General features: G+C 55.5%; 7 protein-coding genes and 1 pseudogene across 7 annotated transcripts; 5 read left to right on the top strand and 3 right to left on the bottom strand.

The window, feature by feature from the left end:
- The first annotated feature begins 57,981 nt into the window (after window positions 1-57,981).
- Window positions 57,982-236,219, top strand: LOC135892833 (single-pass membrane and coiled-coil domain-containing protein 3-like). The gene is made up of 2 exons (XM_065420628.1): window positions 57,982-58,091; window positions 235,582-236,219. Exon 2 carries the CDS (start codon window positions 235,593-235,595, stop codon window positions 236,217-236,219), a length of 627 nt encoding a protein of 208 aa, XP_065276700.1. The 5' UTR covers window positions 57,982-58,091; window positions 235,582-235,592.
- LOC135892622 (interferon-inducible GTPase 5-like) lies at window positions 60,495-64,575 on the top strand. Its single transcript, XM_065420420.1, has 2 exons — window positions 60,495-60,550; window positions 63,258-64,575. The coding sequence occupies exon 2, from the start codon at window positions 63,286-63,288 to the stop codon at window positions 64,573-64,575; it is 1,290 nt and encodes a 429-aa protein (XP_065276492.1). The 5' UTR covers window positions 60,495-60,550; window positions 63,258-63,285.
- On the bottom strand, window positions 82,849-84,033 carry LOC135892516 (interferon-inducible GTPase 5-like). Its single transcript, XM_065420309.1, has one exon. It carries the CDS (start codon window positions 84,031-84,033, stop codon window positions 82,849-82,851), a length of 1,185 nt encoding a protein of 394 aa, XP_065276381.1.
- Window positions 110,578-122,818, top strand: LOC135892212 (interferon-inducible GTPase 5-like; annotated as a pseudogene).
- On the bottom strand, window positions 137,766-139,936 carry LOC135892502 (single-pass membrane and coiled-coil domain-containing protein 3-like). The gene is made up of 2 exons (XM_065420293.1): window positions 139,808-139,936; window positions 137,766-138,593 (listed from the first exon to the last, which is right to left on the bottom strand). Exon 2 carries the CDS (start codon window positions 138,580-138,582, stop codon window positions 137,917-137,919), a length of 666 nt encoding a protein of 221 aa, XP_065276365.1. The 5' UTR covers window positions 138,583-138,593; window positions 139,808-139,936; the 3' UTR covers window positions 137,766-137,916.
- A 2,572-nt stretch (window positions 236,220-238,791) lies between the features above and the next one.
- On the top strand, window positions 238,792-245,112 carry LOC135892652 (serine protease 1-like). Its single transcript, XM_065420447.1, has 3 exons — window positions 238,792-238,873; window positions 243,330-243,466; window positions 244,960-245,112. The coding sequence occupies exons 1-3, from the start codon at window positions 238,834-238,836 to the stop codon at window positions 245,110-245,112; spliced, it is 330 nt and encodes a 109-aa protein (XP_065276519.1). The 5' UTR covers window positions 238,792-238,833.
- A 1,994-nt stretch (window positions 245,113-247,106) lies between these two features.
- Window positions 247,107-267,457, top strand: LOC135892301 (synaptophysin-like protein 1). The gene is made up of 6 exons (XM_065420016.1): window positions 247,107-247,159; window positions 247,485-247,556; window positions 254,793-254,911; window positions 256,191-256,395; window positions 260,568-260,756; window positions 264,512-267,457. The coding sequence occupies exons 1-6, from the start codon at window positions 247,142-247,144 to the stop codon at window positions 264,635-264,637; spliced, it is 729 nt and encodes a 242-aa protein (XP_065276088.1). The 5' UTR covers window positions 247,107-247,141; the 3' UTR covers window positions 264,638-267,457.
- A 487-nt stretch (window positions 267,458-267,944) lies between these two features.
- On the bottom strand, window positions 267,945-271,575 carry LOC135892823 (trypsin-like). The gene is made up of 5 exons (XM_065420619.1): window positions 271,536-271,575; window positions 269,881-270,043; window positions 269,172-269,425; window positions 268,858-268,994; window positions 267,945-268,097 (listed from the first exon to the last, which is right to left on the bottom strand). Exons 1-5 carry the CDS (start codon window positions 271,573-271,575, stop codon window positions 267,945-267,947), a joined length of 747 nt encoding a protein of 248 aa, XP_065276691.1.
- Between the last annotated feature and the right edge of the window lie 10,442 nt (window positions 271,576-282,017).

The following is a 282,017-nucleotide window of genomic DNA, read 5'->3' as shown; positions in this document are numbered from 1 at the left end:
GCGAGCTGGGGCAGCATTCAAATAGGGCAGAGTAAAGGTTGTGTTGCATGGGTGGTATGGCTCTTAGCTCTTTACTTCCTGGATTTCAGAGGTCAAAATTTAGCCGCTCTCTGCATTCTAGAAGGTCAGAAGGTAGCACTGGGGAACTTTAACTTGGTGCTAACAAAGATTTGGGGCCTTGTTGTTGTTTTTTTTAGTAATTTTTTTATGCATCCTCATGTTTCGCACCCCAGCTCTCCCCATCCACTGCCTCTGGCCCCTTGGCAATGACGCCTGGCCACAGAACACACTGACTTCACTGCCCCTGACGTAAGGGTCTTATAATGTAGTTTTTGATTCTTTAATGATCTGTTGAGATTTACAATCCTACACCACCTACAAACAAGCTTGAAATTTACACCCTGCTGATTCCTATGGAGAGTCGTTATCTTCATGCACAAAGAAGGCCCAGAGTTAAAGTAGATCCCCACATTGACTAGTGTGTCAAAGGGTAGGTTTAGATCAGAAGACGATTCAACCAGAAGTTCACAAAAAAATAAAATACGAATAAGTCTCTACAACAATTACTCTCCTGTTAGTCACATATTTGGTGCCACATTAAATATTATTTAACAAGATCCGTTACTAATGCTGTCTTGTAACACAGTGTAACAGGGGTCACGACTGGTGGTTACCATGTTGTATGCGGCATCAGGACTCCTGGGTTCTATTTGTGACTCTGCCCTGGCTCCCTGTGTGACCTGCACCTCAAAGGGCCTCTGCTCCTTTGCATACAAAACAAGGATGAACAGAAACAGATGAGTGTCCTGAGGCCTCCTCAGAAAGGAGGATTTCAAAGCACGTCACAAACACTCCTGGATGCGCTATACCTACAGAGTGCTGAATTATTTCACTATCAATCGGTTGTTACTGGAATTAGATGTCCCAGGGTTTTGTTAGTTTGTTTTTAATAGTTATTTTTCTAACAACATGTCAAAGTCTCTCATGTCCATCCCAATACCAATTCATAACGTTACCTCAGAATTTAGGGCTATTTGATTTACCTTTAAAAGTAGCTTTTAGTTTCATATTTTTACTAATTGTTTTTAAAAATGTGAGGGTTTGATCCTTAACTGGTGTAAGCGGGCATGGCTCCATGGACTGTCCTGATGTGCTGGGCCTTACATTTTTTTCTGAAAAATGCTCTTCTCCCTTCCCTGGTGAGAGGAAGCCCTGTTTGGTGTGTGGGCTACACTTTAAAATGATTCCAGTATGAGAGGAAACTTTTCTCCAAGGAAAAATTCTCTCAGCAGGACCTAAAATTGGTCAGATTCTGAACTAATCTAATCTCATCCCACAGCCGTCTCCCCCTTGGCCATCTCTCAAGTACTTCTGCCCCTTGTCAGCTGTGTTTTCTCACCACGCCATAGCTTATTTGGCTGCTTGTGGATGGAGCTGAGGCAGAACAGAATCAAGGGACTAACTCAAAGCCTTTATAGAAACCTGCCCTGCTTCCTTCCATCCACCGCTGGCCTTCATCTCCACGTAGGAGAAACCCTGCAATGGGCAGCGATCTGAGCTTCTGCCATGATGATCTCCCTGATCCCCGGTCCCAGTGCATTTGAGACATAACTGGAGTCTGGATGAGGCTTCAACTTCTAATCACCATAGGACGTTATTTGTAACTGGGCTGAGGGTCAGCACAAAGGCCGATGCTCCAGCTAAGTTGCACTTAAAGCCTACTTTGAAGGCTTAAATGGTGCACAGACCTTGCAATGTCCACTCTCTCTGCGGTGAATTTGAAGCCGTAGGGTCTGATAGAAAGCCCAGCCAATTCATTGGGATGACTCCCTTTGATTTCAATGGGGTTGGCTCAGGACCATTGGGGTGGAGGTGCTGAGTACACAGAATCAAGGCTGTCTCCTTCCTGGGAGTCACAAGGGAGAATTCCACCATTACAGCGCACTGAGGATATTGCAGCAGCAGTTGGTTTTTTGATGAAAAATAATAATTCATCAAAACCAAAACTTTTTAGAGAACTGGCGCGGTTTCAACATAGTCAGCCAGGGGTCTCAGCTCCACGATGGGGTTTCTGGTCACAGGGAAAGAGAAGGACAGAGAGAGACACCCCCTCCCCGCACAGTAGCCCCGTGCTTAGGGAACCCACCTGACATGTGGGAGTCACAGGTCCAAGATCCTGTTCTGCCTGACTCACGGCAGGGTATTGAACCTGGACCGCCCAGATCCCAGTGGAGCGGTGTAGTGATCCGGCTGTTGGCTGCTACGGGGACTCTGTGTGTTGCTCTCTGGGTTTTTGGGGGGGTTTTGTGTGTGAAAAAGATGAAGTATCAGTTTTGTCCTGATAAGAAATGAAACAAAATGCTGAACTCCTGAATTTTTTGGAAAATGAATTCTTGCATACCGGCCAGCCCCACTCATCTCCACTGAGGTCTGTGGAATGACACCAGGCCTGAATTTGGCCCATAATGTTTTTAAATGAAAGGACCCTGCAGGGTGTAACTTGCCTGTCATGTTAGGAGAGGCTGAGAAAAGACCCATATAAACAATGAGTAAAACAAGGACATCAGCTGGAGGAGTTACCTGTTAATAAACTGTGGTTGGTAACTAGTGTGGACATCATACACAAAGGTGCTTCCGACCCTCCATGTGGTGTAAGACACCATATAAAAGCATGAGCAGCTCAGGGCTTTTCTAACCACTTCCCTTCATGTCTTCTCCTGGGAGAACTGGGTAAGTCTGATTCGACTCCTTCACGTTACAACTATCAAAATGTGCTGTTTCATAGTTGTAACTTAGGGCTGAATCCCACAGAGACCTTTTCCAGTTCTTAGCAAACTCCGGGGGTTCTTTTCCTAAAAGAATTATTTTGTGGTTACCCAGTAGCAGGCATTGGTGAACACAGGCTTTGAAAGTGAAGAGTTTAATTTCAAAGGGATTTGGATGCCGTATGTACATTAATTTTGAGGGCACTGGGATATTCACATCTCTGCAATAGCTTTGAAAATCTCAGCCCCAAAGTATCTTGATTCTAGCCAAGACTGAACTGGGTATTTTAAAAAACTCAACAGCTGTTCATTTGGCTACAGTGGACACAGACGTATTTCCAGCGAATGAGGATTTAACTTCAACCATTTCATAAAACTAAAGAGCTCAGCTTTCATCTTCTCAGCCGGAGTGTAACAGTGTTGCTGTGTTCAGCTGAGGATGTCTGGCTATGATTTGCTAAGGAGTTGGGAGTTGCTGGGTTGCAGGCTCAGGAAGCAGCGTGCATGGAGACGAGAGGTGACGGGATGAGGATGATGCACAAGCTCCAAGCAGTGGGGATCCCTAGGAAAGGTCACCGAGGCAGATTTCACAGGTGAAATGCACTTCATGGGCACAGCCCAGCGGAACAGGGAGGTTGCTTGGTGGTTTCACGGAGGAAGACGAGAAGAGTTCCCAGGGGCTGGTTCGGAGGCAGGCAAAGGGTGAATGGAGCAAGAGGATTCAGAGGAGGAAATATGAGCAGAGAAGAAGCCAGGAACTAGATGACCGGGTCGTCATCGCTCTGCTCCCTCTCTCTGTGTGTCTTGGGGCCTACATGGGTCACATCACAATAATATTCCAGCTTTGAATCTCTTAATCCACTTTCCCTTGTGCCTTACAGGTACTCGACTCCCTACCCCCATGTGTTTCAGGTGTACCTCCATCGCAGAGAGATGTCCTGCTGCCCACCCTGTGGGGCAGGGAGTACCCACAGCCGTGTGTTAGCTGCATCGACACCTATTCTACAGGGTTTGGTGGTTCTAGAGCAGTGATCTATCCTGCTCCAGCGGCGGTGACATTTGGGGGGCAACTCTCACCTCTCACTCTGAGCACACCGTCGTGGGATCCTCAGGAGGACCTGGCATCGGGAGCTTGTCTGGTTATGGGGGTTACAGGTGGAGCCATGAGTAAAGCTGATGGAGCTGTGGGCCGTGTTAAACCCAGCAGGGTTTTGGGGGTGTGGTTTTTGTTTTTCCCTTGTTCAGTTGTAGAGGCTGGTACGGGGCAGTGTGCTGTGAGAGAAGCAGAGCCCTGATTAGGGGGCGGGCTGCCCTGATTAGGGGAATTATAAAGGCAGCCAAACCATCAGCCAGCAGCACAGGTGCGGCGCACAGAACTGTAAACAGGGGAGTTTGAATGGCAGTTCTGTCGGAGGAGAAGGGAGGAACAAGCCCCTGGTCTTTAGGGGCAGTGAGAATTTAGGCAGGAAGACTATGACAGGTACAGAGGCAGCAGCGGCAGTGACTGAAGCCATGGAAGAGACAATGAAGGTGACCGGATATGGGAGCTGTGGGATGTATATGATGCTAGAGCGAGTAGCTGAAAAGAATCAGAGGGGTGGCCGTGTTAGTCTGAATCTGTAAAAAGCAACAGAGGGTCCTGTGGCACCTTTAAGACTAACAGAAGTATTGGGAGCATAAGCTTTCGTGGGTGAATGCCCACTTCATCACTTGCGTCTGATGAAGTGGGCATTCACCCATGAAAGCTTATGCTCCAATACTTCTGTTAGTCTTAAAGGTGCCACAGGACCCTCTGTTGCTTTTAGCTGAAAAGAGCTTGTCTGTATAAAGTGCTGCTTGACAGATCTGATGGAAGAGAAGGTCCGAGGCTTGGAGATGCCGGTGGAAACTGTAACGGACAGTGTGACACCCTTGCCGTGTGACACCCTTCAGGGCACACTCTCGCTAGGACAAGCCTCCTTGGCTTCAGCATCTCCTGGGTCTGACTCGGAGCATTCAGCCCCCTGTTCTCACCGTGAGCTCCCTGCAGTGGATCTGCCTGAATGGGACACCTGGGGAAGCCTCCCATGCCCCACAGGGGCCGTGCACCCCAAACTCGCAGTCAGCAGTGACTCAGCCAGAAGGTAAAACAGGAGGTTTATTAGTCCTCGGGAACACAGCATAGAACAGATCTTCTTAGCACAGAAATTAGGAACATTCAGCAAAGTCCAGCTTGGGGGAGTCCAGAGCCCAGAGCCCTGGGCTCTTCCCCCGAGTCCCAAAACAGGAAACTGACTTGCTTCCTGCAGCCCAACCTGAGACACCTCTCTCTTTGTTCTCCAACCTGGCCATCAGTTCCTAGGATACAGAGTGTCGGCCACTGTCTGTGCCCAGGCAGCCAGACGGCAGTCACACCTGCCCTCTAGGGTCTTTGCAACAATCACACATCCTTCTCTTACTGTTACCCGGGGTTTCCCAGAACCCAAAGCAGTGGTAACTTAACTGTTTCTCTCCAGGAATAAATCAATGGGAACACAGCACTTCCATCTGATGAATGATTGATACAAATGCAGGCTTTCATCTAAAGCTACTATTTATTAGATTTTAAGCGTACACACACACACACACACACACACATATCCAGTTGGTTTAGGACATTTCAGACATACTTACCCACAGTCTGACATGGTTTCTAGTGGTCACCACCCTGGCTTCCAGGGGCCCCCTTTCCATCCAGCTCAAAGGGAGTTTAGATGTCAGCTCCTTGCCTGAAGAAAAGATCCCTTGGACTACTCTGAGGTGTTTACTTTTACCTAATCTTTTATAGCTAATTGTAACACAACAAAACCTATAGTGACACCTAGTGGGTCAGCATAATAACCTCTACTGGGTCACCAGTTCTCCTAATTTCAACAAACTACTCATTATCTCAAAACATTTCTAGTATTTCTAGCCATAAGAACATGTCAAGGGCACCTAAAACCAAGGTCATTATCCACTCACTCTCTTCCATAACTTGCTGTCCCATCCTATTCTGAATAATAAACTGCAAGTACGCAGCTGTCTGACTTGGCCTCACAAAGGCCTAAGATTTTCCTAGCTATGGGATGTTTGGTTTTCAGCTGGCAGTGGCTGAACATACAAAATTGATTACTGCAGTACTGTCAAGTTCTGGGGTACATGCAGGAATGTCAGATACTGGGGTAACACAACCACCTAGATACTTGAGTAACACATGGGGAGATTGAGGCTGTCATGGAGTCCCCGGGCGATGCTCTGGAAATGCTCCATACGAAGCCAGTCAGGACTCTGGGGGAGCCTCCTCTCTCTGAGCAGACTGTCTCCAGGGCAAGAAGCTTCCACAGCTTCGACCTTCCTGGGTCTGACCTCGGAGCATTCAGCATCCCCTTCGACACCGTGCACTTCCTGCACTGAGTCCACACAGGTGGGGCTCCTGGGGAAGCCAGTGGGCCCTGTACCCCAACTCCACAGTCAGAAGTGACTCTCAGCCAGCCAGTAAAACAGAAGGTTTATTAGATGACAGGAACACGGTCTAAAACAGAGCTTGTAGGTACAGAGAGCAGGACCCCTTATTCAGGTCCATCTTGGGGCCAGGGAGGCCAGAGCCCCGTCTGGCCCCCCTCCATTTCCCCAGCCAGCTCCAAACTAAAACTCTCCAGCCTCTCCTCTTGCCTTTGTCTCTTTCCCGGTCCAGGAGGCCACCTGATCTCTTTGTTCTCCAACACCTTCAGTTAGCATCTTTGCAGAGGAGGGGCCCAGGCCATCAGTTGCCAGGAGACAGGGTGTCGGCTATTCTCTGTGCAGACGGCATCACACCTGCCCTCTACGGTTCTGCAACAATCGCACACCGTTATCCCACTAGATATTTAAGAAATGCAAAGGCGAAACAGAGGCATCCACACAGTATTCAGACAAAACATTAAGAACATTCCCATTTCATCACAGAAACTATGGTTGAGTTTCAAAGTGGGTTCGAGCAGATCATAGAATCATAGATAATTAGAGTTGGAAGGGACCTCAGGAGGTCATCTAGTCCAACCCCCTGCTCAAAGCAGAGCCAACACCAACTAAATCATCCCAGCCAGGGCTTTGTCAAGCCGGGCCTTAAAAACCTCTAAGGATGGAGATTCCACCACCTCCCTTGGTAACCCATTCCAGAGCTTCACCACCCTCCTAATGAAATAGTGTTTCCTAATATCCAACCTAGACCTCCCCAACTGCAACTTGAGACCATTACTCCTTGTTCTGTCATCTGCCATCACTAAGAACAGCCGAGCTCCAGCCTCTTTGGAACCCCACTTCAGGTAGTTGAAGCCTGCTATCAAATCCCCCCTCACTCTTCTCCTCTGCAGACTAAATAACCTCAGTTCCCTCAGCCTCTCCTCGTAAGTGATGTGCCCCAGCCCCCTCATCATTTTTGTTGCTCTCTGCTGGACTCTCTCCAATTTGTCCACATCCTTTCTGTAGTGGGGGGCCCAAAACTGGATGCAATACTCCAGATGTGGCCTCACCAGTGCTGAATAGAGGGGAATAATCACTTCCCTCGATCGGCTGGCAATGCTCCTACTAATACAGCCAATATGCCATTGGCCTTCTTGGCAACAAGGGCACACTGCTGACTCATATCCAGCTTCTCGTCCACTGTAATCCCCAGGTCCTTTTCTGCAGATCTGCCGCTTAGCCAGTTGGTCCCCAGCCTGTAGACAGTGCATGGGATTCTTCCTTCCTAAGTGCAGGACTCTGCACTTGTCTTTGTTGAACCTCATCAAATTTCTTTTGGCCCAATCCTCCAATTTGTCTAGGTCACTCTTGACCTTATCCCTACCCTCCAGTGTATCTACTTCTTCCCACAGCTTAGTATCGTCTGTGAACTTGCTGAGGGTGCAATTAGTCCCATCATCCAGATAATTAATAAAGATATTGAACAAAACCAGCCCCAGGACTGACCCTTGGGGCACTCCGCTTGATACCGGCTGCCCAGGGCCGGCTCCAGGCACCAGCCCTCCAAGCATGTGCTTGGGGCGGTACCTGGAGGGGGGCGGCGCTCACCGGGGGAGAGCGGGGCCGTGGCCGGGCTCGGCGCCCTCCCCCCCATGCTCCCCGCCGGCGGTGGGGGGGGCGGGGGGCGGCAGGAGGCTTTTTTGCCTGGGGCGGCAAAAAAGCCAGAGACGGCCCTGCGGCTGCCACCTAGACATCGAGCCATTGATCACTACCCATTGAGCCTGACGATCTAGCCAGCTTTCTATCCACCTTATAGACCATTCATTAAATCCGTAATTTTTAACTTGCTGGCAAGATCGTATCAAAAGCTCAGCACCCTCATATGCATTAGATCCGTCCCCAGGGACTTGTGTGTGCCCAGCTTTTCTAAATCGTCCTTAACCTGTTCTTTCACCACCGAGGGCTGCTCACCTCCTCCCCATGCTGTGTTGCCCAGTGCAGCAGTCTGGGAGCTGACCTTGTCTGTGAAGACCGAAGCAAAAAAAGCATTGCGTACTTCAGCTTTTTCCACATCCTCTGTCACTAGGTTGTCTCCCTGATTAAGTAAGGGTCCCACACTTTTCCAGACCTTCATCTTGTTGCTAACATACCTCTAGAAACCCTTCTTGTTACCCTTCACATCCCTTGCCAGCTGCAACTCCAGTTGTGCTTTGGCCTTCCTGATTACACCCCTGCATGATCTGATGATCAGTTGGCAAGAGCAAATGGGACAAATGCACAATTTTGCCAAAACAGTCGGGACAGCTGGGACAGGGCTTAAAAAAGGGACTGTCCTGGCCGAAACGGGACGTATGGTCACCCTAATACAATTGGACAAAGAAGGCAACTTACTGAACTATAGAATGGGCCTGATTCTCCTCTCCACCACTCTGGCAGTGTAAAGTGACCATAAAGTGGGTATAAGTTACATTCACACCTGCAGTAATGCCTTTTTATACTGCTCTGGAAGAACAGAGAGCTAAGAGTGGGAAAACTTTAAACATTAGGACTTTGAAAAAGATTTATTTTCCTGGGCAGTGGGAGGAAGATGGGAAAGACTTATGATGGTAAACTGTTTTCAATATCTCCTGGCACAAAGTGCACCGCACAGAGCTAGCATTCGCATTTTATTTTACTAAGTAGTAACGCAAAGGACCCTACAAGCCTGTATCCTGTAAGACATTCACTGAAGCAATTAGCATAAGTCTTTGAGGACTGTGAACTCTGGCACAGATAAATGGCCCTACAGTTAGACAAATTGGAGGATTGGGCCAAAGGAAATCTGATGAGGTTCAACAAGGACAAGTGCAGAGTCCTGCACTTAGGACGGAAGAATCCCATGCACTGCTACAGGCTGGGGACCGACTGGCTAAGCAGCAGTTCTGCAGAAAAAGACCTGGGGATTACAGTGGATAAGAAGCTGGATATGAGTCAGCAGTGTGCCCTCGTTGCCAAGAAGGCCAACGGCATATTGGGCTGTATTAGTAGGAACATTGCCAGCAGATTGAGGGAAGTGATTATTCCCCTCTATTCGGCACTGGTGAGGCAACACCTGGAGCATTGCATCCAGATTTGGCCCCTCCACTTCAGAAAGGATGTGGACAAATTGGAGAGAGTCAATTGGAGGGCAACAAAAATGATTAGGGGGCTAGGGCACATGACTTACGAGGAGAGGCTGAGGGAACTGGGCTTATTTAGTCTGCAGAAGAGAAGAATGAGGGGGGATTTGATAGCAGCCTTCAGCTATCTGAAGGGGGGTTCCAAAGAGGATGGATCTAGACTGTTCTCAGTGGTGGCAGATGACAGAACAAGGAGCAATGGTCTCAAGTTGCCATGGGGGAGGTTTAGGTTGGATATTAGGAAACACTATTTCACTAGTAGGGTGGTGAAGCACTGGAATGGGTTACCTAGGGAGGTGGTGGAATCTCCATCCTTAGAGGTTTTTAAGGCTCAGCTTGACAAAGCCTTGGCTGGGATGATTTCGTTGGGGTTCATCCTGCTTTGAGCAGGGGGTTGGACTAGGTGACCTCCTGTGGTCTCTTCCAATCCTAATATTCTATGATTCTATGCTCAATGCCAAACGGTGAAGGCATAAGGCTGCAGGGTTAGGTACCACCGCATAATCCCAGGGTTTGTCTCCTTTGCTGTTTGTAGCCACTTCAGAGGTGTCTGGTCAGTTACTAGTATGAAGGGGCTGCCTATGAGATATCATAAAGCATCCACAGCCCACTTGATGGCCAGTGCTTCCTTCTCAACCATTGCATAATTTCATTCTCGGGGAACAGCTTACAACTGATATATAATCTAGGGTGTTCTTCCCCATTTATCTCCTGTGAAAAGACTGCCCCCAGGCCCACCTCTGACACATTGGTCTGTAGTAGGAAGTCCCTGTCAAAGTCAGGGCTGAAGAGCACCAGCTCTTCACACAGCCGGTCCTGGAGGGTTTGGAAGGCCTGTTGGCATTCGTTTGTCCACCGCACGCACTGAGGGCTGTCCTCAGGTCCGGTGCAAGGATATTTTGCACCCTAGGTGAAACTTCCACCTTGCGGCCTCCCCCCCCACACACACACACACATCGGTTCATTGAGGGGCAAATCCCAATGAGCCTTTATAGACCCCAGGGGCCAGCCATGCCCAGGGGCTGCTCTCCAGACCAGGTTCCCCCCTCCCTGCCCCTTGAACTCCCCTGGAGGGTGCACAGCCCCCCTGAGAGCCCTCCCCACCCCACCCCTGCAGCCCCCACTCCAAGTCCACTCACTGGCTTTGCCGGGCTTGGGCCACTGCAGCAGCTCATCAGGGAGGAGCCGCCTTCCAGAGGCACCAGTTGACGCAGTTGGTGCTTCGAGAGCCGGAGCTGCAGCTGGTCCTGTCGGCGTATGCTGATGACGTGCTCCTCGTGGTCCAGGACCCGGGCAACCTGGTGTGGGTGGAGGCCTGCCAGGCTGTTTACTCGGCAGCCTCCTCAGCTCAGGTCAACTGAGTCAAGAGCTCTGGCCTGGTGGTCGGCGACAGGTGGCAGGGGAGCTCCCTCCCACCCGCGCTTCAGGCCATCTGGTTCTCTATCTCAACGTTTACATTTCCGCCATGCATCCTTTTCCGCTGGAGAACTGGCGGGATTTGGAGGCCAGGGTGGGTGAGCGGCTGCGGAGATGGACAGGACGGCTCCGGTGTCTCTCCCTGTGAGGGAGGGCACTGGTGCTGAACCAGCTAGCCCTGTCCATGCTCTGGCACCGGCTCAACACCCTGAGCCCGGCCCCGGGAATCCTGGCTAGGCTCCAGAGGACAGCCCTGGAGTTTTTCTAGCCAGGACTGCACTGGGTCTCTGCAGGGGTTCTGAGTCTTCTCCTGGAGGAGGGAGGACAGGGCCTGGTCTGCCTTCGTAGCCAGCTCCATGTCTTCTGCCTCCAGGCCCCGCAGACATTCCTTTATGGGGCAGGCAGTCCAGTGTGGAGCACGCTGGCACACACCTTCCTCGCCACCTCCGAGGGCTCCAATATGACCGGCAGCTCCTTTTTCTCCTCCTGAGGGGCCCTCTGCGAGACCTCTCTGAGCTGCTGGCCTTCTACCAGGACCTCCGCCACACCTGGAAGCTGTTCTCGGTGAACAGGTCCGTTGTGGCCTCCGAGGGGGCGGACTTCCTTGCAGAGCCCCGCTACACAACCCCCAGCTTCATGTGCAGGTGGCAGAGTCCACCTTGGTGCACCGGAAGTTGGTCCTGGCAGAAACCACCAGGGTCGGGGAGGTCCAGGAGGACTGAGTGGATCCCCGTGCGCTCCGTCAGCACATAGGGCTCTCCACCCTTCCGACCCCCCTGCGCATACTCCAGGAGGTGGGGGTTTCCTTATCACCCATTCCTCTCCTTTTCCTGTGGGGGGCCCTGCAAGAGGGCACTCCCCGCCCACCCCTCACCCCAGGCCCTCCGGACCTTTTTATTGGACCCCTGTTCCGCGAGCCCCACCAGCCTCCCCACTCCCATACTTCGAGCCGGCTGCGCGCCCTGCAGCCAGTTCGCTTCCGAACCGCGCCCAGGGACCAACTGTCCACGCTCGTGCTCCACACGTTGCATTTCGTCACCCTCCCGTCCCGCCCTGACAGGGCCGGCTTTAGGCCGATTCGGCTGAATTGGGCCCCGCGCTGCAAGGGCCCCACGCTGCAGCTCTCCACCCCGCCCTCAGCTCACTTCCCCCTCCTCCTCTCCCCTGAATGCTCCGCCCCCTCTCCTGCTTCCCGCGAATCTCTGAAGTCTGAAAAGAAGCAGGGGCGGGCCGGCAGCACCAGGTAAGCTGGGGTGGTGGGGGCGCGAGAAGGGCTCCGGGGAGGCGCGGCCCGTTCCCGCCGAGCACGCAGGCCCCAGCGGCTCTGGCCCGGCTTGGCTCCAGCGCGGCCCCCGCGGTGCGGCCCGGCTCCGGCCCGGTCCCCGCGGCGTGTCTCCGGCCCAGTCCCCACGGCGCGGCCCGGCTCGGTTCCCGCGGCACGGCCTGGCTCCGGCCCAGCCCAGTCCCCGCGGCGCGGCCCGGCTCCGGCCCGGCCCGGTCCCCGCGGCGCGGCCCGGCTCCGGCTCGGCCCGGCCAGGCTCCAGCCAGGCTCCGGCCCGGCCCCCGCGGCGCGGCTCCAGGTCGGACTCAAGCCCGGCAACCCCGGCCGGAGCGCGGCTCGATTCCTGGGGGCGGGGCTTGCAGCAAGCCCCGCCCCCAGGAATCGGGCCCCGCTCTTGCTAAAGCCGGCCCTGGTCGGGGCCATAGCGGGGAGGGTGGCCTTCGCCACGGGAGGCTTTGCCTTCCGGTCGGGGCCTTTGCCCTTCTTGTTTCCCTGGCCCTTTTTGCCAGTGGAAGGGGGAGCTCCCCCTGAGCAGGAGGGGGCAGCGGCCATGTCAGCGACAGATTCGGGACCAGTGGTGGTCAAGAGGTCAGTCGCAGGGGCAGGCAGGGGTGGTGACGGAGGGGGGACCATGGGGTCAGCAGTTGCAGGAGCAGGAGTAGGGGCAGGGACCTCCTCCATTTCGGTGAGGGCCAGGAGGAGGTCTCAATATATGGGACTGGGATGAGGGGCAGCCGCTCCTCTCCTCTAAGCAACACGCAGGGGAGGAGGGTCCAGCGGGCGGGGCGAGGGATGGGGGCAAAGGGGCTAACCATTCCTGTAGGCAGTAGGCAGGGAAGGAGGGCGCCCCTGGGGTGGGGAGGGCAGGGGAAGGGGGAAAGGGGACAGGGCCAACCACTCCTCCCTGCTAGGCTGTATGCAGGGAAGGAGGGTACCAGTGTGTTTGTGTAGGGAACTGCAGGGGGCACTGGGGGAAGGGAAGAAGCAACCATTCCTCCCAGCTAGGCTGCAGGCAGGGGAGGAGGGCGCCAGTGGTGGGGGGACACAGGGGTGAAAAAGGGGGGCACAATCACAGGCACAGGGTGGGGTACCGGCTCCTCCGTCTGCACTCGGATGGGGAAGGGCTACAATGGCATCGGGGGGGTGCAGTGATCAGGGCAGGCAAAGTAACCAACTCAGGAACCTAGGGTGGGGTCAGGGCGGGGCAGGCAAACTAACAGCACAAAAAAACTTCCAAGGGGCCACGGTATGGGGGTGGGGGAAAACAAACTTAGCTGCAGGGAGCGGGCAGGGCAGGCCACAAAGGGTAAAAGGGCAAGCTGCTATGGGGGGGGGGGGGTAGTGGGGAGGCCCCCCCACCCGATGCAAATGGGGGAGAGATGGCCAAGTCCAAGGGAAGTGGGGGCAAGTGCGCCCACGGGTGCTTGTGAAGCTCAGTCACTAGCTTGCTGCTTCAAACAATCCAGGTGTCTGTGGGAGAGGAGCAAGTGGCCCCGCGGAGGGGCGAAGAGCAGGACCCGGTGGTAAGCTGGGTTGGGAGGGGATGGCAGTGGTGGGGGTGGAGGAAAGTGGGGGCAGCTGGACTGGGGGAGGGTTCCGCACCTCTCTCCCAACCCCCCACAGCTGCAGAAGCTACCACAGGCTCAGGAGCGGCAGCCAGCCAGGTGAGGCCCCAGGCAGGGAAGGTGGTAGTGGTGGTGGCAAAGGGCTCCTCGTTTCTCCCTCTGGAGGGGTGGGGAAGGGGGGTCAGGCCAGCAGGGCCCCCCCCTTCCTCACAGCAGCAGCAGCAGCAGGGAAGGGAGCTCCAACCAGCCAGCAACAGCAGCCCTCCAAAGAAGGGAGCTCCAGCCAGCAGCAGCCCAGGGGAGAGCTCCAGCCGGCAGGGCAGCCTTATTGGAAAAACCTGGGAGGTGGGTGGGCACAAGCCCACCCACGTCTAAATGCCCCTCCCCCAGCCTAGCGGCGGGGACCACTGGACCTGGGTTCCAACTGAATACTTGGGGCAACTAATGAGAAAACAGGGGTCGGAGTGATGGTCACAGGTTCAAAACAAGGGTACCAGGTGGGGACACCGAGGAGAGGACCCCAGACAGTGCCCACTGCTCCTCAAAGCTGTCAAGGGAGCCGGCGGACGCTGCCCAGTGGAACTCTGCCCAGAGGTGTGAGACAAGTGAAGACCGGAAATCCCCACAGTCGCAGAGCACCATCCTCCTCCTGGTGTTATAAATGGCGACCTTGGCTAGGGCCAGGAGGAGGTTGAGGAGGAGGTCTTGCGACTTTGTGGGGCCACAGATGATGTGCGAAAATGAACAAGGGCGGGGAAAAGTTCAGCCAGAACCTCAGCAAGAGGTTGTGGAGGAGCCAGAATGGGGGCTGCAACCAGGCGCATTCAAGGTAGGCGTGCGCCAGGTTCTCCCTCACACCGCAGAAGGGGCAGGCCTCAGGAATGGGGGTGAACCATGCCAGGTACACGCCCATGCTCACGGCTCCGTGAAGGAGCCACCAACTGATGTCCCCGGTGGGCCGTGGGACCAGGGTGGAATAGATACTGGCCCACCGGGGCGCGTCACCCTCCACAGGTGCTTAGTACTCCCGCCATTTGGTGTCAGGGCGCAGGGCCGGCTTTAGCAAGAGCGGGGCCCGATTCCTGGGTGCGGGGCTTGCAGCAAGCCCCGCCCCCAGGAATCGAGCCGCGCTCCGGGCGGGGTTGCCGGGCTTGAGTCCGACCCGGAGCCGGGCCGTGGGGGCCGGGCCGGGCCGGAGCCGGGCCGGGCCGAGCCAGAGCCGGGCCGCGCCGCGGGGAGCGGGCTGGGCCGGAGCCGGGCCGCGCCGCGGGGACCGGGCCGGAGCCGCGCCGCGGGGACCTGGCCAGAGCCGGGCCGCACCGCGGGGACCGGGCCGGAGCCGGGCCGCACCGCGGGGACCGGGCCGGAGCCAAGCCGGGCCAGAGCCGCTGGGGCCTGCGTGCTCGGCGGGAACGGGCCGCGCCTCCCCGGAGCCCTTCTCGCGCCCCCACCACCCCAGCTTACCTGGTGCTGCCGGCCCGCCCCTGCTTCTTTTCAGACTTCAGAGATTCGCGGGAAGCAGGAGAGGGGGCGGAGCGTTCAGGGGAGGGAAGGAGGGGGAAGTGAGCTGAGGGCGGGGTGGAGAGCTGCAGCGCGGGGCCCTCGCAGCGCGGGGCCTAAAGCCGGCCCTGGCCCCGACACCTGCCACGGCCCTTTCTTCCCCTGCCATTCCTTCCACCAGCTCTGGGGGTGTTTCATCTCTGGCGGGAGAAGTGGAGCGGCGACGGCGTGCTCAGGGAGGAGGCGGAGCAGAGGTGAGCTGGGGCGGGGAGCTGCCGCACGGCTCCCCGGGCTGGGGGGAGCTGCCGTGGGGGGGGCACCATGGGGAGGAGGGGGCGAGCTGCTGCAGGGGGGGGCGCCTCAGGGCGGGAGGGGGGGGAGCTGCCACGGGGGGGCGCCTTAGGGCTGAGTGGGGGGCGGAGAGCTGCCACAGGGCTTGGGGGGGGCACAAGGTGGAAGTTTCGCCTAGGGGGTGAAAAATCCTTGCACCCGCCAAGCCTGGGGGAGTTCCATCACAGCCTCTGGGCCATGAAGGCCCTTTTGGGGGAGGGCAGAGGGACCAGGAGGCAGGACATCACGGCCTACCAGTGGGCCCACAAGTTCCGCAACTCCCTGCTGACCTTCGGGGTCGAAACCAGGTTGTTGTGGGGCCCGCTGGGGGCCGTTGACTCCCCTGCCCGTGAGGATCCACCCCAGCCCTCTGTATGACAGTTACCATCTTTGCTACATTAAATACCCGGGGCTGTAGGGTGGGTCTCTGCAGGTGCCAGGTGCTCTCCTTCCTTCGGGAGGGGGATATTCAGTGATCTTCCTGCAGGAGACCCACACGGCCCCAGCTGTCGAGGCTAGCTGGCGGATGGAGTGGGGGGACAGAGTTTGTTTCAGCCACCTCAGCGCCCATTCGGCTGGAGTGGCCACCCTGTTCTCCCCCGAGCTACGGCCTGAGGTGCTGGGGGTCGCCGAGATCATGCTGGGTCATCTGCTGCACGTCCGGGCCTGTGCGGAGGGGCTGGCGTTGAGTCTGTGCCCAGAACACAGGCCCGGAACGGGTGCATTTTTATCAGTAGGCGTTGGCCTTCCTCGACACTCTGGATCCTCACAAGTGCCTGGTCCTGGGTGGGGACTTCAACACCACCCTTGAGGACCGGGACCGCTCAGGAGTCAAGAGCTGCCACGCTGCCGCGGGCGTCCTCAGGGAGATCGTGGACCACCCTTCCCTGGTGTGACCCCCACCCGGACGATGATAGCACCTTTACCTATGTCCGGGTGGAGGACAATCGGTCGCACCACTCCTGGTTGGACCGAATTTATTTACCATGCTTCCATCTGTCACGGGCCGACACCTCCAGCATTCGGCCGGGCCCATTCTCGGATCATCATTTGGTGACCATGACGGCCTCTCTCAGCTCGGAGAGGCTGGGGCCGGCCTATTGGCATTTTAATCATAGAAATATAGAATATTAGCATTGGAAGAGACCTCAGGAGGACATCTAGTCCAACCCCCTGCTCAAAGCAGGACCAATCCCCAACTAAATCATCCCAGCCAGGGCTTTGTCAAGCCTGACCTTAAAAACCTCTAAGGAAGGAGATTCCACCACCTCCCTAGGGAACCCATTCCAGTGCTTCACCACCCTCCTAGTGAAATAGTGTTTCCTAATATCCAACCTAGACCTGGGGATAGCTACCCACAGTGCACTGCTCTCACTGTTGATGCTAAAGCACCAAGTGTGGATGCACTCTGTCAGCACATGAAGCGTAGTGCGAACATGCACTACCGATGTTGTTATAATGCTTTTTGGTTGTCGATAATATTTTTGTCGACAAAATCCACTGTAGACAAGGCCTGCGTTTGCAAGGTGCAAGCAATGGAGAATCTTAAATCGCTCGGATTTACAGGGAGCTTGTGACAGTCCCAAGAGCCAGTTTGGAGCCCACGTTTTCATCTGACTCTGATGGAAACCAAAAGCAATAGGCTGAGCTGCCCCTTTCCCAGAAATGGGAGAAAGCCAGGAAGCGGGGCTGGCTCTCAGTCAGCAAACAAAACTCCAGCAGCCCTTCTCTTGCAAGGAAACACAGGCGAGGGAACATCGTGTGGAGCTGCTTACCGTTCTTCAAACAGCAGCTCCAAAGCTTGTCTCTCTCCCCAACAGAAGTTGGTCCAATGAAAGACATTACCTCACCCACCTTGGCTCGCTCATAAACTCTAGCATCATTTTCTTTTGTCACATTTTCCCAGCTGAAAAAACAAAAGCAAAATTAGGGAACCCCCATTTCTCACTATATTCTACCTCTGCCTGCCACCCCCATGTGTTGGATCACTCAGACAATTCATCAAAAGGGGTCTCCAGAAAAGCCTACCCCTAAAATCACGCAAGGTTTTTATTTAGTAATTTGGCTTCAATCTTTGAATGCATTTGTATAATCTGCAGTTGTTATGTGGGTTCATAACTGTCTATTTTATGCAATGAGAGAAAAAGGAGCAGCTAATAATAATAATATATGGAGATATACCTATCTCCTAGAATTGGAAGGGACCTTGAAAGGTCATTGAGTCCAGGCCCCTGCCTTCACTAGCAGGACCAAGTACTGATTTTTCCCCAGATCCCTAAGTGGCCCCCTCAAGGATTGAACCCTGGGTTTAGCAGGCCAATGCTCAAACCACTGAGCTAGCTACCCCTCCTGCCTCATAGGGTGGGGGCAGACGGGGGAGCCGTTAACACCTTCCAGTTACACAGATCGGTGCCCAAGTGCCGTGAGTGCCAATGTGTTAGCCGGGCACTGGGCAGGACTGGCAGTCTGGAGGCAGGTTAGATCCCAAACCATGGCCCTGAAGGTGTAACAAATAAAGTCATCCAGTCCCCAAATTCATCACTGGAATGTAGCCATTGCCAGATGGGGTCAGAGCTGAGGTCCGTCTACATCAGTATCCTGTCTCTGACAGAGGCCAGCACTGGAGATCCAGAGGAAGATGTAATAACCTCACAGTAGCAGATGTGGGAGAACCTCTCCCCATAGTATGCCTTGCCCCCCTCCCCCCCCACTATCATTAAGAGCAATTGAAGCCCTGCAGCTGAGGTTCAACGTCCCTTCCCACATTTTTGCAATGATTAATTATGACAACTCTGGATATTCCTGGTGTCCAGTTGAATATCTGCTCCCTTCCCAATGTAGAAATACTCAACCTGCTGGGGTGCAGCCGATGCCCCTTAATCTGTGTTTTTCGAAGATCAGATGCACAAAGTGCCAGGTCACATCAGTTTCTTAAAGTGTAAAAGTGTGTCTGCAAGAGTCAGAATAATAAACCACGGGAGTAGTATAAGGGCCCTATCATCAATCAAACCCTAACCCCGCCCCTTGATTCCTTAAGCCCCGCCCCTTGACCCCTTGGTCCCTCCCACCTGTCACCGGAAGTCCCACCCCATGGGGGTATTACTTCCGGGGTCAAGGTGCCACCTGACCGGAAGCAAGGTGTGTCATGTGACCCCTCTAAGAACTCCCCCCACCACCCTCTACCAATCAGGAGGGGTTTCGTCCCGATAGGACTGCCCCGAGAGGAGATTTTGACCAATCAGGGTGACTTCCGGGGCGGGGGTGACCCGTCCGGAAGTGGGTCGTGTGACCCCTCTAAGAACTCCCCCCACCACCCTCTACCAATCAGGAGGGGTTTCGTCCGGACAGGACCTCCCCGAGAGGAGATTTTGACCAACCAGGGTGACTTCTGGGTTGGGGTGACCCCTCCAGAAGGGAGTCGTGTGACCCCGCTAAGAACGCCTCCCAGAGTGCAGCACCATTACCCCATAAGTCCCAGCGCCAGACAGAGGAGGCGGCCATCTCTTACCAAGGACACGTGTTTTCGAAATCGCGGAAAGGCTGCTGAGAGGAAACATGGACTCCTTCACCACCCCCGTGAGAACTTCAGACTTTGTTTTAGCCCCGAGGGTCTTTGACCGTCCGCGGAGAAAGCGCTACATCAGCGACAGTTCCGAGGAGGAGGAGGGAGCGACCGAGGGGAGCCCTTTGGCCCAGCCATTGCTGGATACGCCGGAACCCGACCCCGAAACCCTCGTGAGACACCCCGATGAGCATGGCGGTCTCTCTTTGTCCACCCCCTCAGAGGTGGAAGGCGATTGCGGCTCGGGGGAGTCACCGGCGGACAAGGCGAACGGAAAAGACGACGCTCAGGTAAATGAATGCTTAAGAAGCGATGGTCGCGGAGGGGTTGGTAACTCTGAGGATGATGGCTATGAGGAGTTTAAGAGGCTTTGCATAGAAAGCGTGGAAAGGCTGCTGAGAGGAAACAGGACAAGGCGAACGGAAAAGACGGCGCTCAGGTAAATGAATGCTTAAGAAGCGGCGGTCGAGGAGGGGTGGGTAATGGGTTAGGAACCGGGGGTTGCGTAAATTAAAAAACAAGCAGTGAGGGGTGCTTACACGTTTTCTTTTCTGAAAATTTCTCAACAGCTCGACGATGCCTTTCTAGAGGACCCGGACAGCGATGCATCAAGCAGCGAAGATGAACTGGCCCCACTATGTTTTTGCTCAACGCCAATACGAGTTGTTGAAGAGGACTCTGAGGATGATGGCTATGAGGCGTTTAGGAGGCGGCTTGGCATAGAACTAACTGAGCCAGTGCCACATCGTGAGTGTAAAAAAGTCATGCGGACTATTGTACGCGTTGCTGTTTATGCTGTCCTTAAACACTGCCTTAGGGAAAAGCTTTTTGAAGATTGTGAGGGCTGTGTCATAGATGCGCCAGGCCAAAGGCACCATGATTGTGTGACTTGGACTTCAGTGGATATAAACCGCAAGCTCCGGGGCCTGTGTGCTGAGCTGTGTTTGGAAAGCTTATTAAACACTATTGTTGCCATAGGCTATGGTATGCAATGTCTGTGCCTAACCCAAGAACATTTAGCGCAAGGGGTGACCTTGATAAATGCTGTGCAATTCAGTGCAGACCCTGACTGTGTTCTAAGGAAAATGACCAAACCGGAAGATGCCTGCTTAGAGCATTATATTGACCGTCTAGTCCGCACAAAGAGTTACAGAACCCTGCTTAAGAAAAAAACTATTTGTAAGAAATCTAAAAGGATTAAGTTAGAGAATGGTGAGGGGACAAACATGCGATATAAAACTTGGTAGCTGTAAATTTTTTTAAAAGGGGGGGCTTGTGACTATCTGTGTTTTGTTAGAAGGCCTTTGGCCTTTAAGTGAGCTAAAAAGTTTTAATGAAGCATCTTGGTTTTGTTTTCAAGAAGCTGTATGTTTTTTAAATAAAAAAATAAATTGTTTGTGAGAATTAGCTCTTGTGTTTTTGTGTGTGTAGCAAAAAGCTGAAATGTATGTTGTGGTGGGGGAGGGGAAAAAATCCTAAAAATGTGCTTACAATAAAACAACCAAGGCTAGTTCAGACATGTTTCTGAGTACAATAGAGTTAATATGGAGATATACTTATCTCATAGAACTGCATTTACTAGTAGGGCCAAATATTGATTTTACCCCAGAGCCCTAAGTGGCCCTCTCAAGGCTTGAACTCACAACCCTCGGCTTAGCAGGCCAATGCTTAAACCACTGAACTATCCTTAGTCTGTTGAATTGAATGGGGTTTTAACCACACACACCCAGACAAAATGGTTTCACTATCCCAGATCACAAAAGGGAATGCTATGGGAGGGGTGATTAAATTAACCTTTTAGCAACTATGTTGAAGTTTTGTTTGAAACAATGGGCTAAGAGGGTATAAAACCCTCAGGTATGCAGCAGTTTGTTCTTTTTCAACAGAAAACTTTCTTGGATAGCTGCTGGACTGCAAAAAGAGGTAAGACTTGCTGTCTTTAACTCTGAAACTATATATTATATAAGGCCACTCTTTGCCCATGCTGTCTTAGTAAATAATGGTGCCTATGTTTATTGCAGTGTGATCTGTTTAGCATGGAACCAGTAACTTTAAACTGCATTTCACCACCAGGCCAAGGTAAAAACCATTTTAACTATAGTTGTGCTTAATACTGTTGAATTAAAAAAAAAAAAGTATTACACAGGCTGCATAGGGATTTGGTGGTAATACTAACTAACATTTTTGCTTGTTCTTGAACCTGAAGGCTCAAGCACACATGAGGGGGAACAGAACAATCATGTGCCTGCAACACTTTATCCCATAGTGAAAGGTCACTTTTTTTTTTTTTTTTTTTTTTACTGTGCATAATGTGATGGGTTTGAGGCACTTGTGGGGTGGGGGTGGATGCTACTAACTAAACCAAAGGCACATGGCTGGGAGTCAGAAAAACCATGTGGCTTTTAAATGCATGTGGGTTTTTGAAAAGTATATGGCTCCAAACTTGGTTTGGTGTGTTTTTATAAAGCTGCTGGTGTGTGTGTGGGGGGGGGGGGGCTGTGCAAGGCATAGGTTTTTTTTTTTGTTTTTTTTTAACTACTTGGCACAGGGGTTATTTTTTTTACTGTGATGGGTTTTTAAAATGGGGTGGATGCTACTAACTAAACCAAAGGCACATGGCTGGGAGTCAGAAAAACCATGTGGCTTTTAAATGCATGTGGGGTTTTTGAAAAGTATTTGGTTGCAAACTGTGGGTTTATATAATATATAGTGGGTTTTAAACTGGTGGTATGGGTATGGGTATTTTAAACTAACAAGGGTTTCTCTGCAAAATGGATTTTAAAAGCAGTTTTGGTTTTTATTCTGCAAAATGAGATGTATTTAAAAACCTGTTTGTTGTACAGCCTGAAATGGATTATTTTGTTGTAAAGCTATGACTTTTTAAATAGAAAAACACGCTAATGAAGTGTGTGTGTGTGTGTGTGTGTGTGTGTGTGTGATATGTATGTTTACAAGACGGTTTCATGTGTTTTATAATAATGTTGTTGTTTGCTCCACAGTACAGTCAAAACATGAGAGATCCTTAGACCAGAGGGAAAACAAGCTGAAAAGAAAAAGGAAAGAGACCGCTGAAAAGGAAAATTCACCAGCATCAGTGACTGATGGATGGATGAAGCCCTGTAAATATATTTAGCTTATTGGTTTGGTTGTTCTATGAGGTTTTGTATTTTAAGTAAATACATAGGTGTGGGTGAGAGAGGTGGTAAAGTTCAGTTTTTGTAAAATGTTGTTTTTTCCCTGTCATAGGCCTGGGCAACTTTTCTGACAATGCTGTAGTCAGAGCTACAAGGACATCTCCAGAACTGCCAACGAACCAGGAATCTGCTTTGAGACCTTTAACAACGCAAAACAGCACAAGAGTGCAGCTGAAACATCCGGGCGGTCCAAACCTCATGTACGTCAAACCCAAGGACAAAACAAAAGACTCTGGTAAAAAACAACCATGCCACCACAACTCCAGTTCCTCAGTGGCCACCACCACACCAAGCCCTGAGGAAACTGTGAGCGAAAACACCCACATTCACAAACCCAGAGCACGCACTCTAGGGGTTCTGAATGTGCGCAAACCCGGAGCATGTGCTCTAGGGGCTGCGTTTAAAAAACCAAGGACTAAAAGCTTCTGCGATGCTGAGGTATTGCAATCACACAACCAGCACTCTAGTTCCTCAGCGGCCACCACCACACCAAGCCTGAGGAAACTGTGAGCGAAAATGCCCACATTCACAAACCCGGAGCATGCGCTCTAGGGGTTGTGAATAAAAAACCAAGAACTGACAAACCATTCTCCCAAAACCATAAGCTTGTCCCAGCTCCCCCATATTCTAGTAGTTGGGAAGGGCTTGAGGCTTCCCTCAGAAAAGTGGTGGAGGATGTATCCTCGGGTAGTCTAAAAGAACGGGATTCTAGAAAGAAATGGGAAAAATATGATGCTTGGTTCAGAGCCATGCTGAAAAACATAAGGGCTGGAAAGGGTGGCTCTGAGCAGGCATGACTAGTCGTGAAAAGGGGCCTGGGTAAAAGGGGCACCCTCCAGGGTACACATCAGCTCATGTGTAAACAAAAGGGGGGACAGCGCTTGGGGGATAAACAGATGGCTGCCAAAAAGTTCCAGGCCCCGGTTGTTGTAAAAATGTTAAAAAGGGCTAAAGAGGTAATGAGGAAAAAACAAAACAAAAACACAAAGAGATGCCCCCTACTGGAGGCTCTCAAACTGGCTTGTCTGAAAATGGGGAGGCGGAATCAGACTCTGGTTTAGCAAATTCCCCAGAGGGCTCTCTAGACGGGTCCCGTTCTACTCCCAATGACCCTCATGGAGGCGCCTCAGAGTCTGACTCTCAAATAGCATCTGATGTAGAAGATGCCGCTAATGATCCCGTAGAGGAACTCCCAAGTAACCCCGAAAATGCCGAGGTGTATATGGAGAGAGTGAGAAGTTGGCAACGTGAATTATCCAGATTTGGGGGGTCGGTGTATTGTGAGGAATTTCGTTTTGTCAATCTTGAGCAAATAAATTCAGCTCAGCAGGTTGTTGAAGCCATACACCGGGGGATACAGCTAGTTCTCGATGACATTAATGGTAGGGTAGGCCCTGATGATTATGTTCAGTTACGTTTAGAGAGCCGTAATTTAACTTACTCTTTGTTTTCGGTCAAAAGAACTAGGGAAGAGCTGTCTGCTGAGGATTTCTTAAATCAGACCTCAAAACTGCTACAGAGCAATAGAGAGTTGCATCTCGATGGGACGTTGCGCCTTGTTGTGACAGTTGTAAAAAACAGGGGTGGGGGCGCTCGTAGAGTTTTAAATACTATCCTTAATAGTCAAATTATTCATAAAAAGAGACAGTGTTTAGTAGACCTGACTTACACCGGTACCAATTTGTGTTTTGCGGGTGGGCTCTTGGCCGTCATGTCCGATCGTAAACCTACGGACGCGGAATTGTTAGCGGAGGCGAGAAAGTTACATGAGAAACTGGGGTGGTCAGATCAAAAAAAAAGTTATGCTCAGTGACGTAGCAAAGTTTGAACAGCATTTAGGAGTTAACATACAGGTGGTGCTGTATACGGCAAAAGGCGGCTGGGGCTTTTTTAAAACGGGGGGCACAATGTACCCCAAGACTTATTTTATCCTGTTGCATGATGAGCATTACTATGGGGTTCTGGATGTAAAAAAGTTGTTCGGAGCGAAAAATTATTGTGAGTTTTGCCACATGGTGTACAGCCACGACCACTCTTGCAGGTATCATTGCCGCCTCTGCTTGAGCGTAACGTGCTCAGACAGCGTGGGCGTGCAGCAGCGGTGTCCTAGCTGTAGACTGTATTGTCGGTCCAAAGAGTGTTTAGACAGACATATCGACTGTGCATCAAAAAACCAAGTTGAATGCCTGTCTAAAACTTTGTGTGAGAAGTATCAGTCTTACGTGGACAAGCGGCATAGGTGTAAAGGGAGACGGTGTAAGCAGTGTCAGGGTTTGATCGTTAGTGATGTAGACGGTCACCTCTGTTTTATGGACAGCCTTAGAAAGCCCGAATCTTCAGAAAAGTATATTTTTTTTATGATTTCGAATGCACGCAGGAGACCGGGGTGCACACTCCCAATAACATTTTTGCTATGTCCCTGTAATAGTCCGGTGCGGGGGTCGTGGCCTCTTAGGGCCCGTCGGGCGCCAGGCCGCGTCACTACACGGCCACGTCAGACCTCGCGTTGGGGAGGTCTAGGGGTTCCGCCCCTTAGGCGGGGGCTAACCAAGCGGCTCCCTGCCGCTGCAAGGAGCCCCGGTCCTCAGTCTGGGCTGGGCAGTGAACTAGTCCCAGGCTCCGGTTCCTGTAGCCGGAGCTGGGGACTTGTTACGTCAATAAAGCCCGGATGCTAGCTCATGGCGGGGTAATCCCCGGGGTTCAAAGAGGCTCAGGTCCGTGCAGGAGGAGCTGAGCACGAACAAAGTCAGTACGCCCAGGCCCTCAGTCGGGGCGGGCAACAAACAATGGTCCAAAGGGCTCAGGTCCTTGCTACCGGAGCTGAGCACCACAAAGTCAATCAGACCAGTCCCTTAGCCAGGGAGTGGGCAGGCAATTAATGGCAACCCAGGCCCTAGGTCAGGGCGGGGCAGCAAACAATCAGCCCAGGCCCACAGTCCGGGCTGAGCAACAGAGTCAGTAATTCGGCCCAGGCCCTCAATCAGGGCGGGGCAGCAAACAATCAGCCCAGGCCCACAGTCCGGGCTGAGCAACAGAGTCAGTAATTCAGCCCAGGCCCTCAATCAGGGCGGGGCAGCCCAACAGCAGTTCTGGGCTCAGGCCTGCAGGTAGAGCTGAGCAAACACACACGCAGTTCCGGGCTCAGGCCCTCAGGCAGGGAGGGGCTGAGCAAACACACACGCAGTTCAGGGCTCAGGCCCTCAGGCAGGGAGGAGCTGAGCAAACACACACGCAGTTCAGGGCTCAGGCCCTCAGGCAGGGAGGAGGAGAGACTGCCACCCGGCGTGGGGGTGGCAGGGGGGAACACAGGCCCACCCACTCCACTATGTTCCAGCCCGGGGCCCTATCCGCAGCAGTCCGTCTGCCGCGGGGTCAGTGGGGATCCTGCCCGCAACACACTGACATAGGCTCGGGGTCTGCTATCCCCGGGCTACTTCCCATCTCCTCCTCCTCCATGGGTACCTGCTCCTCGCTGGGCTCGGCAGCGGGGTCCCACACCATGGGCTCCTCGGGTTGTTGGGTGTTGTCTAGGTCGGGCCGCTCCTCCGGTCTTGGGTCCGGCTCAGGTCCGGGTGGCTCCTCGGGGTACCGTGCTCGGGGTAGGCTCGGCCAGTCCACCTCGGGGTACCTTCCTTGGGGCAGTCTCGGTCGGTCCGCCTCGGGGTACCGCGCTCGGGGCAGGCTCGGCCAGTCCACCTCGGGGTACCTTCCTTGGGGCAGCCTCGGTCGGTCCGCCTCGGGGTACCGTGCTCGGGGCAGGCTCGGCCAGTCCACCTCGGGGTACCTGCCAAGCGGGAGGTTTGAGCGGCGCTGGGTGTTAGATTGCCTGGGTCTGGGGAGGCTCGGCCCGTGTGCGTCCAGGTACCGGGCTCGGGGTAGGCTCCGTCTCGCAGGAGCTCGGGCCGGAACGTCTGTCCTCTCCGGCCGCTCGGCTCCAACTGAGTGTTGGGGCCGGGCTTTTATACTTCCTGTCCCGCCCCTTGACTTCCGGGGGGCGGGAACAGGTGGTGGTAGCTCCGCCCACTTGAGTGGCGGCTCTGGCTCTTCCCCCTCTGGGGTTGGCTCCGCCCATCTGGGTGGCTGTTCTGGCTCCTCCGTCTCAGGGGCCGTCGGGAGCCAGGCCGCTTCACTACACGGCCCCCCCCTCAAGGCTGGTTCCCGTGCAGCGGGGCCAGCCCATTCCTCACCCCCCAGCCGAGAGAGGAAATCCGCGTTCGCGTGCTCCTTACCAGCTCTATGGCGGACCGTGAAGGCGAACGGCTGGAGGGCCAGATACCACCGTTGCACCCGCATGTTGTGGTCCTTCATGCGGGTCAACCATTGAAGGGCGGAATGGTCGGTGACCAAGGTGAAGGGAACTCCCAGGATGTAATACCGGAGCGCTTCACAAGCCCACTTCACGGCTAGGGCTTCCTTCTCGACCACCGCATAATTCTTTTCTCGTGGGAACAGTTTCCGGCTAATATAAAGGACCGGATGTTCCTCACCCCCTACGTCCTGGGACAAGACAGCCCCGAGTCCCACTTCCGAGGCGTCGGTCTGCAAGACAAACGGCAGGTTAAAGTCGGGGCTATACAAGACCGGCTCGTTGCAGAGGCACCTCTTAAGAGTCCGAAAGGCCTCGTCGCACTCAGTAGTCCAGTTCACTTGTCGTGGGCGGTCCTTTGTTAGGAGCCCTGTTAAGGGGGCTGCAATCGTGGCGAACCGGGGGATGAATCGCCGATAATATCCGGCCAAGCCTAGGAACTGCCGCACCTGGCGTTTTGTGGTCGGCGGGGGGCAGTTAGCGATGGCCTGGACCTTCCCGATCAGGGGTTTTACCTGTCCATGCCCGATAGCGTAGCCCAGGTACTTAGTCTCTTGCCAGCCGATGCGACATTTTTTTGGGTTTGCAGTCAACCCGGCCTCCCGCAGGGACCTCAGGACGGCTGCGACTCTCTCCAGGTGGTTCTCCCATCGCGGACTGTAGATCACCACGTCGTCTAGATAGGCGGCCGCGTAGTCCTGATGGGGCTGGAGGAGGCGGTCCATTAGGCGCTGAAAGGTGGCCGGGGCTCCGTGGAGGCCGAAGGGCATCCTCGTGAACTGATAGAGACCTGTGGGGGTGGCAAAGGCAGTTTTCTCACGGGAGGCGGGATCCAGGGGGATCTGCCAGTACCCCTTACTCAGGTCCAGGGTGGTGATATATTGGGCCTCCCCCAGGCGGGCCAACAGCTCATCTATCCGAGGCATGGGATAGGCGTCGAACTTGGAGATGGCGTTGACGCGTCGGAAGTCAATGCAGAACCGCTGGGATCCGTCGGGTTTTGGCACCAACACCACCGGGCTGCGCCACTCACTTTGGGACGGCTCCACCACGCCCAGATCCAACATTGCCCGTACCTCCTTTTCCACGATTTGTCTTCTATGATAGGGCAGGGGCCGGGTCGTCCCCCGGATCACTACCCCAGGTTCAGTTTGTATCCGGTGGTATACCAGGGAGGTGTATCCCGGCTGGTCCGTAAACGTGCGGGAGAAAGCTCGGAGGAGGCACCGAGTCTGTCGGAGCTGGTCCTCCGTTAAGGTCTCCCCGAGCTGGGGTTCCTCGGGGTCTCCGGGGTGGGGAACCTGGGGTCCCAGTTCTGGTTCTGGTGGGCAGGGGTTGATCAACAGCCCTTCTCGCTCCCTCCAAGGTTTAAGGAGGTTGACGTGATAGCGCTGGATCCTCTTCCTCCGGTCCGGCTGATTAATTTCATACGTGACCGGGCCCACTTTCCTGACCACCTCATAGGGTCCTTGCCATCGAGCCAGGATTTTCGATTCATTAGACGGCAGAAGGAGTAATACCCGGTCCCCGGGTTGGAACTCCCGAGTCTGGGCTCCCCGGTTATACGTCTCCGCCTGCGTCTCTTGGGCGGCTTTTAAGTTCTCCCGTGCCAGATCCCCCGCCTGCCTTAGGCGTTCCTGAAGTTGGAGCACATACTGTAGGAGACCCCGGGCCGGGGAGGGAGCCTGTTCCCAGGTCTCTCTCATAAGGTCCAGCAGGCCCCGGGGTCGCCGCCCATACAGCAATTCGAAGGGGGAGAACTTAGTCGATGCCTGGGGAACTTCCCGTATGGCCAACAGCAGAGGTGGGAGGAGCTGGTCCCACCGGCGAAGGTCCTCCGGGGAGAACCGACGCAACATCCCTTTCAGTGTCCGGTTAAATCTCTCCACTAAACCATCGGTCTGGGGATGATAGACGGAGGTGCGGAGTTGCTTGACCCCTAGGGTTTCACAGACTTGCTTGAGCAGCCGGGATGTAAAATTGGTCCCTTGATCCGTGAGGAGCTCTCGGGGCAGGCCTACACGGGCCAAGACCTTTACCAGCTCCATGGCGATGGTGCGGGCCGAGATGTTCCGAAGAGGAATGGCCTCCGGGAACCTGGTGGCATAGTCCATCATGACGAGGATGTACTGGAAGCCTGCGCTGCTCTTCGGGAGGGGCCCCACCAGGTCCACGGCCACACGCTCAAAGGGGGTTTCTATTAGAGGCATCGGTACTAAGTGGGCCTTCGGGTTCCCGGCGGGGGCGGCCAGCTGGCATTCGGGACACGAGTTGCAATAGTCCTTCACTTCTTGATAGACCCCGGGCCAAAAGAAACGCCCCAGGATCCGGGCCAGCGTTTTGTCGTGCCCGAGGTGCCCAGCCGCCGGGACGTCGTGGGCCAGTTTCATGACCGCCCGGCGGTGACATCTCGGCACAAGAAGCTGGGTCCGGACGTCCCCGGTACGGGGGTCCTTCTCTACGCGGTACAGGCGTTCTCGTCGTAATTCGAAATGGGGCCATTGCGCCGCTCGCTGGGAGTCGAGAATCGTCCCGTCCACGGAGGCTAGCTGTTCGTAGATTCGGCTGAGTGTGGGGTCGGCCCGTTGGTCCCGGCAGAAATCTGTGGGCGTCGGGGAATCCTCTCCCCCGCCCCGGGGCGGGTTTTCTCGCTCCTTTGGGGAACTGGTGGGGACGGGGGTTTCCGTCTCGTCTTCCTCAGTCTCCGGGGATTCCCCTCCCAAGGCCGGTGTGGCCTGCGGGCTACTCCCGAGATGGTGACGCAAGACGGTCGTAAAGTCGGGCCAGTCCCGCCCCAGGATCACTGGGTACGCCAGCCGGGGCGCCAGCCCCACCGTCATCTGCCGGGTGACCCCGTCAATGGTCAGTTGGGTCCGGGCACTGGGGTAGAGTCGTACATCTCCGTGGATGCATTGCAGGGGAATCTTCTCCAGATGGCCGTCGGCCGGTGGACCTAAGGCCTGGCAGACCAGCGTTTGGCCGCAGCCGGAGTCGAGGAGGGCTACCGCTTGGCGTCCCTCAATGGCCACGGGCACGGTGATCTTGGTCCCTTGTGAACGTCGAGCACAGCCTTCCCCGGAATATACTTGGCCAAATGCACACCCCTGTTCAGGGCAATCCCGCCGCAAATGGCCATACTTGCCGCAGGAGTAGCAGGGTCCCCGGGTGGCTTGCTCCGGCCGTGGCCGTGCCCCTGGGTCACCCCCGGGGAAGGCCCGGCTATATCCCCCGGCGGTGGCTACCGGGTTCCGTGGGAGCCTTCCGGAGGGCACGGTCACCCGGGCCCGGCCTTCCATGCTGCGGGAGGGAACACTCGTGGCTGTCCGGGAGGGCGGCCCCCTCTTTTCCGGGTTGGGGCGCTCCGTCCGGGCTGGGACCGCCCGGCCAGCGGATCCCGACGGGACCTCAGCCGCGAGAAAGTCTTCCATTAAGGTGACGGCGGCTGACACCGTCGTTGGCCGGTGGCGGAGGACCCAGGATCTTCCCCTCGTCGGGAGGACCTGGGTAAATTGTTCCAAGATCACTTGTTCCACTACCTCTTCTGCTGTCCGGCGTTCGGGTTGCAGCCACCTTCTGCAAGTCTCCCGTAGTTCCTGCGCCACCATCCGCGGTCGGGCCCCTGGGGGATAGACCAGGTCCCTGAAGCGTTGGCGGAAGGTCTCTGGACTCACATCCAGTGCGTCCAGAATAGCGGCCTTCACTACATTGTAGTCCTGGGCTGCTTCCGCCGACAGGCCCCGGTAGACCGTCTGGGCAGTCCCCGTTAAGTATGGGGCCAGGATGGTGGCCCACTGTTCCGGGACCCAGCCGGCGACAACAGCCACCCTCTCAAAAGTGACGAGGAAAGCCTCGGGATCATCCTCGGGTCCCATCTTCGTCAACCGAATTGGGGGGCTGGGCCGCGGGGTCCCCGGGACGACCCCAGGTAGGGGTTCCCCCGGTCGGGCTAGGGCCGCTGCAAGCTGCTGGAGGCATTTCTGCTGGAAGTCCTGCTGCTGGGCGACCAGGTCGACGATCAGTTGCCGTTGTTGGACCCCTAGCTGCTCTACCAGCTGCTGCTGCTGCTGCTGGGCGGCCTGGTGCTCCTGTTGGCCCCGCCCCAGGGCCGCCGGTTGCTGCTCCTGACTCTCGGTCATGCGGGTCAGGAGCTGGGATAGGTCTCCCTCTCTAGCGGGAGGCCTCTCTCCCTTCGCCCCCTTCTCACCGGCGTCTAGGGCTCGTGCCCACATGCTAGGCAACTAGCCCCACGTTGGGCGCCACGTGTAATAGTCCGGTGCGGGGGTCGTGGCCTCTTAGGGCCCGTCGGGCGCCAGGCCGCGTCACTACACGGCCACGTCAGACCTCGCGTTGGGGAGGTCTAGGGGTTCCGCCCCTTAGGCGGGGGCTAACCAAGCGGCTCCCTGCTGCTGCAAGGAGCCCCGGTCCTCAGTCTGGGCTGGGCAGTGAACTAGTCCCAGGCTCCGGTTCCTGTAGCCGGAGCTGGGGACTTGTTACGTCAATAAAGCCCGGATGCTAGCTCACGGCGGGGTAATCCCCGGGGTTCAAAGAGGTTCAGGTCCGTGCAGGAGGAGCTGAGCACGAACAAAGTCAGTACACCCAGGCCCTCAGTCGGGGCGGGCAACAAACAATGGTCCAAAGGGCTCAGGTCCTTGCTACCGGAGCTGAGCACCACAAAGTCAATCAGCCCAGTCCCTTAGCCAGGGAGTGGGCAGGCAAGTAATGGCAACCCAGGCCCTAGGTCAGGGCGGGGCAGCAAACAATCAGCCCAGGCCCACAGTCCGGGCTGAGCAACAGAGTCAGTAATTCGGCCCAGGCCCTCAATCAGGGCGGGGCAGCAAACAATCAGCCCAGGCCCACAGTCCGGGCTGAGCAACAGAGTCAGTAATTCGGCCCAGGCCCTCAATCAGGGCGGGGCAGCAAACAATCAGCCCAGGCCCACAGTCCGGGCTGAGCAACAGAGTCAGTAATTCAGCCCAGGCCCTCAATCAGGGCGGGGCAGCCCAACAGCAGTTCTGGGCTCAGGCCTGCAGGTAGAGCTGAGCAAACACACACGCAGTTCCGGGCTCAGGCCCTCAGGCAGGGAGGGGCTGAGCAAACACACACGCAGTTCAGGGCTCAGGCCCTCAGGCAGGGAGGAGCTGAGCAAACACACACGCAGTTCAGGGCTCAGGCCCTCAGGCAGGGAGGAGGAGAGACTGCCACCCGGCGTGGGGGTGGCAGGGGGGAACACAGGCCCACCCACTCCACTGTGTTCCAGCCCGGGGCCCTATCCGCAGCAGTCCGTCTGCCGCGGGGTCAGTGGGGATCCTGCCCGCAACACACTGACATAGGCTCGGGGTCTGCTATCCCCGGGCTACTTCCCATCTCCTCCTCCTCCATGAGTACCTGCTCCTCGCTGGGCTCGGCAGCGGGGTCCCACACCATGGGCTCCTCGGGTTGTTGGGTGTTGTCTAGGTCGGGCCGCTCCTCCGGTCTCGGGTCCGGCTCAGGTCCGGGTGGCTCCTCGGGGTACCGTGCTCGGGGTAGGCTCGGCCAGTCCACCTCGGGGTACCTTCCTTGGGGCAGTCTCGGTCGGTCCGCCTCGGGGTACCGCGCTCGGGGCAGGCTCGGCCAGTCCACCTCGGGGTACCTTCCTTGGGGCAGCCTCGGTCGGTCCGCCTCGGGGTACCGTGCTCGGGGCAGGCTCGGCCAGTCCACCTCGGGGTACCTGCCAAGCGGGAGGTTTGAGCGGCACTGGGTGTTAGATTGCCTGGGTCTGGGGAGGCTCGGCCCGTCTGCGTCCAGGTACCGGGCTCGGGGTAGGCTCCGTCTCGCAGGAGCTCGGGCCGGAACGTCTGTCCTCTCCGGCCGCTCGGCTCCAACTGAGTGTTGGGGCCGGGCTTTTATACTTCCTGTCCCGCCCCTTGACTTCCGGGGGGCGGGAACAGGTGGTGGTAGCTCCGCCCACTTGAGTGGCGGCTCTGGCTCTTCCCCCTCTGGGGTTGGCTCCGCCCACCTGGGTGGCTGTTCTGGCTCCTCCGTCTCAGGGGCCGTCGGGAGCCAGGCCGCTTCACTACAGTCCCTAAAGCCAGAAAAATCCTGGGAATTTAAGGGCGATGAGTGTCTTTCTGTGTTTGTGAAGACCTTTATTGGCAAAGAGTTTCGGGACTACACGTTCCTAGCACACAATTCTAAAGGTTATGATGCATACTTTATCGTTAGACAGTTACTCAAGGAAAAGATGGGCCTAGAACTGATCACTCAGGGTAGTAAACTAATGTGCGTGGAAGTTAAGGCCCTGGGCATTCGTTTTATAGACTCTTTAAACTTCTTGCCCATGAAGCTTAGCAAGCTACCGGAGGCGATGGGGTTTGAAGGGTGCAAAGGGTATTTTCCACACTTTTTTAACACGTTAGAAAATCAAAATTACGTGGGGCCTATGCCCGGTATGGAGCACTATGGTGTAGAAAGCATGATGCCCAGAGAAAAAGCAGAGTTTCTCGACTGGTATCGGGACCACAGCTCTGAGGCGTTTGACTTGCAGAAAGAGCTCGCGTATTACTGTCAGCAGGATGTAAAAATTTTGAGACAGGCCTGTATCCTATACAGAGAAGAGATTATGAAAATGACGGAGAAGGGAGATGTAGTAGAGAAAGAACCTGGTAAATTCACCGAGATAAAACTGTGTATAGATCCATTCCGGTACATAACACTGGCATCTGTCTGCATGGCTATGTACAGGTTATGTTTTTGGAGCCTAACACGGTAGCTCTTCTCCCTCCAGACAACTATCACAGGCAGAAAAAGAGATATTCGACCCCATCTATTCAGTGGCTGTTGTATATCTCTCACAAAGAAAATATACAAATACGGCACGCTTTACAGGGTGGGGAACTACAGGTAGGCCCCTACTTTTTAGACGGTTATGCCGATGTTGATGGGGTACGCACAGCCTTTGAGTTTAACGGGTGTTTTTTCCATGGCTGTGTCACCTGTTATTGTGAAAAAGCACAAAATCCTATGACGGGGACATCTTTTGGGTTTCTTTATTACAAGACGCAGCTCAAGACCGACTATCTGAAACGACTTGGTTTTGTAGTGAGGACTCTTTGGGAGCACGAGTGGGAGGTGATGAAAGAAACAGACAGGGAGCTTGCAGACTTTTTAAACCGAGCCCAGTTACCCCAGCCTCTCGTGCCTAGGGATGCTCTTTTTGGGGGGAGGACAAATGCTATCCGCCTATATTACAAGCCTAACCCCGGGGAAGAAATCCACTATTATGATTTTACCAGCCTGTACCCTTTCGTAAACAAAACCAAAGAATACCCTATCGGACACCCCGATATAGTCTATGACAAATTTGGGCCCCTTGCAAATTATTTTGGAATTGCAAAAGTTAAAGTGTACCCCCCACGAGGCCTCTTTTTCCCATTGTTACCTGTCAGAGTGGGTGGCAAGCTCATGTTCCCGCTATTCCGAACCTGTGCGGAAACCGAGCAGCAGGAGATGTGCACCCCCCATACTGACGAGGAGCGGGCCATCCTGGGGACTTGCGTTCAATTCCACTGTGCACCAGCCATAGTGAAGGGGTACGCGGTGGCTAAGATCTATGAAATCTGGCATTTTAATGAAAAATCTGATAAAACTCTTTTCAGAGTACATAAAATTACACCTCCGCCAGAAACAAGAGGCTTCAGGGTATCCCAGTTGGTGCACAGATGAGGAAAAACAAAATAAGTACGTTAGCGATTTCTACCAGAAAGAAGGCGTGCATTTACGCCAACACGAGATCAGATCAAACCCTGCTAAATGCCAAATCGCTAAACTGTTTTTAAATTCTCTGTGGGGTAAATTCGGCCAAAGATCCAACCTACCCAACACCAGCATCGTGAGAGACCCTGACGAACTCTTGCAGTACCTGTTCTCCCCCAATTGTGAGGTTTCATCCTGCGAGTTTATCGATGATGAAACAGCGTGCGTGTCGTGGAAGCACGCAAAAGAACGGTACTCTCTCTGGCAATACCAATGTTTTCATAGCCTGTTTCACCACTGCTTATGCCCGCTTAGAATTATACAGCCTCCTAGACGGTTTGCAAGAGCGGTGCCTGTACCACGACACTGACTCGGTGATCTTTGTGAAAAGGGAGGGTGACTGGAATCCCCCTCTGGGGGATTATTTAGGGGACCTCACGAGCGAGATCCCGCCAGATCAACACATCACCGAGTTTGTGTCGGCAGGCCCGAAAACCTATGGGTATAAGCTGTCGGGTGGAAAGGCCTGTATGAAAGTCAAAGGTATTACCCTAAACGTAGCAAACTGCGAAAAGATCAACTTCGACAGTTTGAAAGATCTAGTCTTGGACTATTGCACAGGTCTGCAAGAAAACACCTCAAAAAGGAGAGGTGCAGCAGCCCTCTATCGTAAGAAACAAAAACCAGTGGCAAATAGAGACAAAAACCCTTAAAAAGACACAAAAAGTGGTTTACAACAAGAGGGTCCTAGGAGAAGGTTTTAAAACCCTGCCCTACGGCTTTTGAAAAAAAAATGGATACAAGGTGGAAACACCCCTTTTCTGCAATTTCTCGCGGGGCCTAGCAACTGCGGGAAAAGTTACTTTATAAAAAACGTGTTGGATAATGCCAAACACACACTGTCTGTTATGCCTGAGAATATCGTGTGGTGTTACAGTTGTTGGCAACCTCTGTATAAAGAACTGCTTTGTAAATATCCCTTTATCAATTTTGTGGAGGGTCTGCCTGAGGCTTTTGACGATGACAGTTTGTTTCCTACTAATAAAGTAAATATGATTATCATAGACGATCTGATGAACTCGGCTTGTGAAAGCGATGAAATCGAGAAAGCCTTTACCAAGTACGTGCATCACAGAAACCTGAGCATTATGTATATAGTTCAAAACGTATTTTGTCAGGGGAAAAAAGAGTCGCACGATTAACCTAAACACAAAGTACATGGTTCTGTTCAAAAACCCCAGGGATAAATTACAAATTGCTACGCTCGCTCGGCAAATGTACCCCGGCAAAGCTCAATTCTTTCTGGAAGCTTTTGAGGATGCTACCAAAAGACCTTATGGCTACCTGGTGGTGGATTTAAATGCTTCCACACCAGAAGCTTATAGACTAAGAACTGGTCTTTTCCCTCCAGACTGGCCGGTGGTTTATACTTTGAAAAGAACAGCCGGGTATAAAAAGAGATGACTTATCGTCAGGCCCCTTTTTAACAGCCGGGGCTGCTGACTGAAAACATGTCTAGCTGCGTGAAGAGAAACCTGGGCCTTTTAAAATTACTTAGCAAATCGTCCCCACAGCAAAGGAGGGCTATACTGTGTTCGGCCTCTGACGATCTAGTAGCGGCCATCTCAGAAATAGGGCTCAATACCTTAAAAGGAAACGTACCTTTAACACAGAATCAAGTGCGTGTGCTGAAAAAGAAACGCACGCTTATAAAAACTTTGTGTAATAAAAGGGTTTCACTTAAAAGAAAAAAGCATCTGGTAAAGCAGTCTGGGGGGTTTATCGGACCTCTGTTAAGTTTTGCTATCCCTCTGATAACGGGGCTTTTAACTAATCGATAATGGAGTATGCAGAAAAAATGTTCCTGGTGCCCAGCCACCAGTTGGAGCAATTAAGGGCTCCCCCTCCGTCAGAGGAAAATATCAGAACAACCGCAACTCGCTTACTGGATGCTGAAATGAAGTCTGTTCTTCAAAGAACTGACTTGGCTGAATATGAAAAGGCTAAACTTTACAGCGCCGTGCTTCAAAGGTACCTAATGTACGTGAAGCAGAGCGATGCGGATAAAGGGAAAATAAGTCTGTTTCTACCGGAACAGGAACAAAGTGTAACTGCCAAACCCCCAGAAACACCAAAGAACTCAGACTCTGTTGCTCAGGAGGTGTTGGATAACGTAAATAAGCGTTATAAGAAAAATGCAATAGTATTGCTAAATAAGCTGGGCCAGGATAAAAATCTCTCTTCATGGAACGATAAAAGGTCTTTTGTGTACAAAGGCTCTGTGGTTAATGGTTCTAACTTGCTCGACTTAGTCAGGGCCGTCACCCAGACTCGCTCTGTTCCTAGCAGACATGTACCTAAAGGATGGGATGTGTTTATGAATGCCATGGTGGAACTGAACGTACCATCTTCTGTCATGGGCAATGCGGCTAACAGAAATCTTTTGGAATGTCTCAAGGCCTCGACTGCTGACACCGGGGTGGATCAAGAAACCGTGACCCTTTTTTGCCATCTAAAAAACGAAAATTGGCTAAAAGAGCCGAATGGCTCAGTGTGTAACATTTTTCACATTCTAAATTAAAAAAAAAAAAAACTGGTAATGTTTTGCTTTAAATAAAACATTTCTATAATTTAAAAAAAAAAATCTGTGTACTTTTTCCTCAATTGGTTTAAAAAAAAAAAAAAAAAAAAAAACACCAAACATCATTTGTCTTTAAACCCCTCACCTGGGGTGCTTTATTGGGTAACATGGCTATGAAAATCATTGCAAGATACATATGTCTGGGCTTGTTGAAACATGGTTTGAGCAAGGCTAGGCATGCCCAAGAATTTAAATTTACTATTTACAAAATTCATCACCATCCGGTCGTTTTGCACTAAGTCGTTAGAATACAAATTTAAAATCTGATCAAAAGATAAACCCTTGCTACGATGATGTAAGAAAAACATGCAGTGATAGCCGCAGGCGACGGAGCGGGGGTCTTGTAATTGTCTATTGTGAAACACCATGTCTGTGGCATTTTTGTTTAAAAATTTCATAATGCTTTTAGGAAACAACACACTGTTCGGGGGGTGCCCATATGAGTCAAAAAACTCTCCACGGTTACGCTCCGCCAGATACAAGGCGAGCCAGTGTTCACCTGGTTGGTTGTGTGGATGCGTGTTCACCACCAAGCCTAGGGGTCTCTGAGACAGCTTGTGTCCTGGGAGCCAATCGCAAGGGAACACATCTAAGAAATTCTTTTTCGTGTAAGGGTCCGTTGATAAGACACGTGAGAGCTGCACGGTGTCCATGTTCACATGTAGTCAAACAGAACGTTTCTCCTCTGATTTATTTCTATGACATTGTCAAAAACCCCATACACAATCATATTGACGGTAACTGTTAAAGCCTTCCCAAAACGTATTTTTGCTCTCAGGTTCCCGGTTTTAATCAGGGAATAGTGATCAGCGCATTCCTGGTCAGGAGACAGGTCAAAGGCAAACAAGGTGTAACCCTGTGCAAACTCCTCACGGTCGATTAACAGAGAACGATCTTTCATGTGTTTACCAGCTGTCTGTACCAAATTCATGTATTCTCTCACGCAGCGTCCTGCCTCGAAGTCCGGTTGCAGAGGCTTGGTCGGTATCTGTTCACCATCCACATACAAGGCCACAAAATTAATATCGTAATGTTTAAAATGAAAGGGATTTTTAGCGTAACTTCCGCTAAAGGCATCATTATCCACAAACCCTAGGACAAGCATTTTGGGTAACTGTCCCAAGAACAGGTTCTCCTGGTTACTGACCCTGCTGCCCGCGGGGATGCTAAACACTTTCATTCCCACACGGTCCACAGGGTATTTAGCATTAGCGGTAAGCAGGGCCTCCGCGTGCCCCAGACGGACTCCTGGGGCCACCCGTACTTTCTTCACAAAAAGGGACGCTGATACAATGCGCAGTTTAAAGCCTTCAGCCGCACTGCCCATTAAACAGAAAGCGTCTTTACTGCGCGTCAGTTTAATTTTCACATCCACTCCGTTTAACAAAAGTTTTTCTTGAAAAAACAGGTCGCTGTGTAAATGGCCCAGCAGCTCTACCGTTCTGCTCCCGGCCGTCAGCTTTGCACGCCTCACAAACCCTAGATTCCCTCCATCCAACTCTGTTTCTTCATGTTGTCCAGCAGTGTCTTTGTAAAACAGGCCAGCGGAAAATTGCGTGGCGAGGGTGTCGTCGCTGTAATTGAGCACCGATTCTATAAAGGCCCTGTAAGGGTAACAGTTGTTGCTTTGGCTTACGAGGCGGTCTCCCAGCGTGACATCCAACTGACTGAAAATAGAGGCCACGGGGTAATTCACCAGACCCACTTCGGCGTCCGCGGCGAGTTCAGTTCCGTCTCCTTTTACAATCTTGCAACACAGGTACAGCAACGTGTTGTTTAAATCCATATAATCTATGCCATTCCCTGCTATAGAAAAGTCAATGGGGGCAGACTCCGTAATGGCCGATGGAGGCGGCACCTCGATGTAGATGCTTTTCTCGATGCTGGTCTGCGTAGGGGCTATTTGAAACAAGTCTAGTTCGGATTTGGTGCACTCTTCAGACCCGCAGTGAACAAAAGCCATGTTGATTAAAATATGTCTCTTTTACCAGGCAGAGCGCGTCTCCTCTTTCGCCCAGGCTTCCTCTTGGACTTTCGCTTATGGCCGGCCCTGCGTGTCAAAGCCCTTCTTTTAAAGGGTTTCGGGGGACCTGTGCGTCGCGGGTATGACGTATTTCTCTTTCTCTTCCTCCTTTTAATGTACATCAGCCCCGATCCTTCCTGTGAAGCTGTATTCCCCACCTTCTCCAGAACAGCACGGGAGACATGACCTACCACATCTTTAGCTATGTTTTGAGCGGCGGTTTTTACGTGGGGTTTAATAATCTCTAGCCCCCTCCTCAAAAGCGGTACGGCTTTTCGAAAGAGGCTACGAAATATTCCACCCACACCTGCCCCGTACATCACGGGGGGCCCCATGATATCCAGGAAGGGCGTATCCAGCCTGGGCTTTGTAATAGTTCCTGTAGATGGTGGGGTCGCCATAATTTTTTGGGATCGCCATAATAGGGTTTTGCTTTTTTAGAAACCTCGCTCTCTCCGCCACCGCAGATGCAGCTTGATGATCACCTTGCCGAAGCGAAATGAGACATGTCTGTTCTGATCTGTCTTTATTTCAATGGTGCTGGTGTCGATGTGGTGTTTACTGACAGGGACGTAATGAGGTTTGTCGTAGGTGATGGTAACAAACTCGTTGTTCCTTCCTCGGACAGGGACGCAGCGTAACAGGGGAACAGAAAAGTCCCCCACAAACTGGTGTTCTACGATATCCGTGTATACATACAAGGAGTTAAAACCTCCTGTGATGTCTGCTGAGAAGGGGAATTTTTGGACGTTGCGTTTGTGGCCCAAACCCAGAATGTTAGCTAGCTCCCCGCCAGTAGAAAACACATACATAAAATCGGTAGATTTAAGTCTCACTTTTCTACCCACAGGGTCGTAGTTCATGACCACCTCAGGCGGTCCGGGATGACGAGCCACATTGCTGTTCATATGCTCCAGTAATTCGGGTATGGTCGAGTAATAACCTCGTCGTAGGATGAAATTCCACGTTGTAGCTCCAAAGGTGATTGCTAAAGGGGTGTCTTCGTTGATAGTATTCCAGCTGTGCGGGTATTGTATTTCCACTAACCCCACCTCCCAGGCACCCGGGAGATCCAAGGGCTTAATTAGCCGTATTGTAAAGTTCGAGATGGTGTTTTGGGGAAAAACTGCAGAGCTGGCATTGCTGGGCAAAGTAATGTAAAACCCGCCGTCACTCATTTTTCTCTCTCTCTCTGTCCTTGCAGAAGGAATCTTTTTTTGTTGTTTGTTTGTTTGTTTGTTCGTGTCTAGATGTCACAGAGTTGAGAAGCTTCCACCCAGCTGTTAAACTTATCAGGCCACCCCAACCATTTCACCAGTAGCTGTTTTTTTCTCCCTTTTCCTTTCTCTGCTAGAACTTTTTCAATCCTGTAGATCCTGTCTCGTTTGGGGTTTACTTTTTGTAATTCTTCAGGGTAAAAAGATCCAGTAACTGCCTCACCCTCTTAATCTTTTAAGCGGTATACAGGTCTCTGGCCCCTGGTTAAGGCTTCATCCACTATGAATAGCTCATCGGTAAACGTCTGTTCATAACCTTTTTCAAAAGCGCCTTTGGTTTTAGATAGTCTCACGTGGTCACCTTTTCTAAAAGGGGCAACAACCGGTTTTATTTTAAAATCATCTCTGTAAACCGTTTTCCATACCTTCAGAGAATTTGAAGGGTTAACATCAACGGGTCTGGTATGTATAGTTCTGTGAAAGCTCTGGTTGTAACTCTTTATAAAGTCTGGTAAGACGTCAATGTAGCGAAAGGTGTTATGGGCTGTAAAATATCTCCACATCCTAGTTTTTAAAGTTCTGTTAAATCGCTCCACAACCCCTGCTTTGACTTCATTATTGGTAACAAAATGGTGAACTCCATGCCGCTTTAACAATCCACTTAAAGGTTTGTTTAAAAATTCTTTCCCCCGATTGGTTTGTAATTTTTGAGGCACGCGACCTTCACTGAAAATAGCTTTAAAGGCCTTGGATACCTCACCACTCGTCTTGTCTTTTAGGCCTAAGGCCCAGGCATATTTGGATAGAATGTCTATCACTGTTAAGATGTACTTAAAACCGCTGTTGTGTTTGGAGAACTGGTGCATATCCACCAAATCTGCCTGCCACTGCGCATCCACCTCTGAAACAATGGTCTTGTTTCTTTTAAAACATATTCGAGCCGGTTTGTGTAAAGTGTAAGCATCCTGGTCTGAAAGCCATGCTGTTACCTGTCTTCTGTTTAAAGTTTTACTATGATTTCTGGCCGCTTGAAAAAGAGGGTTGACCCTGCCGAAGCTCCCAACTTCCCCGGGGGCGTAATATATTTTCTTTAACAGCGCCGTCTGTGTAGACATGACTGTTACTGTTACCATCTTTTACTACCACGAGTATGAAAGGGGACACATTCATATTGACACATTTAAATAAGTTTTATTAATCGCCTGGTTTAACACGACCTTTTACAGCCACCTATAAAATGGATGCCATGACCCCTACCATAAGGGAGTCTCAGATGGTTCATTCTTCCATTTTGTCCTTTTCGGCTTGAGATCTGTGTCTCAGACATGAGCAAAATCAGCTGACGCACGATATGTTTACTCCCACAGGGCTTCCAATGTGTAAGTTCTTAAAGGCCTCTAAAAAGGCATCGTCGACCTGTTGAGATTTTCAGAAAAGAAACCGTGTAAGCACCCCCCACTGCTTGTTTTTTTTTTAATTTATGCAACCCCCGGTTCCTACCCCATTACCCACCCCTCCTCGACCGCCGCTTCTTAAGCATTCATTTACCTGAGCGCCGTCTTTTCCGTTTGCTTTGTCCGCTGGTGCCTCCCCCGAGCCCCAATCGCCTTCCACCTCTGAGGGGGTGGACAAAGAGAGGCCGTCACGTTCATCGGGCTGTCTCACGAGGGTTTCGGGGTCGGGTTCCGACGTATCCATCAATGGCTGGGCCAAAGGGTCCTCCTTGGTACTGTCGCTGATGTAACGCCTGCTCCACACAAGGTCAAAGACCCTCGGGGCTAAAACAAAGTCGGAAGTTCTCATGGGGGTGGTGCAGGAGTCCATGTTTCCTCTCAGCAGCCTTTCCGCGATTTCAAAAACACGTGTCCTTGGTAAGAGATGGCCGCCTCCTCTGTCTGGCGCTGGGACTTATGGGGTAATGGTGCTGCACTCTGATTGGTGGAGGGCCTTGGGAGGCGTTCTTAGCGGGGTCACACGACTCCCTTCCGGAGGGGTCACCCCGACCCAGAAGTCACCCAGGTTGGTCAAAATCTCCTCTCGGGGAGGTCCTGTCGGGACGAAACCCCTCCTGATTGGTAGAGGGTGGTGGGGGGAGTTCTTAGAGGGGTCACACGACCCACTTCCGGACGGGTCACCCCCGCCCCGGAAGTCACCCTGATTGGTCAAAATCTCCTCTCGGGGCGGTCCTTTCGGCACAAAACCCCTCCTGATTGGTAGAGGGTAGTGGGGGGAGTTCTTAGAGGGGTCACACAACCCACTTCTGGACAGGTCACCCCCGCCCCGGAAGTCACCCTGATTGGTCAAAATCTCCTCTCAGGGCGGTCCTATCGGGACGAAAGCCCTCCTGATTGGTAGAGGGTGGTGGGGGGAGTTCTTAGAGGGGTCACATGACACACCTTGCTTCCGGTCAGGTGGCACCTTGACCCCGGAAGAAATACCCCCATGGGGTGGGACTTCCGGCGACAGGTGGGAGGGACCAAGGGGTCAAGGGGCGGGGCTTAAAGGGTCAAGGGGCGGGGTTAGGGTTTGATTGACGGTAGGGCCCTTATACTACTCACGGGCAATGAGTACATGGAGCAGTGAGACAGAACGCACGCTGGGTCCTGATTGCAGAATACAGAGCAAATCTGTTGCAACAAATTGGTTCATAGCATCATTTGAACCAAGCACTATCAGAGCCCTAAACAATCCAACTCCAGTCTGCACGCCCCAGGTTAGTCTAAGCTGTGTCCGTGATTGCTAGACACCTGGCCAACCCTCAGCTCAGCCTCAACAGCAAGTCAGTGTCTAAACTCAGCAGCAGGAGCTCAAGCTACAGCTCAGGAATAAAACAAAAATCTGACAGGAGCAATTTTAGAATTTAGTCTCTGTTTGGGATTTAACAGCCAGACGCTTCCAAACCCTCCCAGAGAACAACTTTACTATTATTTGCACCAGGGCAGCGCCGACTGAGATATGGGACCCAACCCCATTGTGCTAGTGTCACAGCGTCCCTGCAGGACCCCCCTTGGCTCCTGTCCCGCTGGGCTGAGAATGTCACACAGAGACCTTTAGGTGCAGTGCCCACCTGGTGCTTTTATTTACAGGCTGTGCTCCCACCAACTTTCCACCATACAAGTCGTCCCCTTCTTGCAGTCCACCAGCAGGAGAGAGGGGCCAAGCTCTGTCTCTCTGCTTCCCCTCACTGCCTTTCCTCTAGTGCAGCTTCCCTCTTTCCAGCTCCCCCCTGGCTCCCTTCCCCTGGGGCTCTTAGCCAGCCCCAGCCTGATGAGGCAGCAGCTGTTCAAGCTTCCCCAGTCAGGGCCAAGTGGTCTACCCAGCTCCAATTCACCTCCCTTCATTGGAGCTGGAGTGACAGAGGGTTGGCTAAGCAGTCTTTGCACAGACCTTGACTGAGATCAAGGTCCTTGCTGGGTGTTGCACAGACACACAGTGAGGTCCAAAGGGGATTTATGTTAATGACAAGTGTACCTCAAAGCAGTACCCTGGAATCCCCTTATTCACCACTGACATATCATTAGGATAGGTTTTGTACTCAGTCTGCCTTGTGAGGTATCATTTTTAAAACTCTTGCTCTGTTGAACATTAATATCCTGTTGGATGGTATGTGCTAGCATTGTATGGGAAGTTATGAAGTATTGCTGGATGTGTTACTGAAATATACTGTGAGGTTGGGAACCTTTCGGGTACAACAATGGAGTAGCTAGATAGCAGTTCATGGCTCATCAACACCCACCAAGGAAAGAATCCACTCTCCCAGAGACTGTATGCAGTGGAGACTTCTCAGAGAGATCACGTAAGCAATGGAGACTGCTTGACCAATGGGGACTGACTGACCCCCATGTGCAGCACAGATCTTTTCAGCAAGCTGGAAGAAACTATAAAGAGGGGAAGTGACATCATCACTTGGCCTCACTCCCCCCACTACTCAACACCTGGAAACACGTCTGGTGGACAAAGGTTTTGAACTGGGGGAGGTGGGCCCAAGCTGGAGGAGAGTCCCAGCCTACGTACTGAGGATCTGTGACCTGTTTGTACCATCTGTCAGGGTGAGACACTGCTCAATTCAAATCCTGTTTAGTTTGTTCAGTGTAAACTGTTTCTTAAGTAACCAGCTCTGATCTCTACACCTGCCAATTATAATCATTTAAAATCTATCTTTGTGTGGTAATAAATCTCTTCTATATTTTACCTAAACCAGTGTGTTTTGGTTGAAGTGCTTGGAAAATCTGCTCAGGTCACATAGGGTGGTGCACATCCACTTTCCTTTGTAGACGTGGTGAACTGGGTAATGAACTCACACTCGCCAGGCTTCTGACCAGGGCAAGACGCTACCGTTGTGAGGTGCAAGGCTGGGAAGCTGCAGGGGGTGGGTGGGAAGGGGGAGTTGCTGGAACCTCTCTATTGTTGGTTCATGAGTGGCTGGGAGAAGCATTCATGTAACCCAGTTGGGTATTTCCCTGCCTGTGGATGGCTGTGTAAGTGCAGGGCCTATCAGACGTGTGTAGCTTGACATCAGCAGCACAGTGTGAGAGGCAGCCCAGGCTGGTGGGAAATAGGGGCTCAGCCGCCCCACACTTCATGTTGCACCCCGGGGACCTCATCACAGTGAGGGAATATTTTGTATGGACCCATCTTCTGTTGTGGAGGGAGAGAAGCTTCCGCGTGGCTCTTGGATGGATGCCAGACTAAACAGCTCCAAATGCCAGTCCCTCAGCTGTGCTTCTGTGCAAGAATTAAGGTCTGCCAGGGTTTTGTTTACTGACTGAGAGCCAGGGTGGCTTCCTGGCTTTCTCCCATTTCGGGGAAAGGGGCAGCTCAGCCTGTTGCTTTCGGTTGCCAGCCAGAGTCGGCAAACTGGCTCCTGAGACAGTCACAAGCTCCCAGTCAATCAGACGGGACTGTCTGAGGGATGAAAGATTCTCCATTGCCTGCACATCGCAAAGTCATTCACACCAGTGCCAAGCGGGTGGACAACTCTACTGAACCAGAATAGCAGCATTCTAGACCCTTTCTGCACTGGTGTTAATGACGACACAACGTGGTTCTGTTCCCTGTGCTCAATATCTTCAACAATGGTTTCGATAACGGCATAGCGAGTACACTTATAAGGCTTGTGTGCTCTCTACGTGATACCCAGCTGGAAGGGGTTGCAAGTGCTTTGGAGGATAGGATTAAAATTCAAAATGATCTGGACAAACTGGAGAAATGGTCTGAAGTCAATAGGATGAAATTCAATATAGACCAATGCAAAGTAGTCCACTTAGGAAGGAACAATCAGTTGCACACAAAATGGGAAATGACAGCCTAGGAAGGAGTACTGCGGAAAGGGATCTGGGGGTCCTAGTGGATCACAAGTTAAAGATGAGTCAACAGTGTTGCAAAACAAGCAAACCTCATTCTGGGATGTGTTAGCAGGAGTGTTGTAAGCAAGGCACGAGAAGTAATTCTTCTGCTCTACTCCGCGCTGATTAGGCCTGAACTGGATATTTTGTCCAGTTCTGGGCCCCACATTTCAGGAAAGACGTGGAGAAACTGGAGCAAGTCCAGAGAAGAGCAAGAAAAATGATTAAAGGTCTAGAAAACATGATGTATGAGGGAAGATTGAAAACACTGGGAAGAGAAGATTGAGAGGGGATATGATAATAGTTTTCAAGTACATAAAAGGTTGTTACAAGGAGGAGGGAGAAAAATTGTTGTTCTTAACCTCTGAGGATAGGACAAGAAGCAATGGGCTTAAATTGCAGCAAAGACGGTTTAGAGTGAACCTTAGGAAAACCTTCCTGTCAGGGTGGTTAATCACTGGAATAAATTGCCCAGGAATGCTGTGGAATTTCCATTATTGGAGGTTTTCAAGGTTAAACAAACCCCTGCCAGGGATGGTCTATGTTGATGTCACCAGGCATCACCATCACCCCAGGTAACTCAGGAGGGTGGAAAATCACAAGTGTCAATGAAGCCTTCCTGCACTAGGCCTAAGTGAACCAAACTCTATCCTTCCATGTTTAAACTCTAATCAACCTCAAAAGCCAGGTGCAATTGGAATATGTAAGCAACCAGTTATCTGTGTGCAACCCCCTGCTCAAGCGGTAATAATGAGGCCTGCATACCTCTGGCCGAAGGAAAGATAATAAATCAAAGGAACGGGACAAGATAGTAGTTCAAGAAGTGTTACTAACGAGCTGAACTTATAGCTGCCAACATAAACTAACTGCTTAAATGTAATCGTTATTTGCTTAGTAATTGTTACCAGGGATGGGAGGGGTAGAGAGAGAGAGGAATGGGGGGAGGGAAGGGAGGGGTAGCGGGGGAAGGGGGGGGGTGAGGCTTGACTGTAAAGGTATAAAGGAAAAAAACCTGTTTCTGTTACTGTGCTTGATTTGAGACGTGCCAGTCTCCTTGCACCGCTTTGAGATCTCAAATAAACTTTGTTTGCTTCTCCACCTGGTGTGTTTATTGGCGCGAAGCACACCGGGCCACGAACCTTCGCTGTTGCTTTGCCTCAGGCACCCCTCTGCCAGCAACATCTAGATAATACTTAGTCCTGCCATGAGTGCAGGGCACTGGACTAGGTGACCTCTCAAGGTCCCTCCAGTCCTACGATTCTGTGATTCTATGGCTGAGAATCAGCCCAGTGCCTGATCTCCTCAGGTTTCCAAAGCGGGAGACAGATTGGAAGGGACCAATTTCCCATGTTTCTCTTTGTGCACCAGGCAGGGGGTGGGAGCAGAGAGTTCGGGGTTTTGGCACCAGACCATTTCCTTGCTTGGGGTTTCTCTTTGGTCCACTCCAACCACTTCAGCTGGGGTGGCTGGTAGCATGGCGCGGGGCATTCTGGGACGAGTAGTGCAGCTGGCAGCGCAGGTCCCCTCCCCCTTGGAGCTCCTGGCTCCCCCCACCCTGAGTCTCCCCCCTCTCCTGGGGGGGGGACCTGGGGGCAGCCCCCCAGCAACCGTGATGCCTGGGGGCTTCTGGGCACTGTCTTGACCCTACACTTCAGGGTGGGGTGTCGTTGTCTGGGGTCCTGGGGAGCAGAGGGAGCGGTGACAGTGGGGCTTGTCAGTGCTGGCTGCTGCGTCCCCTGCCGGTGGGAATGCCCAGAAACTGCCCCCCTGCACTCCGGGGAAGGGAGGGGGCGCAGCCCAGTTTTGGGGGAAAGGGGCAGTTGTGGGGCAGGTCGGGGTGAAATGGGGGAGCTGGCGGTGACTCCGTGTGCGGGTTGTAGGGGAAGCAGGGTGTGACAGGGGACAGAGGAAGGGAGGGAGGGGAGAGTCTGGGTTGAAGGTGGGGGTTGGCTCAGTGGGGGGGTTATAGAAGAGAGGGAGGTGACAGGTGTGGGGGGGCAGTAGCAGGGAGATTGAGGAGAGCCTTTGTTAGGGGGTTAGTTGCATGGGATGGGGACAACAGGAGGGACGGGGGAAAGGGGAGAGCCCAGGTGTGAAGATTGGGATAGGAGCTTGAGGCTGGATTGTGGTAGCCTTTGTGGTAAAGTGTGTGTTTCCTCTCAGTGGCTCTTTCTTCCTACAAAAGATGGGCACCAGCAATTTTCCTCCCCACGCTGCACCCCAAAGTTTTGTAAACATTATTGTACCAAAGTAGAAAATGCCACTATCAAAAAATGTGATGGGGAGATGCAAGTTCGACACCACTGACTGCTACATCCAGGCTTAATATGGCTCATAAGTGTGCTAATTAAGCACTTGTGTTCAGGGCCCCAAGCAGGCCCTGAGTGTTTAAAATGTAAGCAGAGTCAGAATGAGCTCTCCCCTGACATCTGGTGGTGAGCTGTGGAAAAGGACTTCAGGGGCTGATCTCGTTTGCATGGACACACCCACCCTGCCTAGCATGATGGGACTGCCTGCCAAATGGTCACTTTGGCTGCTGTGGGACACCCAGTCTCTTTGTTATGGGGGCAGGAGTAATAAAGTGTTGTTATCCTGGTTATGTGAATCAAGGACAGTAGACGTGTACTTGGCATTTTAGGATGGAGGGAATCGCCCTCACCTCAGCATCACTCACCAGGCAAGGGCTGGGGGTTCCAAAACCCAGGGAAGTGAGAGAAGAGGGGTGCAGATATGTATATCTGGCAATGAATATTTTAGCTGTTATTGTGATTTCTGTTTTTCACTCTGTAATGAGAGCTAAGTTTGATTCTATTAGTAGTCTTCTTATGTACTACAGGGCTGAAATCAGTGATACCTGGATGTAAGCCCTGCTTTGGGCTAGTAAGGCTCCTCTACTCCCAGCTAAACTTGATAAAGTGGAGAAGTTGCTGAGAGCTGCCATACTTGAGAGCTGTGTTAAGTGGGGGGAAGCCTGAAGACAAGTTGGTGGAGTGGGCAGCTGGTGGAGAGTGCAGCAGAACCCTATAGAGAGACAGTGGAGCATATAAGATGCCTCACATACCTCCCCCGTTTCCACCCAGGCTGTGAGGTAAATTCTGCAGAGGAACTTCTGAACTCTGAGGCTGCACTGACCAAGGACAGAAACTGTGGGAGGGGTGACTTTGGGTTGCTGGACTTAAGACCCTGAGGGGAAAAAGACACTGCCAAACTTACTTGGGGGGGTGGGTCTTTTGCTCATGGTTTGTGTTATGAATCCTGTTTGTGGTGTTTCCCCAATGTAATGCCGCATTGTTTCCCTCCTTTATTAAAAGGCTTTTGCTACACTCAGACCCCGTGCTTACGAGAGGGGAAGTATTGCCTCTTAGAGGCGCCCGGGGGGTGGTATGTAATTGTCCCAGGTCACTGGGTGGGGGCTTGAGCCGGGTTTGCATTGTGTTATTGAAACAGAACCCCTAGATACTGAACCCGGCCCTTGTTGCTGCCAACTCTGACAGGCAGAAGGGTTACAAAAGAAAAAAGACAAAACTAACAAACAACCCCCTCCCACACAAACCAAATTCAATGGTATTCTGGGTACATTGATGTTAGCTCAGTTTGTTCTCTCTGGGGTGTGTGGCGGTCTCAGTGTGGCTTCAAATATCTTATTTTGTTTTTGAATAAATGTTTTCATCCCCATCCCAGCAATATCACATTTTCTGTGGCATCAGTGGTGCCGTCACGCCGGGCCCACACTTGGAAGGGGCCCATCACAACCACAATATGTTTGGCACCGGGCCCACAAAAAGTCAATCCGGCCCTAGCTCTCTCAGCACACGCAGCGTAGTGTGAACATGCACTACCGAAGTTGTTATAATGCTTTTTGGTCGTGGATAATATTTTTGTCGACAAAACTCTCGTGTAGACAAGGCCTGCGTTTGCAAGGTGAAGGCAATGGAGAATCTTAAATCGCTCAGACAGCCCCGTCTGATTGACAGGGAGCTTGGGACAGTCCCAAGAGCCCGTTTGGAGCCTGCATTTCCATCTGACTCTGATGGAAACCGAAAGTAACAGGCTGAGCTGCCCCTTTCCCAGAAATGGGAGATAGTCAGGAAGCGGGCCTGGCTCTCAGTCAGCAAACCAAACCCTGGCAGACCTTAATGTGTGCATGGCAGCCAGGGCCGGTTCTAACTTTTTTGCCGCCCCAGGCAAAAAAGAAGAGTGCCGCCCCGCCGTAACACCCGCCCCCCCCCCCCCCGAGCGCTGCGCCGCCGACCCCCCCCCCAGCGCCTCACTGAGCCGGCCAAACCCCCCTACCCCCGAGCGCTGCGCCAGGCCGCCGAAACCTCTGGAGCGCCGCGCCGGGCCGCCCAAACCCCCGCCCCCCCCCGAGCGCCACGCCACCCCGGGCCGCCCAAACCTCCGGAGCGCCGCGCCACCCAACCCCCGGCCCCCCAGTGCTGCGCCGCCGAAGCCCCCGCCCCCAGTGCCGCGCCGCAGAAACGCCCCCCACGCTGCCCGGCCGAAACAAAAAACAAAAAAAACCCCTCGAGCGCCGCCCTGCCGAACAAAAAAACAAAAACACCGCGAGCGCCCCCCGCCACCCCAACTTTGGCCGCCCCTTCTAAGGTGCCGCCCCAAGCACGTGCTTGGTCGGCTGGTGCCTGGAGCCGGCCCTGATGGCAGCACAGGTGAGGAACCGGTATTTGGAGTTGTTTAGCCTGGTGTCCATCCAACAGCCGCGCGAAAGCTTCTCTCCCTCCGCAACAGAAGATGGGTCCATACAAAGTGGAGCTCTGCCGCGGGTCGCTGCTCTGCTGCCCTCCCTGTACCCAGCCCAGGGGGGAAACTGACCACCAGGGACAAAGGTCCTGGCGTCACCTCCCCACCCCACCCCCAACGTTCCTCTGGGGGGAGGAAGCAGGACCAACTGCCAGGGAGAAATCTAGGTGCCTCCCCACACGTCGCCTGTAGCTCGTATTCAGTTTGGGGGGCCGTGGCCCCCATGCTCTCCCCTAATCTCCGCCCACGTTAATGGCACATCCAGACCGATCCTTCCCCGCCTCGTCCTTCTCCCAACGTCCTCTGGCATTTAACCCATTCCCAGCCGGGGAGCAGGGTTTCTGGGCTACAGAAAGTGTCCTTCCTTTTCCGGCCTAACTACCTGCTATTGGTGGGTTGTCCTCATTTCGCCCGGCGACGTTCCCATCGCATGGGGGCCACGTCGGGTACAGGAGCAAGGCTTAGACGTGTCACTTGGCAGATCCCCAATGGTTGGTGCCAAATCAACTCTTCTTGGCACCCACGGTTGGTGAAAGGAGCGTCAGAGAGCGTCTCCCCCAACGGCCAAGCGCTCTACCCGACGGCAGAGCACTCTGAGAGTTGGTGTCTCCCAATGGTTGTGCAGTCTAAGGGGTGGCATCTCCCACTGGCCATAGCACTGCCCATGAACGTAAGTCATTAACATCCTTACTTGTGCTACAGACTCTTTGATAATGGCCAGCCTCCATTTGGAGATCTGGGTTCGAATCCACCACTGACTCCTCTTGTGACATGGGACAAATCACTAGATTTTCCAGGAGAATCAACCCACCGTGAGCGCCCAGTACACTGGCTAAGAGAGGGACACAATTCATGTGGGTAGGAGTTACATGGTGGGGGGCTGTACCCTGGAAAGCAGCGATGCGGGAAGGACCCAGAGATCCTGGTGGAACCCACTGGGCCAGAGCTCCCTGGGTGAGAGGAGGAGCACGGCCCTGGGCTGGAAAAGCAGGGGATTAGAGAGTAGGAGCTGGGAGGTAGGGTCCCCTCTGGATACAGCATGGGGGAGACCCTGACTGGAGACTGCGCCCAGCTCTGGGGAGGAGCCACACGTCAAACAGGACATTGGACAATTGGGGAGGGTTCTGAGAAGAACTACAGAAATGATTTACCCCCAGGTGAGGGAGAAGGGAATCGGTCCCCATGGCATTACTCCTGATTTACCCCAGGGTGACTCCAGCCAGTGTACCTGGGGCCAGGCTGGGGAAACCCAAGACTTCAAGCTGTGGGTCTAGCGCAGGGGAATGGCAGGGAACATGGGTGAGGGGCTGGGCCATGGCCCAGAGCCAACAAGCCAGAGGTGGACACATGGGCTTGGGTCCTAATCCTGGGCCTCAGATCTCCTCCCCTCTACTCTCCTCAACTGTCAGGTGCCCGGTGCCTCCTCATTGCCACCCAATAGGGCGAGTGGGCCGGGCAGGGACTGGAAGATGGGCCCGCAAACATGAAATGACCCTGGCAGAACTGCCAAAAACCCTCCAGCTGCAGTGAGTCCTGGAACACAGTCCCCTACTCTAACCACTAGACCCCATTCCCCTCCTAGAGCCGGGACAGAACCCAGGTGTCCTGGCTCCCAGCCCCACTGCTCTAACCATTAGACACCACTTCACCCAGCAGGCTGGGGCACATACCCCAGTCACATGAGGGAATCTCTGGGAGGAGGGGGGGTTGGGGGCTTATCTGATGCACATAGCAACCCCTTGGACATAGAGGTGCTGTGTGTGTGTGTGCATGTGTGTCTGCTGGAGGGGACGAGCCCTGTTCTGTGTGTGTGTGTGTGTGTGTGTTGCCCCAAACCCAAGATACATGGGGGCGGGGGAGTTACTCAGTCCCGTGGCTGTGTCCATGCCAGCTGGCAGTCGTGGGAGCTCTGCCCTGTGCGTTTCCTGTGAGTCTCAGGTTGCACCTGCACAGAGTAGCGCAGTGGGAAGTGTCTGCACTATTTTGTATGAAGACTGTCTGTGCCTCAGTTTCCCCTATGTGCCACGCTGGCCCCTAGGGGCTTGAAAAGGGCTGTTTTCTCTCGGGCAAGCTACCACCCAGGGGCGGCTGATCCTGGCTGTCTCAATTTGGGGCCCATGTCGCTGGCGAGTCCATGAAGACAGTGGCAAAGCCAATCTGCCGGGACATTGCCAACCTAGCAACTAACACCCAGGGTGACCCCCCCCCCCCCCCCGGTTTGCAGGAAGCCAGCTGGAAGAGCGGGAGCCAAGGGCGGACACACTTGGCTGGGGCCCGGAGCTGCCCATGGCCCAGGCTGTAGCTTCCGGCTCTCTGGTTGACTGAGGACTGGCCATGCTGGGTGCAGCCACCTAACAAACCTGCCTGCCCTTCCCCCGCTGGCTGGGAGCCGCAGCAGATGCTGGGGTCAGTGCCCCCTTTGGGGGTACACATCTCCCTTAGAAGTCCGTCTCAGGCGGAGTCACTGGAGGGAGGGGGCTGCAAGCGCCGAGGTTGGGTCCCAGGAGGTGGTGAAGCCAAGTGGCTTCCCCTGGCGACAGAGCAAGACACTAAGGGGGGCTGGCCCCTGTACAGCCCCCCAGCGACTGTCCCAGAGCACCAGACCTGTGGCTCCCTGACCCCAGCATGTGTTCCCTTCTGCTGCTTCCACTGCAGTGCGACTCCGGAGCCCCCTGCTGCACCCTGGGGCCCTGTGGGCGGGTGGGTTCTGGCCCAGCCCAGCACAAAGTGCCACGGGCCGGGTCAACGCCCAGACCTGACCACCCACCATCCCCAGGGGCTGGGAGCCCCCGCTGGGGAATGAGCTCTGACTCACACCCACCCCTGGCCACCCTGCGTCCTGCCCGGTCTGGGGGGTCCCAGACAAAGCCCCTGATATCGGGGGATCTGGGCTCCCTGTTTGCACATGAAACGAGGCAGTTTGCAAAACCTGGGAAAAACCCTGGAACTACAGCTGGGACCAACGTGTCAGTTTTGAAGTAACAAAGAAAAGTCAGGTTAAGGTTTTCAATTCTTTTTTGTTTTGTTTTTTAAAAAAGGAAGTTTTTAAAAAACCGAAACCACAAACTTTCAACCCAAACCACCACCTGGGTTTTTATCTTTACCAGAAAGGGGTTTTGAAAATGAATATTTTTATTATTTTGTTTTTTCAGCAAACGCCCCCACACAAAAAAAATTGCAGGAAAAATAACCGTAACCAGATCATTTGTGGTTCAGGTTATTGACCCTCCCCTCCCCCGAGTTACTCCTGATTTACACCAGAGTGAAAGGGAATTCGCCCTTTGACATCAATGGAGTTACTCCTTGTGACGTTATTGATATAATCTGGGACCATATAGATCATTGTTGCAACCAAGGTCCTGTAGTGGCACGCAAATCTTGTATAAAGGGGGTCAAATGGGGTGTCTAAGACAAGGTTATGGTTTACTGGTTATGATTATGCTGTCTATATGTGTGTATCAATTTTGTAGTTGAAGTTATGAATATTGGCTCTATACTGTCTGTATTTCAAACTTATGCTATGCTGCTGGGTGACATCCCAGACAAACTGGTGTTAGCTCTGCCTAGCCTGCTTGATGGCCCATTAAGGACCATCAGCTATACAATGGACCCATTGAGAGAAGGCAAATATGCCTTGAGACTCAGCAAAGTATACAGGAACTTGCCCATGTGACTCCAGACTCCATTTTGCTGTAATTTTCCACAGTAAGAACAAAGAGGTGTTCTTACACCTGGAAAAGACTATATAAGGCTGATGCCTCATCTCCATCTGGTATTCAATCCTGCTTCATACCTCTGGAGGAACTTTGCTACAAGCTGAAGCTTTGAACAAAGGACTGAGGACCCATCCCAGCGGGGGATGTATTCCAGAGACTTGATTTGAACCTGCAGTTTATTCTATCGCTGCTGCAAGCCTGAACCAAGAACTTTGCCATTACTGTATGTAATTGATTCCATTTAACCAATTCTAGCTCTCATCTCTATCTTTTTCCTTTTATGAATAAACCTTTAGATTTTAGATTCTAAAGGATTGGCAACAGCGTGATTTGTGGGTAAGATCTGATTTGTATATTGACCTGGGTCTGGGGCTTGGTCCTTTGGGATCAGGAGAACCTTTTTCTTTTACTGGGGTATTGGTTTACATAACCATTTGTCCCCATAACGAGTGGCACTGGTGGTAATACTGGGAAACTGGAGTGTCTAAGGAGATTGCTTGTGAGACTTGCGGTTAGCCAGTGGGGTGAGACCGAAGTCCTCCTAGTCTGGCTGGTTTGGTTTGCCTTAGAGGTGGAAAAACCCCCAGCCTTGGGCTGTAACTGCCCTGTTTGAGCAATTTGTCCTGAGTTGGCACTCTCAGTTGGGTTCTGCCAGAACCGCATTGTCACACTCCTGATTTACATCAGAGAGGGGAATTGGCCCCATTGGCCCCCCTCTCCCTGAGTTACTCCTGATTTACCCCAGGGGCCGGGAGGGGAGTCTGGTTCTAAGGCCACTGGACCAGCACACCAGCCGGGACAAACCAGTAAGACTCAGGCCTGCCATTTTGCTCAGTTCCCTTTATTAGCTGTGGTTCCCGGCTGCCAGCCCCACACGCTGGGCTCTGCCGGGCTCGTTAACCAGCGCAGAGCCCGGGGCAAAGCCTGCCCGTGCGTGAGCTGTGGCGAGGGGGCGCTGTCATGGCTCTGCCTGCGTGGGTCAATGGGCGACGCCGGCAGGATTCTGGCCCGGCCCCTCTCCCGTTCCCGGCTGCTGCTCTGTGATCAGGGCCATGTAGACCTCAGCCGCGGCACCTACCAACTGGAAAGACTTGCAGGCCGGTGCCAGTGCCCGAAGCGCCTCCTCCAGGTGCCCAGCGGCCGCTGCCAGGGCGTTCCTAGCACGACGCCCCGTGAGGACATCGGGCAGGTATTCGCCCAGACTCTGCACCACGCCGGTCCTGGACAAGGGGCCATTCTCGGGGGGCTCTGCAGCCGTTTCCAAAGTTGGGCCCCCAGGGGTGGCACAAGCGGACACAGCCCTGGCGATCTCCTCGCTGCTCTGGCGCAGGGCGTCCATCGGCAGGTGCAGGACCGGGGAGGCCTCCAACTCCAGCAGAGCCACCTCCAGCCGCTCCGGGAGGCCGGCGTTTTGCAGCAGCACGGCCACAATGGGGCCACCCACGCTGCCGAAGATCCCCATGGTGGCCTGGTGGAAGTCCCGCACGATGGCCCCCTTCTCCTGCAGCGAGGTGTGGGGCGAGGCCATGCGGGCGTAGAGGTCCCGGCTGGCGTTCTTCCTCACGTGTCTGTCCGTCTGCTCCGCCGCAGCGTGCATCTCCCACGCCGCCCGCAGCAGGCGCTCCAGGCTCTCCCCCATACCGACGCTGCCCCCCACCGGTTCCAGGGACACACTGGTGTCAAGATGCTGGTTGAGGATGCGGAGCAGAGCGTGGGTGGCCGAGATGCATCCTTCCAGGGAATCGAGCAGGGACTGGCTGGCACGCACGAGCCTCTCTCTGTGCCGGAAAAAACATCACGAGGCTGGGAAACAAAGCAGAGAGCGCAGATGAGGGGCTTAAAGAGTTTCCCCTCCAGGATCCCCAGCGCAAGGCCAAGGGGATGTGCGGTGGAACCGACAGGGAGCCCCTATGAAATGGAGTAGAGGGAATGCTATTTCACAACAACCCTGGGAGTTGCCTGTGGAACTCACTGCCTCATGATCTTGCTGATGCAGAGAGCCCAGCAAGACCCAGAAAGGGATCTGATGTTTATATGGCTAATGAGGAGAGCCAGAATGACATTAGAAAATCATTTCTTTTTTGTTAAGTTTGATAAGATTAAACACTCTCATGCTCCAGGGCATGACCCCCTCTCTAACTAATGGCTGTCAGGCAGGAACTGTCCCTGCGGTGGTGGTGAGGTACAGGGGCACTGCTGTGATGGGGTGTGCAAAGCATGTCAGTCCGTTACCCACTTCGCAGCTGCTGCGGGCCCTGAGAGAGCGACACTGTGAACCAGAGGCAGCGTGCCCTTGGGATAGAGCCAGGGGACAGGGTGTGTTGAAGTGACGGGGGAGTCTCTGGTACGTTGACACTGGACTAAAAGCTCCGTGGAACAGCGGCATCTGGTATGACTCAGGCTGGGGGGCTAAAGATTGCCATGTAGACATCTGGGTTCAGGCTGAAGCCCGGGCTCTGGGACCGTCCCCCCAGGCACAGTCCCACCACCTGGGCTCCAGTCCAAGCCTGCACGTCTACACTGCTAGTTTGCAGCCCGGCAGGCCAGCCACGGGTGTTTAATTGCAGTACAGACATAACCTCAAGGGCTGCATTGCACCCAGGGGGCCGGCGGCTGGCTGGGGGTTCCAGCTCTCGGCAGGGCTGCACCCGGAGAGGGTCCCCAGGGTCCCCAAGACTGGGGCAGCAGCTGGATGCGTGGGTGTGGATCAGTGATGACGCCGGGTGGAAGTGATCTGTGCCCACTGAAGAAGATCATTTCGGAAACTCCCAAGTCAGCGTTTCTGAAACTGGGGGGCCGGGCCCAGAAGGGGGTACGAGGCTATTGTAGGGGGATCACGAGCTCTAGGGGTACCATATTTCCAGGACTCTGCCGGGGAGGGGGTTTCAGCTCTCCAGCCGCCCAGCTCTGAGGGCAGTGCCGCCGCCAGCAGCAGCACAGGAGCGAGGGCAGCAGCGCCCCACACCTCGGGCAGGATGAGGTTTCATTGTATTACAACTCAGCAGCAACAAGTGCCAAGCAGGGACGTAGGAGGAGAGTTTGCACCCAGGCCAGAGAGACGAGGACAGAGCTGAAGCCAATGCAGGCTCTTACCAGCCCAGCTCAAGAGACCAGGCAGGCACCGGGGTGGAGGGCGCCAGCGATGCCCACTGGGGCTTCAGCGCCGCTGATGCAGGGATGGCGATTAGAGGCTTCACTCAGTTCTCCTCTATGACCAGTGATTTGCTAACACTTGTGGGGGATGTGGTGGGGTCGTCACAGCCTGAAATATTTTCAAAGGGGGCTCGGCCCAGCCATAAAAGTTTGCGTCCCCCCCGCTGGAAGCAGGTTCTTGTGGCTAAGGGTGCAATGCACTGGCTGCGCTCAGCTGGTCCGTATCCCGGGGGACGGGATTTAAAGGGCTGTTTGGTGGCGTATAAAGGCCGAAGCGAAAGGACTCAACCCCGAGCCGTGTCCCGCGTCGAAACCGATCGGGTCGAAATCGACACATTCCCGCAAAACACTTTGGTTCTGTCTGTATCTCCCAACCGGCCCGGCCTGGCTCTCCGCAGCCAGCTCAGACGGGGGGGGGGGGTCCCGGCCCGGCTCTCCGCAGCCAGCTCAGACTGGGGGGGGGGGGGGGGGGGGGTCCCAGCCCGGCTCTCCGCAGCCAGCTCAGACGGGGGGGGCGGGGTCTCGGCTGCTGCTCAGGTGCTGGAAATTCCCCCGGGCAGGGCCAGCAGCAGGCGCTCGCAGCGGGGGCCCAGCCGGGGCTCGCTGGCTCATGGATTGATTAGATCCTGGATCTTTCTGCCCCTCATGACTGAGAAGAAAACCGGGGCTTGAAAACCAGCCAGACTCGAGTTCCTGGAACCCACGCGGGGAACTGGAAGCCGCAGGCAGGAGGCAGCAGTTGAGTCCCAGTAGCACCGCGCTCCTGACCACAGCTGGGCTCCGGCTCTGCCAATGGGATCTCGGGGGCTGACTGGGAAAGTGAAAGCAAGGACCAGCCTCCTATAAAGGCGAGAGTCCCTGCTCCAGCGTGCGGAGAGCGTCACAGCGAAGGGATCCTCTCCGGAGAGCCCAGGCTGCTGCCCACGGAGCTGAGCTGACCTCTGCCCAGGCGAACGGCCCCTCAGCTTCCCACCCGCCCAACGAGCAGGTAACTCGCCCCATCGGAGGAGGCACAAATGGGAGCAGGGGTCGTGCAGTGAGAGCCCCCCGGATCGCTTGGCGAACTGGGCTCCTCCAACAACGGGGGTGCCATGTCTAGGGACAAAGAATATCAGTCACCCACAGGCTTGGGGGGGGGTCGCTGTGAGAGGGGGGAGCTGCCCTGTCTGTAACCGATGGGGGGGGGGAGTTCTGCTTTCCAAAGAGGGACCCTGGCGAGCTGCAGCTCTGGGAAGGACCCAGGTGTCCTGTGGAACCAGCTGCCCGTGAGCCCCCCAGGGGATGCTGTGGCTAAGCGGGTGAGCGCGACCCTGGGCTGGGGAAACGGGTGACTAGCGAGTAGGAGCCGGGAGGTGGGATCCCCTCCGGATAGCGGGGAGACCCTGACTGGAGACTGCGCCCAGCTCTGGGGAGGAGGCGAAAAATGAAACTATCCCCAGGTGCCCCTTGAAACCAGAACTAAGCTGCCCAGCTGCGACCAGCTCCAGGCCTGGCGTTTTGTGCAAATTACTTCATGGGCTAATCTGCAGACAGCCAGAAACGGCAGCTTCTGCCCCACAGCTGGGTCCCCCGGGCAGCAGAGGGGAGGGAGCAAGTCATGCAACTGCCGAGCACTGGGCAGCTCCGCGGCTGGGGCAGGAGGTGGCCGGGTAGATGGGGGATGCTGCCGCGCTCCTGGGGTGGATGGATTCGGGGGTGCTGGAAGGTGTTGGGGGTGCAGGGGGTGGGTGCTGGGACAGAGATCGGGGGAATGTGGGGAGGTAACGTGGGGGGAGAAGTGGGGGTGTCTGGGGCAGTAGCTGGGACACTGCTGGGGCGAGGGGGATCTCTGGCCATTTAGGGTTGTTGGGGAGTGGGGCTGAGAGTCCCGAGCTTGCTGGGCGGATTCTCCCTCTCCCAGCTGGAGGCTCTGGCTGGCTCCTCCCTGCACTCTCCTCCCGAGACCACGTGGTTTGGTGAGGTGTGATGCCTTCGGGGGTGCGGGACCCACTGGCCGAGTCCTTCCTCCCTAGAATCTCCAAGGTGTTTAGGCGCCGAACTCCCACGGATTGACGGGAATTAGGCACCTAAAGACCTTTCAGGATCAGGGCCCTGGAGACTTTTTTGTTTTAATGGCAGCTGAGACTCTGCACTGGCTAAGTCTGTGATTTGCGCGGGGGGTGGGGGGTGCAGTGGGGAGCGCTGGCTAACGCCTCCTTCCTCTCCCTCTCCTGGCAGCTCTCGCGAGAATGTCCTGGCGCTGGCCAGGGGAGGTGCACACATTTATCTCCGTTTGCTCCCAGGCAGTAATACCCTTGTTATCTAGGTAGGGCTACAGGTTCAACTCTATTAATAAGAGGTCAGATAACCAGGATCAATCAGGTTACTAATCAGAGATTATTGGTCGAAGATTAATCAGCACGATACAGGAGTGTAAATACATCACTGATCCGGGGAAGTGGTACTGCAGCCTGAACCATTCCAGCTACCTGTCAGAAAATCCCCCCTTTATAGACCAGGCTTGTGTATGATAAAGTTCCTGAAAATTCCTTTCTCCTGACTGATCGACCTGTGGAATTCCTTCCATGGCATCTGCATTGACATCACTGATACATTAAAGGCATGTCAACGAGTCGTCATTTCAGCAATCACAGACAACACCTGTAATAACAACCGTAACAGATACAGCAATATCCTGGACGAAGCTTATTGGGTTACGTTCATTGTCTTTGGAGTCTGTTGTATGAAATGCAATTGCTCATATATCCACGTGGGCCAGGGATTGGCTGTATCTGCACGAGGTGGGGTAACTACAGTGCCTGAGAACAGGGGATTTCAGTCAGGTTGTAAAGTGTCCAGAGAAGCACCGCCACCTGCAAATGGACACACCTTCTGGTCCAAGGGTTTCCCAATCCTTAGGGAAGGGCTGCAAGGACTGGGCCTGCTGAGGCCCATAAGACTCAGTGCTTATTCTGAGCAAAAGCTGTTATGAATTTGTGACCCCAGAGAAACCCGTGGGTGGGGTTTGAAGGGCTGCTCCCAGCCAGAGCTCAGCTCTTGTTGGAGTTGGGGGATCTCTGGTGAGCTTATTAGCATGTGAGTAGATTCTTTTATTGTTTTTAATAGATTTTCTCTATAATGTTTTTACTTTAAGAATAAATGTGCCTGTTCAGAAAGAGCGGTGTGGTAACGTAACTGCGGCAATTACACTGTTTACCGTCTCTGAAGAGGAAGCAAACAGGCCTGCTTAGGCAGTCTGTCTTGTGGGGGCGGGGGGAGCTTTGCAGGTGATCTGTGACTTGCTACCTTCACTTTCTATATTAATCAGATCAATGGCTCTGATCAGTATATAAGGAGGAGACGTGTGTGTGTGTGTGTGTGTGTCTGACCAGAGATCACAGCTGGAGACTGGCCCATCTGTTCTACTTCAATAAAGCTCAGAAGAACTGAAGTGTTTAAGGACTAACGGTGAGAGATTCTTTTCTGGGTTGCAGCTTGTTAAACCATAGGTGCAACCAGGAGGGGATGAAGGTGTAATGGGGGGTGACTTTCCTTCCACAGGTTAGTCGGGGGCACTGTGCTGCAAGGAGCAGGTCAGGGGCTATTGAGGTGGTGCTGTGTTTCTGGGAGTGGGGTAGGGTCTCAGTAGGGGGGGGCTGTGCTCCAAGGAGAGGTTGGTGATCTCACAGGAGGCGCAATGCCCCAGGGAAGGTGGCTGGATGCTCAGGTGGGAGCACTGGACTGCAGGGAGCCGGCTGGCATGTTAATTAGGGGGAGTGCTGCAGGGAGCAGGGTGGTGGGCATCAGTTACGGGCATCATGTTGCATGGAGTGGGGTGAGGGCTCAGTAGGGGGCGCTGTTCTGCAAGGAGCTGGGCTGGGGGGCTCAGTCTGGGGGGCCTGCTGTGGGGTGGGGAGCTCAGTACGGGTGCTGTGGTGCAGGGAGGCAGGGCTCGGAAGAAGTTTGGGAAGGTCAGGAGGGGGCGCTGTGGTGCAGGGGGTGGGCGGGGATAGATTAAGCAGCAAAACCTTCATTAACACAGAGAAAAGGTGCCCAGTGATACCTTGGGCCCTTCCAGAATGTCCAGTTCAGGAAAACTCAAATGTCTGAAGACCATGAAATGCAGCGTTAAGGTAAATGCTTTATCATAGCTCTGCCCCCACCCCCCGGCACTGCCAGTAGCCACTGGGACTTGTCTGTGTGAATCCAGCTGCAGTCACTGTGTGAGGTGCAGTTGTCCTGAATGGGGGAAGAATAAGCTGGAGCCGATTAGGAGAACTGTGATTGAGATCTGAGGAGATCTGGGTCTGATTCCCCCAGGTGTGTGATCAAAGGAGCGAGGTTCCAGTCTGCATCGATTCTATACAGAATTGAGCAGGTTGGGTCAGTAGCAGGGCACTGGGGTCTTCTGGCCACGGGGATTGTCAGCGGAGAGGTGGGAGATGAGCGCAAGCTTAGTGATGAGCAGGGGAAAGGACACGTCTAGGTGCTATCCTGGGTGCTAGGGTGCGGGGCTGGAAAAGGGGCTGACGTGGTTTGAATGTTACAGGTGTGGTGTTCTGGTGGGGCGCAGGCTCAGTGTCTGAGCATAGGACAAGTGCAGGTAGCGCCAGTGAATAACACTGACCAGGCAGAGTGGGCGTGGGCATGTTCTGAGCACAGGGGGCATCGCTCAAAGGGGGCAGAGCTAAGGTGATGTGGGCCTTTGCCCTAACTCTATTTCCAGCTTTTCAGAAGTTGGAGTTGTGCTGAACTCACTGCTCTGGAAGGGCAGGAGCTCTCACTGGGCAACCTGAACTCTGCCTCAATGACGTTTTTGCTATTTAACTTCCCAGTGTTTTAAACCAAAAGAGAAATGGTTGTCGGTGGGAGTTCGTGGCCATTTACACAGCTGTCGTCCCGGCCTAGGTTTGCAGTTGCCATGCTACTGTGCCTAGGTAATAATCAAAACACCCAAGTGTTCATTGGTGCTTTACATCAGGACATTTCAAACAGCTTTACATCATTATCCCCATTATACAGGTGGGAAACTGAGGCACGGGGAGGGGAAGTGACTTGCCCAAGGTCACCCAACAGATCAGTGGCAGAGCTAGGAATAGTCCTGGTCCAGGGGATCTCTCCACTAGGCCACGCGGTTGCCATGCGATTCCTCAGGGACCCTCCCCTCTCCTGTACAGTGTGTTACAGTGCGGTGGGGATAATTTGTCACGGTTAATTTTAGTAAAAGTCAGGGACAGATCGGGGGCAATAACCAAAAATAATGGGGGGAGGGGTGACTGGGGGATGACAGAAGCTGGAGCCCCACGGTGGGGGGGAAAGAGAGCCCGAGCCTCGCTGTGGGCAGGGGGAGAGGGGTGGTCCAGCACCTGCACATGGCGGCTGACGGCTCCAGGGCCTGCGGTGCCTCAGGGTCCAAAGTCACTGCCCAGGCACCTCCGCGTCCCGTCCCACCCACACACACCACCTGCAGCAGCTCAGAGCTCCGGGGCCCCTACCGGCTGACAGCTCTTCCCCCCCACCCCCCGCCCCAACCCAGGGCTAAAGCAGAAAATGTCCTGGAGGTCTCTGAAAGTCCTGGAATCAGTGAACTCTGTGACATCATTTTATCCTTTAGGGTTAATGGTCGTGCAGTGAAACGTTCACAGTGTGTAGTTATTAACAGGGCCGGGGAGAGAAATCTCAGCTGTGGTGGCTACAACTATCATTACAGGCTGCCGTGCTGCAGGGATGGGGCAGGGGCTCATGCAGGAAGAGCGTTATTTAGGTTCAGTATTCCAAGCACTTCATGGGAATCTTCTTCTTTCTCTAAGGAAATTCTTTGGCTTCCTGTTGGGAAAATACGAATCCTTTTCTGGGATTTCACGTGTCACACGTTGTGTGGGCCCTTCCGTCCCCAGAAAAACAGAGGGGTGTCTCTCCTGGCATTCCTATGGGGGCAGAGTTAAGGTTATGTGTTTGATCTGAGTGGAAATTATCACCTTAACTCCACCTTTCCCATTTCCTGCCCAAACTCCCATTGGACCTTCACATGTGAGCTGACGTCTATCTTAGAATCATAGAATCTCAGGGTTGGAAGGGACCTCAGGAGGTCATCTAGTCCAACCCCCTGCTCAAAGCAGGACCAATCTTCTGTCTAAACTAACCGTACATGGAATATCTCATTGTCTTTTTGCAGGCAGGCTGAGCGGTGCACTGGAGCTGCCATGGCTGGGGTAGATGCTAAAGAGCTTCCCAAGATATCTGAAGAGGATATGGAAGCACTGAAGGCTGCTTTTGGGAAAGGAACCCTCACCGAAGCAGCTGCTAAAGCTAAAGATGCTCTGGAGATGGTTGATAAAATCACTATCAACATCGCTGTCACGGGGGAGTCGGGCTCTGGAAAATCGTCCTTTGTCAACGCCATCCGGGGCCTGGAGGATGACGACGAAGGTGCTGCTGAGACAGGGGTGAATGAAACGACAATGGAGCCCACTGCTTACCCACATCCTACCTACCCAAATGTAACAGTCTGGGATCTGCCAGGGATTGGGACCCCAACATTTAAATCAGACAAGTACCTCGAGCAGGTGGGGTTCAGTCGCTACGACTTTTTCATCATCATCTCCTGCACCCGCTTCACATCCCACGATATTGAACTCACCCAGGAGATCCAGAGACAGGGGAAGAAGTTTTACTTTGTGCGCCCCAAGGTGGACCAAGATTTGACAAATGAGAAAACACTGTATGACGAGAAGGGAATCCTGAAGCAGAGGAAAGCTGCCACGAAAAGGCCACTTCAGTACAGTGAGAGTGAGATCCTCGAGGCCATCAGAGAGAATTGCATCAAAGGCCTGGGAGAAGTAGAGGTGACCTCCCCACGGGTTTTTCTTGTATCTAGATGGGACTTAGGCAAGTACGATTATCCCAAATTGCAGGAAACGCTTGTGGATGAGCTCCCCGGTCACAAGAGACGTGCTCTTCTACGATCCCTGTCCAATGTTTCTAAAGAAATCCTGGAGAAGAAAAGAGAACAACTGCAAGCACAGATATGGATGAAAAGTCTGGTGTCATGCATAGTCGCTGCTGTTCCTATCCCGGGTGTTACCATTGCTTGCGATATCGTCATCCTGGAGATGTCCCTGAAAGAGTACTGCAGGGACTTCGGCCTCAATGAAAACGCTCTCGCTACACTTGCTAGACATGCTAACAAGCCCATTGCAGAGCTGAAGGCCGTTATAAAGTCCCCACTGAGTGAGGAAATAACAGGCGATCTTGTAACTAATCTACTGATGAAGTGCGCAGCTGGGGCAGTGAAATTTGGTACATTTTTGTTAAATGTTATACCTGTGTTAGGTTCCATAATATCTGCAGCAGCTTCTTACCCTACCACATACTACATGCTGCAGAGTTTCCTGGATAATGCTGCTGATGATGCTGCACGAGTTCTGGAGGTGGTTATGGAGGGAGCCATTTCCAACGCAGAGAAACAGCGCGAAACCATCTGCACCCCCTGAAAGGAAGAAACGTCAGCACACGGGAGGATCAAAGTAAAGACCCTGTCCCAGCTGGAGCTCGGCGCTCAAAGCTGTGGGAAGTCTCATGAAATTGCTGCCTTTCCGCATTGGGTGTGAAACTTCACCATAACTGAGCTCTGAGCTCCATTTCCACGGAGGTCTCCCACACACCATAACATATTGAATTTGATTCAGCCACAAAAGGGGTGGGGGTGGGGGGATTCCTGACTGACACTGTTCTTTGTTTTTTCTTTATTTCACCAGCGAAAGAGGCCAAGTTGTAATAATCATAGAATCATAGAAGACTACGGTTGGAAGGGACCTCAGGAGGTCATCTAGTCCAACCCCCTGCTCAAAGTAGGACCAACACCAACTAAATCATCCCAGCCAGGGCTTTGTCAAGCCGGGCCTTAAAAACCTCTAAGGATGGAGATTCCACCACCTCCCTAGGGAACCCATTCCAGTGCTTCACCACCCACCTAGTGAAATAGTGTTTCCTAATATCCCACTTAGACTTCCCCCACTGCAACTTGAGACCATTGCTCCTTGTTCTCTCATTTGCCACCACTGAGAACAGCCAAGTTCCATCCTCTTTGGAACCTCCCTTCAGGTAGTTGAAGGCTGCTATCAAATCCCCCCTCGTTCTTCTCTTCTGGAGACTAAACAATCCCAGTTCCCTCAGCCTCTCCTCATAAGTCATGTGCCCCAGCCCCCTAATCATTTTTGTTGTCCTCTGCTGGACTCTCCAATTTGTCCACATCCTTCTTGTAGTGTGGGTCCCAAAACTGGACACAATACTCCAGATGAGGCCTCACCAATGCTGAAGAGAGGGGAATGATCACATCCCTCGATCTGCTGGCAATGCTCCTACTTATACAGCCCAAAATGCCATTAGCCTTCTTGGCAACAAGGGCACACTGTCGATTCATATCCAGCTTCTTGTCCCCTGTAACCCCTAGGTCCTTTTCTGCAGAAGAGGGAATGTTACTATCTCTGATCTCTGTGTCTGCTACTTATAATCTCTTGACATTTATCTTACTGTAATTAATAAATCTGTCTTGTTGAAGTGCATGCATCCGATGAAGTGGGCTGTAGCCCATGAAAGCTTATGCTACAATAAATTTGTTAGTCTCTAAGGTGCCACAAGTACTCCTGTTCTTTTTAAAGTATAATTAAGTTGCCCTATCACCCCCAGCGGGGGGCGAGCTGCTAGCTCACAGGCCAGGCTGAGCTTGGCTTGCCTTAAATGGCCAGCCTGTGACACCTCCCAGAACAAACCACCCCACTGCACACACAGCGCAAAGAGAGGATGAGAGGCACCGAATCACACGTGACAGACGTCAGTCACCTCATTTAACACCCGGCAGGAAAGTGCTCGGATCCCCTGGGGACGAGATCAGGATCAGAATCACAGAAACCTGCCTGGGTCTCAGGGGAAGAATCTCCCAGTCACGTACTCAGGTTTGTTCTTAAATCATAAGACAAATTTAAGGTCCCCTCTCCCCTCACACACGGTTTCTCACTGTCTAATGAACTATTTGTCTTGCTCCCACTGCCCTTGAATTACTGCCTAATAATGACCTAGTCTCTCTTGAGCCTTTCACCACAGAGCTTTCTATATATGAATTAACCCCGTGATCCCTCTCTGGGCACAGCGCTGCTCCCATTGGAGCTAGTGGGATTTGTGCCACAGACCTCAAAGAAGCAGGAGTCCCCCTTTCACAGCGGGGAAAGTGCTGCACAGAGAAAATAAGTGACTTGCTCAAGATTGCACAACTATAGACATCGAGCTCACAATAGCAACCAGGAGTCCTGGCTCCCAGTGTCCGAGCTCTAAATTCAGATTTTATTACTTAATGAAGCAGCAGTAACATGCAATGCACAGTCACTGCTGTTCCACTTACAAAATACACTCTGTGCATTACCCGAATTAGCCACCGGGTGTCACTGCTGTGCTAATGAAGGAAACATTACCCAGGCTGGCCACCAGGTGTCACTGTTGCTCCATCAGAAATACCCACTGCCCCACCTCCTGGGGAAGGGCAGCCAATCAGAGCTGCTGCAGGTAACAGGCAGGACTCTCTCCCACCCCTCAGGGGCCAGAGGAGTGTTTGGGTAGGGGAGGGGGAGAGGGGTGAAGACCCCCCACCCAGAGCCGCAGGCGGAGCAGCAGTGGGACTTGGGGGCACAGAGCCGATGTGGGGCTGGGGGTGCACAATTAATGGCTGGTCTGGGGGAGGGGCAGATGTGGGGCTGGGCAGGGGACAGAAAATTAATTAATTATAATGTGGGGGTCTGGGGGAAACTAGAAGCTCCTTTCTACCCAACAACCAGGAGAGCCAGAGTCACTTGCTCTGTGCGTCTGGGAGAGCCGGGCACAGTCATTGTCTCTGACACACACGCCGGGGCAGGGGGAGTTCAGAAACCAGAACACCAAACCCCTCAGTGTCATCCTCTCCAAAATAGCTCATGATTTTTGGACCAAACGTGTGGGTTTTGGGGGGGGGAAATCTCATGATTTTTTGGGTCTGACTTGCAATTTCTGAACATTGGGGGCTGGTATCCTGCTCCCAGCACCTGGCATCCCCACACTGCAGCTGTCACAGGCTGGTCACAGGATTGGTAGCGACACATGGGATGGTGTGTCTCCAGCGCAGGCCCAGCTCCCCCAAGGCCGGGCCCTGTAAGCTGGTTCCCAGGATGGGTGAGGAGCCACTGGCTTTGGGGCAGTCATGGTTCAGCCCATCCTACTGACTGACTCCTTCCCATAATGCAATGCTCTGCAGATGGAAATTACCCAAAAGCCCCTGCTCCCAGTGATGGTCCAGCGTCCCAGAACGCACTGGTTGTTGGGGGTACACTGTACTTCTGTGTCCATGCTGCTGAGTGTGACTGTCCCAGGCCCAAGGCAGGGAACGAGCTGGTCCATCCAGCTGGGAGCTGAGACGAGCCCCTCGCTAGGGGCAGATGCTCTGAGAGGGGAGGACTCAGCCCAGCATCACTGGGCACAGCAGGGAACATGTTCAGCCGCTGGGGCGGCCACACCATGCTCACGAGACGCACAATTCTCACTGGATTTTCCAAACAGACCCGCATCCGGCAGCTCCTCTTGTTCCTCATGGGGGGCTGCTGTGCGCTGCACCCGTCTGGAAATCTGACCCTGAGAACTGAACCTGCTCCGTTTCACACCATCCTGCAGTGTCAGCCTTGGAGCCGCAGTGACACCTGGTGGCCAGTTCGGGTAATGCACAGAGTGTGTCCTCCCCCCACCCCTGCCTACCATGGGAGCATCAGTGACACCTCTTAGCTAGTTGGGGGGATGCACAGAGCGTATTTCCCATGGAGCAGCAGTGACTGATGGGAATATGTCCCTGCTCTTCCTCCAGGCTTCCTGCTGTCCAGACGCCCCCAACCACCTCTCCCCTACAGCCAGCAGGAACAGGGCTCTTCTCCTACAGCCCTAACAAGATCCCCAAGGACCGGAGATGTGAATGAGGACAAGGGGCTGCAGGGGTTTGTCCCTTAGGGGGTCTTGGCCCATCTGGGAGCTGTTCCTGGAGAAGCCTCATGGTGCAGAGCCTAACTTCTCTCGTCTGAGCTGACTGTGTCTGCAGAGGAGAGGGCGAGTGAGACTTGATCGGCTGTGGAAGCTCAGGTTCCCATGGGCGAGTGACCTGCTCCGCTGGAGATGAGTTTTTTATTACAGGAGGTGGAGAAAGTGACTAGGGGAGAGGCTGCTCTGGGTTTGAGTCTGACAAACCGGGAGGAAGTGGTTGAGAATCTGAAGGTGGGAGGCAGCTTGGATGAAGGTGACCATGAAATGATAAGAGTTCATGATTCTGTGACCCTCCTGCCAGGTGGAGTCAGCACCAACAAGGGCCAGGCTCAGTATCCAGGGGTCCCTCTTAACAACACAACACAGAACCAGCTCCAACCCCCACCCAGTGATCTGGGAAAATTAAATGCCACCCCTGGGCATGTCCAAGAGACAGCACTTCCCCACTCACGAGCACTGAGCCTGTGTATAGCAGAGAAAACTTTTAATAGAAAGGGGGAGGAACCTGGGATTAATTTGGGAAAACACCAGACCCATGATTCAAACACATCTGAGCATGAGCAAAGTCCTTTGGGGGCAGTGTCCTTTGCCTCGGTTTCTCATCTTGTGGTATGAAAGTCCAACAAACAAATGGCCCTTTAACACGCTACTCCCCTCTCCCTCCCTCTCACAGGTGCTGTCCTTGGTCAGACGAGACCCAGAGTCCCAAGGTGCATTCTCAGGAGACCACCTCCCACCCAGAGGGGAGGTGGAGAAACATCAAGCAACAGTTTCACTGCTGCTCACAGTTGCCACTCACCACACCATCATCTTCTGCTGCCACTTCAGTCTCTTGAGTTTCCACCCAGGTGTCAGTGATCCAGCTGTGAGTGGGGGAACCTCACTGCTAACGCAGGCTGGCAGTTCTTCCACAGCAGACCTAAGCAGCACTTACACCTGACTATTGCTCACTTAACAAAACAAAAGTTTCTCAATGGAGATTAATTAGCTGTATTTTTAAACCCTGGAAAGGTAGAAGTTAATAGCACACCCAACTCTTCTGCGGCACCCACCCCTCCAATCAAATCAAAACAAAACACCCATTCCTACATTCCCCATCTCACTTGGGGCTGGCATCAAACCTATTGCTTAGCGAGTTCAGTTCAGCCGAGGGTGAACCCCTCAATCAGGACAGGCGAAGCGCAGTTCTGCTGCCCTTTGCTCACACAAGAAGGATAACAACATTTCCTGACTCCTGCACTGAAGTGATTTGTAACCCAACACCAGTCAAAGTTGATCACTTTGGCACCCAGCTCTGTCTGCTGGATACCTAGCAGGAGTGCGTGTGTTCATGTAAATACAGTCTGGTCCTGAAGCTTCCCCCCACCTCCCCAGCTCATCCCTAGCTGTCACGGGGAAGCTCATGCAAACCTTGCTTACAATCCTAAGGACTGGTAGGAGAGAAAACAGTAGAATAAAAACAGTGGACTGCAAGAAGGCAAACTTCAGCAAACTCAGAGCCTTGGCAGGTAAGATCCCGTGGGGAGCAAGTCTGAGGGAAAAAAGAGTTGGCAGGTATTTTAAGAGTCATTATCAAGGGCAAAAGAGCGAACTATACAAATGTGTAGGAGAGATGGGAAGTCTGGTAAGAGACCCCCCCTCCTCCCCCGGCTTCACCAGATTTTCAATGACCTTGTAAGATCCAAAAAAATTAATTAATTGGTTAAAGAATTAGCGTTAGCTTAAGTTTGGTTAAGAACAAAATATGTGTGTGTTTTAATGAAAGGCCCTGACTAGCTAGTGGGAGGAAGGGCTTGAAATAATGAGTTTTAAGGCCTAAAGGAATGAAGTCTGGTTCAAAGAATAAGTAATGAAATAAGGGGAAGTTTTTAAAAAGAAGGCCTCTGACTGCAGATGTTTTTCAATAAGAAAAAAAGAGGTGGGAAGTGAGGAAACAGTGGGAAGTGGGAAGGAACTGCAGAACTACAATTCATTAGCAAACTTAACACCATCAATTTGGGCTTGAATAGGGACTGGGAGTGGCTGGCTCACTACAAAAGCAATTTTCCCTCTCTTGGTATTGCCATTTCCTCATCAGTTATTGGGAGTGGACCACATCCACCCTGCCTCAATTGGCCTTGTCAACACTGGTTCTCCACCTGTAAGGTAACTCCCTTCTCTTCATGTGCCAGTATATCTATGCCTGTATCTGTAATTTTCACTCCATGCATCTGAAGAAGTGGTTTTTTTTTACCACGAAAGCTTATGCCCAAATAAATCTGTTAGTCTTTAAGGTGCCACCGGACTCCACGTTGTTTTTGTGGATACAGAATAACACAGCTACCCCCTGATATTCTGTATCCTAGGAACTGATGGCCGGGTTGGAGAACACAGAGAGAGGTGGAGGCCAGGTGACCTGCTGGTCTGGGAAAGAGACAAAGGACGGAGGAGGGGCATCTGGGCATGTCTGAGGTTGGGCTGCAGAAGCAAGTCAGTTTCCTGTTTTGGGACTCGGGGGAAGAGCCCAGGGCTCTGGGTGCTGGATTCCCCCAAGATGGACTTTGCTGAATGTTCCTAATTTCTGTGCTAAGAAGATCTGTTCTATGCTGTGTTCCCAATTGCTAACAAACCCTCCTGTTTTACCTTGCTGGCTGAGAGTCACTGCTGACTGTGAGTTTGGGGTGCACGGCCCCTGTGGGGCGTGGGAGGCTTCCCCAGGTGTCCCATTCAGGCAGATCCACTGCAGGGAACTCACGGTGAGAACAGGGGGCTGAACACTCTGGGGTCAGACCCAGGAGATGCTGAAGCCAAGGAGGCTTGTCCTAGCGAGAGTGTGCCCTGCAGGGTGTCACACGGCAAGAGGGGCCTGTCTGAACTTCATTCGAAGTGGTTCCAGAGCACCCAGCCTGTGCTCTCCGTTACAGTTTCCACCGGCATCTCCAAGCCTCGGACCTTCTCTTCCATCAGGTCTGTCAAGCAGCACTTAGTACAGACAAGCTCTTTTCAGCTACTCGCTCTAGCATCATATACATCCCACAGCTCCCATATCCGGTCATCTTCATTGTCTCTTCCATGGCTTCAGTCACTGCCGCTGCTGCCTCTGTACCTGTCATAGCCTTCCTGCCTAAATTCTCACTGCCCCTAAAGACCAGGGGCTTGTTCCTCCCTTCTCCTCCGACAGAACTGCCATTCAAACTCCCCCTTTTACAGTTCTCTTTGCCGCACCTGTGCTGCTGGCTGATGGTTTGGCTGCCTTTATAATTCCCCTAATCAGGGAAGCCCGCCCCCAATCAGGGCTCTGCTTCTCTCACAGCACACTGCCCTCTACCAGCCTCTACAAACTGAACAAGGAAAAAACAAAAACCACACACACAAAACCCTGCTGGGTTTAACACGGCCCACAGCTCCATCAGCTTTACTCATGGCTCCACCTGTAACCCCCATAACCAGACAAGCTCCCGATGCCAGGTCCTCCTGAGGATCCCACGACGGTGTGCTCAGAGTGAGAGGTGAGAGTTGCCCCCCAAATGTCACCGCCGCTGGAGCAGGGTAGATCAGTGCTCTAGAACCACCAAACCCTGTAGAACAGGAGTCGATGGAGCTGTTAACACACGGCTGTGGGTACACCCCCCCCCCACACACACACACACACAGGGTGAGCAGCAGGCCATCTCTCTGCGATGGAGGTACACCTGAAACACGTGGTAGGGAGTCGAGTACCTGGTAGGCACAAGGGAAAATGGATTAAGAGATTCAAAGCTGGAATATTATTGTGATGTGACCCATGTAGGCACCGAGACACAGAGACAGAGGGAGCAGAGTGATGACGACCCCGTCAGCTAGTTCCTGGCTTCTTCTCTGCTCATATTTCCTCCTCCGAATCCTCTTGCTCCATTCACCCTTTGCCTGCCTCCGAACCAGCCGCCGGGATCTCTTCTCATCTCCCTCCGTGAAGTCACCAAGCAACCTCCCTGTTCCACTGGGCTGTGCCCATGAAGTGCATTTCACCTGTAAAATCTGCCTTGGTGACCTTTCCTAGGGATCCCCACTGCTTGGAGCTTGTGCATCATCCTCATCCCGTCACCTCTCGTCTCCATGCACGCTGCTTTCTGAGCCTGCAACCCAGCAGCTCCCAACTCCCCATCCAGCTTCAGACACTAATACTATAAACTCAATAACACTGATAGACTCTGTGTGTGTGTGTGTGTGAGTGTGTGTGTGTGTGTGTGTGTGTGTGTGCACGCGTGTGTGTGTAGGGTCCTCTTTCAGATTGAGAAGTACTTACATCTTTAGCCCCCTTAGCAAATCATAGCCAGACATCCTCAGCTGAACACCGCAACACTGTTACACTCCGGCTGAGAAGATGAAAGCTGAGCTCTTTAGTTTTATGAAACAGTTGAAGTTAAATCCTCAGTCACTGGAAATACGTCTGTGTCCACTGTAGCCAAATGAACAGCTGTAGAGTTTTTTAAAATACCCACTTCAGTCTTGGCTAGAATCAAGATACTTTGGAGCTGAGATTTTCAAAGCTATTGCAGAGATGTGAATATCCCAGTGCCCTCAAAATTAATGTACATACGGCATCCAAATCCCTTTGAAATTAAACTCTTCACTTACAAAGCCTGTGTTCACCAATGCCTGCTACTGGGTAACCCCAAAATAATTCTTTTAGGAGAAGAACCCTGGGAGTTTGCTAAGAACTGGAAAAGGTCTCTGTGGGATTCAGCCCTAAATTTCAACTATGAAACAGCACATTTCGATAGTTGTAACGTGAAGGAGTCGAATCTGACTTACCCAGTTCACTCAGGAGAAGACACGAAGGGAAGTTGTTAGAAAAGCCCTGAGCTGCTTGTGCTTTTATATGGTGTCTTACAGCACGTGGAGGGTCTGAAGCACCTTTGTGTATGATGTCCACGCTAGTTACCAACCACAATTCATTAACGGGTAACTCCTCCAACGCTGATGTCATTGTTTTACTCACTGTTTATATGGGTCTTTTCTCAGCCTCTCCTAACATGACAGGCAAGTTACACCCTGCAGGGTCCTTTCATTTAAAAACATTACGGGCCAAATTCAGGCCTGGTGTCATTCCATTGACCTCATTGGAGATGAGTGGGGCTGGCCGGAATGCAAGAATTCATTTTCCAAAAAATTCAAGAGTTCAGCATTTTGTTTCATTTCTTATCGGGACAAAACTGAGACTTCAGAATTTTCACAAAAACTAACAAACAAACCAGAGAGCGACACACAGAGTCCCTGTACCAGCCAACAGCCGGATCACTACACCGCTCCTCTGGGATCTGGGAGGTCCAGGTTCAATACCCTGCCGTGAGTCAGGCAGAACAGGACCTTGGACCTGTGACTCCCACATGTCAGGTGGGTTCCCTAAGCACGGGGCTACTGTGGGGGGAGGGGGTGTCTCTCTCCATCCTCTTTCCCTATGACCAGAAACCCCATTGTGGAGCTGAGACCCCTGGCTGACCATGTTTAAACCGCGCCAGTTCTCTAAAAAGTTTTGGTTTTGATGAATTATTATTTTCCATCAAAAAACCTACGGCTGCTGCAACATCCTCAGTGCGCTGTAATGGTGGAATTCTCCCTTGTGACTCCCAGGAAGGAGACAGCCTTGATTCTGTGAGCTCAGCACCTCCACCCCAATGGGTCTGAGCCAACCCCATTGAAATCAAAGGGAGTCATCCCAATGAATTGGCTGGGCTTTCTATCAGGCCCTACGGCTTCAAATTCACCCCAGAGAGAGTGGACATTGCAAGGTCTGTGCACCATTTAAACCTTCAAAGTAGGCTTTAAGTGCAACTTAGCTGGAGCATCGGCCTTTGTGCTGACCCTCAGCCCAGTTACAAATATCGTCCTATGGTGATTAGAAATTCAAGCCTCATCCAGACTCCAGTTATGTCTCAAATGCACTGGGACCGGGGATCAGGGAGATCATCATGGCAGAAGCTCAGATCGCTGCCCATTGCAGGGTTTCTCCTACGTGGAGATGAAGGACAACAGTGGGTAGAAGGACGCAGGGCAGGTTTGTATAAAGGGTTTGAGTTAATCCCTTGATTCTGATCTGCCTCAGCTCCATCCACAAGCAGCCAAATAAGCTATCGTGTGGTGGGAAAATGCAGCTGACAAAGGGCAGAAGTACTTGAGAGATGGAGATCAGGTGTTCTTGGCCCAGGTGGAGACGGCTGTGGGATGAGATTAGATTAGTTCAGTAACTGACCAATTTTAGGTCCTGCTGAGAGAATTTTTCCTTGGGGAAATGTTTCCTCTCATACTAGAATCATTTTTAAAGTGTAGCCCACACACCAAACAGGGCTTCCTCTCACCAGGGAAGGGAGAAGAGCATTTTTCAGAGAAAAATTTAAGGCCCAGCACATCAGGGCAGTCCATGGAGCCAGGCTCACTTACACCAGTTAAGGATCAAACCCTCACATATATAAAAACAATTAATAAAAATAGGAAACTAAAAGCTACTTTTGAAAGTAAATCAAATAGCCCTAAAATCTGAGGTAACGTTATGAATTGGTATCGAGATGGACATGAGAGACTTTGACATGTTGTTAGAAAAATAACTATTATTAAAAACAAACAAACAAAACCCTGGGACGTCTAATTCCAGTAACAATCGATTGATATTGAAATAAGACAGCACTCCGTAGGTACAGCACTTCCAGGAGTGTTTGTGACGTGCTTTGAAATCCTCCTTTCTGAGGAGGCCTCAGGACACTCATCTGTTTCTGTTCATCCTTGTTTTCTGTGCAAAGGAGCAGAGACCTTTGGAGGTGCAGGTCATACAGGAAGTCGGGGCAGAGTCACAACTAGAACCCAGGAGTCCTGATGCCTCATACAACATGGTAACCACCAGTCGTGACCCCTGTTACACTGTGGGTACGTCTTCACTATCCACCGTATCGGCGGGTAGCAATCGATTTATCCGGGATCGATATATCGCCTCTCTTTAAGATGCGATATATCGATCCCCGAACGCGCTCACCATCGACTCCGGAACTCCACCAGAGCGAGCGGCTGAAATGCAGTCGACGGGGGAGCCGCGGCCGTCGATCCCGCGCCGTCTGGACCCCAGGTAATTCGATTCAAGATACTTCGACTGAGCTGAAGTTGCGTATCTTGGATCGATCCCCCCCCAGTGTAGACCAGCCCTGTGTTACAAGACAGCATTAGTAACAGATCTTGTTAAATAATATTTAATGTGGCTTCCAAATATGTGATTAACAGGACAGTAATTGTTGTAGAGACTTATTCATATTTTTTTTCTGAGCTTCTGGTTGAATCATCTTCTGATCTAAACCTACCCTTTGACACACTAGTCAGTGTTGGGATCTACTTTAACTCTGGCCCTTCTTTGTATATGAAGATAATGACTCTCCATAGGAATCAGCAGGGTGTAAATTTCAAGCTTGTTTGTAGGTGGTGTAGGATTATAAATCTCAACAGATCATTAAAGAATCAAAAACTACATTATAAGACACTTATGTCAGGGGCAGTGAAGTCAGTGTGTTCTGTGGCCAGGCATCACTGCCAACGTGCCAGAGGCAGTGGATGGGGAGAACTGGGGTGTGAAACATGGGGATGCTCAAAAATTACTTAAAAAAAAAAACAAGGCAATTCCACAGCCCCAAATCTTTGTTAGCACCAAGTTAAAGTTCCCCAGAGCTACCCTCTGCCCTTCCAGAATGCGGAGAGCGGCTAATTTTTGACCTTTGAAATCCAGGAAGTAAAGAGCTAAGATCCACACCACCCATGCAAGACAACCTTTACTCTGCCCTATTTGAATGCTGCCCCAGCTCGCCAATGACACACAGACTAGCACTCTGCCCTTACAGATGCCTCCGATCACCCTGGGAAAGGAGCACAGGAGCGTGTAGGACAAAGCCCTTGGTCTCCACAAGAGGGTGCACTCATTGGAAGGCTGCGACAATTGAGGAGGAATCTGAGGACATCTCTTAGGTCTGGGACGCTCTCAGCAGAGCACAGAATAGAGCAGAAAGAGCCCAATGACCCCACAATTCATGCCCCTAGGAACGTTCCCCTCCCCCTAACAAACAAGAGCTGGATGGACCTGGTGCTCTGGGAACCACAGAGTGGGCAGAAGAACCAGCAGAGTGGGTACAGCCATTGGGCAGTGTAGAAAAGGAAGATGGGACCCTTCGCCTCGTACAGACCCCAAAATTCAGTAGGTAATAGGGGAACATTTCCCCCGACCTCCAAGGGGAGGAATGCTGGGGAGCATGGCTCATACCAGATATTATTCCAGGCTGGATGGGCCAGCAGGGGTCTGGCAGGTGCCTTCAGGAAAACGGAGCGCACGTCCCACACACCCTGTTTCTGCAGCCTGCCGCTTGCCTGGTACTCAGCACTGCAGGTGTTTCACTGGAGCGCACAGCACTTTGCTGATGTTATAGTGGGTTGTAAGGTGGCACTTGGATGTGAAGAAAAACAGCAGAAGAGCCTGACCAGAGGCTCTGAGCAGCCAAAGCCACAGGGCTAGAGATAAACGAATCAATGTAAATTCCGTGTGACAGAAATAACATCCCTGGGAGAGACGTTCACCCAGGAAGGGGGACAGGTAGCTCACAGCACGGCTGCTCCCATCACCAACACGCCTGGCTCAGCAGCCGGGGCAGGGTACAAAGACCCTTGGTATGGCGCTGAGCTAGCGCTTGTCTGGATAAGGCAGGGAGGGGGAGGGGAGGAATGGGGCAGGAGATTTCACCCTCTGGAGGGAGGAGGGGGCAGCTTGGCTGTTTGCCAGGGGCTGAGGGGGTGGCTGGGCCTTTCCGGGGTGGACATGGATGGCCCCGGAGAGACAGGGAGGGGAGGATGCCCAGCCATGGCCAGTGTCTGGGAACCCCTGATGTGTCACCCCAGTGGGCCCTGGCGAGGAAGGGAGAGGGGCTAGCTCTGTTTTCGGCTGCCCCTGCAGCCCATCAGGGTCTCCGCAGCCCAGTCACCACGTCTGCTCAGCCAGGGGTCAGTCAGCACCGGGTGGCTTTGCACAAACCCCACCTCAGCCCAGGCTGGCGGCTGGCCCCATGGGCTGTCTGAAGGAGGGAGTCTGTGCAGGGAGACAGGGCAGCAAAGCCACACACCGTGCCCCCAGGCCTGGGCTGTAAGGGGGAGCCCTGTGCAGGGATTTCCGTCAAACTCTGCTCCTCTCAGCCTCAGGGTGTGGGATACACCCCTTGCCCCTTTATCACTAATTATCACTAGTGAGGTAGCATTCACCTGGGCTGGGATCAGCACCCTATTGTGCTGGCACCTGGTGGCCAGTTAGAGTGATGCACAGAGTGTGTTTCCCTCCCGGAACATGCAAGAAAGGAAGGTATCAAATAAAACCTTGGTTAAGTTAATTGCTCAGCTGATTACCCAAATCGTCTGTCTTAGGGGTCTTTGGATATTGACTTCTTAACGAAAGGTAAGGACTCTTTGATTTGATTTTACACTTTTATTGGCTACCCTTATCAACCGCAAAGATTATAAAAGAACGCAAAGTGGCACTGGTTTATGATTGGACTGAGAGAAACTGGAAAAACTGGTCAATACGCTAATCATCCAGGTTTTAAGAAGCACATAACACATCTATAACAGAAAGCAGCGAAATTCCTATACAACAATTAAACCGGTACTTGACTCAACAATGCAAAACAATTCCAGGCTGCTGCATAAGGGTGCCCAACCTATGGCTCGTGCAGCATTTCATAAGGTCCGGGGCCTGCTTCAACACAATATACTAACGGCCAATTCATTAGCATTTTAGCATCATATTTACATCATTTTAGTTTACACAAGTGTGTAAATAGACAATGCTGTATATAGGCTGTTTCTAGCTAAATACATACAAAACAAGCTGACCTAAAAATGTAAATCAATACAGGTGACTTTAAATCTTATTAAAATATGTAGAATCTCTTTGGCCCACACAAGGTTGTGCTTAGGTTTATATGGTCCTCCTGTGTAACAAGGTTAACATGGGTTACCTAGGTTTCAGAGTAGCAGCCGTGTTAGTCTGTATCCGCAAAAATAACAGGAGTACTTGTGGCACCTTAGAGACTAACAAATTTATTAGAGCATAAGCTTTCGTGGGCTACAACCCACTTCTTCGGATGCATCCGAAGAAGTGGGTTGTAGCCCACGAAAGCTTATGCTCTAATAAATTTGTTAGTCTCTAAGGTGCCACAAGTACTCCTGTTATTTTTATGGGTTACCTAGGGAGGTGGTGGAATCTCCTTCCTTAGAGGTTTTTAAGGTCAGGCTTGACAAAGCCCTGGTTAGGATGATTTAGTTGGGATTAGGTCCTGCTTTGAGCAGGGGGTTGGACTAGATGACCTCCTGAGGTCCCTTCCAACCCTGATATTCGATGATTCTATGATTTTAAGGTGGTGCACCATTGCATAAGAAAATTTGAGCCATTACTCACATGCCAATCCACCAATCCCCTTCCCAATGGATCTGTTGCAGTTACCTCTTTTAACCAATACTCACGCCAGTTATATTAGCTTAGAATATGGTAAACTGGTAAACAATCCTAACCAACTAACAAGAATGCCTATATTTTTATGACAGGCTGCATGCAGTTCAAGAGGCTTTCACACATAGTTTTATTTTATGTCTGTATACACCTAAAATCCCTATTCAACAATTATCCTGCGAAGGTGACTGTTTGGAATTTTGACTGAGTCCCTTAAAGCAGAAGGAAAACACTCAAGCCCATTAGTTAAAATCTCCACTGTTGCTTGACTCAACAGTGGGTATTGGTCCTGCTCTGAGCAGGGGGTTGGACTAGATGACCTCCTGAGGTCCCTTCCAACCCTGATAATCTATATTAATGCATAAAACAACTTGAGCAATTCCTCACATGCCAATCCACCATAGTGTCCTTCCCAATGGATCTGTTGTAGTTATCCCTTTTAACCAATACTCAAACCAGTTATATTAATTCAGGATCTGATAAACACTCTTAACCACCTAAGAAGAACACCTATATTTTTATGACAGGCTGCATGCAGTTCAAGAGGCTTTCACACATAGTTTTATTTTATGTCTGTATACACCTAGAACTCAACAGGCAGTGTGCAGCTATTAACTATGGGGGATGTACCCTGACATCTGGTGGTGAATTGTGGCAAGTTGTGGAAAAAAACTTCAGGGGCTGATCTTGTTTGCATAGGCACACCCACCCCGCCTAGCATGAGCCCACAGCAGCCCCAAATGGTCACTTTGACTGCTGTGGGATCCCCAGTTTCTCTCTAATTGGAGCAGGAAGAATAAAGTATTGTTACACTGACTATGTGAATCAAGGACAATGGAACTGTTTATGACAGAGGGACTCGCCATCAACTAAGTAGCACTCACTAGACAAGGGACATGGGTTCCAAAACCCAGTGAAGGGGGGAATTGGAGATGATGGGGTGGGCTGGCTGTTAAGTGTCTGAGCCATTGATTGTACTCCCCCTCTCTCTTCTTCTCCATTGTGGACTATCAGATCTAATTTTAATTCTATGAGAAGTCTAGTACAGACTGCTGAACTAAATGCACTTTGGGCCAATGGTGTATCTGCACTGTGGCTCTCCTACTGTAAGCTGAAATCACTAAAGAGCTAAAATTGCTAAGAAGTGAAATCATTGAGTGATGGGGGGGGGGCTTGAAGATATGTTGCTGACTGGTGCAGTTTGTGTGACAGCTGGTGGAGTGGAGCAGTTTGTGGAATTGTGCTCACAGCAGAACCCCATGGAGGGGTGAGTGTGTGGTTGGCCTTGGACCATGTAAGGTGCCCCTTAACACTGCGGTGCGCCCTCCCCCCAGGTGGGAGGTAAAACTCTGCAGATAAAATTTTGAACTCTGGGGCTGCACTGACCAGGGACAGAGACTTTTGGGTTGTTGGAGTTTTGGGTGCTTTTTGGGTTGCTGGACCCATGAGACTTTTTGGGGTATTGGACTTTTTGGGATTTTGGGTGATTTCTTGGGTTGCTGGACTTAAGACCCTGAGGGGAAAAGGATACTGCCAAACTTACTTGGGGGTCGGTCTTTTGCTCATGGTTTCTGCTATGAACCCTGTTTGTGGTGTTTTCCAAACATAATGCCGCGTTGTTTCCCTCCTTTATTAAAAGGATTTTGCTACACTCAGACCCCGTGCTTGCGAGAGGGGAAGTATTGCCGCTTAGAGGCACCCAGAGGGGTGATATGTAATTGTCCCAGGTCACTGGGTGGGGGCTCGAGCTGGTTTTGCCTTGTGTTATTGAAACGGAACCCCTAGATACTGAACCCGGCCCTTGTTGCTGCCAACTCAGACCGGCAGAAGGGTTACACTATTTAAAAGCTACTTTACAAACTTTATCAAAACAAGGGCACAAGCTATAACTCTGGAAGAGAGAGAGAGAGAGAGAGAGAGTTAAAGGTGCCTAACTGAGGGTACTTAATGTCACCAGGAGCGAGGATTCCCGGGTGGCCAGCCAGAATTCCAGTCTTCTCCTTTTCTTGGCTTTCAGGAAGTGATGTGCTGAAGGAGACAGGCCATTTTATCCCCTTTCTGCTGTGAGTTCAACTTGGTTCTTTTTCTGGGAGAAGCTGGCATGGACCAATCAAATGATGACCCATGCTTGTGATGAAGGCTGGAAATGTCCAACCAAAATGAGACTTGTGTCTTCTCGCCACCCAACCATGTCTTTTGAGTTCTTACATGGGGGTGTCAAATTCCAGTCTCTTTTGTGCAAAACTCCTGGTGTCACATCAGGTTGTGTAGGACAATTAGGCCATAGCCAGAAGTACGACCATCTTGGGACAGCCAGTGAACACCTGCTGCTCAGCTCCGCTCAGCAACCTCCTTTCACAAATTGCTTTCCATGGGCCCCTCTTGCAATGCACTCCGATCACCATTGCACGCTATGCTGGCCAAGCTGCCGTTGGCCCTCGGCACTTTGCTGGCTGCTGAAATGTCCAGTTTAACTTTCAAATGGAGTTTTATACAAAGTCTCGCCACATTCTTTGATGCTCTTTAAACGTGTTGGAACAGTCCACTCTGCAGGACCATGGAGTCACTTGAACTGTTGTTCTCCGGCAGGCTGGGACAGCTCGATAAACCTGCCATCCTGGTCTCCTTATTTTACAATTGTGGCAGGATCTCTGTGTGTGGCTGAGCTGGGCCTGTGCCGCATTGATCCAGTAGCTACATTTCTGATTATTTAACTCCGTGACCAACTGTTCTTATCAGACATTTTTCAGTTTCTACCCCTTTTATTTCCTGCCTCTCCCAGCCCAGGTGTATTTCACATATTTGTTGTAACATGAGCGCGCTTGATGGCAAATATTATCTTACTTCTTAATTTTATCACTAATTAAAAAAATCAATACGAATGCAACCCCTTTGTTTTCCTAACAGGAGCACCCCTCGGCAAACCCTGTCATAATGTTCACAGTGTCTTGCCCAAAGCATTACCAACTTCTAGCTGACTTTCCTTCTCAATTTAACGTCATTTCATCAAAATATTTTAATCCGTCTAGTACACCGTGAATTCCCCCCATGTGGAGAGAGGATTTCAACTTGGATTTTCCCACCCAGGAGAGTGCTTGAAGCACTAAACAGTTAGAGAGGCACCACCACTGTCAGTGACTGGGACATGGGTGGTCGTGCCCAGCAGTTAGAGGAGGATCAGGCCTAGTGGTTGGAGCAGGCATCAGTAGCCAGGAATCAGAGCCCAGGCTCAGAGCAGGAGTCAGGAATTGGAGCCGAGGGTCAGAACCAGGTTACCTGGCGTGAGGCAAGGCTGGGTCCAAGGCAGGAGCAAGGCTTGGAATGAGCAGGAGCCATCTCAGCCGCGGGTGAACGCTCTGAGCAGCTGCTGATCTGCTGCTGTTGCTGGACTGAAGAGCTGCTCTGTTGACTCTTCCAGCCAATCAGGCCGTGGAGCCAATTAGGCAGCCTGCTACAGGCTGACTGTGCTCATTAGGTTACCCAGAGACTTGCTCTGCTGCAGGTCCTGAGTCCTGACAACCACCTCCCGCTCCATCCATTTTGTGTGGGGTTAGGTGTGTCCTGAGAACACTCCTGGATCAGGCCCTGCAGGCCAGACAGATGAGGGAATGGAACCCTCTGGGGTGTCGGCGTGAGGCAGGTTCCCAGGTGTGATGCGGCTGTGTGCCTGCTCACTGGCAGAAACGTAGGCACCTGGGGGCTATAATGGTGGAAATGTAGCTGTCGAGGGACTTTAGGCACCTACAGGGTCAGGTGGAAGCTGAGCGGTGGTTTTTTGAATGCCCAGGGTGCCCCATGCTGGACTTGGGGAGTTAAAATGGCACCTAACTCCTTTTCATGGATCTAGCCCTGAAGACGCAGTTGTACCAGACTTCAAAGGGGTTTCTTACAGACTCTGTTTCACATGAGGCCAGAGTGAGTGAGCTGAGCAGAGATACTGGGGCATCGTCTTCTTCTCAGAACATTTCTCCTAGTTTAGAGACCAGCTCCATTCCAGTTAGTTTTGCCTGAAAAGAAACCATCTAACCTGACATATAGTGTTGGTGGAAGAGACAAGCTTTTGATTCACCAGAATCCTGTTTGATCTGATCTGGTCGGTCTCTCTGCTGTTTGTTGGTTTAGGGTGTCGTTTTGTTTTTGCTGGGCTCACCCACGTCTAGAGATTCTGACAGGGCTGGGCCAGGTGTGTCTAGTTTTCTATGGGCATGCATAGCCGGTCTTGGTGCTATTATATGGACTATTCAGCTCTGGGTTCAAGAGCCTTGGTCAGAACTTTCTGAGCATCTTCTGCAGCCTCATCCAGAAAGCTCTGCAGCATGTAGCGCGTGGTCACAAAAGAAATCCCCGCCCCTGCCAGGGAGCCAAGGCCTGGTACAAAATTCAGAATAAGTTCCACCACCATCAGTGCTCCATATACAGATGTGGAAAGCAGGGACAGTACAAACCGTTCTGTTATGGCTGAGGCCAGTGGAGACTTTTTGATAACAGATTTCAGCTCTGCAACAGGCTTGTCAACCTGCTGAGCCAGTCTAGTGAGAGACTCATCATCCAAGCCAAAGGCCATGCAGTAACTCTTCATGTGAAAAACCAAGATGGCTACATCACAGACGAGAGAGACGCCTGGAACAGGAAGAGCACCAATAGCGCATGACAATAGGGCCACGGCCCAAATATGCTCCTGCAGTTCAGCCTTTTTCTTCTCCAGGATCTTTGCCGAGATGTTGGGCATGGCCAGGATGAAAACGTGTCTCCTCTGATCATCCAGGTCATTCTCCAGGGTCTCCTGCAGGAGCTGGAAATCATAGTTGGCCAATTCCCAGCTGCAGAGCAGGAAAACCCGCGGGGAGGCCTCACCTGCTTCTCTCAGGTTCTTTATGCAGTCCTCCCTGATCTTCTGCAGCGTTCTCGCCTCGTTGAAATTCTTTTTCCTTTTTTCAGCATTCAAGTCAATATCCACTTTGGAGCGCACGTAGTAAAACCTCTTCCCCATCTTGTGAATCTCGCGGGCCAGGGTGGTGTGGTGGGAAGTGAAGCGCGTAGCACTGACGATGATGAAGAAGTCGTAGTTGTTGAATTTTACCTGATTAAGGTATTTGTCTGCCTGAAACCTCGGTGTCCCAATTCCTGGCAGGTCGCATAGTTTTACATTTGGGAGTCTGGGGTGTGGATAAGCCTTTGGCTCCATTGTTGTTTGTGTCACCCCAGTCTTAGCAGCTCCTTCATCATCATCATGCAGGCCCCGGATGGCATTGATGAAGGATGATTTCCCTGCACCTGACTCTCCCGTGATGGCGATGTCCAGTGGGGTGTTTTCTAATGATTTCAGCTTCTCCTGAAGTTCAGCAGCTGCTGCCGTGAGGTTTCCTCTCTCAACAATGGCTTCCAGTTCTTCAATTTCCCTTCTGGAGAGTCTACCAGCCATGGCAGCCTTTGGTGGTGGCTCAGTTGTTCTTATCACTGATCTTAAAAAAAGGAAAAGAAAAATTCCAGTGATTTATTTTTATCAGGATAAACCAGATCAACCCCTTTCCTTCAGAACCTGCGACTGGCTGGGGAAAGGTTCATTTTGACATCAATTTTAACCATATGAGGTTGTAATAAAGTTTAACACAGGCTGATTTTCCTAGAAGCAAACACCCAGCCTTTAGCAATGGCAGATGCTCTGGGATGTTTGATTCAATTAAAGGGGGAAAAGCAACAGCTAAAGTTCAGTTCAAACCCACCTGCTCAGTACACTGTGTTTTCAAAACATTCCCATACACACATTGCAGCTTGTCCCTACCATGACCAGCTGATGAACTGCAGTGAACCTGCCGGCTCAATCCTGGATCTCTTCCCTCCACCCCAGCTGAGCTGCAGGGAAATGATCTACCAAAGAGCTCCAGTGGAATGGTGCTTCACAGCAATTCCAATACCACCCTACAGGGATTGCTTTGAAAGAGGCCACAGGGACATGTACAGAAAGTGGATTTGTTGCTTTTAGTTTGTAATCATGTACTACATAGAATCAGGGGTAGCCGTGTTAGTCTGTATCCACAAAAACAACGAGGAGTCCGGTGGCACCTTAAAGACTAACAGATTTATTTGGGCATAAGCTTTTGTGAAAGAATCCACTTCTCCATATGCATGGAGTGAAAATTACAAATACAGGCATAGATATATACTGGCACACAGGGCCGACGAGGGAGGGGGGGAAGCCGGTACAAATTACGGGGGCATGGCAGTCCGGAAGGGGGCCCGGGGCCCGGCTTCCCCCCGCCCTCTCGTCAGCCCTGTTTAGCCAGTCCGCCCTTGCTGAGGGGCCCGAAAAAATTCCAGGCCCAGCTTCCCCAGCTTCCTCCCCTCTCGTTGGCCCTGTTTAGCCGGTCCGCCCTTGCTGGGGGGCCCGGAAAATTTTTTTCACCGGGGCCCGAACCCGCTCTCGGTGGTCCTCCATAAAGAGAAGGGTGGAGAACCAGTGTTGACAAGGCCAATTCAGGCAGGGTGGATGTGGTCCACTCCCAATAATTGATGAGGAAGTGTCAATACCAAGAGAGGGAAAATCTCTTTTGTAATGACCCAGCCAGTCCCAGTCAGTATTCAAGCCTAAATTGATGGTGTTAAATTTGCAAATGAATTGCAGCTCTGAGGTTTCTCTTTGAAGTCTGTTTTTGAATTTTTTTTGTTGAAGGGTGGCTACTTTTCAATGTGTTATTCATTGATAAGTTATTTTATTAAAAAATAAAGTAGAAGGGGGACCTAGCTCTAATCATTCTTGGCCTCATTAGCATATGTAGAGTGTGTGTGAGCCAAAAATCAGACCCCCGAATTTTATACATTTTTTAGTAAAGGAATCCCCCCAGTCAGTTGAGGCAACCCATTCAACACTTTAAAAAGTTATTTTTCTGTTCATATGAACTTGCTCTGCACCAAATCTGCGCAAAAAGTTCCAACACTTTGTAGTTTTAATGTCTCCGTTTCTTATCAGTTTTACAACATTTCTTAATGGTGATTGCCAGTATGCACATGCTACCCTTTTTGGCCCAAGCAGTTTTGCCAATATTTGGGACCTTGCCGGTTGTTTCCATTAGCAGGAGACCTTGATGAAGGAATCAGGTATTTCTTTGTTGCAGTCCTGATTCTTTGCAAAGAATGTGCACGAAGGGCAGGATTCACAAGGGGGAAGTTAGGCATTGCCAGGCTCAGCATTGCAGCACCTAACTTACGTGACCTGCCACCCTGTGAATTCACAGCCCCAAGTCAGCTGCCCAGGCTCATACAATGCCTGGCGAGAGTCAGGAGCCTAAAAAGGGATTCACAGAAGCCCCTGCTACATGGACCTCCCAGATCCCAGCACCCCTCCCTGATCCGTGAGGATGGGGGAGAGTATCAGCAAGAGATGCTCTCTGCTAGAACTGAACAAGGAGCTTTATTAGAATAAGGGGAACAGGAACATCCCTACGTAGCTACTCCATCGGCCACGCTGTGTCTCCTAGAGCCTTCTCCTGCCCCCCACCTAGCTGGCTGCCTGCTGCTACTGAAACCATAGCGCATGTATCCTCTCCCACCTGGTGCCTCCCAGTCCTTCACCTCATGACCCAATCTGCCCCTTGCATCCATCAAGGAGTCTATGGGTAGCAGGAGGGACCCAGGAGACTCCATGTAGCAGCCATGGGAAGATGGGGGGAGGCCGGGATGTGGCAGTAGCGGGTGACTGGAGGCTGCTTGGGGAGGGAAAGAGGCCAGTTGGGGTGGGGGTGGAGGTGGGGCTGGAGAGGACTCCAGGAACCAGTCCTGAAGGACAGGGTGTGGGGAGGACACTTGGGTGGGGTGGGGGAGTTTCCAGGGACTGATTGGGGGTGATGGGGCATGAGGCCGTGGTGGGGAACTCTGGGGACCACTTGGGGGTGGGGGGCACAAAGCTGGGGTGGGGCTGTGGGGAGGGGATGCTGCATTTGGTGTCTCGGCACCAGGGGATGCCATGGGACCCAGTTGGGCACTTACCAGCCGGGTTGTCCAGTAGGCCTGGGGCCCACGAGTGGTGGCTCCAAGGCCCGCCGACCCTGCCATCTCCAAAGAAAGTGGAGAAGAATTTGGATTAGGGCCCCAACAGTGCTGCCCTCTGATTGGGCTGCAGAGTGAGCATGTCAGACCCCATAGCTCCCTGATTGGCGGGGCAGGGCATAGTGGAGACACATGAGGCTGTCCTCGGGGGTGTGTAGAGACGTCCCCCCCAAAACGTCGCTGCTCCCCCCTCCTCATCCCTGTGCTGCTGCCAGTGAAGCTGCAGCTGACACACTGTGCCTCGCATCCGGGCCCAACTGCCAGCCCCTTGATGGAGGAGTCCTGCACTGGGGAGCGGGCACAGCTCCACACGGCTCCAGCCCCAGATTGACTTCAGCCTGAAAAGCATCTGGCAGGCTGGATTTGGCCTGCGGTCTGCCTATTGACTCCCTCTGCCTTCCCATACCCTGATCTCCCTTGTGACCACCCTGATCCCCTCTCCTACTTACCTTAACCTTTCACCCTCTGCTGGCTTGTCCCCTTCACAATACAAACATGCTTTAGACCCCTCCCATCTCCAACACCTCTCCAGGGGGTTCTGCTAGTTGCTCAGCAATATATTTTCAGTCCCCCCCCACCACACACACACTTAACATAGCTTTTAGTGATTTCACTCTTATTAGGGAAACCTAAGGGCTAATGCACTCAGAGCCCCTAACCCAAAGTTAGTCTAATGCTCAGACCTAAGCATCAATGATTTCAATTCTACAGCATATAACAAAACTCCTATTGGAATCAAAGCTAGCTCTGCTTTTATACCATGAAACTACCAACACCATCCTTGTGACCATATTCATCCCCATCCTCACTCTCAATCCACTGGTCTTTGGAACCCATGTCCCTTGCCTAGCGAATGCTACTTAGTTGAGGGCAAGGCCCTCCGTCTTAAAGTGCCAAGTACAGTTCTACTGTCCTTGATTCACATAACCAGGATAACAACACTTCATTACTCCTGCCCCGATAACAAAGAGACTGGGGATCCCACAGCAGCCAAAGTGACCATTTGGCAGGCAGTCCCATCATGCTAGGCAGGGTGGGTGTGTCCATGCAAACGAGATCAGCCCCTGAAGTCCTTTTCCACAGCTCACCACCAGATGTCAGGGGAGAGCTCATTCTGACTCTGCTTACAAACACAAATTCCACTGTCATGTCTAGGCTAACGACTCAAAGATCTACCTCTCTGCTCCAGACCTGTCTTCTTCTGGCCAAACTAAACTTTCATTACATTGTTCATAGTCAAATGATTTAAATCAGATTGTTTCTTTGCCTCTAACATTTTTACAACATTCAGCTGCTTAATCCCCTCCAGGCTCTGCAGAGTTAACTTCTTTTTTTTTGTCCTTAAATCACTTGTTTATTTTCCAAAATGACACCTTCATCAGCTCAGAAATCACCATTTCAGGTACTGTTCCAGGGATCTGAATTCCCCAGGCCTGGACTTACTGCTTCCCTTACTCCTGCCACTATGCCCCTCAGGGCTCCCAGCAAGTTTTCCAGTCTCTTTGGGTATGTCTACACTACAGGATTAATTCGAATTTATATAATTCGAATTTAGGAAACCGATTTTGTAAATTCGAATGTATTCGGCCACACTAGGCACCATTAATTCGGTGGTGTGCGTCCAAGCTACCATAGTAGCATCGATTTCCAGAGCGTTGCATTGTGGGTAGCTTTTACATAGCTATCCCATAGTTCCCGCAGTCTCCACCCCCCTTGGAATTCTGGGTTGAGACCCCAGTGCATGATGGGGCAAAAAACATTGTCGCAGGTAGTTCTGGGTACAGCCTCCCCCTCCCTCCCTGAAAGCAACGGCAGACAACCATTTCGCGCCTTTTTTCCTGAGTGAACTCTGCAGACTCCATTCTGCATCAAGCATGGATCCCGTTGTGCTCCAGAACGCAGTCTTGAACATTATAAACACCTCGCGCTTTCTCGTGGAGTTTATGCTTACACAGGACCAGAAAAAAGAGGCGAGGAGGAGGAGAAGGCGGCGATTGCAGCGCAGCGACCAGCGTGATGAGGACATGGACACGGACACAGAATTCTCTGAGACCGCGGGCCCCGGTGCTTTGGAGATTATGATGTTAATGGGCCAGGTTATAGGCTTTGAACGCCGATTCTGGGCCCGGGAAACAAGCACAGACTGGTGGGACCGCATAGTGTTGCAGGTGTGGGACGATTCCCAGTGGCTGAGAAACTTTCGCATGCGTAAGGGCACTTTCATGGAACTTTGTGACTTGCTTTCCCCTGCCCTGAAGCGCCAGAATACCAAGATGAGAGCAGCCCTCACAGTTGAGAAGCGAGTGGCGATAGCCCTGTGGAAGCTTGCAACGCCAGACAGCTACCGGTCAGTCGGGAATCAATTTGGAGTGGGCAAATCTACTGTGGGGGCTGCTGTGATGCAAGTAGCCAAAGCAATCACGGAGGTGCTGCTACGAAAGGTAGTGACTCTGGGAAATGTGCAGGTCATAGTGGATGGCTTTGCTGCAATGGGATTCCCTAACTGTGGTGGGGCAATAGATGGAACCCATATTCCTATCTTGGCACCGGAGCACCAGGGTACCCAGTACATAAACCGCAAGGGGTACTTCTCAATGGTGCTGCAAGCACTTGTGGATCACAAGGGACGTTTCACCAACATCCATGTGGGCTGGCCGGGAAGGGTTCATGACGCTCGCGTCTTCAGGAACACCAATCTGTTTAAACGGCTGCAGCAAGGGACTTACTTTCCGGACCAGAAAATAACCGTGGGGGATGTTGAAATGCCAATTGTTATTCTTGGGGACCCAGCCTACCCCTTAATGCCATGGCTCATGAAGCCATACACAGGCAGCCTGGACAGGAGTCAGGAGTTGTTCAACTACAGGCTGAGCAAGTGCAGAATGGTGGTAGAATGTGCATTTGGCCGTTTAAAAGGTCGCTGGCGATCCTTATTGACTCGCTCAGACCTCAGCCAAACCAATATCCCCATTGTTATTACTGCTTGCTGTGTGCTTCACAATCTCTGTGAGAGCAAGGGGGAGACCTTTATGGCAGGGTGGGAGGCTGAGGCAAATCGCCTGGCTGCTGATTACTCGCAGCCAGACACCAGGGCGATTAGAAGAGCACACGATGAAGCGCTGCGCATTAGGGAAGCTTTGAAAACCAGTTTCATGACTGGCCAGGCTACAGTGTGAAATTTATGTTTGTTTATCCTTCCTGAAAACCCGCCCCCTTTATTGACTCATTCTCTGTAAGGAACCCACCCTCCCCCTTCCCCCAGCTTGCTTTCAAAGGAAATAAAGTCACCATTGTTTAAAAATCATTTATTCTTTATGAATTGATTATAAAAAGAGGGAGAGAACCTGAGTGGGGTTTGGGAGGAGGATCAGCGGGAAGGAAAAGCCCAGTAAAAAAAGGTTAAGAAAATGGCAGCCTTTTGCTTGGGCTGTCCACTGGGGTGGAATGGGAGGGTGTACGGAGCCTCCCCCCCGTGTTCTTACACATCTGGGTGTGGAGGCTATGGAAAATGGTGAGGAGGTAGGGGGGTTATACAGGGGCTGTAGCGGCACAGAACCTGAGTGGGGTTTGGGAGGAGGATCTGCGGGAAGGAAAAGCCCAGTAAAAAAAGGTTAAAAAAATGGCAGCCTTTTGCTTGGGCTGTCCACTGGGGTGGAATGGGAGGGTGTACGGAGCCTCCCCCCCCGTGTTCTTACACGTCTGGGTGTGGAGGCTATGGAACATGGTGAGGAGGTAGGGGGGTTATACAGGGGCTGTAGCGGCACTCGGTTCTCCAGCAGCCGTTCCTGAAGCTCCACCAGACGCCGGAGCATGTCTGTTTGCTCACGCAGCAGCCCCAGCGTTGCTTCCCGACTCCTCTGATCTTCCTGCCGCCACCTCTCATCTCGAGCGTCTCTCCTCTCCTCACGTTGGTCCCTTCTGTCCTCACGTTGGTCCCTCATGTCCTCACGTTGGTCCCTCCTGTCCTCACGGTCACTGGCTTCTTTCCTATACTTGCAAACCGTCTCCTTCCACTCATTCAGATGAGCTCTTTCATTCCTGGTGGATTGCATGATTTCGGAAAACATCTCTTCTCTCGTTTTTTTTTTACGACGCCTTATCTGGGATAGCCTTCGGGAAGGAGGAGGGAGGCTTGAAACATTTGCACCTGCTGGAGGGAGTGAAAAAAGGAGAGAATTTTTTTAAAAGATACATTTTTCAGAACAATGCTTATACTCTTTCACGGTGTATACTATTCACATTACATAGCACATGTGATTTCTGTGCAAGGTCGCATTTTGCCTCTTAATATTGAGTGCCTGTGGCTTTGCTGCTAGAGATCACAGACGCAGGTCGGGGCAACAGAATTCACCTTGCATGCTGCCATGGTAAGCCACTGTCTTTAGGCTTCTGCGCCCTGCTTTCCCACATACCAAGCAAAGCCCGTTGTGCTGCAGTTTTCCTGTTAGCTTGTTTTCTGCTGCTGAAGGTTAACACCCCCCCCCCCCATCCAATTCTCTGGGATGAGTGCTTTATCCCTCCCCCCACCGCGTGGCTGGTATCAGGGAAGATCCCTGCAGGAACCAAACTAACACCCCCCCCCACCCGCCATGAATTCTCTGGGATGAGTGCTTTATCCCTCCCCCCACCGCGTGGCTGGTATCAGGGAAGATCCCTGCAGGAACCAAACTAACACCCCCCCCCCCACCCGCCATGAATTCTCTGGGATGAGTGCTTTATCCCTCCCCCCACCGCGTGGCTGGTATCAGGGAAGATCCCTGCAGGAACCAAACTAACACCCCCCCCCCCACCCGCCATGAATTCTCTGGGATGAGTGCTTTATCCCTCCCCCCACCGCGTGGCTGGTATCAGGGAAGATCCCTGCAGGAACCAAACTAACACCCCCCCCCCCACCCGCCATGAATTCTCTGGGATGAGTGCTTTATCCCTCCCCCCACCGCCTGGCTGGTATCAGGGAAGATCCCTGCTAGCAAAACGCGAAAAGCTCTGGGCCAATCCTCCCCCCCCGCCTTGCACTTGGCTAAATGCAGGGAAGGATTTCTTTTCAGCCACAGGCAAACAGCCCAGTAGGAACGGCCACCTCAGTCCCCTTAATTAAATTCCCTTATTTCAACCAGGTTACCCTAAGCGATATCACTCTCCTGAGGATTACACAGCAAGATAAAGAACGGATGTTGCTTGAATGCCAGCAAACACCGGGACCATATGCTGCCAGGCTCTGTCAGGCAATGATACCAGATTACTTGCTACTAGCATGGCGTGGTCAAGTGTCCTACCATGGAGGACGGAATAAGGCTGCACTGCCCAGAAACCTTGTGGCAAGGCTTTTGGAGTACCTCCAGGAGAGCTTCATGGAGATGTCCCTGGAGGATTTCCGCTCCATCCCCAGACATGTTAACAGACTTTTCCAGTAGCTGTACTGGCTGCGAATGCATCCCAAGTGCTCAGGGCAAATTAATCATTAAAAATGCTTGCTTTTAAACCATGTTTTATATTTTAAAAGGTAAACTCACCTGAGGTCCCTTCCATGGGGTCATGGTCTTGGGTGCTGGCTTGGGAGGCTTGGGAGGGTACTTCAGTCAGGGTGAGAAACAGTTCCTGGCTGTTGGGGAGAACGGAGAGCTGGGTGCTCTCTGCCAGCTCGTCCTCCTCCTCCTCCTCTTCCCCTTCCGCGGAATCATCAGGTGTCCCTGATGAGATTATCCCCAGCTCGGAATCCACAGTCAGAGGTGGGGTAGTGGTGGCGGCCCCCCCTAGAAATGCATTTAGCTCAGCGTAGAAGCGGCATGTCCGCGGCTCTGACCCGGAGCGACCGTTTGCCTCCTTTGCTTTTTGATAGGCTTGTCTGAGCTCCTTGACTTTCACGCGGCACTGATCTGTGTCCCTATTGTGGCCTCTCTCCATCATGCCCTTGGAAATTTTTTCATAAGTTTTGGCATTTCGTCTTTTCGAACGCAGTTCAGCTAGCACTGAATCCTCTCCCCATATAGAGATCAAATCCAGTACCTCCTGTACGGTCCATGCTGGTGCTCTTTTTCGATTATCAGCCTGCATGGTTACCTGTGCTGATGAGCTCTCTGTGGTCACCTGTGCTCTCCACGCTGTGCAAACAGGAAATGAAATTCAAATGTTCCCGGGGCTTTTCCTGTCCACCTGGCCAGTGCATGCGAGTTCAGATTGCTGGCCAGAGCGGTCACAATGGTGCACTGTGGGATAGCTCCTGGAGGCCAATAACATCGAATTGCGGCCACACTAACGCTAATTCGAATTGACAAATTCGATTTTGGCGCTACTCCGCTCGTCGGGGTGGAGTACAGAAATCGAATTAAAGGGCCCTTTAATTCGAATTAAATGGCTTCGTTGTGTGGACGGTTCCAGAGTTAATTCGAATTAAAGCCACTAAATCCGAATTAAAGGTGTAGTGTAGACCAGGCCTTTATCTGTTGCCTGCCTGCTTGTCTGGACCCAATCCTGCTTTCCTCGCTGAACCGTCCCTTCCCATGGGCACAGGCTTTGTTCTACTACCAATTTAGCAAGGAGGGTGGGCTCCTCAACTAGCCCCCACCCCTCCTGGTCCCTTTTCTTAAACATTTCTCTCAAAATTGTGAGATCACAACAATATCACTCACAAAAAAAATACTACTGTCCAAACTCCTATGTCCTTCAGAGTTGGGTCTCACACAGAAAATACCTCCTGAGACTCCTACATCCTTCACCGTTTACTCCAGTGCTCGGGTTAGAGCGAGAAACTCTAAGTTCTCCTCCTATTTTACTCGGCTCGCTACGACCGAGGGTGCGCACACCAAATTCTATAATGATCGATCACTTTGTTTTATGCAGACTCTTATATTCTTACAACAAGCACGGCATCTCACCTTGTTCCCCCACTGCAATTCTCCACCAAAAATGTTATGCTTCTAAGAAGCACATGGAATCTTTTTCAAGGGGATAAAGCAATAATTACAGCCATGGAACTTCTATCCTTCGAACAATCATGAATACAATCAGCAAAGAATAAACTCAGAACAATTTCTTCTTACGAATTGAAAGCTAGAAAAATGGAGCATAAAGCAAAATAAACAAAGTGGAGTATAATTTACTCCAGACAATTTCTCCCCATGAGGCTTTTAATAGAATCATAGAATATCAGGGGTGGAAGAGAGCTCAGGAGGTCATCAAGTCCAACCCCCTGCTCAAAGCAGGACCAATCCCCAGACAGATTTTTGCCCCAAATGGCCCCCTCAAGGATTGAGTTTATAACCCTGGATTTAGAAGGCCAATGTGCAAACCACTGAGCTATCCCTCATCCTACGTCTTTGCAACCATCTTCTCTATTGTATAAAACATAAGTTGCTTCTCTTCACTTTTAAGGCTCTTCATGAGTTGTCCCTACCCTACATATCACCTCTCATTCAGTATTAAGTCCCTGTGATGAAATGGGGATTTGGGTAATATTGTTATGACTCCTATGCATACCTCAGTTTCCCTCTGTGTTTTGCATTGCTATGCACAGAGTGTAAAGGGTTAAAAAGCTGTTCCCGAGTCTTCGGAGAGGACTGGAGACCTGAGGTGTATGTGTGACTGTACAGTCTGGATGGTAAAGGGTCATTAAAGGATGGGCTGAGGGGGGGAGGAGCATTGGCCTGCTAAACCCAGGGTTGTAAGTTCAATCCTTGAGGGGGCCATTTAGGGATCTGGGGCAAAAATCTGTCTGGGAATTGGTCCTGCTTTGAGCAGGGGGTTGGACTAGATGACCTCCTGAGGTCCCTTCCAACCCTGATATTCTATGATTCTATGACCCGTATCAGAAGAGAATGTGGAAAAGCAACAAGAGCCCCAGTGACCAGGATGTTCACAACTAACACCCAAGAGTACGTGCGCACACACACACCTCAGGACAAAGATTGGGAGCCAGAGATAGAAATGGAGTCCTTATCAGCACAGCTGGCTGACTGCAGTGGCTTGGCCAGGATGGACAATGGCTCAAACTTTCCCTCTCTTGACTAAGCTAAGGACTTTTGCATTCTGTAGATCGGGTGACTAATCAATTGTTACCAGCCCTTGTGGCGCTGTGGGGGTCCTTGGGTTAACAATCTCTATTCCTCGTTTTCAGATGTCGGAGTTTTGCTCAGCTTGATGTTCTGGAAGGGCAGGAGCTATCACTGGGCAACCTGAACTCTGCATTAACCATGGTTTTTTCCATTTCATATATCCCTGCCTACCTCCCTGCACCACAGCCCCTCCTCCCTGGACATCCCCAAACTTCTGTCCCCGACCCCAAAGCTCGGCATCCCACACTGAGCCCCCCCATCCCACTCCCTGCACCACATGACCCCTACTGACCCCTCCGTGCAGCACAGCACCTCGCACTGAGCCCTGCACCTCACTCTCTGCAGCACAGCAGTCCTTAAATGTGCCCTACCCATCCCCCTGCACCACAGCGCCCCCTCTGGACATCCCCAAACCTCTACTGAGCCACCGCCCTGGAATTTTGGACCCCCTACTGAGCCCCCATGCCCTGATCCCTGCACCGCAGCACCCCGTACTGAGCCATCACCCCCTCCGTGCAACATGATGCCCTTAACTGATTCCCGAGACTCTACTGCTGCAGCACAGAACCCCCCCAAACCTCCATCCTGCTGCCGGAAGCCCAGCTCCCCTAATTAGCAAGCCAGCCTGCTACCTGCAGCCCAGTGCTCCCTGCTGAGCATTCGGCAATGTTTCTTGCAGCATAGATCCCCCTGTGAGCCCACCAGCTTCTCCTTGGAGCAAAGCTTCCACTACTGAGCCCCACACCCCACTCCTTTCAGCACAGCGCCCCTAGTGAGACCCAACCCCATTTCCTGAAGCACAGCACACCCTATGGAGCCCCACACCCTGCAGCAGAGCACCCCCTAATTAACTGCTGACCTGCTCCCTCCAGCACAGTGCCCCCTACTACACTGTGGGAGGCATGTCTCGCTGTGTTATACCTCATCCCCTCCTGGTTGCACCTATGGTTTAACAAGCCCCAACCCAGAAAAGAGTCTCTCACCGTTAGCCCCTAAACTCTTCAGTTCTTCTGAGCTCTCTTGATGTAGAACAGATGGGCCAGTCTCCAGCTGTGTGATCTCACCCCCGTCTCCTCCTTATATACTGAACTGAGACATTGATCTGATTAATATCGCAAGGAAGGAAGCAGGTCACAGATGGGCTGCACAGCTCCCTGCCCTACAGGAGGGACTCCCTAGCAGGCCTGTTTACTTTCTCCTTAGACGGGGTAAACAGTGTCATTGCCTCAGTCACATTACCACACCGCTCTTTCTGAACAGGCACATTTATTCTTAAAGTAAAAACATTATAGAGAAAATCTATTAAAAACAATAAAAGAATCTACTCACATGCTAATAAGCTCACCAGAGATCCCCCAACTCCAACAGGAGCTGAGCTCTGGCTGGGAGCAGCCCTTCAAACCCCACCCACGGGTTTCTCTGGGGTCACAAACTCATAACAGCTTTTGCTCAGAATAAGCACTGAGTCTTATGGGCCTCAGCAGGCTTCATCCTTGCAGCCCTTCCCTAAGGATTGGGGAACCCTTGGCCCCACGGTCCCATCCATTTGCTGGATCTGAGAGGAGGCCCTTAGTCAGTGAAAACTCAGGTTATTTATCCCAAAATTCTTTGTTTGTCGTTTGGTCCCTGGAGAATCCACTTTGAACCAATGAATGCCAACTTCTGCAGGTAGCGGCGCTGCTCTGGAGATGTTACAACCTGACTGACTTTGCCAAAACATCCCCACTGTTCTCAGGCACTGTAGTTACCCCACCTCAGGCAGATACAGCCAATCCCTGACCTACGTGGATCTATGAACAACTGCATTTCATACAACAGACTCCAAGGATACTAAGCTTAATTCAATAAGGTTAGTCTAGGATAGTGCCATCTCTGTTAGACTTGTTGTTACAGGTATAGGCTATGATTGAAGACAGGATGACCTGTTGACACATCTTTAACGTATCAATTTTTTAAATTGAGATGCCATGAAAGAAACTCAACAAATGGTCAGGAGACAGCAATTTCCATTGTCCCTTTTTTGTAAACAAGCATGGAATATAAAGCGGGGAATTTCTGAAAAGTAGTTAGAATGGCTCAGGCTGCAGTATCACTTCCCTGGATCAATGATACCCTTCTGTATCGTGCTGATTAATCTTTGACTAATAATCTTTGATTAATAAACTGGTTGAACCTGGTAATTGTAGTAAAGAGAGAGAGAGCAAGAGAGAGGTTGGAGCATTGGGCCTGGTGCAAAATTTGATGCCTGAACCGGAGGCTGTAAATCATGGGTGGGCAAACTTTTTGGCCCGAGGCCCACATCTGGGAATAGGAATTGTATGGCAGGCCATGAATGCTCACAAAATTGGGGTTGCTGTGAGGGAGGGGGTGAGGTCTCTGGTTGGGGGTGCGGGCTCCAGGGTGAGGCCAGAAATGAGGAGTTCAGGGTGTGGGAGGGGGCTCCGGGCTAGGGCAGCAGAGTAGGGTGTGGGAGGGGGTGCAGGCTCTGGCTGGGGGTGTGGGCTCTGGGTTAGGGCTGGGGATGAGGGGTTTGGGGTGCAGGAGGGAGCTCTGGGCTGGGACCGGGGGGTTTGGAGGACGGGAAGGGGATCAGGGCTTGGGCAGGGGGTTGGGGCGCGGGGAGAGGCTCAGGGGTGCAGGCTCGGGGCAGCGCTTACCTCAAGCGGAGCCACAGCCAGTGGGAGCTGCAGGGGTGGCACTTGGGGCAGGGGGCAGCGTGCAGAGCAGAGCCCCATGGCTGCCCCTACGCATAGGAGCCAGAGCAGGGCCATGACGCGGCTTCCGGGAGCCGCATGGAGCAGCCCCCTACCCTGCTTCCTGGCTGGAGCACTGGAGCAGGGCATAAAGTAACACCGCTGAGGTGAGCAGGACCCCAAAGTGATGGTCCAAGTGTTGCTCCACTGTAAGGGGAACCGGGTGGTTACCATGGGGTTAAGTAAAGGACACCATGTACCCTTCTGGGCAGCTTGCCAGATGTGGTGGAGGTGTGCCATAAGCACTGCCTGTGCCAAGGCACATGCTGCGCCCCACTGTGCCCTTTGGGTAGCACTTGCCACCCCTCAGTTAACACCGATAATAGCTGAGTCAGGTCTGTGACAATTAGTGCCGTGCTTTGCAGAGCCACCCCCATTCATTGGTGGGCATTCGCTCCCTGTATTTATATAGATAGGCTCAGCTTAGCCAGTTCTGACAATCGAGTGTCAATTTCTAGGTTACTTACTGTGTTATAATCTTTGATTAATAAACTGATTGAGCCTGGTTATTGTAGTAAAGAGTTTCCCAAACCCAGTGCCACACCCATTGACCACTTGAGCAGGGACATAGAGGCCTTGCTATAGGGTTTGCATTGTGGAACTGCCCGCTCAATATCCCAGTCCTGGGGGTGGGGGGGGGGGGGAAGGTAATTATTGCCTAAAGATACCCCTTCCTTTTACCAATCTCCTTGCTTACTGCAGGACAACAGAAGAATTACCTCCATACTCTCCTTGTTTGTACTATAGACAGGCTAGTGAATTATCCCACTCTTCATTTATGGAATTCATGAGGTGGTATACCACAGTTTCCTCTTTTGTACAACAGACCCGGTTTGCAATAGTTTCTCAGTGATGCCAAACTTTAAGGTTATCCACAGGTAAAAGCTAACTGGTTATGCAGGTGGTGTCTGAGAGAGGGCTTTGGATTCTTCGACTATGCTGTTCCAGGAAGAAGGATTGCTAGGAAGAGATGGGATCCACCTAATGAAGAGAGGGAAGAGCATCTTCGCAGGCAGACTTGCTACCTTAGTGAGGAGGGCATTAAACTAGGTTCTCAGGGGGATGGTGGGATACCGGGGCGGGGGGGGGAGAGTGGGATACAGGGAGGAAACACAAGGAGGAGGGTACAAAACGGGAAGCCTCCTGATTCATACTGAGAAAGTAGGGCAACTGGCTAGTTTCTTAGGTGCATGTACACGAAGGCAAGAAGCCTGGGAAACAAGCAAGAAGAATTGGAAGTCCTGGCACAGTCAAGGAACTATGACGTGATTGGAATAACAAAAACTTGGTGGGGCAGTTCACATGACTGGAGCACTGTCATGGATGCGTATAAACTGTTCAGGAAGGACAGGTACGAGAGGAAAGGTGGAGGAGTTGCATTGTATGTAAGAGAGCGGTATGATTGCTCGGAGCTCCAATTTGAAACTGGAGAAAAGCCTGTTGAGAGTCTTTGGGTTAAGTTTACAGGCGAGAGCAACAAGGGTGATGTCATGGTGGGCGTGGAGTCAGGTCTGTGACAATTAGTGCCGTGCTTTGCAGAGCCGCCCCCATTCATTGGTGGGCATTCGCTCCCGGTATTTATATAGATAGGCTCAGCTTAGCCAGTTCTGACAATCGAGTGTCAATTTCTAGGTTACTTACTGTGTTATAATCTTTGATTAATAAACTGATTGAGCCTGGTTATTGTAGTAAAGAGTTTCCCAAGTCCCTTTTTTGCCGGCCCAATGCCACACCCATTGACCACTTGAGCAGGGACATAGAGGCCTTGCTATAGGGTTTGCATTGTGGAACTGCCCGCTCAATATCCCAGTCCTGGGGGTGGTGGGGGGGGGAAGGTACTTATTGCCTAAAGATACCCCTTCCTTTTACCAATCTCCTTGCTTACTGCAGGACAACAGAAGAATTACCTCCATACTCTCCTTGTTTGTACTATAGACAGGCTAGTGAATTATCCCACTCTTCATTTATGGAATTCATGAGGTGGTATACCACAGTTTCCTCTTTTGTACAACAGACCCGGTTTGCAATAGTTTCTCAGTGATGCCAAACTTTAAGGTTATCCACAGGTAAAAGCTAACTGGTTATGCAGGTGGTGTCTGAGAGAGGGCTTTGGATTCTTCGACTATGCTGTTCCAGGAAGAAGGATTGCTAGGAAGAGATGGGATCCACCTAATGAAGAGAGGGAAGAGCATCTTCGCAGGCAGACTTGCTACCTTAGTGAGGAGGGCATTAAACTAGGTTCTCAGGGGGATGGTGGGATACCGGGGGGGGGGGGAGTGGGATACAGGGAGGAAACACAAGGAGGAGGGTACAAAACGGGAAGCCTCCTGATTCATACTGAGAAAGTAGGGCAACTGGCTAGTTTCTTAGGTGCATTTACACGAAGGCAAGAAGCCTGTGAAATAAGCAGGAAGAATTGGAAGTCCTGGCACAGTCAAGGAACTATGACGTGATTGGAATAACAAAAACTTGGTGGGGCAGTTCACATGACTGGAGCACTGTCATGGATACATATAAACTGTTCAGGAAGGACAGGTACGAGAGGAAAGGTGGAGGAGTTGCATTGTATGTAAGAGAGCGATATGACTGCTCAGAGCTCCAATTTGAAACTGGAGAAAAGCCTGTTGAGAGTCTTTGGGTTAAGTTTACAGGTGAGAGCAACAAGGGTGATGTCATGGTGGGCATGTGCTATAAACCACTGGACTAGGAGAATGAGGTAGCTGAGGCTTTCTTCAGACAACTAACTGAAGTTTCCAGATCACAGGCCCTGGTTCTAATGGGGGACTTCAGTCTCCCTGACATCTCCTGGGAGAGCAATACAGCAATGCAAAAAAATCCAGGAAGTTTTTGGAGAATGTTGGGGACAACTTCCTGGTGCAAGTGTTGGAGGAACCGACTAGGGGCCGTTCTCCTCTTGACCTGCTGCTCACAACCAGGGAAGAGTTGGTAGGGGAAGTAGAAGTGGGTGGTAACCGTGGCAGCAGTGACCATGAGATAGTTGAGTTCAGGATACTGACAAAAGAACGGAGAGTAGCGAAATATAGACCCTGGACTTCAGAAAAGCAGACTTAGACTCCCTTAGGGAGCTGATGGGCAGGATCCCCTGGGAAGCTAATATGAGGGGGAAAGGAGTCCCGGAGAGCTGGCTGTATTTTAAAGAAGCCTTATCGAGGGTGCAGGAACAAGCCATCCCGAAGTGCAGAGAGATTAGCAAATATGGCAGGCGACCAGCCTGGCTTAACAGTTAAATCTTCGGTGAGCTTAAACTCAAAAAGGAAGCTTACAAGAAGTGGAAACTTGGACAGATGACCAGGGAGGAGTATAAAAATATTGCTAGAACATGAAGAGGTGTAATCAGGAAGGCCAAGGCACAACTGGAGTTGCAGCTAGCAAGAGATGTGAAGAGTAACAAGAAGGGTCTCTATGGGTATGTTAGCAACAAGAAGAAGGTCAGGGAAAGTGTGGGAGAGGATTCAGCATCCACAGGTTTGGCGGATCGCAGCTCCCACTGGCTGTGGTTCGCCATTCCAGGCCAATGGGGGCTGCAGGAAGTGGTGGCCAGCACATCCCTCGGCCCGCGCCGCTTCCCGCAGCCTCCATTGGCCTGGGACAGTGAACCGCAGCCAGTGGGAGCTGCGATCGGCCAAACCTGCGGATGCAGCAGGTAAACAAACCGGCCCGGCCCACCAGAGGCTTTCCCTGGCATGTCGCGTGACAAAGGTTGCCGATCTCTGGACTATAAGGTGGATAGAAAGCTGGCTAGATTGTCAGGCTCAATGGGTAGTGGTGAACAGCTCAATGTCTAGTTGGCAGCCGGTATCAAGCGGAGTGCCCCAGGGGTTGGTCCTGGGGCCAGTTTTGTTCAACATCTTTATTAATTATCTGGATGATGGGATGAATTGCACCCTCAACAAGTTCACAGATGACCCTAAGATGAGGGGAGAGGTAGATAAGCTGGAGGGTAGGGATAGGGTCCAGACTGACCTAGACAAATTGGAGGATTGGGCCAAAAGAAATCTGATGAGGTTCAACAAGGACAAGTGCAGAGTCCTTCACTTAGGAAGGAAGAATCTCATGCACTGCTACAGGCTGGGGACCGATTGGCTAAGCAGCAGTTCTGCAGAAAAGGACCTGGGGATTACAGTGAATGAGAAGCTGGATATGAGTCAGCAGTGTGCCCTTGTTGCCAAGAAGGCCAATGGCATATTGGCTGTATTAGTAGGAGCATTGCCAGACGATCGAGGGAAGTGATTATTCCCCTCTATTCCACACTGGTGAGGCCAAATCTGGGGTATTGCTTCCAGTTTTGGTCCCCCCACTACAGAAGGGATGTGGACAAATTGGAGAGAGTCCAGCAGAGGGCAACAAAAATTATCAGGGGGCTGGGACACATGACTTACGCGGAGAGGCTGAGGGAACTGGGTTTATTTAGTCTGCAGAAGAGAAGAGTGAGGGGGGATTTAATAGCAGCCTTCAACTACCTGAAGGGGGGTTCCACAGAGGATGGAGCTCGGCTGTTCTCAGTGGTACCAGATGACAGAACAAGGAGCAATGGTCTCAAGTTGCAGTGGGGGAGGTCTAGGTTGGATATTAGGAAACACTATTTCACTAGGAGGGTGGTGAAGCACTGGAATGGGTTACCTAGGGAGGTGGTGGAATCTCCATCTTTACATGCATCTTTATATTTACAACTATAGTTTATTCATACATTTATCACAGTCACAAACACCCCAACACAGCAAGGTAGATAGAGATGGTACCGAACATCTGTCTGCACATCCATCTACTCAATCCATCTCCTGCAGAACAACCTGAAGTGTTAGCCATCATCTTCCTCAACACCAGCACCTTCCCCATCATCTTCCTCATCACCAACACCTTCCCCATCAACCCAGTGGCCATCCCTCTGGCACCTCCCAAGGACGACATCTCCTTCTCCTACCGTCCCTAGGCTGGGATGCAACTATTACCATACCTTATGCTGATGTTACCATGTCTAATGCATATTCAGTAGGGGTTTCTTCCCTCTCCCTTCTTTGTATTTCCTCCCCTTACCAAGGTTGGAGTGTCTTTTTCCATAGGCCAGAATATCAATGATCTTAACCTATTATCACAAAGGTCAGTGTGTTACCATGGCCCTTTAGTGGTTAGGTATCTGCGGATGTAGCTCATGTACCCATTATGTATGTCAGTTCATTGCCATGACACTTCTGCAGTTGGATTATGAAACTGTGGTCAGAACTTCCCCGTAAACACTCTGTTTTCAGCTCCCCAATACTTGTTGTTTTCCGTTGGGCTGTTTATCTGTGCGAAGTTCATAAGCCTCAAGCTTTATGCTAACTTGCTGAAGTGAATGTCTGACAGGATACAGGCCTGTAGGTTCCTTGCATTACTGCTGAATATAATGCAAAGCAGTGAATATAATAAAGACAAGCTAGCACATTGGGCTACACCATTGTGACGGGTTCCCCTCCTCCCCCCCGGGGTGCAACTTGGAACTGGGGTACCACAGAGCCCTCTGACTAACCACCCTGGGCCCCCTCTCACACTGTGCTGCTGTGACAAGATGCAGACAGTTCCTTTACACAGGCAGGGACACACCCAGCTGCAGTTCTGTGAATGCTCCTTCTCAGCCACTCATGAACTAACAATAGAGAGACTCCAGTTAGCTCCTCCCCAGCTCCCCAGGGTAGGACCCCAAAGCTCTATCATCCTGCCCTGGGCAAAAACCTGACCCGTATATGTGTATTTCCCAGCCCACCCCTTGCTCGATGTGGAGAGGACAATGCCCCAGCCCCTGTTCCTGAGCAGATTTCCCTTTGCACATCAAGCAAACCCAGGGGCGGCTCCAGGCACCAGCGCACCAAGCGCATGCCTGGGGCAGCAAGTTGCGGGGGGGGGGGGGGGGGGGCGGCCTGCCGGTCATCGTGAGGGCGGCAGTCAGGCAGCCTTCGGCGGCATGCCTGCGGGAGGTCCGCCGGTCCCGCGGCTTCGGCGGCAATTCGGCGGCGGGTAGGCCGAAGGCGAGGGACCGGCAGATCAACCACGGATATGCCGCTGAATCAGCGTGACCAGCGGACTTCCTGCAGGCATGCCGCCGAAGGCCGCCTGACTGCCGTGCTTGGGGCGGCAAAAAACAAAGAGCCGCCCCTGAGCAAACCACAGTGTTTTTGGTAAAAAAATATGAAACAGATGTATTCACTACAGAAAGGTAGATTTTAAGCGATTATAAATAATAGCCTAGAGATCAAAGTAGATCACCATAAGAACTAAAACAAAACTGCAATCTAAGTTCTCTAAACTGGATAGGATTTGAATCAAGCCGTATCTCATCCTGTTAGATAGTACAACAAACAGTCCACCAAGCTTCCCTACACAGGCAGGCTTCCTTCTTTCCTGCCTGGGCTTCGGGCTAGTTCTCGGCTGCTTTGCTACATGAGAGCCAGGTCGTTGTAGGGCCTCTTCTCTGGAGCTACAGAGACCCACAGGCCCCTGTCACTCTGCCTCTCCACCCCTCCCCCTGGAACACCAGCACGTCCTCTGCCTCAGGACGAGGTTTTAAAGGGGCCGTGCTCTCTAAAGCCCAAGGGGTTGCACCCTTCTGGCTCTTGTGTTCAGTTGACACTCTCTACTGTAGAGGTTAAAATAAGCAGTTTTTGAGACCTGCAAAGTCTGATACTGAGAATCCCACTGACCCCATTCCACGCAGGCTGTTCCTTAGAGAGATGCAGGATAAGGCTGCGGGTGAAATGTTGTGACTGGAACTCAGGTGTCCCGTGTATTGTTACGGGGGGAAGTGGCATGACAGTTATCGGTGAGGCTCTGCCACAGCTGGGACCTTGCAAACATGGGACATTTCATACCTAATGTTCTGAAATATTGAGAAGGCAAAGCCTCGCCCGAAGGAACAGACCCTGCAGGTGTTCAGCAAGCCTGGGAAGAAATCAGAACCCAAGATGGAGCATCTTGGGCACCCAAAGCTGGAGACACCCAGAATTAGAGGCTACTTTGTCTTACTGTGGAGAAGGCCTTGGCGATATCAGTGTGTAAAGAACGGGATCAAACAGAAAACCACAAGCTCAGACTTAGGGCTTGTCAACACTGGCACTTTACAGCGCTGCAAGTTTCTCACTCAGGGGTGTGAAAAAACACACCCCTGAGCGCAGCAAGTCTCAGCGCTGTAAAGCACCAGTGTAGACAGTGCCCCAGCACTGGGAGCTACACCCCTCGTGGAGGTGATTTTTTTAGAGCGCTGGGAGAGTGTTGCCATGACTACACAAACCACAGCAGCGCTTTAACGTTGCCAATGTAGACGAGCGCTATGATGCGACATAATTGTTAATGTGCACCAGAAAAGCTGTGTGGAGCTAGAGAGAGAACCGTTGCAGAGTGGAGAGAATATCTACCCCGCTGTGTGTGTGAGGGTGGCAAACCTCACCCTCTCCAAGGTGCCGCATTTCACACAGGATGTTTGTTTCTTTCTTTCTTTCTGCTGAGGATTTTCACAATCAAGACCTGTCTGCAACCACTTTGAGACACTTATTTCTCCCCGGTCAGTGTCAAATACCACAAATGAAAATATAGGCCGAGGAGCGAGCAGCTTTGCCATTATACATCCACTGTGAGAAAGTTCAAAGCCAGAAACACCCGGTAAATAGCCGTGGAAAGGCCACAAGTCACAGGGCTGGATTCTCATTGACACTAAAGCCCCTTGACCCCACTGGAGCAGTGGGAGGGGCCTTACAGTGAGTGCAAATGTCATTTAGGGGCAGCTCACAGCCATTGGCCGTGTGGGGTAACGGAGCCTGGCTTGACATGAGACTCAGCCCAACTCGTTAACACTAGAAGAAGCCCCTGGCTGGGAAGCCATTAGAGGAAAGACTCATAAATGTGAGGGAAAGTGTAACGTGGGAAAGACACGTAGGGGGCAGAGTTAAAGACGTGTGAGGGGCAGCGCTACAGAGGGGCTGAGCACTCACAGTACCCATTGAGTTCAATTGGAGTTGTGGGTGCTCCGCACTTCTGAAAGCCACGCCCCTAAGCGGATCCCGTTATTCATTGCCTGGTTACTCCTTGTCCTGGGGATGGTCTTGCTGGGTTTCACATGGAGGTGAGAGTTGCTCCCCCAAAGGTCACCATGGCAGGAGCAGGGTAGCTCACCGCTCTGCAGCCGCCGCACCCTGTAGAACAGGTGTTGATGGAGCTGTTAACACACGGTTGTGGGTACCCCCCCCCCCCGGGTGAGCAGCAGGACATCTCTCTGCGATGGAGGTACACCTGAAACACACAGCAGGGAGCCCTCCTGGGGTTGAAGGTTCCAGTATGCGGTGGTAGGTGACCACTAGGGGTTTGGGTGACCTGTTCCATGACCCGCTGACATATCTCTATCCCCATCATCTTTCCCCCAGCTCATCCCTCAACCTGTCTGCATTGCATTTCATCTCCATTCATCTCGGCTTGTTCAGTAACAAGTCAGAAGACATATTCACCTCTCCCATAATGACAATCATGGTTAGCAGATACACCTCTACCCCGATATAACGCGACCCAATATAACACGAATTCGGATATAACGCAGTAAAGCAGTGCTCCGGGGGGGGGGGGGGAGGGGAGGGGCGGGGCTGCGCGCTGTGGCGGATCAAAGCAAGTTCGCTATAACGCGGTTTCACCTATAACGTGGTAAGATTTTTTGGCTCCTGAGGACAGCGTTATATGGGGGTAGAGGTGTATGTAGCACTTTTATCTTCAAAGCAGATCATTAACATTAGCTGCAGCCTTCTGGGAAGTAGGCATTTATTATTGACCCCATGTTCACAGATGAGGAAAGTGAGGCAGAAGAATTAATGCCCAGTGTGGAGCTGCCCAAAGCCACAGAGAGAGCATCAGAGGCAGCCTCCAACCCCAGGAGGAGGGCCTAAAACCTTGCTCCAATGCAAACCCCTCTCATGAGTTTTCCATTGTCACAGATCCACAAGTGGAACATTTCTTACAGGGGCCCCTTATATCAAAGTGTTTCACACACAGAAATCAATTTAGCCTCACAGTGCCCATGTCAATCTGGTCTGTATTATCACCAATTTACAGATGGTAAAATTGCCAAATACTGGGCATGATCCTGCACCCATGGAACCAAGTGGCCCAGCCAGTGGTCTGTGGGAAGCTTACATCTGATTTTGAACTTGGAGAGGCTGGGGGGTTGTTTGAAGGCTGGAAGTGGGGGGAGGGTTCAGGAAAGATGTCTTTCAGGATGGGGTCCCCATAGAGTGTGGGTTGTAGTTGTTTGATGATACCACATATGGGTTCCAGTGCGAGGTGGTAGGTGACAATTAGGGGTGTTTTATTTCTGTTCTCTTGGGATATTTGGGTGGCCTGTTCTGTGACCTGCTGACATATCTCCATCATCTTTCCCCCAGCTCCTCCCTCGACCTGTCTGCATTGCATTTCATCTCCACTCATCTCGGCTTCCTGAACCCCAAGTCAGAAGGAGCAGATCACACTCAGGGAGTTTTGTCCCAAGAGGAAGGCTGGCTGGCCTTGCTCTTGTTTAAGGAACTTTGTTTTTACCTGTGGATCCTGAAAATCATCACATCATCATGTCCTCCGGTGCCCAGTCTATACGTGGGGATATCTTATTGCCAGTATTACACAGGCACATACGTTCCTGTATTGTTTTCTCTTCCCTTGTTGTGTTACTTTCTGCCCCCTGTTTCTTTTCTCCCATGCTATCTCACTCTCTTGCCTTTTGATTGAATTCTGAAGTTATCGATGCTGTATTCATCCAAGCCGGCCTTGTCCAAGGAGAAAGGATCCAATCAGATGACAATCCTGACCAGACTGTGAACCAGAATAAAAGTCACAGGTGTCATGGTCGACTTGCCAGCCAAAGCATCCACTCATAATTGGCCAGCTGCCAAAAGTTCCAGAAAACATCAATTAAAGCCATATTAGACCTGTCTTTTCTATCCCACCTCACCTCCATCTTGTGTCTGTCTGTTTGTTGACAACAGGATAAGTAAATGTCCTCTACACACCAAGATCGAGTGTAAAATTAATGCTTTCCTTTTCATCAAAAACGTGGTTCTGAAAATAAATAATAATAATATATGGAGATATACCATATCTCTTAGAGCTGGAAGGGACCTTGAAAGGTCATTGAGTCCAGTCTCCTGCCTTCACAGCAGGACTAAGTACTGTCCCTGACAGATTTTTGCCCCGGATCCCTAAATGGCCCCCTTAAGGATTGAACTCACAACCCTGGGTTTAAGCAGGCCAATGCGCAAACCACTGAGCTCTCCCTCCCCCCCAATAAAGGAAAAATAAATAAATAAAAGACTGATAATTTGCCTCCAAAAGGGGAAAGATTTTAATTAAGTTTGTTTTGTTGTTATCACTCAATCACAGGTTCAGTATAAATACCTGATATGTGTGAGATCCTGCTGCGTCTTCCCCTGCCTTTGGTGTTCCTTTCCGCCCTCCACTATCTCCCGCCTCTCATCTCTCACTCTCTCTTTTGGCTTTTCACCTGATCCTGAAACCAACTGCACTGCACAGAACCAGCACAGCGAGATGAGACGGTCCATCCAGCTCGGCCTGGCCTGAGAAGGACCAGTGAAGGAGAGGGACAGGACCAAAGAAACCAGATGATGACCCTGTTCAAGGAGGTGAGCCAGGGACCAAAGCAATCGCTGTCATGGCTCATCTGCCAGCCCAAAGTGGCCAGCCCAAAGTGTCCATCCAGGACTGATGAGCCGCCCTGTGTCCTGAGAACCCCAACAAAAGCCGCATTTCCCCTTCTTCACTATCCCGTCTCTTCTCCCCCTTCTGAGTCTGACTGTCCTTCCCAACTCAGAATGGAACAACAGAACTAACCCTTTCTTCCCACCAAGACAGACTGTTTGAAAGAATAAGAGACTTTCACCAGTATTCACCCCGTTCTAAATGAGACTCCTGTAGGTTTTGATTGGTTTCTTTTAGACAATCGCTCAATTCCAGTTTCAACATTTTTGCTTTGTTTTCTTTTGCTTTCCTGTGTTTCAGTTAATACATTTCTCACCTTTGGCATGACTTTGACACCGTGTTTGCCATGGCGCTAAGCGGGCTGAGGGCTCTGGACACCAAACCCCGAACCTGGTATAACAATGTTTAATGTTGGACAGTGACAGGGTCAGGTAACACCTTTGACTCTTTGGGCCCATTTATTCAATCTAAAATAATACAATCCCTCCCCCTCCCCCAGACAGGGGGGCAGATATGAGCAATGGAGGGACTGGGTGGCCCGCAGAACAGGGGCTGGGTTTGAATTCTATACAGAAGTAGGGAGCAGGTCCCAATGCTTCTTTAGGGCTGGGCAGGGTGAGTTGAGCCTGGTTGGGGAGGAGATGCTGGTCCCTGGCTCCATCATCCTGCTTGGGAGAATCCCCCAGTTACTCCAAAGGCAGCACCGATCCAGAGCCCCGAAGTGCTCACTCTGTGACGTCCCCACCATGTGTCACTGGGGCAGGTAAGGGAGGGGCCAGCGCCGAGGGGCCCCACGGCGGAGCTTACTGGACGCAGCCCAGAGCTCCAGGAAATGTGCCATGGTGCCATTTATTGGTGAGTGTCCCAGTTTTTCCCTCCCGCCCCCAAACCCTCACAAACTAAATGCAGGAGCCGAGGTTGTGAGTTAAAAGAGAAAAGCCAGGAAACACAGAGCTCAGTGCTGCGGGAGCGAGCTCATCACAGGGCTATGGGGCAGTGCAGACGGTGCCCTCCTTCCCCCTGTGATCTCCCCTGCCCGGCCTCCCCCTCCTGTGTCTGCTGCAGCATCCCAGGGCGACATGGCTGGCAGAGTTCCAGGGCCTGGCTTCACTTTTGGATGCTGTGGTAGAAGCGCCCAACGCCGGTCCCCTCTGCTCCATTGATACTTGCTCTGCTGTGTTAGGGCATGGCCACACTTGCAGATGTAGAGCGCTTTGAGTTAAACCAGCCTTCGTACAGCACAGTAGGGAAAGCGCTGCAGTCTGTCCACACTGACAGCTGACAGCGCACTGGCGTGGCCACATTTGCGGCACTTGCAGCGGCATTGGGAGCGGTGCATTATGGGCAGTTATCCCACAGAGCACCTCTTCCCATTCTGGCGCCGTGGGTTGTGGGACGGGTGAGGGGTGTGCGGGGCATTCTGGGTCCTGTCCCAACGCCCCATGATGCATCGGTTCACATCCCAGGAATCCCTCTGCTTCTGTCCACATTTGGCGCCATCTTTCAATGTTTTTTGTGCTGCCCGCTCTGTCTTCCCTTTCGGGCTGTGGGAATGGAGCCCGAACAGCTGAGGAATATGCTGACGAGACTCACCAGCACCTCACGTTTGGCAGTCGAGTTACTCCTTACGATCCAAACGGACAGTGAGGACTCCAAAGATGATATCGACTCGAGTAATGCATACGACACGAGATTGCTTGTGGCATTCACGGACATACTCACCACTGTGGAACGCCGCTTTTGGGCTCAGGAAAGAAGCACTGAGTGGTGGGATCACATTGTCCTGCAAGTCTGGGATGACGTGCTGTAGCTGCAGAACTTTTGGATGAGGAAAGCCACATTCATGGGACTGTGTGAGGAGCTCGCCCCATCCTGCGGCGCAAGGACATGAGATTGAGAGCTGCCCTGCCAGTGGAGAAGCGGGTGGCTATTGCAGTCTGGAAGCTGGCAACTCCAGACAGCTACCGGTCGATCGCTAACCAGTTTGGAGTGGGAAAGTCGACCGTTGGAATCGTGTTGATGCAAGTTTGCAGGGCCATTAATCGCATCCTGCTCAGAAGAACTGTGACTCTGGGCAACGTGCAGGACATTGTGGCTGGCTTTGCACAAATGGGTTTCCCTAACTGTGGAGGGGCGATAGATGGGACGCACATTCCTATTCTGGCACCACCCCACCTAGGATCCTAGTACGTTAATCGGAAGGGGTATTTCTCTATGGTTCTCCAGGCGCTTGTGGATCACCGTGGGCGTTTCATTGACATTAACGCAGGCTGGTCTGGAAAGGTGTATGACACACGCATCTTTCGGAACACTTGGCTGTTCAGGAAGCTGCAGGCCGGGACTTTTTTCCCAGAGCGGAAGATCACCATAGGGGAAGTCGAAATGCCCATTGTGATCCTGGGAGACCCTGCCTACCCCTTAATGCCGTGGCTCTTGAAACCCTGCACAGGGAGCCTTGACAGCAGCAAGGAACGGTTCAACAGGCTGAGCCGGTGCAGAATGACTGTGGAGTGTGCTTTTGGCCGTTTAAAGGGCCACTGGTGCTCTCTGAATGGGAAGCTGGACCTGGCCGATGACAACATTCCCATGGTTATATCCACGTGCTGTGCCCTCCATAATATTTGTGAAGGGAAGGGTGAAAGCTTCACTCAGGCATGGACCTCAGAGGTTCAACACCTGGAGGCTGAATTTGAACAGGCAGAGAGCAGGGCTATTACAGAGGCCTAGCGCGGGGCTGCAAGGATTAGGAATGCCTTGAGGGAGCAATTTGAGGCTGAAAGCCCCCAATAATGTCTGGTGCCCTGCACAGGAGTGAAGTGCAATGGTTCCAATGTTAGTAGGAATCTGTGTTTGCAATGCTGACTTGCAGTGCCTGTTGCTTTCCTGGGCTAAGGCATCTATTACTTTATGCAATAATAAAGAATGTTTTCAAAGCCAAAAAATTCATTTATTGAAAAGAAACACAACTGCTTGGAAAACAGAAAGGGCAAAGGGGTGGAGTGGGGAACGGTACAATCACACATTTGCGTCTGTCCTGTCTGGAGTGCTGTGCAGTGAGTGCTGCACTTCAGGATGGCTATACTGCATGGGGATGGGGGTTGAATGCAGAGGGTAAGGGTCGTAGTTTTCAGGGCTGAGTGCTGAAGCTATAAGTGATGGAGGCAGCTGGTGGCGATAAGAACCCGGATGTTGGGGAAAGTGGGTTGGAGGTGACATGGGGGCACAAGGGAAAGGACAAGGGCTGCGGGAGGAGGGGGGGGGCGGTAGTGCTCTGCCTGCATGGCTACGATTACCTGGATCGAGTCCACTTGGCGCTCCATGATGCTTATCAGCCGATCTGTGCTTTGCTGCCAGAGCTCTGTGCTTTTATGCTGGCGATCCGCATTCTGCTGGTGGATCCTGCTTTCACTCTCCCTCCACTCCTGCGCTTTTAGATTCTCGTTAAGTGACTGCTGCATTACTTCATGCAGCATGTCTTCTTTGCTTCTACGTGGCCTCTTCCGGATTCTTTGCAGCCTCTCGGCCGGTGATAACACGGACGGCTGAGATCTCAAGTTTGCATCTGTAAAGGTAAAATGCAACACTTAACAGAGGCAGCATTGTTCAAACCAGACAGAGTACTGATTCCCCCGTACTTAAGGAGGGCAAGCACAGTCTACACAATAGCATAATTTGCCCATCCCAAAGCGAGCGCACATAACCCACAGGAGCCCCAAAATGGTGAGTAAGCACAGGGTCGAGGGGGACTGATTGTTTCACGGACGTACTGTCCTCTAAGTTTCTGTGCCTTGGGGAGAGCCAACAGCTGCAGAGAGCCCCTATACTGAACACTGTCCCCACATTTTCCATAGGAGTTCGTCCTGGAAGATATCTCGCTACTGAGGGTGACCTGGGAAGCAAGGGAGGGTCTTCTACTGCAATGCGGCTTCCGCCCTGGCCCTTATGCAGCTTGCCTGTGTGCAGCAACGGTCCCCCCACCCCTCGCGGCACAGTGTCACGGACATGTTAGCCTGACTGGAACAAGGACGACAGTACAAGCCCAAGTTCTGGCTGCGACCTTTGAAGAGATCACTGGGGCCGATTACCGCGATGTGAGAGAGCACATCAACGCCCTATTCTGCATCTAGGCATGCATACAGCCCTAACCATCCTCGCCTCAAGAACCCGCACCAAATAACTTCCTTCCCCAAATAAAAGCCGATTACCGAGAACCTCCTCTGGTGTTTGTCCTTCCCCAAGCACCGCCCGCCGTGACTGGCTACCTTCCTCCTGGCTTGAGAACAGCTCCTGGCGACATGCATCTAGGGATGTCGGGGTGGCTTCCTCTGCCTCAACACCCTCGCTCCCACTTTGCTGCCCCTCCTCCTCCTGCCTTGTTGAACTGGGCTCTGAAGTGTCCATGGTGGTACTCGGAGTGGAAGTGGGGTCGCCCCCAAGTATCGCGTCCAGCGCTTTGTAGAAATGGCAGGTCACGGGGGCACCACCGGAACAGCTGTTTGCCTCGTGGGCTTTGCAGTAGGCACTCTGCAGCTCCTTCACTTCAACCCTGCACTGCAGTGTGTCCCGGTCATGGCCCCTTTCCATCATGTCCCTTGATATCTGCCCGATGGTATCCTAATTCCTACGGCTGGAGCGCAGCTGGGACTGGACAGCTTCCTCTCCCCAAACACTGATGAGGTCCAGCACCTCGCCATTGCTCCATGCTGGGGATCGCCTGGCGCCTGGAGGCATGGTCACCTGGAAAGATTCGCTGAGAGCAATCCACGCCTGGCTGAGCAAACAGGAAGGGGATTTTCAAAATTCCCAGAGAATTTAAAGGGCGGGTCTGACGGTTGGTCACCTGAGGGCAGGGCAATAGAGTTCAAACTGATGACCAGAGTGGCTAGAACAGGCATTGTGGGACACTTCTGGAGGCCGATCGGAGCACATTAACAGACCAGGGCGTCCACACTGGTGCCGCGGCGCTCCAGCGGGGGCGTATCACACGTCATTCCACTCGCCAAAGTGGAGTACCAGGAGTGCTCTAGCCGCGGAGTCCGGGTGCTCTACATTCCTTGCCAGTGTGGACGTGTCATGAGTTAGGGCGCCCAGGGCTGCTTTAATGCTCTGTAACTCGCAAGTATAGCCATGCCCTTAGGCAAGAAAGGGTATCTCTGCCTTTATCTGATCTGTGGTGTTTACTTAACACCTGCCACTCCCAGGCCCTTTTTCACAAACACTGCGAATTTCCTGAAAACAGAAACTGAAAATTAAATTCTTTGAGTGTGATGAGGACCCTGCGCAGGGGGGAGAGGGAGAATGGTTGGAGCGGGGAAATGGCAGAATAAAGCCAAGGCCAGGGAGGACTGGTTAATGGAGGGTGACTGGACTAGGCCTTGGCAGTTCTGGGGTCAGTTCCTGGCTCTGCCGCAGTGTCCCTGTGTCACCTCAGCCACGTCACTTGGGACAGATTTTCAAAGCTCCTTAGACAGGGCAGACCTTGACCTCTAGCTGCCCTGCTGCCTGGCGGAGTCCTCAGCCCTGAGTTAGGTGCCCAGTCTCCTGTACAAGGCAGGGGAGATTTAGGTGCCTAGAAAGGGATTCTCAGAAACCAGCAAGCTGAGCAGGGAGCTGCCCAAGCCAGCCAGGAGTGAAATGCAGAGCCCATAGCCTGGGGGGCTGGACACTCACCAGGGCGAGGGGAGACCCCTGTTGGAATCCCCACACTGCCTGATTTGGAGCAGGACCCAGGCTCTGGGCTGCCCTGGAGACCCCCACCCCCACGCTGCCTCTTGTGTGGGGCACCACCCTGCTGAGAACACCTGAGGCCCAGGCCCGGCTGATGAGCTATGTGCCGGGGAACACATAGCTGGAGAGTGGCGCCAGGGCTGTGGCTTGCGCTGGAGCTCTGAGCCGCTCGCTAGCAGTGGGGCGGTGTCAGGACTTCGGCAGCTTTGTGCGTGCCCAGCAGCAGGGACTTAGGCACCAATGGGGCTGGGTGGCAGCTGAGTGGGGGCTTTCAGGATTTCATGGGTGCCTAATGCTGGACTGAGGTTACTAAAGAGACAGTTAGGTGCCTAAATCCCTTTGTGAGTGTGGCCCTCAATCTCTGAGTGACTCGGTTCCCCAGCCTGTAGCTTGGGGGCAGCACTGGGCTACCTCACAGGGGTGCTGGGAGGATAAACCCATTGAGCTCTGTGAGGTGCTGAGACACTATGGTGGTGAGGGCCGTGTAAGGCCCCGGACAGATCCACTCACCCTCCCTTGCTGCCCACCCACCGCTGGGCAGGATGCTGAGATGAGGGAGAGAAGAAAATCCTCACTCCAATGGCAGTAGCATGTGATCCAGCTAGAAACTGGCTGAATGTCCGATCAGGGCCTGGTTTGGGCGAATAGTTTCTCAGTAACATACACTTGGAGCTCACAGAGGAGAGGAGGGGACTCGTGACACAGTTTTGACACAGTCCAGAGTCACGTGGGGTGAACCGTTCAGTAACAGGACTCACAGCGATAGAGCTCCCAACGCGCAGTGTAACAAACCTGTGTCCTGCAGCCAACAGACACAGCTACTCTATAGCTCACACGTACTTGTGGGGAGCCAGGACAAGAAACTCAGCTCCTTCAGCTCCAAAACACAGGCCTGTAGCACCTGTGCTAAGGGAAAACTCCCTTAATGAGCAGCGGTATAAGGCCCCTTATCCTGTGTGAGGGCTGCAGTCACAGGAAGGCACTATGATCTCTCTTACATGCACACACAGCCGGGACATGACAGGAGCCTGGCGCCACTTTGTTCTGCTCCCATGGATTCCACTCATCTTTGCCCAGCAAAAACTGATCAGTCTCTTCTGTCCACCAACCCCCGATTCGAGAACAAGGGGTCAGTGAATTAACAGGTGAGACATTGAGAAGGAACAGAAGAAAATGCTTCTTCACACAGCTCCAAAGTCAGGTCTAGCATGAGCAGAGGCAACCCCCATTGCTCTGGAGTCGTTTGATCTAATACCCTGTGCAGAGTCTCCAGACCTCAGCCACTGGTCCCCATGAGCTAGTGTGTCCCCATTTACTAACCACTGTGGCCCTGGTCAGGAAATTAGAGCAGTTAGAGGAAAAGAGCAAAGGCTGGTGACAATCATCGCACTTAGTGCTGGACAAATAAATGTGAAACAAGTCATTAGAACCAGTGTTTGGTGGTGTTCTTCATGCAAAGGGAAGATAACAGACTGGCATCTCGACGAGGGGCAGAGTTAAGGATATTCGGTACCTTGCTTTTGAAATACAACCTTCCTTCTCCATTGACAAGCCTCCCTAGTGTTTGGGAGGTATTTTGATGTCTCTCTGTGTCAGAAAAAGGGCTACTGACTAAGTATTTGAATAAAATCAAAGGTAGGTGCCCAGCAGTCATTTATCAGGGGGTAGCTGTGTTAGGCTATATCCCCAAAACTACAAGGAGTCCAGTGGCACCTTAAAGACTAACAGATTTATTTGGGCATAAGCTTTTGTGGGTAAAAAACCCACTTCTTCAGATGCATGGAGTGAAAATTACAGATGCAGGCATTTGACACCCTGCACTAAGGGCATGAGAGCCAGTGACCCACCACAGCAGCATACATTCCAAAGCTAGGAATGCTGGGAATTAGACTTTAACTAACTGATCTTTGGTGCTGAGGACATACTTGCAATGGGTATGTGACACCCAACAATGCAGACAGGTGCCTGGGGGATTTTCAAAAGCACCTGGCAGGTTAGGTGCCTAACTCCCAATGGGAAAATCCCACCAGGCACCTGTCTGCTTCTCCAGCGCCTAAATACCTTGGGGAAATCTGTCACTGGCCCAGGAGCAGGCAGGGTACAAAGCTGAACTCAGTCACCGGGCCCCAAGGCTCACAGCCAAACCACTGGAACAGCTTTCTGCCCAGTTTTGACTTGCTCTCTCTTTTTTCGCTACAAAGTGCTAAAAACACCCCACCTCCTCCAATAACAGAAGTTTTTACCCCTGCTGAACCCCTCTCTTTTTTAGTGTGTTGTCACTCAGGATCCCTTTGTCAGATTCATTTAAAATTCTATTGTAAATTTCTACCTTAAGTCCAGATGCAACATACCAGTTTTGAGAGACAAGGTGGGTGAGGTGATATATTTTATTGGACCAACTTCTGGTGGTGGAAGAGACCAGCTTTCCAGCTGCACAGAGCTCTTCTGCAGGTCAGGGGTAGTTTTTAGGGAGATGTGACTTGTTGGCCCTTATTCACCCCAATGTTACCCCAGTTTTACATTGGAAGGGCTCACACTGGCCTAAAACTGGACTAACACAATTGTTATCAGGCCTTTTGTGTGCGTTTTAGAAGGGGTCAAAGTCAGGCTTGTAATGGAAATTCAGCCAGAACCTTAACACTGGGATTGCTCCCTAGCTCATAGACTCATAGACTCATAGACTTTAAGGTCAGAAGGGACCATTATGGTCATCTAGTCTGACCTCCCGCTTGATGCAGGCCACAAAAGCTGACCCACCCACTTTCCCTTAACTCAGCTGTTGAAGTCTCCAGATCGTGATTTAAAGACTTCAAGTTGCAGAGAATCCTCCAGCTTGCGACCCCTGCCCCATGCTGCGGAGGAAGGCGAAAAACCTCCAGGGCCTCTGCCAATCTACCCTGGAGGAAAATTCCTTCCCGATCCCAAATATGGCGATCAGTAGAACCCCGAGCATACAGGCAAGATTCTCCAGCCGGACCCTCATTTTACCAGCGATGGCACGTTATTGCCTAATTGAGTAAAATCACGTTATCCCATCAAACCATTCCCTCCATATACTTATCTAGCCTAATCTTGAAGCCAGAGAGGTCTTTTGCCCCCACCGTTTCCCTCGGAAGGCTGTTCCAAAATTTCACCCCTCTGACGGTTAGAAACCTTCGTCTAATTTCAAGCCTAAACTTCCCCACAGCCAGTTTATATCCATTTGTTCTCGTGTCCACATTAGTACTGAGCTGAAATAATTCCTCTCCCTCCCTGGTATTTATCCCTCTGATATATTTAAAGAGAGCAATCATATCTCCCCTCAGCCTTCTTTTGGTTAGGCTAAACAAACCGAGCTTCTCGAGTCTCCTTTCATATGAAAGGTTTTCCATTCCTCGGATCATCCTAGTGGCCCTTCTCTGTACCCGTTCCAGTTTGAGTTCATCCTTTTTAAACATAGGAGACCAGAACTGCACACAGTACTCCAAATGAGGCCTCACCAGTGCCTTGTAAAATGGAAGCAGCACCTCCTTGTCCCTACTAGAAATACCTCGCCTAATGCATCCCAAGATCGCATTAGCTTTTTTCACAGCCACGTCACATTGCCGACTCATAGTCATCCTGCGGTCAACCAGGACTCCGAGGTCCTTCTCCTCCTCCGTCACTTCCAACCGATGCGTCCCCAGCTTATAACTAAAATTCTTGTTAGTCATCCCGAAATGCATCACCTTACACTTCTCACTATTAAATTTCATCCTATTACTATTACTCCAATTTACAAGGTCATCCAAGTCTCCCTGCAGGATATCCCGATCCTTCTCCGAATTGGCAATACCTCCCAACTTTGTGTCATCCGCAAACTTTATCAGCCCACTCCTACATTCGGTTCCGAGGTCAGTAATAAATAGATTAAATAAAATCGGACCCAAAACCGAACCTTGAGGAACCCCACTGGTGACCTCCCTCCAACCTGACAGTTCACCTTTCAGTACTACCCGCTGCAGTCTCCCCTTTAACCAGTTCTTTATCCACCTCTGGATTTTCATATCGATCCCCATCTTTTCCAATTTAACCAATAATTCCTCATGCGGTACAGTATCAAACGCTTTACTAAAATCGAGGTATATTAGATCCACCGCATTTCCTTTATCTAGAAAGTCTGTTACTTTCTCAAAGAAGGAGATCAGGTTGGTTTGGCACGATCTGCCTTTCGTAAACCCATGTTGTAATTTGTCCCAATTGCCATTCACCTCAAGGTCCTTAACTACTTTCTCCTTCAAAATTTTTTCCAAGACCTTGCATACTACAGATGTTAAACTAACAGGCCTGTAGTTACCCGGGTCACTTTTTTTCCCTTTCTTGAAAATAGGAACCACATTAGCTATTTTCCAGTCCAACGGTACCACCCCCGAGTTTACAGATTCATTAAAAATTATCGCTAAGGGGCTTGCAATTTCTTGCACCAGTTCCTTCAATATTCTAGGATGAAGATCATCCGGTCTGCCCGATTTAGTCCCGTTTAGCTGGTCAAGTTTGGCTTCCACCTCTGATACTGTAATGTCAATCGCCCCTCCTTTATTCCCCTCTGTCCCGCTCCCTCTATTCCTAAGCCCTTCATTAGCCTTATTAAACACCGACGCAAAATATTCATTTAGATATTGTGCCATGCCTAGATTATCCTTAATCTCCACTCCATCTACATTCTTCAGCGGTCCCATTTCCTCTTTCTTTGTTTTCTTCCTATTTATATGGCTATAAAACCTCTTACTATTGGTTTTAATTCCCCTCGCAAGGTCCAACTCTACACGGCTTTTGGCCTTTCTCACTGCATCCCTACATGCTCTAACCTCAATAAGGTAGGTTTCCTTGCTGATCCCTCCCCTCTTCCATTCTTTGTACGCTTTCTGTTTTTTCTTAATCGCCCCTTTGAGACGCCCGCTCATCCAGCTAGGTCTAAATTTCCTGCCTACTAACCATTTTCCCTTTCTCGGGATACAGGCCTCGGACAGCTCGTGCAACTTCAACTTGAAATAATCCCAGGCGTCATCTGCCTTTAGATCCCTAAGTATGTTAGCCCAATCCACTTCCCTAAGTAGTTGCCTTAATTTATTAAAGTTGGCCTTTTTGAAATCTTAAACCTTAGTCACAGTTTTATTTCTGTTAATCCTTCCATTTAGTTTAAACTGAATTAGCTCATGGTCACTCGAGCCAAGGTTGTCCCCTACAACCATTTCCTCAACGAGGTCCTCACTACTCACCAGCACCAAATCTAAAATTGCATCCCCCCTCGTCGGTTCAGTTACTACTTGATGAAGGAATTCATCTGCTAGCATGTCTAGGAACATCTGAGCCCTATTATTGTTACTAGCATTTGTTCCCCAATCTATATCTGGGAAGTTAAAGTCCCCCATGATTACACAGTTCTTATTTGTTTTTACTTCCCTAAAAACATTAAATAGTTCTCTGTCCGCATCCAGGCTAGATCCTGGCGGTCTATAGCACACCCCAAGCACTATCTCTGGGGAGGCTCTAGTAGTTCTTTCACCCAGTGTAATTATTGCCCAGACAGACTCTGTCTTATCCATTCCATCACTTATTATTTCTTTACATTTTACCTCATTATTGACATACAATGCCACTCCCCCACCTTTACCTTTTTTCCGGTCATTCCTAAACAGCACATACCAGTCCATACCTGTACTCCAGTCATGACTACCGTTCCACCACGTTTCGGTTATTCCTACGATATCAGGTTTCATTTTTTGGACCAGGAGCTCCAATTCCTCCATTTTGTTACCTAGGCTTCTCGCATTGGTGTATAAACATCTTACTGTATGCTGTCTATCCTTTCTCCCATTAGTTATGCAATTTGGTACGGACCCCGTACTATCCATCCGCCCCCTCCTTCTTATGTCCAATTCCCTACCCCTACCTATATCTGTGCTTATCTCTTCACCCTCTTTTTCAGTGTTGGAATCTGGCGTGGAGACTAACTGGACATCTCCCAACCGTCTCCCCCAAATTCCTAGTTTAAAGCCCTTTTGATGAGATGAGCCAGCCTCCCTCCCAGAAGTCTATTTCCTTCCCTACTCAGGTGAAGTCCATCCCGTGAGAACAGCTGTCTGTCCCCGAAAGCCTCCCAATGGCCATACGTCCCAAAGCCCTCCTTATAGCACCACTCCCTTAGCCAGCTATTTATCCTCACAATTCTGTCAGCCCTTTGCTGTCCTTCTCTAGGAACAGGCAGAATCCCACTGAAGATAATCTGAGCCTCGATTTCCTTAAGCGTCTTCCCCAGTCTGGCATAATCTCCTTTGATTCTCTCTAGCGAGAACCTAGCCGTGTCATTTGTTCCTACGTGAAGGATGATCAAGGGGTTCTTACCTGCTCCTTTTAGGATCCTTTTCAACCGCAGGTCCACATCCCGTATCTTAGCGCCCGGCAGACAGCACACCCTTCTGTTTTCTGGGTCCGCCCTGGTCACAGGCCTGTCTAACCTCCTCAGTAAGGAGTCTCCAATCACATAAACCTGCCTTTGCCTGGTGACAGTACGATCTACTAATTTATCCCCTGTTCCCTGTAGTTGTAACTCCTGTCCGTTTCTATTTTCCCTTATAGTCCCCCTAGTGACATCCTGTATCCTCCTGGGGCCGAGTATTGATGCTGTCTCCATCAACTCCTCCCCTCTCTCTATTGGACTAGCCGCTCTCCTTTTCTTCCTCTGCCTCCCACCATCAGTTACCACCTGCTGCGTCCCCTCCTCGTTATCCAAACACCCAAACCTGTTCCTGAGTTCTATTTCCCCCTCACTAGCCCTCCTTTTCCTTGGCCTGCTTCTCACGGTCACATGCTTCCACTGCTCTTGTTCTCCCCCCGACATTCCCCCCTCACAGACCATAGCCCCTGCTTCTACCTGCACCCCCGAGCATTCCCCTTCTGCCACTCCCTGCCGTTGCTCCAGTAGCTGCTCGAATCCCCTTCTAAACTCCACCAGGGTCTCTACCTGCATCTCCAACCCACGGACCTTTTCCTCTAACAGGTCAATTAGGCGGCATTTCATACAGACATACCTCTGTTCAGGCGCCCCTGCTAGAACCATGTACATACCACAGCTGCCACATGCAATCATCTGCATTGTGTCCCCCGCTGCTAGGCTCATGGCTCCTAAGGTTTCTGCCCACCGCTTCTGGGGAAAAAGACCACACGCCCCACCGCGCCCTCCTGCCTCCCCTTCCACCTCCCCCTGTAAACTCCCACTTAAACTCCCCTGTTAGCAGCCCTGGGTGCCGCTGCTCGCTGCTTGTGCCGCTGCTTGGCTGGGAGGCCTCTTTTATAGGCCCCCTAATCAGCCAAGCTCCGCCCCCTAATCAGGGCTCTGGGCTCAGCAGCCCTCCCAGCACACTGCCCCTACAGGCCTCTACACATACAAGCACTACAAAGACAGACGCAAGTACAGATACCTTCTCCTCCAATGAGACTCACTCCCACTTAAACTCCCCTGTTAGCCGCCCTGTTTGCCGACCGCTGCTCGCTGCTTGGCTGGGAGGCCTCTTTGATAGGCCCCCTAATCAGCCAAGCTCCGCCCCCTAATCAGGGCTCGGGGCTCAGCACACTGCCCCTACAGGCCTCTACACATACAAGCACTACAAAGACAGACGCAAGTACAGATACCTTCTCCTCCAATGAGACTCACTCCCACTTAAACTCCCCTGTAAGCAGCCCTGGGTGCCGGCTCCTGGGGGCCGCTGCTCGCTGCTTGTCACCGAAGCAGCTGCTACAGCGAAAGAGGCTCTGGAGAGGGTTGATAAAATCACTCTCAACATCGCTGTCACGGGGGCGTCAGGCTGTGGAAAATCGTCCTTTGTCAACGCCATCCTGGGTCTGGAGGATGACGATGACGATGCTGCTGAGATAGGGGTCAGTGAAACGACAATGGAGTCCACTGCTTACCCACATCCTACACACCCAAACGTAATAGTCTGGGATCTGCCAGGGATCGGGACCCCACCATTTAAATCAGACGTACCTCAAGCAGGTGGGGTTCAGTCGCTACGACTTTTTCATCATCATCTCCTGCACCCGCTTCACATCCCACGATATTGAACTCGCCCAGGAGATCCAGAGACAGGGGAAGAAGTTTTACTTTGTGCGCTCCAAGGTGGACCAGGATTTGACAAATGAGAAAACACTGTATGACGAGAAGGGAATCCTGAAGCAGAGGAAAGCTGCCACGAAAAGGCCACATCAGTACAGTGAGAGTGAGATCCTCGAGGCCATCAGAGAGAATTGCATCAATGGCCTCAAAGCAGCAGAGGTGACCTCCCCACGGGTTTTTCTTGTATCTAGAGGGGACTTAGGCAAGTACGATTATCCCAAATTGCAGGAAACGCTTGTGGATGCGCTCCCCAGACACAAGAGACTCACTCTCCTACGATCCCTTTCCCATGTTTCTAAGGAAACCTTGGAGAAGAAAAAAGAACAACTGCAAGCAGAGATATGGGGGAAAAGTCTGGTGTCATGCGGAGTCGCTGCTCTTCCTATCCCAGGTCTCTCCACTGTTTGCGATATCGCCATCCTGGTGACGTCCCTGAAAGAGTACTGCAGGGACTTCGGCCTCACTGAAAACGCTCTCGCTACACTTGCTAGACAGAATAACAAGCCCACTGCAGAGCTGAAGTCCCCACTGAGCGAGGAAATAACAAAAGATTTTATAATTAAGCTACTGACCAAGTGCGCAGCTGGGGCAGTGAAATATTCTACTTATTTGTTGAATTTTGTACCTGTGGTAGGTTCTGTGGTATCTGCAGCAGTTTCTCTCCCTACCACATACTTCATGTTGAAGAATTTCCTGGATGCTGCTGCTGCTGACGCTGTACAAGTTCTGGAGGTGGTTATGAAGGGAGACGTTTCAAACTGAGAGAAACAGCATGAAAACACCCGCACCCCCTGCAAGGATCAAACGTCAGCACGTGACTGAAAGGATGAAAGTAAAGACCCTGTCCCAGCTGGAGCTCGGAGCTCAGAGCTGTGGGAAGTCTCATGAAATTTCTGCTTTTCTGCATCAGGTGTGAAACTTCACCATAACTGAGCTCTGAGCTCCGTTTCCACGGAGGTCTCCCACCCACCATAACATACTGAATTTGATTCAGCCAGGGTCATCCTGACTGACACTGTTCTTTGTTTTTTCTTTATTTCCCCAGCGAAGGAGGCCAAGTTGTGATAAAGCTCCCCAGGGTCCCCAGTGCCTCACGCTCTCTGCAGGGAGCTCAGGGAATGGTTATTTCAGGCCCCAGCCGAGAGCAGGGCCATGGCAGAGCCCATTGAACTCTTCACTGGGAGACGTGAAGGGAGCGACACCAACAATGACTCGTTCTAGCAACAGATTTTCAGCGTCTTGGTTCCTGTTGCCCTGAAATTGTAGCCTGGGCAGGCGCCACGTTGGGCATGTGGGTAAATTCACTCAGACACAATCGTAAAAATCCTGAATCCTGACCTGACTTGGGTGACGACCCCCCTGGTGCCAAGCCCGCCCTCGTCACTGCAGGGCCCAAGGCAAATGAAACAGGCTTTTTAGCATAGATGCTGTCACACTTTCCCCCAGGCTGCCCCTGTCCGGGGAGGAGCCGCCTGTAACCTCCCACAGAGCCCCCGGACTGACCTCCTGCGAATGCCTCCGTCAGCCTCACCCCTGCAATGGACCCTTCGGATCACTCCACAATGGCCCACGGCCGGAGCTCTGGGAGCACTGCCCATTGCGTTATCCCAACCATCTCCCTGCTCCCTTGTGCTCCCCCCTCTGCCTGGAGCAGCCGCCTGCTGCGTCTAGTCTTCGATTGTTGCTCTCGGGGGCAGGGCCTGTCCTTCTGTTCTGTGTCTGAACAGCACCTAGCGCAACAGGGCCGTCTCCTGACGGGGTCCTAGGTTCTCCTGTGAGACAAGAATAGATTAAGAAATGCTGAGACTGATCCTTGTAATTCTGTCTCTACGCTCATAGGTTTAACCAGCCCCTTATGCAAAGATAGATTTGTCCAGGGAAGCACCTGTGTCTGGCTGTGCTATTAACCCTGTGAATGGCCCTGGATTGAAATGGAGAAGGGTCAAGATGTGCCTGGCTGATAAACCCATGTTGGATGCTTGATAATTACCTGGCTGAGTGGCAGCTGTCACTTATACTCTGGGCTGTTCTCCCATTCACGGCTGGTGAGTTCGTGTGGAGAGAGGCTCTAGTGTTTGATGCTGAGCTTATGTACATCTATTGCTCCTTGATTTGCTATTCTCAGTGGGAGCCTATTCTGTAGTTTGTTAGAAGAGCCGATGATTGAACAATTCCTTTGAGCAGTTGGAGACTTCGATACATTGCAGCTGGTCTGACCATATGTATAGCCAGTGTGTCAGCCTCTGCCTTCCCACAATAAGCCATTGATTTGTTGCTTTTGATTTCATAATGATTAGCGGTCCGGTTCTGCGATCCCTTCACACCCCCAGAACGGGCCCCTCTTGTCTTGTAGAAATGATTTAATATTTCAATGATAATAAACTTGCATTTAATCTGGACTAAGAGCCCGTGTCTCTGAATTTCACCATTGCTAAATGTCCATGGCTTAAGGGCATTGCTCTGAGTAGACAGGAGCTCTTCCCTCCGAGTGTCACTAATTGGGGGGTTTAGCGAGGTGGGGAATGCAGCCGTAGGGTGTTTGTAAGGAGAAGACGCGAAACCCTGAAGCAGCAGTGTCGCCAACAACAAGGGTCGGGTCTTTACCTGAGGGGATTCTCTACAATTCCTTAACAGTGACTCGAGCCCCCACACAGTAACCTGGGAACCTGTATCCGCTCTGGGCACCTTTGCTGGGCAAATCTGTACCCACTCACCAGCACAGTCACCAGCGGGTTAAACAGAAGAACTTTGTTGGCGGAGGAAAGAGGAAGGACGGGGTGAGCTGGGACAAATGTTTACAGTTCAACACCTTCCCCCATCTTCTGTCTCAGGGCGCATCTGTCACAGCCCCGACCAATTGCCCCCTGATCGGCTGATGCAGTTTGTTCTGCCTCCCAGCCCCTCACTCACAGTTTGTGGCTGCAGGAATCCAGGAAATCAGGGTCCTTGGGGCTCGACCCCCTGTCCTGCTAGGATGTTCAGGACTGGGTTTAAACCTGTGTGGGGACACGTCCATTGGACCTTAAACCTAAAGCCGCCACCACTCAGCCCTTCTGGGGCTGTTACAATGATTTCAGCAGCTAGAACAGCGAGCCTGCACCAGGGTCTTTAGGTGAACGTAGACCCTGATCCCAGTCACTGTTCAGGCTTTGCCCAGCTGGTTCCCACCAGGGAACTCTCCAGAGTATCAGCCCAACTACAGAACTTGGCCACATTTAACCCCGATGTCCCCAAACCATCCACATGTAAATTAGCTATGGCCTCACTCAGTCCCTTTGCCCTCCAGCAGATGGCAGCAGAGAGCTCCCTGTGGTACCTGCCTTCTCTTGTGGACTTCAGGCCCCAGGGCTCCCACTCCTGTCTCCTGGCTCTGCCCCAACTGAGTCCCCCTCCCTTGTGTCGTCTTTTCCTGGCCCTGGCCCAGCTGGGGTCACCAATTATCATTAAGCTGCCCTATCACCCCCAGCGGGGGGCTCGCTGCTAGCTCCCAGGCCAGGCTGAGCTTGGCTTGCCTTAAAGGGTCGGCCAGCCTGTGACACCTCCCACAACCAACCACCCCACTGCACACACAGTGCAAAGAGAGGATGAGAGGCACTGAATCACACGTGACAGACGTCAGTCACCTCATTTAACACCCGACTGGAAAGTGCTCGAATCCCCTGGGGACGAGGTCAGGATCAGAACTTGGAGAGAATCCAGGCTGGTCTGGGAATCACAGAAACCTGCCTGAGTCTCAGGGGAAGAATCTCCCAGTCACGTACTCAGGTTTGTTCTTAAATCATAAGACAAAATTAATGTCCCTTCTCCCCTTACACCCGATTTCTCACTGTCTTGTGAACTGTTCGTCTTGCTCCCTGTAGCGGGGTGGTCACCCCGCTCCTGCCTGAAGGGGATAAAGCAGCCCTGGAGAGGGCTGCAGCGGAGAAAGCTGGGCTGACTGGGGAAGCAGCCACAGCTGTGGTCAGCTTAATCAGGGCCCTGCTGGCCCTTATAAGAGGGCTGGGGCCAGAAGCTGAGGAGACTCTCTCTCTCTCTTGCTCTGAAAGAGAAGGACCTGGCTGCCTGGGAGCTGAGGAGGGTACCTGAGGTGGAGCAGTGCTGGGGAAGGGCAGAAGGAGTGGGGGAGCTCCAGCCTAGCTAAGCCCCAGGCTGGAGGCCGAGTTAAGGGCCCACAAAAAGGGAACTGGGGCTGCAGAGGGGCCGCCCAGAGATAGGCAGAGGCAGCTGGTCCAACCCCCCCCTTGCCGATGATGAGTGGTTAACAGACGTCCGTCTGCCCCAGGGAGCAGGGGCTAAATGGAGACTGGCAGTAGCCACTGAGGCAAGATGGGGATAGGGGGTTGGGGGCTCCCCTGGGAGGGAAGAGACGGAGGGGTTACTGCTGGGGGCAGAACCCTGGTATACAAGGGCACCAGGGTCCGGGAGGGATACGGGGGCCAATGGCAGGCGAGCCATCAGCCGGCAGAGGACACTCCGGAGCTGAAAAAGAGCTAATTCCCTGGACAGCCAGCAGGAGGCGCCGCGCCGGTGAGTCATCGCCCCACCACACTCCCACAGCCCTATAATTACTGCCTAATAATGAACTATTCTCTCCTGAGCCTTTCACCACAGAGCTTTCTACATATGAATTAACCCCGTGATCCCTCTCTGGGCACAGCGCTGCTCCCAGTGGAGCTAGTGGGGTTTGTGCCATAGATCTTAAAGGAGCAGGAGTCCCCCTTTCACAGCGGGGAAAGTGCAGCACAGAGAAAATAAGTGACTTGCTCAAGATTGCACAACAGCTATAGACATCGAGCTCACAATAGCAACCAGGAGTCCTGGCTCCCAGTGTCCGAGCTCTAAATTCAGATTTTATTACTTAATGAAGCAGCAGTAACATGCAATGCACAGTCACTGCTGTTCCACTTACAAAATACACTCTGGCACCTTTAAGACTAACAGAAGTATTGGGAGCATAAGCTTTCGTGGGTAAGAACCTCACTTCTTCAGATGCAACTGAAGAAGTGAGGTTCTTACCCACGAAAGCTTATGCTCCCAATACTTCTGTTAGTCTTAAAGGTGCCACAGGACCCTCTGTTGCTTTTTACAGATTCAGACTAACACGGCTACCCCTCTGATAAAATACACTCTGTGCATTACCCGAATTAGCCACTGGATGTCACTGTTGTGCTAATGAAGGAAACATTACCCACACCGGCCACCAGGTGTCACTGTTGCTCCATCAAAAATACCCACTGCCCCATCTCCCACCTCCTGCGGAAGGGCAGCCAATCAGAGCTGCTGCAGGAGACAGGCAGCTCCCTCCCCCTCCCCTCAGGAGGCAGAGGAGTGTTTGGGTAGGGGAGGGGGAGAGAGGTGAAGACCCCCCCAGAGCCACAGGAGGAGAAGCAGTGGGACTTGGGGGGGCAGAGCAGATGTGGGGCTGGGCAGGGGACAGAAAATGAATGAATTATAATGTGGGGGTCTGGGGAGAAGCTAGAAGCTCCTTTCTACCCAGCAGCCACGGAGCCAGAGTCACCTGCTCTGTGCGTCTGGGAGAGCCGGGCACAGTCATTGTCTCTAACACACACACCGGGGCAGGGGGAGTTCAGAAACCAGAACACCAAACCCCTCAGTATCATCCTCTCCAAAATAGCTCATGATTTTTGGACCAAACTTGTGGGTTTTCGGGGGAAAAAATCTCATGATTTTTTGGGTCTGACTTGCAATTTCTGAACGTTGTGGGCTGGTATCCTGCTCCCAGCACCTGGCATCCCCACACTGCAGCTGTCACAGGCTGGTCACAGGATTGGTAGCGACACATGGGATGGGGTCTCCAGTGCCCCCAAGGCCGGGCCCTGTAAGCTCGTTCCCAGGATGGGTGAGGAGCCACCGGCTTTGGAGCAGTCATTGTTCAGCCCGTCCTACTGACTGACTCCTTCCCACAATGCAGTGCTCTGCACAAGACCCTGCTCCCAGTGATGGTGCTGGGCTCTAAGGGATTGGAGCGAGTCCTGCGGAGGGCAATGGACATAATTAGGGGGCTGGGGCACATGACTTACGAGGAGAGGCTGAGGGAACTGGGCTTATTTAGTCTGCAGAAGAGAAGAGTGAGGGGGGATTTGATAGCAGCCTTCAACTACCAGAAGGGGGGGGGGTCCAAAGAGGACGGTGCTCGGCTGTTCTCAGTGGTGGGAGATGATAGAACAAGGAGCAATGGTCTCAAGTTGCAGTGGGGGAGGTTTAGGTCGGATATTAGGAAACACTATTTCACTAGGAGGGTGTTGAAGCACTGGAATGGGTTACCTAGGGAGGTGGTGAAATTTCCATCCTTAGCGGTTTTTAAGGTCAGGCTTGACAAAGCCCTGGCTGAGATGATTTAGTTGGGAATTGGTCCTGCTTTGAGCAGGGGGTTGGACTAGATGACCTCCTGAGGTCCCTTCCAACCCTGATATTCTATGATTCTATGATACATTCATCCAGCGTCCCAGAACGCACTGGTTGTCGGGGGGACGCTGTACATCTGTGTCCGTGCTGCTGAGTGCGACTGTCCCAGGCACAAGGCAGGGAACGAGCTGGTCCATCCAGCTACGAGCTGAGACGAGCCCCTCGCTAGGGGCAGATGCTCTGAGAGGGGAGGACTCAGCCCAGCGTCACTGCGCACAGCAGGGAAGGCATTCGGCCACTGGGGCGGCCACACCATGCTCACGAGATGCACAATTCTCATTGAATTTTCCAAACCACCCGGCATCCAGCAGCTCCCCTTGTTCCCCAGGGGGGATGGAGAAATCCTCATTGTTCCTGTTGTGCGGTGTACACCTCTGGAAATCTGACCCTTAGAACTGACCCTGCTCCGTTTCACACCATCCTGCAGTGTGTCAGCCTTGGAGCAGCAGTGACACCTGGTGGCCTGTCCAGGTAATGCACAGAATGTGTCCTCCCCCTCCACCCATCCCTAGGATGGGAGCAGCAGTGACACCTCGTAGCTAGTTGGGGGGATGCACAGAGCATATGTCCCATGGAGCAGCAGTGACTGGTGGGAACATGTCCTTCCTCTTCCTCCAGGTTTCCTGCTGTCCTGACGCCCCCAACCACCTCTCTCCTAAAGCCAGCAGGAACAGGGCTCTCGTCCTACCGCCCTCACAAGATCCCCAAGGACAGGAGATGTGAATGAGGACTCCAGGAAGCCCAACTCAGGGTTCCCAAGAAGGCTGGAGCGGACCGACCCCGCATCGTGGGACTTGAGGGACCTGAAATGTAATTACTGTGGCCAAAAAAAAGAACGAGGAGTACTTGTGGCACCTTAGAGACTAACAAACTTATTTGGGCATAAGCTTTCGTGGGCTAAAACCCACTTCATCGGATGCATGCAGTGGAAAATACAGTAGGAAGATATATATATATACAGAGAACATGAAAAAATGGGGGTTGCCATACCAACTCTAACGAGACTAATCGATTAAGGTGGGCTATTATCAGCAGGAGAAAAAAACTTTTGTAGTGATAATCAGGATGGCCCATTTCCAACAGTTGACAAGAAGGTGTGAGTAACAGTAGGGGAAAAATTAGCAAGGGGAAATAGTTTTTACTTTGTGTAATGACCCATCCACTCTCAGTCTTTATTCAAACCTAATTTAATGGTGTCCAGTTTGCAAATTAATTCCAATTCTGCAGTTTCTCATTGGAGTCTGTTTTTGAAGTTTTTTTGTGGAAAAATTGCGACTTTGAGGTCTGTAATTGAGTGACCAGGGAGGTTGAAGTGTTCTCCGCCTGGTTTTTGAATGTTATAATTCTTGACATCTGATTGTGTCCATTTATTCTTTTGCGTAGAGACTGTCCGGTTTGGCCAATGTACATGGCAGAGGGGCATTGCTGGCACATGATGGCATATATCACGTTGGTAGATGTGCACTGTGAGAGTGAGGGCCTGCCCTGTAGTAGGTGACTTCTGGGTACTCGTCTGGCTCTGTCAATGTGTTTATTCACTTCAGCAGGTGGGTATTGTAGTTGTAAGAATGCTTGAGAGAGATCTTGGTGCTTGTCTCTGTCTGAGGGATTGGAGCAAATGCGGTTGTACACCTCTACCCCGATAGAACGCCACCCGATATAACACGCATTTGGATATAACGCGGTAAAGCAGTGAGGAGCCCCAAGCCCTTTAAAGCGCCACCCAAGCCCTGCTGCTTTACTGCGTTATATCCGAATTTGTGTGGCTCCCCAGGCCCTTTAAATCACCGCCCGAGCCCGGCTGCCAGAGCTCTGGCGGTGATTTAAAGGGACCAGGGCTCCCCACAGCAGCTGGAGCACCGGGCCCTTTAAATCACCACCGGGGTTCTGGCAGCTGGGCTCGGGCGGTGATTTAAAGGGCCAGAGGCTCCAGCCACTGTGGGGAGTCCCGGGCCCTTTAGATCCCCGCCCGAGCCCCACTGCCAGAGCTCCAGCGGTGATTTAAAGGGCCTGGGGCTCCCCGCAGTGGCTGGAGCCTCTGGCCCTTTAAATCACCACCGGGGAAGCCGGTCCAGTCCGGTACACCGTACCGGACCAAACCCGATATAATGTGGTCTCACCTATAAGGCGGTGAGATTTTTTGGCTCCTGAGGACCGCGTTATATTGGGGTAGAGGTGTATCTTAAAGCTTGGCTGTAGACAACGGATCGTGTGATGTGGTCTGGATGGAAGCTGGAGGCATGTAGGTACGTATAGCGGTCAGTAGGTTTCTGGTATAGGATGGTGTTTATGTGACCATCGCTTATTAGCACTGTAGTGTCCAGGAAGTGGATCTCTTGTGTGGACTGTTCCAGGCTGAGGTTGATGGTGGGATGGAAATTGTTGAAATCAAGCTGTCATCAATGTAGCGCAAGTAGAGTAGGGGCATTAGGGGACGAGAGCTGAGGAAGTGTTGTTCTAAGTCAGCCATAAAAATGTTGGCGTACTGTAGAGCCATGAGGGTACCCATAGCAGTGCTGATGCCTTGAAGGTATATATTGTCCTCAAATGTGAAATAGTTGTGGGTGAGGACAAAGTCACAAAGTTCAGCCACCAGGTTTGCCATGACAGAATCTGTGGGGTGTCAACTGGGTGGAAGCCCACCGAGAGGGGGCACTGCCAGTGCAGGGGGCCGCAGTCGATAGGGCTGTGCCAGGGGGAGGGGACCGCCAGGCCAGCAGGGGAAGGCGGGGCTCCAGGTCCAGATCACCCGTACTCAATCCGCCGAGTGAGCATGGGACAGGCCCCGGGGGACAATCGCCACATCATCCCCATTGAGGTGGGGGGAAGGAGCCTCCAGGGGTTCTGGGACATGGGCGCAGAGGTAACACTGGCACGGCCCGAGGTGGTGGACCCAGACCAGCTAGTGCCCGATGCCTACATGGCCCTGAAGGGAGTGTTCGGGCCCCCCGTCAAGGTGCCTGTAGCGAGGATACACCTGAAATGGGGGGCTAAGGCACCTGCCAACGCTGCGGCTACGTGGCCAGCCAGCCCCTGGGCAAGGCCTGTGTCCAGCTGGAGGGGCTCGACCGCGGCCTGCCCAAGCTGGGCATCAGTAAGCACCGGCGCCTGCGGGACCAGCTGCGGGATGGGGAGCCCTTCACCCAGGAGGAGCACAGGCATCTGGGGGCCCCAGCCGAGGGGGAGCTGCCGGAGCAGCAGGAGCCCCGGGGAGAGCCAGGGGCACGGGGTGCAGAGTTGGGGGCAGATGAGGAGCCATGGGGCAGATGGGAGCTGACGGGGCCCTGGGACCTGGACTTCTGAAGTGATGTGGGGCCTGTCCATGGCCACGTGCTCCTCCCCCACCCCACCATGGCAACGTGCTCTCCCCACCCTGATCCCCCCCATTCTCTTCCCACAGCCTGCTCTCCCGCCATTCTCCCACCACGGCCTGAGCTTCCCCCTGTTCTCCCCGGCCTGCACTCCCGCCTCCCTCCCCCAAAGGTCCCTGGCCCATCCTCACCGGCCTGTTCTCCCCTGCTGCTGGGATCCCCCCACCCTTCACCTATTCTCTCCACCCTGCCGGCCCCCCCTGCTGCCAGATCCCCTGCCTGTTTTCCCCACTGCCAGCATTGCTCTCCCCGCCCTGTGCTCCCTGTCCTGTGATCCTCGCCCGTCTCCCCTGCTGCCAGGATTCCTCACCCCGCCCCACTTCCAGAATCCCCCCCGCCCTGTGCTTCCTGCTCCATTCGTCCCCGCCCCGTGCTCCCTGCCTCACCCATCTTCCCCACTCTCCAGGCAATTGTGGGCACACCCTGGAGGGCCAGCCGCGCCACATGCCAGCCAACTCCTCGTCCTGGCTGCACTGCCTATGCCTCGGGGCAGTGGGTTGCACAGGGCTGGGGATCAAGTTAGCAGGAACAATTGAGCTCCAGCATGGGGGGGGCAGTTTAACTCTGCGGCCTGCTTCATCTGCATCAGGTTTGACCACGGCTCAGCTGTCCCTGTCTGCCGGGGTGGGGGCGCCCAGTCTTACAGCAGTCCCTGCGGAGCAACGCCAGTGTTTGCTCCCTGGTGCCAATGTGAATTGAAAAGCAGGAGGGTCTTTGGCTTCATCACACCCGAATTTCTTTTATTTCATCTGACAGCTAGTGCAGGAGGGGGGTGAGAGTCCGGACTCCTGGATTCTAGCCCCTGCTCTGGGTGGGGAGTGGGATCCCATGGGTTAGAATGGGGCTGGGAGCCAGGACTCCTGAGTTCTCTCCCCAGATCCAGGAGGGGAGTGGGGTCTAGTGGGTTAGAGCAGGGGAGGCTGGGAGTCAGGCCTCCTAGGTTCTAGCCCTGTGTGACTGTAGATAAGTCACTTTTACCTCACCGTGACTCAGTTTCCCCCTCTCTAGAACTGAGATAATGCTGCTTATACTTTTAAATTGCTTTGAGAGCTGTGGATGAAAATTGCCCAGTATGAACAAGTTGCTCTGTGTGGCTGGTGGTTCTCTTCTGCACCAGGATATTACAAGGACATATGAAAGAGCTGATAATAAAACACTTTGTTGAAGAAGAAATCACTCGGTAAACAGCATCTCTAACCTTTGGTAACCACATAACAAAAGCCAGCCAGGCCCATAAAAACTAAAAACCTGGCTAGTAAATGTTACCCTTGGGGCAGAGCTGCGTGGGAAGTTTGGAACAAAATAGGGGGCTTTCCACCAAAAAATGTAGAAACCAAACCTTGGAAACACCTGACTCCCAATGTTTGGTAACGGGGTTGGACGTTGCTGATCATAGAATCATAGAATATCAGGGTTGGAAGGGACCTCAGGAGGTCATCTAGTCCAACCCCCTGCTCAAAGCAGGACCAATTCCCAACTAAATCATCCCAGCCAAGGCTTTGTCAAGCCTGACCTTAAAAACCTCTAAGGAAGGAGATTCCACCACCTCCCTAGGGAACCCATTCCAGTGCTTCACCACCCTCCTAGTTGAAAAGTTTTTCCTAATATCCAATCTAAACCTTCCCCACTGCAACTTGAGACCATTGCTCCGTGTTCTGTCATCTGGTACCACTGAGAACAGTCTAGATCCATCCTCTTTGGAACCCCCTTTCAGGTAGTTGAAAGCAGCTATCAAATCCCCCCTCATTCTTCTCTTTTGCAGACTAAACAATCCCAGTTCCCTCAGCCTCTCCTCATAAGTCATGTGCTCCAGCCCCCTAATCATTTTTGTTGCCCTCCGCTGGACTCTTTCCAATTTTTCCACATCCTTCTTGTAGTGTGGGGCCCAAAACTGGACACAGTACTCCAGATGAGGCCTCACCAATGTCAAATAGAGGGGAATGATCCCGTCCATCGATCTGCTGGCAATGCCCCTACTTATACAGCCCAAAATGCCGTTAGCCTTCTTGGCAACAAGGGCACACTGTCGACTCATATCCAGCTTCTCGTCCACTGTAACCCCTAGGTCCTTTTCTGCAGAACTGCTACCTAGCCACTCAGTCCCTAGTCTGTAACAGTGAATGGGATTCTTCCGTCCTAAGTGATCTCCAAAGCTTCATTTTTTTCTCCAGTTAAAACAACTTTTTGGTAAGAAATTTGAGCCAATTCACACGTCGAGGGGGCAAAGGTCCAAACTTGAGATGAGACATTTCTAAATGATTGAAAGGAAACGGTTTGAGGGATTGGAACTGAAGAAAAAGTTCGGCTCATGGAAACATTGGAGAGTTTCGACTTTTCAGTCCAACTTGGGACTGGGACAATTTTTTCCAAAAATGTTGGGGCCGGGGGAACCTACAGCAGTTCTGGACTGATTGGGCTGCCCCAGGTTTTACTGGGTCACAGATTGCCTGGTTCAAACCCCAGGGGTCGGAGGTGATGAGAAGAGTTTTACAGAAATGATTCCTAGTAAATCCACCTGTAGAATGGAATGGCCAATAGGAACCTTTCGTGGCAATTCCCTCCCCGTTCCATAGCGGGAATGCGATTTCTGTTTATTCTCTAGAACAGCGTTTCTCAACCTGGGGCTCCCGAGCTAAGTTCCCTCAAAGCTGCCCAGCCGCGCAGCAGGTGATCAGGGGCTGCGCAGGCAGGGAGAGGCGCCTCTTCCCCAGCCCCAGAGCTGCCGTAGCCTGGGAGAGGCGCCTTTCCCCCAGGTCTGGAGCTGCCGCAGCCAGGGAAAGGCACCTCTCCTCCGGCCCCAGAGCTGCCCTGATGGGAGAGGCGTTTCTCCCCCGGCCCTGGGCTGCTGTGGCGAGAGAGGGCTGGGGGAGTCCTCTCTCCCCACTTCAGTGCTGTGGGAGCCTGCACCCCAAACCTCTCATTCCCAGCCCCACCCCAGAGCCTGCACCCCTAGCCAGAGCCCTCACCCCCTGCACTCCAACCCTCTGCCCCAGCCCTGAGCCCTGTCTCACACTCCAAACCCCTCGGCCCCACTCCTGCCACAGATCACCTCCATATTGGGGCACATAATAAAATTCATTCCGCACATGGGCGTAAAAAATTAGAGGGAACATTGGTCACGCCCCAAAAGGGGGTGGCGAGGCTATCGTAGGGGGGTTGTGAGATCTAGGGGTACCATATTTCAAGGACACTGCCGGGGGGGTTTCAGCTCTCCGGCCGCCCAGCTCTGAGGGCAGTGCCGCCGCCAGCAGCAGCACAGGAGCGAGGGCAGCAGCGCCCCACACTTCGGACAGGACAAGGTTTCATTTTATTACAACTCAGCAGCAACAAGCGCGATGAAGGGAGGACAGTTTACAGCCAGGCCAGAGAGAGACGAGGACAGAGCTGAAGCCAATGCAGGCTCTTACCAGCGCCGTTCAAGAGACCAGCTAGGCACCGGGGTGGAGTGCGCCAGCGAGGCCCAGACAGATGCGGCTGAGTGAGCTGATCTCCGGCCTGGGCAGCGTAGGGAAGCCACTGGGGGCTTCAGTGCCATTGACTGCAGGGATAGCGCCGACATGCTTTACTTAGACTTCTCTGAGCAGAGCCGGCCTTAGGATTTATGGGGCCCGACGCTGTATGATTCAACTGGTGCCCCTGTGCCCGACTTGCTCTTAGCAACACAAACAGAAGCTCACAGTACTGGAAAACTTGCCAAGTGCACTTCATTAAAAACAGTTTCATTGTGCCGCCTTCACCCCTAACCCCTGCACTTCCCTCCCACCTGCGCCCCCAACCCCAGCCCTGCACTGCCAGCGTGCCCCGCCACTTCGCCCCCTGCCCAGTGCCCCCCACCCCCTTATGCCCAGCAACCCCTGTGACGTTGCACTCGACATGATTTTATGAGAAGATGCTAATGAGTGTGACTATAATGTAACTGGAATATGCTACATGCGAAAGCTCTCGATTGCCGCTTTTCTGCTCCAGGTCCATCCCCCTCCTCCCATTGGTTTAGTGCCAGTTTCCTCCTCTTGACACTGGAATATTGCGGATGGGCAGGAAAAGCAAACGCCGCCTGCTTTTATTTTCCTTTAACTTTCCCTCCTCCCCAGCCCGGTTGTGTGTGCGCCTCTCCCTCCTCCCAGCCCGCTGCTGCTGATCCCTGCTGGGGAAGGGAGGAGAGGAAAAGGTGATGGTCCAAAGGGGATCCTGGCGGCTGGGCTTAAACTTCAGAGAGGAGGCAGGTGGAGTGAAAAGGAGACTAGGAGAGAGATTGCAGGGAGTTGCCGGCGGGGCAGGGCTGTGGGCAGAAGAGGGGAGAGGAGCAGGTACAGTGTGGGGCTGCTCTGAACAGCTGCTCTCCCCTGGGGCCACCAGCCTGCTCCCCAGGAGGCCCTAGCGCGTTCTGAACCAGACAAAGTCACTCCCCGCGCTCTTTTCCCTTCCCAGCCAGGCTCCCCCCAGCCATCCCCAGCCTGGTTCCTCCTTCACCCGCCGCTCCCTGAAGTCCCGTGCCCAGCTCTACCCCCAAGCTCAGCTCCCCCATTCTCTTCCCAGCCTCTGGGTATCCACCCCCACTCTGTTCCCAGCTTTGCCTGGCCCCCCAGCCCAGCTCCCCCCAGCCTGGTTTCTCCTCTGCTCCCCACTTCCTGAAGTCCTGTGCCCGGCTCTACCCCCCGAGCTCAGCTCCCCCACTCTCCTCCCAGCCTCCGGGTACCCCCCGACTCTCTTCTCAGACTTGCCCGGCTCCCTCTGCTCACTCACATGCAAACTTTTGCTCCTAGCCCCGTGATGCCCTGCCCGAGCCAGAGCCCTCAGGCCGGCTGAGGAGTGAGTGGGCAGAGGGGAGGGGCCAGGGCGTCCGGTCGGGGAGAAGCCTGCCGGCCCAATGAGGGGGAGCGGCCGGAGCGGAGCCTGAGTCGCAGCCAGCGAGGGTGGTGCCCCAAATTTTCAGGTGCCCCACGCAGCCGCGTATGCTGTGTATGCCAAAGGACGGCCCTGCCTCTGAGTATGTCCAGTGATTTGCTGTCACTTTGTGGGGGTGGGAGTGGGGTTGTCACAGCCTGAAATATTTTCAAAGTGGGGCCCACCCAAAAACAGTTGGAGACCCCCTGCTCTAGAATGGGTTTACTGCCCTTTAGGACAGTAACATTTTCCATCTGGTTCCCTAGGCCGGAGTGTCTCAGCTCACCACTGTCCCAGAGTCCCCCCTGCTATCTAGTCTTGGATTCAGAGAAGAGGCCCTGCATTTAAACACCTCACAGACTCTAGCAAAGGTTGGGGAAGTTACTGTCTTTGAGCTCCGCTCTAGCTCAACTCCCAGATCTGGGCTGGAGCAGAAAACCCTGAGGTAGGTTCTCCAGCCTGGGCCGGGCACAGAGTTGGCCGGAAAGCTTTCGATAGAATAGTTTTCCATTGGAAAAGGCCGTTTTGTCAAAAGTACAATGTTTCAGGGGGGACGTGTCGGTTTTGGTGGGGAAACGTCTAAATGAATTATTTTGACATTCTCATTCTGGGTGCTATTCCTGGCCTTCTGGCTGAGTCCCTTTCTGTGACTCAGTTTCCCCCTGTGTATAGTCGGCTTATTGATACTGACCTTTCTGAGGCACTTTGAGATCTACAGATGAAAAACACCAGCTAGAGGGGAAGGATTCTCTGCTACACTACAGAATTCCTGTAGGAGCTGGGGCAAGTCACTTTAGGCACCTAGCTTCCCTTGAAATCAGTGATGTTGCCTGAGTCTGCAGAGAGCCTGAGCCAATTGCTCTGAAATCAATGGAAGTTACGTGCTTAAATACCTGTGAATTTCTAGGCTTCAGTTTCCCCATCTGTAGAATGGGGGTAATAGCACGGCCCTATCCTGAGATGTGGTGGGAGGATAAAGACATTAATGAAGCCTGAAGCGCTTTGAGCTCTACTAATGAAAAGCACTGTGTAAGAGCTAGATATCATTTATTGTGCTGGCTTTAATGATGCTGGGCTAAGTCACGGTAGATGGGATCTGATCCCCACGGCCTTATTTTTACAAGTAATGGTAACTTGCAGCTTGCTCTGGAGTCGTCCGAGCGGCTGATTCTCCTCCGGCTATGGCAGCGTGCAGCTGATCTTTATGATGGTTTTGTTATACTCACGGGAGGCTGGCTTGAACTCGCTCACCAGCGCACTGAGCTCCTGAATCTTCGCCTCCAGGTGGTCTCTCTCTACAGCGCCCAGGATCGCGCTGAGAATCAAGTCGACACCCACGCCCAGTATCATGCCAGCCACGGCGCCTATCACAGAGGCACCGATCTTGGCCAAGACCATGGTCGTTTGGGTCAGGACTCTGCTCACCACCTGCGATAACGCCAGCTTGATGAAGATCCCCATGGCCACGGTCCCAGCGAGGCCGCTCACCACCGTGGCCACATTGCGCAGAATCTGCATCTTCTTGGCATCAGGCTCCTGGAAATCGTGAAGCTTTCGGTAGAGATCTGGCTCCAGTTCGCTCTTCAACCTTGCATCGATGGCCTGCAGCGTGTCTTGGATGGACTTTATGGCTGCGAGGAGTATGTCGCAGTTCTCCCGGACGGTGCCGTTCCTGTTCATCTTAATGGGGTGCAACTTGAACTGACAGTGTGTGTTTAAGACTCCAATCAGCTCGTTGGTGGTATCAAAATTGAGCTCTATGCAGTCGATCAGCTCCTGGTGTAACCGCACCACCTTCTCCCGCCTCGCTGGGTTGTCTGGGTACAGGATATCGCTCCAGGACATTCTCGCGAGAGCTGCCAGGAGAGGGAGAGGAAGGAGGCATTAGCCAGCGCTCCCCACTGCACCCCCCGCGCAAATCACAGACTTAGCCAGTGCAGAGACTCAGCTGCCATTAAAACAAAAAAGTCTCCAGGGCCCTGATCCTGAAAGGTCTTTAGGTGCCTAATTCCCGTCAATCCGTGGGAGTTCGGCGCCTAAACACCTTGGAGGTTCTAGGGAGGAAGGACTCGGCCAGTGGGTCCCGCACCCCCGAAGGCATCACACCTCACCAAACCACGTGGTCTCGGGAGGAGAGTGCCGCGAGGAGCCAGCCAGAGCCTCCAGCTGGGAGAGGGAGAATCCGCCCAGCAAGCTCGGGACTCTCAGCCCCACTCCCCAACAACCCTAAATGGCCAGAGATCCCCCTCGCCCCAGCAGTGTCCCAGCTACTGCCCCAGAGACCCCCACTTCTCCCCCCACACGTTACCTCCCCACATTCCCCCGATCTCTGTCCCAGCACCCACCCCCTCCATCCCCAACACCCCCGAATCCATCCACCCCAGGAGCGCGGCAGCATCCCCCATCTACCCGGCCACCTCCTGCCCCAGCCGCGGAGCTGCCCAGTGCTCGGCAGTTGCATGACTTGCTCCCTCCCCCCTGCTGCCCGGGGGACCCAGCTGTGGGGCAGAAGCTGCCGTTTCTGGCTGTCTGCAGATTAGCCCATGAAGTAATTTGCACACAACGCCAGGCCTGGAGCTGGTCGCAGCTGGGCAGCTTTGTTCTGGCTTCAAGGGGCACCTGGGGATAGTTTCATTTTTCGCCTCCTCCCCAGAGCTGGGCGCAGTCTCCAGTCAGGGTCTCCCCGCTATCCAGAGGGGATCCCACCTCCCGGCTCCTACTCGCTAGTCACCCGTTTCCCCAGCCCAGGGTCGCGCTCACCCGCTTAGCCACAGCATCCCCTGGGGGGCTCACGGGCAGCTGGTTCCACAGGACACCTGGGTCCTTCCCAGAGCTGCAGCTCGTCAGGGTCCCCCTTTGGAAAGCAGAACTCCCCCCCCCCATCGGTTACAGACGGGGCAGCTCCCCCTTCTCACAGCGACCCCGCCCCCAGCCTGTGGGTGACTGATATTCTTTGTCCCTAGACATGGCACCCCCGTTGTTGGAGGAGCCCAGTTCACCAAGCGATCCGGGGGGCTCTCACTGCACGACCCCTGCTCCCATTTGTGCCTCCTCCGATGGGGCGAGTTACCTGCTCGCTGGGCGGGTGGGAAGCTGAGGGGCCGTTCGCCTGGGCAGAGCTCAGCTCAGCTCCGTGGGCAGCAGCCAGGGCTCTCCGGAGAGGATCCCTTCGCTGTGACGCTCTCCGCACGCCGGAGCAGGGACTCTCGCCTTTATAGGAGGCTGGTCCTTGCTTTCACTTTCCCAGTCAGCCTCCGAGATCCCATTGGCAGAGCCGGAGCCCAGCTGTGGTCAGGAGCGCGGTGCTACTGGGACTCAACTGCTGCCTCCTGCCTGCGGCTTCCAGTTCCCCGCGTGGGTTCCAGGAACTCGGGTCTGGCTGGTTTCCAAGCCCCGGTTTTCTCCTCAGTCACGAGGGGCAGAAGGATCCAGGATCTAATCAGTCCATGAGCCAGCGAGCCCGGCCGGGCCCCCGCTGCGAGCGCCTGCTGCTGGCCCTGCCCGGGGGAATGGCGACCCCGCCCTTTGGCTTGTGCCAACTTTCCCTTTCTCTCCTAACGGGAGCTTTATAAGGAGAGGCGGAGAGCCGGTGTCGTCCGCTCCTTCGCCCGCCGGGACAGCAGACACGCCGAGGTGAGAGCCCCCTTCCCCTTCCCCTCTCTGGGTCGCAACCAGCACCTGAGCAGCAGCCGGGACCCCCCCCCCCCCCCAGTCTGAGCTGGCTGCGGAGAGCCGGGCCGGGCCCCCCCCCTCCGCCTCCTCTCGCCCCCCCCCCCCCGTCTGAGCTGGCTGCGGAGAGCCGGGCCGGCCCCCCCCCCTCCGCCTCCTCTCGCCCCCCCCGTCTGAGCTGGCTGCGGAGAGCCGGGCCGGGCCCCCCTCCTCCCCCTCCTCTCGCCCCCCCCGTCTGAGCTGGCTGCGGAGAGCCGGGCCGGGCCCCCCTCCTCCCCCTCCTCTCGCCCCCCCCCCCCGCCCCTCTGAGCTGGCTGCGGAGAGCCGGGCCGGGACCCCCTCCTCCCCCTCCTCTCGCCCCCCCCCGTCTGAGCTGGCAGCGGAGAGCCGGGCCGGGCCCCCCTCCTCCCCCTCCTCTCGCCCCCCCGTCTGAGCTGGCTGCGGAGAGCCGGGCCGGGCCCCCCTCCTCTCGCCCCCCCCGCCCCTCTGAGCTGGCTGCGGAGAGCCGGGCCGGGCCCCCCTCCTCCCCCTCCTCTCGCCCCCCCCGTCTGAGCTGGCTGCGGAGAGCCGGGCCGGGCCCCCCTCCTCCTCTCGCCCCCCCCCCCGTCTGAGCTGGCTGCGGAGAGCCGGGCCGGGCCCCCCTCCTCTCGCCCCCCCCGTCTGAGCTGGCTGCGGAGAGCCGGGCCGGGACCCACCCCCCCCCCCCAGTCTGAGCTGGCTGCAGAGAGCCGGGCCGGGCCCCCCTCCTCCCCCTCCTCTCGCCCCCCCGTCTGAGCTGGCTGCGGAGAGCCGGGCCGGGCCCCCCTCCTCTCGCCCCCCCCGTCTGAGCTGGCTGCGGAGAGCCGGGCCGGGCCCCCCTCCTCTCGCCCCCCCCGTCTGAGCTGGCTGCGGAGAGCCGGGCCGGGACCCACCCCCCCAGTCTGAGCTGGCTGCGGAGAGCCGGGCCGCCCCCCCCCTCCTCTCGGCCCCCCCCGTCTGAGCTGGCTGCGGAGAGCCGGGCCGGGACCCACCCCCCCAGTCTGAGCTGGCTGCGGAGAGCCGGGTCGGCCCCCCTCCTCCCCCTCCTCTCGGCCCCCCCGTCTGAGCTGGCTGCGGAGAGCCGGGCTGGGACCCCCCTCCTCCCCCTCCTCTCGCCCCCCCCCAGTCTGAGCTGGCTGTGGAGAGCCAGGCTGGGACCCCCCCCCAGTCTGAGCTGGCTGCGGAGAGCCGGGCTGGGACCCCCCTCCCCTCCTCTCGCCCCCCCCCCCCCCAGTCTGAGCTGGCTGTGGAGAGCCAGGCTGGGACCCCCCCCCAGTCTGAGCTGGCTGCGGAGAGCCGGGCTGGGACCCCACTCCTCTCGGCCCCCCCCCCCGTCTGAGCTGGCTGCGGAGAGCCAGGCTGGGACCCCCCCCCCAGTCTGAGCTGGCTGCGGAGAGCCGGGCTGGGACCCCACTCCTCTCGCCCCCCCCCCCCCCCCCCGCCCGTCTGAGCTGGCTGCGGAGGGCCGGGCCGGGCCGGTTGGGAGATACAGACAGAACCAAGTGTTTTGCGGGAATGTGTCGATTTCGACCCGATGGGTTTCGACGCGGGACACGGCTCTGGGTTGAGTCCTTTCGCTTCGGCCTTTATACGCCACCAAACAGCCCTTTAAATCCCACCCCCGGGATTCGGACCAGCTGAGCGCAGCCAGCGCATTGCACCCTTAGCCACAAGAACCTGCTTCGGGGGGGGGGGGGCGCAAACTTTTATGGCTGGGCCGAGCCCCCTTTGAAAATATTTCAGGCTGTGACGACCCCACCACATCCCCCACAAGTGTTAGCAAATCACTGGTCATAGAGGAGAACTGAGTGAAGCCTCTAATCGCCATCCCTGCATCAGCGGCGCTGAAGCCCCAGTGGGCATCGCTGGCGCCCTCCACCCCGGTGCCTGCCTGGTCTCTTGAGCTGGGCTGGTAAGAGCCTGCATTGGCTTCAGCTCTGTCCTCGTCTCTCTGGCCTGGGTGCAAACTGTCCTCCCTTCATCGCGCTTCTTGCTGCTGAGCTGTAATACAATGAAACCTCGTCCTGTCCGAGGCGTGGGGCGCTGCTCCCCTTGCTCCTGTGCTGCTGCTGGCGGCGGCACTGCCCTCAGAGTTGGGCGGCTGGAGAGCTGAAACCCCCTCCCCGGCAGAGTCCTGGAAATATGGTACCCCTAGAGCTCGTGATCCCCCTCAATAGCCTCGCACCCCCTTCTGGGCCCGGCCCCCCAGTTTCAGAAACGCTGACTTGGGAGTTTCCGAAATGATCTTCTTCAGCGGGCACCGATCACTTCCACCCGGCGTCATCACGGATCCACACCCACGCATCCAGCTGCTGCCCCAGTCTTGGGGACCCTGGGGACCCTCTCCGGGTGCAGCCCTGCCGAGAGCTGGAACCCCCAGCCAGCCGCCGGCCCCCTGGGTGCAATGCAGCCCTTGAGGGTATGTCTGCACTGCAACTAAACACCTGTGGCTGGCCTGCCGGGCTGCAAACTAGCAGTGTAGACGTGCAGGCTTGGACTGGAGCCCAGGTGGTGGGACTGTGCCTGGGGGGACGGTCCCAGAGCCCGGGCTCCAGCCTGAACCCAGATGTCTACATAGCAGTTTTTAGCCCCCCAGCCTGAGTCAGACCAGATGCCGCTGTTCCACGGGGGTTTTAGTCCAGTGTCGACGGACCTGAGACTCCCCCGTCACTTCGACACACCCTGTCCCCGGGCTCCACCCCAATGGCGCGCTGCCTCCGGTTCGCAGTGTCGCTCTCTTGGGGCCCGCAGCAGCTGCGAAGTGGGTAATGGACTGACGTGATTTGCACGCCCCAACTAGCACAGCAGTGCCCCTGTACCTCACCACCGCCGGCAGGGACAGTTCCTGCCTGACAGCTGTTAGTTAGAGTGGGGGTCATGCCCTGGAGCATGAGAGTGTTTAATCTTATCAAACTTAACAAAAAAGAAATAATTTTCTAATGTCATTCTGGCTCTCCTCATTAGCCATATAAACGTCAGATCCCTTTCTGGGTCTTGCTAGGCTCTCTGCATCAGCAAGATCATGAGGCAGTGAGTTCCACAGGCAACTCCCAGGGTTGTTGTGAAACAGCATTCCCTCTACTCCATTTCATAGGGGCTCCCTGTCGGTTCCATCGCACATCCCCTTGGCCTTGCGCTGGGGATCCTGGAGGGGAAACTCTTTAAGCCCCTCACCTGCGCTCTCTGCTTTGTTTCCCAGCCTCGCAATGCTCTCCCTGTTCTCCGGCACAGAGAGTGAAAGGGAGAGGCTCGTGCGCGCCAGCCAGTCCCTGCTCGACTCCCTGGAAGGATGCATCTCGGCCACCCACGCTCTGCTCCGCATCCTCAACCAGCATCTTGACACCAGCGTGTCCCTGGAACCGGTGGGGGGCAGCGTCGGTATGGGGGAGAGCCTGGAGCGCCTGCTGCGGGCGGCGCGGGAGATGCACGCTGCGGCGGAGCAGACAGACAGACACGTGCGGAAGAACGCCAGCCGGGACCTCTACGCCCGCATGGCCTCGCCCGACACCTCCCTGCAGGAGAAGGGGGCCATCGTCCGGGACTTCCACCAGGCCACCATGGGGATCTTCGGCAGCGTGGGTGGCCCCGTGGCGGCCGTGCTGCTGCGGAACGCCGGCCTCCCCGAGCGGCTGGAGGCGGCTCTGCGGGAGTTGGAGGCCTCCCCGGTCCTGCACCTGCCGATGGACGCCCTGCGCCAGAGCAGCGAGGAGATCGCCAGGGCTGTGTCCGCTTCTGCCACCCCTGGGGGCCCAACTGTGGAAACGGCTGCAGAGCCCCCCGAGAATGGCCCCTTGTCCAGGACCGGCGTGGTGCAGAGTCTGGGCGAATACCTGCCCGATGTCCTCACGGGGCGTCGTGCTAGGAACGCCCTGGCAGCGGCCGCTGGGCACCTGGAGGAGGTGCTCCGGGCGCTGGCACCGGCCTGCAAGTCTTTCCAGTTGGTAGCTGCCGCGGCTGAGGTCTACATGGCCCTGGTCATGGAGCAGCAGCCGGGAACGGGCGAGGGGCCGGGCCAGAATCCTGCCGGCGTCGCCCATTGACCCGCGCAGGCAGAGCCATGACAGCGCCCCCTAACCGCAGCTCACGCACGGGCAGGCTTTGCCCCGGGCTCTGCGCTGGTTAACGAGCCCGGCAGAGCCCAGCGTGTGGGGCTGGCAGCCGGGAACCGCAGCTAATAAAGGGAACTGAGCAAAATGGCAGGCCTGAGTCTTACTGGTTTGTCCCGGCTGGTGTGCTGGTCCAGTGGCCTTTGAATCAGACTCCCCTCCCGGCCCCTGGGGTAAATCAGGAGTAACTCAGGGAGAGGGGGGCCAATGGGGCCAATTCCCCTCTCTGATGTAAATCAGGAGTAACTCCATTGATGTCAAAGGGCCGATTCCCCTTCACTCTGGTGTAACTCGGGGGAGGGGGGGGTCAATAACCTGAACCACAAATGTTCTGGTTCTGGTTATTTTTCCAGCAATTTTTTTTGTGTGGGGGCGTTTGCTGAAAAAACAAAATAATAAAAAAATTCATTTTCAAAACCCCTTTCTGGTAAAAATAAAAACCCAGGTGGTGGTTTGGGTTGAAAGTTTGTGGTTTGGGTTTTTTTAAAAACTTCCTTTTTTAAAAAACAAAACAAAAAAGAATTGAAAACTTTAACTTGATTTTTCTTTGTTAATTCAAAACTGACACGTTGGTCCCAGCTTTGGTTCCAGGGTTTTCCCGGGTTTTGCAAACTGCCTCGTTTCATGTGCAAACAGGGAGCCCAGATCCCCCGATATCAGGGGCTTTGTCTGGGACCCCCCAGACCGGGCAGGACGCTGGGTGGCCAGGGGTGGGTGTGAGTGAGAGCTCATTCCCCAGTGGGGGCTCCCAGCCCCTGGGGGGTCAGGGGTCAGGTCTGGGCGTTGACCCGGCCTGTGTTACTTTGGGGTGGGCTGGCCCAGAACCCACCCGCCCACAGGGCCCCGGGGTGGAGCAGGGGGCTCCGGAGTCGCACTGCAGTGGAACCAGCACCAGGGAACAGATGCTGGGGTCAGGGAGCCACAGGTCCGGTGCTCTGGGACAGTCGCTGGGGGGCTGTACAGTGAGCCAGCCCCCCTTAGGGTCTCGCTCTGTCACCAGGAGAAGCCACTCGGCTTCCCCACCTCCTGGGACCCAACCTCCGTGCTTGCAGCCCCCTCCCTCCAGCAACTCCACCTGAGACGGACACCTAAGGGAGACATGTACCCCCAAAGGGGGCACTGCCCCCAGCATCTGCTGGAGCTCCCAGCCAGCGGGGGAAGGGCAGGCAGGTTTGTTAGGTGGCTGCACCCAGCATGGCCAGTCCTCGGTCAGCCCAGAGAGCCGGAAGCTACAGCCTGGGCCATGGGCAGCTCCAGGCCCTAGCCAAGTATGTCCGCCCTTGGCTCCCGCTCTTCCAGCTGGCTTCCTGCAAGAGGGGGCGGGGGGGTCACCCTGGGCGTTAGTTGCTAGGTCGGCAATGTCCCAGCAGATTGGCTTTGCCACTGTCTTCATGGACTCGCCAGCGACACGGGCCCCAAATTGAGACAGCCAGGATCAGCCGCCCCTGGGTGGTAGCCTGCCCAAGAGAAAACAGTCCTTTCCAGCCCCTAGGGGCCAGCGTGGCACATAGGGGAAACTGAGGCACAGACGGTCTTCATACAAAATAGTGCAGACTCTTCCCACTGCGCTAATCCATGCAGGTGCAACCTGAGACTCACAGGAAACGCATGTGAGCAGAGCTCCCATGACTGCCGCTGGCATGGACACAGCCACGGGACTGAGTAACTCCCCCGCCCCCATGTGTCTTGGGTGTGGGGCAACACACACACACTCACACACACACAGAGCAGGGCTCGTCCCCTCCAGCAGACACACATGCACACAAACACACACAGCACCTCTATGTCCAAGGGGTTCCTTTGTGCATCAGATATGCCCCCGCCCCGAGATTCCCCTCATGTGACTGGGGTATGTACCCCAGCCTGCTGGGTGAAGTGGTGTCTAATGGTTAGAGCAAGGGGGCTGGGAGCCAGGACACCTGGGTTCTGTCCTGGCTCTGGGAGGGGAGGGGAGTGGGGCCTAGTGGTTAGAGTAGGGGACTGTGTTCCAGGACTCACTGCAGCCGGAGGGTTTTTTGGCAGTTCTGCCAGGGTCATTATACGTTTGCAGGCCCATCTTCCAGTCCTTGCCCGGCCCACTCGCCCTATTGGGTGGCAATGAGGAGGCACTGGGCACCTGACAGTTGAGGAGAGGAGATCTGAGGCCCAGGATCAGGACCCAAGCCCATGTGTCCACCTCTGGCTTGTTGGCTCTGGGCCACGGCCCAGCCCCTCACCCATGTTCCCTGCCATTCCCCTGCGCTAGACCCACAGCTTGAAGTTTTGGGTTTCCCCAGCCTGGCCCCAGGTGCTCCGTACAGTGGCTGGTACGGAGTCACCCTGGGGTAAATCAGGAGTAATGCCATGGGGACCGATTCCCTTCTCCCTCACCTGGGGGTAAATCATTTCTGTAGCTCTTCTCAGAACCCTCCCCAATTGTCAAATGTCCTGTTTGACATGTGGCTCCTCCCCAGAGCTGGGCGCAGTCTCCAGTCAGGGTCTCCCCCATGCTGTATCCAGAGGGGACCCTACCTCCCAGCTCCTACTCTCTAATCCCCTGCTTTTCCAGCCCAGGGCCGTGCTCCTCCTCTCACCCAGGGAGCTCTGGCCCAGTGGGTTCCACCAGGATCTCTGGGTCCTTCCCGCATTGCTGCTTTCCAGGGTACAGCCCCCCACCATGTAACTCCTACCAATATCAATTGTGTCCCTCTCTTAGCCAGTGTACTGGGCGCTCACGGTGGGTTGATTCTCCTGGAAAATCTAGTGATTTGTCCCATGTCACAAGAGGAGTCAGTGGTGGATTCGAACCCAGATCTCCAAATGGAGGCTGGCCATTATCAAAGAGTCTGTAGCACAAGTAAGGATGTTAATGACTTACGTTCATGGGCAGTGCTATGGCCAGTGGGAGATGCCACCCCTTAGACTGCACAACCATTGGGAGACACCAACTCTCAGAGTGCTCTGCCGTCGGGTAGAGCGCTTGGCCGATGGGGGAGACGCTCTCTGACGCTCCTTTCACCAACCGTGGGTGCCAAGAAGAGTTGATTTGGCACCAACCATTGGGGATCTGCCAAGTGACACGTCTAAGCCTCGCTCCTGTACCCGACGTGGCCCCCATGCGATGGGAACGTCGCTGGGCGAAATGAGGACAACCTGCCAGTAGGAGGTAGTTAGGCCGGGAAAGGAAGGACACTTTCTGTAGCCCAGAAACCCTGCTCCCCGGCTGGGAGGGGGTTAAATGCCAGAGGACGTTGGGAGAAGGACGAGGCGGGGAAGGATCGGTCTGGATGTGCCATTGACGTGGGTGGAGATTAGGGGAGAGCATGGGGGCCACGGCCCCCCAAACTGAATACGAGCTACAGGCGACGTGTGGGGAGGCACCTAGATTTCTCCCTGGCAGTTGGTCCTGCTTCCTCCCCCCAGAGGAACGTTGGGGGTGGGGTGGGGAGGTGACGCCAGGACCTTTGTCTCTGGTGGTCAGTTTCCCCCCTGGGCTGGGTACAGGGAGGGCAGCAGAGCAGCGACCCGCGGCAGAGCTCCACTTTGTATGGACCCATCTTCTGTTGTGGGGGGAGAGAAGCTTTCGCGCGGCTGTTGGATGGACACCAGGCTAAACAACTCCAAATGCCGGTCCCTCAACTGTGCTGCCATGCACAAATTAAGGTCTGCCAGGGTTTGGTTTGCTGACTGAGAGCCAGGCCCGCTTCCTGACTATCTCCCATTTCTGGGAAAGGGGCAGCTCAGCCTGTTACTTTCGGTTTCCATCAGAGTCAGATGGAAATGCAGGCTCCAAACGGGCTCTTGGGACTGTTGGTTGGAGTGGACCAAAAAGAAACCCCAAGCAAGGAAATGGTCTGGTGCCAAAACCCCGAACTCTCTGCCCCCACCCCCTGCCTGGTGCACAAAGAGAAACATGGGAAATTGGTCCCTTCCAGTCTGTCTCCCGCTTTGGAAGACCTGAGGAGATCAGGCACTGGGCTGATTCTCAGCCATAGAATCATAGAATCGTAGGACTGGAGGGACCTTGAGAGGTCACCTAGTCCAGTGCCCTGCACTCATGGCAGGACTAAGTATTATCTAGACCATCCCTGGCAGGGGTTTGTTTAACCTTGAAAACCTCCAATAATGGAAATTCCACAGCATTCCTGGGCAATTTATTCCAGTGATTAACCACCCTGACAGGAAGGTTTTCCTAAGGTTCACTCTAAACCGTCTTTGCTGCAATTTAAGCCCATTGCTTCTTGTCCTATCCTCAGAGGTTAAGGAGAACAATTTTTCTCCCTCCTCCTTGTAACAACCTTTTATGTACTTGAAAACTATTATCATATCCCCTCTCAATCTTCTCTTCCCAGTGTTTTCAATCTTCCCTCATACGTCATGTTTTCTAGACCTTTAATCATTTTTCTTGCTCTTCTCTGGACTTGCTCCAGTTTCTCCACATCTTTCCTGAAATGTGGGGCCCAGATCTGGACAAAATATCGAGTTGAGGCCTTATCAGCGCGGAGTACAGCAGAAGAATTACTTCTCGTGTCTTGCTTACAACACTCCTGCTAACACATCCCAGAATGAGGTTTGCTTGTTTTGCAACACTGTTAACTCATCTGTTCCTTCCTAAGTGGAGTACTTTCATAGAATCATAGAATATCAGGGTTGGAAGGGACCTCAGGAGGTCATCTAGTCCAACCCCCTGCTCAAAGCAGGACCAATTCCCAACTAAATCATCCCAGCCAGGGCTTTGTCAAGCCTGACCTTAAAAACCTCTAAGGAAGGAGATTCCACCACCTCCCTAGGGAACCCATTCCAGTGCTTCACCACCCTCCTAGTGAAAAAGTTTTTCCTAATATCCAACCTAAACCTCCCCCACTGCAACTTGAGACCATTGCTCCTTGTTCTGTCATCTGGTACCACTGAGAACAGTCTAGATCCATCCTCTTTGGAACTCCCTTTCAGGTAGTTGAAAGCAGCTATCAAATCCCCCCTCATTCTTCTCTTCTGGAGACTAAACAATCCCAGTTCCCTCAGCCTCTCCTCATAAGTCATGTGCTCCAGCCCCCTAATCATTTTTGTTGCCCTCCGCTGGACTCTTTCCAATTTTTCCACATCCTTCTTGTAGTGTGGGGCCCAAAACTGGACACAGTACTCCAGATGAGGCCTCACCAATGTCGAATAGAGGGGAATGATCACGTCCCTCGATCTGCTGGCAATGCCCCTACTTATACAGCCCAAAATGCCGTTAGCCTTCTTGGCAACAAGGGCACACTGTCGACTCATATCCAGCTTCTCGTCCACCATAACCCCTAGGTCCTTTTCTGCAGAACTGCTGCCTAGCCACTCAGTCCCTAGTCTGTAACAGTGAATGGGATTCTTCCGTCCTCCCGACGTGCTCCATGATTTTTCCAGGGACTGAGGTGAGGCTGACTGGCCTGTAGTTCCCCGGATCCTCCTTCTTCCCTTTTTTAAAGATGGGCACTACATTAGCCTTTTTCCAGTCATCCAGGACCTCCCCCGATCGCCATGAGTTTTCAAAGACTTTGCATTGGTCTATATTGAATTTCATCGTATTGACTTCAGACCATTTCTCCAGTTTGTCCAGATCATTTTGAATTTTAATCCTATCCTCCAAAGCACTTGCAACCCCTCCCAGCTGGGTATCACGTAGAGAGCACACAAGCGTTATAAGTGTACTCGCTATGCCGTTATCGAAACCATTGTTGAAGATATTGAGCACAGGGAACAGAACCACGTTGTGTCGTCATTTGCACCAGTGCAGAAAGGGTCTAGAATGCTGCTGTTCTGGTTCAGTAGCGTTGTCCACCCGCTTTGCACTGGTGTGAATGACTTTGCGATGTGCAGGCAATGGAGAATCTTTCATCCCTCAGACAGTCCCGTCGGATTGACTGGGAGCTTGTGACTGTCTCAGGAGCCCGTTTGGAGCCTGCATTTCCATCTGTCTCTGACGGCAACCGAAAGCAACAGGCTGAGCTGCCCCTTTCCCCGAAATGGGAGAAAGCCAGGAAGCCACCCTGGCTCTCAGTCAGTAAACAAAACCCTGGCAGACCTTAATTCTTGCACAGAAGCACAGCTGAGGGACTGGCATTTGGAGCTGTTTAGTCTGGCATCCATCCAAGAGCCACGCGAAAGCTTCTCTCCCTCCACAACAGAAGATGGGTCCATACAAAATATTCCCTCACTGTGATGAGGTCCCCGGGGTGCAACATGAAGTGTGGGGCGGCTGAGCCCCTATTTCCCACCAGCCTGGGCTGCCTCTCACACTGTGCTGCTGATGTCAAGCTACACACCTCTGATAGGCCCTGCACTTACACAGCCATCCACAGGCAGGGAAATACCCAACTGGGTTACATGAATGCTTCTCCCAAGCACTCATGAACCAACAATAGAGAGGTTCCAGCAACTCCCCTTTCCCACCCACCCCCTGCAGCTTCCCAGCCTTGCACCTCACAACGGTAGCGTCTTGCCCTGGTCAGAAGCCTGGCGAGTGTGAGTTCATTACCCAGTTCACCACGTCTACAAAGGAAAGTGGACGTGCACCACCCTTTGTGACCTGAGCAGATTTTCCAAGCACTTCAACCAAAACACACTGGTTTAGGTAAAATATAGAAGAGATTTATTACCACACAAAGATAGATTTTAAATGATTATAAGTGGCAAGCGTAGAGATCAGAGCTGGTTACTTAAGAAACAGTTTACACTGGACAAACTAAACAGGATTTGAATTGAGCAGTGTCTCACCCTGACAGATGGTACAAACAGGTCACAGATCCTCAGTACATAGGCTGGGACTCCCCCAGTTCAAAACCTTTGTCCACCAGACGTGTTTCCAGGTGTTGAGTAGTGGGGGGAGTGAGGCCAAGTGATGATGTCACTTCCCCTCTTTATAGTTTCTTCCAGCTTGCTGAAAAGTTCTGTGCTGCACATGGGGGTCAGTCAGTCCCCATTGGTCAAGCAGTCTCCATTGCTTACGTGATCTCTCTGAGAAGTCTCCACTGCATACAGTCTCTGGGAGAGTGGATTCTTTCCTTGGTGGGTGTTGATGAGCCATGAACTGCTATCTAGCTACTCCATTGTTGTACCCGAAAGGTTCCCAACCTCACAGTATATTTCAGTAACACATCCAGCAATACTTCATAACTTCCCATACAATGCTAGCACATACCATCCAACAGGATATTAATGTTCAACAGAGCAAGAGTTTTAAAAATGATACCTCACAAGGCAGACTGAGTACAAAACCGATCCTAACGACATGTCAGTGGTGAATAAGGGGATTCCAGGGTACTGCTTTGAGGTACACTTGTCATTAACATAAATCCCCTTTGGACCTCACTGTGTGTCTGTGCAACACCCAGCAAGGACCTTGATCTCAGTCAAGGTCTGTGCAAAGACTGCTTAGCCAACCCTCTGTCACTCCAGCTCCAATGAAGGGAGGTGAATTGGAGCTGGGTAGACCACTTGGCCCTGACTGGGGAAGCTTGAACAGCTGCTGCCTCATCAGGCTGGGGCTGGCTAAGAGCCCCAGGGGAAGGGAGCCAGGGGGGAGCTGGAAAGAGGGAAACTGCACTAGAGGAACGGCAGTGAGGGGAAGCAGAGAGAGAGAGCTTGGCCCCTCTCTCCTGCCGGTGGACTGCAAGAAGGGGACGACTTGTATGGCGGAAAGTTGGTGGGAGCACAGCCTGTAAATAAAAGCACCAGGTGGGCACTGCACCTAAAGGTGTCAGTGTGACATTCTCAGCCCAGCGGGACAGGAGCCAAGGGGGGTCCTGCAGGGATGCTGTTACACTAGCACAATGGGGTTGGGTCCCATATCTCAGTCGGCGCTGCCCTGGTGCAAATAATAGTAAAGTTGTTCTCTGGGAGGGTTTGGAAGCGTCTGGCTGTTAAATCCCAAACAGAGACTAAATTCTAAAATTGCTCCTGTCAGATTTTTGTTTTATTCCTGAGCTGCAGCTTGAGCTACTGCTGCTGAGTTTGGACACTGACTTGCTTGTTGAGGCTGGGCTGAGGGTTGGCCAGGTGTCTAGCAATCACGGACACGGCTTACACTAACCTGGGGCGTGCAGACTGGAGTTGCATTGTTTTGGGCTCTGATAGTGGTTGGTTCAAATGATGCTATGAACCAATTTGTTGCAACAGATTTGCTCTGTATTCTGCAATCAGGACCCAGCGTGCGTTCTGTCTCACTGCTCCGTGTACTCATTGCCCGTGGTTTATTATTCTGACTCTTGCAGACACACTTTTACACTTTAAGAAACTGATGAGACCTGGCACTTTGTGCATCTGATCTTTATTGCGCTTCGAAAAACACAGATTAAGGGGCATCGGCTGCACCCCAGCAGGTTGAGTATTTCTACATTGGGAAGGGAGCAGATATTCAACTGGACACCAGGAATATCCAGAGTTGTCATAATTAATCATCGCAAAAATGTGGGAAGGGACGTTGAACCTCAGCTGCAGGGCTTCAACTGCTCTTAATGATAGTGGGGTGGGAGGGAGACAAGGCATACTATGGGGAGAGGTTCTCCCACATCTGCTACTGTGAGGTTATTACATCTTCCTCTGGATCTCCAGTGCTGGCCTCTGTCAGAGACAGGATACTGATGTAGATGGACCTCAGCTCTGACCCCATCTGGCAATGGCTACATTCCAGTGATGAATCTGGGGACTGGATTACTTTATTTGTTACACCTTCAGGGCCATGGCTTGGGATCTAACCTTCCTCCAGACTGCCAGTCCTGCCCAGTGCCCGGCTAACACATTGGCACTCACGGCACTTGGGCACCGATCTGTGTTACTGGAAGGTGTTAACGGCTCCCCCGTCTGCCCCCACCCTATGAGGCAGAAGGGGTAGCTAGCTCAGTGGTTTGAGCATTGGCCTGCTAAACCCAGGGCTCAATCCTTGAGGGGGTTGTGACGTTATTGATATAATTTGGGACCATATAGATCATTGTTGCAACCAAGGTCCTGTAGTGGCACCCAAATCTTGTATAAAGGGGGTCAAATGGGGTGTCTAAGACAAGGTTATGGATTACTGGTTATAATTATGCTGTCTATATGTGTGTATCAGTGTTATAGTTGAAGTTATGAATATTGGCTCTATACTGTCTGTATTGCAAACTTATGCTATGCTTCTGGGTGACATCCCAGACAAGCTGGTGTTAGCTCTGCCTAGCCTGCTTGATGGCCCATTAAGAACCATCAGCTATACAATGGACTCATTGAGAAAAGGCAAATATGCCTTGAGACTCAGCAAAGTATGCAGGGACTGGCCCATGTGACTCCAGACTCCATTTTGCTGTAATTTTCCACAGTAAGAACAAAGGGGTGTTCTTACACCTGGAAAAGACTATATAAGGCTGATGCCTCATCTCCATTTGACAGGTTTCAGAGTAGCAGCCGTGTTAGTCTGTATCCGCAAAAATAACAGGAGTACTTGTGGCACCTTAGAGACTAACAAATTTATTAGAGCATAAGCTTTCGTGGGCTACAACCCACTTCTTCGGATGCATATAGAGTGAACCATATATTGAGGAGATATATATACACACACATACAGAGAGCATGAACAGGTGGGAGTTGTCTTACCAACTCTGAGAGGCCAATTAAGTAAGAGGAAAAAAACTTTGGTTATCACTTCAAAAGTTTTTTTCCTCTTACTTAATTGGCCTCTCAGAGTTGGTAAGACAACTCCCACCTGTTCATGCTCTCTGTATGTGTGTGTATATATATCTCCTCAATATATGGTTCACTCTATATGCATCCGAAGAAGTGGGTTGTAGCCCACGAAAGCTTATGCTCTAATAAATTTGTTAGTCTCTAAGGTGCCACAAGTACTCCTGTTACATCTCCATTTGGTCTTCAATCCTGCTTCACACCTCTGGAGGAACTATGCTACAAGCTGAAGCTTTGAACAAAGGACTGAGGACCCATCCCAGCGGGGGAGGTATTCCAGAGACTTGATTTGAACCTGCAGTTTATTCTATCCCTGCTGCAAGCCTGAACCAAGAATTTTGCCATTACTGTATGTAATTGATTCCATTTAACCAATTCTAACTCTCATCTCTATCTTTTTCCTTTTATGAATAAACCTTTAGATTTTAGATTCTAAAGGATTGGCAACAGCGTGATTTGTGGGTAAAATCTGATTTGTATATTGACCTGGGTCTGGGGCTTGGTCCTTTGGGATCAGGAGAACCTTTTTCTTTTACTGGGGTCTTGGTTTTCACAACCATTTGTCCCCATAACGAGAGGCACTGGTGGTAATACTGGGAAACTGGAGTGTCTAAGGAGATTGCTTGTGAGACTTGCGGTTAGCCAGTGGGGTGAGACCGAAGTCCTCTTAGTCTGGCTGGTTTGGTTTGCCTTAGAGGTGGAAAAAACCCCAGCCTTGGGCTGTAACTGCCCTGTTTGAGCAATTTGTCCTGAGTTGGCACTCTCAGTTGGGTTCCACCAGAACCGCATTGTCACAGGGGTCACTTAGGGATCTGGGGCAAAATCAGTAATTGGTCCTGCTAGTGAATGCAGGGGGCTGGACTCAATGACCTTTCAAGGTCCCTTCCAGTTCTAGGAGATAGGTATATCTCCATATATTATTATTATTAGCTGCTCCTTTTTCTCTCATTGCATACAATAGACAGTTATGAACCCATATAACAACTGCAGATTATACAAATGCATTCAAAGATTGAAGCCAAATTACTAAATAAAAACCTTGTGTGATTTTAGGGGTAGGCTTTTCTGGAGACCCCTTTTGATGAATTGTCTGAGTGATCCAACACATGGGGGTGGCAGGCAGAGGTAGAATATAGTGAGAAAGGGGGTTTCCCTAATTTTGCTTTTGTTTTTTCACCTGGGAAAATGTGACAAAAGAAAATGATGCTAGAGTTTATGAGCGAGCCAAGGTGGGTGAGGTAATGTCTGTCATTGGACCAACTTCTGTTGGGGAGAGAGACAAGCTTTGGAGCTGCTGTTTGAAGAACGGTAAGCAGCTCCACATGGTGTTCCCTCGCCTGTGTTTCCTTGCAAGAGAAGGGCTGCTGGAGTTTTGTTTGCTGACTGAGAGCCAGCCCCGCTTCCTGGCTTTCCACCATTTCTGGGAAAGGGGCAGCTCAGCCTATTGCTTTTGGTTTCCATCAGAGTCAGATGAAAACGTGGGCTCCAAACTGGCTCTTGGGACTGTCACAAGCTCCCTGTCAATCCGAGCGATTTAAGATTCTCCATTGCTTGCACCTTGCAAACGCAGGCCTTGTCTACAGTGGATTTTGTCGACAAAAATATTATCGACAACCAAAAAGGATTATAACAACATCGGTAGTGCATGTTCGCACTACGCTTCATGTGCTGACAGAGCGCATCCACACTTGGTGCTTTAGCATCAACAGCAAGAGCAGTGCACTGTGGGTAGATATCCCCAGGTCTAGGTTGGATATTAGGAAACACTATTTCACTAGGAGGGTGGTGAAGCACTGGAATGGGTTCCCTAGGGAGTTGGTGGAATCTCCTTCCTTAGAGGTTTTTAAGGTCAGGCTTGACAAAGCCCTGACTGGGATGATTTAGTTGGGGATTGGTCCTGCTTTGAGCAGGGGGTTGGACTAGATGACCTCCTGAGGTCTCTTCCAATGCTAATATTCGATATTTCTACGATTAAAATGCCAATAGGCCAGCCCCTCCGCAGAGGCCCGGACGTGCAGCAGATGACCCAGCATGACCTCGGCGACCCCCAGCACCTCAGGATGTAGCTCGGGGGAGAACAGGGTGGCCACTCCAGCCGAATGGGCGCTGAGGGGGCTGAAACAAACTCTGTCCCCCCACTCCAGCCACCAGCTAGCCTCGACGGCTGGGGCCGTGTGGGTCTCCTGCAGGAAGATCACAGAATACCCCCTTCCCGAAGGAAGGAGAGCACCTGGCACCTGCAGAGACCCACCCTACAGCCCCGGGTATTTAAGGTAGCAAAGATGGTAACTGTCATACAGAGGGCTGGGGTGGATCCTCATGGGCAGGGGAGTCAACGGCCCCCAGCGGGCCCCACAACAACCTGGTTTCGACCCCGAAGGTCAGCAGGGAGTTGCGGAACTTGTGGGCCCACTGGTAGGCCGTGATGTCCTGCCTCCTGGTCCCTCTGCCCTCCCCCAAAAGGGCCTTCATGGCCCAGAGACTGTGATGGAACTCCCCAGCCAGGGTGGGTGCAAGGATGTTTCACTGCCTAGGCAAAACTTCCACCTTTTGCCCTCCTCCCCCGCCCCGAGCCCAGACAGACAGAATGGATTTTGAAGATTTCCCTCAGTATTAGAACTGAAAGAAAAATAGACCACTCACCTTAGTCTTTGCCCCATAATGTTAAAACTTGTTGCAAGAGAGAGATCTCTCTTTCTTGAACTCAAATGGATTATGTAAGGGGTAATTGGAAGCAGAGTTTCCCCCGCGGAGCCGGCCCCCGCGGCTCGGGTCGGCTCCGGCCCGGCCCCCGCGGCTCAGGTCGGACCCAAGCCCGGCAACCCCGGCCGGAGCGCGGCTCGATTCCTGGGGGCGGGGCTTGCTGCAAGCCCCGCCCCCAGGAATCGGGCCCCGCGCTTGCTAAAGCCGGCCCTGCTTATCAGGCAGGATAACTAGGGTGATTCTGCAGCTGGGAACAGTGAAGATCCTGCCAATGTCCCTAAAGGCCAGGATGTGACCTCAGATTATCTCAGGAGGACCAGTTTGGATAAGGTATCAGTGAAAACCCTGGAGAGGGGGATGTGCCTGGCCAGAGACTGGAAATCCAGGTGGTTACTGCAACTCTCTAACCCCTCCCTCCCATTGTTTTCTAGATACATGGTACTTTCAACACTGAGGATTTTGTAGGTTATGGCCAAATCATTTATTGTCCTGGATATTAGGCCATGCATTGCTGTGTGTGTGTCTGTGGGGTCGTGCAGACTCCACAACATTTGCACAGCCTCCTCTGCCTTCCCCTCCCCTCCACCAGCCTCTGTTGGGCACAATCCAAAGTGGATGCAGAGCACTGGGGGGAAAAGGTTTCTGCAAAGCCAACGTTGCTGTTTATCCAAGAGTTCAGAGTATGGGCTGTACGGCTTGTGCTGAAGCCCACGGTGTGTAGCAAGTTCACAAAGAGAAATCAGTGCCCCCTGTCCATTTCTCCGCAGGCAGGCAAGTGGGGGAGGAGGGGTTCAAACACCGCTTGGATCAACGCTCTCCATCCTAGCTCAGGCTTTGGTTGGTTTCCTTCATTTCCCCCCCGTCCTGGTAGCTTATTCTGGGAAGTTTCTCAGGCAGCATGAATTCTCAATGGCCTTTCGAGGAGAACTGGGAGTGCAAACCTGCTAGGGCCTCCATAATAGCCAGGTCCCTACCAAATTCAGGGCTCACTTTGACTAATTAAAAACCCCATGTTTCCATCTGAAATGTCATGGTATTGTAACCATGGGGGTCCCGACCAAAATGGGAGAATAGGGGAGTTCAGAGGGGGGTGTAGGGGGGCCCCAGCATTGCCACCCTCACTTGTGTGCTGCCTTCAGACCTGGGCTCCAAGGGCAGCAGCCAGCAACCTTTCTGAAGCTAGAGGAGGTTCCCAGATGTGCAGGTGGGTCCCTGCTGTTGGGAGCACCTCGGCTCCTACCATGTTCGGGGCATCCAGAAAAATGGACACCTGAGCCCCAGAAGGGAAGCCCCGAGCCCCAGCTGCAGATGCCGGGCAGAAGCCCGAGCCCAGGCACCCAGAGCGCCGGCAGGAGTGGGGAGGGGCATGAAAGCTCTGAGCCCAGTGCCCCAGCACTGGCTGCAGCCACAGGAGGCCAGAAGCTCTGAGTCCGGACACCCAGAGACAGGGGCGGCTCTAGCTTTTTTGCCGCCCCAAACAGGGCAGTCAGGCAGCCTTCGGCAGGTCCCTCTCAGGCGCCCCCCGTGGCTTGCTGCCCCAGGCACGCGCTTGGAGCGCTGGTGCCTGGAGCCGCCGCTGCCCAGAGACATGACTGGAGCGGAAGCTGCCAAGGCCAAAGCCCTGAGCCCAACGCCGGGCTGATGCACGCACTCACTTCTGCATTGCCTCTGCAGGTGCATCTGATATCCCCACGGAGAGGAAGTCCTGTCCCCAGCCCGGCAGACAAACAGCTAGGAGGCCCCTACTGGGTTCTCTGGCTGGGGGGATCCCAGCAGGACGGGGAGATCGGATTTCACGGGGCAGGGCTAATTCGATCTAGCCAAGAAAGCCACAACAAGAACCAACAGCTATCAGCTGCAGCCCGAGCAATTCAAATAAGAAGCAAGGCACCCATTTTTGACAGCGAGGGAGACTAGCCACTGGAACAAATTCCCCAGGGGAGAGCTGGAGTCTCTGTTTCCTGGTGTCCTACCATCACAACTGGGTGTCATTCTGGAAGGGGCCTTTTAGTGAGTTACAAGCAATTGGGCTTAATAGGGTGCTGAGAGTGTGACATTTCATAGCCCGTGAAATAGAGGCCAGATTAAGAGATTGAATTGTTTCACAACCGATGCCTCTATGAAAACTCAGTGTGGGGTGAGGAACAGACTCTGCTGTTTTACTGGGTGGCCTGGTTGCTCTCCAGAATCAGTCATGAACAAGTGGGGAGATCCGGGGTGCAGCTCAAACATCCAACCGGGCTGGCCAGGGCAGGCATCAGGCCTGCCAGGGAATGATGAGTGTGGCAGTGACTTCACAAAGGCCTCTGGCAGGAACTCAGCCTATTGGGCAAAGATGATGAGGTGGCTGTAACCTCACAGAGCTCCCTTGACAACTGCCAGGCAGGACAGGGATGCGGGGCAGGGGGAACCTCGGAGACCCCTGTAGCCTTGCTGCAGCAAGTCTCCATCTCACGGTCTCTCCCTGAGGACCAAGAGACGGTTGGTGTGGAGATTCTGTGGGATTTTTTTCCATTTGTGTGTTGATTTTTTTTGAAAGAAATCGTCATCTGTATAGAAGGTAAGAAAAAATATAGGCTCTAAGTACAAGATAGGGGACTCTGTCCTAGCAGATTCTCAGGTAGAGGTAGAGAGGTTTGATATCTCTGTACTGGGCACTGGCGCAACCACTCCTGGAATATTGTGTCCATTTCTGGTGTCCACAATTTGAGACAGATGCTGATAAATCAGAGAGGGTTCACAGAAGAGCCACAAGAATGATGAAAGGATTAGAAAACCTGCCCTGTGGTGACAGACTACAGGAGCTCAATCTCAGAGAAGGTTAAGCGGTGAGCCCATGGGAACAAATATTTACTAATGGGCTCTTCACTTTACCAGATAAAGGTTATGAGCAGACAATGGCTGGAAGTTGAAGCTAGACCAATACACACTGGAAATAAGGCGAGCATTTTTAACATCAGAGTTTGGAGCAATTCACTGAGGGTTGTGCTGGATTTTCCACAACTGGCCTATTTTAAAATCCAGATTGGGTGTTTTACTAAAAAATCTGCTCTAATTCCTATGGGAATTATTTTGAGGGACGTTCTATGACCGATGTGAAACAGAAATTCAGACCAGTGTGGTTCCTTCTGGGCTTGGAATTTATGAATCTGAGACTTGCTGGGGGCATTTGGAATTTGTCCCTTTTTGCTTCCCTCTTCCTCCTTCCCTCTTGACTCTTCTCTTTTCTCTTCTTTCATTTCTTTCCTCTGCTCTTCTTCCTGGGGAGGGGAGGGCTGTGCTCCAGCTGTCATTGTAGGAGGCCTCACAAAGAGGTGGGGCTGGAATTGTGCGCTGATGGTGATCTCCACCATAGTGATCTCCTGTGGTGACTAGTGCTTTTGCCCGTGTGTTAAGAATGCTCCGCCTCCAGGCCTGAGAGTCTCCACACTGATCGGCCAAGTGTGGGGCTATTGCTGAGTTAATTGGGAGGAGACTCAGGCACTCTTGGCTGAGTGCAGTGAGACCTAAGGCTCAATTCAGTGGCATTTCTTTGTCTGTCGCTAAGGCGATAATTTTTGAAGGCTACATCCAATTGATTCCAAAATTTCAGGGAATTTCTAGGTGGGAAGAAGCTTGCTGATTTTGGTGACAATTGGAAAACAACATCACCAGAAAAGCCTGATTTCCACCTGTGCCCCTTACCTTGGTGCTGTGAGCTGAAGGGCATTGTGACTTGAGAGTGAATTCAGCCAGTCAGTGTGAACTCTCCACAGGTGATTTGCATAAGTCAGGAAATGCAGGTTTCCGTGGGAGCGATGCCCAAGGCAGGGCGCAGGCTTCGGGTTGATGCTCAGGGTTAGTGGAGTGAGTGAGCGACAGGTGGCTGAGTTACCTCTGGTGCCACAGTGGTACTGCTCGGGTTCCTCTGCCTGCTGCACCACCTGGAGCAGGGGAAGGTTTTGTAGATTTGAAACATATAAACCAGGAGGCGCAGAAGAGGAATGGCTTAGACAATTTGGCAATAAAATGTAGGTTTTGTGGCAATCTCCGGTGCAATTGCTACTGGTTCAGGGATGGAGACAACATTCCTGCTCCTCTTACCACTTCTCAGCAGGGGGTTGGACGAGATGACCTCCTGAGGTCCCTTCCAACCCTGATCTTCTAAGATTCTATGATTCTTAGTTTGGCCTCCATAAAAGAGACTAACTAGAGTTCCGGACACCTGGATTTTTAAAATGTAAATTTAAAAACAGTTTGTTTCTTTAACAAACCTATCGGGGATCAGATTTGAAACTATGACAAGCTATGTTAAGGCCTGGAGTTGCTCTAGCCTAGTAAACTCATTTAAATAAATACATATATGAAGCAGTCCATGTTTGCTGCCAAGTTTCAGAGGAAGTCAAATCACTGAACTGTTGGAAGTCATTGGCTAAGCACCTGGGGGTCCAGAAGTTGTTGAAATAGCCAGATTTTGGCAGTAATAGCTTCTTCTGCAGGTGCAGAAAGAATATTTTCTTCATTTCAGTTGATGCAGCTACTTCATTCCAATTTAAAAAACTGATTGGGAGTTGGAAAAGGATGAAGGCTTCTATTCTTCTTGTAATATATGAATAAACACTAGAGAGAAGGAGATGTAAGGTACTACTTCGAAAATCTGGATGGACGATTATGACCAGGAACAATCAGTTCAGTGCATTAACTAGAGATACGTCTTTACCGCCGTTTGTTTGAAATGAAAAAAGAAATGTTTCAGTCAACCTTTTTGTTTTTATGTATCCTGCAAAACCAGCAAGTCAACATGTTTTAATGGTTACCGATTCATAGAATCATAGAAGACTAGGGCTGGAACAGAGCTCAGGATGTCATCTAGTCCACCCCCCTGCTCAAAGCAGGGCCAACCCCAAGTTAATCATCCCAGCCAGGGGATTGTCAAGCTGAGCTTTAAAAACTTGTACGGATGGAGATTCCAGCACCTCTCTAGGTAATGCCCCAAACAACAACAATCACTCATTGTCCTTTAGCGCACAAGGGCTCTAACACGCCTGACGTGCTCAAATCTCTCTCTCTCTGCTAGGACTTAGAGAATTTTCTCCATCCCCATGATACAGAGGGAAAGAGAAAAGAAGTGACTTCTCTTTGGTCACACACCAAGGTCAGGTTAGAGCTAGAAAGAGAAGCGTAAGAAAAAAGTTGTATCCAGATGTTTTGCATTTCAAACTAACTGATTTCTTGAACAAAGGAAACTTGATGTGTGGTTAGTGAACTGAAATGATACATTCTGGTCTCCGCGTGTTTCTAGATGTTGTGTATTTGGTTGCCCTGGTAATAGCATCTTGTGTTGCTATGGCAACTGAGTTAGATTATTAGGGGATAGGCCAGCCAATTTTGGCTGGTTTGGTTAGTTCAGTGTGTGTAAATAAATGGTTGCTTTTTAAGGCTTACAGTTCTCTGGTCTCCAGTAATTTCTTCCTAAACCTGCTGCCCCCAAGGATACAACACTAGATTGATGAACTAGTAGCTCCATCCCCTCACACCTCGTTTTTATGCATAGATTGATGGAGGAAAACAAGTTTGCCTGTTTTGTGAACTCCCAATGGCTTTCTTGAATTTCAACGAACTAGTCAATTGAACTGAACTATTTGAATAAACTGAAATGAAGAACTGAAGAAAATATTTTCTACCCCTTTCAAGGAAGCTATTGCTGTCCAAAGCTGGGTTAGCTTTTCAGCTAACTTTGCTTCCAAGGCCTTAGCTATCACGTCAGTGGTGTGACTGCCTTAAAAACTTGGCAGTGAACATGTTATAATGTTATTTTTTCCTCTTCTATTTAAATTACTTAAGAGATTGTCATAAATTTTGCCCTTAATTTAAAATAGATGATTTTTTTCTTGTCACGCTAGGCCTTACAAATCTCTAAGGATGAAGATTCCACCACCTCCATAGGTCACACTCAGAGCCAGGGAGACTGGGAATAGAGCAAAACCGCCAATGAAAGCCAGGAGTCCAGACTCCCAACCCCCTGCCTCAGTCACACTCAGAGCCAGGGAGACTGGGAATAGAGTCCCACTGGCACTTCCCAGCTCTGGAAGGGAGTGTTCCTCTAGTAGCTAGTGCGGGAGCCTGGACAAAGGCTCCGTCCCCGACTCTATCCCTGACTCCCTCGGCGACCCTGAGGCAGTGGCTTCTCCTGCCAAGGCCTCTGTTTCCACCAGTGGGGCTGGGGACACTGCCCTAGAGCCAGTGCCGGCTCTGGCTTTTTTGCCGCCCTAGGCAGAAAAGCCACCCGCCGCCCCCCGCCCCCCAGCGCGGCAGGGGAGGGCGCCGAGCCCGGCCGGGGCTCTCCGCTCTCCCCGGCGGCCGGAGCGCCGGGAGGAGGGCGGAGAGCCCGGCCGGGGCTCTCCACTCTCCCCAACCGGCCGGAGCGCCGCAGGGAGGACGGCGAGACCGGCCGGGGCTCTCCGCTCTCCTCGGCGGCCGGAGGAGAGCTCAGAAGAGGTTGTAGGGGGGCCCCAGCATTGTCACCCTCACTAGTGTGCTGCCTTCAAACCTGGGCTCAGCCAGCAACCTTTCTGAAGCTAGAGGAGGTTCCCAGATGTGCAGGTGGGTCCCTGCTGTTGGGAGCACCTCGGCTCCTACCATTTACGGGGCATCCAGAGCGCCGGGAGGACGGCGGCAAGCCCAGCCGGGGCTCTCCGCTCTCCCCGGTGGCCGGAGCTCCGGGAGGAGGGCGGCGAGCCCGGCCGGGGCTCTCCGCTCTCCCCGGCGGCCGGAGCGCCGGGAGGAGGGCGGCGAGCCCGGCCGGAGCTCTCCGCTCGACCCGGCGTCCGGAGCGCCGGGAGGAGGGCGGCGAGCCCGGCTGGAGCTCTCCGCTCGACCTGGCGTCCGGAGCGCCGGGAGGAGGGCGGCGAGCCCGGCCGGGGCTCTCCGCTCTCTCCGGGGGCCGGAACGCCGGGAGGAGGGCCGAGAGCCCCCGGCTGCCAGAGCACCGGGAGGAGGGCGGAGAGCCCAGCCGTGGCTCTCCGCTCTCCTCGGCGGCCGGAGCGCCGCGGAGAGGGCGGCGAGCCCGGCCGGGGCTCTCCGCTCTCCCCGACCAGCCGGAGGAGAGCTCAGAAGAGGTTGTAGGGGGGCCCCAGCATTGTCACCCTCACTTGTGTGCTGCCTTCTGACCTGGGCTCCAAGGGCAGCAGCCAGCAACCTTTCTGAAGCTAGAGGAGGTTCCTACCATTTTCGGGGCATCCAGAGCGCCGGGAGGATGGCGGCAAGCCCGGCCGGGGCTCTCCGCTCTCCCCGGCGGCCGGAGCTCCGGGAGGAGGGTGGCGAGCCCGGCCGGGGCTCTCCGCTCTCCCCGGAGCTCAGAGTGCCGGGGGGAGGGCGGAGAGCCTGGCCGGGGCTCTCCGCTCTCCCCGGCGGCCAGAGCGCCGGGAGGAGGGTGGAGAGCCCCCGGCGGCCAGAGCGCCGAGAGGAGGGCGGCGAGCCCGGCCGGGGCTCTCCGTTCTCCCCGGTGGCCGGAGTGCCGGGAGGAGGGCCAAGAGCCCCCGGCGGCCAGAGCACCGGGAGGAGGGCAGAGAGCCCAGCCGGGGCTCTCCGCTCTCCTCGGCGGCCGGAGCTCCGGGAGGAGAGCGGCGAGCCCGGCCGGGGCTCTCCGCTCTCCCCGGCGTCCGGAGCGCCGGGAGGAGGGCGGCAAGCCCGGCCGGGGCTCTCCGCTCTCCCCGGCGGCCGGAGCACCGGGGGGAGGGCTGCGAGCCCGGCCGGGGCTCTAAGCTCTCCCCGGCGACCGGAGCGCCGGGGGGAGGGCGGCGAGCCCGGCCGGGGCTCTCCACTCTCCCCGACCGGCCGGAGCGCCGCGGGAAGGGCGGCGTGCACGGCCGGGACTCTCCGCTCTCCCCGACCGGCCGGAGCGATGCGGGGAGGGCGGCGAGCCCGGCTGGGGCTCTCCGCTCTCCCCGACCGGCCGGAGCGATGTGGGGAGGGCGGCGAGCCCGGCCGGGGCTCTCCGCTCTCCCCAACCGGCCGGAGCGCCGCAGGGAGGACGGCGAGACCGGCCGGGGCTCTCCGCTCTCCTCGGCGGCCGGAGGAGAGCTCAGAAGAGGTTGTAGGGGGGCCCCAGCATTGTCACCCTCACTTGTGTGCTGCCTTCAAACCTGGGCTCAGCCAGCAACCTTTCTGAAGCTAGAGGAGGTTCCCAGATGTGCAGGTGGGTCCCTGCTGTTGGGAGCACCTCGGCTCCTACCATTTACGGGGCATCCAGAGCGCCGGGAGGACGGCGGCAAGCCCAGCCGGGGCTCTCCGCTCTCCCCGGTGGCCGGAGCTCCGGGAGGAGGGCGGCGAGCCCGGCCGGGGCTCTCCGCTCTCCCCGGCGGCCGGAGCGCCGGGAGGAGGGCGGCGAGCCCGGCCGGAGCTCTCCGCTCGACCCGGCGTCCGGAGCGCCGGGAGGAGGGCGGCGAGCCCGGCTGGAGCTCTCCGCTCGACCTGGCGTCCGGAGCGCCGGGAGGAGGGCGGCGAGCCCGGCCGGGGCTCTCCGCTCTCTCCGGGGGCCGGAACGCCGGGAGGAGGGCCGAGAGCCCCCGGCTGCCAGAGCACCGGGAGGAGGGCGGAGAGCCCAGCCGTGGCTCTCCGCTCTCCTCGGCGGCCGGAGCGCCGCGGAGAGGGCGGCGAGCCCGGCCGGGGCTCTCCGCTCTCCCCGACCAGCCGGAGGAGAGCTCAGAAGAGGTTGTAGGGGGGCCCCAGCATTGTCACCCTCACTTGTGTGCTGCCTTCTGACCTGGGCTCCAAGGGCAGCAGCCAGCAACCTTTCTGAAGCTAGAGGAGGTTCCTACCATTTTCGGGGCATCCAGAGCGCCGGGAGGATGGCGGCAAGCCCGGCCGGGGCTCTCCGCTCTCCCCGGCGGCCGGAGCTCCGGGAGGAGGGTGGCGAGCCCGGCCGGGGCTCTCCGCTCTCCCCGGAGCTCAGAGTGCCGGGGGGAGGGCGGAGAGCCTGGCCGGGGCTCTCCGCTCTCCCCGGCGGCCGGAGCGCCGGGAGGAGGGTGGAGAGCCCCCGGCGGCCAGAGCGCCGAGAGGAGGGCGGCGAGCCCGGCCGGGGCTCTCCGTTCTCCCCGGTGGCCGGAGTGCCGGGAGGAGGGCCAAGAGCCCCCGGCGGCCAGAGCACCGGGAGGAGGGCAGAGAGCCCAGCCGGGGCTCTCCGCTCTCCTCGGCGGCCGGAGCTCCGGGAGGAGAGCGACGAGCCCGGCCGGGGCTCTCCGCTCTCCCCGGCGTCCGGAGCGCCGGGAGGAGGGCGGCAAGCCCGGCCGGGGCTCTCCGCTCTCCCCGGCGGCCGGAGCACCGGGGGGAGGGCTGCGAGCCCGGCCGGGGCTCTAAGCTCTCCCCGGCGACCGGAGCGCCGGGGGGAGGGCGGCGAGCCCGGCCGGGGCTCTCCACTCTCCCCGACCGGCCGGAGCGCCGCGGGAAGGGCGGCGTGCACGGCCGGGACTCTCCGCTCTCCCCGACCGGCCGGAGCGATGCGGGGAGGGCGGCGAGCCCGGCTGGGGCTCTCCGCTCTCCCCGACCGGCCGGAGCGATGTGGGGAGGGCGGCGAGCCCGGCCGGGGCTCTCCGCTCTCCCCGGCAGCCCAAGCGCCGGGAGGAGGGCGGAGAGCCTGGCCGGGGCACTCCGCTCTCCCCGACCGGCCGGAGGAGAGCTCAGAAGAGGTTGTAGGGGGGCCCCAGCATTGTCACCCTCATTTGTGTGCTGCCTTCAGACCTGGGCTCCAAGGGCAGCAGCCAGCAACCTTTCTGAAGCTAGAGGTGGTTCCCAGATGTGCAGGTGGGTCCCTGCTGTTGGGAGCACCTCGGCTCCTACCATTTTCGGGGCATCCAGAGCGGCGGGAGGACGGCAGCAAGCCCGGCCGGGGCTCTCCGCTCTCCCTGGCGGCCGGAGCTCCGGGAGGAGGGCAGCGAGCCCGGCCGGGGCTCTCCGCTCTCCCCGGCGGCCGGAGCGCCGGGAGGAGGGCGGCGAGCCCGGCCGGGGCTCTCTGCTCTCCCCGGCGGCCGGAGCGCCACGGAGAGGGCGGCGAGGCCGGCCGGGGCTCTCCGCTCTCCCCGGCGGCCGGAGCGCCGGAAGGAGGGCGGAGAGACCCCGGCGGGCAGAGCACCGGGAGGAGGGCGGAGAGCCCGGCCGGGGCTCTCCACTCTCCCCGACCGGCCGGAGCGCCGCGGGGAGGACGGCGAGCCCGGACGGGGCTCTCCGCTCTTCTCGGCGGCCAGAGCACCGCGGGGAGGGCGGCGAACCCGTCTGGGGCGCTCCGCTCTCCCCGACTGGCCGGAGCGATGCGGGGAGGGCGGCGAGCCCGGCCGGGGCTCTCCGCTCCCCCCGGAGCTCAGAGCGCCGGGAGGAGGGCGGAGAGCCTGGCCGGGGCTCTCCGCTCTCCCTGGCGGCCGGAGCTCCGGGAGGAGGGCAGCGAGCCCGGCCGGGGCTCTCCGCTCTCCCCGGCGGCCGGAGCGCCGGGAGGAGGGCGGCGAGCCCGGCCGGGGCTCTCTGCTCTCCCCGGCGGCCGGAGCGCCACGGAGAGGGCGGCGAGGCCGGCCGGGGCTCTCCGCTCTCCCCGGCGGCCGGAGCGCCGGAAGGAGGGCGGAGAGACCCCGGCGGGCAGAGCACCGGGAGGAGGGCGGAGAGCCCGGCCGGGGCTCTCCACTCTCCCCGACCGGCCGGAGCGCCGCGGGGAGGACGGCGAGCCCGGACGGGGCTCTCCGCTCTTCTCGGCGGCCAGAGCACCGCGGGGAGGGCGGCGAACCCGTCTGGGGCGCTCCGCTCTCCCCGACTGGCCGGAGCGATGCGGGGAGGGCGGCGAGCCCGGCCGGGGCTCTCCGCTCCCCCCGGAGCTCAGAGCGCCGGGAGGAGGGCGGAGAGCCTGGCCGGGGCTCTCCGCTCTCCCCGGCGGCCGGAGCGCCGGGAGGAGGGCGGAGAGCCCAGCCGGGGCTCTCCGCTCTCTCCGACCGGACGGAGGAGAGCTCAGAAGAGGTTGAAGGGGGGCCCCAGCATTGTCACCCTCACTTGTGTGCTGCCTTCAGACCTGGGCTCCAAGGGCAGCAGCCAGCAACCTTTCTGAAGCTAGAGGAGGTTCCCAGATGTGCAGGTGGGTCCCTGCTGTTTGGAGCACCTCGGCTCCTACCATTTTCGGGGCATCCAGAGGGCCGGGAGGAGGGCGGCGAGCCCGGCCGGGGCTCTCCGCTCTCCCCGGCGGCCGGAGCTCCGGGAGGAGGGCGGCGAGCCCGGCCGGGGCTCTCCGCTCTCCCCGGCGGCCGGAGCGCCGGGAGGAGGGCGGCGAGCCCGGCTGGGGCTCTCCGCTCTCCCCGACCGGCCGGAGCACCGCGGGGAGGGCGGCGAGCCCGGCCGGGGCTCTCCGCTCTCCCCGACCAGCCGGAGGAGAGCTCAGAAGAGGTTGTAGGGGGGCCCCAGCATTGTCACCCTCACTTGTGTGCTGCTTTTAAACCTGGGCTCCAAGGGCAGCAGCCAGCAACCTTTCTGAAGCTAGAGGAGGTTCCCAGATGTGCAGGTGGGTCCCTGCTGTTGGGAGCACCTCAGCTCCTTCCATTTTCGGGGCATCCAGAGCGCCGGGAGGATGGCCGCAAGCCCGGCCGGGGCTCTCCGCTCTCCCCGGCGGCCGGAGCTCCGGGAGGAGGGCGGCGAGCCCGGCCGGGGCTCTCCGCTCTCCCCGGCGGCCGGAGCGCCGGGAGGAGGGCGGCGAGCCCGGCCGGGGCTCTCCGCTCTCCCCGGCGGCCGGATCGCCGGGAGGAGGGTGGCGAGCCCGGCCGGGGCTCTCCGCTCTCCCCGGCGGCCGGAGCGCCGCGGAGAGGGCGGCGAGCCCGGCTGGGGCTCTCCGCTCTCCCCGACCAGCCGGAGGAGAGCTCAGAAGAGGTTGTTGGGGGGCCCCAACATTGTCACCCTCATTTGTGTGCTGCCTTCAGACCTGGGCTCCAAGGGCAGCAGCCAGCAACCTTTCTGAAGCTAGAGGAGGTTCCCAGATGTGCAGGTGGGTCCCTGCTGTTGGAAGCACCTCGGCTCCTACCATTTTCGGGGCATCCAGAGCGGCGGGAGGATGGCAGCAAGCGCGGCCGGGGCTCTCCGCTCTCCCTGGCGGCCGGAGCTCCGGGAGGAGGGCGGCGAGCCCCGCCGGGGCTCTCCGCTCACCCCGGCGGCCGGAGCGCCGGGAGGAGGGCGCCGAGCCCGGCCAGGGCTCTCTGCTCTCCCCGGCGGCCGGAGCGCCGCGGAGAGGGTGGCGAGCCCGGCCGGGGCTCTCCGCTCTCCCCGGCGGCCGGAGCGCCGGGAGGAGGGCGGAGAGACCCCGGCGGCCAGAGCGCCAGGAGGAGGGCGGAGAGCCCGGCCGGGGCTCTCCACTCTCCCCGACCGGCCAGAGCGCCGCGGGGAGGACGGCGAGCCCGGCCGGGGCTCTCCGCTCTCCTCGGCGGCCAGAGCGCCGCGGGGAGGGCGGCGAGCCCGGCTGGGGCTCTCCGCTCTCCCCGACCAGCCGGAGGAGAGCTCAGAAGAGGTTGTAGGGGGGCCCCAGCATTGTCACCCTCACTTGTGTGCTGCTTTTAAACCTGGGCTCCAAGGGCAGCAGCCAGCAACCTTTCTGAAGCTAGAGGAGGTTCCCAGATGTGCAGGTGGGTCCCTGCTGTTGGGAGCACCTTGGCTCCTACCATTTTTGGGGCATCCAGAGCGCCGGGAGGATGGCGGCAAGCCCGGCCGGGGCTCTCCGCTCTCAGCGGCGGCCGGAGCTCCGGGAGGAGGGCGGCGAGCCCGGCCGGGGCTCTCCGCTCTCCCCAGCGGCTGGAGCGCCGGGAGGAAGGCCGAGAGCCCCCGGCGGCCAGAGCACCGGGAGGAGTGCGGAGAGCCCAGCCGTGGCTCTCCGCTCTCCTCGGCGGCCGGAGCGCCGCGGAGAGGGCGGCGAGCCCGGCCGGGGCTCTCTGCTCTCCCCGACCAGCCGGAGGAGAGCTCAGAAGAGGTTGTAGGGGGGCCCCAGCATTGTCACCCTCACTTGTGTGCTGCCTTCAGACCTGGGCTCCAAGGGCAGCAGCCAGCAACCTTTCTGAAGCTAGAGGAGGTTCCCAGATGTGCAGGTGGGTCCCTGCTGTTTGGAGCACCTCGGCTCCTACCATTTTCGGGGCGTCCAGAGCGCCGGGAGGAGGGCGGCAAGCCCGGCAGGGGCTCTCCGCTCTCCCCGGCGGCCGGAGCTCCGGGAGGAGGGCGGCGAGCCCGGCCGGGGCTCTCCGCTCTCCCCGGCGGCCGGAGCGCCGGGAGGAGGGCAGCGAGCCCGGCCGGGGCTCTCCGCTCTCCTCGGCGACCGGAACGCCGCGGGGAGGGCGGCGAGCCCGGCTGGGGCTCTCCGCTCTCCCCGACCGGCCAGAGGAGAGCTCAGAAGAGGTTGTAGGGGGGCCCCAGCATTGTCACCCTCACTTGTGTGCTGCCTTCAAACCTGGGCTCCAAGGGCAGCAGCCAGCAACCTTTCTGAAGCTAGAGGAGGTTCCCAGATGTGCAGGTGGGTCCCTGCTGTTGGGAGCACCTCGGCTCCTACCATTTTTGGGGCATCCAGAGCGCCGGGAGGATGGCGGCAAGCCCGGCCGGGGCTCTCCGCTCTCCCCGGCGGCCGGAGCGCCGGGAGGAGGGCGGCGAGCCCGGCCGGGGCTCTCCGCTCTCCCCGGCGGCCGGAGCGCCGGGAGGAGGGCGGCGAGCCCGGCCGGGGCTCTCCGCTCTCCCCGGTGGCCGGAGCGCCGGGAGGAGGGCGGCGAGCCCGGCTGGGGCTCTCCGCTCTCCCCGACCGGCCGGAGCACCGCGGGGAGGGCGGCGAGCCCGGCCGGGGCTCTCCGCTCTCCCCGACCAGCCGGAGGAGAGCTCAGAAGAGGTTGTTGGGGGGCCCCAACATTGTCACCCTCACTTGTGTGCTGCTTTTAAACCTGGGCTCCAAGGGCAGCAGCCAGCAACCTTTCTGAAGCTAGAGGAGGTTCCCAGATGTGCAGGTGGGTCCCTGCTGTTGGGAGCACCTCAGCTCCTTCCATTTTCGGGGCATCCAGAGCGCCGGGAGGATGGCCGCAAGCCCGGCCGGGGCTCTCCGCTCTCCCCGGCGGCCGGAGCTCCGGGAGGAGGGCGGCGAGCCCGGCCGGGGCTCTCCGCTCTCCCCGGCGGCCGGAGCGCCGGGAGGAGGGCGGCGAGCCCGGCCGGGGCTCTCCGCTCTCCCCGGCGGCCGGATCGCCGGGAGGAGGGTGGCGAGCCCGGCCGGGGCTCTCCGCTCTCCCCGGCGGCCGGAGCGCCGCGGAGAGGGCGGCGAGCCCGGCTGGGGCTCTCCGCTCTCCCCGACCAGCCGGAGGAGAGCTCAGAAGAGGTTGTTGGGGGGCCCCAACATTGTCACCCTCATTTGTGTGCTGCCTTCAGACCTGGGCTCCAAGGGCAGCAGCCAGCAACCTTTCTGAAGCTAGAGGAGGTTCCCAGATGTGCAGGTGGGTCCCTGCTGTTGGAAGCACCTCGGCTCCTACCATTTTCGGGGCATCCAGAGCGGCGGGAGGATGGCAGCAAGCGCGGCCGGGGCTCTCCGCTCTCCCTGGCGGCCGGAGCTCCGGGAGGAGGGCGGCGAGCCCGGCCGGGGCTCTCCGCTCACCCCGGCGGCCGGAGCGCCGGGAGGAGGGCGGCGAGCCCGGCCAGGGCTCTCTGCTCTCCCCGGCGGCCGGAGCGCCGCGGAGAGGGTGGCGAGCCCGGCCGGGGCTCTCCGCTCTCCCCGGCGGCCGGAGCGCCGGGAGGAGGGCGGAGAGACCCCGGCGGCCAGAGCGCCAGGAGGAGGGCGGAGAGCCCGGCCGGGGCTCTCCACTCTCCCCGACCGGCCAGAGCGCCGCGGGGAGGACGGCGAGCCCGGCCGGGGCTCTCCGCTCTCCTCGGCGGCCAGAGCGCCGCGGGGAGGGCGGCGAGCCCGGCTGGGGCTCTCCGCTCTCCCCGACCGGCCGGAGGAGAGCTCAGAAGAGGTTGTAGGGGGGCCCCAGCATTGTCACCCTCACTTGTGTGCTGCCTTCAAACCTGGGCTCCAAAGGCAGCAGCCAGCAACATTTCTGAAGCTAGAGGAGGTTCCCAGATGTGCAGGTGGGTCCCTGCTGTTGGGAGCACCTTGGCTCCTACCATTTTTGGGGCATCCAGAGCGCCGGGAGGATGGCGGCAAGCCCGGCCGGGGCTCTCCGCTCTCAGCGGCGGCCGGAGCTCCGGGAGGAGGGCGGCGAGCCCGGCCGGGGCTCTCCGCTCTCCCCAGCGGCTGGAGCGCCGGGAGGAAGGCCGAGAGCCCCCGGCGGCCAGAGCACCGGGAGGAGTGCGGAGAGCCCAGCCGTGGCTCTCCGCTCTCCTCGGCGGCCGGAGCGCCGCGGAGAGGGCGGCGAGCCCGGCCGGGGCTCTCTGCTCTCCCCGACCAGCCGGAGGAGAGCTCAGAAGAGGTTGTAGGGGGGGCCCAGCATTGTCACCCTCACTTGTGTGCTGCCTTCAGACCTGGGCTCCAAGGGCAGCAGCCAGCAACCTTTCTGAAGCTAGAGGAGGTTCCCAGATGTGCAGGTGGGTCCCTGCTGTTTGGAGCACCTCGGCTCCTACCATTTTCGGGGCGTCCAGAGCGCCGGGAGGAGGGCGGCAAGCCCGGCAGGGGCTCTCCGCTCTCCCCGGCGGCCGGAGCGCCGGGAGGAGGGCGGCGAGCCCGGCCGGGGCTCTCCGCTCTCCCCGGCGGCCGGAGTGCCGGGAGGAGGGCGGCGAGCCCGGCTGGGGCTCTCCGCTCTCCCCGACCGGCCGGAGCACCGCGGGGAGGGCGGCGAGCCCGGCCGGGGCTCTCCGCTCTCCCCGACCAGCCGGAGGAGAGCTCAGAAGAGGTTGTAGGGGGGCCCCAGCATTGTCACCCTCACTTGTGTGCTGCTTTTAAACCTGGGCTCCAAGGGCAGCAGCCAGCAACCTTTCTGAAGCTAGAGGAGGTTCCCAGATGTGCAGGTGGGTCCCTGCTGTTGGGAGCACCTCAGCTCCTTCCATTTTCGGGGCATCCAGAGCGCCGGGAGGATGGCCGCAAGCCCGGCCGGGGCTCTCCGCTCTCCCCGGCGGCCGGAGCTCCGGGAGGAGGGCGGCGAGCCCGGCCGGGGCTCTCCGCTCTCCCCGGCGGCCGGAGCGCCGGGAGGAGGGCGGCGAGCCCGGCCGGGGCTCTCCGCTCTCCCCGGCGGCCGGATCGCCGGGAGGAGGGTGGCGAGACCGGCCGGGGCTCTCCGCTCTCCCCGGCGGCCGGAGCGCCGCGGAGAGGACGGCGAGCCCGGCTGGGGCTCTCCGCTCTCCCCGACCAGCCGGAGGAGAGCTCAGAAGAGGTTGTTGGGGGGCCCCAACATTGTCACCCTCATTTGTGTGCTGCCTTCAGACCTGGGCTCCAAGGGCAGCAGCCAGCATCCTTTCTGAAGCTAGAGGAGGTTCCCAGATGTGCAGGTGGGTCCCTGCTGTTGGAAGCACCTCGGCTCCTACCATTTTCGGGGCATCCAGAGCGGCGGGAGGATGGCAGCAAGCGCGGCCGGGGCTCTCCGCTCTCCCTGGCGGCCGGAGCTCCGGGAGGAGGGCGGCGAGCCCGGCCGGGGCTCTCCGCTCACCCCGGCGGCCGGAGCGCCGGGAGGAGGGCGGCGAGCCCGGCCAGGGCTCTCTGCTCTCCCCGGCGGCCGGAGCGCCGCGGAGAGGGTGGCGAGCCCGGCCGGGGCTCTCCGCTCTCCCCCGCGGCCGGAGCGCCGGGAGGAGGGCGGAGAGCCCGGCCGGGGCTCTCCACTCTCCCCGACCGGCCAGAGCGCCGCGGGGAGGACGGCGAGCCCGGCCGGGGCTCTCCGCTCTCCTCGGCGGCCAGAGCGCCGCGGGGAGGGCGGCGAGCCCGGCTGGGGCTCTCCGCTCTCCCCGACCGGCCGGAGGAGAGCTCAGAAGAGGTTGTAGGGGGGCCCCAGCATTGTCACCCTCACTTGTGTGCTGCTTTTAAACCTGGGCTCCAAGGGCAGCAGCCAGCAACCTTTCTGAAGCTAGAGGAGGTTCCCAGATGTGCAGGTGGGTCCCTGCTGTTGGGAGCACCTCAGCTCCTTCCATTTTCGGGGCATCCAGAGCGCCGGGAGGATGGCCGCAAGCCCGGCCGGGGCTCTCCGCTCTCCCCGGCGGCCGGAGCTCCGGGAGGAGGGCGGCGAGCCCGGCCGGGGCTCTCCGCTCTCCCCGGCGGCCGGAGCGCCGGGAGGAGGGCGGCGAGCCCGGCCGGGGCTCTCCGCTCTCCCCGGCGGCCGGATCGCCGGGAGGAGGGTGGCGAGACCGGCCGGGGCTCTCCGCTCTCCCCGGCGGCCGGAGCGCCGCGGAGAGGGCGGCGAGCCCGGCTGGGGCTCTCCGCTCTCCCCGACCAGCCGGAGGAGAGCTCAGAAGAGGTTGTTGGGGGGCCCCAACATTGTCACCCTCATTTGTGTGCTGCCTTCAGACCTGGGCTCCAAGGGCAGCAGCCAGCAACCTTTCTGAAGCTAGGGGAGGTTCCCAGATGTGCAGGTGGGTCCCTGCTGTTGGAAGCACCTCGGCTCCTACCATTTTCGGGGCATCCAGAGCGGCGGGAGGATGGCAGCAAGCGCGGCCGGGGCTCTCCGCTCTCCCTGGCGGCCGGAGCTCCGGGAGGAGGGCGGCGAGCCCGGCCGGGGCTCTCCGCTCACCCCGGCGGCCGGAGCGCCGGGAGGAGGGCGGCGAGCCCGGCCAGGGCTCTCTGCTCTCCCCGGCGGCCGGAGCGCCGCGGAGAGGGTGGCGAGCCCGGCCGGGGCTCTCCGCTCTCCCCGGCGGCCGGAGCGCCGGGAGGAGGGCGGAGAGCCCGGCCGGGGCTCTCCACTCTCCCCGACCGGCCGGAGCGCCGCGGGGAGGACGGCGAGCCCGGCCGGGGCTCTCCGCTCTCCTCGGCGGCCAGAGCGCCGCGGGGAGGGCGGCGAGCCCGGCTGGGGCTCTCCGCTCTCCCCGACCGGCCGGAGGAGAGCTCAGAAGAGGTTGTAGGGGGGCCCCAGCATTGTCACCCTCACTTGTGTGCTGCCTTCAAACCTGGGCTCCAAAGGCAGCAGCCAGCAACATTTCTGAAGCTAGAGGAGGTTCCCAGATGTGCAGGTGGGTCCCTGCTGTTGGGAGCACCTTGGCTCCTACCATTTTTGGGGCATCCAGAGCGCCGGGAGGATGGCGGCAAGCCCGGCCGGGGCTCTCCGCTCTCAGCGGCGGCCGGAGCTCCGGGAGGAGGGCGGCGAGCCCGGCCGGGGCTCTCCGCTCTCCCCAGCGGCTGGAGCGCCGGGAGGAAGGCCGAGAGCCCCCGGCGGCCAGAGCACCTGGAGGAGTGCGGAGAGCCCAGCCGTGGCTCTCCGCTCTCCTCGGCGGCCGGAGCGCCGCGGAGAGGGCGGCGAGCCCGGCCGGGGCTCTCTGCTCTCCCCGACCAGCCGGAGGAGAGCTCAGAAGAGGTTGTAGGGGGGCCCCAGCATTGTCACCCTCACTTGTGTGCTGCCTTCAGACCTGGGCTCCAAGGGCAGCAGCCAGCAACCTTTCTGAAGCTAGAGGAGGTTCCCAGATGTGCAGGTGGGTCCCTGCTGTTGGGAGCACCTCGGCTCCTACCATTTTCGGGGCGTCCAGAGCGCCGGGAGGAGGGCGGCAAGCCCGGCAGGGGCTCTCCGCTCTCCCCGACGGCCGGAGCTCCGGGAGGAGGGCGGCGAGCCCGGCCGGGGCTCTCCGCTCTCCCCGGCGGCCGGAGCGCCGGGAGGAGGGCGGCGAGCCCGGCCGGGGCTCTCCGCTCTCCTCGGCGACCGGAACGCCGCGGGGAGGGCGGCGAGCCCGGCTGCGGCTCTCCGCTCTCCCCGACCGGCCGGAGGAGAGCTCAGAAGAGGTTGTAGGGGGGCCCCAGCATTGTCACCCTCACTTGTGTGCTGCCTTCAAACCTGGGCTCCAAGGGCAGCAGCCAGCAACCTTTCTGAAGCTAGAGGAGGTTCCCAGATGTGCAGGTGGGTCCCTGCTGTTGGGAGCACCTCGGCTCCTACCATTTTTGGGGCATCCAGAGCGCCGGGAGGATGGCGGCAAGCCCGGCCGGGGCTCTCCGCTCTCCCCGGCGGCCGGAGCGCCGGGAGGAGGGCGGCGAGCCAGGCCGGGGCTCTCCGCTCTCCCCGGCGGCCGGAGCGCCGGGAGGAGGGCCGAGAGCCCCCGGTGGCCAGAGCACCGGGAGGAGGGCGGAGAGCCCAACCGTGGCTCTCCGCTCTCCTCGGCGGCCGGAGCGCCGCGGAGAGGGCGGCGAGCCCGGCCGGGGCTCTCCGCTCCCCCCGACCAGCCGGAGGAGAGCTCAGAAGAGGTTGTAGGGGGGCCCCAGCATTGTCACCCTCACTTGTGTGCAGCCTTCAGACCTGGGCTCCAAGGGCAGCAGCCAGCAACCTTTCTGAAGCTAGAGGAGGTTCCCAGATGTGCAGGTGGGTCCCTGCTGTTGGGAGCACCTCGGCTCCTACCATTTTCGGGGCATCCAGTGCGCCGGGAGGACGGCGGCAAGCCCGGCCGGGGCTCTCCGCTCTCCCCGGCGGCCGGAGCGCCGGGAGGAGGGCAGAGAGCCTGGCCGGGGCTCTCCGCTCTCCCCGACCGGCCGGAGCACCGCGGGGAGGGCAGAGAGCCCGGCCGGGGCTCTCCGCTCTCCCCGGCGGCCGGAGCGCCGGGAGGAGGGCCGAGAGCCCCCGGCGGGCAGAGCACCGGGAGGAGGTCGGGGAGCCCGGCTGGGGCTCTCCGCTCTCCCCGGCGGCCGGAGCGCCGGGAGGAGGGCGGCGAGCCCGGCCGGGGCTCTCCGCTCTCCCCGGCGGCCGGAGCGCCGGGAGGAGGGCAGAGAGCCCAGCCGTGGCTCTCCGCTCTCCTCGGCGGCCGGAGGAGAGTTCAGAAGAGGTTGTAGCGGGGGGCCAGCATTGTCACCCTCACTTGTGTGCTGCCGGGAGGGCTTGAGCGATGCCGGGAGGGCGGCGAGGCCTTCAAACCTGGGCTCCAAGGGCAGCAGCCAGCAACCTTTCTGAAGCTAGAGGAGGTTCCCAGATGTGCAGGTGGGTCCCTGCTGTTGGGAGCACCTCGGCTCCTACCATTTTCGGGGCATCCAGAGCGCCGGGAGGACGGCGGCAAGCCCGGCCGGGGCTCTCCGCTCTCCCCGGCGGCCGGAGCTCCGGGAGGAGGGCGGCGAGCCCGGCCGGGGCTCTCCGCTCTCCCCGGCGGCCGGAGCTCCGGGAGGAGGGCGGCGAGCCCGGCCGGGGCTCTCCGCTCTCCCTGGCGGCCGGAGCGCCGGGAGGAGGGCGGCGAGCCCGGCCGGGGCTCTCCGCTCTCCCCGACTGGCCGGAGCGCCGGGAGGAGGGCCGAGAGCCCCCGGCGGCCAGAGCGCCGGGAGGAGGGCAGAGAGCCCAGCCGTGGCTCTCCGCTCTCCCCGGCGGCCGGAGCTCCGAGAGGAGGGCGGCAAGCCCGGTTGGGGCTCTCCGCTCTCCCCGGCGGCCGGAGTGCCGAGAGGAGGGCGGTGAGCCCCCGGCGGCTAGAGCGCCGGGAGGAGGGCGGAGAGGCCGGCCGGGGCTCTCGGCTCTCCCCGGCGGCCGGAGCGCCGGGAGGAGAGCGGCAAGCCCGGCCGGGGCTCTCCGCTCTCCCCGGAGGCCGGAGCTCCGGGAGGAGGGCGGCAAGCCCGGCCGGGGCTCTCCGCTCTCCCCGGCGGCCGGAGCGAAGGGAGGAGGGCAGAGAGCCCAGCCGTGGCTCTCCGCTCTCCTCGGCGGCCGGAGCGCCGCGGAGAGGGCGGCGAGCCCGGCCGGGGCTCTCCGCTCTCCCCGACCAGCCGGAGGAGAGCTCAGAAGAGGTTGTAGTTGGGCCCCAGCATTGTCACCCTCACTTTTGTGCTGCCTTCAGACCTGGGCTCCAAGGGCAGCATCCAGCAACCTTTCTGAAGCTAGAGGAGGTTCCCAGATGTGCAGGTGGGTCCCTGCTGTTGGGAGCACCTCGGCTCCTACCATTTTTGGGGCATCCAGAGCGCCGGGAGGATGGCGGCAAGCCCGGCCGGGGCTCTCCGCTCTCCCCGGCGGCCGGAGCGCCGGGTGGAGGGCGGCGAGCCCGGCCGGGGCTCTCCGCTCTCCCCGGCGGCCGGACCGCCGGGAGGAGGGCGGCGAGCCCGGCCGGGGCTCTCCGCTCTCCCCGGCGGCCGGAGCGCCGGGAGGAGGGCGGCGAGCCCGGCTGGGGCTCTCCGCTCTCCCCGACCGGCCGGAGCACCGCGGGGAGGGCGGCGAGCCCGGCCGGGGCTCTCCGCTCTCCCCGACCAGCCGGAGGAGAGCTCAGAAGAGGTTGTAGGGGGGCCCCAGCATTGTCACCCTCACTTGTGTGCTGCTTTTAAACCTGGGCTCCAAGGGCAGCAGCCAGCAACCTTTCTGAAGCTAGAGGAGGTTCCCAGATGTGCAGGTGGGTCCCTGCTGTTGGGAGCACCTCAGCTCCTTCCATTTTCGGGGCATCCAGAGCGCCGGGAGGATGGCCGCAAGCCCGGCCGGGGCTCTCCGCTCTCCCCGGCGGCCGGAGCTCCGGGAGGAGGGCGGCGAGCCCGGCCGGGGCTCTCCGCTCTCCCCGGCGGCCGGAGCGCCGGGAGGAGGGCGGCGAGCCCGGCCGGGGCTCTCCGCTCTCCCCGGAGGCCGGATCGCCGGGAGGAGGGTGGCGAGACCGGCCGGGGCTCTCCGCTCTCCCCGGCGGCCGGAGCGCCGCGGAGAGGGCGGCGAGCCCGGCTGGGGCTCTCCGCTCTCCCCGACCAGCCGGAGGAGAGCTCAGAAGAGGTTGTTGGGGGGCCCCAACATTGTCACCCTCATTTGTGTGCTGCCTTCAGACCTGGGCTCCAAGGGCAGCAGCCAGCAACCTTTCTGAAGCTAGAGGAGGTTCCCAGATGTGCAGGTGGGTCCCTGCTGTTGGAAGCACCTCGGCTCCTACCATTTTCGGGGCATCCAGAGCGGCGGGAGGATGGCAGCAAGCGCGGCCGGGGCTCTCCGCTCTCCCTGGCGGCCGGAGCTCCGGGAGGAGGGCGGCGAGCCCGGCCGGGGCTCTCCGCTTTTCCCGGCGGCCGGAGCGCCGGGAGGAGGGCGGCGAGCCTGGCCAGGGCTCTCTGCTCTCCCCGACCGGCCGGAGCGCCGCGGGGAGGACGGCGAGCCCGGCCGGGGCTCTCCGCTCTCCTCGGCGGCCAGAGCGCCGCGGGGAGGGCGGCGAGCCCGGCTGGGGCTCTCCGCTCTCCCCGACCGGCCGGAGGAGAGCTCAGAAGAGGTTGTAGGGGGGCCCCAGCATTGTCACCCTCACTTGTGTGCTGCCTTCAAACCTGGGCTCCAAAGGCAGCAGCCAGCAACATTTCTGAAGCTAGAGGAGGTTCCCAGATGTGCAGGTGGGTCCCTGCTGTTGGGAGCACCTTGGCTCCTACCATTTTTGGGGCATCCAGAGCGCCGGGAGGATGGCGGCAAGCCCGGCCGGGGCTCTCCGCTCTCAGCGGCGGCCGGAGCTCCGGGAGGAGGGCGGCGAGCCCGGCAGGGGCTCTCCGCTCTCCCCGGCGGCCGGAGCGCCGGGAGGAGGGCGGCGAGCCCGGCCGGGGCTCTCCGCTCTCCTCGGCGACCGGAACGCCGCGGGGAGGGCGGCGAGCCCGGCTGCGGCTCTCCGCTCTCCCCGACCGGCCGGAGGAGAGCTCAGAAGAGGTTGTAGGGGGGCCCCAGCATTGTCACCCTCACTTGTGTGCTGCCTTCAAACCTGGGCTCCAAGGGCAGCAGCCAGCAACCTTTCTGAAGCTAGAGGAGGTTCCCAGATGTGCAGGTGGGTCCCTGCTGTTGGGAGCACCTCGGCTCCTACCATTTTTGGGGCATCCAGAGCGCCGGGAGGATGGCGGCAAGCCCGGCCGGGGCTCTCCGCTCTCCCCGGCGGCCGGAGCGCCGGGAGGAGGGCGGCGAGCCCGGCCGGGGCTCTCCGCTCTCCCCGGCGGCCGGAGCGCCGGGAGGAGGGCGGCGAGCCCGGCCGGGGCTCTCCGCTCTCCCCGGCGGCCGGAGCGCCGGGAGGAGGGCCGAGAGCCCCCGGCGGCCAGAGCACCGGGAGGAGGGCGGAGAGCCCAACCGTGGCTCTCCGCTCTCCTCGGCGGCCGGAGCGCCGCGGAGAGGGCGGCGAGCCCGGCCGGGGCTCTCCGCTCCCCCCGACCAGCCGGAGGAGAGCTCAGAAGAGGTTGTAGGGGGGCCCCAGCATTGTCACCCTCACTTGTGTGCAGCCTTCAGACCTGGGCTCCAAGGGCAGCAGCCAGCAACCTTTCTGAAGCTAGAGGAGGTTCCCAGATGTGCAGGTGGGTCCCTCCTGTTGGGAGCACCTCGGCTCCTACCATTTTCGGGGCATCCAGTGCGCCGGGAGGACGGCGGCAAGCCCGGCCGGGGCTCTCCGCTCTCCCCGGCGGCCGGAGCGCCGGGAGGAGGGCAGAGAGCCTGGCCGGGGCTCTCCGCTCTCCCCGACCGGCCGGAGCACCGCGGGGAGGGCAGAGAGCCCGGCCGGGGCTCTCCGCCTTCCCCGGCGGCCGGAGCGCCGGGAGGAGGGCCGAGAGCCCCCGGCGGGCAGAGCACCGGGAGGAGGTCGGGGAGCCCGGCTGGGGCTCTCCGCTCTCCCCGGCGGCCGGAGCGCCGGGAGGAGGGCGGCGAGCCCGGCCGGGGCTCTCCGCTCTCCCCGGCGGCCGGAGCGCCGGGAGGAGGGCAGAGAGCCCAGCCGTGGCTCTCCGCTCTCCTCGGCGGCCGGAGGAGAGTTCAGAAGAGGTTGTGGGGGGGGCCAGCATTGTCACCCTCACTTGTGTGCTGCCGGGAGGGCTTGAGCGATGCCGGGAGGGCGGCGAGGCCTTCAAACCTGGGCTCCAAGGGCAGCAGCCAGCAACCTTTCTGAAGCTAGAGGAGGTTCCCAGATGTGCAGGTGGGTCCCTGCTGTTGGGAGCACCTCGGCTCCTACCATTTTCGGGGCATCCAGAGCGCCGGGAGGACGGCGGCAAGCCCGGCCGGTGCTCTCCGCTCTCCGCGGCGGCCGGAGCTCCGGGAGGAGGGCGGCGAGCCCGGCCGGGGCTCTCCGCTCTCCCCGGCGGCCAGAGCGCCGGGAGGAGGGCGGCGAGCCCGGCCGGGGCTCTCCGCTCTCCCCGACTGGCCGGAGCGCCGGTAGGAGGGCCGAGAGCCACCAGCGGCCAGAGCGCCGGGAGGAGGGCAGAGAGCCCAGCCGTGGCTCTCCGCTCTCCCCGGGGGCCGGAGCTCCGAGAGGAGGGCGGCAAGCCCGGTTGGGGCTCTCCGCTCTCCCCGGCGGCCGGAGTGCCGAGAGGAGGGCGGTGAGCCCCCGGCGGCTAGAGCGCCGGGAGGAGGGCGGAGAGGCCGGCCGGGGCTCTCGGCTCTCCCCGGCGGCCGGAGCGCCGGGAGGAGAGCGGCAAGCCCGGCCGGGGCTCTCCGCTCTCCCCGGAGGCCGGAGCTCCGGGAGGAGGGCGGCGAGCCCGGCCGGGGCTCTCCGCTCTCCCCGGCGGCCGGAGCGAAGGGAGGAGGGCAGAGAGCCCATTCGTGGCTCTCCGCTCTCCTCGGCGGCCGGAGCGCCGCGGAGAGGGCGGCGAGCCCGGCCGGGGCTCTCCGCTCTCCCCGACCAGCCGGAGGAGAGCTCAGAAGAGGTTGTAGTTGGGCCCCAGCATTGTCACCCTCACTTTTGTGCTGCCTTCAGACCTGGGCTCCAAGGGCAGCATCCAGCAACCTTTCTGAAGCTAGAGGAGGTTCCCAGATGTGCAGGTGGGTCCCTGCTGTTGGGAGCACCTCGGCTCCTACCATTTTCGGGGCATCCAGAGCGGCGGGAGGACGGCGGCAAGCCCGGCCAGGGCTCTCCGCTCTCCCCGGCGGCCGGAGCTCCGGGAGGAGGGCGGCGAGCCCGGCCGGGGCTCTCCGCTCTCCCCGGCGGCCGGAGCGCCGGGAGGAGGGCAGAGAGCCTGGCCGGGGCTCTCCGCTCTCCCCGACCGGCCGGAGCACCGTGGGGAGGGCGGCGAGCACGGCCGGGACTCTCCGCTCTCCCCGACTGGCCGGAGCAATGCGGGGAGGGCGGCGAGTCCGGCCAGGCTCTCCGCCCTCCTCCGGCCGCCGGGAGGAGGGCGGAGAGCCTGGCCGGGGCTCTCCGCTCTCCCCGGCGGCCGGAGTGCCGGGAGGAGGGCGGAGAGCCCCCGGCGGCCAGAGCGCCGGGAGGAGGGCGGCGAGCCCGGCCGCGGCTCTCCACTCTCCCCGGCGGCCGGAGCGCCGGGAAGAGGACCGAGAGCCCCCGGCGGCCAGAGCGCCGTGAGGAGGGCGGAGAGCCCAGCCGGGGCTCTCCGCTCTCCCCGGCGGCCGGAGCGCCGGGAGGAGGGCGGCGAGCCCGGCCGGGGCTCTCCGCTCTCCCCGGCGGCCGGAGCGATGCGGGGAGGGCGGCGAACCCGGCCGGGGCTCTCCGCTCTCCCCGACCGGCCGGAGCGCCGCGGGGAGGGCGGCGAGCACGGCCGGGACTCTCCGCTCTCCCCGACCGGCCGGAGCAATGCGGGGAGGGCGGCGAGCCCGGCCGCGGCTCTCTACTCTCCCCGGCGGCTGGAGCGCCGGGAGGAGGACCGAGAGCCCCCGGCGTCAGAGTGCCGGGAGGAGGGCGGAGAGCCCAGCCGGGGCTCTCCGCTCTCTCCGACCGGCCGGAGGAGAGCTCAGAAGAGGTTGTAGGGGGGCCCCAGCATTGTCACCCTCACTTGTGTGCTGCCTTCAGACCTGGGCTCCAAGGGCAGCAGCCAGCAACCTTTCTGAAGCTAGAGGAGGTTCCCAGATGTGCAGGTGGGTCCCTGCTGTTTGGAGCACCTCGGCTCCTAACATTTTTGGGACATCCAGAGCGCCGGGAGGAGGGCGGCAAGCCCGGCCGGGGCTCTCCGCTCTCCCCGGCGGCCGGAGCGCCGAGAGGAGGGCAGAGAGCCTAGCCGGGGCTCTCCGCTCTCCCCGACCGGCCGGAGCGCCACGGGGAGGGCGGCGAGCACGGCCGGGACTCTCCGCTCTCCCCGACCGGCTTGAGCAATGCGGGGAGGGCAGCGAGTCCGGCCGGGGCTCTCCGCTCTCCCTGACCGGCCGGAGTGATGCGGGGAGGGCGGCGAGCCCGGCCGGGGCTCTCCGCTCTTCCCGGCAGCCGGAGCGCCGGGAGGAGGGCGGAGAGCCCCCGGCGGCCAGAGCGCCGGGAGGAACGCGGAGAGCCCGGCTGGGGCTCTCCACTCTCCCCGACCGGCCGGAGCGCCGCGGGGAGGGCGGCGAGCCCGATCGGGGCTCTCCGCTCTCCCCGACCGGCTGGAGGAGAGCTCAGAAGAGGTTGTAGGGGGGCCCCAGCATTGTCACCCTCACTTGTGTGCTGCCTTCAGACCTGGGCTCCAAGGGCAGCAGCCAGCAACCTTTCTGAAGCTAGAGGAGGTTCCCAGATGTGCAGGTGGGTCCCTGCTGTTGGGAGCACCTCGGCTCCTACCATTTTCGGGGCATCCAGAGCGCCGGGAGGACGGCGGCAAGCCCAGCCAAGGCTCTCCGCTCTCCCCGACCAGCCGGAGGAGAGCTCAGAAGAGGTTGTAGGGGGGCCCCAGCATTGTCACCCTCACTTGTGTGCTGCCTTCAGACCTGGGCTCCAAGGGCAGAAGCCAGGAACCTTTCTGAAGCTAGAGGAGGTTCCCAGATGTGCAGGTGGGTCCCTGCTGTTGGGAGCACCTCGGCTCCTACCATTTTCAGGGGATCCAGAGCGCCGGGAGGAGGGCGGCAAGCCCGGCCGGGGCTCTCCGTTCTCCCCAGCGACCAGAGCGCCGGGAGGAGGGCGGCGAGCCCGGCCGGGGCTCTCCGCTCTCCCCGACCGGCCGGAGCAATGCGGGGAGGGCAGCGAGTCCGGCCGGGGCTCTCCGCTCTCCGCTCTTCCTGACCGGCCGGAGTGATGCGGGGAGGGCGGCGAGCCCGGCCGGGGCTCTCCGCTCTTCCCGGCAGCCGGAGCGCCGGGAGGAGGGCGGAGAGCCCCCGGCGGCCAGAGCGCCGGGAGGAACGCGGAGAGCCCGGCTGGGGCTCTCCACTCTCCCCGACCGGCCGGAGCGCCGCGGGGAGGGCGGCGAGCCCGGACGGGGCTCTCCGCTCTCCCCGACCGGCTGGAGGAGAGCTCAGAAGAGGTTGTAGGGGGGCCCCAGCATTGTCACCCTCACTTGTGTGCTGCCTTCAGACCTGGGCTCCAAGGGCAGCAGCCAGCAACCTTTCTGAAGCTAGAGGAGGTTCCCAGATGTGCAGGTGGGTCCCTGCTGTTGGGAGCACCTCGGCTCCTACCATTTTCGGGGCATCCAGAGCGCCGGGAGGACGGCGGCAAGCCCGGCCAAGGCTCTCCGCTCTCCCCGACCAGCCGGAGGAGAGCTCAGAAGAGGTTGTAGGGGGGCCCCAGCATTGTCACCCTCACTTGTGTGCTGCCTTCAGACCTGGGCTCCAAGGGCAGAAGCCAGGAACCTTTCTGAAGCTAGAGGAGGTTCCCAGATGTGCAGGTGGGTCCCTGCTGTTGGGAGCACCTCGGCTCCTACCATTTTCGGGGGATCCAGAGCGCCGGGAGGAGGGCGGCAAGCCCGGCCGGGGCTCTCCGTTCTCCCCAGCGACCAGAGCGCCGGGAGGAGGGCGGCGAGCCCGGCCGGGGCTCTCCGCTCTCCCCGGCGGCCGGAGCACCGGGAGGAGGGCAGCGAGCCCGGCCGGGGCTGTCCGCTCTCCCCGGCGGCCGGAGCTCCGAGAGGAGGGCGGCGAGCCCGGCTGGGGCTCTCCGCTCTCCCCGGCGGCCGGAGCGCTGAGAGGAGGGCGGTGAGCCCCCGGCAGCCAGAGCGCCGGGAGGACGGCGGAGAGGCCGGTCGGCCTCTCCGCTCTCCCCGACTGGCCGGAGCGCCCCGCCGCACTGCCCCCCTCCAGGCTCCGCCCCAAGCACATGCTTGGTGGGCTGCTGCCTGGAGCCGGCCCTGCCTAGCGCCCTTGGGCCGTCACGCTTCAGGAATGTGCGTGAGGTACTAGGAGAGCTGGAGATGGGAGGTGTCCTGCTGGCTGTAGGTCAGTGTTGTGAACCCCCAGATGCAAGGCTGAGTTTATCCATCCCCTGGCAATGAACCATCATCTTGTTTTCACAGCCACTTTCGATCTCCTGGCTTCTACCCCCTACCCTGCTGGCAGGGCATTGGGCAGCACCCTTTCCAGCCCACCTGGGTGCAGGAGATCGAGGAAGAGAGCATCTACCATCCAACTCTTTCCCATCTAGAGCAAGTGAGTGGAGTTCTCCAGAGCCATCCCCAGTGTGGTGGGAATGGCCCAGCAATAGGGCTCCCAGCCCTTCCCTTGCAGGAGATTGTTCCCCACGTCGAGAGTCTTTGGGAAGGGCAGAACCTGCCAGGTGCTGAACACCCACAACCGCAGTCAGTGAAATCAGTGGGAACTGAGGGCAACTCCTGCCTCCTAGGACTGGCACCTTGTGAACGAACTTTCGTTGGGGACTCTCCGGGTTCTGCTCTTTCTCTGGCCTGGGAGGGAGCGGGGCCTACTGGGATGGAGGGAGCTGCTTGTCCAAACTATTGGAGAGCCCCATTGCTCTGAAAGGACGAGACTCTCCCAGTATCACACGGCCCCACAGGTGAGGGGGAACATTGGGAGCTGCCTGTGCTGTGAGTTGCTGCCACTGTGTGTGGACGGCAGCCCCATGCCCTGGGGTGGGGTGTGTGGTGGGGGGAGTTGCCTCAGCGGAGGGGAGGTGGGCAGGGGAGCAGGCAGGCTCGTTAAGGAGAGGCTGCCTTGAGCCCTGACTCACGGCTGCTCCCCACTCGGTTCCAGAATGAAGCGGCTGAAGGAGATGCTGAGGCGGAAGGCTGGGGAGGTGGCTCCGGAGCCAGCAGGGAGCAGCGTCCGGCTTGCCCGGGAGGAGAGCGGCCCCTCTGTCCCTGCGGGCGGGGAAGAGGCTTGTGGCCTGGCAAACCGGAGGAGCTCCCTGAACTGCTGGAGGAAGAGGAAAACACCAGCTCCCTTAGCAGGCCCTGAGGCACCTCCTGGTCCCAAGTGGAGGTGGCCCAGAGTGATGCTATGTCGGAGGGACCCAGGAGAGGGCGGGAGCCGGGCAAGGTGGCTCTGCGGCTTACTGTACAGGAAACAGAGGAACCAGGAGCCCAGCCCCAGGGCCCAGCAGGAGCCATCCACCACCCTGGCCACGGAGGAGCCCCCAGCCGGCCCAGAGCAGGAGCTGGGCGACTCTGGCACGGGGGCCAGGAGCTCCACCTACTCCCGAGGGGCCAGCAGCCCCTCCGTGGGGTCTGACAGCCCTGAGGCCGAAGGCTCCCTCTTTGCAGGTGAGGGGAGACCCAGGGGACAGGGGGAAGGACGGGGCGGTGGGGGACTAGTAACACCCTGTGCCCATTGGCTCACCAAGGCGCCAGGACTGAGCCACGGGAGCCCCACTGACACCAGTGGGTGTGGCACAGCCACGCCCTGCGGCAGGGGATGCTGGGCACAGTCGGGGGAGCTCCAGCCTCCCCTGATGATGTTGGGAGGGGAGGGGGCTGACGGCCACGGGGCCCTGAGGCTGATGGGGCTGAGGGCGTCCCTGGGAGGGGCAGGGTGGGGCCCTCTATGCCATGGGGTTCCTTGTTGAGGATAGGGGACATTGAGCCATTTCTCTGCACTGCATTCCCACAGCAGCAGCATAAATGACCCTTTCTCCTTCTCTCCCTGGTGCAGAGACCCCCAGTGCCCAGCTGGAGGAGGCAGAGGAGGAGGAGGATGTGTCCCCTGAACAAGACACCATGAGGATCATCCAGTGGCACCTCCAGGGCAGAGCTGAGGTACAAAAATCCCCCAGCTGCGCTGCCCCCGCATCTGTCCTGCCCCTTGTTCCATCCCCACCCACGCAGAGGGGTCTTGTCCCAGAGAATCCATCACCCCCAATGCGGGGCACTTCTCCCCTGTTACCTGGCACCCCAAAGTGGGGGCATTTGTCTCACGCAGGCCAAGGTGTCCACTCCCCGCAGACACTGTCCCAGTTACAACCCCAGTCTGCGCAGGGCGACACTGGGTTCGGGAAGCGGGGCGGCTTTCCCTGTCCAACCCCATGGGGTTCCTGAGCCCTGGAGCTGCTCTAGGTGGTGTGGGGAGGTCCCTACCTAACCGTCTCTCTCTCTCTCTCTCTCTCTCTCTCTGTCCCCCACCCCACTCCTAGTTGGTGGAGAACAGGGCCAAACAGCTCCGCTTCCTCCATGCTGTCCCACGTCTGTGCTTCTTGGCACAGCAGCAGGGGCGGGACACCCTGGAGCCGCACATCTCCAGAGCGGCCCTCGTGGAGAGCATTGCGGTGAGTGGGACCCGTGCCTGGCCCCTGGGGCGAGGGACCCAGAGATGGGAGGAAGAGTTAGTGGGGCTGGAGTGGGGAGCAGACGACAGTGGTTCCTGGGGCTGAGGGCTGGGGAGCAGGGAAGGGGGAAATTCTGACACCGATCGGGAGCTGGCAGTGGGGGAATTGTAAGGCCGGAGGGGAGGGGAGGGAGGAATTGGGTGGGAGAGGGGGAAGGAAGTTTGACGGATGGGCGGAATGGGGGGCCCAGCTGGTTGGGGGTGGGGGTGACACTGGCTGTTTCTGCAGAGCCCTTTGGTCTCCTCCCTGGGAAGCGCCTGTGGGTCTGCGGGGCCTGAGTCTCACATGCGATTTTATCTTCTTGGGGTCTCTCAGGAGCTGATTGAAAATCTGCCCCTGCTACCAGAGCCAACCTCCATCATCTCCAGCTCCATGGCCGCGGTTTGCAGCCTCAGGTACCAGGACCCACCCATCCAGCTGCCCTAACCCTGGTGCTGATCGGGTCCAGAGCTGGGAGTCCCAGATCCTCTCCGGCCTAGATTACCCCCAGCTGTGGCTGTTCGCATCCCCCAGCAGAGGAGGTGGGAACGTCCCCTCTTTCCTGGCTGGGGGGTGATTTCACTCCAGTAACGTTAGAGTGGCCGTAGGGAGGGGATCACTGCGGGGGGGGGGGGGTCATGTCCATGTCAGTGCTAGCGCCACTCCGGTGCTGCCAAGTATAACACGGGCTCCTCTCTCCTGCCAGCAAACTGAAGCCGCCGCTTGCCCTGGCGCTGGAGTCACGCCTCCTGCGGGCTCTTCTTTATACCATATTCACCATGGGCACTGGGCAGGATGCCACCCACTTCCGGGTAGGTCATGATCCTACTTCTCCGTCCCAGGAGCAGGAGCCGCCTCTGGTCCCTGCTCCCTCGGTTTGATGGAGCTGCTGAGAATAGGGGAGGGGTGAGCAGAGCTGGGAACAGGCCCAGGCAGGGCGGAGGGGGGACCACACAAACTCTCAGGGAGGGCCCCTTCCCTCCAGGGGGGATTGTGTTACCCCTCTGTGGCTGAACCCAGCCGTCCCTCTCCTCATTCTCTGCTCTGCTGCCTGGACTCTCCCGGGGATCCTACCTCCCACCATAGTCTGCTGGGTACCAGGCCCTGCGCAGAGAACTGCTAAGAGCAAGGATCGAAGAGGCAGCAGGCATCCGGCCATGAACTCTTGCTAAGAGTCCCTGGAGTGATGGGAATGGCAGAGGCCAGGATGTGCCTTTTGGGTCTGGCCAGGCCTCCCCCGAGAACCCCCCTGGTCCCGTGACTGGTGTAGCCCCATGTCCCATGACTGACGGGTGCTCCGTCTTCTTGCAGGCTCTGCACAACACCTATTTACAGGGCCTGGACACCATGTTCGGGTGCCTGCTCACCGAGACCCCCACCACAGACAAGCTGCAGCACCTCTTGGAGGTGAGTAGAATGGGAGGGTCTGGGGCGGGATTTCCCCTGAACCCCGTGGGAGGGCTGCAAAGGAGAGACTAGAAGAGTCACGTTTCCATTGTGTCCTCCCAGCTTGGACCCAAGCGGCCACACGTTCCCAGAGCTGTCAGTGCAGTGCCATGTTGGGACCCTTACGCCTCACGGGGCGGGGGCGCGGGGGAGCAGGGGAAGGAGCTGGGAGTGTCAGCCAGAGCTCTGCATGGCAGCATTACGCACTAACAGAGAGCACCAGGCCTGGCTGGGGACTGAGAGACTGAAACCCCTGTGAGATGCAGGACATGGGCCTCTGAGAAAAGTCTCTGGCTCCTTTCTAGGGAGACCCTGAGATACAGGAGGAGCCTCAGGGAATCAGCTCTTCTGTCCTAGGGACACTGCAGTTCCCGGAGGCATTGTCCTCACAGCCGCTCCATCCATCCTACCAAGGCCTTTGCAGCCGGGGTCTGGGGTCCAGGGCATGTGCCTTGATCCTGACGTGCTGTTCATGGGTCAGGGGTTCAGAGGAAATAGACCAGCCCCAAGACCGAACATTGTCCCAGCCTGGAGAGACCATGAGCTTGTGCCCAGCAAGACGTGGGCAGTGTCATGAACCCCCACATGAGGAGTCAGCTATTCCCCCCTGAGCACAAGGTCTCAGCCCCATGGGAGGGGGAGAGGCTCGTTTGTAGAGCATGTACACCTGCCCGCTGACCCTCCCCTGCCTCCTTCTCCTGCAGCACGTCCATTTCTGGCTCCAGTCCAAAAACACCCAGGAGAGAGCTAGAGCCATACGGAGCAGCGCTGCCCTGCCCGGATTTGACGTAAGTGACCTTTGACCCCAGCATCCTGCAGAGTCAGGACTTGAGTCAAGTTCCTCATCCCCTGGCTAATTGGTCCCCCCTGGGTCCGTGAGGGACTGCGTTCCATAGGCCACGGGCTGGCAGGGTCGTGCCTGGCCTCAGGGCCCTTGTTATTCTGGAGCAGCCTGGCAGCGAGTGCTCATAGAGGGCCCTTGCCCTGGTCCCTTTGCTCCAAGCTCCTTTGGGGTCAGAGAGAAAGAGGGCTCTAGTTCCTCTCCCTCAGCGCCTCCTACAGATGGATGGGAGCAGAGCTCTGGCCCTGAGGAGCTGGGGAGCTGAAGGGAGAATGTTGATGGATTCCCCTCTTCTCCTCCTCCCACCAGACCTCCTCCGATTTCCCCAAGGCGGGCAACTTTGTGCTGCAGCTGGGTCTGTACATCTCGGACCCAGCCAGCGACATCAGCCAGCAAGCCAGGAGCGGGATACATTGGCTGCAGAGGAGGGGTAAGAAACCCAGCTGGGCAATGGGACCCCATAGAAGTGAGTCCCTTGGCGACTAGCTCCAGCTGGCCATTGGGACACCCATAGAACTAAGGCCTCTTCTGTTAGACCAACTGCAGCAGGGCAGAGGGACCCCAATGGAAACAAGGCCCCTGTTTTGGGCCCCCCACTTGCTGGCCAAGGGACCCTGCAGAAAGAAGCCCCCTCCTCTGAGACCGACCCCAGCGTAGATGATGTCTCACACTCATCTCCCTAATTCAGGGAGAGAGGAAGGGGACGAACATGCCAGGGAAATTGGCTGCTTTACCTCAGAGCCTGGCTCCGTCCCCCAGCCCAGGGAAATCAGCCCACCCAGGGGGCAGCCAGCCGGTGAGGGGACAGGAACGGAGCTATTGAGACACGTGGAGGAAAAGAGCCCATCATGAGGGCAGGGGCAGGGACCACAGGAGAAGGACACAAAGCTTGTAGGATGTCACCAGTTGGGTATCTAGGGCCAGATCCTGACTTCAGTGGGTGGGGGGGTGGGGGTTTCTCAGTATTAGACGCCACTGTTAACAGGCGCCCACTCCCAGAGCACCATGGCCATAAGGGTCCATGATTGCTGTGATGAATGAGACAAATCCCCCTTCAGATACTTAGCTGCCTGGTCCATTGGGTGCCACGAGGACCCGGGCCAGTGTTCACCCAGCAAAGGGCACAGAAGGAAACACTAAAGGCACTAAAACCGGATGCCAAACCTCCCCAATGGGTGTGTCTTTCTCTCCCAGGGTTGAACATCCAAGAGGTGAGCGATCTGTGGTGCCGGGACGGGCTCCAGGACACCGAGCGCCTGGCCTACAGCAATATGGCCAGGGTGGGGGAGGTAAGGACTCTCCGCCGGTGCATTGCAGCAGCTCAGGTGTGGAGCTGTCTCCCCTGCAGTGAGTGTGTTATGGAGAGGGAGGGATAGCTCGGTGGTTTGAGCATTGGCCTGCTAAACCCAGGGTTATGAGTTCAATCCTTGAGGGGGCCATTTAGGGATCTGGGGCAAAAATCTGTTGGATGATTTAGTTGGTGTTGGCCCTGCTTTGAGCAGGGGGTTGGACTAGATGACCTCCTGAGGTCCTTTCCAACCCTGATATTCTATGATACTTATTTCCAGCTGACAGTGTTCGGCGGCAAGAGGCCGAGGACTCTGGGTTGGAGCCTTGCTAACGGTCCAGGCTTGTGTGTGTTTCATGGATCTATGTCTACGTGGCATACAAGGGATCCCCTGGGGGGTTGAGTTAATGGAGGATTGTATCTCCAGGGATCCAGCTCCGCTCACTCTTCCTGGCTGACATCCTGGTGTCTGAGAGGGGAGCCCCTGGGTCAGTGAGTTGGGAAGCTCACACCAGCTATTGCCGGACCAGATCCCTGTTGGACTCCCTGCACCCTGTGGAAGCACAGGCTGGGTGTGGGGTTTGCCCAGCACCATGGCGAGTCAGGGAGTAGAACCTGCCCCTGCGCTGGGCGTTGGGGTGAGGGACACCGAGCCCCTTTCCTGGGCTGAGTCACTGCACCATGACGCTCGTGGGAATGTCAGTGGGGTGAGGAGCGGGAATGGAAGCAGATCTAAAAGGCCATTTCCTCTAGCGGGTGAGATATCGCTGCTGGGAGCAGTAGGGATCCTTTGTTGTCTGTGTGAGCTGGTTCCAGAGTGCGCAGACACATTCCCAGCATGTCATGGCACCTGCGGTGAATCCTGCTCCAGAAAGAGCTATTCCTCAGTGCCTGCAACCTCTTACTGACGGGGGTTCCTTGGTCCATGGGACCCCAAAGGTTGGCTGCCCCAGGACTCTTCTTCACCTTGTGAGATACTAGAGGGATTTGGAGCCTGGTTCTGGGCAACTGACAAGGCCTGTGGTGCTGTTGGTTGTAGGTCTTTGGACAGATCTTTTCAGAAGGCCAGAGAAGATCTTTCCTCCAGGCGGCGCTTCTGGCCATACATGACCCCCAGATCCGTGTCAGCCGGGCTGGGCTGGTGCTAATGTACTCCATCCTGGGGGAAGCCGGTCAGCTGATAGGGGATGAGGTAACCAAAGAAGGATCAACTGGGGAGGGAACCCCAGGGCCTTTCACCTCCAGAACATTGAAAGTCATTCCCATCCCATCCCCATGCGCTGACCTCGGAGCAAGGAGAGGATGAACCCAGGCAGGTGCCATTGGTCGGTGCCAGCTTGTCCCCGGAGCAGCTCAAAGCAGGGCAGACCCAGCTCTCCAGCAAGGCTATTTCCTAACAGGCATCACATCAACACGACACGCTGCCATTGCTCATGCTAGGGGCTGCCAACTCCCCTAGCCACCTCTGTGAGCCTTTCATCCCCTCCGGGCCTCAGGCCGGTTCCTAGGGCTCTGGTATCGTGTTATCCCAGCCACCACCTGCTCTGGGAGAACTGGAGGAGTCAGTCAGCAGAGGCTGCTCAAGTGCCCCATTCCCCAGAGCCACTGTCCATGGCGTCATCTTAACAACAGGGGCGTCCCTTGGGGAAAGGTGTCCACGTCCTCTCACCCCCCGGCACTACTGCCCAGAGCCTCCCAGCCCCTCAGCTGGAGGGGGAGAGGGCGGCTGAGGGGATTCTGGGGAGCGGAGCTGAACCCCCAGCTGGGGTGGGAGGTAGAACAACTCTCACGGGGGGACTGAGAGGAATGGGGGCAGGAATTCATTCCACAATGGTGAGAGGGGTTGGAGGTCACTAGAGAGGAGACAAGATTTCGTCGCGGGGGTTGGGTGGGGGAATCCGTCCCTCAGACATGGGGAGGGGTGGGGTGGAAATTCTGCCGGTTCCCGTTGCCGTTAATGCCCTTCGTTGCCATGGGTGTCGGAGTGTCTGACTGATTCTTGTTCCCTTTCAGCAGGAGGATGTTACAGCAACAATCACGGCGCACCTGTTCTACATCCGGTGCTTGCGCCAGGTGCCCAAAGCGCTGCAGGGGCTGTGCGCAGTGGGACACCTTTGAAGTCCCCTCTCCCCCCCCGCATGACCAGAAGCTCCCACTCCCTGCCGCAGGTACTGCTCTGTCTCACTGGGCCTGGGGGAGAAGGGCTGGGGGGAGTGGACATAAACCCCACAGCACTGAGAGAAACCCAGGCCGAGCACCTCGCTCTCACCGCCATGCCCCTCCCCGAGCCCTGGAGCTGGGGCCAGGCCAGTTACGGTCCCTGCCCCCATGCCCAGAGGCCAGTTTCGGAAGCATCAGGCTGTCAGGGCCGTGGGGCTGGCCCAGAAATGAGAGCATCCGCAGAGCCAGGGGTTATCCTCAGGAACCATTGCAGTCTGGGAGGGGTGGCCCGACGTGGAGCCCCTCCCCTGCCGTCACGGCTCAGACCTCCCCATGGCCCGTGTCACCGCGTCGCAGTGAATGTCTGACCATCCCCCACCTGGGGCCCAAGCCACCCAGCCGGTATCTGAACCCTTCCCAGCCAGGAATGAAACTCCCCCCTAGCACCTTGGGACAAGGAAAGCTCCTCCCCATCTGGCAGGTGGGGTCTGAGACCCAGAGGAAGGCCTGTGCTCCTGGTCACACACTCCTGGGGGTAGATCTGGGAACTGGACTGGGTCCCAGGCCAGTCCCTTTCCCCAGGGGCACCTTCACTTTCTGCCCTTTATTCTCCCCTCCTGCTAGGGGGTCTCTGAGTGTGAAAGGAACCAGGAGGATGTTGGGGTCCTGGCACTGTGCCGGGGTGGGAGCTCCCCTTGGCTTGGACCCCAGGGTCAGAGACATCTTTGTCATCTTGCTCTCCTTCTTTTATTCCTAGGAAGGGAGTCCCCCAATGAGGGGTCTTTAGAGCTCCAGCTGGGCAGTGCCTAGGAGAACCTGTAAGTCATCCTGGCTCCCGCCTGAATGCACCACCCTGCCCTGCCCTGCCCTCCGGTTCCTCGCTATTGACTCTGGCTTGACCCTTGGCTCCGGTCTCTGGTTATGACTTCGGCGTGACCCTTCTTGGCTCCAGATGTTGGCTACCCACCCTGGTTCCGTATTCTCCTTGCGCTTCTCTAGTCCTGCTCCAGGCCCCCCACCGACCCGCTCCAGTATTGCCTTCTCCTCCTGATCTTCCCCAAGCACTCGGACTTTGACTACCCGGCTTTGACCCTCGGCCTGTATCTGGACTCTGGCTTGACACTGACTTGGCTGATCTTTGGTCTCTGACTACCTGGCTACGACCTCTGGCATGGACTTAGGCACTGTCTCTGCTTCTGCTTCTGCTTTGTCGATGGACTCTGATCTCGGGTTTGACCCTGGCGTGTTCCTGGACCTTGATTCGAGCACCACTCTTAGCCTAGGCACAATCCTGCACCTCCCTGCGACCTACGCTCCAACCACTGGGCCTAATTATCAGACGCAGCACGTGATATTCTAGGGTCAGACCCTGATAGATAGGGACCCAGGCATGATGGAATGAAGGCGAAGGGAACAGAAAATGACAGACATATAGGAGAGTGACCGTGAGCTTCATAAATGCAGTTGAAAGTGACAGTGTCATTCATGTGATGCAGTAGTTCATCAATAGTGGAGCCATTTAAAAGTCTTTACAAATAATACTTTGCACAAATTGGGTCCCTTGTTCCTTTTCTGATTATTAAATAATCAGTCCAAGGTAGACGATGTCCTCACGTTTATAGTAAACAAACAATGTTCAATAAATGTAAAGTTATTTTCTGCTTGGTGTTCTTCTCATTTTGATGTGCTGTTATTGTCTTGTTGAGACCTGCTTGGGGCATTTGATTCCTCACTGACCAAAACACTTCCAGAAAAAAGCTTGAACGTTCATACGATGGGAGTGTGGGCATTACTAGGGGGTGTATTTCTTCTACTCTCTAGACCAGGGGTCGGCAACCTTTCAGAAGTGGTGTGCCGAGTCTTCATTTATTCACTCTAATTTAAGGTTTCGTGGGCCAGTAATACATTTTAACGTTTTTAGAAGGTCTCTTTCTATAAGTCTATAATATATAACTAAACTATTGTTGTATGTAAAGTAAAGAAGGTTTTTAAAATGTTTAAGAAGCTTCATTTAAAATTAGATTAAAATGCAGAGCCCCCCGGACCGGTGGCCAGGACCCGGGCAGTGTGAGTGCCACTGAAAATCAGCTCGTGTGCCGCCTTTGGCACGTGTGCCATAGGTTGCCTACCCCTGCTCTAGGGCTTGTGCTGTCCTTAAAGAAAAACCTTTGCTAAGGTTGTGGCCACACACAATACTGCCAAGCCACTGTGCCCTTCCTGAACACGATAGTTTAACTACCCAAAACTCAAAGGTTGGAAAAATGATGTTAAATTCCCTCTCCCATATTCCAAATGTCTATAGCAAGAGGTGCTGATGTCTAGGGGAGAGTCACTGATGTATAAGCACTCCCCATGAGACTGCCCCAATGCAGCGTTCCAGTCACTCCATGCAGGAGCTGCGCAGACAGTCATTCAGGGGACTGTGTATTAAAGCACGTTGTGTGTGGTAAAGCTTCCTTTTCCCCCCGGAGCAATCAAATCTTTTCTGAGTTGTCTTTCTGTTGCAGAGCAGTTGCACGGAAAGCTGGGTAATGAGCAGGCCATCGCTTGAGTTCATGGCTCCAAGGTGAGCAGCTTTGCATTTAAGTTCCTCAAGTTAAAAAGTCCAGAAGCTGACGCAGGAAAAGAAAACAGTATTTTAAGTAGAGTCCCAGAGAGACCCAAGAGAGACTTCTTGGTGCTTTAGCCAAGGCCTCTTCAAGAGGGACTTGCCTATGGGCAACTTGGCCTAGATCCACAAAGGTACATAGGTCAGGTCTCTGCTAGGAAATCAGGTCGGGATAACTGTCGTTCAGGGGTGTGACCAGCTCTGGTCTAGGAAACAGGACTCAGGAACTTTTTGTAAATCGGTAAATTACACTAAAATACCCTGAAATCTCTGCTGACGTTGGAGCTGAGAAAGGGGGTTCAGTGGGTTTCTTGCAAACTGCTGTCCTGATTCTGTCCCTGTTTAGGATTGCTCCAGATTTGTCCCACTATGGGTAGTAATTGGAAAAGCTTGGAGGTTCCTGGCAGAGGGGGCTTCCTTGGGTGACATATTTCTGGGTTTGGTTCTCACAGTGGACTATAAATTAACAGCTAATCATGAGCATTCTTGTTCTTTTCTTTAAAGGATCCCATGTCCCTTGTCTTTGAGCTCAGTGTGTGTTATCCCTTTTGTTATTAAAGTTTCTTTGTCATTTTGGTTCATTATTTCTATGAATCCCTGAGGGTTTGGAAGAATTTACTCCATAGCTGAAGCGGTAGCTAGTCCATTGTTAACTAAAAAATCTGCTAAAGAACTTTGACCAGAAAGAAGGTAACCAAATATCCCCCAACTCTGCCACCTTTTATGTAAATGCTGTTACTATAAGCTCTGAAGAAGGTAACCCCATAAATTGTGCCAATGCTATGTATGGGGGTTGTAATAGAAAATTCCTAGAGTGTAAAAATCAATGGTAAAAGGTGTTTAGGGCAAGTTACAGCTTCTAACATCACTCTAGTTAAAGCAGATCATGTCAACGAGGAAGATTATTTACCAGATAAGCGTGTGAATGTTGTAATCCTCTGTGAGTTTACTGTGAGTGTGCCTTTAGCCAGAATCCACCTTGAACGGAATGGTGTGACAAAGTGGGGATTTCCCCTTGTTATGTTGTATGTGACTGTTATTGTTGAGCCTATGTGAGTTTTACTGTTTTGCATGAATACTGTGTGTGCCTCAGTTTCCCTGTGTGCTGCACCAATACCTCAGTGGTGGGAATAGAGGTGTGTGACTGGCTGAGACCTCTGGGCAGGTGAGGCTGCTCCAGTTGCCTGCACATATGCTATGACCTGTGCCCTTCCTAACCTGAGACCAGGAGGGAGGATGCAACCAGGTGACGACCAGGTGACTCTTTGCCTGAGACAAAGAAAAGGAGGAGGAGCAACGGGCGGGGGGGGGGGGGTGTCTGAGGTTGGGTCGCTGGAAGCTGGGAGTCTGCTTGGGGGACTGGAAGAGGGGGATGGGGATCCAGGGCTTCTGGGCCAGGACTCCCCAAGATGGAGTTGGCTGAAAGTCACTGATTTCTGTGCTAACAAGCTCTGTTCTACGCTACGTTCCTGTCGACTAATAAACCTGTTTTACCGGCTGGCTGAGAGTCACGTCTGACTGCGGAGTTGGGGTGCAGGGCCCTCTGGCTTCCCCAGGAGCCACACCCGGACAGACTCGCTGGGGGAAGCGCACGGGGTGGCAGGAGATGCTGAATGCTCCGAGGTCAGACCCAGGAAGGTGGAAGCTGTGGAAGCTTCTTGCCCTGGAGACAGTCTGCTCCGAGAGAGGAGGCTCCCCAGAGTCCTGACTGGCTTCGTAAGGAGTAGTTCCAGAGCATACTCCTGGTGACTCTGTGGCAAATGGTGTTAAACATGAAGTTATAGCTCAGTGGTTCTCAAACTTTGGTACTGGTGACCCCTTTCACACAGCCAGCCTCTGAGTGCGACCCCCCCCCTTATACATTAAAAACACGTTTTTATATATTTAACGCCATTATAAATGCTGGAGGCGAAGCAGGGTTTGGGGTGGAGGCTGACAGCTCGCGACCCCCCATATAATAGCCTCGAGACCCCCTGAGGGGTCCTGACCCCCAGTTTGAGAATCCCTGTTATAGCTGGTGTAAGGAAGTTATTGCCTACAGATCTTTGTATTGGGAATGATATTAAAGCTATGTTCCGTCTAGTTATGAATGGGGACTGGCTATGTTCTCTGTAACTACCAGGGAGATTTGTGAACGGGTGTGTGTGTCCGGCTCTAAGCACTTGTCTGTGTTTAACCAGGTTAAAGCCCTAACGGAGGAAGGAAAGGGTAGATTTTTGGTGGGTGATGAACTGTTGGCAAGTGACATTTGTAAAAATGAGCCTGACCAAAGTAGAAGTGTTTTGCTTAAAGTAACTCAGTACGAGGAGCCGCTGTTTGTGGAAAACAAACCCCAGGGAAGAAGTGCTCCTAAGCGTGTTTGTGGTGCCCTGCAGACTGCCAGTGAGGGAAGCTGCAGAGGGAAAGAGCGAGCCTCCAACCCTTTGACCACGGAGGTTAGCAGCTTGCCGGAAAGGGGATTATGTGAAAGTCTTAATGGCCCAGAGGTGATTCTGGGTGGAAGTGAAACTCCGAAGGCGTTTGTCGCGGCTGCACAGAGCAATGCTTCTGGAGAGCAGAGAGAAGATGGGATGTTGCTTACAGGGCCGGTGCTACCATTAAGGTGAACTAGGCGGTTGCCTAGGGCGCCAAGATTTGGGGGCGCCAAAAAGCGGTGCCCCCAATTTTTTTTTTACAGCGTTCCTCCCCGAGCGCGCGGTCGCCGCTCCACTTCTCCCACCTCCCAGGCTGGCAGTGCCAATCAGCTGTTTGGTGCCGCAAGCCTGGGAGGGGAGGAGAATTCGAGCGGGGACGGCGTGCTTGGGGAGGAGGCGGAGCAGAAGTGAGCTGGGGTGGGGAGCTGCCGCGGAGCTGGGGGGGTGGGCGCAAGGTGGAAGTTTCGCCTAGGGCGCGAAACTTCCTTGCACCGGCCCTGGTTGCTTAGAAATATTCCTGAAGAGAAAAATCTTCACGGTCGTTTTTGCAAGCAAGTTTCTGACTGTGTGAGTCTTTCAGAGGCGTCTGGATCCACTGACCTTGCGTTAGAAAGATCCGGGGGGGGGGTGGGGGGGGCTAGAGAAGGTCTCAGATGGAGTGAAAACTGCCCTAGAACCAAGTGGCTGGGCTTCGCCAGCCTGTTAGCCCTTGGCCCCCAATCCCCCAGTGCCCCCCATCCCCCAGTGCCCCTCAGTCCCGACCCGCAGCCCCCTGTTAGCCCAGCCCTGGGCTCCCCATCCCCCAGTGCCCCTCAGTCCCGACCCGCAGCCCCCTGTTAGCCCAGCCCTGGGCTCCCCATCCCCCAGTGCCCCTCAGTCCCGACCCGCAGCCCCCTGCTAGCCCAGCCCTGGGATCCCCATCCCCCAGTGCCCCTTAGTCCCAACCCACAGCCCCCAGCTAGCCCAGCCCTGGGCTCCCCATCCCCCAGTGCCCCCCATCCTCCAGTGCCCCTCAGTCCCAACCCGCAGCCCCCTGCTAGCCCAGCCCTGGGATCCCCATCCCCCAGTGCCCCCCATCCTCCAGTGCCCCTCAATCCCGACTCGCACCCCCTGCTAGCCCAGCGATCCCCATCCCCCAGTGCCCCCCATCCCCCAGTGCCCCTCAGTCCCGACCCGCAGCCCCCTGCTAGCCCAGCCCTGGGCTCCCCATTCCCCAGTGCCCCCCATCCCCCGGTGCCCCTCAGTCCCGACCCGCAGCCCCCTGCTAGCCCAGCCCTGGGCCCCCCATCCCCCAGTGCCCCTTAGTCCCGACCCACAGCCCCCAGCTAGCCCAGCCCTGGGCTCCCCATCCCCCAGGACCCCTCACTCCCGACCCGCAGCCCCCTGCTAGCCCAGCCCTGGGCTCCCCATCCCCCAGGGCCCCTCAGTCCCGACCCGCAGCCCCCCCCTTGCCACTGAGGTCACTGCTATTTGCGTATCACTGAGCAACTGGAGGTTCCAGAACCTGGCTTGGAACCGACACTCCAGGTCCTGGTCCCGGGTGTGGGCGGCTGAGCCATGGGCCAGGGGGCGCTCTGCCTGCTGCTGAGTGTGCAGTGGTGGTGTCTATGGGGCGGGACCTATGGGCAGCGTCCCGCGTGGTACCAAGTGGGGATGGAGCCAGCCCCAGGGGAGACCCCTGTGCAATCCCAGCCACCCCTGGGGATCATAGCAGGGGCCCTGGGCTGGCCTGGGCTGGCCTATTGGCCCCTGGCCCTCACCCTGGTACTGGGTGCACTGACCATCACAATCCTGCTCCCCCGCTGGGGCCACTCTCCAGAAACAGTAAGTCAGGTACCGAGTTTAACTGGGTGAGCCCATGGGACTCCCCACCACTGGATTGTTAGTAGGGTGTATCCTGTGGGACTCGCTGCCACTGGATTGTTAGTGGAGTTTACCCTGTGGGACTCCCCGCCACTGGATTGTTAGTAGGGTGTACCCTGTGGGATTCCCTGCCACTGGACTGTTAGTGAGTGTACCCTGTGGGACTCCCCGCCACTGGATTGTTAGTGGAGTTTACCCTGTGGGACTCCCCGCCACTGGATTGTTAGTGGAGTGTACCCTGTGGGACTCCCTGCCATTTGATTATTAGTGGCAGTCTTCTCTGTGGGACTCCCTGCCACTGGATTATTAGTAGGATTAACCTACAAGACTCCCTGCCAGCGGTCTGTTAATACTAGGTTAACCTGTGGGGCTTCCTGTCACTGGCCTCCTGTAGGGGTTCTCCTGCTGGACTCCCTGCCACCTGGTGTCAGCATTCTGACAAGGGCAGCAGGGTCCAACTTGAGGCTGGGAGTAGCAGCGGAGTCATAGGCAGGTTCTAGGCCGGGGTCGATCCCAAGGGTCAGAGTTCGAGTCAGGTTTTAGGGTCTGGGTCAGGAAACAAGGTCAAAACCGGTTCAGGAGTAGGGATGGTGGTGGTGGCTACAGCAGACCCACACTGTTCCCTCCACCCTTTCTGGAACCCCCCTTGGGTTTATATAGGACGGGGAGCCAATCAGGAGCCACAAGGCTGCTGCCTGTCAGACCCCTTGAGGCGGGACTTCCCATGGTCTGTGTCTGTAACAGGTCATGGGCAGTGGAGCACGACCTGGTTACAGCTGCCATTGGGTGGCAGCATGGAGGTGCCTGGAGACCTGCCGGGCCTTAAACTTGGTCATTAGTGGGGTTAACCTGTGGGACTCCCTGCCAGTTGGTTATTAGAGGGTTAACCTGTGGGACTCCTTGCCATTAGAGGGTTTCTCCTACACCACTGCCTACCACTTGGTAATTAGTGGGGTTAACCTGTGGGACTACCTGGCAGAGGGTTAGTGGTGTCATTAACCTGTGAAACTCCCTGCCACTAGGCTATTAGTATGGCTAAATGGAAGTCCTGTCTGGAGGATATATTTGGGGACACCCTGCAACTGGCTTATAAAAGGAATTCACACAGGGAATTCCTTGTTGCAAGCCGGGAGTACATGCCCTTGGCCTGTTGAGAAGTGGGGGAGTTTAGTGCCCATGGGGCGGGGGAATAGTGTGACAGTGGTGCCACAATGATAATACAAACTCCCTGCTACACCTCTACCCCAATATAACGCGATCCGATATAACACAAATTCGGATATAACGCGGTAAAGCAGCGGCTCCGGGGGGGGGGGGGGGGCTGCGCACTCCAGCGGATCAAAGCAAGTTCGATATAACGTGATTTCACCTATAACGCAGTAAGATTTTTTGGCTCCCGAGGACAGCGTTATAGCGGGGTAGAGGTGTATTGTTTATTATTGGGGTTAGCCCGTAGGACTACCCACCACATGATAGTACTGGGAGTGGACAGGGCTCAGCCTGTTTGCTAGTGGGGTTAAGCTGTCCATCTGCCCTCCACATAGAGTCCCAGGGATCGGGAGGCTGCAGGCTGATCCACAGCCCCCTTCCCCCCGTTTTTGTCTCCTCCCCAGCCCCAGGTCACACCCAGGGCAGATGGACATGGACACGGCCCCCCGGACTCTGATGCTGCTGCGCTGGTTGATGTGCTGCACCTTCTGGACGCCGTGACGGAGAAGATGGGGAGGAGGCTACAGTGCCAGGAGAGGTGGCAACCTGCCCAGTGTTGACAAGAACCCCTGAGCCAGCCAGGACCCCGAGCTGGGCGCTGGCTGGATGGGACCCCCCCCTTCTGGACTGACTGCAATAAAGAGCTTTAGGAGGTGGAGCCCTGTCCCTGAGTCCTTGTAGTTGGGGAGGGGGGAGTCACCCTCATGCTCCAGGACCCACCTCAGGGGTCAGGAAGAAAATGTTGAATTCCCCTCACCCCCAGCATTGAGGATTGTGACACTTCAGGGTGGCAGGGAGGGGAGGCTGCTAACTGGGCTAGATCCTCTGAGCCTCCCGAGCCACCAGTCCCCCGCCCTGGGGCCAGAGGGGAGCCGATGCCCCTAGAGGGGAAAGGCCCCATGTCCCGTTCCCTGCCCCCCTGAACCAGCCAGTTCCCCACCCTGGGGCCGGATCGGAACTGGATTTAAAGACATAGCACATTGTTTTCTAACCCACAAACTGGGTTTTCCGTCCCTCTGGGACTCTCATTTATTAACATTAAAGAAACGGAACGGAAAAAGTTACAAATAACTCCACACATGACAACACTGTTCCACAGCAAAGAGACTCAAAATTGTCCCTTTACATCGTCAAACCTGGCTCTTCCACACATGGCCAAATGACACCCAGCGGGTGTGTTACTGAGGTCAACCTGTAGAACTACCTGCTGCAGGGTAACAACGGCATGGGCCTGTTGAAAAAGCCCTTTGCCAGGTTGTCAGCTGGGTTTACCTGTGGAACTCCCTGCCACAGGATGTTGCACAGGTTTAACCAACGGTATGGTGAACCAGCAGGACTCCCTGCTTTAGGATGGTAGCAGAGTTAAACTGACGTACCCAAAGATATTATGTCAGGGATTTAATTCCTGAGACGGGCAATCAAGGGGTAACCTGTGGGACTCCCTGCCAAAGGATGTATGACTGGGATTGACCCACAGAAAACTCCCAAAGGCAGACTGATGATCTGAGAGACTTCCTGCCACATGGTCTTGGGAGTCTAAACTTGGGAAGTTCCTGCTACATGATATTTGACTGGGCTGTAAACCTTGGACAGACCACTGGGCAGGCAAATAGGCAGGATAACCTGCTGAATTCCCTGCCACAGGATATTTGGCTGCATTTTAGCCTGTGGAAAACTCGCTGAGGAGGCAACTAGGACTTAGCCAGTGGAACTCCCTGATACATGATGTGGCTCGGGTTTAACTTACGTAAAAAACCCTGAGGTAGGTCATTAGGGGGAGGGACGGCCTTCGGGACTCCCCGCCGCATTACTGGCAGCCCTGACCTTTGGAACTGCCCATCACTGGAGAAAGGGGGCGTGAGAATTAAAGTGTTGCTGCCCCTACAGCCCCATGGGGGAAGAAGGCCCCTAGCATGACAGACCCAAGGCCATGGGGAAGCGCTGGGGGTTCAGTGCCCCCCAGCCGCTCCCCCAGTGTGTCTGGGGAGCTGTGCAGGCTGAGCAGGGCATTAGCGGCCTCCTGGGTTACCACCCGGCCATACTCCGGTTCCACGGCTGACAGGAGGAGCTGGGTTCCGGGCGAGCTCTCCCCGGGGCTGCAGGCCGGCTCCTCATACGGTAGCTCCAGTAGGGCACTGACCGCATTGTACTCTGCCTGCGAGAGCCACTTCATGCCCCTGGGGGGCAGGAAGGGGGGCAGCGGGCAGGGAGGAGGAGAGGCTTCACGGACCGACATGATGGGGTCTGGGGTGCTGAGACGGAGACTCTGACAGACCTGGAGGGAACAGACAAGAGGGAGGTTATTTACCTGGGTGAGGGGGGAAGTTACCTGCAGAACTCCCTGCCACATGATATTGTGGGGAGGGTTAACTACCGACACCCCTGAGGCACTCTAGCAGAAGCTATTAGTAGGGTTAACCTGTGGAACTCCCTGCCACATTACTAGTAATAGAATTTAACCCATGGGAGCCACTTGAGCAGTCTACTATTGCGGTTAAGCTGCAGAAATGCCTGACCTGTGGAACTCATTGCAGCAGGGGACGTCCCAGCCACCTGCAGTTATTGGGATTTAACCCTGAGTAACCCCTGGTGCAGGATAATATATAGGGTTAACCTGCAGAACTGCCTGCCACATGATATTATGGGGTCTTAAGACATCCAAGCCACCGTTTTTGGCCAACGCTAGGGAGCGGGGACCCACCTGCTGTGCCCTGCCGCCCCCTGGGGGCACCATACCTGCTGGGAGGGGTGGGAGAGGTAGTTGTAGACCCGGTGCCCTGGGGGCATCAGGGGATCCGTGTAGAAGAATTCACTGGAACTAATGGGAAGCAGGAGACCTGGAGCAGAGAGAGGGGGAAGGTGAGATCGTGGGCGGGGAGAGGGTAGACCCCTGCCCTTCCCCATAGGGCCCAGGGCTGAACCAGCCCCAGAAAGGGAGATTCCTTTCCCCCCGCATACCCCACTTGGCCTCCTACCTGATCCAGTGGCTAGGCCCCCCTGCAGGCCAGAGCCCTGGGGCCGGTCCCCGTGGGGCACTGAATGGGTCCCTGGTGCGGAGCAAGACAAAGCCACGTAGTAGGGGTAGAAGGAGGGATGGGAGAGCGTCCGGGTGGAGAGCGAGTAACCCTGCAGAGGGGAGAGCAGAGAGCTCAGGACAAGCAGCCCCCCCAGCTCTGCCAGTGCCCCTCACTCCCAACCCTCAGCCCGGGCTAGCACAGCCCTGGGCTCCCCCCAGCTCTGCCAATGCCCCTCACTCCCGACCCGCAGTCCGGGCTAGCCCAGCCCTGGGTTCCCCCCAGCTTTGCCAGCGCCCCTCACTCCCAACCCAGAGCCCCTGCTGTCCCAGTCCTGGGCTCCCCCCACCACTCTGCGGTGTCCCTCACTCCCAATCCGCAGCCCTTGCTGGGCCCAGGAGGCTGCAGAACTCTGTTTCTGACTCTCCCTTATTCACAGATCTCCCGTTACCGTCCCAGGCTCCCAGGGGCTCTCGTAGGCAGCCGGATTCGCAGACGCTGTCGGGTTTGGTGCCAGCCCAGCTGGGTGAGCCCCGAGATCGGTGCCTGTCGGCTCACGGTTCAGCCCAGCTCCAGAAAGGTGCCCTTGAAATAGGGGGGATTCCCCATGAGCGCCGGTGGAGGCTCAGGAACCTGATAAATACCCGTTGGCACAGATCACTTCCCTGGCCTGGAAGTTCTAGCCCAGCGCTGGGATGCGGCTGCCTCTGGGGTGGAGGCCAGCAACCGTTTATACAGGGGTCTCTCACCTAACCCTGGAGTCAATGATGGGTCTGCGGGGAGAGCCCCCGACCCTACTGCATAGCTCCCTCTAGTGCTGCACTGGGGCCAGCACTGACTGCGAGGGGAGAGCGCCCCCTACCGAGCCCCCCACCCTGCTCCCCACAGCACCGTGACCCCTACTGTGCCCCCCACTCCACTCCCCACATCACCATGACCACTACTGAGGCCCCCACCCCGCAGCACCGTGACCCCTACTATGCCCCCCACTCCACTCCCCACAGCACCGTGACCCCTACTGTGCCCCCCACCCCGCTCCCCCCAGCACAGACTGGATGAAACGAGCCCCACATACCTGGTATCTATCAACCCCGACAGCCCCTGCTGCCAGCCTACCTGCCCAGCGGGGAAGCGAGCCCTGGCTCGGGGCAGGGTCGTGGGGCCAGGGCCTGCACGGGGAGAAGAGCTGCCGGCGACATGGCCGAGGCCTCGTAGACTTGTTACACAGATGGGGGAGGCTGTGACCCACCCTGGGCTCCTCCTGCAGCCTGTGGGTGGGAGAAGAGACCTGCTCAGCTTGATGGACCATCTGTCCCCTCCCCCCCCAGCCTACTGCCCCCAGCCCCCCTCCCCCAGAGCCCTCATCCCACTACCCCCCAGCCCCCCACCCGTCTCCTCCAGACCCAGCTCTCACCAGCCCCTGTCCTCTGTCCAGTCCGACCCCAAGGCCTCTTCCTCCTCCGACTCGCCGCTCTCGCCGTCCTCATCCCACAGGCCATGCCGGGGGTCGAGCTCCTCAAACAGCATCCTGCGCCCGCGGGACGAGACCCCCACACTCCTGAGTCCTGGCGGCGCCTGCAGAGGCCTCGCTCCGCCCAGCCCCCAGCCGGCTCTGCAAGGGGGAAACTGCTGAACAAGGCCCAGTAGCGGGGATGGCGTGGGGCAGAGCCAGGGAATGCAACCCTGCTCAGCCGATTCCCCTCACTCCTGACCCACAGTCCCTGCTTGTCCGGCCCTGGCCCCACCCCCCAGCTCTGCCAATGCCCCTCACTCCCAACCCGCAGCCCCTGCTAGCCCAGCCCTGCCCCCCAAGTTCTGCCAGTGCCCTCCAATCCTGACCCACAGCCCCCTGCTTTTCCGGCCCTGGCTCCACCCCCCAGCTCTGCCAATGCCCCTCACTCCCAACCCGCAGCCCCTGCTAGCCCAGCCCTGCCCCCCAAGTTCTGCCGGTGCCCCCCAATCCTGACCCACAGCCCCCTGCAGCCCAGGCCTGGATTTGCCCAGTGTCTAAAGGACCAGCTCAGCTCTCAGCCTGCGGGGTGCTGATCTCTTTCCCATCCAGCTCACACTCCCCAGGCCCCAGTCTGGAGACCCCCGAGGCGCTGGGGCTGGATCTGCAGCGACCCTCAAACAGGCCAGGAAGCTTCACGGGTTTCCAGCCCCCACCCCCTTTGCAAACAGCCAGCACCTGGCTGCAGCCCCTCACCGGTGGGTCCTGCTGGCCCCTGGGCTGGGACCTGGCTGAGCTGGGGCAGAGCCTGCGGCCAGCGGGAGCTGCTCTGGGGCTGGCTGCAGACAGACAGAGCAGAGGGGTCATGAACCCTCTGGACAATGGCAGGGCCCAGCCCCTCCCGCCTGTCCAGCCCCATGGGGTGTGGATCACAGCCCAGTTGACGCCTGGTTAGCACCATTGGGCGGCTCCTTCCCCTGGGCTCAAAGGGCCTTGGGTGGGGCCCTCCGGCAGCAGGGCTGAACGCCACTGGAAAGCTTCCCAACTTGGGCCACAATGTCTCAGCCCCACTCCCGTCCGGCTCCCCCAATCTAGAGACACCCCCAGCTCTGCTGGTGCCCCTCAATCCCGACCCACAGCCCCTGCTATCCCAGCCCTGGGTTCCCCCCACCCCCAGCTCTGCTGGTGCCCCTCAATCCCGACCCACCGCCCCTGCTATCCCAGCCCTGGGTTCCCCCCACCCCCAGCTCTGCTGGTGCCCCTCAATCCCGACCCACAGCCCCTGCTATCCCAGCCCTGGATTCCCTCCACCCCCAGCTCTGCTGGTGCCCCTCAATCCCGACCCGCAGCCCCCACTGCTCCAGTCAGCCGCCCTGGCTTCTGAGATGGTGGGGCCCTCAGGATCGGCGCCACTTCATTCACCCAGCTGATCAATTCCCAACTTCAGCCACAGAGTCTCAGCCCTGCCCCCATCCCCAGTGGGGCCAACACCCTACCCACCAACCCCCCACAAACAGCCCCCTGTCAATGCCAACCCCCCACAAACTCCCAGGCAGGCCAACCCCCAACCACACAGACCCCCCCCATCCATGCCAAGCCCCCCAACAGACCTCGGCCCATGCCAACACCCTACCCCCACCCCCCACAAACAGCCCCCTGTCCATGCCAACCCCCCACAGACCCCCCCGCCCATGTCAACACCCTACCCACCAACCCCCCACAAACAGCCTCCTGTCCAGACCCCCAGCCAGGCCAACCCCCGCCCCACAGACCCCCCCCCCATGTCAACCACCCCCAACCCCTCCAACAGACCCCGGCCCATGCCAACACCCTACCCACCAACACACAGACCCCACCGCCCATATCAAACTCCTCACCCCCCCACAAACAGCCCCCCGTCCAAGCCAACCCCCCCCACAGAACCCGGCCCATGCCAACACCCTACCCACCAACACACAGACCCCACCGCCCATATCAAACTCCTCACCCCCCCACAAACAGCCCCCCGTCCAAGCCAACCCACCCCCCACAGAACCCGGCCCATGCCAACACCCTACCCACTAACACACAGACCCCCAGCCTGCATCAACACCCCCACCTCTCACACAAACCCACCCCACCCATGTCAACCCCCCCCCCCACCACCACCACACAGACCCAACAAAGTTGGGGGGGGGGTTGTATTTCCTGGCACCTAGGTTTGAGTCCAGCTCTGCCACCCCAGCCTCTGGGCCCTTGGCAGGGACCCCCGGGCTGGCCCAGGATTCCTCCCCCACCGCACCATCCCCTCAGCTGGGCTGCTCCGCCTGCCCCACCCAGCCCGCTGCCCCCCAGCCCTGCGCCCCACAGACAGGGGGGTCTGCTGGGGCCCCACAGGCTGAGGGGCTGGGCAGAGGATGCAGGAGCAGGGCAGAGGCTGGCATGGGGGGAGCAGGGACATGTTTTGAAGGGGGCAGGTGTGGTGTGGGGGTTTGGGGGGTCAGAGCTGAAACCCCCAAACTCCCCAGCATTCCCCAGCCCAGCTCTGACCCCACACTCCTGTGCTGCACTGAGTTCCCCGTCCCTATGGAGCAGCGGTGGGGAAGGAAGCCCCCTCCCCACAGGTGGGGGAGACTGGGGGGGGCAGGGGAGTTCTGGGCTCTGTCCCCTGGAGGGGGAGCACTGGGGAAGGGGAACCCCAGAGCCCCCCTTGGTCTGGAGGAGCAACTGGGGGGATAGCGGGGGGGGGGGGGTCACGAGAGGGGTCAGGGCCCAGACAGTGTCACTCACCTTCCCCCCCCCAGGAGTGTCACTGTGGGGGAGGGGACCAGCCCCCTGGGCTCTGCTCTGGGGTCGCTGCCAGCCAGGGGTCCAGGAGACAGCCAGTCTGGGCAGAGCTTCACTCACCGGGCCGGACCCTGCAAAACATGGACCCCCACAGTGCTCCCCCCAAATCTCCTCCAGCCCCCCACTGCTCTGCCCCCCCCAAATCTCCAGCCCCCCACTGTTCTGACCCCCGTGTCCCCTCCAGCCCCCCACTGCTGATCCCTCAAATCCCCTCCAGCCCCCCACTGCTCTGACCCCCCACGTCCCCTCCATGCCCCCACTCATCTGATCTCCCACATGTCCCCACCTCTTTGTTGCTCCACCCCCAGGTGAGCTGGGAGGGTCCGCGCGGTGGGTGCAGGGGGGCTGGGCCGTGAGCAGGGCGTGTCCCAGCTGAAGGCAGGCAGGGAAAGGAGGCTGGAAGCGCAGAGGCCGGGCCCCAGATCGGGCCGGGGGGGGAGAGGAGCCCCGCAGGCAGCAGGGGGCTCAGAGGGGGCCGGGGTCCGTCCGCTGCCAGGGAATGGGCCAAGCTGAACGAGGAACCTCGGGGAGGAAACAGCCTGAAAAAACTCCACGGAGAGGTTGAGCTGCCCCATTGATCCCAGGGGAGAGTTGAGCCCCGCCCACTCTGCCACAGCGCTGGGGTGTCTGGTCTCTGCCCCGTGTGTCTGTGCCATGTCCTGAGCGTGTCTGGTCTGTACTGTATGTCTGTGCCGTGCCCCGAGAGTGTCTGGTCTGTACTGTATGTCTGTGCTATGAACCCAGCGTGTCTGGTGTCTGCAGGGTGTGTCTGTGCCGTGCCCCGAGCGTGTCTGGTCTCTGCCCCGTGTGTCTGTGCCATGTCCTGAGCGTGTCTGGTCTCTGCCCCGTGTATTTGTGCCATGTCCTGAGCGTGTCTGGTCTCTGCCCCGTGTATTTGTGCCATGTCCTGAGCGTGTCTGGTCTCTGCACCGTGTATTTGTGCCGTGCCCCAAGTGTGTCTGGTCTCTGCACCATGTGTCTGTGCCATGCCCCGAGAGTGTCTGGTCTGTACTGTATGTCTGTGCTATGAACCCAGCGTGTCTGGTGTCTGCACCGTGTGTCTGTGCCGTGCCCCGAGCGTGTCTGGTCTCTGCCCCGTGTGTCTGTGCCATGTCCTGAGCGTGTCTGGTCTCTGCACCGTGTATTTGTGCCGTGCCCCAAGTGTGTCTGGTCTCTGCACCGTGTGTCTGTGCCGTGTCCCGAGAGTGTCTGGTCTGTACTGTATGTCTGTGCTATGAACCCAGCGTGTCTGGTGTCTGCACGGTGTGTCTGTGCCGTGCCCCGAGCGTGTCTGGTCTCTGCCCCGTGTGTCTGTGCCATGTCCTGAGCATGTCTGGTCTCTGCACCGTGTATTTGTGCCGTGCCCCAAGTGTGTCTGGTCTCTGCACCATGTGTCTGTGCCGTGCCCCGAGAGTGTCTGGTCTGTACTGTATGTCTGTGCTATGAACCCAGCGTGTCTGGTGTCTGCACGGTGTGTCTGTGCCGTGCCCCGAGCGTGTCTGGTCTCTGCCCCGTGTGTCTGTGCCATGCATCAACCATGTCTGGTCTCTGCACCATGTGTCTGTGCCGTGCCCCGAGAGTGTCTGGTCTGTACTGTATGTCTGTGCTATGAACCCAGTGTGTCTGGTCTCTGCCCCGTGTGTCTGTGCCATGCATCAACCATGTCTGGTCTCTGCACGGTGTGTCTGTGCCGTGCCCCGAGAGTGTCTGGTCTCTGCCCCGTGTGTCTGTGCCATGTCCTGAGCGTGTCTGGTCTCTGCACCGTGTATTTGTGCTGTGCATCAACCGTGTCTGGTCTCTGCACCATGTGTCTGTGCCGTGCCCCGAGAGTGTCTGGTCTGTACTGTATGTCTGTGCTATGAACCCAGCGTGTCTGGTCTCTGCCCCGTGTGTCTGTGCCATGCATCAACCATGTCTGGTCTCTGCCCTGTGTGTCTGTGCCGTGCATCAACCATGTCTGGTCTCTGCACCGTGTGTCTCTGCCGTGCCCCGAGTGTGTCTGGTGTCTTCACTATGACTGCCATGCACTGAGCACGTCTGGTCTGTACTGTGTGTCCATGCCGTGCCCTGAGTGTGTCTGGTTTCTCCACTGTGTATTTGCGCCATGCCCTGAGCATGTCTGTTCTGCGCTCTGTGTCTATGCCATGCCCCGAGCGTGTCTGGTCTCTGCACTGTGTCTGTGGCATGGACCGAGCATGTCTGCTCTGTCCTGTGTGTGTCTGTGCCATGCACCAGCATGTCAGGTCCGTGTACTGTGTGTCTGTGCCGTGCACCGAGCGTGTCTGGTCTGTCTTGTATGTCTGTGCTATGAACCCAGCGTCTCTGGTCTTTGCAATGGGGGGGAAGAGGACGAGCAGGGGGTGGGGCCAGAGTTCCAGCCACTCCTGCGGGACCGCCAAATGGGCCGGGGACCCTGGGCACGGGCCCCATCGGCTGTGCGGGAATCCACCACTGCAGGGGACTGGACTAGATGAGCTCTCGACTGGGCCAGCTCCAGCTTTTCTGCCGCCCCAAGCAGCAAAAAAAAAAAGACGAGCGGCGGCACTTCGGCAGCAGCTGCTCAATCGCGCCGCTTCTTCGGCGGCAGTTTAGCGGCGGGTCCTCCCTCTCTTCCTCTTCGGCGGCACTTCGGCGGCAGCTCAAAGAGGAAGAGAGGGACCGAGGGACCCGCCGCCGAATTTCCGCCGAAGACCCGGACGTGCCTGCCCGATACCGGACGGAGTGCCGCCCCTTTGAATTGGCCGCCCCAAACACCTGCTTGCTAGGCTGGTGCGTGGAGCCGGCCCTGCCTCTCGAGACCCCTTCCAGTCCTAGGATTCTAGGATTGTCCCCTGGTGCGTGCTGCTGAGCTCCCGGCGCGGGCTGCTGCTGCTTTTGGGCTGGGCTGGCTGCAGCGCTGGGGCACCGAGCGGGTCTGTTTCTAGCAGCCCTCGGGCCGATGCCCCAAGCTGGGCATTTGCTTTCTGCCTTGTGAGCTCTGTAGCCTGGCTCCAGCTCCGCCCCCAACCCTGGGGGAGCAGCAGCCCAGGGAGGAGAGCGTGCTGCAACAGCACCTCCTTGTGGCCACGTTGCTCCTTCCTTCCAGACAGTCCCACTAGTGATTTCTGTCCTGTGTGTCTGTCACCCCCTCCCCAGGTGCGTCTGGGCCTGGGTCCAGGCCTGTGGTGCTAGAGCCCAGGCACCCCAAGAGCTCTTTAGGGTCTGTCTACACAGCCAGCGGCAGCTGTGTCCGCACTGCAGCTCAGGGCCTGAACTTCCACGTCCCTCCCCAGGCCTCGGAGCCCAAATGTCTACACGGCTTTGCCTAGCCTGAGTCTGTCAGCTGGGGCACCGCGCTGCTGCGGACTGTGTGGACGCCGGATCCTTAGCTGTCCTGGGGTCTCACAGAAACAGCCAGTCCTGTGCTAGACCTGAGAGCTGGAGGGGGAAATCGGATGTTTTAAAAAGTTTTCGAAAACAACCAACTTTTCAGTTTTAAAATCGTGTCACTAATTTTTTTTTTTTTAATTGAAAATTTATTTTTTGTTGTTTTTCCCTCTCGGCAGCCTCCCCCTTGCTTCCCTTTTGCTGCTGAAAAGAGGAAACAGCCGGACAAGGGGGAGAAAAAGAAAAACTGGAAAATAAAAAAACAAAAATCATTTTTGTCAGAAGAAACCCAGAACATTTTGAAAAACAAATTTGTCCGTGTGAAATTTTCATTTTCAAATAAACTATTTTTAATGGGAAAAAATATTTGACAAATTTCAACCAGGTCTCAGTATAAATTGGACTCAACTCATTTCAACGGCTCGGGTTTCCTTTCCCCTCCCAGTAGATTCCTCTCCCCTTCCCCTCAGGAACCAGTTAGTGTCAGGTGTGTGGGGGAAGTTTTGAAAATGTTACTTTCTAAAAATGACACACTCTGACTTTTTAACGTTCTCTTGAAGTGCAAGGAACTAGTGCCCCCTTCTGGCCTATGTATGAATCTATTTCGCTTAAGAAAAGGATGGTGATGGGTAAGTACTTGCCTGGAGAACAAATATTTCATGATGGGCTCTGCAGTCGAGCAGAGAAAGGCCGAACACGATCCGATGGCAGGAAGTTGAAGCTAGACAAATTCAGACTGGAAATAAGATGGAAATTTTTAGCAGAGCGAGTAATGAACCATTGAAACAATTTACCCAGGGTGGTGGTGTATTCCCCATCACTGGCAATTTTTAAATCCAGACTGGACGTTTTTCTACAAGATCTGCTCTAGTTCAAACAGGAGGAATTAGCTCAGGGCAGGTCTGTGGCCAGTGTCATACAGGGGTCAGGCTACATGATCACAGGTGTCCTTTCTGGTCTTGGAATCTAGGAAAGAAAAAACAAACACAGACATTGTTCCAGTGAAAGAAAGAAAAAAAGAAGAAGAAAAAGTGTGTGTGTGTGTCGGGGGGTGGAGGGGGGTCACACTTTCTTTTACTTTTTAACCCCCCCCCCCACACACACACTTTTTTTTTCTACTGGAAAAAGGGGGAGCGGTAAAAGTGAGTTTGTTTTCCCTCTATTTGTCTCACTTTTTTACAAACATCCTGTGACATTCTATACCTTGGGGGAGCGCCCTGTAGCCCCCAGATTCCTCACTTGTACGTAACTGTGATCTTGCATATAAAGCTGACTATGTGAGGTATCAGGGGAAAGGTTGTGAACTGCTGAAACCCACTGTTCCATCTAAATATGTATATCTTTAGTGCATGTGAAGTTGTGAGAATTGTGTAGTATGGTTGTCACTAAACCACACTGTAAATTGGGGAATCAGCCAGATATTAGCTCCCCAGAAACAATAGCCAGGAAAGTAACCAACACCCGGGCGGGTGTCGAACAACCCATCAACAGCCATTGTCCAGCAAGGGAGCTACAATGCAATGACTCACCTGCATAAGGCCCCACCAGGGGAATTGCTCAGCCTCGCCTGGTGACTCAGCAATAACCCCCAGACATGCCTGGACTTGTGTTCTCCAAGCACATGGACTGAGGGTATAAAACAGAACACGGGGGCTCCATGCTGGGCCTTTCTCCTGCCCCCACCTACACTGCAAGCAACAAGGACGCTCAAAAGACTGAAGACTCCAACAGAGGAGATAGGCCCAGGTTTAAGGGACAAACCTGTATATTAAGGACTGCAATATCCAGTGTGGTGAGAAAAACTGCTTCATCTAGATTTTGCCCAGTCTAATAGGGTTGAGAGTTTAGACCGCGTGCTTTGCTTTCTTTTCTTGTGGTAACCACTCTTTTTGCTTATCACTTATAATCACTTAAAATCTATCTTTTGTAATCAATAAACTTGTTTTACTGTTTATCTTTACCAGTGAGTTTGCCTGAAGTGTTTGGGGAATCTGCTCAGGTGTACAAAGGCTGGTGTGTATCCACTTTCCACTGATGAAGTGGTGAACCAATTAATAATTTTTCACTGCTTGTCTTGAGCAGTGCAAGACGGTATATTCCTGAGGTACAGTGCTGGGAGCTGGGGGTTTTGGCTGGTGCCTTTCTCTGTGTGATTCATGAGTGGCTCTGGGAACATTCATAAGAACGGCCAGACTGGGTCAGACCAAAGGTCCATCTAGCCCAGTATCCTGTCTTCTGACAGTGGCCAGTGCCAGGGGCCCCAGAGGGAATGAACAGAACAGGGAATCATCAAGTGATCCATCCCGTCGCCCATTCCCGGCTTCATGCAATCTAGCTGGGTGTGGGGCTCCACATGTGGTTGTGCTGAGTGATCACAGCTCCTGGAGGGGTTTGCTGCTGGTCACTAGCAAGGCATTGTGAGAGACAGCCCAGGCTGGAGAGGTAAGGGGGCACAGCGATCCCACAGTCACAGGTTGCACCCTAGGTCTAGTTGTCAGAGTGAGGAGGTAAGTTAATGCTGAGGAAAGACAAGCTACCGAGGAAGGAGAGACAAGCCAGTAGTGTGGGATTCTGAGTCTGAAACGGCCACTCCAGCCCCTGTGAGATTGAACTGGTGACCCCTGTGTTTCACAGACCACTGTGCTAACCCCCAATCTACTGAGCACCAGGTCCCCTTGGCAACTCATAACTTTTCCCCTGATACCTCACGTGGCATGCTTTACATGCAAGATCACAATTATATATAAATGAGGAATATGGGGGTTACAGGGCTTTCCCCCAAGATACAGAATGTCCCAGCTTGGCTCCCTAGTTCTGAGGGTCAGGTCAGGTCAGTGCTTCTGGAATGTAGGAGTCACGGTTCAAAGCTTGCGGGGGGCCTGGGTAGCGATCTCAGACTCGATCTCTCCTGACTGCCGGTTCATCTGTCCTCAGCATTAACCAACCTCCTCCATCTGCCAAGGGAAGCTAGGGCCCTCCTCCGTAGCTCAGCGGGTTAGCGTGGTGGTCTCAGAATGCAGGGGTTGCCCTTTCAAATCTCACGGTGCCCTGGGTAGTGGTTTCAGACTTGCACACTCCTCTTTAGTGACTCATCTCTCCTCCCTCAGCAGCCCGTCTCTCCTCAGCGTTAACCTGTCTCCTCCCTCTGCCGAAAGGATGCATGGCCTAGCTCCGGAGGTTCAGGCAGTGATTGTGGAATGCAGGGGTCACCAGTACACGTCTCCCGGGGACCTGGGAAGCGTTCTTGTACTCAGAACCTTCTCTTGGGTGGCTCATCTCTACATGCTCAGTAACTCATCTCTCCTCAGCGTTAACCTACCTCCTCCCTCTGCCGAGGGGGCCTGGCGCCTGGCTCCATAGTCCGGGGGATAGCGCAGTGGTCTCAGAGCACAGGGGTTGCCAGTACAAGTCTGGTGGGGGTCTGGGAGCGGTCTTGGACTTGGAATCTCCGCACTGGTGATTCATTTCTCCATCCTCGGTAGCTTGTCTCTCCTGAGTATTAACCTCCCTCTGCTGAGGGGACTTGTGGCCCTGCTCCATAGCTCAGGGGGTTAGAGCCGGGGTCACAGGTTCAAATGTCGCAGGGCCCTGGGTAGCCAACTCACAGTTGGAATCTCCTCAGTGGTGTCCCATCTCTCCTCAGCCTTACCCTCCCTCCATAGCTTGGGGAGTTAGAGAAGTGTTCTTGGAACGCAGGGGTCAGCAGTTCAATTCTCACAGGGAACTAGGGAGCAGTCTCGGACTCAGAACTTCCTCACTGACGGCTCATGTCTCTTCCTGGGTGACTCATCTCTCCTCAGGGTTAACTTCCCTCTCGTGAGGGTACGCTGGGCCCAGCACCCTACCTCAGGGGTTTTGAGCAGTGCTCTTGGAAGGCAGGGATTGGTTGCTGGCTCAAATGTTGAGGGGCCTTGGGTAGCCGACTCGGACTCTCCTCAGCATTAACCTCTCTCTGCAAAGGGGCCCCGTGGCCTGGCTCCATAGCTCAGGGGGGTAGAGCAGTGGTCTCAGAATGCAGCAACACAGTTAAAGTGACCTTGCCCTCCAGAATTGATGGCCCTAATCAGTGGGAGAATTGGCCCATTACTTCACTACCAGCTCTCCGGGAGGAGGAGGAGTTCTGCCAACCAGAGAAGCCTTCCCGTTAGCATACATAGCATCTTCACTGAAGAACATCACTGTCGCATTTTCAGCATAGACTTGCCCTGGGACAGGTAGCATGTCACCACACACCCCTCATATACACACAGGTACGTCTCTTAGCCTGCCCTGAGAGCAAACTTAACCCTTCCCTCCATCCCCACTGGGCAGCCATGCAAAGTATAGGGGAAACTGAGGCACACACAGGCTTCATAACAACATTACAGAAAATTCCCACTTTGTCGCACCACATCCTCCTTCTCTGGCCAGATGTTGACCCAACAGGTGGCCACTGAGCATGCCTCCCATCAGGTCCTGGATGCAAGACAGATGTTTGCCCGCCTACCTTCCCTGTTTCGTGAGGTGCTCTGGGGCTTAGGCAGGAGACGGGCATCCAGATGCCTGGAGAAAGGCAGCAATATGGGCACCTAGGGGCCCATTACCCGGTGAATGCAGGCGCTGAGTTTTGGGGCCTAATGGGTTTGACAGGAGTTTGGGGAATTGCCGTGGAGCCTAAAGCTGGGATTTAGGCACCTAAACCTTTGTGAGTCCAGCCCTAAGCCTCTATCACGTGGCCATAATATGTAGTGCGGGCGCCCGGCTTCTTCAGCCCCTGGTACCAATGTTGGCATCGTCCTTCTCCGAACCCTTCTCGGCACTGTCAGCAAAACCGTCCCTCCCCGCAGCCATGCGCCTGCTCAGTAGGGTTGCCAGGCAACTGGATTGCCCGGTCGAAAAGGGACCCTGGTGGCTCCGGTTGGCACGGCGGCGCAGCGGGGACCCGGGGCTATGGCAGGCTCCCTGCCTGCCTGGCTCCACGTGGCTCCCAGAAGCAGTTGCTCCCACCCTAAGTGCCGGCTCTGCAGCTCCAATTGGCCAGGAACCACGGCCAATGGGAGCTGCAGGGGCGGGGCCTGCAGGCTCAAAGGCAGCACGCGGAGCCTCCTTGTGCCTAGGGGTTGCAGTAAGTGCCGCTGGGACCCCGAACCTCCACCCGCAGCCCAACCCCCTGCCTGCACCTTGCACCGCCCCCTGCACCCCAACCTCCTGCCCGAGCCCAGAGCCCCCTCCTGCACCCCAAACACCTCATCCCCGGCCCCACCTCAGAGCCCGCACCCCCAGCCAGACCCCTCACCCCCCTCTCACACCCCAACCCCAGCCTGGTGAAAGTGAGTGAGGGTGGGGGAGAGCGAGCGATGGAGGGAGGGGGGATGGAGCTAGCGGGGAGCGGGGCCTTGGAGAAGGGGTGGGTCATAGGCAGGGCCTCGGGGCAGGAGCGGGGCAGGGCAGGGGTGTTCGGTTTTGTGCGATTAGAAAGTTGGCAACCCTACTGATCCGAACCCTTCTCGGTGCTGTCAGCAAAGTGGTCTCTCCCACAGCCACACACCTGCTCTTGCACGGATCAGCTGCAGGTGCCACAGAACCGGCGTCAGGGGCTGGGCTGACAGCTCAGTTCGGCAGGATTCAATTTTTATTTTTATTAATTTAATTTATTTTATTTGTTACTGTGTAACTGTTGTTCCAGGTGCTGGAACTGAAGGGGGCTGGGGGCAGCCTTGGGGCTAGGGCTGCACTGAGGGCACAGCTGCCGGGGGGCCCTGCATGGCTGCAAAGCCCAGGACATAAGGTGCAGGGGAGGCTGTGATGCTGGAGGGCAGCACAGAGACCTCCAGGCAGGGCTGCGAGGAGCAGGAGGAGAATGAGCCCCCCCGTTGCGGGGAGACCACCCCAGGCAGGAGCCAGCCAGTACCGGGGTGGCCTCCTGCCCGCAGTGGGGCTGCAGAGGGCCCTGCTCTGCGGTGATGCCCCATCTCTGCCGGTGCGACAGGGGAGACCCCACTCGGGTGATGGAAACTTTTTTAGTCAATTTCAGTGTCAGCTGCAATTGACATTTACTGACATCTATTGATTTATACCCAATCCTGCTAACCCTACTGATAACACTTGACCCCTGAGTTCTAATTGGCTCAGCCCTCTGATGAGACAACAGGGTGCGACCCGCCAGACGGCCCCCTCCAATGAAAACACCCCACACAGCGTCAGAAATCAATACGGAGCATAGCGAGTAACAGCTGCGCCCTGTTTCTGGGCCAGGTGATCAGCCTGCGCTCTGTACCTGCGCCGAGACACAACAGCGCAATGTGTTAAGCAAGCTGAAAACCCGTCTGATGGGGTCCTCACACCCCTGTGGATATCTCATGGCTGGACCCGTTACTAGTACCATCCTCATGTCAGGACGGTGTAGGAGACAATGCTGTGTTCGGAAGTTCACTTTCTCTAGGCGCACATAGTAAGAGAGAAGGTTTACCTCACGGTTAGTGAAGAGGTAGCGGCTGAGCTCAGAGAGGAATCTTCACAGTTAAAAAGACCAAAATTTGGCTCAATTGATTAATTCTAATAGGACAAGCATTCCACCGGGTTATGTACATGGTTTATAGAGGGGATCCCTGTTCAACTAGGCCAATATCCTCTGCGTACACAGCACGATCTACCGTGCCATTCAGGCCTTCATTCTCCGGCTCAGGAAAGATGTCCTGACCTGCCCAGGACAGAGAAGGAGTGAGAACACCTTACATTTTTAACTGTAACCATTTATTGAACCGTTGTCAGGCCAAAATTAATACCTGTGAGCTATTGCCCAGGCTTTCCTACAGAGGGCAGTTCCGAGGAGGCCCCGCTGCTTCGCTCCGTCACATGTGGGTCACACCTGGACTGTGCTAAACTCTAAAGATGTTCCAGGCAGGTCAAAGGCCTGAAGACTAACAGCGTTTGGGGGAGGGATGCCTGACGCCTTCGACGTTTGCCCTGATGCCCTTTGTTTTGGCAATGGCCATTTTACTTCTGAACGAGCGCGTCCACACAGGGGCTTTGGGGGCTGTGACTTACGTGCATGGACGTCACACCTTTAGTGTCACAGCATGATGAGAAACCCTTAATAAGGGATGGGAATAAAGGAAATGGGGGGTCTGTGTTGACTCCTTTAGTTTAAAATGTTTTAACTGGTTTCGCTCTGTAAAGGGGGCACAGCAGTCCTACTGTCCCACACTGCACCCTGCCACTTGGTTATCAGTGGGGTTAACCAGTGGGACTCCCTGACACTTGGTTATCAGTGGGGTTAACTGGTGGGACACCCCTCTAAATCCATGACTCAGACACACCATTTATGGTTCTTTATTCTGACTTTCCCCCACATGCCGAGTGCTGGACAGACCCAGCCCTGGCCCTGAAGAGCCATGAGAGGCCGAGAGGAGGATCTGGTAACCATGGTGAGATGCTGAGATGGGGGCCCAGCCCTTCGGCTAGGATGCTCACCCGAACGCAGAGCAAGTCCCAGGAGGAGCTGCATTCCTCGTGCCCGTCATGAGCAGGCTCTGCTTTCCCCGCAGAGGCTCTGCCTCGGGCTCACAGGGCCGTGGTGGGATCCGTATCCACCATGCACGAGGTCGCCGTGCTGCAGACAATGTGCCATGGCCGTCTTCAGACAGCAGTAGCAGAATGTCATGCAGTACTCCAGGCATGCCCCCAGGGGACAGCCTAGCCTGGTGTGGCTCACCACGGTGTGGCGCGGGGGGCAGCCATGGACAGACGATCCCGGGGCCTGGATCTTGGGGGTGGCATACAGCACGGGGGCCTGTAGGGAGAACTGGAGGTCGGAGCAGGATTCGCTCTGGGGTGGGGGAGCGTCCAGTCAGCCCCAGCAGCAGTACAGCCCCCCGGCCCATTGGGAGCAGGGCAGGCAGGAGGCGCACAGGGGCCTGGGGTCTAGGACCTGGACAAGGTACTGACAGCACGGGCACCGGGGGGGGGAGATGTGGGAGGCATTGACCACTGGGTACGATAGTCTATTGCCCCGAGCTCTGAGCTCTCCGTATCCCATTGCTGCGGCTCCCAGCCCAGCCAGGCGGAGACGTCCCAAAAAACACTATAATTGGGGAGTTAATTGCAGCCAGTGTCAGAAGGGTATTGGCTGGGAATTGCCTTCGTTTTTGTTAGAATTTAGTATCTATCTATCCATCCCAATACACAATCATCTATCCATCCATCCACCCCCATGCACACATCCATCCATCCCCATACACACCCATCCATCCATCCCTCCGTCCATCCATCCCCATACACACACATCCATCCATCCCCATACACACCCATCCATCCATCCGTCCCTCCATCCATCCATCCCCATGCACACCCATCCATCCGTCCCTCCATCCATCCATCCCCATACACACCCATCCATCCATCCATCCCTCCCTCTACCCCCATGCACACCCATCCATCCGTCCCTCCCTCCATCCATCCCCATGCACACCCATCCATCCACCCCCATGCACACATCCATCCATCCCCATACACACCCATCCATCCATCCCTCCGTCCATCCATCCCCATACACACACATCCATCCACCCCCATGCACACATCCATCCATCCCCATACACACATCCATCCATCCCCATACACACCCATCCATCCATCCCTCCCTCCCTCCATCCATCCCCATGCACACCCATCCATCCATCCCTCCCTCCATCCATCCCCATGCACACCCATCCATCCGTCCCTCCATCCATCCATCCCCATACACACCGATCCATACATCCCTCCCTCCCTCCCTCCCTCCATCCATCCCCATGCACACCCATCCATCCGTACCTCTCTCCATCCATCCCCATACACACCCATCCATCCACCCCCATGCACACATCCATCCATCCCCATACACACCCATCCATCCATCCCTCCATCCATCCATCCATCCCCATGCACACCCATCCATCCGTCCCTCCATCCATCCATCCACCCCCATGCACACATCATCCATCCCTCCCTCCATCCATCCCCATGCACACATCATCCATCCCTCCATCCCTCCCTCCCTCCCTCCATCCATCCCCATGCACACATCCATCCATCCCCATACACACCCATCCATCCATCCCTCCCTCCCTCCCTCCATCCATCCCCATGCACACCCATCCATCAGTCCCTCCATCCATCCATCCCCATACACACCCATCTATCCATCCCTCCCTCCCTCCATCCATCCCCATGCACACCCATCCATCCGTCCCTCCCTCCATCCATCCCCATACACACCCATCCATCCCTCCCTCCCTCCCTCCATCCCCATGCACACCCATCCATCCGTCCCTCCATCCATCCATCCACCCCCATGCACACATCATCCATCCCTCCATCCCTCCCTCCCTCCATCCATCCCCATGCACACATCATCCCTCCCTCCATCCCTCCCTCCCTCCCTCCATCCCCATGCACACATCCATCCATCCCTCCATCCATCCCTCCCTCCCTCCATCCATCCCAATACACAATCATCTATCCATCCATCCACCCCCATGCACACATCATCCATCCCCATACACACCCATCCATCCGTCCCTCCATCCATCCACCCCCATGCACACCCATCCATCCGTCCCTCCCTCCCTCCCTCCATCCCAATACACAATCATCTATCCATCCATCCCCATACACACCCATCCATCCATTCCTCCCTCCCTCCATCCATCCCCATGCACACCCATCCATCCGTCCCTCCCTCCCTCCATCCCCATACACACCCATCCATCCACCCCCATGCACACATCCATCCATCCCCATACACACCCATCCATCCCTCCCTCCCTCCCTCCATCCATCCCCATGCACACCCATCCATCCGTCCCTCCATCCATCCATCCACCCCCATGCACACATCATCCATCCCTCCATCCCTCCCTCCCTCCCTCCCTCCATCCATCCCCATGCACACATCATCCATCCCTCCCTCCCTCCCTCCATCCCCATGCACACATCCATCCATCCCTCCCTCCCTCCATCCATCCCAATACACAATCATCTATCCATCCATCCATCCATCCACCCCCATGCACACATCATCCATCCCCATACACACCCATCCATCCGTCCCTCCATCCATCCACCCCCATGCACACCCATCCATCCGTCCCTCCCTCCCTCCATCCATCCCAATACACAATCATCTATCCATCCATCCATCCCCATACACACCAATCCATCCCCATACACACCCATCCATCCATCCCTCCCTCCCTCCATCCATCCCCATGCACACCCATCCATCCGTCCCTCCCTCCATCCATCCCCATACACACCCATCCATCCACCCCCATGCACACATCCATCCATCCCCATACACACCCATCCATCCGTCCCTCCATCCATCCATCCATCCATCCATCCATCCCCATGCACACATCCATCCATCCCCATGCACACCCATCCATCCATCCCTCCCTCCCTCCATCCATCCCCATGCACACCCATCCATCCATCCCTCCCTCCATCCATCCCCATACACACCCATCCATCCATCCCTCCCTCCCTCCATCCATCCCAATACACAATCATCTATCCATCCATCCACCCCCATGCACACATCCATCCATCCCCATACACACCCATCCATCCGTCCCTCCATCCATCCATCAATCCCTCCCTCTACTCCCATGCACACCCATCCATCCCTCCCTCCCTCCATCCATCCCCATGCACACCCATCCATCCCTCCCTCCCTCCATCCATCCCCATGCACACCCATCCATCCATCCCCATGCACACATCCATCCATCCCCATACACACCCATCCATCCCTCCCTCCCTCCCTCCATCCATCCCCATGCACACCCATCCATCCGTCCCTCCATCCATCCATCCCCATACACACCCATCCATCCATCCATCCCCATGCACACATCCATCCATCCCCATACACACCCATCCATCTGTCCCTCCATCCATCCATCCCCATGCACACCCATCCATCCATCCCCATGCACACATCCATCCATCCCCATACACACCCATCCATCTGTCCCTCCATCCATCCATCCCCATACACACCCATCCATCCATCCCCATGCACACCCATCTATCCATCCATCTCCATGCACAACCATCCATCCATCCATCTCCATGCACAACCATCCATCCATCAATCCCTCCCTCTACCCCCATGCACACCCATCCATCCATCCCTCCCTCCCTCCATCCCCATGCACACCCATCCATCCATCCCCATGCACACATCCATCCATCCCCATGCACACCCATCTATCCATCCATCTCCATGCACAACCATCCATCCATCCATCCCCATACACACCCATCCATCCATCAATCCCTCCCTCTACCCCCATGCACACCCATCCATCCCTCCCTCCATCCATCCCCATGCACACCCATCCATCCATCCCCATGCACACATCCATCCATCCCCATACACACCCATCCATCCATCCCTCCCTCCCTCCATCCATCCCCATGCACACCCATCCATCCGTCCCTCCATCCATCCATCCCCATGCACACCCATCCATCCATCCCCATGCACACCCATCTATCCATCCATCTCCATGCACAACCATCCATCCATCCATCCCCATGCACACCCATCCATCCATCCCCATGCACACATCCATCCATCCCCATACACACATCCATCCATCCATCCCTCCCTCCCTCCATCTATCCCCATGCACACCCATCCATCCATCCGTCCCTCCATCCATCCATCCCCATACACACCCATCCATCCATCCATCCATCCATCCCCATGCACACATCCATCCATCCCCATACACACCCATCCATCCGTCCCTCCATCCATCCATCCCCATACACACCCATCCATCCATCTCCATGCACAACCATCCATCCATCCATCCCCATACACACCCATCCATCCATCAATCCCTCCCTCTACCCCCATGCACACCCATCCATCCATCCCTCCCTCCCTCCATCCCCATGCACACCCATCCATCCATCCCCATGCACACATCCATCCATCCCCATACACACCCATCCATCCATCCCTCCCTCCATCCATCCCCATGCACACCCATCCATCCGTCCCTCCATCCATCCATCCCCATGCACACCCATCCATCCATCCCCATGCACACCCATCTATCCATCCATCTCCATGCACAACCATCCATCCATCCATCCCCATGCACACCCATCCATCCATCCCCATGCACACATCCATCCATCCCCATACACACATCCATCCATCCATCCCTCCCTCCCTCCATCCATCCCCATGCACACCCATCCATCCGTCCCTCCATCCATCCATCCCCATACACACCCATCCATCCATCCCCATGCACACCCATCTATCTATCCATCTCCATGCACAACCATCCATCCATCCATCCCTCCATCCATCCCCATACACACCCAGCCATCCATCCATCCCCGTACACATCCATCCATCCCCATACACACCCATCCATCCCCATGCACACCCATCCATCTATCCCCATACACACCCATCCTCATATACCCACGTGTCTCTCTGTGTCATGCATTTCAATGACTGATACTTTAACCATTATACAATAACTCCAAAGATTTTAGCTTTGGAATTTCCTTCCTTTAATAGTAATATTAGAAGAGATTTAAGGCCCCTCGTTCTCCCCCCGTCCATTCATTGCCGATCTGATTCACTCATTCAGACACACAATTACCTTACACAATTCCATTACACTGTGGTGGCACCTAAATGCCCCAGCCATGCCAGGGACCTCACTGTGCCAGGTGCTGCACTGACAAAGGGAAAGGAAGCCCCTGCCCCCGATGCCTGGAGTCCCCTCCCCTGAGGGGAGTCAAAGCAGCTCCCCCTTGTCTCAGATCCGCCCTCCCCAAAGCCCCAGGATTCAGCCCATGACCCCGGGCACTACAGGGCTGCCCCTGGAAGTTGGGGTTACCGCATCCCCCCCACTCCCACAGACCAGCTGCGGGTCAGCGATGGGGCAGGAACGCAGGTGTGCCCCCGACAGACCCAGGCAGCGGTAGCAGAACCAACACCCGCATTCAGGGCAGACCACCATGGGGCAGCCTTGCGTGGTGTGGGTCAGGAGGGCGTGGCAAAGGGGACAGGCCCGCAGCGAGGGGCAGCTGTGGACGGACGATCTTGGGGCCTGGATCTTGGGGGCGTCATGCAGCGCGGCCTGTAGGGGGCATCGCGAGTCAGCATGGGACGAGGGTTCCCTCCATTCCGTGCGGCAGCCCCAGCAGAAGCAGTACAGCCCCCCGGCCCGCTGAGAGCAGGGCAGGCAAGGGGTGCGCAGGGTCCCGGGATCCAGGCGCTGGACGAGGTGCTGGCAGCGTGGGCACTGCAGGGCAGAATGAGGATGTGTTAGCTACTGAGACCCCCCCGCCCAGATCCCAGCCTGAGCCAGATCTGGGAGAGAGGGGATCAGGTCCCCCTCACCTCCCCCAGGACTCACCTGGCGGTAACTGCCCCTAGCCCCCTCCTGCGCCAGGATTTGGGCCTCCAGCGTGGCCCGGTCCTTGTCTGAGAAGAGCCCGGGTTTGCACAGCTCCTGCCAGAGCCAAGGGGTGTCCGGGCAGCGTGGGCAGCGGAATGAGGTGACGCCCTGGACGGGAATGAGGGGACCCAGATCAGCCAGCAGCTCTCCCCTGCAGCCCCCGGCCACCCACCTACCCCACCCCCATCCCTCCCCAACTGCCCTCCCCCTTCAGCCCCCTGAACTCCCCTCCCCTTCCCCTGTCACTCTGCATCCAACCCCCCTTGAATCCCCTGAAACCCCTCCCCTCCCCCATCACCTCAACTGACCCCTCCCCCTTGTACCCCTTCCCCTGTCACTCTACATCCAATCCCCCCAGCATCCCCTAACCCCTCCTCTTCCCCATCACCCCAACTGACCCTTCCCCCCTGAACCCCCTCCCCTTCCCTTCCCCTGGCACCCCCCAGCAAACCCCCCTCCCCAGCACTCCCTCAACTGCCCCCAATATCTGCTCTGAAGCTCCAGCCCCGCCCCACAATCCCCTCGATACCTCCCTCCGGAAGGCCCCGCCCCGCGCCCACCTGCCCATAGCGCGCGGGGGGCGGGGTGGGGGGTGTTACCTGGTCCAGCAGCGCCCGCACCCAGCCCCGCAGCCCAGCCGCGCTCACCCAGTGCCCACAGGTCATCTTCCGTCCCAGCGCCCCGGGGGGCCCCGCACCTGCAGGGAGAGAGCGGGAGGGGTGAGACAGGGCCCGACCCCCCCGGAGCTCGGCCGATCCCGCCCTTCCCCAGGGGTCACCCCAAAGGGCCCCACGGGGGGAGGGGCCGGGGTCTCACCTGGGGCCCCCCCGGGGGGGCAGATGACCTGGAACTGCTCAGCCAGCGCCCGCCACGGCCCCGACGCCATCGCAGGCTGCCGGGATCAAGTGTCCTGGGCTGGGAAATCCCTCCCCCCGCCCCGCTTTCCCTTTCGCTTTCACCCTCCCTGCGGTGCCCAGCCCCCCAGCTCTGCCGGGGCCACTCATTCCGGACCCGCAGCCCCCTGCTAGCCCAGCCAGGGCCCCTCACTCCCGACCCACAGCCCCCTGCCAGCCCAGCCCTGGGCTCCCCACCCCCCAGCTCTGCCGGTGCCCCTCACTCCGGACCCGCAGCCCCTGCTAGCCCAGCCCTGGGCTTCCCCCACCCCCCAGCTCTGCCGGGGCCCCTCACTCCCGACCCGCAGCCCCTGCTAGCCCAGCCCTGGGCTTCCCCCACCCCAGCTCTGCCCGTGCCCCTCACTCCCGACCCGCAGCCCCTGCTAGCCCAGCCCTGGGCTCCCCCCCGCCCCCAGCTCTGCCGGTGCCCCTCACTCCGGACCCGCAACCCCTGCTAGCCCAGCTCTGAGCTCCCCCCACCCCAGCTCTGCCGGTGCCCCTCACTCCGGACCTGCAGTTCCCTGGTAGCCCAGCCCTGGGCTCCCCCCCCACCCGCCCCAGCTCTGCCCGTGCCCCTCACTCCGGACCCGCAGCCCCTGCTAGCCCAGCCCTGGGCTTCCCCCGCCCCCAGCTCTGCCTGTGCCCCTCATCCCCGACCCGCAGCCCCTGCTAGCCCAGCCCTGGGCTCCCCCCTCCCCCAGCTCTGCCGGGGCCACTCATTCCCGACCCGCAGCCCCTGCTAGCCCAGCCCCGCAGGTGCATTACGTTCCTGGCCCAGAGGCTGAGGAATGGTGACAGGAGCCAGTTTTGCAGGGCAGCTGCAGCTCTCACCCAGCTGTCAGTAACTGCTTCCAGCAGCACAGTGTGAGCAAAGCAGTTTGTAACATTAGCCCAGCAGAGCTGGGGGTTGGGGGAGCCCAGAGCTGAGCTAGCAGGGGCTGCGGGTCGGGAGTGAGGGGCACCGGCAGAGCTGGGGGTTGGGGGAGCCCAGGGCTGAGCTAGCAGGGGCTGCAGGTCGGGAGTGAGGGGCACCGGCAGAGCTGGGGGTTGGGGGAGCCCAAGGCTGAGCTAGCAGGGGGCTGCGGGTCGGGAGTGAGGGGCACTGGCAGAGCTGAGGGTTGGGGGAGCCCAGGGCTGGGCTAGCAGGGGGCTGCGGGTCGGGAGTGAGGGGCACTGGCAGAGCTGGGGGTTGGGGGAGCCCAGGGCTGGGCTAGCAGGGGGCTGCGGGTCAGGACTGAGGGGCACCGGCAGAGCTAGAGTGGGGGGAGCAGGGCCGGCCTTAGAGAAAAAGGCACCCTGGTCGAACATGTATTTTGGCAACCCTGGCTCCCATGGGTGCGGCACCCCCCCCCCATTGCCCCTGGCCCCCATGGGCTCCCCACCCTCCCTTTTCCCCTAACCCCTGCCCCCATGTGAGGAAACTGACCTGGCTGCATGGAGGAGCTGGCATTGCTGATCCCCCTCCCCTCCCCAAACGCTGCTCCTCTGTGCACCCCCAGGGGCTGTGGGGGGCGAGGAGCGACATCAGGGCTCCCTGCAGGGGGAGGGGCAGAAGGCAGGAGCTCTGAGCGAGGGCAGTGGGCACCTGAGCTAGGAGCTGCTTGGAGCAGCCGCCGTGTAAACGCCCAGCTTGGGGCTGAAACCATGAAACAGGTCCATCAGGGCGAGCTGCCAGTGCACGGCCTGGGTGGGGGGCAGAGAGTCGGTGTGAGTCCAGCCAAGCGGGGGAGGGGGTCTGCATGCTGTGGGGGGGAGGGGGGTGTACCCCCACTGCAGGGCCTGCGCTGGGCTTGGCCTGGGTTAGGCTCGTGCAGTGGTATTGTTACAGGGCGCTGGAGCCAGGGCTTCATGCTGCCCCCAGAGGAGGGAGGGCTGAGTTTGTGCAGAGGTGGGGGGCCTCTGAGCTATCCCTCCCCCCTTAAAGGGCTGTTCTTGGGGGGCCCTGCAGCCATTTCCCTGGCTGGGCCCCCGCAGGTGGCACGAGCGGACACAGCCCTGGTGATCTCCTCGCTGCTCTCAAGCAGGGCGTCCATCTGCAACTGCAGGACCGGGGAGGCCTCTGCTGCCTCCAGCCGCTCGGGGAGGCCGGCGTTCAACAGCAGCACAGCCGCCACGGAGCCACCCACGCTGCCGAAGATCCCCATGGTGGCCTGATGGAAGTCCCAGACGATGGCCCCCTTCTCCTGCAGCGAGGTGTGGGGGGAGGCCATGCGGGCGTACAGGTCCCGGCTGGTGTTCTTCCGCACTTGTCTGTCCGTCTGCTCCGCCGCGGTGTGCATCTCCTGCGCTATCCACACCAGGGGCTCCAGGTTCTCCCCCACACCGACGCTGCCCCCCACCAGTTTGAGGGACACACTGGTGTCAAGGTGCTGGTTGAGGATGCGGAGCAGCGTGCGGGTGGCCGAGATGTATCCTTGCAGGGAGTTGTGCAGGGACTGGCTGGCGCGCACGAGCCTCTGCCTTTCGCTCTCTGTGCTGGAGAACAGGGACAGCATCACGCAGCTGGGAAACAAAGCGGAGAGCGCAGGTGAGGGGGCGAAAGCGGTTCCCCACCTGGATCCCCAGCGCAAGGACAAGGGGGCGTGCAATGGAACTGAGAGGCAGCCCCTTTCAAATGGAGTAGAGGGAACGTTGCTTCATATAATCCCAGAATTTGTCTGTGGAACTCACTGCCACATGATCTCACTGAAGCCGAGAGCCCAGCAAGACCCAGAAAAGGGATGTGACATATGGCTAATGAGGAGAACCAGAATGACATTAGAGAAGAATTGTTTTTAAGTTTGAAAAGATTAAACACTCTTATGCTCCAGGGCATGAACCTGCCTCTAACTAATGGCTGTGTAAGCAGAGTCAGGATGAGCTCTACACTGACATCTGGTGGTGAATTATGGCGAGTGTGGAAAAGAACTTCAGGGGCTGATCTTGTTTGCATAGGCACACCCACCCTGCCTAGCATGAGCCCAGGGCAGCCCAAAATGGTCACTTTGTCTGCTGTGGGATCCCCAGTTTCTCTGTTATTGGGGCAGGAGGAATAAAGTGTTGTTACCCTGATTATGTGAATCAAGGCCAGTGGAACTGTTGTATGACAGAGGGTCTCACCATCACCTAAGTAGCACGCGCTAGATGAGGGACATGGGTTCCAAAACCAAGTGATTTAAAAGAGGTTGTGGACAGAAATTTGTACCTTGTGCTATGGTCTCCTTTTGAGGGCCTGAAACATCAATTGTACTATTTTCTTTGTTAAATAGCAGAACTAATTTTGATTCTATTAAGAGTTTAGTTACAGACTGTTATGCTGAATTCACTTTGGGCTAATGGTGTACTAGCACTGGGGCTTACCTACTATGAGCTGAAATCACTGAGTGCTGTGTTAATTAGTGGGGGAGCCTGAAGATTTATTGCTAAACGGCTGGCAGAGCGGGGCAGTTTGTGGGATGGCTGGAGGGACTCACAGGACAGCTGGAGGAGTGGAGTGGCTGGTAGAGTGGAGCGGCTTGTGGTGAAGGCTGTGGCAGAACCCCATGGAGAGGCGGGGCAGTCGGCCTCGGACCATGTAAGGTGCCCCTTAATACCCCGTGTGCCCCTTTCTGCCCCCCCCCCCATTTCCACCCAGGCTCGGGGGGGGGGGTAAAGACTCTGCAGATAAACTTTTGAACTCTGGGGCTGCACTGACCAGGGACAGAGACTTTTGGGTGATTCTTGGGTTGCTGGACTCAAGAGACTTTTGGGGTGTTGGACTTTTGGGACTTTGGGGGTGGGTCTTTTGCTCATGGTTTGTGTTATGAACCCTGTTTGTGGTGTTTTCCCAATTTAATGCTGATGTCGTTTACCTCATGTTATTAAATATTTTCTGCTACACTCAGATTCTGTGCTTGCGAGAGGGGAAGTATTGCCTCCTAGAGGCGCCCGGGGGGTGGTATGTAATTGTCCCAGGTCACTGGGTGGGGGCTCGAGCCGGTTTTGCATTGTGTTATTGAAATGGAACCCCTAGATACTGAACCCGGCCCTTGTTGCTGCCAACTCAGATGGGCAGAAGGGTTACAGCTGTCAGGAAGGAACTGTCCCTGAGTCAGAATCTCCCTAACCTGCTACTGTGGGGTTCTCTGAACCATCTGGTACTGTCACTATCGGAGACGGGACACAGCGCAAAGGGCCTCTGGGCTGAGCCTGTCTGGCCAGTCTGATGGTCCTAGTTATACAAAAAAAAATGTTTTCCTGCTGCTCTTCCTGTTTTCAATGCACTGAAAGCGCCCGGACAAAGCCAGGAAGGTCCCAGGCTTCATAAGAAAGCCGGCAGCTTTTGTATCTCCAGCTCAGACATGTTTTGAGCAACTTTCAGTGCAGAGAGAGGAAAGAATAAAACACCACAAACTTGCCACAGCGAGTTCTTTTCTGCCGCTCGAAAGCGCTGGGGGGCGATTCCCAAAGCACCCAGCAGCATTGTCTTTGGTATTGAAAGAAGGGCCCCAACCTTCAGAGGTATTTCAGCTCCTAACTCCCTTTGGAATCACTAGAAAGGAGGAGCTGAAATCCCTTGAAGCTGACAGCCGCGCAGGGCGAGTTCGGTGCGGGGGAGCCGAGGGCGTCTCTTGTATCTTCATTGTGACAGTTCTGGCTTCCGTCCCCAGCACCCGGAGTCTCAGGAGGATGGGGAACTCCTGGCTACCTGGGCTTGTGGCCCCGCCAGCGTGGAGAAATGCCGGGCAGGGCAGCCCCTGGAGGCCCAGACGCCAGGAAGCTACTAGGCCCGGCTCTGCCTGGATTCTTTTTTAAAATCTCCTGGTTTTCAGCCGCTCTCATGATTTTTCCTTAACCTCAGGCAGCGAGGGGCTGCCCAGAGCCAGGGAGGGAGCTGGAGCAGGCCCCACTATATCCAGGAGTCCAGTGGGTACGGCACTGGGCCGGGAGTCAGAGCGGCCGGGTTCTCTTGCCAGTTCTGTCATATGGACGTTGGGGAAACCCCCTCCTTTCTCTGCTGACCCACCCAGCCTTTGTCTGTCTTCTCTCTTTGCACTGTGAGCCATTCAGGACAGGACTGTCTCTCGCTGTGTCTGGGCAGTGCCTGGCACAACGGGGCCCTGATCTCAGCTGGGGCAGGGACTGTCTCTGGCTGTTGATGAAGAATTGGGAATCTCAGCTCTGCTTATACATAGATTTTTAAAAAAAAAATAAAAAAGTGTGTTCAATTAAAGAACCTGGCTGTCCCACGGTCCCTCGTTCCCAGCTGCGGGGTTCCTCCTTCCCAGGGTGACTGCCCCGCCCGGCAGAGGCCAGCGGTGGTGATGTACACAGGGGCACTGCTGTGCTAGAGGGTGTGCAAAGTACATCAGTGTGTTACCCACTTTGCAGCTGCCGTGGGCCGCGAGAGAGCCATGCTGCGAACCGGAGGCAGCGCGCCATTGGGGTGGAGCCCGGGGAGAGGGCATGTTAAAGCGACGGGGGAGTCTCAGGGGATGTTAAAAGCAACAAAGAGTCCTGTGGCACCTTATAGACTAACAGACGTATTGGAGCATAAGCTTTCGTGGGTGAATACCCACTTCGTCAGACGCATGTAGTGGAAATTTCCAGAGTATGTTGACACTAGAATAAAAGCCCTGTGGGAACGGTGGTGTCTGGTCTGACTCAGGGTGGGTAGAGCTGGGACTCTGGATCCGTCTCCCCGCATGTCTACACTGCTAGTTTGCAGCCCGGCAGGCCAGCCACGGGTGTTTCATTGCAGTGCAGACATACCCTGAAGGGCCTGCATTGCGCCCAGGGGCCCGGCGGAGGGTTCCAGCTCTCGGCAGGGCTGCACCCGGAGGGGGTCCCCCGTCCTCACAGCCAGACCAGGACGTGAGCCAGACCGGGCGGAAGTGTTTCTGCACCAGCCGAACAAGATCAGTTTGGAAACTTCTATCAGCATTTCTCAAACTGGGGGTCCTGACCCAAAAGGGGGTGGCGAGGCTATTGTAGGGCAGTCACGAGATCTAAGGGTACCATATTTCGAGGACACTGCCGGGGGGGGTACAGCTCTCCGACCGCCCAGCTCTGAAGGCAGTGCCGCCGCCAGCAGCAGCACAGGAGCACGGGTGCAGTGCCATACGCCTCGGACTGGACGAGGTTTCACTTTCATTACAGCTCAGCAGCAACAGGGACGTAGGAGGACAGTTTACACCCAGGCCAGAGAGAGGAGAACAGAGCTGAAGCCAATGCAGGCTCCTACCAGCCCTGGTGAAGAGACCAGCTAGGCACCGGGGTGGAGTGCGCCAGCGAGGCCCAGACAGATGCGGCTGAGTGAGCTGATCTCTGGCCTGGGCAGCGTAGGGAAGCCACTGGGGGATTCTGCGCCATTGACTGCAGGGATAGCGCCGACATCACGACATGCTTCATTTACCGTTCCTAATACTATGTCCACTGATTTGCTGTCACTCTGGGGGCGCGGTGGGGTCATCACAGCCTGAAATATTTTCAAAGGGGGCCCAACCCAGCCATAAAAGTTTGAGACCCCCCCTGCTGGAGGCAGGTTCTTGTGGCTAAAGTTGCAATGCGCTGGCATCCGCTCAGCTGGTCCGTAATCTTCGTAATGGGAGCTACAGTGGGGTACAAACCTTCAGTGGTACCTGCCATCCCAGTAGAGACCTGGGCCTGTGTCTTGGTTTGAGGAATGGGCCAATCTCTGGTTACCAGCCACCTTGGCTGGCTCTGGCTTTAGGCAGCCGCTTCCCACCTTGTGACCCAGGTACGACACCTCTGCACCCTCATCTTACCCTCTCCGGCCTCTATCATCCGTCCTGCATCCTGGAGGTGTCCCGGCCCCCTCTTCACTGGGACACACGGTTCTCGCAGGTCGGGCTGAAGACCCAGATATCATCAATGTCCTCCACAGTCCTCCACCCCCCTCAGTAACTGATCCCCCGGCTCTGGGGGGTGGCAGGCGCCCCCTTGAGAGCAAAAGGTAGGACCTGGAACTCAGAGCCCTCTAGGGGTGATGGGAGCAGATTTCAACCTGGCAATTGGGTCCAAAGGCACCTGCCAGTAGCCCCTGGTGAGATTCACAGTAATGAGGTAACGCCCCCCCCTTCCCCGGCCCTTGTCTAGGATTTTGTTAGTCCTGGGCATGGGGCAGGCATCAAACATGGCGACAGCATTGAGCTTCCAGTAGTGCACACCGCGTCTGATCGACTCGTCTTACTTGGGGTCCAGCCCCACGGGTGAGTCCCAGGGGATACAGGAGGCTGGATCACCCCTAACAGCAGCACCCAGCTATTTTTTCTTTTTTTTTGCCACTACCCCAACTGCCCCCTTGCTACTCCCAAGGCTCTCCGGGCATCCAGGAAGCCCTGCTGGGATCTGGAACTTGGTCCTCGGACTGGTCACTCTCTACCAGCCAGGCAATCAGCTGCTCCTGGGTAAACCTCCCCACGCTCAGCCCTCGCTCCCTGCATGGACATGCCAGGTCCCTCTGACGGAGCTGGTTACAGGCCATTTCCGCACTGGTTCCTTCAATTCCCTCGTTTTATCGCTGGCAGCCACTCACTGCAAAGCACCTGCGCTCACAGCCAACTGTCTACAGGGTGCATCCACCAACCATCCTCTGCTACCACGTTGTCACGGCCTCACAGGACTCATGCTCTCTCAGCTCTGTATGGTTCCTGGGGGGAACTCCCTTCAGTGCGACAGCCCTTCTCGGGGGTCCACTCTCTCTCAGGGGTTAAGTCCCTCCACCTCCTGGAACCGCACCACTCTGAGCCTTAGCACGCCTGTCTCTCGCCTTGGGCCCCCTCAGGGAGTCCCCTCGCTCTGGGCCCCAGGGCCTCCACTCCCAGAGGGAATAATGCCACCCTGTTCTCTAGACTGGAGTGACTCAGCCAGTGTAAAACAGGAAGGTTTATTGAGCGTCTGAACACAGCACAGGAAACTCTCAGGGCCTCAGGCCTGGCCTTCCTCAGTACAGCACATCTAAGTTTCTCCAGCCTCCAGGTGGGCTCTGGCTGCTCCCTCTCTCCAGCCCACAGGCCCCCGGCTTCCCAGCTGGGCATCAGCTATCACCGGCCCCAACAGCTCCTCCCTGTCCTTTGTCTTCCGTCCCAGGTAAACAGGCCTCTGGGTCCCTCTCTCTTCCGTCCTTTGTTCCCCTCTGGCTGGAACTGGTTGGTCAGGTCACCGGGGTCCTCTCTCCTCAGCCCTTTGTCCTCCTACTGGCCAGAACTGCCAAGCTGGTGTGGGCCTCTTAGTCACCAGTTGTTAGGGTTCCCCATCACCAGGCCGTTGTCTGGGGGGGTCTCAGCTGCCAGGCGAGGTCGCACCTGGTCCTCTGCAACAACAAACTCTCTCCCACCACCTTGTTAAACATGCAGCACACAGGGAAACTGAGGTGCACACACATTATTCATGTAAAACACTACAAAAATCCCCACTTCATCACAATCAGTCACCCACAGGTGGGGCTGGGGGGTCGCTGTGAGAAGGGGGAGCTGCCCCGTCTGTAACCGATGGGGGGGGGGAGTTCTGCTTTCCAGAGGGGGACCCTGACGAGCTGCAGCTCTGGGAAGGACCCAGGTGTCCTGTGGAACCAGCTGCCCGTGAGCCCCCCAGGGGATGCTGTGGCTAAGCGGGTGAGCGCGACCCTGGGCTGGGGAAACGGGTGAATAGCGAGTAGGAGCCGGGAGGTGGGATCCCCTCTGGATAGTGGGGAGACCCTGACTGGAGACTGCGCCCAGCTCTGGGGAGGAGGCAAAAAATGAAACTATCCCCAGGTGACCCTTGAAGCCTGAACAAAGCTGCCCAGCTGCGACCAGCTCCAGGCCTGGCGTTGTGTGCAAATTACTTCATGGGCTAATCTGCAGACAGCCAGAAATGGCAGCTTCTGCCCCACAGCTGGGTCCCCCGGGCAGCAGGGGGGAGGGAGCAAGTCATGCAACTGCCGAGCACTGGGCAGCTCCGTGGCTGGGGCAGGAGGTGGCCGAGTAGATGGGGGATGCTGCCGCGCTCCTGGGGTGGATGGATTCGGGGGTGCTGGAAGGTGTTGGGGGTGCAGGGGGTGGGTGCTGGGACAGAGATCGGGGGAATGTGGGGAGGTAACGTGTGGGAGGAGAAGTGGGGGTGTCTGGGGCAGTAGCTGGGACACTGCTGGGGCGAGGGGGATCTCTGGCCATTTAGGGTTGTTGGGGAGTGGGGCTGAGAGTCCCGAGCTTGCTGGGCGGATTCTCCCTCTCCCAGCTGGAGGCTCTGGCTGGCTCCTCGCGGCACTTTCCTCCTGAGACCACGTGGTTTGGGGGGGGAAGCTTGTCGGGGGCGTTGGGGGAGACAGGGCCCGAGTCCTTCCGCCCTAGAACCTCCAAGGTGTTTAGGTGCAGAACTCCCACAGATTGACGGGGAATTAGGCACCTAAAGACCTTTGGGGATCAGAGCCCTGGAGACTTTTTTGATTTAATGGCAGCTGAGTCTCTGCACTAGCTAAGCCCCTAACGCCCCCGTCTTCTTCCTCTCCTGGCAGCTCTCGCGAGAATGTCCTGGAGCGATATCCTGTACCCAGACAACCCAGCGAGGCGGGAGAAGGTGGTGCGGTTACACCATCAGCTGATCGACTGCGTAGAGCTCAATTTTGATGCCACCAAGGAGCTGATTGAAGTCTTAAACACACACTGTCAGTGCGAGTTGCACCCCATTAAGATGAACAGGAACGGCACCGTCCGGGAGAACTGCGACGTACTCCTCGCAGCCATGAAGTCCATCCAAGACACGCTGCAGGCCATCGACGGAAGGTTGAAGAGCGAACTGGAGCCAGTTCTCTACCGAAAGCTTCACGATTCCCAGGAGACAGATGCCAAGAAGATGCAGATTCTGTGCTCTGTGGCCACGGCAGTGAGCGTCCTCGCTGGGACCCTGGCCACGGGGATCTTCGTCAAGCTGGTGTTATCGAAGGTGGTGACCAGAGTCCTGAGCCAAATTATGATGATCGTGGTCAAGGTCGGTGCCTCCATGATTGGTGCCATGGCTGGCGTGTTACTGGGTGGGGGTGTCGACTTGATTCTCAGCGCGATCCTGGGCACCAGAGAGAGACCGACTGGAGACAGCGATTCGGGAGCTCGAGGCACTGGTGAGCAAGTTCAAACCAGCCTCCAAGGAGTATAACAAAAACATCCAGGAGATCAAATTCACGCTACCAAAGCTGGAGGAGAATCAGCCGCTCAGACGACTCCAGACCAAGCTGCAAGTTACCATTACTTGTAAAAATAAGGCTGTGGGGATCAGATCCCATCTACCGTGACTTAGCCCAGCATCATTAAAGCCAGTACAATAAATGATATCTAGCTCTTACACAGTGCTTTTCATCAGCAGAGCTCAAAGCGCTTCAGGCTTCATTAATGTCTTTATCCTCCCACCACATCTGGGGATAGGGCAGGGCTATTACCCCCATTCTACAGATGGGGAAACTGAGGCCCAGAAATTCAAGGGTATTTAAGCACTCAACTTCCATTCATTTCAGAGCAATTGGCTCAGGCTCTCTGCAGACTCAGGCAACATCACTGATTTCAAGGGAAGCTAGGTACCTAAAGTGACTTGCCCTGCGTTTCTCCTCGCTGGCGGGGAGTCCCCCATCTCCCTGGGACTATGGGCACCAGGGACAGAAGCCAGAACTGTCACAATAAAGAACTCAACCTACGCAGCTGTCAGCTTAAAGGGATTTCAGTTCCTCCTTTCTGGCAATTCCAAAGGGAGTTAGGAGCTGAAATACCTCTGAAGGTCGGGACCCTTCTTCCCGGGGCGAAGACGCCACCAGGTGCTTTGGGAATCACCCTCCAGCGCTTTCGAGCACCAGGAAAGAACTCGCTGTGGCAAGTTTGTGGTGCTTTGTTCTTTCCTCTCTCTACACTGAAACTTGCTCAAAACATGCCTGAGCCGGAGATCCAAAAGCCGCCAGCATTCTTATAAGGCCTGGGGCCTTCCTGGGTTTGTCTGGGCACTTTCAGTGCATTGAAATCAGGAAGAGCAGCAGGAAAACATTTTATTGTACGTAACTAGGACCATTGGACTGGCCAGACTGGTTCAGCCCAGAGGCCCTTTGCCCTGTCTCTGATAGTGACGGTACCAGATGGTTCAGAGACGCACGCCGCAGTGGAGCAGACGGACAGACACGTGCAGAAGAACGCCAGCCGGGACCTGTATGCCCACATGGCCTCCCCCTCCCCCCACCTCACTGCAGGAGAAGGGGGCCATCGTCCGGGACTTCCACCAGGCCACCATGGGGATCTTCGGCAGCGTGGGTGGCCCCGTGGCGGCCGTGCTGCTGCGGAACGCCGGCCTCCCCGAGCGGCTGGAGGCGGCTCTACGGGAGGCAGAGGCCTCCCCGGTGCTGTGCCTGCCGATGGACGCCCTGCGCTGGAGCAGCGAGGAGATCGCCAGGGCTGTGTCCGCTCGTGACGCCTGCAGGGGCCCAGCCGGGGAAACAGCTGATCATGGAGCAGCAGCCAGGAACGGGCGAGGGGCCGGGCCAGAATCCTGCCGGCGTCGCCCATTGACTTGCCGCGGCACACACATGGGCAGGTTTTGCCCCGGGCTCTGCGCTGGTTAACGAGCCCGGCAGAGCCCAGCGTGTGGGGCTGGCAGCCGGGAACCGCAGCTAATAAAGGGAACTGAGCAAAACCACGGGCCCGAGTCTTACTGGTTTGTCCCGGCTGGCGTGCTGGCCCAACGGCCTTAGAACCAGACTCCCCTCCCGGCCCCTGGGGTAAATCAGGAGTAACATGAAAAATGCTGTTTTCCAAAACAGTTTTTGGGTTCAAATAAAACAAAAACATTCACAATTTTGGTTAAAAAATAGGGCGGGGGGAAAGCAGCAAATATTCTCCTGCCATGTTTAAAAAACTGCAGCCTCCTGGTTTTTAACTGAAAAACAAAAACCTGAGCCACAAACGTTCTGGTTACAATTATTTTTCCTGCAAATTGTTTTGTGCGGGTGGAGGGGCGGGGGAGGGGGCATTTGATGAAAAAACAAAAGAACAAAAAAGTTCATTTTCAAAACCCCTTTTTGGTTAAAAAAAAACCAGGTGGCGGTTTGGGTTGAAAGTTTGTGGTTTGGGTTTTTTAAAAACTTCCTTTTTTTTTATTAAACAAAAAAGAATTGAAAACCTTAACCTGATTTTTCTTTTTTACTTCAAAACTGATACGTTGGTCCCGGCTTTGGTTCCAGGGTTTTCCCAGGTTTTGCAAACTGCCTCGTTTCATGTGCAAACAGGGAGCCTAGATCCCCCGATATCAGGGGCTTTGTCTTAGACAGGCAACTAACTCCCCACTCCCCCCCCCAAAAAGTGTCCCATTGTCAGGGGCGGCTCTAGGCACCAGCAAAGCAAGCAGGTGCTTGGGGCAGCCCATTTGCAGGGGGGGCAGCCAGCAGGAATCCAGCATGGGAGCTGAGAACCAACAGAGAGCTGTAGTTCCTTGGTTAGCTCCCTGCCCATAGAGCCAGCCCTGGGCAGGGAAAGAACTACATTTCCCAGCATTCCCTTGGCTGCTATCCACAGGAAGGGGAGGGGAGGAGTATGTAGCTGAAACCTCATGCTGCAGCTTGCTGTGAGTGGAGAGCTCACTGCTAGAGCGGGGTGGCACTGTGAATGGGGAACAAGTGTGCCCAAGAAGTAGAAGGCTTTGCCCCAGAGATCCCCTTCAGAAGACATCCCCAGCCTGGATTAGGGATACTGGTGTGACCTCACCTTGCAGCCCCCAAAGAAGGAATTGGGTGGACTAAATGGACAGTGCCCCTCTCTATCTGAAGCCTAGCAAGGGAGGTACGTGGATCCCACTAGAATTTAAAATGAAAAGTAAGGGAGGGGAGGCTCTACTAGACTGGGCAGCTTTAGATACAGTACCAGGCACTTAGGAGGATTTCCACTTCTGAGCCATGGAAGCAGAAATTGACTTTTCCTTTCCAGATTTAGCTAATATTCAGAAAGGGAATCTAGCACCTGCCTTCCAGATTTGTGTAGGACTGATGAATGAAATTGTTTTTAATTGTTCACTTTATTAATGCAACTTCATAAGTAAAGTTTTATGAATGAAATAATATTCATTCATAAAACCGGTTACCCCAATAACTGGCTAAATAACAATTAAGATGCCTGTTAAGAGCCATAGCTGTTCAGTCAGCTGCCTCTGTAAGTTTCACTTCAATCCAATTCCTGCTTAAATCACTGAGACTTGCACTGTTTCAGTAGTGTAACTTCTGTTCACCATTTACTATACTTGTCTATATTGTAACTTCTGTTCACTATTTGCCATATTGTAATTCAAACCCCATTTTAAAATGCTTACTCCATTTTGTAAGGGCTTGCTGCAACCTTCATTTTTGCAAACCCTGCTGTAATCTTATTAGTTTAGTTTAGATGTGTGAATGAGGTATGTATGGATGATGGAATCAACCTCCAGCCCCAGCCTGTCCTGATTAAATAGAGTTCAAACACCAACGGCTGAAGATGCAGACAAGAGCCCTAACAAAGTAAGAAGAATCCACCCTAAAAAGAAAAGGTACAATAGAAGGAAGATCAAAGCCGTGTCCGAGGCTGAAAGTCATGTCTGCAATTGACGGGTGATCAATCACCAAACCCAGAGGCAGCGTGACACAGCAAGACCTATAGACTCTGGATTCAAACTAAAGCCTACAAAAAGGATGGGTGAGATGGAAAACTTTGGGAGAAGGGTAACATTCTGCTGCCAACATGGAAGGGCATCGGTGCATTCCCAACAGAGACCCAGCTCGTCCTTGTGCCCGGCTCTCCTGGCCAGTTAGCCGCCACAAGCTACAAACCCAAGCTGCAAACTCAAGCTACAAACTCAAGCAGGACTGGTAACTATGCAGCAGCTGCAGAACATCTGATGGGTGTGTGTGTGTGTGTGTGTGTGTGTGTAGGTATTAGGTATAATGTGTTTGTATAAGAAATAAGTAGTAATAGAAATAAGTAGCCAAACAACGTTGTTTACTGTTATCTTTTATAGTATTATTATATTTACAATAAATGTGGCATCTTTGCCTTATCCCTCTTAATAAGATCCTGCTGGTTTTTATTCTATTGGTACAACATTTGAACACCCCCAAATCAAATATACTGATCCACTGTAACTTGCTGTAGAAAAAGTAGGATAAAATTGAGCAAGAAATGCTTCCCAGTGGTTATTAGGAGTGGAATTGCTATTTTCAACAGCCATTGCCATTTTTTTTTTTTTTTTTTAGTTTTATTTGTTTAAAAGGAAGACAGTAATATTGCACTGGCAAATTTTCCCATATAAACAAAGAGTGGAACAAAAAAATAATAAAGGCACCTCAACTTTTCCTCATTTATGGAGGACAGTCTTATAATATGCATCCAGATATCCTCCAATCACACAAGCTGAAAATTGTTCCACTTTACTGCAGTTCTGTAACCATATGGGAACCAATCCTGTCTGTGTTCTGTGCACATCCAAAATTCCTGCTGAATGACCCACCCTGGGAGCGAGTTACCAGTGACCTAGGGCTGGGGGTCCAGGGGGGAGCCCAGAGCTGGGGATGCGGGTGTGGGGGGAGAGCCCAGGGCTGGGGCGACAGGGGGGTGTGGGTGGGGGGGGGGAGCTCAGGGCTGGGGTGGCAGGGGGTGAGCTCAGAACTGGGGCGGCAGGGATGTGTGTGGGGGGGAGCTCAGGGCTGGGGCAGCAGGGAGTGCGGGTGGGGGGGGGAAGAGCCCAGGGCAGGGGCAGCAGGGAGGTGCGGGGGGGGGGGGAGCCCAGGGCTGGGGTGGGGGGCAGCCAAACATTGTTTTGCTTGGGGCGGCAAAAAATCTAGAGCCGGCCCTGCCCATTGTTCACACTTGCTCCCTGGTCCCCTACCTGGCAAGCAAAAATGCGACCCGCCAACAGCCCCGTTGAACTGGCCCCCGAAACGTGCTCTCCAAAGAGCCCGGCTCCCCGTGTCAGGTGCGGGGTCCCGGGGCTGGGGAGAGGGATGTTATCGACTTACGTTCATGGGCAGAGCCATGGTCATTGGGAGATGCCACCTGTTAGAATGCACGACCATTGGGAGACGCCAACTCTTGGAGTGCTCGGATGTTGGGAGGTGCCAACTCTTAGAATGCTGGGCGTTGGGAAACACCAACTCTTAGAATGCTGGGCATTGGAAGATGCCAACTCTTAGAATGCTTGGCATTGGGAAACACCAACTCTTAGAATGCTGGGCGTTGGGAGATGCCAACTCTTAGAGTGCTTGGCCATTGGGTAGAGTGCTCTGCCGTTGGGTAGAGTGCTTGGCCGTTGCGGGAGACGCCACTGCTCTCATACGCTCCTTTCATCAACCGTGGGTGCCAAGAAGAGTTGATTTGGCACCAGCCATTGGAGATCCACCAAACGACACGTCTAAGCCTCACTCCTGTACCTGATGTGACCCCCACACAACGGGAACGGCTTCGGGCGAAATGAGGACAACCTGCCAGTAGGAGGTAGTTAGGCCGGGGAAGGAAGGACACTTTGTGTAGTAGCCCAGAAACCCTACTCCCTGGCTGGGAGGGGGTTAAATGCAGGAGGTTGTTGGGAGAAGGATGAGGTAGGGAAGGATCAGTGCGGATGTTGCGCCATTAATGATTGGTGGTGGGGGAAAAGCATCACCCTTATTATCCCACCAATGCCAGGAGATGCTATGGGACAGGCAAAATACCAGATGCCCCAGTGACGGCTGTAGAAGAATCCGTGATAGAAGGGGGAAAGGATGCGTCTCTCTGAGATCAGCGATAAAATCTCCCCAAGTACCTGTGTGAATTAGGAGACTAAATCCCCTAGGAAGCCAATGGGATTTAGAGTCCTAGATCACTGAGAAGCTTTGGCAAATGCTGCTCCTTGTCTGCAGAGGCAATATCCTTAAATTGTGTTTTAATACGGTTTAATGGAATTGGAGCAAACCCCCATATGGGGACTTGGATTTTGGTTTCAAAGTGGTGTCTTTGGGCTCCACTGAAGCTAATTCTCAGGGCCGGGTGGGTGGCAGAGGAGAATTTTCCATCCCATGGGAACACCCCAGTGTTTCAAGGGTTGTTTTTGATCTTGAATTGAGGCCCAAAAGTCCAAACCTTGAGTATTTCTGTGGTATGAAAAGTGGGAAAATTTCAACCTGGAAACAAAACACCGGCTGAGTCGTTTACTGAACCCCAAGCTTTTCGGCTCAACTCGATGTTTTGTTTCACAACCTTGGGGAGGCAGCGGGGCCTACTGGATAGAGCACCACCACTGGTGACCGTGGGTGAGTCACGTCCCACCTCTCTGCCTCAGTTTCCCCATCTGCACAATGAGGACAACGCAACTGATGGCCTTTGTAAGGTGCTTTGAGGTAGGCGTTTATTCAGGAAACTGAAAAATGGTGTCAAATGTGGCCTTTTCCCACAGGAAATTTTGATTTTGACTAAATTGCACATTCCAAAGACAAAAGCTTTTTCATTAGAAAACATTTGGCCAACTCGAACTGTTCCCTGATAAACTGGATTCAGGTCCTTTTAACCCAAATTATCTCATCCTGTAGCACTGCCTGAACTGAACTCTAACAGTTTAAATTCACGCCTTGGGTTAAATTAGACTAACACGGCTACCCCTTTGATATATAATAACTGATCACTTTGCGTTCATAATAATGATCATTATCATAGGCAATGGGCAGCTGGCAATTAATAACCAGTAATTAATGAGCAATAGACTGGAAGATTGATAATGAATAGCTAATCATCACTTAGAATCCCACTCGATCCAAGCCTCAATCATGAACAACTGTTCGTGTGTCATTAATAATCAATAATTGATCCTGGATAGCTGATAACGATCCCCCCACCCACCCACCCCGCAGCGCTAGCCCCATACCTGGAGGGCTGGAGGTCGTTCCCCACCCCAACACCAAATAATTGTCAATCAATTATTTAAAAAGTTATTGATAATTATTAATTTAGAAACTATTTGCTATTAATCATGGCTAATGTGCCCATTAATTATTGGTTATTAATTATCCACTATGTTGATAATTGTTAATTAGAAATAATTAATTATGACCAATTACTATAAAATACACTGATCACTATTAATTTCAAAATTATTAGCTACTAATGACATCTATTAATTAGTGCCTATTAATTATGCATTATATTGATAAATAGAGAGTAGAACATTGTAGTTTATATTTATTGATCAGCAATTCATCACCAATTGACAATTAACCCTTTCTTCTCTGCTTCCTCCCCCCAGCGACATTCTCCGACGTCCTACATTGCACAGACATGAACACGATCTCAGCAGCAGAGTGTCAGGCAGCGTACCCTGCAGGCGTGACTGACAACATGTTGTGTGCGGGGGTGAAAGAAGGAGGTGGGGACTCCTGCCAGGTGAGGTGGGGGGGGGTTCCCCAGGGGTATCACTGAGGAGGGAGGGCTGCTGGGATGTGGGGGGAGTTCAAAACATTGAAAAAAATACATAATTTCAGGTCAGCCCAAACACAGAGATTTTCAAAATTCTCAGATCCTTGAAAAGTCAAAATAAAATCATTTTGGGTCAATTCGGAGCATTTTTACACTTTTCTGAAATTTTTCATTCAACAGCATGGAAGGGAATTTTGAAGCAAGGAATTTTGGTTCTTTGCACCGAAAAGTTGGCCTGTTCCATTTGAAAAATGTCAAAAGGAAACATTTGGTTTGTTTTGGCAATTGTTTTCTCCCCCCGGAAATGAACAATCCAGTGAAACCAGCACAGATTCACCAAATATTTTGGTGTCACAGAATCTGTATTTTTTGCCAAAAAAAAGTTTTGGTTGAAAAATCCTACCCAGCTCTAACATTGACTCAGTAGGTGAGGAAGACACACCACAGACTACATGTGAAATTCTCTGGCCTGTCTTATACAGGAAGTCAGTCCAGATGATCACAATGGTCCCTTTTGGTCTCGGAAAAAATCTCGGAAGGGGGAGGAGTTAAGGTGAAACACACAAGGGGGAGGAGTTAAGGTGAAACACACAAGGGGATGGAGTAAGGGATTAAAATGAGATTAAAGTTATTTTAGATCACCATTGAGTAGGAGTAGGCCATCAGAATGATTGTAGCTCACACTTCAAGGTTGGGGGCTGTATTCTAGAAAGTAGCGACTCTGGAAAGGACCCAGGACCAATGGCCCATGAGCTTCCTGGGTGATGTTGTGGCTAAGACGGCAAGCACAACCCTAGGCTGAAGACACGGGAATAGCAAGTAGGAGCTGGGAAGTGGGGTCCCCTCTGGATATGGCATTGGGGAGACCACGACTGGAGACTGCGCCCAGCTCTAGTGGGGCCAAATGTCAAACAGGACGTTGGGAAGTTGGGGAGGGATCAGAGAAACGTGACAGGAACAATCCGAGGGCTGGAAAACCTGCCTGAGAGCTGGAGACTGAAGGAGCTCGATCGGTGGAGATTCTCCCACAGAAGTTTCAGAGGGGACTTGATCCCGGTCTGTCAGCGTATCCCTGGGGAGCAGATTTCGGAGAGCAGAGGGCACGTTAACCCAGCTGACAAGGGCAGAGCAAGAGCCGACAGCTGGGGGGTGAAGTGAGACAAATCCAGACTAGAAACAAGGGGAGTCTTCCTATTGAGATCGGGCGTCTCTCTCTAAAAGCTCCACTCTAGCTCAACCACCAGATATGGGCTTGAAATCTACAAAGGGGAAGGGTTAAGGGCACACATGCACAGGGGCAGAGTTAAGGGTGTGCTAGCTCAATCCCCAGATCTGGGCTGCAGGCAGGGATCCCTGGGGGAGGTTCTCCAGCCTGGGGTAGGCAAGAGGGCAGGCTGGGTGGCGCAATGGTCAACCCTGGCCCTAACATCTCTGCTTCCTGCTGGGTTGTGTCTCTACAGGGTGACTCCGGGGGCCCTCTGGTCTGCGACAGAGAGCTCCAGGGCGTCATTTCCAGGGGAGAGGTGGAGTGCGGCCTGCCCAACAAGCCTGGGGTCTACACCAGGGTCTGCAAATTCCTGGGCTGGATCCGCAGGACCATGCGGGAGAACTGACGCTGGGACAGGGACCCCGTCACAATAAACCTGGGGCAGCAGCCCACCGGGTCTCTGTTTCTTCTTCCCTAGCAGTGGCATGGGGCTGCTGGGCTGGCAGCTGGGGAATCAACCTGCTCTGCGCACATCAGAGAGAGAGAGACGTATGGGGACAGATGGAGAGATGGATGGAGAGATAGATGAATAGGGTGTATGGGGAGGGAGATATGGGGATGGATGGATGGATGGATGGATGGATAGAAGGGGTGTATGGGGATGGATGGAGGGATGGATAGAAGGATAGAGGGGTGCGGATAGGGGTGGGTTTTGTGGAATTTCCATCACTGGAAATTGGAGATGAGAGACGCTCTTGTTCAAGCCCAGCTACTGGAAATCACCCTAGGCCATTCTCTTGGGTCAGACTGGATGGTCACAGTGAGCCCTTCTGGCCTTAAATGCTATGAATCCATGGAGGGGGCAGAGTTAAGGGTAGACACGCAACGGGGTGGAGTTAAGGGCAGACACGCCGGGGCGGAGTTATTGAGGGGATCAGCGAGAGGCAGACCCTGGGGTTCTCAGGCTATGTCATTACCCCTACCCCGGCAGGCGGCTGACACCTCCAAGAACTTTAGCGGGGCTCAGGTGTGCTCAGCGCACACCGGGCCGTGCAGAGGTTTGAAGGCTATGAAGTCAAGGTGGCCAGGTGCTTCCCGACAGAGCGTTTTTCCACCAGCAGTAAATTTCGATGAAATGGCATTTGGGACTGGGCTGGAGTGGGGTGTAGAAAGGAAAAACAAAGAGCCTTTTGCTAAGAGGCAGGACGGCTCCGTGGTTAGTGCAACAGCCTGGGACTTAGCAAGCCTGGATTCAATTCCCTGCTCTGTCACACACTCCCTGGATGACCTTAGGCCCAACTCCATGCCTCAGTTTCCCCATCTGTACCGAGGGGACAAGAGCCCTGTCCTTCCTCATGGGGAGGTTGTTAAAGAGAGTGAGGGGCTCAGCTGCTATGGGAACGGGGGGGGGGGGCAAGAGAAGCCCCTATGCTACACCAACTGACCCTTGGCTCTGGCACTGACTGAAAGGCGCTGCCCCATGGAATTCCTTCCCGGGAGAGGGGTGGCTGGATGTATGACTAGGAGGAGGGAGGAGAGATTTGCCCTCTGTTTGGGCAGACACAGCCTGATCCGGCAGGGGAGGGGGGTGAGAAAAGGAGATGGGGCTCTTCTAAGCTCCACCCACTAAATAAGCTCCTCCCACCCCAGACATAATAGTGTCCAACTGTTCAAATGACCATGGTGCAGCCCTGGAGTCTGGGGTTGGCCTGGGCTATGTGGGGGCCTGGGGAACTTGCCCCTCTCCCAGCGATGGGCTCAGGCTCTCTGCAGACTCAGGCAGCATCGCTGGGTTGGTCACACTGGGGGCAGTTCCCCCCTTAGGCCTGCGTAGCGGCTTCGTCTCCCCTCTACCCCCAGGTATGCCCCCCGTGCAGGGGGGTCTCAGCCCGGCTGCCCTGCCCCGCCCAGCTGGGATGCAGTGGGAATTTTCTGTACTATTGTTCCTGGCCTCGGGATTGCTCCCCAGCGGGGGCGGCCGGATGAAATCCGCGCGGTGGGGCCAGGCTGCCAGGGGTGGAACAACTGGGGTGGGAAGGGACCGGCTGAACCCCCCTGGAAACCCCCCGGCCTTGGCCATCGACACCTAGCGGGGTAGGGTGGGGGGATCTGGGGCAAGCAGGACCCCGATGGGCCGAGGGGTGCCAGGCAGGCTGGGCAATACAGCTGGCCGGGGGGAGGGGCAGACACGGGGCCCCCGGAGCCGGGGGGGGGCAGAGCTCCTTGGGGGGGCGAGCAGGACCCCGCGATGGTGGGGGGCTGCCCCACTGCAGTGGGACCCTCCCAGCGCGCCGCACCCAGCAGCCGGGAGCTCCGGCCCTGCAAGGGGGTATGCAAATGAGCTCATTAGCTCAGCTAGAGGCCGGGGAGGTGGGGGCCTGACGTGAAGGGGTGGGTGGGGGCTGGTGAGGTCAGCGCGCGCGTGCATCCGGGGCATGGAGCGCGTGAGCCAGGTAGGCGCTGCGGCCCCCCCGCTCCCGCCCTTTGCGAGCTTCCCCGCCCCTCTGCCCCCTCCCATTGCAACAGCCCCCCCTCCCATTGCAAACACCCTCCCCCCCCGGGAACCCCGCCCCTCCCCCCCAGGAACCCGCCTGCCCCCCTCCCATTGCAACCGCTCCCCCCCGCCCCCACCCATTGCAAACTCCCGCCAGGGACCCCCCCGCCCCCCAGGAACCCGCCTGCCCCCTCCCATTGCAACCTCTTCCCACCCCCCCCGAGCCCCTCCCATTGCAAACTTCCGCCCCCTCTCTCCTGACGCCTCCTCTGGCCTCTCCCTAGAAAATGTCCGGCCTCCAGCTCAACCTGGGCCCCCTGAAGGAGCCGCTGGGGTTCATCAAGGTCCTGGAGTGGGTGAGTGGGGGGGGGACAATGGTCTGGGTGCATGGGGAGGGGTGGGGGTGCTAGTGGTTGGGGGAAGGGCTGGAGGTGAGGAGGCCTGGCAGGGGGGTTGGAGCTGGGGGGCCAGGGGCCAGGTGTGTGGGGGGGCTGGGTGGAGCAGTTGGGGTACACGGGTGGGCTACAAAGCAGGATGGGACAAGGGAATGGGGAAGGCAAGGGGCTGGGGGGTATCCAGGGGGTGGTGGGGAGAAGTGGGGGAAATGGCTGCTGCTCTGGACTGGTCCCACCCCCAGCCCCCCGCCCAGTACCCCGGTGCCCCCTGACTCCAAGGGGGCTCTGGCCTGTCGACGCCAGTGGATCGGGCCCCAGGGCTAATGGCTCGTGAGGGCGTTTCCTGATCTGGCAAGTGACAGATCTTGCTATGAGCCGATTTCTGGTGCATCCTGGTTTTGGGGTATAAACCCCTGCATAGCCCAGGGCACATCGCTATGAGATGAGATCAGGGCCCCGTTGTGCTGGGCGCTGCCCAGACACACAGCGAGAGACAGTCCCTGCCCCAGCTGAGATCAGGGCCCTGTTGTGCCAGGCGCTGCCCAGACACAGCGAGAGACAGGCCCTGCCCCAGCTGAGATCAGGGCCCTGTTGTGCCAGGCGCTGCACAGACACACAGCCAGAGACAGTCCCTGCCTCAAACAGTTTCCAGTGTGAATAGACAAAGAGTGGGAGGGGAAACTGAGGCACAGCAAGAAAAAGGGAGTGGCAGAGCAAGGGATAGAACCCAGGAGTTCTGTCTCCCAGCCCCCCTCCTCTAACCATTAGACCCCACTCCCCTCCCAGAGCTGGGGAAAGAACCCATGAGCCCAGGCGCCCAGCCCCACCCGTCCCCACCCACTAGCCCATATTTTGACCCCTAGGTGATCTCTCTCAGCACCCCCAGGTTGTTCGGCTGACTCCCCCATGCACTGGCACTGGTGTGGCATTTACACAAGCGCTGGCCGTGCGCAGACCTGATGTGAGGGGGATGGACTTTCTTCCCTGAGCTGGGCAGAGAACCCAGCCATCCTGCCTCCCACTCCAGCTCCTTGTCTGCTGGGCCATGCCACCCTATCCTGGTGCACTTTCACCAGTGTCACCCTGGGAGGGGACCACAGAGAGGAGGCCCTGACACCGTAGGGGAAGTTGCGTCCGTTTGTGGGTTTCCAGTGGTTTGGTAATACTGGATGTTAATGAAACAGAGTTCTCCAAGGGGATGGCCGGGGGCTTGGTGGGAAGGGCAGCGCCAGGGCTGGTGGAAGGTAGCAGCTGGGCCCTTCCACCACTGCGGTCGTTTGCGTGGCAGCCTGGATATGGAGGTCTAGCTCGACCCCCAGATAAGGGCCGGGAGCCTGGACTCCTGGGTTCTATTCCCAGCTCTTGAGAATGAATAACGGCCCTCTCCACACAATCTTCCCTCCTCCGTTTGCCTAATCCTGAGTGTTTAAAAAAAAAAAAAAAAAACCAAAATGCCTTGGGAGGTTGCGCGATTGTGACCAAATCCGGTTGATTGGCCTGTTGGCCTCCGAGCCCTTTCCTGGGCCCCCAGTTGTTGTTCCCCATGCCGCGAGGGCGAGAATTGAAACCCATTCTCCTGGTGACCCAGGATGGCTCCCGGCGCTGGGCATTGAGCGAGAACAGCAGACAATGGAGCCTGGCTGCCACGATCGGCTAATTGCAACACGGCGCCCTGGGCCTGCTAGATTTGGACCCAGGCAGAAGTTAGCAAAACCCAGACCAAGCTGGTAGGTTCCCCAAGCCGAGATCAAATCCCTGTTGCGCTAGGCGCTGTACAGACCTGGAACACAAAGACACTTGTCCCCCCAGAGCCCGTGTCTAGCCTGAACCTGCACGTGTACACTGCAGTTTTATAGCCCCGATCTCGAATCACCTGATGCCAGCCACCCCTGGGTGTTTTATCTATACTCCCACATCTGCCAGCTCTGGGACTTGTAGATGATTAAAGTGTAGCCTCTGCTGTAGTTTTCATCGCTGTTTCTCCGGGGTTATTTTCCGCCCTCGTGCCATCAGAGGGAAAGTTGGCTTTAGTTTCGCTTTCTTTCTCCTGCAGCATTGGGAATACTGCTGTTGCTGGACAGCCAGGAGGAACGGGAAAACATTTTTCCCTGTATGGTGTTGAAAAGTTGAATCGAAGGCATGCTCCTGTCACCCCTTGTCGGCGGCCTTTAAAAGGACCTGGGGAAGGGGAAAAAAAGCCAGGGCTCGCTGAGCAGCGCCGGCTGTGTCCAATCCAAAGTCAGCCCCGCCAAAATCCCAAGGTTGGGGTAAAAAAATCACGAGAATTAAAAACAAACAACAACGCTTGTGTTTTGTAGTTGGGGAGGCTGAATCTTTGCCACCCGTTTCTGACCTGGAGTGGCCACGTTCTCCAGATTAGCTCCCCAAACCCAAAGCTGGAAGCCTGAGTTTCAAGGCGAAAGCTGGGATTGTGTCCTGACTCCGGGAGCTGGAGATTTACGAAAACCCCCCGGGAGCGAGAGGTTTGCAAGAATGTTGCCAGAGACGGCAGAGTTGTCATTTTGCTGATTGAAAACCATAAGCAGCCCCCTCTCCCCTCCCCCCAATCTGTGCAGCACCTGGCCTGACAGGGGCCCTGATCTCGGTCGGGGGGGGCGGGGGGGTGTGTCTGTGTAGTGCCTGGCCTGATGGGGGCCCTGATCTTGGGGGGGGGGTGGGGGTCTGTGTAGTGCCTGGCCAGACAGGGCCCTGATCTCGGTTGGGGGGGTCCGTGCAGTCCCTGGCAGGACGGTGCCCCGATGCCTGCCTGGTGCCTGGAGGCACGCTTCATCGAAGGGCAGGGCCATGGTGCCACCCGGCTGAGTGAAGCCACTATATGGGAAGCAGCAGCTGCGCTGGCAGAAGGCAATGCCCCACATTGCTAGCTCCAGCCCGCGCGGTGCCCTCGGTGCCTCCGGCTCTGCCCGGCTTCCCTTCCTGCTCTGCCCAGCCGGCTGGAAACAAGAGCCAGCAACACCCAGTAACCACTGTGCCCTTTCTTCTTTGCACCCACCCCACCTGTGTACCCATCACTGGGCACGTGGCCGCTCCCTCTGCCTGGGCCAAGCCACTCGTAGCAGAGCGGCGCAGTGGGATGTGCGGAGACCGTGGGTCAAATCCTGCCCCCCCCCCCCCCCCCGGCCTGGGGCAAATAGTTTAATCTGTCCGGTGCCTCAGTTTCCCCAGCTGCGAAGTAGGGTTATGAGATGTACTGCGGTTGTGGTGCTAGGCGCTGTACAAACGCAGAGAAGGGAGACCCGTCCCTGTCCTGGGGGGATTTTTGACAATTAGACAAAAGCCAGATCAATACCTAGATTGATACCTCACCCGGCTAATTGGTGCTAGCTGCTGAGGGTACGGCGTGCTGGCATCTCTGGGCACAGTTCAAAACCATGCCCACAGAAAGTCTATGCCATGTCATCCACCCCCCACCCCCCCCGCTCCATCTCTGAGCCACTCTGATGGACGTAAACTGCAACCGCGGTATTTATACCCTCTAACGTGATCCATGGGGGAATCTGGTCAAAAAACTCCCTCCCCCCATGGAAAATTTGGGGGAAGGGGGTCACAGGAAAGGGCATTTTTTGCATGCAGGCTGTTTGCAATCCTCAAACATTTGATATCCACCCCCACCCCCCCAAATTTTACTGTTTTCATCCCAATTTGTATTAATCAGAAAATCTGCAAATTTTACTGTTTTGGCCCAGTTTTTATTCATTGGAAAATCTGCCGTTTTGACTGTTTTCATCCCCTTCTTTTTCCCAATGGAAGATTTGCAAATTTGGCCGTCTCATCTCAATCCTCAGAGCAGGGCATTGGCTGTGAGCGCGTCTCCGTTAGCCTGCGGCCGGGGCGCACGCGGCATTGCGTTTCCATTCTTTGCCGCGTGGGGCAGGACCAGTGGCCCGGTGGGGATGTGATCTGGGTTTGCAGCGCCGACGCAGGCAGCCGGCTTCTTGTGGCTGCTTCCTCAATGCTGCTCGGGGCGTGGCGGGGCTGGTCTGTCTGGGAGGAGTGGGGGAAGAAATTGTGGGTCCGCTGGGCTCTCCCCCCCTCCACCTCCCCAGCCCTAACGTGATGAGAATCCACTAGCCTTGTGCTTTACCTCATTCTGAGCCCCCTGTGATGCCCACCTGCCGTGCCCAGCGCAGCCTCTCTCCCTTCCAGACTGGACCATCCCTCCTAAAGCAGGGTGCAAAGAGGTCCCTGATCTCGGTCATATGGGGGGGCGGAGGGGGCTGTGCAGCGCCTGGCACGACAGGGGCCCTGATCTTGGTCAGGGGTGGGATGGGGGCAGGGAATCTGTGTGGCACCTGGTATGAGGGGGTGCCCGATTTCAGTCAGGGACAGTCTGTGCCGCGTCTCGGGGAGGGATAGCTCAGTGGTTTGAGCATTGGCCTGCTAAACCCAGGGTTGTGTGTTCAATCCTTGAGGGGGCCATTTAGGGATCTGGGGCAAAAATCTGTCTGGGGATTGGTCCTGCTTTGAGCAGGGGGTTGGACTAGATGACCTCCTGAGGTCCCTTCCAACCCTGATATTCTATGATCTCGGTTGGAGGGCGGAAAAACTGTGTGGCACCCAGCGTGATATTATCCCTGATCTCAGTCGAGGGTGTGTGTGTCTGTGTGGCACCCAGCGGGAAGGGGGCCCCCCATACCCGTCAGGATCGCTGTGGCACTGAGTACACTGGGGGACGACCTAGCTGCTGGCATCGAAATAATAACTCTCGCTTAAAGCCTCCAGCCGGGCCTCAGATCGCTGAGCCTTGCAGTGAATGCCACAGAACAGGCACGTCTCTCTGTAGTCACTGCACTCGGCTTCCCTGTCGGTGGGGTCCTGGCCGGCTTAGTTCCCCCCCCCCTCCTCCCTGGGCACCATCGGCGCATGGTGCCAGCAGCTCCAGTTCTGCAAGGTTTCTTAAGGAGGAATCACTCCGAGCGGGACAAGGGAAACTCCCCTGTGCTCACGCAGCCCAGATTTGGAATCTTCCGCTCCTCTAGTTGCTAAACCTGGCCGTGACCTTCAAGGCCTGGAGCCAGATCCCCTGGCTGACAATTTGTTCACTTGTATTGCGTTATTCTGCCACTACGGAGTGTCTGCCAGCTGTACAGGCAGGGGGTGGAATGGCCAAAAAAGGTTTTCCTGGGGAAAGTTTGCAAATTTTTCCTAGGGTGGGTTTTTTTAAATCTTCAAAATTTCACGGGAGAATCTGGCTGTTTTTTCAGCTCCACATGGTTCCGTTGTGGAGTACGGCTTGTGGTAAAATGTTCGTATTTTGTTAAAAATCCAACTAAATAAACACGGAGGGTTTTAGTTTTGAAAAAACGGTGTTATTGGAAATGTTCCTGAGATCGGTTTTTCAAAGACTCCGACCCCAATTCAACTCAAACTGGAATTAACAAACAAATCTGATTTCCCCAATCCTAACATGTTTTGTTAACTGAAAAAATGAAAAGTTAAACCTCAGAGTGCAAATTTTCAGCTAAACCAAAAAATGTTTTCCTGAGAACAGTTTTTGATAAAAAAAATATGGTTTTGAAAAGTAAAACTCAATTTTTAAAAACCAAACCAGAGCATTTTTAGTGCAAACTGAAGTCTTCACCCCAAACTGCAAATTTTAACGTAAAAGTGTGGGGTTTTTTAACTAATGATGTTTACTGAGAATGGATTTCAATTCAAAATTTTGATTTTAGAAAACTTGAACTTAACTTTTAAACCAAACCACAATGTTTTTACTGGAAAAAAATTGTTGTAGTCTACAACTGACCATTTTTGTGACACACTTTTATGGGGGAAGTTATCAATGTTTTTCTGATCTGTGATCAAAATAACTTTCCCTTTTCCACAGCAGTGAGAGTAATTACCCATTGGAACAGGTCGCCAGGGGTCATGATGGAGTTCCCATCGCTGACCATTTTTAAATCAAGATTGGAGGTTTTTCTAAAAGCTCTGCTCTAGGAATTATCGTGGGGCAGCTCTCTGACCTGTGTTACACAGGAGGTCACACAAGATGATCACAGTGGTCTCTTCTGTCCTTTTTTCAGAGTAGCAGCCGTGTTAGTCTGTATCCGCAAAAAGAACAGGAGTACTTGTGGCACCTTAGAGACTAACAAATTTATTAGAGCATAAGCTTTCGTGCATATGCATCCGATGAACTGGGCTGTAGCCCACGAAAGCTTATGCTCAAATAAATTTGTTAGTCTCTAAGGTGCCACAAGTACTCCTGTTCTTCTGTCCTTGGAATCTGTGAATCATTAAAATTCCCTTCTTAGTAGAAATGTCATTTTCCATGGGGAGGAAAAATGCGTTGAGGAAAATATTCCAATCAGTGTAAGTCCCTTGGGGAAACAAGAGGGACAGAAGTGGAACTCAAGCTGTGTGTTAACTTCAACCTCTTATTTGTGTTTAGCTTGTGAATGGGCACAGGGAATGAGCAATAGCTCGGGACGTTAGCAGCTGTTAAAGAGGAGGGGCGCTGTCCCAGCCGTGGTCTGCTGAGTGACCTGCAAGTCACGGTGACATTCTGTGCCTCAGTTTCCCCATTGGTGATAACGTTGTGCACGTTCCTTGCCACAACCATTTGAGATCTGTGCGTGGAGAGCACATGAAGGCAAGGGATTATTCCCAGACTCTGGCAAGGTCTGCGGAAGCCGGGAGGGGTGTTGAGAGAGGTGTTTCGTCTCCAGTTAGCTGTGCCAACAGAAAGTGGTGTGGTCCTTGGCCCAGAGAGTCAATGGGGCCAGATCCCCATTGGAGTCAGTTTACCCTAGCTCATGATCTGGCCTCTTCTGCTTTCAATTTTCATTAGAACCGTTTTTAATGGGCCAGGTGGCAGCAGAAAATTGACCCTGTTACGATCAGAATCGTGCTGAGAGTGAGTGGCGCATGCCAACCCAGTTGCTGTTCTGCTGGGCGAATGCCAGCGGAGAGTGCTGGGATCAGCTGATGCGAATCGTGTGCACTGCTGGCGTTCCTTAACAGGATCCTTCTGACGCTACCTGGAGTGCATGTGCTGAGCTTGAAATGGAGTTGGGGCATCGAAAAGATCGGGACTACCTCAACCACCAGATAGGGGCTGGACGCTGAATCTCTGGGGGCGGTTCTCTGGCCTGGGCTCTGCAGGAGGGCAGGTTGGATGGGCACAAATTCCAGACTTGAAATCTACGACTCTAATGCTGTGTCTCTCCGTATCTCTAGATTTTTTCCATCTTTGCTTTCGCCACCTGTGGAGGGTACAGTGGCCATACCTCCATTAAAGTCAGCTGTTTCGACACTAAAAATGAGACCCTTGAGGCGGCTTTTGGCTATCCGTTCCGGTGAGTGTAGCCCTGGGCGGACAATCGGCTGAATCTGTGCTCGTGACGGGATGCGGTGGCCAGCGGGGCTAACGCGATCCCGAGACGCGGAGCAGAGAGGTTGTTATACCTGCAACCACTGCTGCAATCCCATGGTCCAGTCCTGGTGGCTGCAGTTCCAGGAGGACGGTGTTCACAGGAATTAATTCAGGGACATTCTCTGGCTAGTGTGACGTGGGCCCTTCTGACCTTAGAATCAATGAATCGTTCCCACATGACCCTTGCTTCCTCCTCCTCCTCCTCTGCATTCTCCCAGCCCCTGGGAACGAAAGCCCCTGGGACTGGCTTAAACATCACGGGTTGTTTTTAAACAAGCAACCAGCGTCAGGCTAGGTCTGTTCCCCTCCGGTTTTTTAGCTTCTAGGGGGCTCGTTTCCCATCCCCCCAGCCCCAACTCTGAAGATGAGAAAAGTCATTTTAATAGAGATTCTCCCAGAAATGCCGTGACTCCGGGAGCTGGAGATGGAAGGAAAGGAAAAGCCCCAACTATCGCGAGATGCACAGTGTCCGGCTGGATCTAAAGGGTGGTGTTAGTGGTGGGGGGGTGAAGGCTCAGTACGGCATTGGGGAGACAATGACTTGAGACTGCGTCCAGCTCTGGGGGGCCGCCTGTCAAACAGGACATTGGGAAATCAGGGAGGGGTCAGAGAAGAGCGACGGGAACAATCTGAGGGCTGGAAAACCTGCCTGAGATCAAGACATTAAAGGAGCTGGATCTACTGAGTTTCTCCCAGAGAAGATTCAGAAGGGACTTGAAACCGGTCTGTCAGTACCTCCCTGGGGAGGAGATTTTGGGGAGCAGAGGGCTCTTTAATCCATCTGACAAAGGCAGAGCGAGAGCTGACGCATGGGGGATGAAGCCAGACTGGAAATAAGGAGGCAAATTCTTAACGAGGAGAATTGACCCTTGGAACGACTGCCCCAGGGATGGGGCCGATTCTAAATCCCTTGGAGTCTTTCCATCGAGATCTGACATCTCTTTAAAAGCTGCCCTATCAGATAGGGACTTGAAATCTATGAAAGGGCAGAATTGAGGGGATGCATGCAAGGGGTGGAGTTAAGGGCACTCAACTCCCAGATCTGGACTAGAAGCAGGGATCCCTGGAGGAGTTTCTACGGCCTGGGCTATGCAGGAGGGCCGAGCAGGTGGGTAGATGTGGATCTTTCGCCCCAGAGGTCCAGCACTTCGTCTTGCTGGTGTCAAAGTGAAACGCTTCAAACTTCTCGTCTCCCCTGGCAGGCTGAACACCGTGTTATTCAAAGACCTGGATTCAAAAAAATGTAACAGCACATGGCACCCGACCCACCTCGTGGGCGACTTCTCCTCCTCGGCCCAGTTCTTCGTCACCTTCGCCGTCTTTGTCTTCCTCTACTGCATGGCGGCGCTGGTGCTGTACGTGGGGTATCTGCACCTTTACCGTGGCGCTGGCAAGCTGCCCATGATCGTAAGTGACATGTAACGTTTTGCTCTTAATGGGGGCTGGGAGGGAAATTGGGGGCAGTGTGGCGGAGGGGGAATCTCCTGTGGAGAATTTAGACAAAAATTGAAATCTTTATTCGTTTTCTTGGTGGGAAAAAATTGACATTTCACTGAAACCTGGAATATTTGGATTCAAAATGACATTGCGGTGCCTCATGGGAGCTGTAGTCCTGATTGCCTCGGGTTCCCATTCTCCCCTATCGGTTGGGCTCTTTAGCTGGACTACATCTCCCATGATGCACCACTCCACCTCTCTTGCTGAGTCACTGTGGTGCATTATGGGAGCTGTAGTCCTGGGTGCTTCATGCTCAGTTCTCTGTGGGCCAGGATGCACCCTTCCTCTCATGTTCAGGAGAGGGGTTGTGTCATGGGTGTCCGTGGCTGCAATGCCTCATGAGAGTAGTTGTCCTGGGTGCCCCGTGCTCTCATTCTTCTCTATGGTCCAGGCTCTCAGGCTCCCATGATGTACAATGTCCAGAGATTCCTATGACACAACCCGCCCAAAGGGGGAAGAGTGGCACATTGTAGGAGATGTAGTTCAGCCAGAGAGTCCAGGCAAGAGAAGAGAATAAAAATGAGGTACCTGAACTACAACTCCCATCATGCACCATAGTGGATCAGCAAGAGGCGAGGAAGCGGTGCATCATGGGAAATATGGTCCAACCAGAAAGCCCAGCCCATAGAGAAGTTGGCTCAGGAGGTATTCAGAACTACAGTTGCCATGGTGTACCACTATGTCATTTTGAATCGAAACGTTTCAGTTTTCGGACAAACAATTTTCACTGAAAAGTTGAAATTCTCTGTGAGAAGAAGACATATGTCACAAATAATATTTTGGTTGAAACAACAATTTTCTGTCAAAAAGCAGCTGTGACAAAGAATTTTCAGTGAGCTCTACTCTTAAGCCAGGAGTGTCCTGTAACCTAGATCTCCAAGCACTCCACAGATCTGCTCAGAATCTTGGCATTGCCAGGTTTTTTGGGACCACAAAAAGATTAACAAACTTTTTTTATTGGCCAGTGTGGAAACTTTCATGGGAAAATCTTTGATCAAAATTTTCTTGCTGTTCAGCTACATTTTTTGCATTTTTTTTTTTTTTTTTTTTAGTGGGGAAAACCTCCCGTTTTAGAATCATAGACTATCAGGGTTGGAAGGGACCTCAGGAGGTCATCTAGTCCAACCCCCTGCTCAAAGCAGGACCAATCCCCAATTCCCCCCGATCCCTAAATGGCCCCCTCAAGGATTGAACTCACAACCCTGGGTTTAGCAGGCCAATGCTCAAACCACTGAGCTATCCCTCCTCTTTTTAAAACCATTTTTCCCCTTAAAAAGAGGAAACAAAACAGGCTAATTGCAATGAAAAGGGTTTTGTGCAATACACATCTTGGCTTTCTGAGGTCGAGTTACAACACAAGAACATTTTTTGCTTTGTTGGAGAAAATCTGCCTTTGGTTTTTCCCTTTTGCCTTGGCCTTTTAAAACGTTCTGCTTGGTGGGTTTTGTTTTCTGATGACACTTTTCAGCAATTTTTGTTTTCCCAAAACACCAAGCTTCCGTCAATGGGCCGTAGCTCCATTGGAGTCAATGGGGCCAGATCCCAGCTGGTGGTCAATCGGCCGTCACTCCATTTAGTCCAGTGGATCTGTGGCGATTCACACCAGCGAAGGCTCCGCCCCTATTGTTCTTGCGGTGATCTGTGTAATTCCTGGCTCACCCGCTGGCTGGATCCTGGCTCTAATTAAGAGGCCGTGAGACCCGATCTTTGGCGCAATGCCCTGGCTCCGTGCTGGCGTGTGAATTGAAGCCCCCGGCTCTGGACGGCAGAGGGGTCGCGAGTGGGAGAGGATTATTGTAACTTGATAAACCGTTGCCCCTTTTCTCTTCTCTCCCTGCTGCGCCGGCTCCCCGGAGGGCTGGGAAATGCGGTAAGTGCCCGGGCATCTCCTGCTGGTCCCACATTGGCGCTGACCTGCTTGTCCGGATACATTATTCAAGAGTAATTGGCAAACCCCAGCTTCCAAGCGTGGGGTGAGGGGGTTGTGGGAGGAGGAGGGCGGAGGGAAAATCCTGATTGTATCAGAGCTCTGGGGATGTGTCCCCAGAATGGGGAGGGCGCGACAAGATCTATGGGGCACTGTCCCCCCTTCCCCCCCCAGCATTCTCTAATGCAGCTAAAGTTGCAGTGAAATCAGGGTTTGCCAGGAACAGCTTCCCTTAGCGAGGAGGGGTGAGCTAGCAGTTAGAGAGATCCAGCTGGAAGGCAGGAGACCTGGGTTCAAGAGCCTTGGACAGGGCTTGGGTGAGTCAGTGCCTCAGTTTCCCCATCTGTAACATGGAGATAGTGATCATTCCGTTGTCTGTGTACGTTGTAAGTTCTCTGGGGCAGAGACTCTCTCTCGCTGTGTGTCTGGGCAGCACCTGGCACAACAGGGCCCTGATTTCAGCTGGGTCCGTTGGATGCTACCAGAATAATACTAATGGGTTGTGCTCACCACTGTGGCGCTTCCTGGTGGTTGCTCCAGGAATTAGCTCTGTCCATCAGCAGGGCGCCCTCCCCTTGTGGTGTCTCACTCACCGTCGCTGCTTCTCCACCGTCTCCGCTGTCTGTGGGGACCCACGTCGCTCCCAGACTGCGGCATCCTCTTCAGGGCACGGCCCTCCGGCTCTGCCCCAGCTCCGTTGTCTCCCCCCTTCCGGGGGAACCGGCAGTCCTTGGCCTGGCCTGTCGCCGCAGTGGCCAACTGCAGCCCCTAGTCCAGCCCCTCGCTCGGGCAAACTGCAGTCCTTTGGCTAGCCACTTCCTTCAGCAGCCAGTGGGGCAAAGGGGAGGGGGGCAGGCCCGCCTGCTACTCTGGGCCCTGACCCAGGGACCTTATAGCTGGCAGCCGCTCACTGCCTCTCCTTCCCCTCTGCCGCTACATGCTTTCCCTGGGCCACCTCCCCAGCACCTATTCGGCCCCTGTATCAAGGCCACAGTCGGAGCCAGCCAGGCTGGAGCTCCGCTTGTTCCCCTGACCCTGCCCAGCACTGTTCTGTCCCAGATACTTCTCTCTACAAGCAGCCAGTCCTTCTCCCTCAAGCTCCAGGGAGCGACTGACTCCTCTCTGCCCTGCAGCCCTTCTTATAGGGCCCATCCTGGCCCTGATTGGCTGCTTCTAAGCCTTCCTCTGATTGGCTGGGTTCTGCGCAGCTGCTCCAAGGGCTGCTATTAACTCTTTGCTAGCCAGTGAGGGGCAGCTGCCCCATCACAAACACCTAAGGAATAGTACTGCAGAGAAGAGAAGTGATGAAATTAATCCTGAACTTTTGTGAGTGGATGAAGCGTTTGCAATGAGTGGCATTTTTGGCCAGGCCTAGAGCGTTGTTTAGTGGCTTGATTGCCGGGGGAATTTAGCGCCTTGTGCGATCCTTTGGGAATCCAAGCCTAAAGCCAGAGTCTAGACCCGGGGCTGCATGTTGTAGCTCGGGGGGGTCCACCTCCCGTGTAACAGAGGAAGGTCCGGCTTCACTACTGGGCTGCTTGTGGGAATGCCGTGGACTCCGCACTGCGCAGTCCAAAGAGCCGGCTGGATTGTTTTGGGTGCCCGACTCGTGACACGGTAAATGGAGACGGGATTTCAGAGAACGCCAAGTGCCCGTCAAAACCAGACTCGCCGCCTGGCATCTCCAGTTGGGCACCCGCAATCCGGAGTCTCTTGAAAGCACTTGGGAGGCACGCGCCAGGCGTTTCACAGACACCCCCCCCCCCCCCCATGACTGAGACTGGGGGCCCCCAACCGGGCTGTTCAGTGCCCACATCTCCGCTGAGCGGCCCCAAGCCCCGAGGTGGAATCGACAGTTATGTGAGTTCAGTGGCTGTGCGAGGGTGTGGCCTTGTGTATCCATCACCTGGTGTAATAACGCTTCAGTCATTAAAGCCAGTGGGGCTAGACCCAAAGCTGGGGTCAATGGGCCGTAGCTTCATTGGAATCAATTAGGCCAGATCCCAGCGGGGGTCAATGGGCTGTAGCTCCACTGGAGGGTTGGCCTCAGCGTGTCCATTGTAGGTGCCTGGGAATCTGTCCCCTCCATTGTGTGTTTCTCTCCTGGTGGCCTTCGGCTTGTAACTCCCCGCTCCCCCATCTCCCCCTCCTGCAGGACTTTGTGATCACCATGGTAGTCACGCTTCTCTGGCTGATCAGCACTTCGGCTTGGGCCAAAGCCCTGACTGACATCAAAGTATCCACCGGGCCTACGATGATGTCGGATATAGGCTTCTGCCTTTTAGCCCAAAATTCCTGCCTGTTCGGTGCAGTGAGCAGCATGGGCTCCCTCAACGTGTCCGTGGTACGTATGGCCGGCGCCCTCCCCTCCCCTGTGCCGCTGAGACATGGGGCGGGCCTCCTTTGAAACTCAGGAGCGTGTGCTTGGCACCGATCCCGTGGTCGGAGATCTTGTCTACATGGGGACGCGAAGGGAAGTGAATCTGAATTAAGAGTTTAAATTAGGGCCGTCAAAAAAATTAAAAAATTAATCGCAGTTTTAATCGCATTGTTAAACAATAATAAAATACCATTTATTTAAATATTTTTGGATGTTTTCTACATTTTCAAATATATTGATTTCAATTACAACACAGAATACAAAGTGTACAGTGCTCACTATATTATTTTTGATTACAAATATTTGCACTGTAAAAAAGATAAACAAAAGAAATAGTATTTTTCAGTTCCTCATACAATCTCTTTATCGTGAAAGTGCAACTTACAAATGTAGAATTTTTTTTTACATAACTATTTTATTTTTGAGTGCAATGTAAAACTTTAGTGCCTACAAGTCCACTCAGTCCTCCTTCTTGTTCAGCCAATCGCAAAAAACAAACAAGTTTGTTTAAATTTATGGAAGGTAATGCTGCCCACTTCTTATTTACGATGTCACCTGAAAGTGAGAACAGGCGTTCGCATGGCACTGTTGTAGCTGGCATTGCAAGGTATTTACATGCCAGATGTGCTAAAGGTTCATATGCCCCTTCAAGCTTTGACCACTGTTCCAAGGGCCATGCATCCATGCTGATGACAGGCTCTGCTCGATAACAATCCAAAGCAGTGCAGACAGACGCATGTTCATTTTCATTATCTGAGTCAGATGCCACCAGTAGAAGGTTGATTTTTGGTGATTCAGGTTCTGTGGTTTCCACATCAGCGTGTTGCTCTTTTAAGACTTCTGACAGCATGTTCTGTACCTCGTCCCTCTCAGATTTTGGAAGGCACTTCAGATTCTTAAACCTTGGGTCGAGTGCTGTAGCTATCTTTAGAAATCTCATATTGGTACCTTCTTTGCGTTTTCTCAGATCTGCAATGAAAGTGTTCTTAAATCGAACAACATGTGCTGGGTCGTCACCTGAGACCTCTATAGCATGAAATATGTGGCAGAAAGCAGGTAAAACCACAGAACAGGAGACAGACAATTTTCCCCCCAAGGAGTTCAGTCACAAATTAAATTGACGCATTTTTTTTAACAAGCGTCATCAGCATGGAAGCGTGTCCTCTGGAATGGTGGCCGAAGCATGAAGGGGCATACGAATGTTTAGCATTTCTGGCACATAAATACCTTGCAACGCTGCCTACAACAGTGCCATGCAATCGGTGACATTGTAAATAAGAAGTGGGCAGCATTACATAAACAGAAACAAACTTGTTTGTCTTAGCGATTGGCTGAACAAGAAGTAGGACTGAGTGGACTTGTAGGCTCTAAACTTGTACATAGTTTTGTTTTTGAGTGCAGTTATGAAGCAAAAAAAAAAATCTACATTTGTAAGTTGCACTTATAAAGAGATCTCACTACAGTACTTGTATGAGGTAAATTGAAAAATACTATTTCTTTTATCTTTTTTACAGTGCAAATATTTGTAATAAAAAAAAATAATATAAAGTGAGCAGTGTACACTTTGTATTCTGTGGTGTAATTGAAATCAGTGTATTTGAAAATGTAGAAAAACATTCAAAAATATTTATAATAAATTTCAATTGTTATTCTTATTGTTTAACAGTGCGATTAAAACTGCGATTAATTGCAATACATTTTTTAGACAAGTTAATTGGCTTTGTGGTAATCACTGAAGTTAAGTGCAATTTAATTGACAGCTCTAGTTTGAAATGGATTGGTTCCCGTAGGGTGTTCGTAGAGGGTTCAGAGCCGGAGAAGAGAAGTTATTTTACCTCTGGGTTTGGCACTGGTGCGACCATTGCTGGAATCCTGTGGCTGGATCTGGTGTCCATCATTCGAGAAGGACGTTGATCAGTTACAGAGGGGTCAGGGAAGAGCCACAAGAATGATTAAAGGATTGGAAAACCTCCCTTATAGTGATAGACTCAAGGAGCTCAATCTATTTCTCTTAACAAAGAGGAGGTTTCAGTGGTGACTTGATCCCCATCTTTAAGTTCCTACATGGGAACAAATATTTGATCATGGGCTCTTCAGTCTAGCAGAGGAAGGTCTAACTAGATCCAATGGCTGGAAGTTGAAGCTAGTCACAGACTGGAAATAAGGTGTAAATTTTTAACAGTCTCAGTAATTCACCCTTGGACCAATTTACCAGGGAGTGTGGTAAATTCTCCCTCACTGGCACTTTTAAAATGAAGGCTGGATGGTTTCCTAACTGATCTGCTCTCGTTCAAACGGAAATTAATTCAGGGAAGTTCTCTGGCCTCTGTTAGACAGGAGGCCAGACTAGCTGATCACAGGAGTTTGTTCTGGCCTTAGAATCTATGAATCTAGGAGCCGTGGGTCTGAGACCAGATTGTGGATTTGATGGAAACTCGGAACTGGTTAAAATATGGATGTTCTTATTCTGAATTAAAGTCACCTTCATTCTTAATTCATAGTGATTTAAACTAAACTCAATTAGGGCCACTTTAATTCAGAATGAGAGCATCCACGATGCGGTTTAACTAATCCACTTTAAATTCACACCAGTGAGGACTTGTCTACACTTGAAATTTAATTTGGATTAAGGCTGGGTGTGAATTTAAAGCCTTAGTTATTCCTGATTAACTCCATGCATGGATGCTGTTATTCTGGAGTACGAATGCCTTGTCCTGATTTGGCTGAATCCACACCAGTATCCACCAGGGAAACCATTCAGGAGTAGCAGTGGGTGAAATTTTCCAGATGAAACTTCTTTTGGCAGAAAAAGCAGATTCAGTTTCCAAACATCCGTTTGTTTTATTTAAAGAACCCCCAATAAAAAAGTTTCTAAAGCAAAGTGAGTTTGACCGACACCATTTTTTTCGACTTTTCGGTTTCACCAGCAATTTTGAAAAATGTTAGTAGTTTTTTCTCCTTTTTTGAATTACTGGTGAACTGAAAAAAATCTCATTAGGAGCTGCTATTCTGAAGTAACTCTGTGTGTGGACAAGCCCTCAATTAATTCAGATTAACTTTCCTGACTGTCCCTATGTAACCAAACCCATAGACTGGCAGCGTCTGGGGCAGAGACTGTTTTGTTTTGTTTGTACAGCACCTGGCGCAAGGAGTCTTAGCCATGCCTGGGGGTCCCATATGCTACGATAGTACACCTAATAAATGATCTAATAAACACTTGTTAAATGAAGGAGCTTGATCTATTTAGTTTCTCCCAGAGAATGTTCAGAGGGGATTTAATCCCGCTCTGACAGCACCTCCGTGGGGAGGAGATTTTGGGGAGCAGAGGGCTCTTTAATCCAGCCAACAAAGGCAGAGTGGGAGCCGACAGCTGGGGAATGAAGCCAGACAGATCCAGACTGGAAAGAAGTGAATTTTAGTCACACAGAGGAATTGACCCATAGCTCAACCACCAGATCTGGGTTTGAAATCTACAAAGGGAGCAGAGTAAAGGTCACGCATGCAAGGGGGCGGAGTTAAGGCACTCTAGCTCGACCATCAGATCTGGGCTGCAGGCAGGAATCCCTGGGGAAGGTTCTCTGGCCCGGGGCTATGCAGCTGGTCAAGCTGGGTGGGCAGAAATGGTCCATGTAGAGCTGGAGAGGGCGTCTCCCAGCTGAACCAGAAGCTGACCCTGGAAGCTAGATACTGCAGCTAACCCCCTCCTTTGGACCCCTTAGGTTATCGGCTTCCTGAACCTCATTCTGTGGGCAGGCAACGCTTGGTTCGTGTATAAGGAAACCAACTTGCACAATCCCCCAGAAGCTCCGGCCCCAGGCGGCACTCCGGCTCCCGCGGGAATGTAAACGGCCCCGCTGGGACGCACCAGCGCCACGCACGACCCCTCGGCCTCAACTTGGCATCAGCGCGGCTCATCTGTCCTAAGTGTAGTCACCATTTCAACCGGCTGGGGGCGGGTGGGAATTGCAGAGACAGCTCGGCTTTCAATTGCGAGCAGGTGCCTTTGAGTTTTGACAGCAGCGGTGCTTTAAAAGGTGTGGCGGTGGTGGGTTGGTTTTGTTTTGGTTTTTTTTTTTTTTTTGCTGTATTCTACTGAAATATTACCCTGGGTGTTGGCAAGGGAGAGGGGCAGCTTCTTCGCGAGAACAGTGGCCCGGCAAAATATCTGTAGTGTCTAGGGCAGTAGTTCTCAAACTTTTGTATTGGTGACCCCTTTCCCGCTGAATGCGATTTCCCCGGCCCCCCCCTTATAAATTCAAAACACTTTTGTATATATTTAACACCAGTATAAATGCTGGAGGCGAAGCAGGGTTTGGGGTGGAGGCTGACAGCTCGCAACCCTCCATGTAATAACCTCGTGACCCCCTGAGGAGCCGTGACCCCCAGTTTGAGAACCCCTGGTCTGGGGTCCTAGCCCTTGGCTGGCGTGACCCAGCAGCGCTCTGGTGAACCGAATAGCGCCGTTGGCAGCAGATTGGCATGGAGCTATTGATTGCAGATAGGGCTGGTGCGTGCAGGCTGGTGCAGCGAGTGACTGATCGCAGAGAGAGCAGTTGAGTTGCAGACGGGCACAGAGAGCGATCTGTTGGCCAGCTGTAATCAGTAGATCTGTGCTAATTGGGACAGATCTAGAGCGCGTGCATGTCAGTATCAAGGTGTTCATTGCAGCAGATTGCTGCTGATTTCTCTCAGCTGAGTGGCTGGCCCTGCATTTCAAGAAGTGCCTTTTGTCTTTTACACCCCTCTGATGGGGGACGGTTTGTATCTGGGGCACATGGCGGGGAGGGAAGCTGCATTTGAAATACGCTATTCTCACTTTGTACATGACACACACAACTTCTCTTGGTTTGAAAACCTGCGTTAGCACCAGGCTTCCTCTGTCATCGGCCCGAACCGATTCTTCGTTACAAAAACGAGCTTCAGAATCTCAGCGTTCGCTCGCTCAGGGCAGAGCCGGTTGGGAGTTTTTTGGACTAACCGTTTTTTCCCCACTGCAAAATGCAGACTCATCGAAACGTAAACTTTTTCAAGTTGGGAGATTTGTCCAAACCAAGCCAGATACACCACAATCTGGGTTTGGAAGAATCTCCTGACGCAGAAAATGTATTGGAGGGCAGAAAGTTTAGAAATTGTCCACACCTTCAGCATGAAAAGGTTTGGGGGTTTCGAGTCGACATTTTTGGTTTGAAATTTTAGTAAGGGTGGGCTTCAAAAGAGCTGACCTCAAAACAACACTTTTTAAAATCATGGAAATGAAATGTTTTGACCCCAACTGAAATTTTTTCTGTATTTTTCAACTTGCCAAAATTGTCAAGATCTGGGTTTTTCATCCCAAATCAGGACAGGAAAACTTCTTAATCTCAAAAATTCTCTCCTCGCTTTATGAATCTAAACAGAGGTTTGGAGAGCGCTACTGCATTTTTATTTTTGGTTCAGTCACTCTTGTATATTTCCCCTCCCACTGTTAGCTTCTAGGCTTCCCGTCCAGTGCTGACTTTTAGCAGACGCTTTCCCTGGAGTTTGAACATCACACCTGGCTGATTTGAAAGGGGGCTCCTGGCCCAGCTTGTCTCTGCCTGCAAGTAAAATCTCTTTTGCATTTATCTCTCTTTTATGCTACGTGGCTGCTTCCAAGATGTACGCCCTGTAGAGCAAAAGCCTTCTCTGCATTTTTCTCAGCAGGAGACAAGAAATCCATCTCTGAAGTTAATTGTGTTTGAGTCTGATTGGTAGACAGTGAAAAACTATAGAAGGAAGCTTGGCAGCTCGTCAAGCGGTGTAGATTAACTCCACAGTGAGTGCCAGTTTAGACCTGTGGGAATCTCACTTTGCTAGCTACCCTTTCCCATTAGCTTGGTGTCACATATTTGCAGACATTTGTGGGCAGAGTTAAGGGGGCTCTAGTTCGACCCCCAGATCTGGGCTGGCCATTCTCCAGCATCTGCTATGCAGGAGGTCAGACTGGATGACCATCTGAATTAAGAGCCGGTTGGAAAATTTTCTGCTAAATGGTTTTCAGTTGGAAAATGCGGTTTGCCCCAAACGGAATTTTTTTGCGAAATTGTAGCGATTTTGGGCACAATGTTTAGATTAAAAAAACACCAAGGGCAGTTTTGCAAACGTCAAAATCTCCTGTTTGGTCACGTTTTTCATTATTCGTTTTGAAAATTTTCATTAGTTGTTTTGAAGCAACATATTCTTTCGAAATACATGTGTGAGATTGGACAAAACCCCAAGGTCAGAATCGTTTGGCGCGAGCTCAAATGAGTGTTGCGCCCAGAAATTCATTGCTTGAAGAATTTGGAAATCTTGGCTTTTGGATGGAGGGGAGGGAATTGAAAGTTTGAAAATTTATGCAGGAGGGAAAAATCTCTCCCAACCAGCTCTTATGTCTGTGATCCAATATTTCACTTTTCCTGTGGCAAAGCAGCCAAGCCGTGGGATGGGCTCGGTTGTGATGCAGATGCGCATGGGACTCTCACCCTGCTCTCGTCGCTGGTTTGTATTTGCCTGCGATCGAGGTTCGAAGCTCGGCTTTAAGGTCATGACAGGTGGAAGCTGGACCTGGCTTTTAATTTTTTTATTTACCCTTTTTCTTACGAATTGTTCAAGAAATATGTATGTCCTGTATGCCACCGACTTGATAATAAAAACCAATTATCTCAGCAGAGTTTTCTGAGCTGCCACCCTCACCCCCGGGGCCGGAGCTAGCTAGGGGCAGGGTGAGGTTAAATGCATTAAAGAGGTGATGGGAGCCAGGTAAGGACTTAGCTAGAAAAGTCTTTGTTGAAAAAAAGCTTTGGAGGGATAATTTCCCCACTAGCTGTAGTTCCTGCAAACCTGGAAGGGGTGTTTACACATATAACAGCTGGTGTAGCGGGGGGCTGCGGGTCGGGAGTGAGGGGCACCGGCTGCTTGCAGATCCAAGGGAGAGAAACTTCCCTGCTATGTCGGTGGTTTAGGCACTGGTTGGGGCCCAAAGGGCGGTGCTCACGTGCCTGGTTGAAGGGTGGGAAGAAACAGGAGCCGTTGGCCAGGTTCTGCGTGGTGGAAACTGGGTCCAACCACTCCCAGGGGCCCAAGAGATGAGACACCAAGACACAGACCCTGCTGCTCGGGCTTTATTATGGATTCTGTCCCCTGGCACCGTCCTCAATTCATCTGGATGGCTCTGCGGATCCATGCTACGTAGTTGCAGACCTTGGTGTAGACGCCGGGCCTGTTGGGCTGGGCACAGGTTTGCAGCCCCCAGGACACGATGCCCTGGAGCTGCCCAGCGCAGAGCAGGGGCCCACCAGAGTCACCCTGTGGAGAGAGACCTCCTTGCATCATAATGCCCCCCCTTGACTGGACTGGGGGAGCCCAGGGCTGGGATAGCAGGGGCTGTGGGTTGGGAGTGAGGGGCACTGGCAGAGCTGGTGGAATTGGGGGGAGCCCAGGGCTGGGCTAGTGGGGGCTGTGTGTTAGGAGTGAGGGGGAGGGATTGGGGGGAGCTGTGGGTTGGGAGTGAGGGGCCCCGGCAGAGCTGGAGGGATTGGGGGGAGCCCAGGGCTGGGCTAGCAGGGGGTTGGGGGTTGGGAGTGAGGGGCACCGGTAGATCCAGTCCATGGTCCCCTGCCCTGAGGGGAGCTAGCGTGATCTGTGGGGCTCCAATCCCCTCTGCAAACCCAGCCCCCCCCCCCACAGCTCCTCCCCTTCCCCACTGGGTCCCCACCCCCATCATGCCTTTTGCCATGACAAGTGGCAAACCATGGCTCTGAATCTGGGCCGCCTCTGCCCCCACACTGTGGGGCAGGCTACCCCTCCCCCAGTGTGTGCCCCCTGCCCCTTCCCCCTCCATTGGGTAGAGCTAGACCTTCCCCCAACAGGTGCTGCCCATGTGCCCCGAGTCCACACTCCCCTCCACCTCCATGGGGCAGTGCCCGCCCCTCCCCCCAACTATCCCCCATCCCCTTCCAGATCCCTACTCCCACCCCGAGACCTCCCTTCCCAGGGTTATGGCAGAGACCCAGGGGAGTGGGCTAAGCCCCCCCACCCCCGAGGTTCCCTGGCCCTGCCCCCTCACCTGGCAGGAGTCGATGCCTCCACCCATGACGCCCGCGCACACCATGTTGTTGGTGACCCGGCCAGGGTAGGAAGCCCGACAGCTCTGGGGCGAGACGATCCGGACGTTTCCGCACTGCAGGAGGTTGGGGAACGTGGCTGGGGAAAATACCGTGACAGCGGGGTCACTCCTGAGTGACACCGGATTGAATCAGTCCCAGAGACCTGCACAGGGTCACTCCTGATTGAATCACCCTGGTGTCAGCCCCAAAGACATATAGGGAGTCACTCCCGATTGATGGTCCCGGTCCCTCCCTGGCCAGGCCCCGGCCCTACCTTGGGGGGTGGTGACCGTGCCCCAGCCCGAGATAAGGCAGGTGGTCCCGGTGGCCGCGCAGGCTGTGGGCAGTGTGACTGGGCGGGCGGTCGGGCCGATGTTGATCGGTTGCGCCAGCTTGAGCAGCATGAGGTCGTTGTCCAGGGTGAAGCGGTTGTAGCCGGGGTGCAGGATGGCGCCGGACACGATTCGGTCCTGCTCCGTCCCCTCTCCCACCGCCAGGTTGTACTCCCCGAGCCGCACCCGCAGGCCGCTAGCCGCCAGGGACAAGAGGGAGCCGTGTCAGAGTCTTGGCCCCACGGGCCCCCCACCCCCACCGCTGCTGCCCTCCTGGGAATGAGGGAGAGACTGGACAGAGCAGGGCCCATCCCCTCCAGCAGGGGGCAGCAGGGACGGACGGACGGACACACACACACACACACACACACACACACACACACACACACACACCCCCTCCAGCAGGGGGCAGCAGGGACGGGGACACACACACACACACACACCCATCCCCTCCAGCAGGGGGCAGCAGGGATGGGGACACACACACACACACACCCATCCCCTCCAGCAGGGGGCAGCAGGGACACACACACACAGCAGGCCCATCCCCTCCAGCAGGGGGCAGCAGGGACACACCCACACACTACGCAGTGCAGGGCTCAGCCCCTCCAGCAGGGCGCGGCAGGGACGCACACACGCACACACACTTACGGTCTGTAGCAGTGGGCGGCAGAGAGCACCCAGCTCCTGTCGACCAGGATGCCTCCACACTGCAGCGGGCCGTAGACGAAGGCCTGCCAGGGCTGGGAGTAGCGGGGACACGTGTACCCGCCGATGATCCGGCCCCCGTCGTCCTGGGCGGACACTGCAGCACCTGTCGGCAAACTCCACGTCAGCAGGAGGGGCCCGGAGCGGGGGGGAGATTGGAGCAGGGCCACCAAGAGGGCGCTGGGGTCACAGGCAGAGCTGCTGCAATGGGCCGTGGGGCCGGTTCCAGTGATTGTAGGGCAAGGGGCACCGTGTTTTGTCTGGGTCTTAAATCCCCAGCTGCTGGAGTCATGGGAGAGGATCCATTGATCGATCTATCTATCAATCAATCCCCAAACAGCCCACTATCTATCCAGCCATCCCCCCACCCCTTTATCCATCCCAACGCCCCCAGGAGTGCTGGAACAATTTGTACAGTGGGGGGCTGAGAGCCATTGGACCAAAATGTAAACCCTGTATATGATGGAAACCACTTCAAAATGGGGGGTGCAGCAGCACCCCTAGAACTCCTAGTTCCAGCATCTATGACACCCCCTCTATCTGTCTAGCCAGCCCCACACCTCCCTCTATCGATCCCCCCCACTAGCCATCCCCACACTGCCAATATTCATCTATCCAGCCCCACACACACCATCTATCTATCTATCTGTCCCCATGCACTCTATCTATCTAAAGTGGCTCATGCATTAAGATGGGTCAGTCCCGTTCAGTCCCCACTGCCGACGGCCCCCCACCCCCCCCCCACTGCGGGCGAGGGTCAGGGCCAGTCGCCCTCAGAAATTGCAGCTGTGCACAACCCTCCCCTGCAACTCCCTCCCTGCCCCCCCCACCTTCCCATCCCCCTTCAGCCCCCTCCCTGCCCCCCCCACCTTCCCATCCCCCTTCAGCCCCCTCCCTGCCCCCCACACCTTCCCATCCCCCTTCAGCCCCCTCCCTGCCCCCCACACCTTCCCATCCCCCTTCAGCCCCCTCCCTGCCCCCACCCCCATCCCCCCACAACCCTCTCCCTGCCTCCCACCCCCATCCCCCCACACCTACTCATCCTCCCACAATCCCCATCCATGGCCCCCACACCTTCCCATCCTCCCACAATCCCCATCCCTGCCCCCAACACATCCCCATCCCCCTGCAACCCCCTCCCTGCCCCCACACCTTCCCATCCCCCCACAACCCTCTCCCTGCCTCCCACCCCCATCCCCCCACACCTACTCATCCTCCCACAATCCCCATCCATGGCCCCCACACCTTCCCATCCTCCCACAATCCCCATCCCTGCCCCCCACACCTTCCCATCCCCCCACAACCCTCTCCCTGCCTCCCACCCCCATCCCCCCACACCTACTCATCCTCCCACAATCCCCATTCCTGCCCCCCACACCTCCCCTTCCCTGCAACCCCCTCCCTGCCCCCACACCTCCTCTTCCCCCTCCACATACACAATCCTTTCCTGCACACATGCACCCCCCTAACACCCATTTCCCCCACATGGGCCCTCTGTCCCTGTCTGCGCACACAGCCCCCCATGTGCACACAACCCCCTCCTCCCTGCACACCCTCTTCCCCTCCCATAGCCCCCCACTCTTATATACCCCCCTCACCTGCAGTCACCAGTAGCAGCGCGATAGCCATCAGCTCCATGGGGCTCAGGCGCGGTGATGCACAGGGCTAGCGGCAGCTGGCTCGGGGGTGGGGGGAGAAGGAAAAGGGAAAATTAACAAATAACTCGCCCCCTCAAAACAGACTCCGCCCACCAACATCCACCACCTGCTCTGGGTTAGATGCCACTTCATCCCCAAACACGTCCATCCACCCACCCCTCCATCCCCATACATGTCCATCCATCCATCCACCCCTCCATCCCCAAATACGTCCACTCACCCACCATCCCCATACACGTCCATCCACCCACACCTCCATCCCCATACACGTCCATCCACCCACCCACCTATCCATCCCCATATACGTCCATCCACCCTCTTCTCCATCCCCAAACACGTCCGTCCACCCACCCCTCCATCCCCATACACGTCCACCCACCCACCCACCTCTCCATCCCTATACACGTCCATCCACCCATCCCTCCATCTCCATACACATCCATCCACCCACCCCTTCATCCCCATACGTCTGTCCATCCATCCACCCCTCCATCCCCAAATACGTCCACCCACCCACCATCCCCATACACGTCCATCCACCCATCCCTCCATCCCCATACACGTCCATCCACCCACCCACCTATCCATCCCCATATACGTCCATCCACCCTCTTCTCCATCCCCAAACACGTCCGTCCACCCACCCCTCCATCCCCATACACGTCCACCCACCCACCCACCTCTCCATCCCTATACACGTCCATCCACCCATCCCTCCATCTCCATACACATCCATCCACCCATCCCTTCATCCCCATACGTCTGTCCATCCATCCACCCCTCCATCCCCAAATACGTCCACCCACCCACCATCCCCATACACGTCCATCCACCCATCCCTCCATCCCCATACACGTCCATCCACCCACCCACCCCTCCATCCCCAAATATATCCGTCCACCCACCCCTCCATCCCCATACACATCCATCCACCCACCCCTTCATCCCCATACATGGTTGTCCACCCACCCCTCCATCCCCAAACACTTCCATCCACCCATCCCTTCATCCCCATACATGTCTGTCCACCCACCCCTCCATCCCCAAATACATCCACTCACCCACCATCCCCATACACGTCCATCCACCCACCCCTCCATCCCCATACACGTCCATCCATCCACCCCTCCATCCCCAAACACGTCCGTCCACCCACCCCTCCATCCCCATACACGTCCATCCACCCATCCCTCCATCTCCATACACGTCCACCCACCCACCCACCTCTCCATCCCCATACACGTCCATCCACCCATCCCTCCATCTCCATACATGTCCATCCACCCACCCCTTCATCCCCATACATATCTGTCCATCCATCCACCCCTCCATCCCCAAATACGTCCACCCACCCACCATCCCCATACACATCCATCCATCCACCCCTCCATCCCTAAACATATCCGTCCATCCCTCCATCCTCATACACATCCATCCATCCACCTACCCCTCCATCCCCAAACACCATCCATATATGTGTCCATCCCCCTCCATCCCCATAGTGACACATTATCTATCTATCTATCTATCTATCTATCTATCTATCTATCTATCTATCTATCTCAGTGTTCAGAGTTCTCTAGGGGAGTTAGGTACACATCTTGGAGAATTAGGTACCCGTAACAGGATGGACCCTCCCTAGGAAGCTCTGAAAGTCTCCGCCAAAGATTTCACCCCGTGTCCAGCCCCCAGGACTGAAGCAGAAGAGGAAGCAGCGTCTCGCTCTTCCACGCCCTCCCGGTTGGATGGTTCCTGGAAAGCCAAGCCAGAGGAATGGCTGTTGCGTCTGGTTCTGGGTGGCATGGCCTGCCATGACTAGCTCGTGCCCAAATGAAGGTCAGGTCTGGCCCAGGGTGTGGGGATCTCCCGAGCCCATGACTCAGATGGGCAGTGTAGAAACGGAAGGACCTGCCTCGCTGGCCTGATGTCTGCCAGACCGACCCGTCGGGCATCACAGCCCCCCACGCACATGGGGCCACTTCCCATCTCCTGCTACAACCTCTCCATGCTTTCCTCCATGCCAGGGGCGCTGTGTGCCCCATTCCCCCTCCCCTCATGCCAGGGACTCTGTGTGCCCCATTCCCCCTCCCCCATGACAATTTTTAACTGCAATTTAGTACCATTATTTTTCCATTTTGAAACATTTCTTGACTTCTATTTCCAAGATAAGCAATTTTCAGAATTGATTTTTTTGGGTGTCTATCAATTAAGAAGCAATTTCAAAACCACATTAAAAGTATAACAATTTCAGAAACTTTCAAAACGGGAAAGTGTTAAAACCAAACCATTTTCAACGCTAAAAGGCTTTTTGCATGTTATTTAAACAGTTCCTTTGTTTGCTTTCAAAGCAGAGTGATTTTTTTTCATGCTCCCATTTTGTACAACAGGATTTCATTTGCCTGGATTATTATTGGTGTTAAATCTCATGATTTTTCATGCCAATCTCGCGATTTTCCTAGCTTCACTGATTATAAAGCCAGATGGGAACTTCTGTGATCATCTGAGCTAATCTTTCATATTGTTAACCAAGCACCAAACACAAATCCACAACCACTCCCTTGCCCTTCATCAAAGGGCTGTTGACGGCTTCTCCATCAGTGGCAAGTTTGCAATCACGATGTGCCATTTTCGCCAGATGCTCTGTTCTGGTTCCACCAGAAATTAAGTGAGGGAAGTTCTCCAGCCTGGGTCATACATGGGGTCCGGCTAGATGATCACAGTGGTCCTTTCTAGCCTTGGAGTCTACAAATCCGATAACAGAGCAGGGTCTGCCCCGGAGCACTTGGCCCAGAGTTCCATCAAGCGGAGGCCACGGGAATCATCCATCGTGTGGTTCCCCTCCTGAATGAACCGAGATGAAGCAGCGGCGGCGTTACCCTTCACCAATCTGTACCGGCCACCGAGCCGTCCTGGCATCCCTCTCCACTGCGGGCCCCCCAAACTGGCTCAGCCCAGAGATCAACCAGAAATCTGCCCTCACCGGAGCTGGGTAATCCGTGTACTGGGTGGAGGAACTTCCCCTGGCACCTTGGCTTCCCCAGCAAGCGGCGACGTGTTGGCTGGTGCCCACAGCCTCCTCTCTGCTGGATCCTCCGTGTGCTTGGCTTATAACCTGCCTTTGGCTCTGGAACCAGCTGCCCCCGAGGCAGCGTGCAGGGCAGGGCTGGCCCACGCCTCTCAGCCTGTCATTAACCCTCTCTCACCCTGCCTTGACATCAAATAAAGCCTGGGTGTCACCGGCAAAAGGGATAAGGGGTGTTGTCACCTTGTGGGGCCCAGGCAAACTGGGGATTAGGGGCGGCTCACATGGTCCAGATGCAGGGGAGGGAAACCAGAGCTGTCATGTTTTCGGGGTTGCACCAGGCGAAGCAGGGATGATTTGTGTAGGTCTCCCTGAAATTAGAGGGCACGCCAGACTGGCGCTAATGGAGCTGCTGGCTAGTTGCGTCGCAGCAGGAAGTTAGAGAATCGAGCAGGGCGCATGCTGTCGGGCGAGTGTGATTGTGTGTTTGTGTGTCGGAGAAGGGACTGTCCCTCGCTGTGTGTCTGGGCGGTGACAGGGCCCCAATCTCAGCTGGGGCAGGGACTGTCTCTTGCTGCGTGTCTGGGCAGCACCTGGCACACTGGGGCGCTGATCTCAGCTGGGGAAGGGCCTGGTTGGCTGTGTCTGGGCAGCGCCTGGCATACTGTGGCCCTGATCTCAGCTGGGGCAGGGACTGTCTCTCACTGTGTGTCTGTGCAGCGCCCGGCACAACGGGGCCCTGATCCCAGCTGGGGCAGGGACTGTCTCTCGCTGTGTGTCTGTGAAGTGCACGGCACAACGGGGCCCTGATCCCAGCTGGGGCAGGGACTGTCTCTCGCTGTGTGTCTGCGAAGTGCACGGCACAACGGGGCCCTGATCTCAGCTGGGGCAGGGACTGTCTCTCGCTGTGTGTCTGTGCAGCGCCCGGCACAACGGGGCCCTGATCTCAGCTGGGGCAGGGACTGTCTCTCGCTGTGTGTCTGTGCAGCGCCCGGCACAACGGGGCCCTGATCTCAGCTGGGGCAGGGACTGTCTCTCGCTGTGTGTCTGTGCAGCGCCCGGCACAACGGGGCCCTGATCCCAGCTGGGGCGGCTACCGTAATGCACATAAGAGATGCTGCTCATGCTGGGGCAGGCCAGCTTGATGCTGTCTCCGATTCCTCGACTCGGTCCTGAGGCTCAGTCAGGGCCGCCCAGAGGATTCAGGGGGCCTGGAGTCTTCGGCGGCGGGGGTCCTTCTGCTCCGGGTCTTCGGGGCACTTCGGCAGCGGGTCCCGGAGCGAGTGAAGGACCCGCCGCCGAATTGCCGCCGAAGACCCGGAGCGGAAGAAGCTCCGGGTCTTCGCTCCGGGTGTGTTCGACGGCACTGAAGGACCTGCCGCCGAAGACCCACTGAAAACTCTCGTGGGGGCCCCTGCAGAGTCCGGGCCTATTGCCCCACTTGCCCCCTCCCCCCCGGGCGGCCCTGGGCTCAGTGGCATTTTGCTCCCCGGCCTATATGCACTGCACTGCGTGAGACTCGGGCCCTGATTCCACCCCTCACCTCGCTCATGTTTCCCCTCCCCTTCCCGTATGCCCCGTAGGGCAGTGCTTTTATCCCCCCTTACAGAGAGGGAAACTGAGGCACGGTGAGGCTAAGTGACTTCCTCAAGGTGGCACAGGGAGGCCAGCAGAGCAGGGCCTTGACTGTGACTGCTCGGCTAATGCTCTAACCCTGAGGGCCGCCCAGGCGGGGGGCAATTGGGGCAATTTGCCCCAGGCCCCACAGGGGCCCCCACGAGAGTTTTTCGGGGCCCCTGGAGCGGGGTCCTTCACTCGCTCCGGGGGCTCCGGAAAACTCTCGCAGGGCCCGGGCCCCCGGAGCTTCTTCCGCTCCAGGTCTTTGGTGGCACTTCGGCGGCGGGGGGTCCTTCCGCCCCGGGACCCGCCGCCGAAGACCCCAGGCCCCCTGAATCCTCTGGGCGGTCCTGCTAACTGCTGCCCCGCCCTCCCTCTCCGCAGGCCCAGGAGTGCCACCTTCTGGCTGGGTTGGTGTTGCTTGGTTTTGGCCAGCTGCATGGAGGGAGCTGCCCCTTCAGGCTGGGGAACGGTGTCGACTTGCCAGCGCATCCCTGGGTGGGGATTGAACCATAGTCCTCCAAGCAGGCGCTCCCCCAGCCGGAGCTAAGGGCCTGCTGGGTTAGCCAAGCCCATCACAGGCTCTGGGGCCCAGTAGGGGGAGCCAACACTCCACCCCAGCGCGTGCAGGGCGCACACTAGGCTGTGCCGCGAGATGCCAGGCCGAAAACTTCCCTGCTCCTGTGGTGTGTGTGTGTGTGGGGGTGGGAGTTGTTCTTGGCTCTTGACCCCCCTGAGCTCTCGGGGGGCTCCATAGTGGGGACCACCAATATCCAGGAGGCTGCAGGGCCAGGAGCTGGGCCAATTGGTGTGGGCTAGTGGGTAGAGGACAGTGGATGGAAGGTGGGGCCGGGAGTCAGGACTCCTAGGTTCTACCCTGTCTCTGGGAGAGGAGTGAGGTCTAGTGGTTAGAGCATGGGGGCTGGGAGCCAGGACTCCTGGGTTCTCACCTGGCTCTCGGAGAAAAGTGGGGTCTAATGGGTTACAGCGGGGAGGCTGGGAGCCAGGACTCCTGGGTTCTGTTCCTAGCTCGGTGAGGGAGTGGGGTCTAGTGGTTAGAGCAGTAGGTCTGGGACTTAGGACTCCTGGGATCTATCCCCCAGTCTGCCATGGACCCACATTGCCATCTCCCATTTCTGTGCCTTTGTTTACCGTCCCAGCCTTTGTCTGCCCCAGGTAATTACACTATGAATTCTCCAGGGTGTGGAGCTCTCCCACGGGGCTCAGCACAACGGAGCCTTGGGGCATTGTTGCAATAGAAATAATAGTTTCTGCACAGCCGATGTTTTGTTGTGAAACCATCTGGGCTACACACATGCAGCACATGTGCCTTGTCCGCCACACAGAGAGGACCTGGAAAGTGAAGTTACCTAACAGTACAGCTCTAGCTCGCATCTTCCCACAATGAGGTATTCAACCTTAACTCTGCCCCCACAAACTTAACTCTCCCCCTCAACCTTAACTCTGTCCCCTCAACCTTATGTCTACTCCCTCAACTTTAACTACTTTGCCTCAAAGGTAACACTGCCCCTTAACCTTAACTCCACCCCTTAAACCTTAATGCTGCCCACTCAATCTTCCCTTTGCACACCCTTAACTCTGCCCCCCCATAGCATGGGGTGGTAGTGGGGCATGTACCTAGTGGGGTCCATAGCAGGGGAGAGGGTAGTGGGAGGACATACCAAGTGGGGTCCATGGCAGAGGGAGCAGTGGGGGATGTACCAAATGGAATCCATAGTGGAGGGGCACTGGGGGAAGTATCAAGTGGGGTCCATAGAGCGGAAGGGTAATGGAGGACATACCAAATGGGGTTCATGGCAGAGGGGGGCAGTGAGGAATGTACCAAATGGGATCCTGCGACAAAGTGAGGTTTTTCACCCTATGTTGCATGTAAGTCCTACTGTCCTGTACTAATACTGTGTGTGCCTCAGTTTCCCTGTGTGGTGGGAATTGGGTGCATGACTTTTGCTGAGGCTCTCAGGGAAGGTGAGGCAGCCCGGCTGCCTGAAGGTAAGGTATGTCTGATGCCCTTCGTAACCTGAGACCGAGGAGGGGGAGGCGACCAGGTGACACTTTGCTTGGGATGCAGGACAAAGACCAGAGGAGGAGAATGGGCGTGTTGGAGGCCAGGCAGCGGGGTCCAGGGCAGTCTGCTGTGGGGGACTGGAAGAGGGGGAGTCCAGGGCGTCTGGCCCGGGTTCCCCCAAGATGGACTTGGCTGAAAGTCACTGATTTCTGTGCTAACAAGCTCTGTTCTACGCTATGTACCTGTCGACTAATAAACCTTCTGTGTTACATGCTGGCTGAGAGTCACAGCTGGCCATGGAGTTGTGGTGCAGGGCCCTTTGGCTTCCCCAGGGGTCCCGCCCAGGCGGACTCACTGTGGGAAGCACATGGTGAGAACAGGGATGCTGAATGCGCCAACAGTGTGCTCAGAGAGAGGATCGACCCGTCCTTCTTGGGGACCAACACCACTGGAGAGGCTCAAGGGCTGGAGAACGGCTGAATCTCCCCTAAAGCCAGCATGACCTTGACCTCTCTCTCCAGGACTTAGGCAGTTTTCCCTGTGACTCTGAATGGGGAACACCTGATGGGAGGGTTGGCTCCCATCTCCACCCGGTAGACGGGCAGGTTAGTGAGCCCAGACCGGTTGGAAAACAGCTGCTGGTCCGAACTAGCACCAATTTGACCTCTGCCTGCTGGCAGGGCCTGCTCCAGGCACCAGCAGACCAAGCACATGCTTGGGGCGGCACCTTGGAAGGGGTGGCCAACCTTGGGGTGGCGGGGGGTGCTTGGGGTTTTTTGTTTTTTTGGTTCGGTGGGGCGGCGCTCGAGGTTTTTTGTTTGTTTTTGTTTCAGCGGCGCGGCACTGGGGGGAGCGGGGGCTTCGGTGGTGCGGCGCTGGGGCGAGGGTTGGCGCAGCGCGGCGCTTGGGGGTTTGGGCGGCCTGGCGCGATGCTCGGGGGGGTGGGGGTTTGGGCGGCCCAGCCCGGCGCTCGGGGGGGAGTCGGGGGTTTCGGCAGCCCGGCGCGTCGCTGGGGGGGGAGGCGGGGTTTCGGTGGTGCGGCGTGGCACTCGGGGGGGGGCGGGGGTTTCGGCGGCCCGGCGCGTCGCTGGGGGGAGGGCGGTGGTTTCAGTAGCACAGCGTGGCACTCGGGAGGGGCGGGGGTTTCGGTGGCCCGGCGCGTCGCTGGGGGGAGGGCGGGGGTTTCAGTAGCACAGTGCGGCACTCGGGAGGGGCGGGGGTTTCGGTGGCCCGGCGCGTCGCTGCGGGGGGCAGGGGTTTCGGCAGCACGGCGCATCGCTCGGGGGGGGTTGTTACGGCGGGGTGGCGCTCTTTTTTTTTGCCTGGGGCGGCAAAAAAGTTAGAGCCGGCCCTGCCTGCTGAGCAGGGTTAGCTGTGCAGAGAAGGGGAATGGTTCCAGTGAGGGGCCGGCTCCTGTCTCAGGGAAGAGATCTGCCAAGGGATCATCTCTCTGCTTCTCCCACAACCAGCATCAGCCTCTCCCTTTCACAGTACAGCTCCATCCTGTTGACATGGTGCACTCGGTGGCTGTGAGCCCAGTTAGACAGTTTCACCACGTAGTTCACCTCATTTACCTGCCCGATGACCTTGAAGGGCCCGTCCCAGGCAGCTTGCAGCTTGTTCTTCCTCACGGGGATGAGAAGCATCACCTGGTCCCCGATGGCATAGGAGCGGGCACGTGCTGAGCAGTCGTACCAGACCTTCTGCTTCCCTTGGGCCCTGCTAGGTTTCTCCTGGCCAAGCCCATGAGCTCAGCGAGCTTTTCCTGGAAAGTCAGTATGTATTCCACCACCGATTCTCCATCAGGAGAGGCCTTCCCCTCCCATTCGTCCCTCACCAAGCCATGGGGTCCCCTCACTCTCCTCCCGTACAGCAACTTTGAATGGGGAAAACCCTGTGGATTCCTGGGGCACTTCCCTGTATGCGAACAGCAGGTGGGGTAAATACTTGTCCCAGTCCGGCGGGTGCTGGTTCATAAAGGTCTTCAGCATCATCTTTAGAGTCCCATTGAACCTCTCCACCAGCCCGTTGGACTGAGGGGGATAGGCCGAGGTCCAGGTGTGCTGGACACCACAATGGAGCAAGGTTAACATGAAGTTGAACCCCTGGTCTGTAAGGATCTGCTTGGGGAACTCCACTGTGCTGAAGATGGTCAGCAGCACGTCTGCCAGTGTCTGCCTCGAGAGAGGACAGAGCCACTGCCTCAGGGTAGCGAGTAGCTAAATCTACCCCCACCAGAATGTATTTCTTCCCTGTCCCAGTTGGGCCTCACTATGTCCACGTCCACCTTCTGAAAAGGCTCCTCTATGACAGGCAGGGGCCTGAAGGCTGCTTTACCCTTATCCCGGACCTTCCCCACCCTCTGGTAGGAGTCCCAGGAACTGGAGTACTGTTGGACGGAGTCAAAGACCCCAGGCCAGTAAAAGTTCTGCCTGATGTGCTGGATTCCCTAGTGTCTCGAGAGCGGGACATTGCGGGCCAGGTACAGTAGCCTAAGGCGGTACTTCTGGGGGACCACCAGCTGTCTCCTGATCCCCCATTGGGTCCACTTCCCCTGGGGGAGCCCATTCCCGGTACAGGAATCCCTTCTCCCACAGGAATCTTTCCCGGCAGCCTTCCCCCAGGGGCTTCGCGGCACTGGGGCCAGCAAGTTCCCTCAGCTTCTCTAAAGAGGGATCCTTCTGCAGCTCGGCCTGGAATTCAGCAGCTGGAGAGGGGTGTGAAACCAGTTGCCTCTTGCTGCCTGCGGTCACAGCCCTCCAGACTGGATCACTGGGACTCGGTCTCTTTTGGTGGAGAGCCGAGAGCCACCATCTTGAGCTTGGCCACCCTCTGACCAGGTGTCTCTGTCACCCTTTTAGCTGCTTCCTCCTGTCCTGGGGCCTCTTCACCTCTGGACAAGGCAGCCCTGGTTGGCAGCTGACCCGCCCTGGCTGCAGTGCCCCACACTCAGCTGGGGTCTCCGATCCCCCTGGGCTCAGCTTTGCCTCTGCTGTCCCAGTGGGGGTATCATAGAATCATAGAATCATAGAATATCAGGGTTGGAAGGGACCTCAGGAGGTCATCTAGTCCAACCCCCTGCTCAAAGCAGGACCAATTCCCAACTAAATCATCCCAGCCAGGGCTTTGTCAAGCCGGGCCTTAAAAACCTCCAAGGAAGGAGACTCCACCACCTCCCTAGGTAACGCATTCCAGTGCTTCACCACCCTCCTAGTGAAATAGTGTTTCCTAATATCCAACCTAGACCTCCCCCACTGAAACTTGAGACCATTGCTCCTTGTTCTGTCATCTGCCACCACTGAGAACAGCCGAGTTCCATCCTCTTTGGAACCCCCTTTCAGGTAGTTGTAGGCTGCTATCAAATCCCCCCTCATTCTTCTCTTCTGGAGACTAAACAATCCCAGTTCCCTCAGCCTCTCCTCATAAGTCATGCGCCCCAGACCCCTAACCATTTTTGTTGCCCTCCGCTGGACTCTTTCCAATTTTTCCACATCCTTCTTGTAGTGTGGGGCCCAAAACTGGACACAGTACTCCAGAGGAGGCCTCACCAATGTTGAATAAAGGGGAACGATCACGTCCCTCGATCTGCTGGCAATGCCCCTACTTATACAGCCCAAAATGCCGTTAGCCTTCTTGGCAACAAGAGCACACTGTTGACTCATATCCAGCTTCTCGTCCACTGTGACCCCTAGGTCCTTTTCTGCAGAACTGCTACCTAGCCATTCGGTCCCGAGTCTGTAGCGGTGCATAGGATTCT

Source organism: Emys orbicularis, chromosome 20 (assembly GCF_028017835.1).
Source record: "Emys orbicularis isolate rEmyOrb1 chromosome 20, rEmyOrb1.hap1, whole genome shotgun sequence".
Classification (NCBI taxonomy): Eukaryota; Metazoa; Chordata; order Testudines; family Emydidae; genus Emys; species Emys orbicularis.
This window is presented reverse-complemented; position numbering and strand designations above follow the sequence as displayed.

Excerpts from the sequence above, each read along its gene's own strand:
- LOC135892622 (XM_065420420.1), top strand. The coding sequence starts at position 63,286 with ATGGCTGGGGTAGATGCTAAAGAGCTTCCCAAGATATCTGAAGAGGAT.
- LOC135892516 (XM_065420309.1), bottom strand. The coding sequence starts at position 84,033 with ATGGCTGGTAGACTCTCCAGAAGGGAAATTGAAGAACTGGAAGCCATT.
- LOC135892502 (XM_065420293.1), bottom strand. The coding sequence starts at position 138,582 with ATGTCCTGGAGCGATATCCTGTACCCAGACAACCCAGCGAGGCGGGAG.
- LOC135892833 (XM_065420628.1), top strand. The coding sequence starts at position 235,593 with ATGTCCTGGAGCGATATCCTGTACCCAGACAACCCAGCGAGGCGGGAG.
- LOC135892652 (XM_065420447.1), top strand. The coding sequence starts at position 238,834 with ATGGACAGTGCCCCTCTCTATCTGAAGCCTAGCAAGGGAG. Across the intron at positions 238,874-243,329 it reads TCTGAAGCCTAGCAAGGGAG|CGACATTCTCCGACGTCCTA; the intron begins GTACGTGGATCC and ends TCCTCCCCCCAG. Across the intron at positions 243,467-244,959 it reads GAGGTGGGGACTCCTGCCAG|GGTGACTCCGGGGGCCCTCT; the intron begins GTGAGGTGGGGG and ends GTGTCTCTACAG.
- LOC135892301 (XM_065420016.1), top strand. Across the intron at positions 247,557-254,792 it reads TCATCAAGGTCCTGGAGTGG|ATTTTTTCCATCTTTGCTTT; the intron begins GTGAGTGGGGGG and ends CCGTATCTCTAG. Across the intron at positions 260,757-264,511 it reads GCTCCCTCAACGTGTCCGTG|GTTATCGGCTTCCTGAACCT; the intron begins GTACGTATGGCC and ends TGGACCCCTTAG.
- LOC135892823 (XM_065420619.1), bottom strand. The coding sequence starts at position 271,575 with ATGGAGCTGATGGCTATCGCGCTGCTACTGGTGACTGCAG. Across the intron at positions 268,995-269,171 it reads CACGGTCACCACCCCCCAAG|CCACGTTCCCCAACCTCCTG; the intron begins GTAGGGCCGGGG and ends TATTTTCCCCAG. Across the intron at positions 268,098-268,857 it reads GAGGCATCGACTCCTGCCAG|GGTGACTCTGGTGGGCCCCT; the intron begins GTGAGGGGGCAG and ends CTCTCTCCACAG.